Source organism: Papio anubis, chromosome 15 (assembly GCF_008728515.1).
Source record: "Papio anubis isolate 15944 chromosome 15, Panubis1.0, whole genome shotgun sequence".
Lineage (NCBI taxonomy): Eukaryota > Metazoa > Chordata > Mammalia > Primates > Cercopithecidae > Papio > Papio anubis.
Genome location: NC_044990.1, coordinates 19719140 through 19975739, shown reverse-complemented (window position 1 = coordinate 19975739; position 256600 = coordinate 19719140). Strand labels below are relative to the sequence as shown.

The 256600-nt window shown below is 40.8% G+C and overlaps 4 protein-coding genes, 1 long non-coding RNA gene and 1 pseudogene across 17 annotated transcripts; 2 read left to right on the top strand and 4 right to left on the bottom strand.

Annotated features, from left to right (window-relative positions):
• Positions 1–17907: 17907 nt before the first annotated feature.
• Positions 17908–31358, bottom strand: RGCC (regulator of cell cycle). The gene is made up of 5 exons (XM_003913810.3): positions 31150–31358; positions 30461–30646; positions 21834–21941; positions 19937–19999; positions 17908–18309 (listed from the first exon to the last, which is right to left on the bottom strand). The coding sequence occupies exons 1-5, from the start codon at positions 31196–31198 to the stop codon at positions 18302–18304; spliced, it is 414 nt and encodes a 137-aa protein (XP_003913859.1). The 5' UTR covers positions 31199–31358; the 3' UTR covers positions 17908–18301.
• Positions 31359–83808: 52450 nt separating this feature from the next.
• NAA16 (N(alpha)-acetyltransferase 16, NatA auxiliary subunit) lies at positions 83809–150059 on the bottom strand. 8 transcript variants are annotated; one of them, XM_003913809.2, is made up of 20 exons: positions 149716–150059; positions 144408–144492; positions 142154–142258; positions 140248–140405; positions 137898–138032; positions 135563–135716; positions 131640–131759; positions 128744–128839; positions 123021–123127; positions 105801–105873; positions 102647–102816; positions 102162–102314; positions 99048–99176; positions 93252–93465; positions 91620–91813; positions 88550–88658; positions 88025–88123; positions 87113–87256; positions 86040–86137; positions 83809–85436 (listed from the first exon to the last, which is right to left on the bottom strand). In XM_003913809.2, exons 1-20 carry the CDS (start codon positions 149767–149769, stop codon positions 85239–85241), a joined length of 2595 nt encoding a protein of 864 aa, XP_003913858.1. In that variant the 5' UTR covers positions 149770–150059; the 3' UTR covers positions 83809–85238. The 8 variants fall into 8 exon arrangements, 5 of the variants coding, with proteins under 5 accessions (XP_003913858.1, XP_021785255.1, XP_021785256.1 ...); XM_021929563.1 differs by lacking the exons at positions 105801–105873; positions 123021–123127; XM_021929564.2 differs by lacking the exons at positions 142154–142258; positions 144408–144492; positions 149716–150059 and adding an exon at positions 140994–141230.
• On the top strand, positions 149069–234148 carry MTRF1 (mitochondrial translation release factor 1). 6 transcript variants are annotated; one of them, XM_031655795.1, is made up of 15 exons: positions 149069–149581; positions 156208–156359; positions 160535–160771; positions 189907–189983; positions 190703–190817; positions 190900–191112; positions 192947–193369; positions 195205–195296; positions 196802–196883; positions 197080–197187; positions 209466–209638; positions 215700–215817; positions 223326–223462; positions 226536–226634; positions 233295–233550. In XM_031655795.1, the coding sequence occupies exons 6-15, from the start codon at positions 191082–191084 to the stop codon at positions 233406–233408; spliced, it is 1377 nt and encodes a 458-aa protein (XP_031511655.1). In that variant the 5' UTR covers positions 149069–149581; positions 156208–156359; positions 160535–160771; positions 189907–189983; positions 190703–190817; positions 190900–191081; the 3' UTR covers positions 233409–233550. The 6 variants fall into 6 exon arrangements, with proteins under 6 accessions (XP_031511655.1, XP_017806694.2, XP_017806695.2 ...); XM_017951205.3 differs by lacking the exons at positions 149069–149581; positions 156208–156359; positions 160535–160771 and having other exon boundaries at positions 189582–189983; XM_017951206.3 differs by lacking the exons at positions 149069–149581; positions 156208–156359; positions 160535–160771; positions 189907–189983; positions 190900–191112 and having other exon boundaries at positions 190567–190817.
• Positions 154098–162906, bottom strand: LOC116270567. The gene is made up of 3 exons (XR_004178676.1): positions 162338–162906; positions 157328–157542; positions 154098–155065 (listed from the first exon to the last, which is right to left on the bottom strand). It is a non-coding gene; the product is annotated as an uncharacterized LOC116270567 (long non-coding RNA).
• LOC108582775 lies at positions 164333–172666 on the top strand (annotated as a pseudogene).
• LOC116270566 lies at positions 170895–176507 on the bottom strand. Its single transcript, XM_031655796.1, has 2 exons — positions 174138–176507; positions 170895–171351 (listed from the first exon to the last, which is right to left on the bottom strand). The coding sequence occupies exon 1, from the start codon at positions 174847–174849 to the stop codon at positions 174202–174204; it is 648 nt and encodes a 215-aa protein (XP_031511656.1). The 5' UTR covers positions 174850–176507; the 3' UTR covers positions 170895–171351; positions 174138–174201.
• Positions 234149–256600: the final 22452 nt, after the last annotated feature.

Sequence of the window (256600 nt, the reverse complement as noted above, 5' to 3'; positions counted from 1 at the left end):
CACGCGGAGGGGGTGGATGGCAGGAAGTGTCGGGTGTGGTGTGTTCTGAATGTTGCAGTCGTCTGCTCTGGCAAGAGAGGAGTGGAGTCTGGGCCAGGGTGTGGCAGGCTCTGAATGGGCAGGGCCCTGGCCTCACAGTAAGGCATTGAAATGAATCCTTAAACACCATAGGACCCAGAAACTCCACTCCTAGCCAGTTACACAAGACAAATGAAAATATAGGCCCCCACAAAAACCTGTACATAGTGTTCATAGCAGCATTTTTCATAATCACCAAAAAGCAGAAACAACCAAAATGTTCATCAGCTGATGAATGGATAAATAAAATGTGGCATAGCTACACCATGAAATGCCAATCAGCCATGAAAAGGAATAAAATACGGATACATGTTGTAGCGCAGACCAGTCTTGAAAACATTGTGCTAAATGAAAGAAACCAGACACAGAAGACTGCACATTGTGTGATTCCGCCAACATAAAATACGCAGAATAGGCAAACTCGTAGCGGAAGAAGTAGATTAGTGGTTGCCTGGGGTTGGGGGAAACGCGGATTGGGGAGTGAATGCTAATGGATGAAGGGTTTCTTTTTTGAAGTGATGAAAATGTGGAATTAACTAGTGGTGATGATTGTACAACCGAGTGATTACACTAAAGACAAGATAATTGTGTACTTTTCTTTTTGAGACGGGGTCTCTCTCTGTCACCCAGGCTGGAGTACAGTGGTGTGATCTCAGCTCACACTAGCCTAGACTCCCGAGTTCATGCCATCCTCCCACCTCAGCCAACTGAGTAGCTGGGACTACATGCGTGCGCGACCATGCCTGGCTAACTTGTATTTTTTGTAGAGACGGGGTTTCCCCATGTTGCCAAGGCTGGTCTCGAATTCCTGGACTCAAGCAATCCACCCACCTAGGCTTCCCAAAGTGCTGGGATTATAGGCGTGAGCCACCGCACCAGGCCTGAACTGTGCACTTTTCAAGGGTGGACTCTGTGATATGTGAATTATATCTTAATGAAGATATTCAATGAAGCTGTTGTTTTAAAATTTATCTTTAAGCCAATGGGAAAGCATGGAAGGGTTTTAAGCAGGTGATGGTGATGCTGTTCAGTGTCACACTGGTGGTGATGCCACCAGTGGATGTGGCAGTGAGAAGAACAGAGACTGGTGACCTGGGTGAGACTTCACCCGGAGCTGAGCTAAGGCAGGGGTGGCCGGGATGGAGAGAATGCGTGGACTTGAGACATGGTGCGAAGGTGGAGGAAAGGAGAGATGGTGATGGACTTGGTGACAGCTGCACATTTTTACCAATGGGGCTGAGCTGGGCTGGTGAGCGGCTGGGGGAGGGGAAATCTCCTGTTGAGTTAACGCTGGGTCAAAGGTGGAAAAAATAGAGAAGGCGCAGAACCAGCTTAGCCGCTGTCCCTGTAAAACCCCATCTACCAAGCTGGCCAAGCAAAACTTTCATAGGACATAAGTGCCAGGCCTGCTTCTTGTCCGACTGTGTGCCGTTGAGGAGTCGCTGGGTCAGTCATGCTGCTGGCTCAGGGATCCACCCCGTGGGAGTTTGTCTTTCCAGCAACAGAACATGAAGCAAGTTTTCAAAGTTCTTGCCTCGCCTGTCCCAGCAGCAGTGCCAGTCCTAGCAATCTGGGTTGTGCAACGTTGGCCTCTGGCTTTGGGGCTCCTTGACATTTTGTCATTTTAAAAAATTAATAAATAATTGCACACATTGAAAAGCTATTTTTGTATCCTTGGGATGTCTCCTACTGAAGGAAAGGGTGATATTTTGCAAGTTAATTTCCCCGGTTGCAAGAACCTTGGAAATTTTCTTCATGTTTTGGTGCTGAAAAGGCAAACACCCTAGAGGTTAATTCTTTTTTATTTCATTTCTTTATAGAAATGGAGTCTTGTTATGTTGCCCAGGCTGGTCTTGAGCTCCTGGCTTCAAGCGATCCTCCCACCTCAGTCTCCCAAAGTGTTGGGATTGCAGGCATGAGCCACTGAGCTCAGCCAAGAAGATGAATTCATTACCTGATCAGTGATTCAGGTAATGAATTTGGTACCTACCAAATTTGATATCCTGTCCTATACCAAACTCTACAACTCAGGTGGGTTATGCAAACACCTGCTCTGCAGCAGGGATCAAGGAACGCAGAATGGATAGAACATGATCCGTGTCCTCAGGAAGCTCACAGGCTGGTGTGAGAGAATGACTCTGAGGCGGATGGGTGTGAAGTTATGGATATGTGGTAACAGAGGCCTATGAGGTGCATCCAGTCTGGGAGGTAGGGAGTGGCTTCCAGCCCTGGGCTCCTCCATGGTCTGTGGGCCCTGAGGCTGGCCTTATGGCCGTCATCGCACGGTGTAACTTCTCTTGGGTGGGACAACCCAGTGGGCATTGCAGACCTGGAAGGCAGGGGAAGAGGAGGTGGGATGTTGGGAAGATCCCAAACAAAGAAGACTTTTCAGGTAAAATCCCAAGATGCAAGAACAGGAAAGTCCAATCAAAGGTTACTTTGGGGGGATATTAACTATGAAGGGCCCCAAAGTGAGCCTCTGATGGTACTAATATTCTGTATTTTGATTTAGGTAGTAGTTACAGGTGTGTGTGTGTGTGTGTGTGTGTGTCTTGAGGGCTATGTCAAAAAACGAGACAAAACAAAACTCCAGAACTGCTAAGACAACTGGATTATTCATTATATTTTCTCCACAACACAAAAAATTTATTCACCTTGTATTCCCATTTACAAGTGTTTTCATCTTTGTGATCTCATTCATTTCTCTTAAAACTCAGATTAACTAGGCCACATATTTTATGCCAGAAAGTCAAGTTGAAGTAGATTAGATAACTTGCCCCAAATCTTAGAAAGTAGCAAAGCCAGGATTTGAGGGAGTTGTCCTAGCTCCTAGTCCAGCTTTATTCTCATTATTTCAAGCTGGTTTAAAAACTAGTCATTCATTTCATATTCTAACCTCAGGACTTTAAGATCACAGTCTGTGCAAAGAGGGAAGAAGCACCTCTTACCTGCTTCTAACACAAACTCCTTTCAACCCAGTTCATCCAAGTCTCTATCTACCACGTGTTCCTGGCAACATGCTGTGGGCACACCAGCCACACCTTTCAACACCTCGTGGGCTTGTGGAGGAGACAGCGTGTGTGCCAGCCTGGGCGTGGTGGAAGCAGGGCATGACACAGGTACTATGCAGGAGATACGAGGGGTGATATGAAGGCAAATGAGGCAGCCGTGGCTTCAGCTGGCATTAATCTTGTTCCCAGGATACTCAACTATCTAGAGGACCAACTTGGGTGGCTGCCACACCAGCTATCCCTGCAGCTTAGCTCCTAAGGAAGCTGGTTCTATGCATTTCCCGTGGCCCAGCCTGGGAAACCAAGGGAGCCCTGGTGCTTCACCCAGCTCTTTTTTTGGAAAGTGTGTGTTAACTGTGGTGACATCAACCCTGGTTCCTTCTGAGGTTGTCGGGCGTTGGCTAGAAGATGAAGGAAAACACTGGATTTCATTGACAAGGGGCAAGGCACTGAGATTTCGGCCTGATCATAGTCCCAAAGAGGCCAACTTTTGAGCCTGAATGGCAGGAGATCAACTGACCCAGATCTTTCCATGGGGGCTGCTAGTATGAAAGAAAGAGCATGTGCATAACTGCAGTGAGACCAGGTGCAGGCTGGGCCTGCCATTCACCACCGCTGTGACCCAAGTCTTCCTCTCCTCATCTGTGGCCTGGGGATAATAATGCTTGCCTCGCAGGGCTGCTCTGAGAATGAAATGAGAGCTCCCGTGTGAAATGCCTCGTGCATGGTGCTGTTACCCATGGGTATTGCATTCCCGCCATAAGGAGATGGTCAGAGCTTCTCCAAAAGCTGGAGTGGATTCCTTTGGCATTACAGTCACATAAACATCCTTCTTTAGGCCGCCCTCTTTGAAAATGACTTCATGCTCCTTAAATGCTAGACTTGTCTATTTAAATCCCAGGACAGGATGTCTTTGCCCTCAGAAACCCGTGTGACCTCTGAGGTGATCTTGCTGCCCGGAAAAGGGTGCATTTCACATGACAGTCACCTCATTCCACTGCATTGATGAGATGGAGCTGAAACGGCAACGTTAGGTGATCCCAGGCCACGTTCTCTTTTAGCCTGCCCTGCAACCTCCGGGCACAGAGGCGCCAGCTCACGCAGTTCCACCGTGGAAGTAGCATTTTGTTCCCTAAAGTAGAAGAGCTCAAGAGGGGAGCAGTGAAGAACAGAGACCGGGGGGAGCAGCCACGGGACAGGAAAAGCTTACAGCCTCCGGTCCCACCCTCTGCCTTCAGAAAGGGACTTCCCTACACCCTTTAGAGCAAATGATAATCTATCCTTTCAAAATGAAAAAGCCACAGGAGAAAGCAAACCCCAACCCTCCCACACACTCCCCACCAGATAAGTGTGTCCAACTTAAACGTCTTGTGCTGGGCCTTAACCCTGGGGTCCCTTGCCTGGTATGAAAAGCAGGTGACCTTATTTTTTTTTTATTGAGATGGGGAGCCGGTTGCCCAGTGACACCATCACAGCTCACTGTAGCCTCAAACTCCTGGGCTCAAGCAATCCTCCTGCTTCAGCTTCCTGAGTAGCTGGAGCTACAGGTGCATGCCACCACACATAGCTAATTTTTAAATTTTTTTGTAGGGATGGGGTCTCACTTTGTTGCCCAGTCTGGTCTCAAGCTCCTGGTCTCAAGCAATCTTCTCACCCTGGCCCCCTCAAAATGCCGGGATTACAGACATGAGCCACCGCACCCCGCCAGGTGACCTTTTTTGAGTAGCATTAAATTGCCATTCAGTGTTTTGTTCTCCAGCCTGCAAAACCCCAGTCCTCTTTGAAATAAGAGGTCTTATTACCCAACCCCTCCATCTCCACATTTTCCATGTCTCTCTTGGATTGTGCAGCCAGTAAGAGACTCAGAAAACAAGTGTCTAATCTCCGAGGGAAGAAACATAAGCCAGGTGTCTATCATTTTAGGTGAAATAAAGCAGTGATTGTCTAGTGTGGAATCTTAATAATCAGGAGAAAATGCTAATCTGACCTTTCGGATCATGTTAGTGCATCTGTCTCTGTTTCCTTCCCAGGAGAAAAAAACAGTTTTGCCTTTAAAAACAGCATTTAATACAACAGGAGCTGAATTCTGGACCTAAAGATGAGGTGGGATTTTAAAAGCAAAATTCACATGCAGGAAAATTAACGAATTTGGTATCTCAGGATCACAGGTTACTAACAATTGCGTGCAGTCTGGCTCAGCTTGAAAAACCTCCAGTGAGCAGCCTGCCAGAGAGGAGCAACCTCTTCACTTTCTCAATCCAGATTTTAAAGTGTTTAAAGGATCCAGATTTTGTTTTCCCGTGTGCCTTAGGACCCACAGGGCTGAGGCCCTGATCTGTTTTGTAACCTCTGTGAGGGCCAGCTCTAATCTTAGCACAATGGGCTTCCTCGGATCAAGGTGACCTCCCTGCACAAATGTTTTTCTTGTCTGCATGCTCCTGGCTCCCTGGACTCCCATCTTATATAACCTCTCTTATCTGTGCACACGTGCTTGGTAAGGGAACAGCCTTCTGGACACAGCTAATCTCTCAATCGGTCCTAGGTCCCTTGAGATTATGGTGGCGGATTATATTTTGGGTTTCTGGAACTGTTTTCCCCATGGCACATTCACATCTCTGATTTCACCTTCCTGAAACGTTTTCGTTTGAGAGATGCAATGTTTCATCACCTAATCCTTTGACCCCAGCCTCAATTTTCTTGTTTCTGAAATGAGGCAGCTTAACTAGAGTGAGCTTTTTTGGATCAGCCCAGTAGAGGCAGCATTGGGATCAAGCAGCTCTCATCTTTGGAAGATGTGCTGCCAACTCACCTTCCAGGATCCTGAACTCCATTATGCTTTAAGTTTGCTTTCCTTCCAGTCTGCTTACCTCCCAGAAACCTCCCAAAAAACTCATCCTGTTTCCCAAATTTCTCTCTATTGCCCAAGTTATCCCAGGAACTTACTCTACACTCCTGCTTTCCTAAGAAGCGTGAGGCCTTCCCTCAGAAGCCCCTCCATGATGGCGGGCGACTCTGCTGTGCCCTTTCCCACCCAGGGCTCTCAGCGCTTCTTTCCTGCAGCTCCAGGCCTCACCCTCAAGACACCCTCAAGGGAAGGGTCACATTCTGGTCCTGCCCCTCCCAGACCTGATCTTGGCTGGGTGGGGGCTTCCTTTGGCTCCGAAGTCACAGCCAAGCCCTGACTCTTCTGGTTCCAGAACAGGCTTTGGCTCTGGGCCTGAGACAGCAGGTCACACACCTCCCAGGAGCCCAAGGGAGTGAGCCCTTCCCATGTGCTGCATGAAACCCCAGTTAGGAACATAATCCTGTTCTGTAATGTCGACAAGCAAGGGCGAGCTTCCAGAGGCCGTCGTGCTGTTGCCAGTAGGACAGTCCAGTGAGTTGTTCAACACCAGATTATCTGGGGGCCCTGCCTTCTCCTATAGGTCTCCAATCAAGACCCATGTCTTTATCTTCTGTTCCCTCTAATTCATCACACACACAAACACACGTATGCACACACACACACACACGCACGTGCCCACAGTGCGCTAACACAGTGCCCTCAGTGCGGCTTGGAAGACTGTGCTGACTTAGTCTTTGAGTTCCAGGGAAAGGTATTGATACAGTTTTAGGATCAGGGTTAGCCTTTTCCTCTACTGCCATTTGGGGTACCTGAAGTTCCACCATTAGATACTCATTCCTTTTGACCTCATAGGTCTCGCAGTCTTCAGAGGCCTCTGCTCCCCAAGTAAGTTATAAGTACCTGGGGAAGGGGCTGTCGTGGGCCTCCAGCACCAGTGTTGGCTCTGGATTAATTTTTCAGATGCTTTGGAAGAGTGGAAAAAAAGTCCTGGAAAAGGGAAAGCAAAAAAGGCCTGCATGAGGAAGGTGACCAGGAGAGGGTACAAGGCCAAGATGTATCCCACAGACACTACGTCGTGGCCAGCCTACCTGGGCTGTGGAAGGGGTGGGAGGTTTCTCATTCATTCGATGGACATGGACTGAGTGCTTACTATGTACCAGGCACTCTACTCGCTGCTCGAGATGCGGTGGCAAGCCACGAGGTTCCTGTCTTTGTGGGGCTTATAGTCCAGTTACAGGAGGGTAGGGAGACATTAACCAAAACATCACACTACTGAACATGCCATTGCAAACCAAGATGAGTGCACCGAAAGAAGGTTCTACAAGAACACAGCGCCAACAAACCAATCTAGACGGATCTGGAAGACTCTGAAAAAGTGATGCTTGAGCTGATCCTAAAGAAGTAGAATTAACTAGAAAAACAGAGCAGAGTGGACATTCCAGGCAGAGGGAACTGAGTGTGCAAAGGCCCTGCAACGGAGCCAGCTAACGCTGCCATTGTGGATAGTCATAATCCTTAACCTTCAGGAAACCCCGAACTTGAAGGAAAATGTTCCTTTCTAAAAATGTGCTTCCCTTTCCCTTTCCCTTCCACTCACCCCAGCACTTGATACCAAGCCATGCAGAGAAGGTGAGTTCTACAGGAGAAAGCCTTAAAAAAAACAAAACTTGCAGACAGCAGCTATGACAGCCGTTTCCTGTTTGGTGTCTCTCACTGCAAACCTTCTTAGTCAAATAAATTAACACAGAAAGGCATTTTGGAGAAGGGTGTGGAAGAAGCACATACTGAAAAACCAAGAAAAATTCCATCTATTTTTCAGAGAAGAGCTGCCAGTCTGAAGACAGGGCCAGAGTCCACCCACTGCATGAATTGAACAGACCCCAGGCCATTTAATCCAATTAATTTGGAGGGAGCTGAGGCCCAGAGAGGGGAAAGGATTCAGTTCACAGCAGGACTGGGGCTTGCACCCTCTCTCCTGGCCCTTTGTCCAGTGTTTTTTCTCTGCCTCACTCCTTGTGATTGCATTAGGCCAGATCTGCCACTTTCTTCTATCAGACAAGGAACAATGGGGCTAGAACTGCCCTCCGCAACCACTGTAGGCAAAGTTTAGTTTTACCGTGGGTACAGGAACCCAACGTCCTTGTGGTATGAAAAGGAGGAGGAGGAGTGCCAGACACTTTTTCTGTTCTATATTTGATCATTACAATGACCCTAGGAGACAGTGACTCACACCCGCAATTTACAAATGAGGAAACAGAGCCTCTGAGAGGTTAAAGAGCTTGCTCAAGGCCACCCAGCTACTACATGGCAGAGCTGGGATTTGAACACTGTCTAACCTGAAAGCTCATACCTTCTCCTCCTTTCCTCAGCCCATACCCAGGGGGATGTTCCCATGGAGAAGCCTCCTCAGGATTCCCAACCTTGACTAATTGCCGATGGTCACCCATCAACTGCCCCTCATTTCAGACATGCCTCTCACATGTGGAACATGTAATGTAGCCTGCCTCTGTCACGATCCGCCAGGGAAAAGGTATTCATTGGTTCTTCTGCCTCATTCTGGAGGCTGGTTGGTGTATAACTATTTGGGCACTAGAGCTTACTCTTGGGTGTGTGCAGTATTTTTTGTCATTTGGTTTTGTCATTTGGTTTTGTCATTTGGTGTGCAGTATTTGTCATTTGGTCTTACTCTTGGGTGTGTGCAGTATTTGTCATTTGGTTTTGCTCTAGCTGTTCCTCCCAGAAGTTAGAACAGAGAATTTCCAAACTCAAATACGTACCAGCTTTGCATGCACAATATTCCACCAGCTTTGCATATACAATATCCAGTCTCGTTCTGTTCCAGAAAAGCTCACTAGCTGACAGTCTCCAGATAATAACCAGGCAATTTGCAAGGCCATGGTCTCAGCACTCAGATCTTGGAGGAAGGGGAGTGCAATAGACCCCACTGGAGTGAGGTTACCTGTAAAAGCATTTCCAAGGCATGTTCCAAGGAACACTAATGACGCTGTGGATTATTGGCAGCTTTTTCATCAACAAACAAAAACCAAAAACAGACCAGATCTCTTAGCTGCAGGATTTCTCAAAGCCTTCAATATGCTGTGGCAGAGATAACTAGTTGTTCTCCAATAGTCATTCTCTTCCCCTTTTTTAAATAATAAAACTCTTAAATTTTAGCTGAACACATATATGCCAGCTAGAGACATTTTCCTGGCCTCCTTTTCCTCCGGGAATGAGCATGTAAGATCTGAATAAGGGGATGTGAGCAGAAGTGATGTGTCTCTTCTAGTCATGTTGTTTAAAGAAATAAGCCTGTGCTTGACTTGCCATTTCTCTTTTCTGCTGGCTGGGATGTAAATGTGATGACAAGAGCAGGAGCAGCCACTTTGGACCAGAAAGTCACCTACTCAGCCTTGTACTAATCATCTCTGGATTGTTAGAAAGAAACTTCCATCTTGTTTGAGCCACTATATCTTGGGTCTTTGATCCAGCATTTAGACTGGACTCTAAGTAATGTATGCACTAACATGCATAATGAATCTCTAAGTGGAGCCTATAGCATGCAGCATTTCTCAAGCACATATGACCTTAACAGCAAGTTTTGCAAAACGAGTTAGGACTGTGCTCCTTGAAACATGTCTTGGGAAACTCTGAAAATACTTTTTTCAACATTCCCAGAACTCCAAAACTGTGACTGAGTCTATAACCCACTTGTCCTTAAGTCATTATCCAAAAGAAGCGTATGGAATACAAACTCCTCGCGCCCCCCTCCCCGCCCCACGCACACACTTATGTAAAGAGATCTATTTCTTTTCCCAAAACCACTGACTTTCTCTTCACAACAAGCCACAAAGCTTCACACCCTTAGACTTCTGACTTGGGTAGTCCAGATCCAAAGAGCTCATAAAGAAACAGCAACCAAACACGGTTAGATCTTCCATTCCAGAAGAGACTAATAATAAAAGTTACGGTGAAAATGAACAGCTGCTGGTGCCATGATGAAAAAAAAAATGGCCCAAAGCAGATACAGGTTCCCTAGCATGAGTAAGAACCAGATCCAGGTCATGGAAAAATTAAGTTTCGAAAACAAATCAAGAGCTTATTTGGTTGACAAAGAAAATATTCCCACAACTAACATATTTTATGGTGAAGGTCTGAAAGCTTTTCCTCTAAGGTCAGGAACAGAATGAGGATGTGTCATCTCACCACTTCGTTTTAATACTGTACTGGAAGTATTCCCTTCTAACCAGGTTAAGAAGGGAAGAGAAAGAAATAAAAGGCATTCAGATTGTAAAAGAAGAAGTAAAATTATTTCTATTCACAAATAATGTGAAAGGAAGCACTAAACATGGAAAGGAAAAACTGGTACCAACCACTGCAAACACATACCAGATTGTAAAGAGCATCGACACTATGAAGAAACTGCATCAACTAACAGGCAAAACAACCAGCTAGCATCATAATGACAGGATCAAATTCATGCATAACAATAGTAACCTTAAATGTGAACAGGCTAAATGCTCCAATTAAAAGACACAGACTGGCAAATTGGATAAAGACTCAAGACCCATCAGTGTACTGTATTCAGGAGACCCATCTCATGTGCAAAGACACACATAGGCTCAAAATAAAGGATGGGAGAATATTTACTAAGCAAATGGAAAGCAAAAAAAAAAGCAGGAGTTGCAATTCTAATCTTGGATAAAACAAACTGTAAACCAACAAAGATCAAAAGAGACAACAAAAAGTATTACATAATGGTAAGGGGATCAATGCAGCAAGAAGAGCTAACTATCCTAGATATACATGCACCCAATACAAGAGCACCCAGATTCATAAAGCAAGTTCTTAGAGACCTACAAAGAGACTTAGACTCCCACACAATAATACTGGGAGACTTCAACATCCCACTGTCAATATTAGACAAATCAGTGAGACAGAAAATTAACAAGAATATTCAGGGCTTTAACTCAGCTCTGGACCAAGCAGACCTAAGAGACATCCACAGAACTCTTCACCCCAAATCAACAGAATATACATTCTTCTCAGCACGTTATTGCACTTGTTCTAAAACTGGCCACATAATTGGAAGTAAAACACTCCTCAGCAAATGCAAAAGAATGGAAATCATAACAAATAGTCTCTCAGACCACAGTGCAATCAAACTAGAACTCAGGATTAAGAAACTCACTCAAAACTGCAAAACTATATGGAAACTGAACAACCTGCTCCTAAATGACTACTAGGTAAATAACAAAATGAAAGCAGAAATAAAGATGTTCTTTGAAACCAATGAGAACGAAGAGACAATGTATGAGAATCTCTGGGACACATTTAAAGCAGTGTGTAGAGGGAAATTTATAGCAGTAAATGCCCACCCGAGAAAGAGGAAAGATCTAAAATTGACACCTTAACATCAAAATTAAAAGAACTAGAGAAGCAACAGCAAACAAATTCATAATCTAGCAGAAGACTAAGATCAGAGCAGAACTGAAGGAGATAGAGACACGAAAAGCCCTTCAAAAAATCAATGAATCAGGAGCTGTTTTCTTTTTTAAAAAGTCAGCAAAATAGACCGCTAGCCAGACTAATAAAGAAGAAAAGAAAGAAGAAACAAATAGACACAATAAAAAATTATATAGGGTATATCACCACTGACCCCACAGAAACACAAACTACCATCACAGAATACTATAAACACCTCTATACAAATAAACTAGAAAATCTGGAAGAAATGGATAAATACCTGGACATATACACCCTCCCATGTCTAAACCAGGAAGAAGTCAAATGCCTGAGTAAACTAATAACAAGTTCTGAAATTGAGGCAGTAATTAATAGCCTATCAACCAAAAAAAGTCCAGGACCAGAAGGATTCACACTCCAATTCTGCCAGAGGTACAAAGAGGAGCTAGTCCCATTCCTTCTGAAACTATTCCAATCAATAGAAAAAGAGGGAATCCTCCCTAACTCATTTATGAGGCCAGCATCATCCTGATACCAAAACCTGGCAGAGACACAATAAAAAAAAGAAAATTTCAGGCCAACATCCCTGATGAACATTGATGTGAAAATCCTCAATAAAATACTGGCAAACCAAATCCAGCAGCACATCAAAAAGCTTATCTATCACAATCAAGTCAGCTTCATAGCTTCATACCTGGGATGCAAGGTTGGTTCAATATATGCAAAACAATAAACGGAACATATCTCAAAATAATAAGAGCTATTTATGGCAAACCCACAGCCAATATCATACTGAATGGACAAGAGCTGGAAACATTCCCTTTGAAAACCGGCACAAGACAAGGATGCCCTCTCTCACCACTCCTATTCAACACAGTATTGGAAGTTCTGGCCGGTGCAATCAGGCAAGAGAAAGAAATAAAGGGTATTCAAATAGGAAGAGAGGAAGTCAAATTGTTTCTGTTTGCAGATGACATGATTGTATATTTAGAAAACCCCATCATCTCAGCCCAAAATCTCCTTAAGTTGATAAGCAACTTCAGCAAAGTCTCAGGATACAAAATCAATGTGCAAAAATCACAAGCATTCCTATACACCAATAACAGACAAACAGGGAGCCAAATCATGAGTGAACTCCCATTCACGATTGCTTCAAAGAGAATAAAACACATAGGAATCCAACTTACAAGGGATGTAAAGGACCTCTTCAAGGAGAACTACAAACCACTGCTCAATGAAATAAAGGAGTACACAAACAAATGGAAGAACATTCCATGCTCATGGATAGGAAGAATCAATATTGTGAAAACGGCCATACTGCCTACAGTAATTTATCAATTCAATGCCATCCCCATCAAGCTACCAATGACTTTCTTCACAGAATTGGAAAAAACTACTTTAAAGTCCATATGGAACCAAAAAACAGCCCACATTGCCAGACAATCCTAAGCCAAAAGAACAAAGCTGGAGGCATCATGCTACCTGACTTCAAACTATACTACAAGGCTACAGTAACCAAAACAGCATGGTACTGACACCAAAACAGAGATATAGACCAATGGAACAGAACAGCCCTCAGAAATAATACCACACATCTACAACCATCTGATCTTTGACAAACCTGACAAAAACAAGAAATGGGGAAAGGATTCCCTATTTAATAAATGCTGCTGGGAAAACTGGCTAGCCATATGTAAAAAGCTCAAACTGGATCCCTTCCTTACACTTTATAGAAAAATTAATTCAAGATGGATTAAAGACTTAAATGTTAGACCTAAAACCATAAAAACCCTAGAAGAAAACCTAGCCAATACCATTCAGGACATAGGCATGGGCAAGGTATTCATGACTAAAACACCAAAAGCAATGCCAACAAAAGCCAAAATAGACAAATGAGATCTAATTAAACTAAAGAGCTTCTGCACAGCAAAAGAAACTACCATCAGAGTGAACATGCAACCTACAGAATGGGAGAAAAATTTTGCAATCTACCCATCTGACAAAGGGCTGATATTCAGAGTCTACAAATAACTTAAACTAATTTACAAGAAAAAAATCAAACAACCCCATCAAAAAGTGGCAAAGGATATTAACAGACACTTCTCAAAAGAAGACATTTATGCAGCCAACAGACACATGAAAAAATGCTCATCATCACTGATCATCAGAGAAATGCAAATCAAAACCACAATGAGATACCATCTCTCACCAGTTAGAATGGCGATCATTAAAAAGTCAAGAAACAACAGATGCTGGAGAGGATGTGGAGAAATAGGAACACTTTTACACGTTGGTGGGAGTGTAAATTAGTTCAACGGTTGTGGAAGACAGTGTGGTGATTCATTAAGGATCTAGAACTAGAAATACCATTTGACCCAGTGATCCCATTACTGGGTATATACCTAAAGAATTATAAATCATTCTACTATAAACACATATGCACACGTATGTTTATTGCGGCACTATTCACAATAGCAAAGATTTGGAACCGACCCAAATGTCCATCAATAATAGACTGGATAAAGAAAATGTGGCACATATACACCATGGAATACTATGCAGCCATAAAAAAGGATGAGTTCATGTCCTTTGCAGGGACATGGATGAAGCTGGAAACCATCATTCTCAGCAAGCTATCACAAGAACAGAAAACCAAGCACCACATGTTCTCATTCATAAATGGGAGCTGAACAATGAGAACACGTGGACATAGGGAGGGGAACATCACACACTGGGGCCTGTTGGGGGGTGGGGGTTTAGAGGGGAACATCACACACTGGGGCCTGTTGGGGGGTGGGGGTTTAGGGGAAGGATAATATTAGGAGAAATACCTAATGTAGGTGATGAGTTGATGGGTGCAGCAAACCACCATGGCACACGTATACCTATGTAACAAAACTTCACGTTCTGCACATGTACCCCAGAACTTAAAGTATAATTAAAAAAAAAAATTTAAAAAAGAACAAAACTGGAGGAGTCACATTACCTGACTTCAAATTATACTACAGGGCTATAATAACCAAAACAGCATGGTCCTGGCATAAAAACAGACACATAGACCAATGGAACAGAACAGAGAACCTAGAACCAAATCCACACACCTACAGTAAACTCATTCTCAACAAAAGTGGCAAGAACATACACTGGGCAAAGGACAGTCTCTTCAATAAATGACGCTGGGAAAACTAAACTGGATATCCATATGCAAAGAATGAAACTAGACCCCCATCTCTCACTATATACAAAAATCAAATCAAAATGGATTTAACACTTAAATCTAAGACCTCAAAATATGAAACTACAAAAAGAAAACATTGGAGAAACTCTCCAAGACATCAGTCTGGGCAAACATTTCTTGAGTAATACCCCACAAGCACAGGCAACTAAAGCAAAAATGGACTAGATGGGGTCACATCAAGTTAAAAAGCTTCTGCACAGCAAATGAAACAATAAAGTGAAGAGACAGCCCACAGAATGGGAGAAAATATTTGCAAATTACCCATCTGACAACAGATTAATAGTCAGAATATATAAGGAGCTCAAACAACTCTATAGGAAAAAAATTTAATAATCTGATTTAAAAATAGGCAAAAGATTGAAATAGACATTTCTCAAAAGAACACAGATGGCAAACAGACATATGAAAAGATGCTCTACATCATTGATTAGAGAAATGCAAATCAAAATTACAATGAGATATCATCCTACCCCAGTTGAAATGGCTTATATCCAAAAGACAGGCAATGACAGATGCTGGCAAGGATGTAGAGAAAAGGAAATCCTCGTACACTGTTGGTGGGAATGTAAATTACTACAGCCACTATGAAGAGCAGTTTGGAGATTCCACAGAAAACTAAAAGTAGAGCCTACCATATGGTCCAGCAATCCCACTGCTGGGTATATACCCCCTAAAAAAGGAAATCAGTATATCAAAGAGGTATCTGGACTCCCATATTTGTTGCAGCTCTATTCACAATAGCCAAGATTTGGAAGCAACCTAAATGTCCCTCAACAGATGCATGGATGAAGAAAATGTGGTACTTATACACACTGGAGTACTATTCAGTCATAAGAATGAGATTCAGTCATTTGCAACAACATGGATTGAACTGGAGGTCATTATGTTAAGTGAAATAAGCCAGGCACAGAAAGACAAACATTGCATGTTCTCACTTATTTGTGGGATCTAAAAGTCAACAGTTAAACTCATGGAATTATAGAGTCGAAGCTTGGTTACCAGAGGCTGGGAAGGATAGTAGGAGGTCGGGGGGAGATAGGCATGGTTAACGGGCACAAAAAATAGTTGGAATAAATGAATAAGGCCTAGTATTTGATAGCACGACAGGGTGACTATAGTCAATAACAATTTAACTGTACATTCAAAAATAACTACAATTGTGTAATTGGATTGTTTGTGACACAAAGGAGAAATGCTTGAGGGGGTGGACACCCCATTTTCCATGATGCGATTATTACACGTCACACGCCCATATCAAAACATCTTATGTGCCCCATAAATACATACACCTACTATGTACCCACAAAAATAAAAAAAGTTAAAAGGACGTCCTAATTTTAAAGTGGACAAAGGATTTGAATAGACATTTCTCCAAAGAAGATATACAAATGGTCAGTAAGCATATGAAAAGACATCATTAGTCACAGAAATGCAACATAGGCCGGGCGCGGTGGCTCACACCTGTAATCCCAGCATTTTGGGAGGCCGAGGAGGGTGGATCACAAAGTCAGGAGATCGAGACCATCCTGGCTAACACGGTGAAACTCCGTCCCTACCAAAAATACAAAAAAATTAGCCAGGCGTGGTGGTGGGCGCCTGTAGTCCCAGCTACTCGGGAGGCTGAAGGGTGCCTGTAGTCCCAGCTGCTTGGGAGGCTGAGGGGTGCCTGTAGTCCCAGCTATTTGGGAGGCTGAGGCAGGAGAATCACTTGAACCCGGGAGGCAGAGCTTGCAGTGAGCCGAGATCGCGCCACTGCACTCCAGCCTGTGCGACAGAGTGAGACTCTGTCTCAAAAAAAAAGAAATGCAAAACAAAACCACAACACAATACCACTTCTCACCTGCTAAAATGACAAGGGAGACAAGAACAAGTTGGCAAGGATATAGAGAAACTGGAATCCTCATACATTGCTAGTGGGAACGTAAAATGGTTTTCCAAACTGCTTTGGAAAACAGTTTGACAGTTTCTCAAAGAGTTAAACAGAGTTAACATAAGACCCAGGAATTCCACTCCTAGTTATATACCCAAGAGAAATGAAAACATATGTCCACACAAAAACTAATACATGGGTATTCATAACAATATTATTAGTTAACTAAAAAGTAGAAACAACCCAAATCTTCACCAACCAATGAATGAATAAACAAATGGTGGCATATCCACACAGGGGAATATGATTTGACCGTGAAAAGAAATGAAGTACTGATTCATGCTACTCATGGATGAACTTTGAAAATACTATGCTAAGTGAAAGAAGCCAGACACAAAAGATTACATATTCCATTTATATACAAGGTCCAGAATAGACAAGCTCATGGAGACAGGGAAGTAGATAGTGGTGACGGCTGCAGTACCTGTGAATATGCTAAAAACCACTGAACTGGGTGCTACAGTATGTGAATTAGATCTCATTTTTTTGACAAAGAAGTATTTAAGTTCAACCCAAAAGTTTTCCCGGAAGCTTGAGGAAAAGAAGAAAGTTAAAAAAATGCAATTTAGTTTCCCGATTCCCTAAAAAACCGATCAAATATAGTAGTTAGCTTTTGAAGATACAAGTAAGATTATGAGTATTTATGTTTTGGATTTATGTCCTTTGGGAATATAGGGATTTGAGTTTTAAAATAACTTTATTCTGATTATGAAAGTAATGCCCGGATATTTTAGAGGAGGTTTTAAAGACAGAAAAGCATAGATAAGAAAATTATGAGCTTTCTTATTTTTATGCCTCTCTCCAGCCCCCACAAAGGCAAGTGGGAGAAGGGGTCAGTGGCTTCTATGTGCAAAGCCTACCCGTCAAATGCTTCGCACCTGAGGTTGGCTGGACATTCCATCAAGACCAGCACCATCAATCTTCCTCCACACACAGATCTTAGAAAAGCACCATCATTTTCAAGTCTTCCAGCTATCTCAACTTTCCCTCGTATTTAAGTCCTGGATTGTAAGAACAACTGGTATTTCCCTTAATTCAGAGAAAGAGTCCATGCCACCTGCAATGGTGACAAGATCTGAGAAGGAGGGCAGAGGCAGAATAGAAACCTAACTTCCAATGGAATCACAATCCTCAAATTAAAATTTCCCAGCAACCGTCTGCCAGCATTTCCTTTCAGAGCACTGAATGAGCTAAAGGAACACTTTAAATTTACTGTCCTCTTGTCTAATGCAATCAGAGAGCACCCAGGGGCCTTGCGAAGGAATCAAGAAGCATGTTACTCCCACTAGAATATTATTTGAATGGAAATATATTTTAAAAAATAAAGAAGAAGAAAAGGAAGCAGACTCTAGTTCAAATTTTATTTGTATACAAAAATATATTATAATGGGAAAGCTTACTGCTATTTCCAACTATATATAATTAATTACAAATATTTTCATAAAAGCACTTTAAATTACAGGAAAGCTATGTTTTAAGAGAAAATACAATATTAGCATGGATCGTCTGTTCTAATACGCTGCAGGCAGGTAAACAAAGTCAGTTTCACTGTCTAAATTGCCCAGAGATGGGATCAAGGGCTGATTTTAAGGTGAGCCTGAGAGTGGCCTGGTGGAAGGTTGAGTGCACGTCTTCGTCCCCTCTGGCAGCAGATTCTAGTAGCTGATTTTAGCAGGTCCTCCGAGCTTTCTGAAGCTTCTCCCTTATGATGAAAGGACCCAGAACTTCTTCTTGTTTCACATACCTGTAAATGAGAGACAGGTAAGGTTATCCACTCAGAGGCTTACAATTCCTATGCTTAACCACATCACACTGTCTCAGACAAGCATCAAAGAACCAAACTCAATGCCAGGCTTCCCACATGATGAGTGTTTGATTAACTGGAATGACTGGGCAACCCACTGCAATTTCCATGAAGTAGACAGGCTTGTCACATGGGTCTAATACAAATTATGCTACAATTATAATAATCCCTGTCAAAACAGGCCCTGGTCTTCTGATGTAAGATGGTGCTGTACCTAAGAAAAGAGGCAGTAAAATCTTCCAGCAAACAGAGATGATACAAGGACTTTCTATCTGATATTTAGGTTTGTCTGCAAGAGTGTTAAGAACATAGTTATTTTTAAATAACCAGCTTTGGATTTAATTTTTCAGAGTTTACCCAGCTCTTTAGTAAAGAATAGCATTAAATACTTCTCACAGAAAATCAATCCTTCCACTGGAAAATTAAGGGGCTGGGACAAAATTCTCCCAGCCCATTCTGTGACTAAACAGGAACCCCATAGCAGAGTTGCTGAACCTTCCATCCCAGAAGCTGGAGTTGGTCCTCCTGGCTCTTGCAATCTTATCCTTTGGAAATGGAGTGTGTAGATAGATTGTGAGGCTCCCTTCTTCTGGGCCCCTCTAGTGCAGTTATAATTTGATGTCTTCAGTTCTCAACATTTGTGGTCACACAAAACAGGTAACGATTAGTGTAATTCCCAAATAGGATGCTTGCAAGTATGCATACCTAATCCAGGTCTTTCAGTCACTGGCGTGGGTCTCTGGTGAAAGGCCCCCCAAGCCAATTCTCTCTTTTGGCACCCCCCTCTTAAAGTTAGATTTCACCCAAACCCTGGATCTAACCTGGAAAATTACCCTGGCCCGTGGGATGGAACCCTTTTGGCTTGTTGGAGTAATGCACTTGTGGTTAATCAGTTCATTTCGTCTCTGAAAAGCCTGACAGGCCATCATGATGGTAATGCTCCAGTCTTGCTCACTCTCCATTTCTCAAACAAAATGCCATTGTTTGCTGGTGCCCTGTTCTCACTGTTTGGAAACGCACATGGTCTACTTTAACACAAGCTTATCCCAGAATTTCATTCCTAGCCACTAGAGTCCTGTGTATTATTATTATTATTATTATTATTATTTTATTTTTATTTTATTTCTTCTTATTATTTTTTTTCTGGGAGTCTCGCTCTGTCGCCAGGCTGGAGTGCAGTGGTGCAATCTCAGCTCACTGCAACCTCTGCCTCCCGGGTTCAAGCGATTCTCCTGCCTCAGCCTCCCAAGTAGCTGGGACTACAGGCACGCGCCACCATGCCCAGCTAACTTTTGTGTTTTTTAGCAGAGACGGGGTTTCACCATGTTGGCCAGGCTGGCCTTGAACTCCCGACCTCAGGTGATCCACCCGCCTTGGCCTCCCAAAGTGCTGGGATTACAGGCGTGAGTCACTGCGACCAGCCTAAGGTCCCGTTTCTAAACCTAAAGAAGGCTTAGGATGCAACTTTCTGCCCCAGGGCAAGCTGGTTAACATTGCAACACTTTATCAGAAGTGTCTATTAGTTTTTTGTTTGTTTTTTTGTTTTTAATATCAGACATGTACTTACTTGCTAAAGTTCTGTCAAGATCAGCAATGAAGTCTTCTAGCTCTTTTGTGTCTCCTAATTTGGCTGTGAAACGGTGGGGCGGGGGGAGAGAGAGAGTTCAGTTTCCATAACAAAGACAGCTGATGACTTCATATTGAGTTTTCCAGGATGTTGGAACGTACAGGGTTATAGAATGGATTATTTCTATTTTACATCCACCTCCTTATCTTCAGAGACTTTATTGAAGAGTGTCCTGGGCCAATCCTAAGTGTGTGCTCCAGTGTTTTGATACAGTAAACTGAGAAACTGATTCTGAAGACTAGCCTCAGTGTTTCTTTGTTTTTTAGTTCATCACCACCCTCTCCAACCATCCCACCCCACTTCTCCATCACCTGGAAGAGGAATCTTCCTTCACTGTCTTAAATGTTTGCAGGAGAGTGAGGAGCAGGAAGGGAAGATAAAAAGAGTTTGGTTTTTGTATTGTGTAGAATATGAGTTATTAGTCAAAAAATTCAGTAAGCATAGCACTGTGCAGAGCGGACACCTAGACTGTGTCATTCCCGCGGCACTAGCCTTCTGATGCATTCATGCTTGTGCCGTCCCCTCAAGGCAACGCTGCAGCCCTCAGGGTCCCTCCAGTATGAAATGAACGAAGAGTTCACTGTTTCTTATCAAAATGGTACCGGGAAGGCACCATGAGGCTTCTGGTTCCAACACAGCCTCATCGCCTCCAGGTGCCCACACAAGGTAACGAGTCCTCATTCTGATTTGGTTCTCTCTAGAGCCTGAGATGTACAGATTTTTTTCATACAGCTGACTTTATTTCTGTAGAGTTCATCACATCATTCACGCCTTCCCTGAAATGCAGTACTGGATAGTTTTATTAATTAACACTGCTGGCTACAAATGGCTAATTGTTCTTAGCTTTTTAAGTCAATTTGCCACTAGGGGCTTTCTTCCGCCTCTTTAATTCCTACCTCTTGAGGATCAGGTAACAAATCTGAGCATGTTTTAAGCCACTTTCTAGACTGCTCTGTCTCTGAATTCAACAGATCCATTACAGACTGAGAGCTGGATAGTGGCAGAATGCCCAGTGGGTGCTAACGTTGCTATGTTGAGAAGGGAATTTTAAAATGCCTCTTTTGAAAAAAGAGCGAAGTCCTGTCTTACTGCCAAAGTGAAAAGAGTGATGGAATTGTCATTTCTTTTTAACTATGTTCCATTTTTATTGCATTCTGCAACTATTTTCAGCAAGTATAACTTTTCTTAAGGAAAAAAACTCCTTTTGTTTTCAAAAAGGCACTTGTCCAATGTAATAGAACATTCAGCTCTCTGGCTGGAGACATTTTACCAGTTCCAAAAAATAAGAAACTGCTCATGCATCTTTAAAGACATTTTAGGTCTATTAATACCACAGTAGACACAGGCTGGAGCTGCTATTTTAAATCATGTTAGACCATAGCTTATCTCATAATGACAACTCCATTGAATTGCTAAATTGGTCATCTGAAACCATTGGTTAAATAATTAACGCAATAAAAAGAATCCTACTATCTGCAAACTGCTGAGTTTTAAATTCAGGAACCAGCAAGTCTGGGAGGAGACTCCTAAGAAACACTGTCATTTGCACAGTCTTGATTACATCACATGAGAGAGAACAGTCTAGTCTCCAAGTTTTCTTTCTCCCTGTGACGTCAGGTTTTCTGCCCCAAATTATCTGATTTCACGTTCACACTGATTAAAATCCTGAGAAATAAAAAAATTCCACTTTATACTCTACAGTATTAAGACATTAGTCTTACCTATCTGTTTTGTACATTTGAGAAAGATCGTTTAGGGATAAAAGGGACAGAGAAGGGATGGAGAAGGGGAGAGGAATAAAAAAGCAAAAAACTCCAATTCCAACTAATGACCTTACCTTTCTGAGGAGCGACAGCAGGAGAGAGAAGAGCTGGGGTAGAGTCTGTTGGGGAATTCAGTTTTTCATCACTGAAGCTGAAGCTGTTCCTATAAAGTGAATCTGCACCTTTCAGGAAGGAAAATATACTCATTAGAAATAGTACTCATGAGACTATAGACTTATCACTTTATAGTCTATTGATAACCAACAATTTGTCTTCAAAATAAGCCAAAACTGCAAATCTATAGTAAAGAAAACAGCCAGGCGTGGTGGCTCACGACTGTAATCTCAACACTTTGGAAGACTGAAGCAGGTGGATCACCAGAGATCAGGAGTTCAAGACCAGCCTGGCCAACATGGTGAAACCCCTCTCTACTAAAAATACAAAAATCAGCCAGGCATGGAGGTGTGCGCCTGCAGCCTCAGCTACTCAGGAGGTTCAGGCAGGAGACTTGCTTGAACCCGGAAGGTGGAGGTAAGATCACCACCGCACTCCAGCCTGGGTGACAGAGTGAGACTCTGTCTCAAAAAAAAAAAAAAAAGAAAGAAAAGAAAACAGGTTGATTTCCAGGTTTTATGTTTATGCCCCCAAAATGATTCGAGACAGGGGAGTGTGTTTGTGTGTGTGTGAGTGTGTGTGTGAAAGTATGCATGTAAGTGTGCATGAAAGAGTGTGTGTGAGTGAGGGTGTATGAGAGTCTGTGTGAGACAGTGTGTGAGAGTGAGAGTGTGAGAGAGTGTGAGAGTGTGTGCATGTGAGAGTGTGTGAGTGTATGTCTGTGAGTATGCGTGTGTGTGTGTGCATGAGCGTGAGTGTGTAAGTGTGCATGAGAGCGTGTGAGAGTGTGTGTGAGTGTATGAGTGTGAAAGTGTGTGAGTGTGTGTCTGTGTGTGTGCGCGCGTGTGCATGAGTGTGTGAGTGTGTGCGTGTGAGAGTGTGTGAGTGAGAGTGTGTGTGAGAGTGTGAGTGTGTGTGTGAGAGTGTGTGTGTCCAATCAAGTACACCAAAGGCCCTTGCTTCCCTAATACAGGAAGGGGGTGATAGGATCATCATGACCAGTGCTTGGTTGATGGTGGGGGTGAAGGGGTAAGGATTTTAGGCAAAAGGAATCATCTTATGTGAAATATGTCCCTTCTGCCCTCTGAGCCTCCTAAAATACAAACATCCGGTATCCCATGACTTAATCCTCTTTCCCTGCTCAAGAGAGATCTTTGCTGTCTTGCTATCCTATAATTTAATAATCCTCTCTTTTACTTAAGAGAGGTTTTCCTAAGTCTGTACTCTTCAGATAAGCCAGAAGGTCGAAGATAAAGACATCTTCTCCTGGAAGTTCATCTATTAGACACTTGGAGTGACGTCATGGCTCCCTCTATGCTCCTACCTTCAAAGACTTGAACGACAGCAAGATGAGGCCCCAGAAGTTCAAGGCTGAGCTGGGAGTCAAGGGCACCATCCAGTCAACTACTAAGTACTAGGGTGCCTTTGAACAAGATGGTATCTCTGGGCCTAGCTTACTTATCAACAGAAAGGGAAGGTGGACTAAACAATCCTTAAAGGCACTTCTAGCTCTGAGATTCTCTAAGTCCTGCTACGGGGAAGGAAATCAACCCACAGTTGGCCCAGTTGTGTGGCTGTGACTCAGAAAGGGGCTGCTGGCTGAGCAGCACTGACTCAAAGGGTGCAAAGGCAAGGCAGGCAGCAGAAGCAGGATGTGGCCCCTGAGGTCACGGGGAACAGCCTTCCTGGTTAAAACAAAACACAAAGCCAGCCGCAGTTGGAGCAGAGAAGTGGCTCTTCAGGTGTGAGAGGGCAGGGGAATGATGGGGGCCTGACCAGGTCCCCGCTTCCTCGGGATTCTTCCACTTTAAGCCAATTACCTCCAGCTCAGGAGGAGGCAAAAACATCTCTCTTTGGTCCCGTTAACTGAAAAGAAATTTGCTTAAGTGACAAGAGATAGGCCCAGTACCAAAAGGATCAGGGTTTTTGGAAGAAGAGGTTTCTGGTCTCAGGGAAATTCAGCTTTGTCCCTAAGAGGCTGCCACAGCTTCTCAGGTGCCTCTCCTGGCTCCCTTTCCCCCGACCCTCTCCTGCCCAGGGGCCCACCTGCCCCTGCTCTTTTTGCGCTGACACTGCCATCTTGTCCACTTTTCCAAACATGCCCGGAAGACCCTTGAGAGCAACCCTCACAATGTTTGCTTCCTTCAGAGGTCCAGCCCAGCTCACCAGAAACCAGCACCATCACTGGGCTTTGAGGATGAACATGGACTGAGATCCAAAACCCTGGACCTTGATACCTACATTTCCCCAAAAACACATTCCTCAGAATGCTGATCCTCCGAGGGCTGTGTGGTCAAGTACCCCCGAGAAACACCAACCAGCCTTGGTCATTCCCGTGGGTACGCCCACTTCCAGCATCCTGAAAAGACTTGTGGTTAAACAAAACCAGCCCCATTTCCCCGGTGTACCTGACCACGGGACAGTTTTTTGTGGTGTTCCTGCTACTATTTCTTAGGACCCTTAGACTCTGTGGAACCTTTCTCGGGAAGCCGTCCTGCTGGCTCCCTCAACCAAACCCACCTCCAAAGGAGCTCTCCAGTTCTCCCAAGGGAGGGCCTTTCCCCGACACACAGGAAGCTGGCCACACCCACTGCAGACCTGCAAGGGAGCCTTACTGTTCTCACCATGCAGTCACAGGAGAATCGCCACAAATACAGCCTGAGAAACTCACGGGGAGAAGATGAGGCAAGATTTAGGAGCAAGAAAACTACAGAGGGTCCTGAGGAGGCAGATCTCGTGCTTAGACTCCAAGCCAGAAAATACGAGGCCCTTGGCACATTATCTGGGGCTCTGAAGGATACCTGAGAGCTTCACCCCCATCCCTGGCCCAGAGACTGGCTGGCCCAGATGGCAGGGACCACACCTCCACTCTCTATCTCCCACAAGCAGCTGGCCTAGGAGAGCAACTTTCCACACGCCACCGCTCACTCCACCCACCCGGCGTGCACCACAGGCCCTCCCCTGACTTTGAACTTCAGCTCTCTTCTGCCCCAACTCTCCAGCAAGTTTCCATCCACGTACACTCCTCTGCAGGAGGAGAAAGACACCACAATTTGTTCACCTCACAGGCGAGGAGGCCAAACACTGTTGAATGGTGGGAGAAGGAACAATCTAGATATGGAGAGGCCATTACAAAAGAGGATGGTAGCAGGGGAAAAAAGGAATCCAGCAAAGATTCAGGAAAAACTCAGCATAACTCATGGGGCCTGGAGAGAATCTGTAGAGAATGAGCCGTAGATCCGGAATATTGCCAGGGCTGTCCTCTGATCCTTTAGGTTCACAGGCTAAATGCCTTCTTGACGTGAGCGTTTTTCCCAGACTGAGAATATATACAGACAAAACTGACAGCCACTCCCACAGTGAGGGAGGAAGAGAGGGAAAAGTACTAGTTACAATATCTATTTATATAGAAACGCACGCACACGGAGGCATGGATGGCAGCATAGCTACGCTCACTTCCTCCTGCCCGCCCCCGCCCTGCCCACACCCCCCCCACCCTGCCGACACACACACACACACACTAGCTCACGCCCCGGCTCATTGCCACACCATGACTTCACTCCCTTTCCATGAGGTGTACAATCTGGAACAGACCCAACTCCAAGTTCTGAAATGTTCAACCTTCAACCATCAAGAGGAAGCCGACCGCCAGCATCCTTGAGCCAAACCTGCTGCAGCTGAGGCGCACCCTGTGATGATATCTACACGTCATGTATGGCACAGAAAATAAGAGAGCCCTCAAGGCCCCAAAGCTACACCACTGGCGAGTGGGCATCTAGCGTCTATGCCACTGTCGAGTGGGTGTCTAGAGGCCACATAAAAACTGCATGACCCTGTATGAGTCACTCCGTTTCTTCCTTGTTAGAAGAAGAGTAACCTAATAATCTGTGTATAATGCCTGCGGTTTTAATGATTTAATTCTAAAGTTCCTAGCAAAGTGAAGAATAGCACTCCTGAGACAGAAAAGGTAATCACAGAGAATAAACAGAATCAAGATTCTCCCTCTTCTTGAGAGGGAGCAGTAAAATTCTTAAGAGAACTTTCTCTTCGGTGGCATCCTAGAACAAACCTCCCAAGAACAAACCCTCAACATAGAGGTACCCCAAGCTCTAGACTTCTCTTTACCCTTAACCAATAAAATTTCTTTCCACAGAGTTTTATTAAGAACATACAATGGGCAAAATCTCACGCAAGGCGCCTAGATAGATTTCAAGGTAAGCAAGGCCTGACATCCCGTTCTTTTCCCTCCCCTGGAACTCTATTCCTTGCAAAAATAATAGCCAGTTAGTCTGATTAAATGACAGCAATGTGTTGCTGGCTGATCACATATTCATGTATCATTGCCCCGCGTGGGTATCAGGTGCTGCTATTAATAGAGGCTCGAGAGACCTAGAACAGTGATGATTTGGGGAACCCTGGCAGGTTGGTAAGGCTGGATATTTGAGGGCCTTACAACATTGGTTTCAGTCAGCTCTGAAGCACCATCTCACGTGTATCTCAAATTCCCATTAGAAACATCCCTGGCAGATCCACTCAGTGTACTGAAGCCAGGAACCTGAAATTCTGGGACCACGTTTTCTAAGGCACCATCAAAAGAAAGAAAAGCATATGAAATATACAACTAACAGAGTTGGAGAAACTCTGCTGCAAAATAGAGGCTTGTTGAAAAGGTAGGTGTGTGTTTTTAGCTTGGGGCGTTGGGAGAAAGGTAATTTAGGGTTAGCGCATGTCAACGTGCTGCTCCAGAGGGAAGTAAAACCACAGACAGTAAACCTTGCCCAAGGCTCCTGTAAATATAGAACGATCCCACACTCCCACACGTTTAAAGCAAGCAAACTCTAGTAATTAACTGGGAAAAAGCAAGCTTTGGACCTGCCTCCCTTTTGCCACAGGGAATGGCTGGGGTGTGGGTTGAATTCTCCTCCCGAAAATCGAAATTCTGATAGCCTCGCCAAAGTGGGGCAAAATAAGGAAGAGCCTCTTTCCTCAGCTACTCCACCGTTGTCCCAGCTCCCTTTCTGGGACCGTGCCATCCCTCTATATGCCTTGCCAAGCATCACAAGACCTGTCACCCATGTGGAATTGCTAACAGAGTACCAGGGAACCCTGAAAGCTCCTCACTGGCCTTATTCTCTCATGGCTTGAACAAGTTCAGGTTCTAGCCTCAGTGACTTCTAAGCCACATCAGCCAACTGTCATGCTGGTTCTTCAGGGCCCACAAGGTCCCCTCTCCCAGGGCCAGGCCAGAATAGTCTAGGCAAAGATATGCAGGTGTTCTAAGTCTTGCTGATGCTAAGGAAGCCAGTTCCTCATTCCCTAAATGGTCCTACAATATCGTAATAACCCTAGCATACACAGTAGACTTCAGACCTTTTTTATTGAGCAGCAAAACACTTCCCCCTTCAAAGAAAAATTACGTGAAACCCCAATACATTAAAGATATAAGTGCATAGCACCTTTTAAAGTTTAAGTTAATATCATAAATGTCTTATAAAGTCAACACACTGGTTAAAACTTGAAACATAATGAGTTAAAATTTCATTTAACACATTTGAGAAATCATGGTGTACCTTTTACAGTCTTAAAAATATTGAAAAGAAGACATATTTCTAAAAATAAATTCAAACCAAAGGTAGTCAATTTCTTTTTTTTTTTTTTTTTTTTTTTTTTTGAGATGGTAGTCAATTTCTAAAGCACCTCTGAGGATGAGGTTTGAGAAACACTACCCTAACTCTTAATTGCATTACCCTTTCACTGCTGAAGTTAAAATTACTCCCACTAAAGCGCCTGATTTTTTTACATGTTGGAATCAAGTCTAAAGGAAAGTAACAACTTGATTTTGATCAACTACATTTGAATTCCACACACCCCCCACCCATGTGAAGTTATACTGTAATTGTTATTTTGGTCCTCTTCACGTCTTAAGAGGCCTCCCTCAAAGTGGGAATGGGAAGGAGTATTTCCTTATTAAATATCTGTTCTTCTTTCCTATCTGAGTAACTTGTTTCTTTCGGTAGAGGGAATGGCTATTTTTTGCCTTTGGGTGCAAGCAACCTAAATTTTTTTTTTTTAATGAGAAGGAAGAAGTATTCTTCAAAGAACACGATTACTATTTGATCTTCCTTGTAAGGCTGGTGCACCTTCAGACAGAGCTGTAAAAACTAGAGCAAAAAAACATAGGTAACATTGGTTTACAGCTTCATCCAAAATATTTTCATGCGAGACACTGGCTCCAATGTATCTATGTGGTATAGCACAGCATGTACATTGTAATGATATTTTGAAAGCATTCAACAGAGCAAATATTTTCTACCTAATAGCACTATTAAATAGCATCCTTTCAATTTCACAGCTGGAGAAACTAAATCCCACTCATCATCCAGGGTTTTGACAAGGCTCAAACTGGGCTCCACTCACCCTGCCAGATGACCACCGCCTCAGAGAGACACCTTCACAAACAGCCATCATTGACAAACAGGCATGTGATCTGGGCTCAAAAGGACTTCAGTCTATTCGTGAAGACATGGTTCCCATTCTAGCTAATAAATCATCATCATCCTCATAGCAAGGATTTGCTAAAAGTGACCTGCTGTTATTATCATTATTCTGGTTTGTCTCCCTCTTCATGAGCTAAATTTCAGTAGCATCTACCACTCTTAAGCATTCTCTCCCACAGAAAATCATTAAACAGACAAACGAGTGTAACAAATGTCTGTGCTCAATTCTTGGCAGCAATTAAGATACACGTATTATGCTTCCTTAAGAAATTACCATTTAGATACACACAGCTTCTGCCAACAATATTTCTAACCAGCCTTGTGAGAGAAAAACTACACATTTAAAGCAAAGACAAATGTCATCTGAGCTTTCTTTATATTCTTCTCATCATTTCTCTAACCACCAAACTACGGGTTAGTCAGTTAACAACAAAAGCAGAAAACAAAATAGACACATATAACCTAAGTAAAACTACAAACTATCCCAACTATCTCCCCTGCAACTGTTAAGAATGTGTTTCTATGCCTTCTCTTTAAGGCATCTGAAAACAGATCCTAGATTTGAAATCCCACTCAGTGGAAGCTGCAATCAGCCATGAATGGGCACTCTTAGACCTATTCTAGCAGAGTGAAGCTGTTGCTTAGAAAGGAGCTGTTCTTTGCCACAGAGCTGCAGTGACACACTGTCCCAGCTTTCTTTTCCATGGGAGAATCTGTATTTGATGAATAACTTGCTCCATGCCCCAGTAAAAGGAGACATATTTAAGTTTGGCCTTAGGAATTGAGACAAATTTCCAGAATGTAAACACTTCGCTTTGAAACTAAAAATGAACCTGTTCATTAGGAACAAAGTCCAAAAATTCTAAGTGGAAAAGTAACAGTACTTTCTTCCATCCCCTTTCACCTCAAAAGCTGCAGCTTGGTCTAACTCTCTGGCAATGCTGCCAAGGAAACTCAAGCTGGAACTCAGCTTTCTGTGTCAAACCCTGACCAGGGTGGTGAGCGCATTTATCCCTTTGCAGAAGGGCAGCTCACGTTCAAGTCTAGCCCCAAATCTTAGCCCAGGAACAAGGAAGAGTTCCAGGTTTCAAAATAAGAGAATCACAAGGAAAGGCCATCACTTTCACGTCCTGAGTCAAGGGCAGCAAAAGGAGTGACATTCATGCCTGTAACCCATCTAGGGATTAAAGGTTGAAGAATAACACAGAAGACTTTAAAATTGACTTTGCACTTTGAAAAACAATAAATAATTCTGGATTTGAAACCAACAATCATGTAATACTAAAAAGGCACCTAATTTGCTGTTTGAATCCTCCCAGGACATGTGAGCTCCTGGGAAAAGCTGTCTCTTTGTTGTTGTTGTTGTTGTTGTGTTGTTGACAAAGTTGTTCAGGACAAAGAGACCCTGGGGTAGTATAGTCTCCATTGTGAGAAAGGTCACCGGGAAGCACCTTCATGCCCATGTGCTCTCTGGCTCCCCCTCCAGCCTGGGGGAGGACCTGGCTGAAAAATACTTGAACTCAGCAGTGCCACAGATTTTCATAACTGCACGCAATGGAGCAACAAGTCTGAGAGCTCAGGGCCAGAAGAAAATGCAAACAGTTATTTCATAAATCCCAGGAACAGCCGTTTGGGCTTATGAAACCTTTCCTGGTTTCATGAATATTTCCGTTCAGCGCCCTCCCATGTCCCCACTGTGCCCCCTCATTCCACTGGCACCTATTCCACATCTGCAAAGTTACAGGGGAGAGGGGAGAGGCATGGGAAAGGAGAAGAGGAGGGAAACTGTGGAAAGGCCTGGTGCAGGTCCAGGGAGTCCTGTCTGGCTCAGTCGGGACAAGCTGCTTAAACTCGCCTGCCTGGTGACACACCTGTGGACGGCACGTGGACCAACCTGCCCTCCAGCGACCTTTCCCGTGATTATCGTCAGGGGCCCCGCCACTGCTCGGCCTACTGCTTTGAGCTTCAGGACTGGGTTCCTGGACACCATTCCTCAGTTTACAGATAAGAAAACTGAGGCCGCAACCTTCGCGGGCCAGGTGCTGGGAACTGGGAGATCCCGGCGCCATCCTAGCGGGGGCCGCACTTACTCTCCGAGTCGCTGAAGCCGCTGCTGTCGCTGACGCTGGCGCTGCTGCGCCGCTTCATGCGCTCCAGGTGCTCCTCGTAGTGGAAGTGGCGCTCGTGGAAGGGCGACGCGAAGTCGGCCAGCACCGCGTCAAACTCACACAGCGCGTCCGACAGGTCCTCCGCGGCCGCCGAGTCCAGGGCCGGGGCTGCGGGCAGGGCCGGGGACTCAGTGCACGGAAGTCAGGGGGGCAGCGAGACCACCTCCCAGGGCCAGGAGGGGCCTCCACGGTTCCCGAAGATAACTGACACTTGGCGCCTCTGCCAAGTGACAGCCACGCAGTCGCTGTTACCTGGTAATCTTCTCCACCATCCCCGAAGTGCGTTCTATTACCAAGTCCGTTTTACAGACAAGAAAACGGAGCCTCCGCCAGGCCCAGGGTCACACAGCGACTTGGCGCGGCCAGACTCCTCCCCACGCTCGCCCCAACCCCGGGCGCGCGCGGAGCTGGTGGTGGCGGGAAGGTGGGACATGGGGCCCAGCCCGGGCCGGGAAGGAGGCTGCAGCCGCCCGCGCTGGACGACAGGGGACAGGGTCCCGCCGGGGAGGATGGAAGGGTGGCGGGTGTAAAGGGACGACAGGGGGCGCCTCCTTTCTCACCCGCCATCTGCAGAGCCGGGACTTTAAGGGGACTCCGGACCCCGCACTCACCTGCGGCCGCGGCGGCCGCGGGACTGCCCTGCGCCGCGGGCGGCTTCATGAGGCGGCTCAGCGGGGCCCGGCGTGCGTGGCCTTGGGTCCTGCGAGGTGGCAGCCTGGGCTACTCCGGGGCTCGCTGTCCCGCACACTCCCGCCCTGCCAGTCCCTTCGGCGCTGCGCTCCAGCCGCGCCGCTCCCAGCACGATCCGCGCCAGCCCTCCTGCAGGCTCCGGCTCCTAGATCTTATAGCCGCTGGCGGCCGGGGCGGAGGCGGGGCCGGGGCGGGGCTGCGGAGCCGAGGCGATGGGTCTGTCTCCACCGCCCTCCGAGGAGGCCCCTGCCCCCAGGCACCGCCCTCGCCACGCGCCCTCCCTGGAACCGCAGTGACGAGGAGTCGCCGAAGCCCGGGTTACAGCCCCAAATATTTACCCGCCTGTCGCCCGCGCGCCCTGACAACCCGGTCCACGCGGTGTCCTCGGCGTCACCAGAGCTGACTGCTGGGCGCGAGCTCCGCTGCTTCCCGCCGCGTGCCGCGCACCTCCGCGAGTCGCAGTTTCCTCGGCTGTGCAGTGGACGTGGGCATGCAGAGCCTCCCTGGCTGGCGGCGAGGGACGAAGGAGCCCGCAGCCGTGGCCCAATTGGGTGTCGGGGACGCGGAGGTCCCCTCCGCATTGTCCCAAGGGGACTTCCGAGATGGTGGGCGGGCGGAGTGGAGACTGTCGGGGGCGAAAGGAGCAGAAGTTGGGGGAGTCCTGAACTGTTCCCACCGCGGAGCGCGGGGGCTTGAACTACGGTCCAGGACGCTCCCGCCAGCCTGACTTTATCCAGAAGGGGGTTATTATGGGAAGAAACTACTGCGTCCACGCAGCGCGAACCGGGCGCCTTGCAGTGTCCACGGAGTAACGAGCCACCCTACCCCGCGGCCTGCGGGGGCAGTCCCTGCCCTGGACTCTGCGCTGAGCTAAGCGCTAGTCTCTCGCCGCAGACGGCTAATTAAATGTAGAGCAATTAACATGCAACGGAATGAAACACTCAACCTTTCCTTAGCACTAGAGACGTTTTGAGCGCTCAGCAGCCTTCACGGCAGGAAGTTCTGTCGGGCAGCGCTGCGAGGGCTCTGACCCACAGACTCAGAGGGAAGGAGGCATCTTACGACGCTGGTCGAGGGCCTGCGAGGCGTCAGGACTTGGTGTGCGCAGTTTCCAGCTCCTGGCAGCAGCCCTGAGCGGTGAAATTATTGCCCCTGTTTTGCCAGCGGGAAAACTGAGACGCAGAGAGGGTAAGTAGCTGGTCAGTCACTTAGTGGTAGAAAGGCAGGTCTGTGTTGTTTGAGAGACACTTTCGGCCTCACTACCCCCTCCTCCTTCCACAGGGGGAAGCTCTGAGTTCCTGCAAGGTGGACAGCTGGGCAGCCAAGAGGAGAAAGAAATAAAGCAGAGAACCCAGGTCCTGGAAGCAACACGGCAAGGCATCTGCAGCTTTCATTTTGTCTTTTCCTTCCCTTTTTCTTTATCCCCTTTTACATTCTTTTTTTCTCTCTCTCCATCGCTCATTCTCTTCGACCTGCCCCTGGTACCCACTGGTGATGCCCTGAGCTAACAGACCAGCAGCCAATCTGGGAGCTGAGGCCATGGGGCTACTTTCAAATGCAGCTCTCCCTCTGGCCAGAGCTGGGGTGCAGGGAAGTAGATATCCAACCCAGCTCTTGCATGATGGCTCAGGGCCCCTGTCAGGTAAAGAATCAGTCGAGCTGATCTTCAGAGGAGCCTACACAACAGTCCCATCTTTAACAGCCGCTATGATTTACCAAACAAATGAAGAAGCTCTCTACCCAGGAAAGATTGGTTGGCTGCTATCAGCGGCACCCCACTGTAAGGGAACCTGCCCATACACTGGGGACATGGCTGGGCAAGGGGCCCGGACTCAAATGGAGTGTCATCACCTCTGGGATGAGTGTCACTGGACTCCAAAAGACTAGTGCCCTCTCTTTTTCCGAATTATAAATATATTTTAATATATACGAAAACGTAGAGATTGAGTAATACGGTGTGTACCCACCACCAAGAATTAACATATGTTAACATTTAGTCATGCTTGCTTCCGATATTTTTGAGACATAACTTAAACATACAACAAAGTACACAAATCTTGAGTGTACAGTTTAATAATGTTTACTTGTGTAAACACCTGTGTAATTACCATTCAGATGAAGATGTAATATATCATCACCTCAGAAGGGTCCCTATGCTATTTTCTAATCAGTAGCGCCCCATAAGGAACCCTTATTCCGAATCCTCTCAGTAGGAATTAGTTTTGCCTATTGTAGAACTCCTTAAAACAAAACTACATTGCATGTATTCATTTATGCCTGGCTTCTTCTGCTTAACGTAATGTCTATGAGATTCATCTATGTTATTGCAGTATTAATGCATCCTCCTGAGGGTGGACATTTGAGTTGTTATTTTGTTGTTGTTGTTGTTGCTGTTGTAAATAGTGTTGCAATGAATATTCTTGCACCTGTCTTCTTGGGTACATGATTAAGACTCTCTAACATCTATATCTAGAAGTAGAATAACCAAATTGGTTTGATTAGTCATTGGCTAATATAAATAAAGCTGCTATGAACATCCTTGTACATTTATTTTGGTGCACATGTATACTCACTTCTCTTGGGTTTCTATCTAGGGGCAGAATTTCAGAATCACGGGATAGGCATATGTTTCACTTTCATAGATACTGCCAAACCGTTTTCCAAAGTGCGTGAATGAATATACACTCCCGCCAATGTCTAAGAGTTCCAGCTGCTCCATATTTGTGCCAACATATGATGTGTTAGACTCATTAGCCATTCTGGTGAGTGTGTACTGGTATCTTACTAGGATTTTTCTTCTCCTCCTCCTTCTTCTCCTCCTTCCCCTCCTCCTTACTGTGGCTTTAATTTACATTTCCCTAATAAGTAATAAATTAGCCACCTTTTCACATGCTTCAGATATTTTTGAATAAGAGAAAAGAGCAGTACAGATAAAGTTGAAACCCCCTTGATCACCCTTCCCAGTCCAAGTCACCTTCCGCCCGAAAGACAGCCACTACCGGGAATTTGGTAAATACTCTCCTATCCATATTTTTATATCTAAACTATATTTATGTTTCTGTAAAAAAGCTACAGAATTTCTTTCTGTGGTTTTTCTAGTTTACATAAGTGCTTTCATGCTGCAACATGCTTTGTTTTCATTCAATATTGCTTTTGCACATATTGAGATACACACAGATCTAGTTTATTCATTATCTGCCAAATAGAAGTCCATTGAATGCCTACAGCATGATTTATTCATCTACTCTCCAGTTGATAGGCACTTGGGTTATTTCCAGTGTTTCCCTCTCACAGATAATGCTACAGCCACCATCCTTGTACATATCTCCTAGTGCATGCATGTGAGTCCACTTTTGTATGCATCTTGATTCCTTCCCTAGAAGCAGATAAAAGGCAAAGGTTAAACTCAGCCCCTTTTCTGTCCCAGGGCCTCCTCTGGTCCTCAGCCACCTGACCATAGTGACAGAGATGATCAGTGACCATCTTGTCCCTCACTGAGAAGGGACAGGGAGCTGTGTCTTTCATCAGCCCTGAGCCTAAATCTTTTATTTTTATTTATAATTGACACATAATAATTGTATATATGTATGGGTTACAGTGTGATGTTTCAATACACGTTTACGTTGTGTAATGATCAAATCAGGGTAGTTATCATAGCCGTCACTTTAAACATTTATCATTTCTCTGTTGTGACATTCAAAACCTTCTCTTCTAGGTTCTTGATATATATACTGCATTGTTATTTACTATAGTCACCCAGCTGTGTGATAAAACACCAGAACGTATTCTTTCTGTCTAACTGTAATTTTGTAACCATTGACCAACCTCTCCTTGTTCTCCCCTCCTCCCTACCCTCCCAGCCTCTGGTAACCACTATTCCACTCTCTACTTCTATGAAATCAACTTTTTTAGATCCACATATGAGTGAGATCATGTGGTGTTTGTCTTTCTGTGTCTGGCCCTAGGCCCAAATTAACCATCACATCCTTACAGTGGGATTTACACACATTCCAAGTTCCAGAAGGTCATTCAGTCACACAGATCTCCTTCCAGAAAAAGATGAGTTAGTCTTTGATTAGAAACAGGACAACCACAGCTTCTTGTGTTTTTTAAAGACCAGTTCTTTTTCTTAATTGGCATCTGTCTTAGTCCATTCATGCTGCTATAACAAAATACTGCAAACTGGGTAATTTATAATGAATACAAATGTCCCTGGGTGTGGTGGCTGATGCCTGTAATCCCAACACTTTGAGAGGCCGAGGCAGGAGGATCATTTGAGGTCAGGAGTTTGAGATTAGCCCGAGCAACAGAGCAAGGTGCCATCTCTACCAAAAATACTTTTTAAGAAAATAAATTTTAAAAAAGAAATGTATTTCTCACAGTTCTGGAGGCTGGGAAATCCAAGAGCAAGGCACCAGCATCCAGTGTCTGGTGAGGGCCTTCTTGCTTTGTTCTCACATGGTAGAAGGGACAGAAGGGAATGAACCCACCCCCTAAGGCCTCACCTCCTAATGCTATTACACTGGCAATTAAGTTTCCACATAAGAATTTTGGAGGACAGTGGAGACAATAGCAGCATCTCTTTCCCCACACACTCCTGACCACTCTCTCCTTGAAACCTGTCCTGAGTATCCAGCTCCTGGCCTCATCATTCTTCTTAGGGCCCTGCTGAGTCCTCCTTCTTTGTGTGATCATTAATGTCAGTGGTTCCCTACAGGTCCCTTCTTGACCTTTTCTTCCCACTGTACACTCTCTTCATGCCATCTCTTCCTCTCTCAGAATCTTACCTAACATGCAAGAGCTTTCAAATCTTTATTTCCAGAACTGACTTTTTTTAACTCTCAAGTCTCTTATACCCAATCACCTGATGTTCCTCCACAGACACCCTGTGGAAGAAACTTCTAGATGTTTCCTAATATCAAATCTCCCCATCCTGTTTAGTAATGAATAGGTGGCCCCATAAATCCTGAAATAAAGACTATATTCCCAGCCTATTTTGCAGTTAGGTGTGGTAATATGACTAAATTTTGGATAACAGGCTGTAAGCAGAAGTATCCTGTGAAACTTCTGGAATGCCTCCTTATGGGAAGGGGACAGGCACCCTCATCCTTGCTTCTTCCTGTTCCATGAAAGACCGACCTGAAGCTAGATTTCACATCATGGGGTGGAAGCCACTTGTTGAGGATGGCAACAAAAGGAGAGAGAATCTTGGATCCCTGATGCCATGAAGCTGCTATACCCACTGTCCTTGGATTGCCAACAAGAGAAAGGTAAAATAAAATGTCCATCTTGTGGGCCAGGCGTGGTGGCTCACGCCTGCAATCCCAGCACTTTGGGAGGCCAAGGCAGTCTGATCACCTGAGGTCAGCAGTTCGAGACCAGCCTGGCTAACATGGTGAAACCGTGTTGCTACTAAAAATACAAAAAATTAGCCAGGCATGGTGGGGTGTGCCTATAATCCCAGCTATTTGGGAGGCTGAGGCAGAAGAATAGCTTGAATCCTGGAGGCAGAGATTGCAGTGAGCTGAGATCACGCCGTTGCACTACAGCTTGGGCAACAAGAGCGAAACTCCGTCTCAAAAAAGAAAAAAATATGTCCATCTTGCATAAGCCACTATTTAGAGGATTTCTGATCTTTACAACTGAACCTAACCCTGATACCAAATGCCTCAAACCAATCCCATCTGGAACCTCTTAACCCTGGAATTGTGAGTTTAATAGACAGTTGTTTCCTTATGGCTTAAGCAAGGATGAGTCCTGTTTCAGTGACTGTATTCTTTTGCTAGGGCTGCCATAGCAGAGAGTCACAAACGGGGTAGCTTAAAACAATAGAAACATTTTCTCTTACCAACTTCTGAAGGTTAGAAGTTCAAAATCTAGGTGTTGGCAGGGTTGGTTCCCACTGAAGTCTCTAAGGGAGAATCTGTTACAGACTTCTCTGATATGGTTTGGCTGTGTCCCCACCCAAATCTCATCTTGAGTTGTAGCTCCCATAATTCCCAAGTGTTGTGGGAGGGACCCAGTGGGAGATAATTGAATCATGGGGGCAGTTTTCCCCATACTATTCTCGTGGTAGTGAACAAGTCTCACAAGATCTGATGGTTTTATAAGAGGAAACTCCTTTCACTTGGCTCTCATTCTCTCTCTTTTCTGCCACCATGTAAGACATGCCTTTTGCCTTCCACCATGATTTGAGGCCTCCCCAGCAACGTGGAACTGTGAGTCCATTAAACCTCTTTTTCTTTATAAATTACCCAGTCTCGGGTATGTCTTTATCAGCAGCATGAGAACGGACTAACACACTTTCCTAGCTCTTGGTTGTCTGCTGGCAGTCTTTGGCATTCCTTGACTTGTAGATGCATCACTGCCATCTCTGCCTCCATCTTCACATGGTGTACCTCATGTGTCTTTAGCTGTCTTTTCTCCTCATTTTAGGAGGACATCAATCATATTGTATTAGGCCCACCCTAATTCAGTATGACCTCATCCTAACTTGATTAGATCTGCAGAGACACTATTTCTAAGTAAGGTCACATTCACAGGTACAGGGGTTAGGATTTGAACATATCTTGTGGAGTGGGACACAATTTATCCACAACAGTGATATAAACCCCAAACTGACCTATAGTAACTAAAATCATATTAAAGAAGGATAAAGTTACACTACCTGGTTTCAAGACATACTATAAAGTTACAATAATTAAAACAGTGTGGTATTTGCCAAGGATTGGCAAAAGGACCATTGGAACAGAATAAAGTCCAAAAGTAGTTATATACATATTTGATTAATTGATAAATAAAAGTGTCCAGGAAATTCAATGAGGAAAGAAAAGTATTTTAAAGAGTGGTGCTGGAATAACTGGCCATCTGTACGGAAAACATTTTACTGTAACATCTACCATATACCCCCCACAAAAATTAATTTAAAATAGATCATAGACCTAAATATGAAAGCTAAAACTATAAAACTTTCAAAATAAAACAGAAGAATATCTTCATGACCTTAATGTAGTAAAATATTTTTTTAGACAGGTTACAAAGAACACTAATTATTTTTTAAAATTTGAGAAACTAGACCTTATCAATATTAAAAAGTTTCATTGATCCAATACAGCATTAGAAAAAGGCAAGCCACAGACTGGAAGAAAATATTGCAATACATATATCTGACAAATTATTTATTTATTTATTTGTTTGCTTGTTTATTTATTTATTTTGAGACAGAGTCTCACTTTGTTGCCCAGGCTAGAATGTAGTGACACGATCTTGGCTCACTGCAACCTCCACTTCCCAGGTTCAAGCGATTCTTATGCCTCAGTCATCCAAGTAGCTGGGATTACAGGCATGAGCCACCACTCCCAGCTAGTTTTTGTATTTTTAGCAGAAACGGGGTTTCTCCATGTTGGCCAGGTTGGTCTCGAATTCCTGACCTCAGGTGATCCGCCCACCTTGGCCTCCCAAAGTGCTGGGAATACAGGCATGAGCCACCACACCCAGCCAGGATTTGTTTTTAGAATATAGAAAGCCCATCTACAAAGTAATCACAAATAGACAACCTGGTAAAAATTAAAAATGGGCAAAACATTGAAACATACACCTCACAAAAGAGTATATATTAATGACCAATAATGATATGAATAGTCAAATATACAATTACCCTATAAGCTAGCAATTCTCCTACATATTTATCCTCAAAGAAATGAAAAACAATATAAAAAGGAATATTTATTCATAATAGCCAAAAGCTGGTAATAATGCAAATGTTCATCAAAGGAAGAATGAACTCACTACTGTGTATATTCATGCAATGGAATACTGCTCGGCAATAGAACGAACTACTGACACACACAACATGGATACATCTTAGAAACAGTGTGTTTGCAAGAGTGCTGCAGTAGGGGGAATAATGGCCCCTCAAAGATGACCATCCTAATCCCTGCAATCAGTATGTTACCTTACCTGGCAAAAGGGACTTCATATGATGAAGGTTAAGGATCTTGAAATAGGGTGATATGCCTGGGTTATCCACGTGGGCACAGTCTAATCACATGAGTTCTTAAAACTGGAAAGCCTTTCCTGGCTGTGGTCAGAGAGAGAGATGGCTACAGAGGAATGGTGGAGATGCAACATTGCTGGCTTTGAAGACAGAGGAAGGGGCCATGGGCCAAGAAATACAGGTGGCCCCTAAAAGGTGGAAAAGACAAGAAAACAAATTCTCCCCAGAGCCTCCAGAAAAGGACACAGATCTGCAGATACCTTGACTTTGGTCCAGCAAAATCCAACTCTGTTGGACTTCTAATATAAAAAACTTTATTGTTTATTAAATAATATGTATTTAAATTTGTGTTACTTTAAGCCCCTAAATTTGTGCTAATTTGTTACAGCAACAACTAGAAAACTAACAGAAGTACATACTATGTAGTTCCATTTATATGGATCCAAAGCCCGGATCAGTGAAATTGATCTGTGGAGCTGTGTGTCAGATCAACGGCTGCCTCCAAGGAAAGGTGCTCCCCAGTGGAAAGGGGCACAAGGGAAATTTCGGAAGAAGCTCCACTTTGATTTGGATGATTGTTACATGGCACTGTACCTTTGTCAGAACCCACTGAACTGTACAGTTAAGATTTATTATGTACATAAATGTATACAAATACACCTCAGTAATTTTTTTTTAAAGAGGAGCAGCTATGCAGTTTACCTTCCCTGATTATCAGGATTTTCTACCCACAGGCTCTATTCTGTTTCCCTTTTCAAAAGCAAGCACACACGCTTCTTTGCATCCAGACCCACAAATTCACCATCTTCAAGTCAAAACGCCACTGCTCTAACCATCCTAAAAAGTCCCAGGAAAGCCTACGATTTCTCTGGCAAATGGGTGTTCCTGGCACAGTCTGTAGGAAGGAGGAGAAGCCACCCTGGCACCTGACACATATCAGACCCTTCACATTCACCCTCTGTCCTCCTGACGAACCCGTGATGTCAGTATGAGGATCTCCACTTCACAGGGAAGAAAACTGAGTTACATTTCAAAAATAGCTAGAAGAGAGGACTTAAAATGTTCCCAACACATAGAAACGAATACACAAGGTGACAGATACCCTAAATCCCCTGACTTGATCATTACACATCCTGTGCATGTAACAAAATATCACATGTCCCCATAAGTCTGTATAACTATTATGTATCAATTAAAGCTTTTTTAATTACAAAAAAAATGAAGAAAAGAAAACTGAGGTTCAAACAGCAAAGAACCCACCTGACATGAGCCAGCTAATGGGATACTGTGCTTTGCACCCCATCTGTCTGACTCCTTAGTTGACCTCTTTCCATGACCTCAAGTGACCTTCCTCCCACACTGCCTCCATAACTCCTGGCACTGTGCCTGCTTCCTAGCAGGGACCACTAGTGATTTATAATAAATGAGGGACAAATGTAAGCACAATATTCCAGAGGTAAGAGCCCTCCTTAAAGCCTAGCGTGGTTGAGAAGACAGGGGACTTTTTAGAGAACGAAAAATATCTGTAATTTTTTTTTTTACAGATTTCTGTCAATATAACTGACTACAACAAACATAACTGGGTACGTTCACAAGGTAGTGAACATAACCAACTCCCCGCCCCAAGGTTTCCTCCAGTCCCGTTCTAATCCCTTCTCACTCTTTCCTGTCCCCTCCCCATTCCCAGGTAACCAATGATCCAGTCTCTGTCACTATGGATTGATTTGCATTTTTTAGAATTGTATATAAATGGAATCATGCAGTATGTACTCTTTCTATAATTAGTGTTTGAGATTTCTCCGTGTTGCTGTATATATCAATAGTTCACTCCTTTTTTATTGCAGAATAATATTCCATTGAAGGAATACATCAGATTTGTTTATCTACTCACCTGCTGGTGGACACTCGGGCTGTTTCAACTTTGGGCTGTTACAAATACAAGGACAGGCAGATGCTATTGTTTTCTCCTGGGAAAATACTTAAGAGTGGAAAGGCTGGTCGACTTTTTAACTCTTAGAGAAAGAAAAGCACTTTATTTTATTATTATTTTTTAGAGATGCAGTCTCACCCTGTCGCACCCAGGCTGAAGTGCAGTGGTGTGATCTCACTACAAACTCTGCCTCTGGGGTTCAAGTGATTCTCCTGCCTCAGCCTCCCAAGTAGCTGGGACTACAGGCATGTGCCACCACGCCTGGCTAATTTTTTTTTTGTATTTCTCGTAGAGATGAGGTTTCACCATGTTGACCAGACTTGTCTCAAACTCCTGACCTCAGGTAACTCAGATATCTCAAACTCCTGACCTCGGCCTCCCAAAGTGCTGGGATTACAGGCATGAGCCACCATGCCCAGCCTAAGAAAAGCACTTCAATGTGGTTTTTTTTCATATACTATAAGTTCTAGGGTACATGTGCACAATGTGCGGGTTTGTTACATATGTATACATGTGCCATGTTGGTGTGCTGCACCCATTAACTCGTCATTTACATTAGGTATATCTTCTAATGCTATCCCTCCCCCCTCCTCACTCCCCGTTCAATGTGATTTTAAGCCAAAACAACCACAGCATTCCTTGAGCAGCCTCAAAACAGGAGTTTCCCCACAGCTGGGTTTTACAACTTTCTGCTGCCACCATCTGGGAAACAAAAAGACAAGTAGTGTCCTCAGGATCCACTCCCCGGGCCCAAGGTCTACCCTGCCCTCTCTGCTCTCTCCAGCAATGTTGCCCCTACCCCACCACACCCACAGCCTGCAACCCACGCAAAGACCATTTAACTCACTTGGTTACCGGTGATGAATTTCTGAGTGGTTCAGCCACACCCATAATCAATGGGAAGAAGGAGAATAGGACTTAAACCTTTTTAGTCCTAATGTGCAGAGGAAAAAAAAGATATTTCAAATGCTAGAAATAAGCTAGCACTCCCTTTGCAACCCAAACCGGCTTTGCAAATTGTGATTTCTGTCACTGGTGTTTTTGTACCCTGGTGCCTGCCACTTGGTGAGTATTTAATTTACATTTGTTGAATGGATGAATGAGTGAACGATCACCACACACATTTCTCTAATTAGCAACAGTAAAGGTGCAGTTGGTTCATAACAAGAGCACTCAGTGAACTAAGGGTCAGAAGACCTCGACTCTGATATTTGCCCCTAAACTAGCTGTGTGCCAGGATGTGCAACCTTTCTGAGCCTCAGCTTCCTCACGTACAAAATTAGAAAACAACCTGACGACTTTAACTTTTGGGAGCATTTAAATAAATATTTAACATTTAAATAAGAGCCACATGCAAAAATCCTTTATTAACCATCAGTGTGCCACAAATGTACAATGTCGACATTTACAAATGTATTTACAAATATATTCACAAATAAAAATAACTATGCAATATGCCTTTTTATATTGTCTTCCAAAAACACAGATCTGTCTCATACATTTAGGGCTATGTTGCTCATGAGTTAAGGAAAAACAAATTTATGCCACCCCTAGTAAACTGGGGTGGAGAGAGGTTAATTGAGTCTCTGAAGATCTCCAGGGAGTCATTTTTTGGGCAAATTTGACTCTGTCTCTCTCTTCTGAAGATACACATTCCTCTTTCTCTCCACATTTCCAGCAGCATTTCTCTGTACTGATGTGTGTCCCTGACACTCCTAAATATGGAGATAGACTTTGGAAGACTAAGTGGAAAGTAAATGCAAATTTCTTCCTTGCACCAATGAGGATGGTTCATTTGTGTGCTTGGTTATTTTACAAGCGGTGTTAAACTTTCTCAGATAAAGACCACCTAGTTCAAATACATAGTCCAATACTATTAGAATACAATAAAGCTAACAGACTATTAATGCAAGAGATTATTTTCACCACTGTCAGAAAAAAAAAAAAAAAAAAAAAGATATACAGAAATCTAAAATTCTTCAGAATGGGCCAAATTCTCACCTGACCCTTATTTGTTCTCCTCTGCTCCCACCTCCACATTGTCCATCTGCACTATGCAGAGCTGATTTTAGATGAACATCTGCTTTGGTTTGGAGTCGAGGTTGGGAATGGAGCAGTAAATCATGACTTTGTAAGGACCAGGCCGTGGAGTCTCCATCTTCTACCATCCCACGGCACTGCTTTGTACATTCCAATGTGATTACTTTACTCTTCCCTGTGCTCTAACACAGGTGCTCACTGGGTAGAAATGATTAAATGAACACACATATAAACTAGGCTGACACACTGCCAGCATTGTGTGAGTGGGGACAAGTAGAAGAATGCAATATTCCTTGCTAAGTAGCATCTTTTTCCGGAATCTTCTGGTAGAGAGAACTTCAAGATGATCACACTAATTACAATGAAATATGAACAGGGTAATGATAATGTTTTCAATAATAAGAAACAGACCAGCTACAGGGGGTCCCAGGGCTATGGAAGCAGCATCCCTCACGACCCCATCCTGTCACACTTAGAGTAGGGGAGAGGAACTCACACATTGTACTAGCTAGCCTCATGGCTTCCTGAATGAGATGTTTGTCCTCTTGATTTGCTCTTCAGAAAGATGACCTTTTTGAGAAGGAAATATAGTTAACTTACTAACTTTTTAAACATTAAGAGTTCGGGTAACTTTGCATGAAAAAGAAACAATGAAATTAAGCTCTATGTTGTCAGGGTAATAGAAAATTTTAGCATTCAATAAAATCTACCATAAGTAAAGTTGAATACGGTAACATGTTAAATGCAGGGGGGAGGTCAGTTTGAGTACAGAACCTTTAAGCTCTCATTAAATGTGGCCCAATATCAGCAGCTGTTCTTTGGATCATCCCCAATACATCTGAGCATCACTAGCACCAGGAATTTGTTCTCTAATTTCACTAAAAGGAAAAAAGACTCCCTGGAGAGTAGCAGCCGATTGAATGTCTTAGAGAAGGAAAAAAGATTACTGAAACTGGAATATCCTATTGTTTCCAGAAAGCAAAGATGCTTTTTGAAAATGTCTGGAGTAGAGCAACTTGGGGTAGGGTCCACCTGCCATGTAATGACAATGTAAGTATCACCATGTTTATATGCAGTGGAGATCAGTGATTCTCAAACCTAAGAGAGTGTCAGAATCCCCTGGAGGGGTTGAAGCACACACATTTCTGGGCCCACTGCTGGGTCTGATTCTGTAGGTCTGGAGTGGGGCCCAAGAATCTGCATTTCTAACATGTTCCCAGGTGAAGCTGCAGCTGCTGATCCAGGGTCCACACTTTGAGAACTGGTATCTTAATTGAATAGACTGAGTATAAAGTATCCTAGTTGAACTGAATGAGTCTGTGAGCATCTATAACTTCATTATGATACTCAACAGAGAAAAGTCTATGTAAAATTTATAGAAAGGTAGTTATAAAAACATTATTAAATATGTTAATATATTTGGAGGTTTTTATCTCCTTTTAAGTACATGTTGACTTATAAAGCATAGTTCTTTCGGAATCTGTGTAAGCAATAAGTTAACACACACACACACACACACAAATCCATAAGTTAATGAAACAATTCCAGGAAAAGCAGAAACTGTACCAAAAGCAGAGAAATCTAATCAGCACTAGCTGTACACTTATAACAAGGTAGAAAGGGGTCCAGTTGTCAATCAACACATATTGCATAATAACCAATCAAAATCTTTGTATTCCAAAATGATAAACTAGCCAAATGGCCCAAAGAAGAGAGTTAACTTGGTTCCTCTTCTCCTGGAAAAGAAAACCTCCAAATGATTCATTGTAATGAGATGCTCATAAGGCAGTGATGTGTTTTCAATTAAAAGATCAAACAAGGTGCATATATCATAATGGCAGAGCAATGAGTTTGTCAACGTCAGCCATTTGAAACCTAAACCAACATGATTTCTGAGAAAGATACCAAATTTCAACAAACCAAAATCTGTGAGAAAGTCATCAACTTAAAATTCTTATTGATTAAACAAGGTGCAACTTAAGTATAAAAGGCACTTGGCTAATGACTCAGGTTTTGCCTTACACTGGACTATGAAATCAAATTGAGGTCTCAACCAAGACCCTCACAGATCTTGAAACTGCAGAAGATCTAATTTTTGTTTTATTTTTACCTTTATAATCTGATAAGATTATTGCAACTTTAGGGAGAAAAATAGAAATAAAATTGGATCAAATTGCTGTAATTTCAAATATGTAACTGAGAAGGTATAAGGATAAAAATAAGAACAGAGTAAGAATAAAAGCCTGTGTATCTGCACAAAGCTAGCTAGCACATGAATGCCAACAGTAGCTGTTTATAATAACCAAAAATTGGAAACCACCCAAACGTTCATCAACAAGTGAATGAATAAGAAACTTGTGGTATATCCATAGTATGGAATACTACTGAGCAATAAAAAGGAATGAAGTGTTGATACATGCAGAAACACAGAGGAATCACAAAAATATAATAAGCAAAAGAAGCTAGACATAAAAGAGTACTGTAAGATCTTTGTGCTGTTTAGTATGTATTAAGTAGCTTTTTAGGTGTTTAAAACATTTATGAGAAGTTTGTCTATTGGACTGATGACCTAATCAAATATTTAGAAACATTTATAAGATGACTTTCAGTCAATATTGATAAGTATGAGTGATTATAATTGGTCAAAATTCAAACATTTTTATTTATTAGTTGTGGAAGTCCTATAAAAATTTGTAAAGGAGTATAAATTTTAATGAATAGAGGAATGCTAATTGTTTAAAATGTTTATAGGAATGTGCATTGTTACATTAAATAGGGCATAATAGAAGAAAGTGGTCTTCGCTTGCACAAAAGCCTCTTATACATTCAATAATGCATCAACATACATCAGTACAATTCACCTCCCATCTTTGTCAGCATAGACACATGCATATGGCAGGGCTGTAATCAGTGTTTATAGACCATCTGTGGTCTGTTGTGTCCACTTAATGATTTTTCACATATGCAATTTGACCTGTAGCATAGCCCACAGCATTGTCAATTTTTGAGATATTGATAAGGCATTCCTAGTATACCACAGTTTGACAGGCTTTTTCTCCACCGTAGGGCTTACGTTCAAAAGCATGGAAGATTTTTGTTACCAACAGTTTCTTTCTTGCATTGTACACTAGTGATACCTAGACCCAGCTCAGAATCCCAGCTTCACCCTGTCATAGCCATGTGACCTTGCCCACCTGGCCTTTCCCAGCTTCATTTATCCCAGGTCATAGAGAGGATTACAGAGACACCGCAGCGCCAGGCACATAATAGCCAGATGTGTTGAACCCTAGATCTAACACACAGTTTTCAGATGTTCTTCACTCTCACTAAACATGCTCTTAAGGGCAGCCAAGCCTTTCAATTTGAGTGTGATATTAACAGAGCTTCTGCTTAGGTTGCTTTTTATATTCTAGATGTAATCTGCTTTTCTTTGAGAGTTCATTCAAGCTTACATTTTTCATTCCTCAAACCAGTTATTTTCCCCACTTTTTTGTTTTTGTTTCTGTTACTTCACTCCTATGCTTGCCATCTCTGCCACTCCTTCCTGTGGACCTTCTAATCATTTGTGCTGTCTTTTCTATTGGGTACATATATTTTCAATGTTTTCTTTAGGCATAGATTGGTGTATGTATTTTAAACAGAGTTGTATTTGATATACTGTTTATAACCTGTAACCATATGATCAGTTTCCATGCCTTTAAGTATTGTTTCTCATCATTTTAATAGGTATGTGAATAAACTGGAATTTAATCAGTTCCCCATTTTTCAACATTTAGATTTTTACTTTTTCACTATTGTAGCTATACTCTGATAAATATTCTAAGAGCTATATTTTTAGAATCATCTATGATTGTTTCCTTAGAATAAATGTATAGATATTAAATTGCTGGGTCAGAGAAAAATATAAAATTCTAAGCCTTTGAGTGTGTATTTTCACATTACCTACAGAAAAATTATACCAAATTATGTTATAGCTTTCTGCAGAAAACATAAGGCAATCTTACCATGTTGATGAATTTCGTGTGGACACTCTTTTACTGATCAATCTTTAGAAATATTAATATTTTCAATAAAATATTAACATTATTTCCTGAATATAAATAAAATGCTGAGCTCACATTTTACCAATCTGATACAAAAGAAGTGAATACTCTCTGAAATGTCACCTTTATTAAACCAGTGCTTGTAAGGGCACCTTACAATGTGGTACCTGGTGTTTGTGTTTTTAACTTTTAAATTGATACATAATATTTGCACATATTTATGTGGAGGCATGTTTCATAAAAGCTCATTCAGTTGACTCGGAGATCAGTGTGTGCAGTGACCTGTGGGCATTCCTATCCCCTTGTTGCTCTGATTTGCCTGAGCAATGCCGACTAAGCACTTTGTTTCAACCACAAGGGTCTGGGCTCTGCATAGCTATACCATGCCTTTTAGATTAAATCTGATTTCTTCCTTCAAGTGAGTGCTTTATTCTTATAGCCAACAGGGCACAGAGTTCAGAGAAAGAAGATCATGTTCTATAGTGTTTATTAATACCTTAAAAGCATGTACCCATCTGTTTCCAGTTTGAAAGAAATCAAAGTTAGGCTTATAGAAAATCAGGCACTGTGAATCAATCAATTAATTATTGTTAGTGTTGACAATGTGCAATAACAAAATTCTTGTTATTACATAAACAAAATCAGAGAGTAAACTTAAAATACATTGGTAAATATTCTACTTTCTTTTAGGTTTACTTTTTCTGGAATATTGAATGAATACTGGTTGAATTTTTTCCCTAGATGCTTATTTTCCCTTAACCTGGAATAAGAAGACCATAAAATATCCTGTTTTTCCTCAAAGAATTGTTTTTCCTTTTAAAATTGAGGAAATTAAGTGTCTCATCATATAAGTATTAGCCTTATGTGTTTCTTCTGTAAATACCAATTTATGTATTTTGTGTATTTTCCTGTTGAGTTGTGTTCTTTTCTTATTGACTTACAGGAGTTCTTAAAATTATTTTGATATAGAATTTTTGTTAAATGTGATACATTCTCTCTGTTTGTAGCTTATCTTTTTACCTTATTTAACACGTTGCTGATGAACACAAGTTTTTAATTGTAATATAATGAAATTCATCACACTTCCATTCTATAGTGGGCTTTTTTGTGTCCGATGTTTAAGAAAGCCTGCCCTACGCTCAAGAACTAAAGATATTCACCACTTTTTCCTTCTGAAAGTTTTAAAGTTTTGCTTTTGATATTTGAATGCTTAATCCATCCAGAGTTGATTTGCATGTCTGATGTAAGATAGAAATCTAATTTACTCTTCATATGGATAGTAACTTTTTCCAGTGCCATTTATTGAACTCCTCATAAATAACTCTGGAAATGCAAATCAAGACCATAAAAAGACACCAGTTTATATCCATTTGATTGGCAAAAATTAAGTCTGGCAACACCAGATACTAAAGTGGATAGATAAATAAGATAGCTTAAACATTGCTGGCAAGAGTATAAATTGCTACAACTGCTTTGGAAAACAGTCTGGCATTATCTTATAAAGTTGACATTCACACACCCTACCACTAACCCAGCGTTCCATTCCTAGGTAGAAACCAAGGAAGACTCCGGCATGTGTGCACCATGAGAGAGAGCCCCTTATGAGAAAGTTCACCACGGTGATGTTGATTACAGCAACAAATGGTAAAGGCTACACTCTGGAGTCAAGAAGGCCAGATGAATAAATTATGGTATAGTCACACTGTGGAATACAATACAGCAGTGAAGATGAATGAATCACAGCTAACCACAACAATATGAACGACTCTTAGTAATAAAAAAAAAAAAATAAGTGGGGAAAAAGTCCCAGAAGATGATATGCAGCATGATATCTGCAATGCACTAAATTTGTGTGCTTCCCCCGCTGCACCAAGAATTCATATGTTGAAACCCTAATCCCATCGTGGGCCTGTAGGAGATAATCAGGTCATGAAGGTAGAGCCCTTTTGGATGGGGTTAGTACCCTTACAAGAAGAGGCCCAAGAGCCAGATAGTGCTCCTTTCACCTTTTGAGGATACAGCAGGAAGATGGCAGTCTGCAACTCAGAAGAGAGTCCTCCCCAGGACCCCACCAGGCTGGCACTCTGATCTTGGGCTTCCAGCCTCCAGAACTGTAAGAAATAAATTTCTATTGTTTATAAGCCACTCAGTCTACAGTACTTTGTTATATCAGCCCACACTGACTTCAAAAAATCTTTTTTATAAAAGTCAAAAGCAATTAAAATTAATCATTGTATTATTGACATGCCTATATGTGTGCTAGAAATATATTTGAAATCAGCAAGGAATAAAACCACAAAACTGAGAATACACTATGTCGGGTGGGCAGAGGAGGAGGGAAATGGGCTAGAGTAGGAGCACATGGAGGTGTAAGTTATTCATGTGGTAGTTCTCTCATTGGATAGTGGGTTCGTGGGTGTTCCTTGTGTTATTCACAAATAAACTCATAAGTGCATAAAATGAGGTCCAAGCATGGACCAATATGAGAGTGGGAGGTGAACTGAGGAGGATGAGGACTTTGACTAAGTGCACCTGAGGTCCTTGGAAAATAAAGTTGGTGGAAAACAAATCAGCACAAGCCCTGTGAGAAATGAGCTGGTCTAAGATGTGGAGTGATGATATTAAAACCAAAGATCAAATAGCTATTAATCCAACTATTAGTAAATCAAAACTTCTATTAGTTTAATTTTTTATTTAATTGAGTAATTTTTTATTAATACCTACCTATTAATAAATCAAAACTAATTGACTTTTTGATTTACAGATAGTTAGGTATTAACAAAAATTACTCCCTGCCACTACAGTTGCAGTGATACAGCCCTAACAGCCCTCGGGCTGGGAAGAAACAAAGGGCCTAGTCATGACGCTGGCACTTCCAGCACACCGCCACCACCGTACGGAGAAGAGCCAGCCCAGCCCCTCTTCCTAAGAATCCACACCCCTAGTCTTTACCAGGCAAGGCTCCCGGCTCATGAACGCAGAATAGTCACCACACCCACGGCTGAGCATAGCCACTGCTAATGACCTGGCGTTTCCCACCCCCAACCCCCCGAGAGGCTCCCAGAGCCATACAACAGCCCCTCTGCCACTGTCACAGTAACAGTTCTATCCCTGCTGCTCTTGGTCTGGGAAAGAAACGAAGAGCCTGAGAGTTATACCCAAGCTTACAGCACACCACAGCCACCATACAGAGAGGATATCGATCTCTCCTCCCTGTGAGTCTTCAGTCTCCTGCTCCCCAGCAAGTGGAACCCCAAGCTCCCGCCAGCAGTGCAGCTGCCCCACCTCACCAGCTGAACACCCCAGTAACAGTGGCTCTGCGTTTCTTGGAGGTGGAGCCTTCAGGAGCAACTGAAAGCCTCTCTGGCACTGCCTCTGCAGTTGAACTGCCCTTGCTACCCTCGGCCTAAAAAAAGAGTAAAGATCCTTTTTATCCACACCTCCAACAAACTGTAGTCAACCCAAGGAGAGGAGGCCAGTGTGTTTCCCACAGGTCCCACCTATCCCTGCTGCTCATCATCAGACAGGGAACCCTCACCTTCGGCCCACAGCACAGACCCTCCGTCCTGGGCTGATTGCGCTGACGATTGCTGACCTGCATCTCCGGGGTGGAGCCCCTAGGAGACAAGCAAAACTGGCACAAAGGCTCCCTTGCCAGGGCCCCTTCCCCAGCCCCTGGTCTAAAATGTGAAGTGACCATCTTAAAATCAAAGATCAAACAGCCATTAATGTAACTATTAGTAAATCCCACTTACAATTGCCACAAAAAGAATAAAATACCTAGGAATACAGATAACCGGGGAGGTGAAAGAGCCAATGAGACAAAATACTGCTCAAAGAAATCAGAGAAGTAACAAACAGGCCGGGCACTGTGGCTCACGCCTGTAATCCCAGTACTTTGGGAGGCCAAGGTGGGCAGATCACTTGAGGTCAGGGTTTGAGACCTGCCTGGCCAACATGGTTAAATCCCATCTCTACTAAAAATACAAGAATTAGACAGGTGTGGTGGCGGGCAACTGTAATCCCAGCTACAGGTTGAGGCTGAGGCAGGAGAATCACTTGAACCCATGAAGCAGAGGCTGCAGTTAGCCAAGATGGCACCACTGCACTCTAGCACTCCAGCCTGGGGGACAGAGAAACACTGTCTCAAAAAACAAACAAAAACAAACAAACAAACAAAAAAAAAAAACAAGACACAAACAAATGGAAAAACATCCCATGCGCATGGATAGAAAGAGTTAATATTGTTGAAATGGCCACGCTGCCCAAAGCAATTTACAGATTCAATGCTATTCGTATCAGACTGCCAATGACACTCTTCAGAGAACTAGAAAAAACTATTTTAAAATTCATATGGAACCAAAACAAGAGCTCAAATAGCCAAGGCAATATTAAGCAAAAGGCACAAACCTGGAGGCATCATGTTACCTGACTTCAAGCTATACTACAGGGCCACAGTAACAAAAACAGCATGGTACTGGTACAAAAACAGGCACATAGATCGATGGAACAGAATAGAGAGCCCAGAAATAAAGCCACACACCTATGACCGCCTGATCTTCAACAAAGTTGACAAAAACAAGAAATGGGAAAAAGACTCCCTATTCAATAAATGGTGCTGGGATAACTGACTAGCCATATTCAGAAGATTGAAACTGGACCCCTTCCTTATACCATGTACAAAATCAACTCGAGATGGGTTAAAGACTTAAATGTGAAACCCAAAACTATAAAAACCCTAGAAAACAACCTAGGCAATATCATCTTGGACATAAGAACAAGCAAAGATTTTATGGCAAAGACACCAAAAGCAACACAACAAAAGCAAAAATTGATAAATGGGATCTAATTAAACATAAGAACTTCTGCACAGCAAAAGAAACTATCAACAGAGTAAACAGACAGCCTACAGAATGGGAGAAAATATTTGCAAACTATGCATCTGACAAAGGTCTAATATTCAACATCCATAAGAAGCTTGAACAAATTTACAGGAAAAAAATAACCCCATTAAAAATGGCCAAAGGACGTGAACAGACACTTTTCAAAAGAAGACCTACATACAGCCAACGCACATATGAAAAAAAGCTCAACATCACTGATCATTAGAGAAATGTAAATCAAAACCACAATGAGATGCCATCTCACACCAGTCAGAATAGCTGTTATTAAAAAGTCAAAAAATAACAGATGCTGATGAAGTTACAGAGAAAAGAGAACACTTATATACTGTTGATAGGAGAGTAAATTAGTTCAACCATTGTGGAAAGCAGGTGGGTAATTCCTTGAAGAGCTAAAAGCAGAACAATCATTCAACCCAGCAACCCCATTACTGGGTATATACCCAAAGGAATATAAATTATTCTATTATAAAGACACATGCACGCATATGTTCATTGCAACACTATTCACAATAGCAAGGACATGGATTCAACGTAATGCGCATCAATGACAGATTGGATAAAGAAAATGTGGTAAATATATGTCATGGAATACTATGTAGCCATAAAAAGAATGAGATAATGTTCCTTGCAGGAACATGGATGGAGCTGGAGGCCATTATCCTTAGTAAACTAATGCAGGAACATTAATACTGCATGTTCTCACTTATAAGTGAGAGCTAAATGATTAGAACTCATGAACACAAAGAAAAGAACAACAGACACTGGGTCTTACTTGAGGGTGTATGATGGGAGGAGGGAGAAAAACAGAAAAAATAACTATTGGATACTAGCCTTAGCACCTGGATGATGAAATAGTCTGTACAACAAACCCCTGTGAAACAAGTTTACCTATATAACAAACCTACATATGTACCCCCAAACCTAAAATAAAAGTTAAAAAAATTACTAAGGAGAGAAGTTTTGACTTATTAACTACTAATAAATCAAAATCAATAAGTTTATTAACTATTAACAAATCAAAATCCTTCTCATTAACAATTTTTTCACCAGATCCTGATTAGGTGTTAGTTAATAAGTCTTAGTATTTGTATTAGTCCATCCTCGCACTGCATACAGAAATACATGAGCCTGGGTAATTTATTAAAAAAAGAGGTATAATTGGCTCACAGTTCCGTGGGCTGTACAGGAAGCACAGCAGCATCTACTTGGCTTCTGGGGAGGCCTTGGGAAACTTACAATCATGATGGAAGGTGAGGGGGAAGCTGGCATGTCTTACGTGGCCAGAGCAGGAAGAAGAGAAGGAAGGGGAGGGAGTGCGACACACTTTTAAACAACCAGATTTCATGAGAACTCTGTCACAAGAACAGCACCAAAGGGATGATGCTAAACCATTTATGAAGGATTCACTCCCGTGAACCAATCACCTCCCACCAGGCCCCACCTCCAACAATGGGGATTACAATTGAACATGAGATTTAGGTGGGGACACAGATCCAACCATATCACTCCCTAAACTCCAAGTTCTTTCAGGTTTGTTGGACTACAGTAAAAATAAGGAAAGAAATTCTCTTTGGGGCATGGGAAAGAATTGGTAGAAAGAGAAACAAGCTGACTAAGAACACCCTAGATTCTTTTAAGGATTTCTGTTATATCACAAGAATAAGTTGAAGACTATGACATTTCCAAGCTCCTAATATCAGCTTACAGTTTTCTAGAATTTTACAGTTTACATCCAGTTCTCCTGTACACCTTTCATGTAATATGGGAAAAACAGCCTGAGAACTTACAAAATCAAAGCTGTCAGATGTTTGTCCAGGAAAGGAATAACATTAAAGTAAAACCGTTCTGGTGTTATTTCAAAGCCGAGTCTCAATAAAAAGTTAACTGAAGGCCAATAAAAAATGGGACTTAAATCTGTCAGCATCATCTTTTTGTGCTTCAGTTTCTTTAAATCTGAATCTAAACTGGAGGTTATCCTACTGTTGTTCTAAAACTCCAGCTTAACGAACATTTTGAGTTCCTAAAATATGCAGACACTGTGCTGAGACCTAAAAACCAAACAATGAATTAGAAAGATTATAGCCATGGAGCTGTTGATAGATAGTGTTTAATAAAATTAATATATTTCTATTTTGATGTTTAAAACTGCACCATCAAGCATCATATCTTTTATGAAACTTTACTTGGCTTTACTTGGGACATGGCCAGTAGAGTAGATGACCTCCTTTCTGTCTCCACGGTCCCTTGCTGTCCTTCCCTTATAGCAGTCATCATGCTGAATTGCAATTATTCGTCTACCCGTGTGCAGCAGACATCTGTTACTTTGTTCTGTCCAGAATCTTTTCTTTCCAGGGACTGCCCTTTCCCACCTTCCAAGGCTGTAATTCCATGGCCTCACCTCCCCTGCCCACAACATGCAGGCTGGCCACACAGAGGAGGTGGTTCTGTGACCCAAGCAGAGTCCTTTTTGGAGTCTTAATGCAGATGCTGGAAGAGAAAGAATTTCTCTCCCCTCCTAAAATTACTAGTGCTAATAATGATGCAAGTCTAGAGCTTTGCTTCCATGGGAAAATCTAAGAGCCTAGAGAAGAGCAGAGTTGTGAAATAAAGAGAGAAACTAATCTAATTATATTCTTTAAGCCTAAATCCAGCAGTGTCTGAAACCCATAAGCCTGGAATTCCCAGTTAAAAGGACCAATACAACGACTTTTTACTTCATCTTGTTAGGTGTTTTGATTCTTAACACGGGAAGTCCTAACTAATACTGTGTGTGTCTACTAGATTGTGAGCTTCTAGGAGTACCTATGTGTAAGGACCTAAATGGCACCACTGTTTACCTGGTGGCAGCTCCTCAGGCAGCAGGCACAATGTCTAGATGAAACTTCTCAGCTTCCAGAGCAAATGTGTGTAACCCTAGATCCACAAACTCCTAGGAGCCATCGGGCACTCAAAGGAATCCGAAACCAAGAAAGTCTACAAGTTCTCGCTGGTCTAAAGGCTGTGGCCTGCTCTCAGCCCGATTTTGGTGATAACAGCCATCACATCTGAAGACATGGAGCCAGGGGATAAAGGGCTTTGCTAGAACGTTCCTTCAAACCTAGAGTATGCAAAAGCTTCCTGTGTTCCAGGTAAAAGCACGCCGGGTTGGTTTGGTTTTGTGAAGCGTGCGAGGATGTTTTTTTCTGGTTTGTTCTTCTAAGTCCACTGAGGAATACAGATGGGGAATGTGTAGTAGGAGGAGAAATCCAGTCCCCCTCTGGCCACAGCCTTGTAGTGTCTCCCATAACTGGCCTCTCTCCCAACCCGTGGTCTCCCTTAAGCACTGACTTAACCTATTTCCATTAGTAAGCTCTAGTTTGCATTCTTTTCTTTTCTCTTTATTGTGTTAAAATACACATAACCTAAAATTTACCATCTTAACCATCTTTAAGTGTAAAATTCGATGGCGTTAAGTGCATTCACAATGTTGGACATCCGTCACCACCATCTATCTCTACAACACTTTTCATTGTGCAAAACTCGAACTCTGTACCTGTTAACCAGCAACTCAACCATTCCCCCTACCTCTAGCTCCTGGAACCACTGTTCTACTTTCTGTCTCTATGAATTTGACTGCTCTAGGTTTCTCATATAAGTGGAATCATATAGTATTGTCCCTTTGTGTCTGACTTATTTCGCTTAGCATCATGTCCGCTAGGTTCATACCTGTTGTAGCCTCTAGTTTCCATTTTGAGCCGTCTCTAGGTGCAATGAGTTGGCTTCCCAGACCTGCCCTTTCATGGCTAGCATGTGGGCTGGCTTGCAAAGAGGGAGGACCAAATGCTGAGCCAGACACTGCAAATCCTGCCCACGCCACCCTGGTACAATAAGCCTCTCTCAGAGGGTTCCTGGGGAAAAGAGATGGGAAAGTTCATTCCTCCAGGAGTGTCTGGTCTCCAGGCACTGCCTTCACCATCAGTTCTGCTCTTCCCAAATGTCTGACCTGCTGTAGAAGACTGCCAAATAATCTTTGGATATTCTTATATATATCTGCTAATTCTCCCCATTCGTATTAATCAAATATTTATTGGATGTCTACCATGTGCCAGGCTGCTCTGCTGCTGGCCTAGGACATGACATGAGAGCTGGAGCCCCAGCTGGAGACATTGAAGAGAAAAGCCACGTTCTAAGGTTGATGGAGCATGAAGACAGGCACCTGTTTCCCTGTTGACACCATGAAGCCACCGCATCAACCAAGACTATCGTAAGGCTTCTGTTGAGTGAGAGAGAAATAATCTATTTTAAAAACAGTGCTAACTGGGCGCAGTGGCTCACACCTGTAATCCCAGCATGTTGAGAGGCTGGGGCGGGTGGATCCCAAGGTCAGGAGTTCAAGACCAGCCTGGCCAGCATGGTGAAACTGCATCTCTACTAAAAATACAATAATTAGCCAGGCGTGGTGGCACATGCTTGTAGTCCCAGCTACTTGGGAGGCCGATGCAGGAGAATCACTTGAACCCAGGAGGCAGAGGTTGCAGTGAGTCGAGATCACACCACTACACTTCAGCCTGGGCAACAGAGCAAAACTCTGTCTTTAAAAAAAAAAAAAAGGTGCTATTTTGGGTTCTCTGCTACATGTAGCTGAACCTTATCCCAACAAATGCAGTAACTAGCCTTCAATTATTAAGATTATTTATATCTTGCTACTCAGTATACTGCCCTTGGACCAGCCCAATCAACTTCCTCTCTGAGCTTGTTAGAAATGCAAAGTCTCAGGTCCCACTCCAAGCCTACCAAATCAGATTTTGCTTTTTCCCCAGAAGATGTGCATGCACAATAAAACTTGAGAAACACTACTTTAGGCCATTTAAGGAGACTGACTCTCCTTCCATAACCTTTTGGTTATGTTTTACTATCTTGCAGAAACATTGGTAATTATCCATATTAATTCATATGGGATTTCTTGGTGTTTTTCTTTTTCTTTTTTTCTTTTTTCTTTTTCTTTTTTTTTTTTGGAAGCAGAGTCTTGCTCTGTCACCCAGGCTGAAGTGCAGCGGTGCAATCTCAGGTCACTGCAACCTCCGCCTCCCAGGTTCAAGTGATTCTCATGCCTCAGTCTCCCGATTAGCTGGGATTACAGGCACCTGCCACCATTCCCAGCAAACTTTTTGTATTTTTAGTAGAGATGGGGGTTTCACCATGTTGGCCAGGCTGGTCTCGAACTCCTGGCCTCAAGTGATGCTCCCGCCTCAGCCTCCCAAGGTGCTGATATTACAGGCGTGAGCCACCGTGCCCAGCAGTGTTTTTCAAAGACGAAAGACTGACCGTTTCTGCACATCCACATGAATCAAAAAGGCTATGAGGTCTTTCATTAGATGAGGTCAGAGCAGGTTCTGGTAACGTTCTAGTGAGCTCCAGAGGGAAAGCTAATGAAGAATCAACCAGGATGTGGTACAGTCTGGAAATGTCAGCTTCCTTCACTGGAAAAGCTGGACTGGAGAACACGGTGAGACCTCCTACTCCAACCCCACCTGATTGAAAGCAATCAGACCCATAGCAGGGCTAAGAAGTTGGAAAGAATGGACCTCTCCTTAGAGGGCCTAAGACTGGAAGCATAAGAGCCATTCGGCCTGAACACAGGCAAGTCCAAGAGGGGACAGTCAAAGGATCATGCCACACAGAGGGGCTTGTGGCTCTCAATGCATCATCCCACCCAACTGAGAATCCTGATCAAACTTCGCAATCTATAAGTCACTCCTCTTCTAATAAAAAGGAGCAAGAAAAAGGCTAAAGAGAAGGCAGACAGTCAAAGTGTTGGGGCTAGCCACTTCTCTATGGGCTGAGGCAGGAATGAAGAGAAAGGAGGAAAATAAATCCACCAGGCAAATTCTGGAAAAGCCAGCCCAGCCGTGCCCTACACTGGCTCATGGGAAGTTTTAAGGAATTAATTCCCATATCCTCGGCTCTAGTTTGCTTTTTTTCTTAAAATTGTTCTGCCTGGGAGGAAGTGTGACCAAAATATTATGCTGGTGCTATATTTCTATCTCCTCATTCTCAATAGTGCTTCTCCCACTTAACAAAAAGAATCAATCTCTGACTCATCTTACTTAGAATACTTACTTATACTCTGCATCAGCAGAGTATAAAAATCTCCAGGCACCAAACAAAGGGCAGTTCAGAATATTGGTGTTGATGAGAAAATTAATAACACTAAAGGAGCGTCTTAGTTTCCTGTGGCTGCATTACCCCAAACTGGGTCATTTACAACAACAGAAATTATTCACTCACCATTCTGGAGACCAAAAATCCAACGTCAATGTGTTAGCAGGATGTGTTCCCTCCAGAGGCTCTAGGGGAATTTTTTTTTTTTTTTTTTTTTTCCATCTTCCAGTTTCTGGTAGCTCCAGGAGTTCCTTGGCGTGTGGCTGTATAACTCCAATCTCTGCCTCTGATTTCATGTGGTCTCCTCTTTGTGTTCTCTCCTCTTCTTTCTCTTATAAGGACACTTGTCTTTGGATTTAGTGACCCCCAGGGGAATCCAGGATGATCACATCTTGAGATTCTTAATTATATCTGTAAATGCTCTTTTTTTCAAATAAGATTACATTCACAAATTCTGGGTGTGAGGACACGGACGTATCTTTTGTTAGGGGGAGTCACCATTCAACCTATTGTAGCTGGATTATTCCAGAAGCATTGCCAAGATCAAGACTTGATTGCAAAAGCTATACTAGGGAGGCAATCCTGATGGGGGTGGTGGCCTGTCTGGAGCAGCCACTGCAGGGACACCAGCTGCAGTAGGGGAGGCACGGCCAGGACTGTGCACTCTACAGAACCGGCAGGAGCTGGGAACAGGTGGGAGCTCTGCGCTCCTGGGTACAGCTGCAGCCACCCAGCTGTGGCTCTTGTCCCAAGCACCCCTGCACTCTCAGGGGCCCTGGAAGTCCCCAGCCCCCACAGGCTCAGAAGTGCCTACCCCAGCTGCCTGGCCTCTCTCTGTTCCTGGCACCCATTCCAGAGCAGAACAAAGTTGTGGCCGAGCCCGGGCATTGTCATAACCTGGCTGGGTGTGCACATGCTCAGGGTGACACTGACACACCAGCCCCCGGCCACCTCAGCCCCCTCCAGACTTTGGGCACCAACGAGCACAGGAGGGAGGCAAGGTGTGCTGGGGGCAGCTCTGTGAAAGCCTGTAGGCGCCTCTCAACACAAATAGCCTGGGTGACATGGAGGGCATGTTGATGGCAGGAGGCAGACAGGTTCCTGGGCAGAAAGGAGTGGGTCCCTGCAGAAACCCCACCTTCAAGCTGGGAAAGGCCTGCAGCCTGGCGGCCGGGCTGCCAGTTCCAGGTGGAGTCTGCCGCTGCGAGTGAGAACTTATGGTGCTTTTTCCAGACCCACCCATGGCCACCCATGGACTAATCAGCATGCACTTCCTCCCTTCTGAGCCTATAAAAACCCTGGACTCAGCCAGACTCAGAAAATGTTGGGACTACCAGCTGTGGGAACTACTTATCCACTCGGTGGGTCCTGAGTTCTTGTCCCACATCTAGGAAGAATGAGATATGCAGACAACTGGAGGGTAAGGAAGGCAGAGAGGAGCTTCACTGGGGGACAGAACACCTCTCAGGAGACCCCAAGTGGGTAGCCCCTTTCCACAGGCAAGTCATCCCACAGAGTTGAGGACACCCTAAGTGGATAACTAGGAGGCACCAGAGGGGAGCCGGAAGTGATTGTGAAGAGAAGGAAGCTGGCACAGAGTGCCTTCCTGAGCACATTACCACTGAGAGGCTGGGCCTAAGCTCAGGTAGGAGACTCTGGGAGCTGCTGTGGAGCACTCAGGGCTATTCCACCTGACAGGCTGGGAAGCTGGGGTGTTCATCCTCCAGATCTCCCTCATCATCCACCGAGGACTGGTCCCAAGGCATTACCTCCCTGCCACTCATCTTCCTCACACTCAGGCAAAGCAGACTCTCTCCCGGGGACAGACATGTGTATTTACAGTCAGACACCCCCTAGCATGTCCTGATATGAACACTGCCAATAGGAGGTGGGTGGGGCACTGAAGCCTCGGCTACCAGGCAAGTCAGGTCACATCCACTTCATTGCTTATATCAAAATTGAAGAAGGCGCTACTCAAGTTGTCCACAGATAGATAATTAAAAAGGCATTCGATGGACATCACTCCATAATTTTTGGCATAAAACTGAGAAAAGTTTTAAATTATTGAATGATATTGATATACAAATTACTTCTAATCTTCTCTGCTTGACTTTTTATTGATTGATTGCTTTTTAATATATACTTAAAAATTTTTTATTGCAGATATTTAAGTTTGACAACATGGGGTGTTTGATATAATAAAGTGGTTAGTACCGTCAAGTAAATTAACATAGTCATCATCTCCTATAGTTACCTTTTGTGCATATTTACTGGAATAAAGTTAATTTATATATTGATTACAGCTATATCTCTGTAAAAATAGAGATAATAGGAATGAGTGATAGTCATCAGTATGTAATATTTAATCATTGGATACATGAACTAAAAGTTTAAAAGGCCAATAATATTTTACTTTTATATTGAATATTTATGAAAATATGTAGTATATTTAATTTGCTTTTAACATGCTTAGAGTCTTATGGCTACTGAAAAATTTTGAATTTCTAATTTCAGTTTACATAGGAATTTTCATTCTGGAGAATCATGTAATTGTGATCAATTAAACAAATGGAGAATTTGGAGTGGAACTATAGGTTTAAGGAGAAAAAATTATGTAACATGTCCTATTGTAATTCAAAAAAACTGAAATCATACCAACCACATTCTCAGATCGCAGCACAGTAAAAATAGAAATCAATAGTAAGAAAATCACTCAAAATTATACAATTACATGGAAATTAAAATGTCCTGCTGTTAATAAAGCGCTTGTTTTTGTTTTTTTTAATGGATGATGAATGGGTGGATTTAATGGATGAATTGAGACTCCACTGGATATGGATAAAAGAGTGATGTCATTATTATATTTTAAAATGTAAGTATATGTGGAACCCAGGAAATCACCTCTTTTGCTATTAATCCTATATGCTTACAATGAAAAAGTTTAAAAGTAACCCCAAAAATATTTTAAGGAATTGATTACCTTTAAATCCCAATCCCAGATTCCTGGAAAGTGGGTGTGATTGGCCCAATGTGGACCAGAGAGCTCCCCCTGGTGGAATCAGTTGTGGCCAGGGAGGTGGGGTCACCAGGCTTGCTGCTCATCATAATGAGAGGCAGAGTGCATGATCTAAACAGTTCCCAAAGACGAGGCAGGGAGTCCCAGCCAGGCACCCCAAGAAAGCTTGACTATTTAAGAAAGCTTCCTACTTAATATGCTAGCGTTTCTTATACATACGACCCCAGTGTACTGATTTTTGTGCTGAAACCATTCTTTTAAATATATATATTATATATATTATATTATATATAATATTTTATATTATGTATAATATTTTATATATATAATATTTTACATATATATATATATATATATATATATATATGGAAGGGACTGTGACCACTCAGTAATACATTGGCACCAACTCTTCAAAAACTCTCTTGGCCCAGCGTGGTGACTCACACCTGTAATCCCAGCACTTTGGGAGGCCAAGGCTGGTGGATCACCTGAGGTCACGAGTTCAAGACCAGCCTGACCAACATGGTGAAACCCCGTCTCTACTGAAAATACAAAACTTAGCCAGGCATGGTGGAGTGCACCTGTAATCCCAGCTACTCAGGAGGCTGAGACGGGAGAATTGCTTGAACCTGGGAGGCAGAGGTTGCGGTGAGCCAAGTTCATGCCACTGCACTCCAGCCTGGACAAGCAAGACTTCATCTCAAGAGAAAAAAAAAAAAAAACTCTCTTAGGCACATGGATTTTCAGAGATACTCGAGGGTGCCAGGCATGTGGCCAGCCCCCACTGCTTCTGTTTGTCTCTGAGCATGGTGAGAAGCAGATCGGCTCTGTGTTTACAGATGGGAACACTCGGAGCGTGAAGTGGTACATGAACCTCTCTCATGACGTAAATTCCCTCCTTCCATTCGGGCAGTGGCCCAGCGTGTATTTTAGATTCCTTCTTTTGCATCCATCAGCACCTCTACCACTCATTTCATAAGCCAACCTATATTTTGCTCTTATATTTTTAATCTGATTGAGTAATACAGCTACCAGTCTAGGCCAAAATTGGATTGATTTACTTGTGACTGTGAGTAACACGACAGAGAATAGAAAGGAAACACATACAGACAGTTTGTCTCTAGAGAGGTACATGAGATGCCCTGAGGAATGTTACGCTCCAATTCAGAGTTTCCCAGCATTTTGGGCACTTCTGTACTCTCTTCATGAGCTTCATTATATCTGCTTAGTACTTTTATTTTAACAGCTGTATTAAGATAGAACTCACCCATTTAAAGTGCACAATTCAATGTTTTTTAGCATATTCACAGAGTTCTGCAACCTTCACCATAATCTAGTTTTACCTTATTTTATTTATTTTTGAGACAGGGTATCACTCTGTCACCCAGCCTGGAGTACAGTGGCACCTTCACAACTTATTGCAGCCTTGACCTCCTGGGCTCAAGCGATTCTTCCACCTCAGCCTCCTGAATAGCTGGGACTACAGGCTTGTACCATCATGCCAGGCTGATATTTATATTTTTTGTAGAAACAAGGTTTTGCCACATTGCCCAGGCTGATCTTGAACTCCTGGGATCAAGCGATCCACCTGCCTTGGCCTCCCAAAGTGTTGGGATTACAGGCGTTAGCCACCTTGCCCAGCCCATAATCTAATTTTAGAACATTTGTATTCCCCACAGAAGAAAGTTCGGATCATTAGCAGCTGCTTCCCATTCTTCAGACCCCGCTCTATACACACACCCCTCAACTCTGAGGAATGATTAATCTACTTTTGTCTCCGTAGATTTGCCTAATCTACTTTTGTCTCCATAGATTTTCCTATTGTGGATATTTCATACAAATGATTCATATGATTTGTAACTGGCTTCTTTCACTTAAATAACATCCATATTTTAGCATGTATCAGTACTTCATTCCTTTTTATTGCCAAATAATATTCTATTATATGGATATACCACGTTTTATTTATCCATCCATCAGGTGTTGGAAACTTGTGTTATTTCCACTGTGTGGTTATTATGAATAATGCTGCTATAAACATTTGTGTTCAACTTTTTATGTGAACATATGTTTCATTTCACTAGGAGTGCATTTACTAGGTTAAATGATCACTCTTTGACTAACATTTTGTGGAACTGCCAAACTGTTTGTCAAAGTGGCTGCACCATTTTACATTCCCACCAGCAATGTGTAAGGTTCCAGTTCCTCCACAGCTTTGCCAATACTTATTATTATTTGTCTTTTTTATTGTAGCCATCCTGGTTGTTGTGAGGTGGCATCTCATTGTGGTTTTCATTTATTTCCCTGATGATTGATGACATCAAGCATCTTTTAATATGATTATTGATTAGTCTTTTGTATATCTATCTTCTTTGGAGAAATATCTGTTCCGATCCTTTGTCTATTTGTTTTTTGTTGTTGTTTGTTTGTTTTTTGAGATGCAGTCTTGCTCTGTCACCTAGGCTGGAGTGCAATGGCGCTATCTTGGCTCACTGCAACCTCCACCTCCCAGGTTCAAGTGATTCTCCTGCCTCAACCTCCTGAGTAGCTGGGATTACAGATGCGCACCACCATGCCCACCTAATTTTTTGTATTTTTAGTAGAGATGGGGTTTCTTCATGCTGGCCAGGCTGGTTTCGAACTCCTGACCTCGTGATCCACCAGCCTCAGCCTCCCAAAGTGCTGGGATTACAGGCATGAGCTACCATGCCCAGCCTTTGTCCATTTGTTAATTGAGTTATTTTTCTTTTTATTATTGAGTTGTAAGAATTATTTATATATTTGGAGTACAGGTCCCATATTAGATACATAGCTATGGGTTGCCTTTTCATTTTCTTGATGGTATCTGATAAGGTTTGGCTCTGTGTCTCCACCCAAATCTCATCTCAAACTGTAATCCCCATGTGTCAGGAGAGGGACCTGGTGGGAAGTGATTGGATCATGATAGTGATTTCCCCCATGCTGTTCTCATGATAGTGAATGGGTTCTCACAAGATCTGATGGTTTAAAAGTGTATGGCAGTCCCCCCCTTGCTTTCTCTCTCTCTCTCTCTCTCCTGCTGCCATGTAAGATGTGCCTTGCTTCTCCTTTGCCTTCCATCATGATTGTAAGTTTCCTGAGGCCTCCCCAGCTCTGTGAAACTGTGAGTCAATTAAAACTTTTTTCTATATAAATTACCCAGCCTCAGGTAGTTCTTTATAGCAGTGTGAGAACGAACTAAAACAGGATCATTTGCACCACAGAAGTCTTACTTTTGATGAAATCCAATGTATACATTTTTGTTGTTTGTGTTTCATATGTGAGAAACTGTTGCCTAACCCAAGGTCTTGAAATTTACTCCTATGTTTTCTTCTATGAGTCATAATAGTTTTAGCTCATATATTTGGATCTAATTTTGAGTTAATTTTTATGTGTGATATGAGGAAAGAATCTAACTTCATTCCTTTACATGTGGTTATCTAGTTAACCCAGCACTATTGGTTGAACTTATACTTTCATTTACCTAATTTTTCCTCAATCCAACTGATCTTTTTCATGTAAAAAATATTTTGAAGAAAACTTTCTAGCGCTACTCTAAATGTAAAATGAATATAATATGCCATAAAAAGAAGAGAATATAAATACTAAAAAACAACAACACTGTGGCGGGGGTGGTGGCTCATGCCTGTAATCCCAGCATTTTGGGAGACCAAGGTGGGCAGATCACTTGAGCCCAGGAGTTCAAGACCAGCCTGGGCAACATGGCAAAACCCTGTCTCTACCCAAAAAATACAAAAATTCGCCAGGCATGATGGCATGCGCCTGTGGTCCCAGCTACTTGGGAGGCCAAAATGGGAGGATTACTTGAGCCTGGGAGGTGCAGGTTGCAGTGAGAAGAGCAAAAAAAACACTGTTAAGATTTTAGTTACAGTTACAAATGACTGTGGAAGGCCTAATTCCTTTGTTAAAAAGGGGGATCAACAATAGTTACGGAGGCGTTAGGGATATACTATCACCAAACTAAGATATTTTCAGTGAAAAGGATTGAAAGAGGGAATTGGAAAGGATGCGTGTCTCACTAAGCGATTTCATGTGACTTAGGGCCAGGTCCCCATGCCACTAAGCATGGGTCCCTCCTTTTGGGAAACAATTGTCTGTAACACTGGCGTGTGCACTAAAGGAAAGAGCCTGGCCTGGAGAGGCGGCCCAGCACGGGTTTGAATCTCAGGCTCGCCACTTATTGTCTGAATCTGGGCAAGTTTCTCAGCCTCATTGAACCTTGTTTGCTCAGCATAGACAATCTTTTCCTAATGGATGATTTAAGGATTCTGTGCTACAGTAGACAGAAGGCAGGCCAACATGGGGTAAGCATATGGAAAAGTCGGTGCCCTCTGGGTGTTCTTGCTACTTCAAGAGAATCTGATGCCCGAGCAGTGCTCCTCAGAATATGGATGGAGGCCTGAGCTACATAAGAATACCCTGGGGGAGATATTCCCCATCCAATTTGGTGACTATGCTGCACACAGTTTGGCAACCACTCCCGTACACCTGCTGTGGGTCTCAATGGCTGTCCCTCAATGTCCACCCTGACAGACTGGCCTTGGCAAATTTTCCCAGCAGAATCCGAATCCATTCCACTCCTGAAGACACAACCTCTGACAACCACTTCCAAGTTTCTCTCAAAGCCTGGAGAATTTGGTTTTATCCATAATAGGAGAAAAAAAAGCTAAAAGCATGGAGAATCCAAACAAAAAGGCTGAAAGCATGGAAATCCAAACACATCACCAAATGATCAGCCTTCCCAGAGGCAGTATGGTGGCTGCAGCCGGTCCCACTCTCTTCCCCTCCCCAGCCTCTGCTTGTAGATACTTTCTGCAACCAAGGTCATCCTGGGCTGCAGAAAGGAGGGAATGGAAAATCCCCACCAATAGTAATCCGTCCCTGAAAAACCACAAGTCCACTCATGCCATGAAGAACTAGTGAGCCCCTCCCATGGCCACAGCGAGGATGTTGAGGGGTCTATATAGATACATGAGGGGATCCAAGAACCTGCATCTAGAACCTCACTGCCTGGCAAGGGAGAGGAAGCACACTTCAAGCTAAGCATTTCACAGGAGAGGCTTCCTGAGGCATGACATCCGATATGGTTTGACTCTGTGTCCCCACCCAAATCTCATCTTAAACTGTACTCCCATAATTTCCACGTGTTGTAGGAGGGACCCCATGGGAGATAATTTGAATCATGTGGGTGGTTACCTCCATACTGTTCTCGTGGTAGTCAGCAAATCTCACAAGATCTTACGGTATTTATAAAGGGTTTCTGCTTTTGTATCTTCCTCATTTTTCTCTTGCTGCTACCATGTAAGAAGTGCCTTTCACCTTCTGTCATTATTCAATTAAACCTCTTTTTCTTCCCAGTTTTTATATATAAAGTTTCAGTGCCGCAAAAGAAGTAGCACTTGAATATAAAATTTTCTTTTAATTCTCAGCAAGCCAAGGTACTTCTATAGAAGGGTGCACACTTGGACAAGGGAGGGAAAGGGGTTCTTATTCCTGATGCACATGGCCCCTGCTGTTGTGTGTTCCCCTATTAGCTAGGGTTAGATTGCACAGGCTAAGCTAATTCCAACTGGCTAATTTAAAGAAAATGACGGGCTGAGTGCTTTGGCAGGAGTCAGGGCAGAGCAGGTAGCAATCGGAATGAGTCAGGGTGGAGCAGGTAATCAGAATGAGGAGCAGGTAACCGGAATGAGTCAGGGTGGAGCAGGTGATTGGAATGAGGAGCAGGTAATTGGACTGAGTCAGGGTGGGACAGGTGATCAGAATGAGTCAGGGTGGAGCAGGTGATTGGAATGAGTCAGGGTGGAGCAGTTGATCGGAATAAGTCAGGGTGAGGCAGGTGATCAGAATGAGTCAGGGTGGAGCAGGTAATTGGAATGACTCAGGGTGGAGCAGTTGATCGGAATGAGTAAGGGTGGAGCAGGTGATTGGAATGCATTAGGGTGGGACAGGTGATCAGAATGAATCAGGGTGGAGCAGGTAATCGGACTGAGTCAGGGTGGAGCAGGTGATTGGAATGATTCAGGGTGAGGCAGGTGATCAGAATGAGTCAGGGTGGAGCAGGTAATCGAAAAAGGTTGTTTTACAGGGAAGTTAAGTTTAAAAGTAGAAGACAAAGAATTGAACATACCGACATACTGATTCCTTGAAAAGAAATTTAGAACCCATATCTAACACAGTCTTGGGCATGTCTTTATCAGCAGTGTGAAAATGAACTAATACAGTAAATTGGTACCAGGAGTGGGTGAAAAGATAACTGAAAATATGGAAATGACTTTGGAACTGGGTAACAGGCAGAAGTTGGAACAGTTTGGAGGGCTCAGAAGAAGACAGGAAAATGTGGGAAAGTTTGGAACTTCCTAGAGACTTGAATGGCTTTGACAAAAATACTGATAATGACTGCACAATGAAATCCAGGCTGAGGTGGTCTCAGATGGAGATGAGGAACTTGTTGGGAACTAGAGCAAAGGTGACTCTTGTTACGTTTTAGCAAAGAGACTGGCTGCATTTTACCCCTGCCCTAGAGACTTGTGGAACTTTGAACTTGAGAGAGATGATTTAGTGTATCTGACAGAAGAGCTTTCTAAGCAGCAAAGCATTCAAGAGTTGACTTGGTTGCTGTTAAAGGCATTCAGTTTTATAAGGGAAGCAGAACATAAAAGTTTGGAAAATTTGCAACCTTACAATGTGATAGGAAAGAAAATCCCATTTTCTAAGGAGAAATTCGGGCCAGCTGCAGATATTTGCATAAGTAAGGAGGAACCGAATGTTAATCCCCAAGACAATGGGGAAAAACGTCTCCAGGGCGTGTCAGAGACGTTTACAGCAGCCTCTCCCATCACAGACCTAGAGGTCTAGAAGAAAAAAATGGTTTCATGGGCGGGGCCCAAGGTCCCCGTGCTGTGCATATGTAGAAATACCATATAATCCAGCGATCCCACTTCTGGATATTTATCCAAAGGAAATAAAATCAGTATGTTGGAGACATATTAACTTTTTCATGTGCATAGCAGCAGTATTCACAATAGCCCTAAATGTCCATTGGCAGAAGACGATATGGTATATACATACAATGGAATATCATTCAGCCTTAAAAAAGAAGGAAATTCTGCAATATGCAGCAGCATGGATGAAAGTTGAGGACATTATGCTAAGAGAAACAGGCCAGTCTCCTTGCTCTGATAAATTATTTCTTTATGATAAATTCCCAGGAATGGGATTCACAGGTCCTTATGTTACAAGATCATTATGTTACTTAGAAATATAAACACCAGAGTTAAAATAGACAGTGGAAGGGCATCCCTCTACTACAAGAGAGGAAATCAAGTCTGTCCATCTTGGAAATGGCAAGCTGAAAAGATACCCCAACACCTGTTACACAGACACACGCAGACACACACACACACACACACACACACACACACACACACACAAGTTGAGTTAGTGGCCCCCCTGAAGGGTGTGAGGTGGTAGCCTCGAGAGGGAAGGCTCCAGGACGGGCATGGTGGCTCACGCCTGTAATCCTAGCACTTTGGGAGGCCAAGGTGGGTAGATCACTTGAAGCCAGGAGTTCGAGACCAGCCTGGCCAACATGGTAAAACCCCATCTCTACTAAAAATACAAAGATTAGCTGGTAGTCCCAGATACTCAGGAGGCTGCGGTACAAGAATTGCTTGAACCTGGGAGGCGGAGGTTGCAGTGATCTGAGATCGCACCACTGTACTCTAGCCTGGGCGACAGAGTGAGAATCTGCCTCAAAAAAAAAAAAAAAGAGAGAGAGAGAGAGAGAGAGAGAGAGGGATGGCTCCATAGCCCATCACCAAAGTCCCCAACCCTCTAGCTTCAAATATCTCAAATGTGGGTGTTCACCATTATAAGTATTCTGTACTGTTCCTTCCCACCCTGACCCCTTTACCTTTGGGAAATTAATAGAGATCTCTCATCTGTTCAGCCAAGAGTCAACATACCCATTTGTTGAACTCCTACTATGTGCTATTTTAAATCATCAGCATGGAATTTGCTGTGGATTTTTCATTGTTGTTATTAATAATTCCTTATATGAAAATAGTAGAACTGTAATATTTCTTCTGGGTACACTTTGTAGTAGCGTGCTGTGGCCAGCTCATGCAGGCTCTGGAGAGCCCACTGTGGCTTCTCTTCACAACTCCCCGGTTCTGTGCTCAGTGACAGTAAGCTAGCAGCTGGAAATCAGCCAGATGTGCAGTATTTATACCACAAAACCAGCAATTCTCCCTAGCAGGGCTTTCTCCCCTCCCACTCCCTACAAACCCCTAGAGTCAGTTATTAAACATTTACCAAGCTGGGTGTGGTGGCTCATGCCTGTAATCTCAACACTTTAGGAGGCTGGGGCAGGAGGATTGCTTGACCCCAGGAGTTTAAGATAAGCCTGGACAATGTAGCAAGACCCCATCTCTACAAAAAATTTTTTTTTTAATTAGCTGAGAGTGGTGGTGCACACCTGTAGTCTCAGCTACTCTGTAGGCTGAGGCAGGAGGAACACTTGAGTCCAGGAGGTCGAGGCTGCAGTGAGCTAGGATCACGCCACTGTGCCTGGGTAACAAAGCAAGACTCTGTCTCAAAAAAATATAAAAAATTACCAGCATATACTTCCTCTTGCATATACTTCTCTACAGTTTTTCTCTATACTGCCCTTTACCATGAACATTTTACTCATGAGAAACGCCAAGCAAAGCCACTAAGTGATTATACAAAACTGAGTGTAAGTCACAGCCTTGTTCTTGTGACTTCTTTCCTCTACACGGCATGCCCTGACTTAAGCCACCTCCTCCCACCCACACCCCCAGGTGTGATCGGCACTCCCTCACTACTTCTCACCTTTTCCCTTCACCTCTTCCAACTCGATTTTTTTTTATCTTTTAAAAAATAATTTAATTTTTAAGTATTATGAGTACATAATAGTTGTACATATTTATGGGGTGCATGTGATGTTTTGATACACGCATATAATGTGTAGCTAGATTTTAGGGGCAAGAAAGCATGCCACCAAAGATGAGGGAGCTAGCTATAGCTGTAGGTAGCTGTAGCTGCCTCATCTCTTGCGCCATGCTTTCTTGCCCTTAAAATCTAGTTACACATTGTATGCATGTATCAGTGCAGCAGTGGAAGTGGAGCTAGCTACAACATTTTTTTGTTTTTTGTTTTTGTGACGGTGTCTCACTCTGTCTCCAGGCTGGAGTGTGGTAGTGCGATCTTGGCTCACTGCAACCTCCACCTTCCAGGTTCAAGCGATTCTCCTGCCTCAGCCTCCAAAGTAGCTCGCACTACAGGCACGTGCCACCACACCCAGCTCATTTTTGTATTTTTAGTAAAGACAAGGTTTCACCATGTTGGCCAGGAGGGTCTCAATCTCTTGACCTCATGATCCGCCCACCTCAGCCTCCCAAAGTGCTGGGATTACAGGCGTGAGCCACCACGCCCGGCCGCTACACTGTTTAAAAAATATACTTTTTTAAAAGTAGAGAACAGAAGTAGCCTACGCCCTGCAGAGCCACACTTGTAATGGGCCCCATTATGAATCAGGACCCTCACAAGCTCGTTCTGAGGATTTCATAGTATGTACTGAACAGGGTGAATTTGGACAGTGGTAATGACAGCTCTAAAGACCAGTAGGAAATGACAACTGAGACTGAGCGCAGTGGCTCCTGCCTGTAATCCCAGCACTTTGGGAGGCCAAGGCGGGCAGATCCCTTGAGCCCAGCCTGGGCAACATAGCAAGACCATGTGTCTACAAAAAATGAGCTAAGCACGGTGGCATGCACCTGTGGTCCCAGCCCCTTGAGAGGCTGAGGCAGAAGGACTGCTTCAGTCCGGGAGGTCGAGGCTACAGTGAACTGTGATTGTGCCACTGTACTGCAGCCTGGGTGGCAGAAGGAGACCGAACCTGTCTCAAAAAAAAAAAAAAAAAAAAAAGTAAATGAGAAAGGAAAGAATTATTATAATAGCAACAGATCATTTATATTTCATATTTCAGACAATAGAGATTATAGGTATGAGAGAGCAACAGACTAGATTTTTACCTATCTCCCCATATCTCTGAATCTGATTTCTTTCTTTCTTTCTTTCTTTTTTTTTTAATTTTCTGAGCACCTAAGTGCTATGAGAAATCTAAAGACACAAGCTTAGAATGCCTGGCTTGGAGTTTCCAGACTGGCTCTAGTTTTAGATGATCAAACGTTGTATCAAAATCTGAAATCTGCACATCTTTGCATTAAAAGAAAATTATGGTCAGGCGCAGTGGCTCACACCTGTAATATCAGCCCTTTGGGAGGCCGAGGTGGGTGGATCACTTGAGTCCATGAGTTTGAGACCAGCCTGGGCAACACAGTGAAACCTCATTCTACTAAAAATATAAAAAATTATCTGGGTGTGGTGGTGCATGTCTGTAGTCCCAGATACTCCAGAGGCTGAGATGGGAGGATCACCTGAGCCCAGGAAGTCGAGGCTGCAGTGAGCCGCGATCATGCCACTGCACTCTGGCCTGGGCTACGGGAGTGAGATCCTGTCTAAAAAACAAAGATAGAAAGAAAAATTATGAAACGTTACCTAAAGCCATTGAATTTTTCTCTTTATATAAGCCTTTTTATGTAAACATTCACAATTTTTTTTTTAGAGATGGAGGTCTTGCTATGTTGCCCAGGCTGGCCTTGAACTCCTGAGCTCAAGGCTTCCTCCCACCTCAGTCTCCTGAGTAGCTGGGACTACAAGTACACACCACCACACCCAGCTTAAACATTCATGATTTTTCATATGCTTTTTGAGGTTTAGTCTGGCTCTTTGGTCTTTGGTTCAGGAAACACTGTCAGGGGTCTTTGGGGCTATGGGAGGAGCCATCTGGAGCCTCTGATTGCAACCCCCAGCCCATACACAAATTGCTTTTAAGACACAATTGCCTCCTTAGGCTCAGAAGGTTCTAACCAGCTACCTAACAAACAAAAAAAAAAAAAAAATTTTTTTTTTAAAGGGGCTCAAATGCTTACTAAACTAAGGATAACAGCTCCTGTCTATAGAGTGCTGCCAGATGGACTACAATAAGACTACAATTAGAATTGATGCAAATTCTAACTGCATCACTCAGGAGATACAGTGGATAAATGACTTGCCCAAAGTCACCCAACTTGAAGGGCAGCACCAAACCCATCTTACTCCAAAACCTGTGTTCTTTCCTCCACGCCCTAGTCTCAGATCATGTGCTGGGAAGAGATTCAAGAACTAGGAAGATGCTTTCAGATACAACAGTGAATGGCCTCCCTTGATCTTCCTGCTACTTCCCTACCCCCAACTCAACGCAGCCTCTCCACCTTCTGCGAGCTCTTCATCTCCTGTCTTGTCACCTCTCAGAGCAGAGGGTCTCAGTCCCAGCTGCACATGAGAACCCCGCAGGAGTTTTTAAAAACAAACCACACCCAGGTCCCACCCTGGCCAGATCAGTTGGATCATAATATCCGGAGTGAGAGTCCTGAGCATGATACATATATTTTTAACTCGCTCCAAGAGATTGGAGTGTGCAGCCAGCATGGAGAATCACTGTCCCAGAGCCAAACACTGGTTCTCCGCCACGGCCACACTGGTTTTTAAAAGAAATGTCATTGCCCAGCTTCTATCCCAGGCCAAGTAAGTCCAAACCTCTGATCATCATCTTTTAGAGTATTTCTCTCTACAGTTTAATGTAGGGTGTTGATAGAATTGCTAGACTTTGTAAACCTGTTTTCTTTAGTTGGCTTATGGAATATAGTTAGACCATTACTACACACTGATAATTACAAAAAAAAGAATCTCTGTGAAGGGCCCGGTATGGGTTTCTTAAGCCCCCGAAGATGTTTTCACAGTGTTCAGTTTCCTTCCGCGTATTAGAGCACTGGAGGCCTCAGAGGTCCCAGGAGAGGGGCTAGCCACGGAGTTCCTATTGTCTAAACAAATAATAATAACTCAAGGCACAATGGAAAGCCATCTTGATCTGTAGAATCCATTAGGAGCCCAAGTCCTTGTAGGAAGCCAGAGCCCTGGCAAGGCGAGGTGGGAGATACAAAAAGAATAACAACAATGATGATGGCAATTAAAGTGCTTGACATACGTTTAGTCCTCACTGCAGTCCTGTGAAGAAGGTACCACTGTCCCATTTTGTAGATAAGGAAACTGAGGCACAGAGATGTTAGAGGCATTTGAACCAGAGCGACTCCATCTTGAGCAGGGGCTGGATGAAATAAGGCTAAGAGCTGCTGGGCTACATTCCCAGCCAGTTTGGCATTCCGAGTCACAGGATGAGATTGGATGTGGGTACAAGATGCAGGTCGTAAAGAACTTGCTGACAAAACAGGTTGCAGTAAAGAAGCCAGCTAAGACCCACAAAAACCAAGATGGCGACGAGACTGACCTCTGGTCACCCTCACTGCTACACTCCCACCAGCACCGTGACAGTTTACAAATGCCATGGCAACATCAGGAAGTTACCCTATATGGTCTGAAAAGGGAAACATGAATAATTCACCCCTTGTTTAGCATATAATCAAGAAATAACTATAAAAACGGACAACCAGGAGCTTTCGGGGCTGCTTCTGTCGATGGAGTAGCCATTTCCTATTCCTTTACTTTCTTAATAAACTTGCTTTCACTTTATTCTCTGGACTTTCCTCGAATTCTTTCTTGTGCAAGATCCAAGAACCCTCTCTTGGGGTCTGGATCCAGACCCCTTTCCGGTAACAGAGAGATTCACTAACACGCCAAAGATCACACCTCTGCTAAGTGGCAGAGAAGGGATCCAAAGCCAGGCAGTGTCGCTCACCCTGGCTCTAGGAGCTTACAGTACAGTAGCAGTGATAAGACATGAATCCAGATAACGCCCCAGCAAGGGAGTGTGCGGAAAATGAGGTATATAAGTGCTGTAAGGTAGCTCAACACATATTTGAAGCAGATTAACTCCATCAGAGGCAGCAAACCAGCCTTAAAGGTTTAATGCGGTGGTCCTCAAGCTCTGCTCCTGGAGGGTCTGGGCAGGTTTTCAGCTAGATACAAATATTTGCCAATGAAATGGAATAATGGCAGCCTTACTCTATTGGTGGGAAATAAGCAACTAATGATGTTTTTTTTCCATTTCAACTTTTTCTGCCACAAAATATTCCTGAAGCTTTTATTCCTGCTACAACATATGTGCTCATAAATGAGGGGGGAAAAAGTACAAATTAATATTAATGGAGGTCACCAACAGACAATCCTGCTTAGTTCTCTTATTTTGTTTGTTGTCAATGGTTGCCATTTCACATTATGTAGATAAGGTAGTTATCATTTCTTCTTTTTTGAAAAAAAATATTCTTTTGTTATTTCCCGGTTTGGAAAACTCAGTTATCATTTCTGCTAATGAAATGACTACTCTTGTAAGTAGAGATAAACAGATCAGAATCTTACGATGCTCTCAAAGTATACTCTGACTCCAGGTGCCTCTCCCTGACTTAGGTGAGACCCTCACCAAAGTGGTAGTAAGGAAGGAGACCACTACTACTCCTGCTGCCCTCCTCCCCCCGCCTTGCCTAGTTCACAAGACAGGAGGAAAGCAAGAAAGAAACAAAAGTAAGATAAATAGCCAGACAACCTTGGCACCACCACCCGGCCCTAGGAGTTAAACAAAGTAATAATAATAACATCAATCCCTGGCCTAAACTACTTGTGTTATCTGTAAATTCCAGACACTGTATGAAAAAAGCATATTAAAACTTTTTGTTAGCTGATGCATGTAGCCCCCAGTCACGTTTCCCACGCTTGCTTGATTTATCACGACCCTTTCACGTGGACCCCTTAAAGTTGTAAGCCTTTAAAAAGGCCGAGTATTTCTTTCTCGGGGAGCTCGGCTCTTAAGACGCGAGTCTGCCGAAGCTCCCGGCCGAATAAAAAACCTCTTCCTTCTTTAATCCGGTGTCTGAGGAGTTTTGTCTGCGGCTTGTCCTGCTACAGTAGAACATGCTCCAGATTAAACCTCTCCCCCACCAGTGCCGATGGAGGAAGATGAGAGTGGCTAAGAACCCACCAAATGAGATACTCAGCTATCCTGGCAAACGCGCAGACAATCATCACTTTTGGGAGAGGCTGGGTCAGGTTCACATGACTCTGAGATCCCCCAGCGACTGAAGCTGAGGATGTGCAGTTGTGCTGAGACACATTCCTCAGGACCTGCAGACAGATAGATGCCTTGCAGCAAAGCCAAGAGGTAGACCTGGGGATACAAGGGGGAACCTAGAACCCCCATGTGCAGGATAACTGTTGGAAGCTAAATTCACATAGACAGGGTTGCCATATTCTTCTCTGTGGAACAAGTCACATTGCTGCATTAAAAGACTTGGTTCACTTTTGTCCCATATTCATAACTCCCATTGTCTAAACCCAGGAGCCCAGGAAGAGGCCTGAATTGACTACATGGTGCACAGAACCATTACTGGCCCTACTCCGTCACTTAGGAGACGGCTGCTCAGGCATAACTCTTGGGGATTATGATTTTGTGATGTATAGTAAGAAATATAAATAGCTGTTCTTTGTTCCGTTTCCTGGCACACGATCCCTGAAACTCTTGAAATCTCCAAAGTGTTGTGTCAGCATCTTCTTTATGCTAATGAGATGTCTGGTGGGCGGGGAACGCTGGTTACCAGCCACGTGATCAGAGGATTGGAACTTTGAGCCACCTTCCACCTCCAGGGATAGGGGAGGACTGAAGGTTGAGTTAATCACTAATGCCAGGGATGTGATCAATCATGCCTAGTAAAGAAGCCTCCATAAAAACCTAAAATGACAGGGTTTGGAGAGCTCTCCGGTTGCTGAACACTTGGAAATGTTGAGTGGGGCACCCAGAGATGGCGGGGAAACTCACGCCCCTTCCCACACCATTCACTCTGTGCGTCTCTTCATCTGTATCTTTTGTAATGTCCTTTATGATAAATGGGAACTATAACTGTTTCCCTGAGTTCTGTGAGCCATTTGAGCAAATGATGGAACCCAAAGAAGGAGTCATGGGAAGCCGTGACATATAGCTGGTCGGTCAGAAGGAGCAGAGGCCTGGACTTGCAATCGGCATCTGAAGCGGGGATGGTCTTGTGGGACTGAGCCCTTCACCTGCAGGGTCGGATGCTGACTTCAGGGAAACAGTGTCAGGATTCACTTGAATTGTAGGACACCCAGCTGGTGTTGGAGAATTGGTTCGTGTGTGGAAAACCCCTGCACATCTGGTCACAGGACTGTTCTGTGTTGAGGGCTGAGTGAACTGTGGCAGGGAGGGGACTTGTGGAGTGACCAAAATGGGTCTGACGCAGTCTTTGACTCTCAGAGCCTTCTGGTTTGAGGGTCCAGAATCATGGGATACTGTTACCTAGATAATCCTCCTCATGCTACAGGCAAGGAATAGGGGACCAGGGAAGGTGTGACTTGCCTGCAACCAGTCCCCATTCTTTCCGCTCTCGTATCAGGACCCTCTCCCACACAAAACTGCACTCAGACACATCAGCCAGGTCATGGGCTTTACACATAGCAAAGGCTGTATCTGGGATGCTTATAGACTTCTGCAGAAGGCAATGATCAGGACATATTGGATCCAAAATCTATATATTACACAAAGAGGAAATACAGACACTTCCAACACACGGCAACAATCTCATTTCCCTGAAACAATTAAAACAAAAAACAACTCTGGCCAATGTACGGTCCTTCTTTTCATCCCCAAGAAATCAGAAAAGTAAAATTTGAGTTGGAAAGCTTGCCCTCCAGTGGAGAAATAATGAACTAACCACACACTTCAAAGATTCAGAAAAACAATTACCATATGCTAACCAAGTGTTAACTGGAAAATTTTTTTAAAGTATAAATAAAAGCTAAGGAATGAATATGAGCACCTGCTGTGAGCTTAGCCTGGACCCTGCCTTTAGAGAACCTCTTGTTGAAGAAACAAGACTTTAAACACACACAAGACCAGGAAAATGAGTAAGACACGGCATGATTACTGAGCATCTGACAGAGAGGAAGGAACACTCAATTCAAAATTAGAAAGAGTGGGTTTGGATCCTGCTTTGTACTGAGAAACTGTGTGGCCCTAGGAGAAGCTTACATCCTATCGGTTGAGCGTCATGGAAAATGGGGATGATAATACGACCTCTTTCACAGGGCAATGGTGAAGGCAAATAAGAGATCAGAGAAAATACTTAGTGAGTGTGAGTGTTGATCAATGACATTTATGAATATTTATTTTGCACTGAGCTCTGTGATTCATACTCAAAACAGACATGGTTGGAGACCTTATGGAACTTACAATCAAACTAAGTAAGTGGTCATCACAGGGCACCCAAATAGCAGGCAACTGCTAGCCCACATAGGTCCGTGCAAGATTTGAAAACAAGCTGAAAAACGATGCCCTTTCTGAACATGCTTAAAATGCTCGTGGAAAGAAGCCAGTAGAGAGGAAGAGACTGAAATGGTACAGGACGTGATCAAATCAAGTACCCTAAGACCTGAGGGAAAGAAATTCAGAACACAGGGAAAATTACCCTTTTGGGGAAGAAAAATGTGACAAGAGGAAAGGAGGAAAACATTCTGCCATCAGAAATAAGTTTATAGATTTAGTACAGGAAAGATTAAGAATTTGAATCTGATGGCTTCTATTTTTTGTTTAAATGGGAAGTGAGATTATAATTTCCTTATCTATCACCCAGTCTGTGGTATTCCATTACAGCAAGAGAAAACAGACTAAAATAGATGGAGATGAAAAGCATTGACACCCGGGAGATCAAGAAACTGAGAGGCCAGAGTATTGAGTGGGTGCACCAAACAGATGCCCAAACCACCTGGAATTTCGGCATGATTGGAGAGAAGGGAAAGTCTGTGAGTCAGAGAGATGTATAAATGACAGCAACAAAGAGCTGTCAAGTGTACAGCCCAATAGTGTTATCCTCAAAGAAGCAAGGATTTGTTTGTACAATGGTGAAGAGTGATGGGCTAGAAATGGTGGAGAGTGAGATGCTCTGAATGCTCTTTCCAGGGAGATGGTGAGAGAATAAACAGTCTCCACTTGAAAGGGCTGCGTAATGGGTAGAGATCTGTTATGATTTTCAGTTAAAATTAAAAGATAAGGGGAAATGGTGAAGGCAGAGATTGAAGACGTATGGAACTGCGAAAACAGATTTAGTACAAGGAAGATTAAGAATTTGCATCTGCCAAAGCCATGCAGTTGAATATTTTTAGAGGGTAAATTGCAAAGAACACAAGGAAAGGGTATAGAGAGGGGCTGACCTAAGGAAGAGAAAACAACAGATGGGGATGAGAGGATGGGAGAGGAAAGAGAACCAGAGGGCGCTTATGCCTTGAGTGGAACTCAGAGGTGGTTACAGGTCTGCCAAAAGTATGACCCCTGCAGATCCCTGATGGATTCGGAGTAGGGGGTGGGGCATAAGGGATAGGGGAGTAGTCCTGAATAAGCTCCAGAGTGGGTTGATCACATGGCTGTAGGTTCACAGACTCCCAGAGGCTGAGATTGAGCCAAAGCCACTCAGGGGCTGGCTGTGAAGCCACTTTAGCTACTTTAAGGTAAAGAACTTTCACTTACCACAACGGCTATCCTACAGATGTAAAGTCACAAAGTGCTGCTAAAATATTAACAGACACCTGTGTTCTAGAACTAACATCTACACATTCTGGGAAAGAAGAAAGGGCTAATAGGCTTTTCCTACCATCAGGGATTAAAATAATTTTCTTTAACAAGATGTTAACCAAATGTGTTAATAAGACTATCTGCAAGAGTAAAACTCAGATCTCATGACTATCCTCTCAGAGAACAGGAGCCAGGAGGCGCTAAAATCCATTGTAATTCTTATACTAAGCTTCTTAGTTACTTACATTTACTGTCCAAATGTTTTCATTCTCCTGCCTATTAAGGAACTTAAAAAGACACACTGCAGGCCAGGCGTGGTGGCTCACATCTGTAATCCCAGCCCTTTGGGAGGCCCAGGTGGGAGGATCACAAGGTCAGGAGATCGAGACCATCCTGGCGAACACGGTGAAACCCCATCTCTACTAAAAAATACAAAAAAATTAGCCAGGCCTGGTGGCAGGCACCTGTAGTCCCAGCTACTCGGGAGGCTGAGGCAGGAGAATGGCATGAACCCAGGAGGTAGAGCTTGCAGTGAGCCGAGATTGTGCCACTGCACTCCAGCCTGGGCGACAGAGTGAGACTGCATCTCAAAAAAAAAAAAAAAAGACACACTGCAATAGTAGATATGGAAATAACCCAAGTGTGCATCAACAGATAAACGAATGAAGAATATGTGGAATATCAGCCTTAAAAAAGAATGAAGTCCTGCCATTTATGCCAACATGGATGAACATGGAGGACATTATTCTAAGTGAAATAAGCCAGTCACAGGACAAATTCTACATCATTCCACTTACACGATGTTATCTATGATAACCAAGCTCGACACGTAGAAGCTGAGAATACAACGGTTGCCACAGGTTGGGAGTGGGGGAAGTGGGGAGTTGTTCAATGGGTTAAAGTTTCATTTTCAGTTTTTTCATAGATGAATAAGTTCTAGAGATCTGCCGAACAACATAGTGCCTACAGTGAACAATATTATATTAGGCACTTCAAATTTTTTAAGTGTTAAGAACGCTTCATGTTGTGTTGTTACCACAACGAAAAGGACACAAGGGAACTTTGGGAGGTGCTGCATGTGTCTCTTTCTTTGTGGTGATGGCATCACAGTGTTTGCATATGTCCAAACTTAACAAATTGCATACATTTAATATGAGCAGTTATTTGAATATGAATTATACCTCAATAAAGCTGTAAAAAAAGTGACGTATTGCCACCAGGTCACCTATTCTCATCTCAAGACCTTTGCCCCTCCTAGTCCTTCTGGAACACTCTTCCCCTAAATATCTGATCTGCAAAGCTGGCTTCATTTAGATATCTGTTCAAATTTCATTTCATTAGACAGGCCTTCTTGGACCATCCTACTTAAAAACAGTAAACTCTTTCAATCACTCTTATTTTGTGTAGTGGTTTTATTATTTTTATTTTTAATTATTATTAAAGAGATGGGGTCTTGTTAGATTTGAACTGTTGGGGCTCAAGCAATCTTCCCCCATGAGCCTCCTAGCTGGGACTCCAGGTGCGTGTGCCCACACCCAGCTTGTGTAGACTTCTGTATAAATACTAGCTCAAGCTAATTGTACCTTCAGCAACTCTACTCTGCTTTTTCGTTGTCTGCTTTCTCTTCCAGTTGAGAGGGAAAGGGGCGTATTATGATCCTCAACTACATTGTTGGCATTTCTATTTTTGTCTTCAGTTGTCTGTTTTTGCTTGATAAACTTAACTTTGTGAAACATGGTCTCATTCTGTCACCCAGGTTGGAGTGCAGTGGCACGATCACAACTCACTGCAGTTTCAACCTTGTGAGCTCAAGTGATCCTCCAATCTCAGCCTCCCAAGTAGCTGGGATTAGATCTTGCTATGTTGCCCAGGCTGGTGCTTGATATACTTTGAGGTTGCAAGTGCATGTAAAGTTAATGATGGTTTGTATCTTTTGGTTTTTGTTGTATTTTTTAAAACCAATGTATGTGTCATATTTTGCATTAAATTCTATTTGAACTATTACCTCAACTTTATTCTAGTTCATATCAGCCTTGTGTTGCCAGTCTTTTATCTCAATTTTTGCTTTCAAGTATGCATCTTGTAAAGAACTTTTAATACAGCTTGAGAATCTGAGTCTTAATTGGCTAACGTCTAATCAACGTTTATTGTAACTAGTGCTACATCAGATTTTTTGCCATCTTATTTTCTATTTGTTGTATTTAACATTGCTCCAAAAGTATTTTCCATGAAGATCTTGGTATGTTACATCTTCTGAGATTCATATGCATGAGTATTTTTAACGTGTTGTCACAGTCTAAAGCTAATTTAATTGGATTTAAATCTAAAACTCAAAGTTATTTTTCTTCAATGCTTTTTAAAAACTTTCCATTTTCTTTTTTTTTTTTTTTTTTTTTGAGATGGATTTTCACTCTTGTTGCCCAGGCTGGATTGCAATAGTGCAATCTTGGCTCACCGCAACCTCCGCCTCCTGGGTTCAAGTGATTCTCCTGCCGCAGCCTCCCGAGTAGCTGGGATTACAGGCCTGTGCCACCATGCCTGGCTAATTTTTTGTATTTTCAGTAGAGACGGGCTTTCTCCGTGTTGGTCAGGCTGGTCTCAAACCCCCAACCTCAGGTGATCTGCCGGCCTCAGCCTCCCTAAGTACTGGGATTACAAGTGTGAGCCATTGCTCCCAGCCTAAAACCTTCCATTTCCTTACATTCAGTGCTTTAGAGAAATCTGATGTCACTGATTCTCTTAGAGAGTAATCTTGTTATGTTTTTAGACTTTTGATATTCTTGAATTTCACTTTAACCATGTTACTATCTATACTCATACTCTGACTTATCTTCACAGAAACGATCACTGCTTGACATTATGTATTTGTTTCCCTCTCTCACCCAACTGGAAATATAAACCCCAGGAGAATAAGGACCTAATTTTCTTCATTACTGTATCTGTCATACCTAGAACAGTGTCTGAAATATAAGTACTCAACAAATACAGACTGAATGATTCTTTCCTTCTTATCACAATTTACTAGAATGTGAGCAATTCCAGTGATTTTGTCGAATTTTTCAGTTATCCTTGACATATAGGAAACTGCCTGGCATGTAAAAGGCACTCAGCAAAACACCTGTAATCCTTAACATATAGAAAAGTACCTTGCACATGAAAGACACTGTTGGATGAACATACTGAACAAAAGGAGAGTCCTATAACCTAGCAAAAGTGTCAAGATGCTCGGATTACAATATATACATAAAAGTCATCCTGACTTTAGGCAGGAAAAAAATGGAATTCACAGGTATTTCTAATATTTCACTTTGCAGAAACTTTTGTAGCTTTAGGGTCCACAAACTACAGCCTAGCCTGAAAGTCAAATCTGGCCCATACCTTATGTTTCTAAATAAAATTGTATTGGTACACAGTCACACCCATTAGTTTCTGGCTAGGCTGCTTTTACAGTACAACAGCAGAGTTGAATTGTGAGAGACCAGTATGAGACCTTCAAAGCCTATTTACTGCCTGGTCCCTTACTGAAAGTCTGCTGGCCCTTGTTCTAGCTAACAACTCAATCCAAGATCTACTATGGCTCTTGACTCTGTAGACTTCTGCCCATTACATTCATTCAGTTCCTCAAGAAACAAATCACAGAAAACCTGAGGCCAAATTCTTAAATTATCACCCTATGCCTGGAATCTTTGTGCCTTTTCCTACCTGTTTTGGTAAACTTGACTGGATCACCTGGAACAAACTTTTTCCTTGTGAGACTAAAGACTTCTCTAAGTTGTCTTTCAAATGCTTCTCCTTTGGGGCTGGCCTATTCTCCTTTAACTTTCTGGAGACTAAAAAGGCCTCTCCCAAGGTTGGGGGAATGGTGAAGGTAGAGGGTGCAGAGACACGACACACCCTGCCTTCCTTATTCTAACGAAGATTCCTGCCCATGTCCCAGGTTTATGATGTTTATTTTATACTCGAAGTAGAACGCAGACAGGAAGAACAGAATCAGTATATACTGACCAATACACTGTTTTCACTAATTTCTGCATCCCTTTACCTTGCCTCCCATGTGTACCTCAAATTTTACTACTCACATCTCAACTGCATCTGCCCCAGAACTCTCAAACTCTAAATGGCTCCAATGAAATACTTTTTAAAAGGCTGTCGCTGAAAGCACAATTTCCACATTATGAGTGACATATTTTATGCAAATGTCATTTTGCTGAAAGTAACATGAATTATGTATGTGTCAGGATACTTCTGACAAAGATGAACTACAGATGTTCCTCGACTTATGCTAGGGTTATGTCTCAATAAACCTGTTGTGAGTTGACAATTTCATAAATCAAAAATGCATTTAATATACCTAACCTGCTAAACATCATAGCTTAACCTCGCCTACCTTAAATGTGCTTAGAACACTTACATTAGCCTACAATTGGACAAAATCATCTAACACAAAGCCTATTTTATAATAAAATACTGAGTATCTTATGTAAAAGTACTGTATTGTATATCACCAGCCCAGGAAAAGACCAAAATTCAAAACTCGAAGTACCGTTTCTACTGAAGCATATCACTTTCACACCATGGTAGAGTTGAAAAATCTTACACCATCCTAAGCCAATGATCATCTGTAGTTACAAAATTATTAAAATACTAAATGACAAGCTACTGCAGCACAAAAATATACTGGGTAGGTGGTTACTGAGAATTACATTTTTTATAAAACTTGAAAAGATTAAGGTGATTAAGTTTTTACTTCCTCGAAGAATATTTTGCAGAAAATATTGGTAGTGTGAAGCAGTAACAAAACACAAACATAAACATAAATAAGCAACTGTGTACAAAATAATTTATTATAGCATTATCTACGTTGGCATTATTTTACAGTGAGTTTTTCCTGTCGCAATAAGTATGAATCTAAATAGATTAGGGTGAAAGAAAGCGTGTGTCTAAATAAAATCTCCCTTTTTGAATGTATATTTGTCTTAATAAAGGGAAGCATTAATATTACAGACATATTTACAAGGTTCTGAACATAAGTGATTCCATTACTGTTTTCTGTACAAGATAGAACAAAAAGCTATTCACCCGTCCCCCCCAAAAATACTGTTTAACAACACTATGTTTTAATAGTTAAACTAATGAGTTTCAAATCTCATTCTGCTGAGATATAAAAATGCATTTAATGGTCAATGCATGGCTATAAGAACGTTTCATTTTAATTTGTTTTCTGCCCTATAATGCTCCCCTGAAGCATACCTCAGTATAAGCTACTTGTTAACACTGAAGTAACTTAGTTAAGAAAGCATTAATTCTTGCCTGTGGGCTTTTAAGACTGGGAGAGAGATGCAACAATTTTACCAGTGAATTTCCATGACTGACAGGCAAAACAGCCTTCACATTCTGAAATCATCTACATAAAACTAGAGTACCCCTATTCAACCAGAAAATACAATTTTCATGAATACTACAAAGGAAATAGTAAACCACGAAATATTACAATGAAAAAAAGGGCAAATTAAATTTTAAAATAAACTTCAGTATCTGCCAAGAAGAATTCCTTTTTTATGAGATGGAGTCTTGCTCTGTTGCCCATGCTGGAGTGCAGTGGCGTGATCTCGGCTCACTGCAACCTCCACCTCCCGGGTTCAAGAGATTCTCCCGCCTCAGCTCCTGAGTAGCTGGGATTACAGGTGCGTGCCACCACGTCTGGCTAAATTTTTGTGGTTTCAGCAGAGAAGGGGTTTCACCATGTTGGCCAGGCTGATCTCGATCTTCTGACCTCAGGTGATCCGCCGATCTGGGCCTCCCAAAGTGCTGGGATTACAGGTGTGAGCCACTATGCCCAGCCTCCATATTGTTTTTAACATATAGTTAACACTTTAAAACTGATGCACTTTAATTAAAAAGCAAGCAAATAAACAATAAAACAAACAGATGAGGAATCAAAGCACAGATCCTGAAATCAGAATCTAAAGAAAATAATACAGTGGGGTTGTATACAACTTAGCTTAGTAAGAAATTATCATATAGAAGCGACAGCTACCACAAAACTGTGTAAGAACAAACAGGTAATTTTAACAGATGGTTGTGTAAATTGGCAGGTCAGGTAAAGAATAAAATAAGCTTACAGAATATGCCATTTAAAAATCCTAACCAAATATTTCATTTCATACATGTATTAAAATGCACCCTGGAAAAGAAACCCTGATCTCAATTCAGCTTTGAGTCTATAGGAGTCTACTTTCTAGGAGATTTCAAATTTCATTTGCCAAGACATCATAATTAGCTGTATGGTTCAGTGCCACATTAGGATTGTCAACTTCATTCACAGCAGGCAAGAAGGCAGATGTAAAAGGAAGCAGGTTATGACAGGCCATCCTATATTCTTCATATTGGGAACTACAGTTCCCAAAGCTGCCATCAAGCAGTGCTTCAGAAACCTTTATTAATGTCTAGTGAAACAAAGGGAAAACACAAATTATTTAAAAATAATAAGCTCGCAATTAATAACCACTTTAATCAAAAGATGCAATGTGTTAATCAAATTGAGAAAAGCTGCCCCAGTCTAAAATAATGCCTTGCAATCTACACAGCAAGCGATCACCTCAAAAAAGGCACATTAAAAAATCAACCCTGAAAAAGGCAGTAAAATTCCAATAACTGAAAAACAGAACCTTTTAAAACTGTGATCACTAAAAATCAAAGTGTCCTTTACTAACAATAGCTCACATTTACTGAGTACTTAACAACGTGCCAGGCGTAATAAGCACTTCACATTTTATTATTTCAGTTAACTCTTACATGGATTCTGTGAGAGCAGTAGTATTTTCACCCTCATCTTAAAAATGAGGAAAAAGAAGCTAAGAGACATAACTTGCCTAAAGTTACACATCTCATAACTGATAGAGCTAAGAGACATAACTTGCCTAAGGTTACACATCCAGGCATAACTCTGAACATCCAGGTATAACTCTGAAGGCTTAAGAATTATGCTGTAAAGACACGTATTGTTAGACCACAGTGTAAGCATAAATCAGCCAATGAAAAAATCTTACCTTTACATTTTTATCTTTTATAGTTTCATCCAGTCTAGTGGCTATAGTAATTGCTTTCTCTTGCCTTGACTTGTCCAGAAAATACATCATTTTAGCACCTGAAATACCAAGGCATTTCAAAATGAATTAAACACCTATACTTTACATTTTATGTGATATCAAGTGGCCAGTGACTTAAAATATGGTTTTAAGTGTTTAAACAGTGGTAAGCTGGAGCTGGCTCCTACCAGCTCATGAGAGCCAAGTGTGACATTTCTTTCCTACCTCCTATTTAGTAGCATCCCATTGATAGCTTAGGCCATGATCAGAGTATTTATATCATGAAAATACACTACAAATCAGAGCTTTTCCCTTCACAAAAAGATGGTTATTAAACATCTATCAGATGAACAGTGATTTAACAACTTCCTTCCCTTAGAAATAAAATTCAAAATGTAAATATGGACTGCCCTGTGGTATCAATCAGTATTTTAGCCAAAACTATGAAAAAAGATATTCTAAAATAAAACATCTAAGGAATTACTGTCACAGAGGAGGAGAGTGGGGGTGGGGAAAACAGGAAAATGTTTGCATATTCAAAAACAAAGTAAAATTTTAAAAAATAAAACACAGTTTATATTTCTCCTACAAATTAGAAGAAAAAATATACTCCAGCTTGGGTGACAGAGTGAGGCTCCATTTCAAAAAAAAAAAAAAAGAAAAGAAAAAAGAAATCATTCATAACCACACACCCCAAATCAACATTAAAGCTTTCGTAGACATTTCCTTTCAGCCTTTTTCCCATGTACAGTTGAGATTACATTGTATGTTCAATCCTGCACATGTATTATAAAAGTATTTGCCCATTATTACAAACCCTTTAAATAAACATCACTTTAAATCTGATATTACATCCTATGAATCCATCACTGTTTCCCCTATTATTGAACATAACATTAAATTTGTCCACGTTTCTCTCCCCATACTTACACACAGTAAGTACTGTTCATTTGCTTTAAATTTTGGGGGTGTCAAAACTTTCTCTTTGTTCGCTTTTTCCATAGGCATTTTAACCCTGGGGGCTACATACAAACCTGAAAGTAGATGCTGAAGAGAGGTAGCATTATGTTTCAGAAAATCCTCATTAAAACTTTCCAAATCCTTGTTGACAAATATTTTCTGCATTTCTTGAGATAGAACTTGGCTCACAATGTCTGGAAGATTACTATGATTAGACACTATAAAAACAAAAACATTTGGATTTTTTGTTTTTGATCTGTCCTTCAGGGAAAGAAAAAAAACCTATTGAAAACCCTTTATGGCCGGGCACGGTGGCTCACACCTGTAATCCCAGCACTTTGGGAGGCTGAGGTGGGTGAATCACTTGACGTCAGGAGTTTGAGACCTGCCTGGCCAACATGGTGAAACCTCATCTCTACTAACAATAAAAAAATTAGCCAGGCATGGTGGTACACGCCTGTAGTCCCAGCTACTCAAGAGGCTGAGTCAGCAGAATCGCTTGAACCCAGGAGGTGGAGGTTGCAGTGAGCCAAGATCATGCCATTGCACTCCACTGTCTCAAAAACAACAACAACAAAAACCCTTTATTATTAAACTTGATTTTACATAGAATTATTGTTCCTTTGGAATATAAATACATCCTAGCAAATGCACTCATTTCTACCATCTCCTGGTAACATGTCTATTTTATAGACACATGTTCATTTAACTATGTAAATTATTTATTTTGCTTTATGTTATTGCAAATCTCTTTAATGTCCACCAGCTTAATGTAAAACAACTTATATTTGCTTCTCTCAGTAGCATCCCATTGACAGCTCGGGCCATGATCAGAGTATGTGTATCATGAAAATACAAATCAGGGCTTTTTACTTCACAAAGAGAGGGTTATCAAATATTTATCAGATCAACAGTGATTTAACAATTGCCTCCCCTTAGAAATGATATAAATCACAAATGTAAATATGGGCCTTTTTTATACTTACCAGATTTAGAAAATCTAATTAAACATTCATGTAACCACGGGTTATTACTGTTAATGGCAAAAGCTCGTTTGACAGACTGCAGCATTAACAGAAACTTGCCTGTGTCAGAAAAAATACAAAAGTAATAGCATTAATACTTACATGTTATTTTCCTCACTTTATTTTAGTCTCACTTAAGTCCAATAACAAAATGCTACCTTTTTTATAACACTCTTAAGCAAAATTTAAAGTTGACTCTGGCTATCAAAGTCAACTATGGCTTTCTAAAGAAAAGCTTGAAAAATCATAAAAAATTGCTTCAGGTAGACAATTTGTATGATTGTTCAAACTATTCTTACACTGGATTTGATAGTACTATTCTAATTTATTACCCACTTAAGTTTTGAGTAGCCAAGGAAAAGAGCCTTTGTAGAAGGCTGAAATGGAAATCTAAGAAACAAAAATAGAACTAACTGACAAAGATTACACTGAATATGGTCACAAATATAATTAAAGATTAAAAACTGAATTCAAACTATTTATTACCTTTTCTAAAATATATTTCAAATGCTAACAGATGAGTGTCAATGTTATCAGCAACAAGGTTCTTAAGAGGTATAAGGAACTTAACGGCTTCCTCTAATGGATTTTCTACCTATTTTGAAACAGAAAGGAAAATTACTTAAAAAACATCAGCACAAGTCAAATTTCCCCTAAAATTTTATATTAACATATGTCTAAAGTAATTTAGATGGCTTTCTTTATAAAACTAAAAAACAAGAAAACATTTAAAAATCATCTGTAAATAAATTCAAAGTATACAATCAATACTTTTCAAAACAGAAATAGCTTTTTTTCTGGCCACAAAATCAAGATAATTTTACTAAAACAAAAAAATACATAAAGTTATTCCACAGACTTAAAGAGATGGTACATCATGTACTGACAGTCCCTTATATACTATACATATCTAAAGTAAGGAGACAAATAAAATGGCATCAAATAGTAAAGAGACGTTAATAAAATTTAAAATGCTTATAATATAGTTGACCCATGAACAACGAGAGCATTAGGGGAGCTGACCCCCATGCAGTTGAAAATCTGTGTGTAACTTCTGACTCTCCCAACTTCACTACTAATAGCCTATTGTTGACTGGAAGCCTTACCAATAACATGAACAGCTGATTAACACATATTGTATATGTTATAATATATACTGTATTCTTACAATAAAGTAAGATATAGAAAATAAAATGTTATTAAGAAAGTCATAAGGAAGAGAAAATATATTTGCTACTCATTAAGTGGAAGTGGATCATTATCCTTATCTTCATGTTGGGTAGGCTGAAGAGGAGGGGCTGGTTTTGCTACCTCAAGGATGGCGGGGATGTAGGAGGTAGAAAGGGAAGCAGAAGAGGCAGGCACATTCCATCTAACTTTATGGAAGTACACTATAATTTCTTTTTTGCTTTTTTATTTATTTAAAAATGTTTCAAATGCTAACAGATGTGTGTCAATGTACCAAATGTACAAAGATGTACCAATCTTTCCACTGTTTGCTTTGGTTTCAATGCCTGTATCATAGAAGGGTCCATGTCATAAAAGTCAAAAATAGTCTTGAATAATCGGAACTCTTCTGCCAGAATGTCTAATGTCCATCTGTTTTCCGGCACTACTGCTTCTATGTCTTCTTCCTCATCATCTGGCAATGGTTTGGAAGCACTCATCTCCATCAAGTTGCCTTCTATTAACTTCTCTGTTGTGGCATTTATTAGCTCTTGAATTTCTCCAGGTTTCCTAATCTTGAAGCCCTTTACCGCCATCTCCACTTTTTTTGTTTGCCATATCCACAATCTCTTTTATGATTTCCTTGATTGGTTCTGTCATAAATCCTGTGAAGTTGTATACAACATCTGGACACCAGCAGGGACTTATTGTTTCAGGTTTGATGGCTTTCAATGCTTTATCTGTTAACAATGACGGCATCCTCAATGATGTAATCCTTCCAGACTTTCATAATGTTCTACTAGCGTTCTCCTCCATAGCGTTGAAAATCCTTTCCATAGAGTACCAGACGTAATGAGTCTTAAAGGTCCTTATGACCCCCCAATCTAATCTAGAGGCGGAATTAGAGACATGTTTGGGGTCAGGTAGGCCACTTATACACTTTTGGAGTTGAACTCATGAGGTTCTGAATGGCCAGGGGTTCTGTCCAGTTATCAAAAGAACTTTAAAAGGCAGTCCCTTACTGGCAAGGTACTTCCTCACTTCAGAGACAAAAAGCATTAATGGAACCAATCCAGAAAAAGGGTTCTCACTGTCCAGGCCTTCTTGTTGTAAAACCAAAAGACTGACAGCTATTATCTTTTCCCTTCAAGGCTCAGGGGTTAGTAGCTTTATAGATAAGGCCAGTCATGGTCATAATCCCAACTGCATTTGCACAAAATGGTAGAGTTAGCTTATCCCTTCCTGCCTTAAATCCTGGTGTTCGCTTATTTTCCTTACTAATAGATGTCCTTTGTGGCTTTTATTTTTCCCTGTTATAGAGCACTTTTTGTCTACATTAAAAATCTGTTCAGGCAGATACTCCTTCTCCTCAAGGATTTTCTCAATAGCATCTGAAACTTCCCTGCTGGCTCTTGGTGAGAAGTTGATTGTTATGTTATCTGGACATTTTTTAAGCCAAACATCTGTCTAAAGTTATCAAACCGTCCTTTGCTGGACCCTCGAAGTTCAAACCTATGTTGTTCAAAGGTCAACTGTATTAGACTTACAGTGAATAAACCAAAAAACTAAACACTTCCTTAAATCTGATCTCAAAACTACTATTAACACTTGAGAAAATCCTGGAGGTACTATCTCTTTGTAGCTAAAACATTTCTAATAAGACATATAAGGTAAAATGATTCCATATGTAATGGACAATTGTACTGCTGCTGTAACAAATTACCAAATATTTAGTGACTTAAAACAACTTACTATGTTATAGTTCTTATAGGTTAAAATTCCAACATGGGTCTCACTGGGCTTACAATCAAGGTGTCAGCAGGACTGCATTCTCTTTGGAGACTCGAAAGGGGAATCCGTTCAATGCCTTTTTTAGCTTCTCTAGACTGCCCACATTCCTTAAGCTTGTGGCACCCTCCTTCCATCTTCAAAGCCAGCAACAGCAGGTTGAGTCCTCCTGACACTGCATCATTCTGACCTCTGCTGCTAGCATCCTCAACTTTTAAGGCCCCTTTTGATGATATTAGGACCACATGGACAATCCAGGCTACCCTCTCTATCTTGAGGTCAATTCATTACAACCATAAATTCCATCCCCCACCTTAATTCTCCCCTGCCATGTAAGGTTACATATTCACAGGTTGGGGGGATCAGAACACAGACACCTTTGCAGGGCCATTACTTTGCCTACTACAATTACAATTCTATGTACAACCTGCATTAGCCAAAATTTGTACATTGTCACTCAAAGATAATTGACAGCTATTGTTAAAACCTTGAAATATTTCAAATGGCTTCTTACAGATTTCAATAAATCATGTTAACTGTCAGAAGAGAACCAAATAAAATAAATTTTACCAAATAACAAAGACAGTAAAACCCATCTCACCCTTTCTAATTTTTCAGGTATAAGTTCTTCCTTAAGGCCACTGGCTTCTTCTTCTTCTTCATCTCTTTTTTTCTTTTGATTTTTCTGTTGACGTTCTCTTTCTGCATGCTTTCTTTCTTCTTCTAGCTTAGCCTTTTTCTGGGCTCTTCTCTGCTTGCTAAGCATTTTCTTCAATTCTTTGGCTGACAGGTTTTCTATAAATATCCAAACGAACAAAAATTCTGAGTCAATGTTTGCATTTTCCTCGTATTCTTCTGTAATACATACTGTTAGTATGGTTGTCCCTTGGTATCAGTGGGCGATTGGTTCAGGACCCCCAACCCCCCCACCCCAAAACATCCACTGATACACAAGCCTGTGATATAAAATGACACAGTGTTTGCATACAACCTATGCACATCCTCCTGTATACTTTAAATTAGATCAGCTTTTAAATCTTTCACCTTCCTTTTGCTTTAAGTTGCATATAATGATTTCACTTTTTCATAAATTATATTATGGTCTATAGGTATGCCTAAAATAATGTAAATGCTATGTAAACAGTTGTTATACTTCATTGTTCAGGAAATATTAATAATGACAAGAAAAAAGTCTGGACATGTTCAGTGGAGATGCAATTTTAAAAAACATATTTTTGATTTGTGGTTGATTGAATCCACCCATGTGGAACCCACAAAAATGGAGGGCCAGTTGTATACTTTTTTTTCTGTTTTTTGGCTGGGCAAGGAGGGACGCAGAGGCAACCCATATAAAAGTTTTTAGAAAGTGTATCCCCAGTGACTAGCACAAAGTTGGGCACACAAAGGATAGCCAGTAAATGTTGCATTAACTAAAATTGACCAATTGTAGCCCACTTCTGCCTCCTACACAATACATGATTCCAGGCAAATCACTTTATCCTTTTCAGTATCAAGTCTTTCAAGAATAAGTGAGAATACATAAAAACACCTGTGATCTCTAAACACTATATATTAGAAATGAATACCTAGGAATATTTGAGATAGTTATCTAGGCACATTTCATGCTAACTATTTCTCAAATATTCCTAGATATTAACATTCTAGTGAAAACACTGTACAGATATTCTGATATTCTTATTTTTAATAAAGTAGGTACTAGAAATTTTAAGATTATATATTTTTCCCGAAAGAGCTCAAAGCTATTTTCAGTTACAATTTTTTAAAAAAGAAAGAAAAAAACTAGTTCACAGACATATCTATGTTTCCTAAACTTGTCTTTTTAAAATTGTTGTAGTGACAGGGGTAATGCTATGTTGCCCAGACTGGTCTTGAACTCCTGGCGTCAAATGATCTGCCTGCCTTGGCCTCCCAAAGTGCTGTGATAACAGGTGTGAACCACCACACCCAGTTCCTAAATTGGTCTTTCAGATGATAAAAACAAAAAGAATTCTAAGTTATTCCATTAAACTAATTTAGAAGCATCAGCTGCAAAATATCATCCCACTTTTTTCAACTCTCTCCGCAACATTTTTGTTTTTTGGCATATGACTTATCTAATGTTTGTCTTCAACTCCAAAGACAATATATTAATATTTTTCTATGTGTTGTGTATGCTAATGGCATTCTGAAATTTAGTGTCCTTTTAAAATCTTTTAAGTTCCTATTCAGTTACCTGAGTTTATTTCTTGTTGTTTGCTTTCATTGGTTAAGGGATTATCATACAATTTCAAGTATATTTCAATCGCTGATCTAGCAGCCTTGAAATAAAAGGCATGTCTTCTGAGTATATCTTCTAATCTCAAAAGGTCAACATAGGCACGAAGGGTCATCTTTCTCATGCAGTATGTATGGAAGTCGAATTGGTCATCGGTTATCTCAAAAAAATGCTTAAAAACAAAAATCACAAAATTAACCTTTACATTTATGTCAATAATGTCTACCTTGTGAAAAAAAAATTGTAAAAAGCCCAAAAAACAATTTAAACAGTCACAATTTTCACTTAGCTGCCCTCTCCAATGTTTAACACTATAAAGGATATGAATTTTTTTTTGCATTCAACTTGAACTTTCTCTTCCTACAAACCATGCCCATTCCCTACAAATCATGTTTTACGATGATACTCAACTTCTACATAAGTCAAAAGATCAGGTTATTTTTTTAACCTGAAAATTAGTATATAGTAATATTTTCGTTTTAATGAAATACTCTTCCTCCATATTCCCTAAACACCAGCATGGCACAGTTAAACAGAGCTCTAAATGAAGACTAAATATGTGTAGGTTCACACTAAATATTTACAAATCTACTCAACTCTACGCTTTTCAAGGGCAATCCTTACCCACTGCCTGCCACAGGGCCTAATACATAGCAGACATTTAATAAGCACAGTATTTGCCCACTCAAGAGATAAGCTTCTTATTAGGGATGAGATCTTGAATTAGCCATTTAATTTCCTAGACCCTTAATTATGTAATCTAAGTTAAGAATAAGGAAATCCATACAGCCAATTTCTTAAGGTTGTTAAAAGGATCAAATAATGTATTTTAAAGTTCATTTTCAACAGTAAACTGTTACATAAATATAGAACTTGATGGTTTTCTCTTACTCAATAAGCTCCCATTAACTACCTACATTCCATTTTAGCAGAAGTTCTGAAACTGGAATCTATATATAAACAAGTATAAAAACTTCTTCCTAAGGAGAGAGCTCAAAAGCTTTCATCCAATTTCCAATGGATCCATGGCCAAAAGAGGTTAAGAACTAATCCCTTCCATGAAAGGTGAATACTAACCCCCTGCCCCTCCCCCAACAAAACAATCTTACACTTGTACTATTTCCCCTGCATGCATTTCCATCTGTGACTTCTTTTTTTATACTTTAGTTTTTCCAAAATCATATAGAAAAATGAGTGATTTAATACACCAATATAGATCAAGCTTTCCTACTAGTTCATGTTCCCTCTGTCCTGGGGATAGTTAAGTCACTGTGCAGAGGACACATTAGTAATTATCCATAATCATCTGATAATTATCTTGGTAATTAGAAACACACTATATACAGAATTACATTAAGTACCTGAGACTTTAAGAGAAAAATTATAACAAGAATAAAAATACACAGTATGGAGGGCAAGAAACAGAAAAAGTGAACATTTCACATTAGTTTATGACTAAAAAGCCACGCTTTAATGATGTTATATTTGAAAACTGCATCTTTCCCACCAATAAAATGAAATCATAAATATTAACATGAACTTTTTTTTAAAATCAAAGGATTACATATTTCATAAAGTTGTTAGTGGTTTCTCTTAATGTAAATCAAGTTATAACTAGCACAAGAATATTTTAAAAATTCAATACAGTTAACTAAAGAAAAAAGGCGGCGCTAAAGTCCTGGAACACATAATCAGATGAAAACATCTAAGAGATTACAGGACATTCTTTTAGGTTGAGAAACATCTGAAAAAGGCAGATGACAAACTTCAAAAGATATTCCTAGCAGCATTAATACAGATTTTAAGTCAAGTCTTGGAGGGGGCCGTATGTAACCACAAATATTTAAGCCACCTCTTTATCAGTAACAGCCCATAGGCTGCCTCTCTCCAGTTAATGTCTTCCATAAATTGGGTGACCAACTTATCCTAGTTTGCCAGAGGTTCTCTCAGTTTTTCCACTGAAAGCATTGTGTCTTGGGAACCCACTCAGCCTCAAGCAAACCTGGCTTGTTAATCACTCCATAACAAACTAATGGTGATAGACAGAATATGGCTACATTAAAAACAAGTGGGATACTGCAGCCACAGCTGATTGTAATATTTGCTTTTGAAAAAACAGTATATTGCAGAACACTATATAGAAACAACTAAATAATCTTGGGTTGAATTTTTTTTAACTTTTTCTTTGGGGTTATAGATACAGAGGAAGTAGCAAAGGTGTATATCCTTCCCTCAGTTTCCCCCAAAGGTTATAGCCTATGTAACTACAATACAGTATCAAAACCAAGAAACTGACATTGGTACAATGTGTGTATAGTTCTATGTGATTTATCATTTGTAGATTCATGTAACCACTACCATAAGAAACAGAACTAATCCATCACCATGAAGCTCCCCCTTGGGTTGATTTTTCAGTCTCAAAACACAAAAATATGCCACACAACATCAACAGATGAAGTTAGTTTCCCTGTACCTTTTGGCCAAACATGAAGGGCGTGATAAAAATCACTTAGCTCACTGCAGAAAACTAAGTATTCAAATATTAACATACAGCTCATGCCCTTAACTCTCTCCCCCTAAGCAAGAATTAAGAAAAGCCGTTCAGGCCGGGCGCGGTGGCTCAAGCCTGTAATCCCAGCACTTTGGGAGGTCGAGGTGGGCGGATCACGAGGTCAGGAGATTGAGACCATCCTGGCTAACACAGTGAAACCCCGTCTCTACTAAAAAAGACAAAAAAAATTAGCCAGGTGTGGTGGCGGACGCCTGTAGTCCCAGCTACTCGCCAGGCTGAGGCAGGAGAATGGCGAGAACCCGGGAGGCGGAGCTTGCAGTCAGCCGAGATAGCGCCACTGCACTCCAGCCCCGGCAAGAGAGCGAGACTCTGTCTCAAAAAAAAAAAAAAAAGCCATTCTTTTTTATTTTTTATTTATTTATTTATTTATTTTTTTAAGACAGAGTCTCGCTCTGTTAGGACCTCTCTCCTAGCCCAGATTCTCCTTCCCACTACCTCTCAGGGTTCCCAGATGTGACTAGTAAGAGCTTATACAAAGAGAGGCAACAAAAACCTCTGGATTTAAAAAATAACTAGGTCAACTAGGAAAATAAGCAACTCAATTTACTTAATAGAGAATCTGTTGTTATAAAGCATGTTGTCAATTTGATAAAGATTAAGATACAGTAGAAGATAAAGTTATGATCTTCCTATGTTTAGATCTATCAGAAGTCCTAGGTCTTATCAAAGAATTAGAAATATATATATTGTTGCCCTGTTTCATATCTAAGTCAGCACTCTAAAATAATGATAATCCAATCACCAGAAGTCTAACAGTAAAAGAAAAAAAATGGAAAGAAAGAAAACCCAATTCTTGAAAGATAAAATAGGTTCAAATGTTATTCTGAACACAAGTTTAAATCTAACATTTTGAAGAACGTTTTAATAAAACTCAAGTTTCAAACATCAGATTGGGTTGGACTACAAAACCTTAAAATATAACCCTAAAATCTTATGAGGTGGGGCAAGATGAAAACAGAAAAGATACTACACTAGCTTATTCTAGAATTCCAACTTTTCAAATCCAATTACTAAGAGCTCAAAGCAGTATGTATCCTGGCTGAAACTGCCTTCAACAAAAGAACTCCTGAATGACTTCTTCAAAGCAGAATAAAGACCAAACCCTTATTTGAACTTATTTCACAATTCACTAACCTTCTATTTAGAAGGTAAACTGCAAAGTTTTATTTCTGAAAGGTGTACGTGTCCTTATTAAAATATTTAAAACCCAGGCATAAGGTAACTCATGTAGATACCTATTATAATAAATCTGAAGCTTGTAATGATTCCTAAATCCTTACAATTTTATCATTAAGAATTTTAGATATTAGAAATTTTAGATATTAGAAACTAAGCATTAATCATTCCATCAACCTATTTAGTCACCCTATTTATACGAAACACGTTTCTACATATAACCACACATGTAGAATATACATAATATCTACAAAAGAGTTGCCTTATTTGCTTTTAGTATGGATATATTCATTTTAGACTAGCTTACAAGTGGCATAAGAGTAAGTTCTTTTCTGATGTTTCTACTTCTTTCTTATCTCAAATGTTAACAGTAAACCCTAAAGCTTCCAGCGACAATAATTATGTAACATGACCAGAGGGTGATGATTTCTGCCATTTTAATCTATGACAACCAATGATTTTCCTATAGTTTCTTTCTTCAAAAACGCTTTTTACCACTTAATTTCTTTAACTATGTCAGTAGATTTTCTGACATTACGGAATTTTTTTTCCATGCAACTCAGCCAAAATCACTAAAAATTTAAGGGAAAGCGTAATCTAAATGAAACTTAGTCATGGAAGATCTACTTATAATATTCTAAAAATTCTCAAAATTAAAAAGAATAAAGCAATATAGTCATCAATGTTAGAAGAAATCAAATTTAAGTTCAAGAAGTTCAGAACTACAATGATCCTTAGGATATTCAAATTTCATTTAAACAGAAAATCTGGTAAATTTCTAGTTATGGTCTTGCTGAATTACTAATTCCTAAGTGCCTATAGCAGCCTCTTCATAAGGGAAACAATTTACTTCTCACTGAGAATGTCCTAGCTAATAAAAATGTATCTTTCCTTAATAACAAGCAGAATGCTCTTAAAATAATGGTCCTCTAGGGAGTGTAACAACCTAGTGATCTGCGGTTTCATCAAGGAAACAAGAGCCTGATTTAACTAGAATGCTTGGATATTTCACCTATCATCCCAAGGGCTTCATATTTTTCAAGGAGATGAGGAGGATTTTCCCCAGAGATGCAGCCATCAAGCCCAGGCTTAAAAGGGCATGAAAAACAAACAAACAAAAAACAAAAACAGCGAAAATTAGGTTATTTCTAAAAATGCTTGGGTATAATCCTAGTTCCAGTCCCCATCAAAAGCCACCCCCTAAAATTTAGACTTCCTTGTGGGTAAACTCAGAAGTTTCACATGGGAAAAAGGCCAAAGTGACTGCCACGGTGCAGACATCAGGCTCACCTGACTACGATGCCTGTGGTTCTATACTGCGTCAGGATGGGAACAGTGGTGCCGATTGCCCCCACAACTGAGGGCTGCTGAGGACTGCCTCAGGGGTGCATTTGCGGCTCTTTTCCTCCTGTGGTCCATGTGGAAGGAGAGTGCTTCAGAGATGACAAAGAACAGGAAAACAAAAATTCACACAAAGGAAAAGAAAAGTCCCCTCACTAAGGCACATCACACACATAATCCTAAAAGCAAGCAATAAAATAAGCCTGCAAACTGGCCATAGATTGTTATACAGAATACTGAATGTGAGAGCAAATATCCTGGGAAGACAAACTGGAGAGAGGCTGACTGCGGACCAGATCCTGATGTTTTAAAGGGGAAAGAGGTTGCCATCAGCTGTGTGTCCTCTTAGGGTGGTGATGAATATCAAATAATGGCCTAATTAGGGAACAGAAATTTTGAATTTATGTTAATAGCAATAATAGTTTACTAACAATCTTTTTCCTCCAGACAAAAATATATAGACATGTCAAAAGCACAATCACTTGAGGATCAATAAAGCAATCCACTGTTTACAACTTCTGAATGTAAAGAAGGTTAAAGATCAAGAATTTTTTTCACAATGAAGCTCCCAGAGAAGTTAGAAGAGGCAGATGATCCCGTGTAGAAATCTACCTGCTTTTTATCACCTTACAGAGAAAACTGAAGTCGAAATTCTAACAACTTACCCTTTCTACTTCATGACATTTTTTCAAGGCATCTCCGTATCTCCCCAGACGCTGATAAGCTGAAATGCATTCTGTCTGAAACCACATACACTGCATTTCATTTAGATTTTCCATGGCAGATGTCCCTTCCTGAAATGGAAGCATTCAAAACTATAGAGAGCAACAATCAAACAGATCCTAAAAATCATTTCCTCTTTACAACTAGGGCTACAGTACTATCATGACAATAGCAGCAATTAGCAAATATATCAGTATGTTTCCAAACATGGTTTTACATTACAATAGTCTCCCCTTATCCAAGGTTTCGCTTTCCATGGTTTCAGTTACCCACAGTTGACCATGGTCTAAAAATATTAAAGGGAAAACTGCAGAAATAAACAATTCGTAAGTTTTCAACTGCATGCCATTCTGAGTATTGTGATAAAATCTTGCACCGTCCCACTCCATCCCACCCGGGACGTGAATCATCCCTTTGTCTAGTACATCCACGCTGTCTGCTACTGACCTGTCACTTAGGAGCCATCTCAGTTATCAGATGGAAAACACACATATACATGATGTCTTATTTACCCAGCTCTGCTAGGGTATTCAACACTCTTCATAGAAAAGACTCCAAATTACTAAATCTTAGTTTTTCAAACACCAAAGTTTTTATTTCATCTATTTAAGAAAGTGTCATATGAAGTATTGTCTATCTTCTCCCTTTCAAGCAAAAGCTATTTCAGCCTTCCTTGCTGACTCGGGGTCACTGTTATGTATATTCAGTATTTGTCAAATCTGTTAGTAATACTTGCAGGCCTGTTTTTTGGTTTCCCAGTGTCCCTCCTCCATTGTCACTTTCTTTGTGCCCGTGTGTCTGCTTCTATCAGCATCTCCTGTTTCATGCCAACTCTTCTACTTTAATATTTCTCCTTTGCAGTGGGCTGACAAAACCAAATAACTGAATTTGTTAATTCAGGCTCAATAAAAATTCTGAGAGGAGTGTGAGACATAAATTAACCAATTTTAAGTGCAAGGATACTCAAGTTTTGTCACAGTTTAGAAGAGACATTTAAAATATATTTTGACCCCAGGAAACGATGGCAAAGGTACACTTACATAGATGATTTCAGGCTACAGTTTTTACTCACATTTTGTGTATCAGTTCAATTTTCAGAACACATTAAAAGTCTAAAAATTAGTTATCTCTGGGTGAAGAGAAATGTTGATGTATTTTCTGTCTTCACTATGGTTGTGTTGTATTTTCCATTTTGTTAATGGCCACATATTTTTATAAGAGGAATGTATTACTTTTCATTTCAAAAAGTTTACCAACATGCATCAGCAACTCTGTACAAAAATTCTAAACTGAAAAATCTGCGAGAAGGAAATATGCGCCCTTCACTCATTTATTAGCAAGCAGATATATCCTGATTATTCCAGGTCATTTGCAGTTTTCTTCCCCTGCCTCATTATGTTGTTCATCACACATTATGGATTTGCCTGGCCAACAAACTAGTGTGGATAAAGTGAACAACCTTGCCATATAGCATGGCAACTTGTCAAAAGTGGATGATCAGACGCAGTTATGATGAGCAAGTCGAGCCACAGATTTTGGTGACTACTCTCCTTAAATAACCAACTCTCACCTTCTTTCTCATTCTCCTGTGCCTTTAAAGTCGCATCCCAGTATCTCTGGGGTTTTTTTGTTTTCTTAAAAATCACTAGATTTAGTATCACTTATCAGAAATGTCTGGAACCAGAAATGTTGCAAACCTTCTCGATTTTGGAATATTTGCATTATACTTACTGGTTGAGCATCCCAAACCCAAAAATCCAAAATCCAAAATGCTCCAATGAGCATTGACCACCATACCAGTGCTCAAAAAGTTTCAAGTTCTGGAGCATTTTGGAATTTGGATTTTAGGTTTGGGAGGCTCAACCTGTATACTTCATATTTAATTGTATTTTACTTCTGATCGCTACCTTGGCCTTCCATGTGGTACTTTTCTCTGAAAACATAATTGGTTTTATGTTTATTCCTTGTACTCTCTTCTTAATTTCAAACCTGTGATGTAGTGGAAAGGGCACTGAAGATTTTGAACTTAGTGCTATTTCCTATGTGGTAGCTGGGACTACAGGCACATGCGACCATGCCCAGTTCAATTTTTCTCTTCTACTTTACATGCTTTTGGTGTCAAGAAATGCTTCCTACCTCAAGCATAAAGAATGCTTCTTTATCCTAAAGATAAACTCATATATATTTTCTTCTATAAGCTGGAAAGGTTTGCTTTCCATATTTGATCTTGGAACTGATTGTGTACAGCAAAATTTTAGATTATGTTAGATTATATTAGAATTAGTTTATCCTAAAGATAAACTCCTATATATTTTCTTCTATAAGTATGAATGGTTTGCTTTCCATATTTGATATTTAATCCACCTGGAACTGATTCATGTACAGTTTCAGAGAGGGATATTGGCGGGTTTTTTCCCCAATAGAAGTAACTAATTGTCCCAGCAATATCTTTTCATCTCTGATTTTTACGGTATCTCTGGGTATATCCCATTTTCCAAATATGTGTGAAATCTGCTTCTGAGCTTTCTACTCTGTTCATTAGTCTACTTATATTTTTAACCATAAACATGTATTATAACAGAAAGTCTATGTGGAAAAGGATACAAAGGAATCATGAAGGAGGGAAAAGGGATGGATGTGTAGCCCATCTCAGGAAACTTAAATTCCTGAATGTCACAAAGACTAGTTCACAGCAATTAGTTCTACAAAGAAAGAACTCTATGAGCAAGTAAAAAGTAAGACAGAATTAAAAAGCAGTCACAAATTACTAGGGGGACAAAGAATTTGAGCTATAAATCAAATTTCACACGTAAGTGCTAAAGTATGGCATACTGTTTATATATGTACCAAGACATTTTGCTCTTGCTATTGTTTAACCATCCCCTGCCAGATACACACACACAGATACACAACCACAGTAAGAAACCATTCTTAGGATACGGGTTAAACGGGATTTAAAAAATAATAACAAAAATGAATTTTTATGAACTTCAGTGGCAAACTTCACAAATCGTCTTAATTTAGACAATTACACGTTCATGTATGCTATTTCCTACCCTTGTGAACTTGGAGCACATTTCCTCTGCTTCTTTTATCATATTTGCTCGAAGCATGTATTTTGCACATTTGGAATTGATGAATCTATCAGCTGTGTCCAAAGACTGTGCTTCATCCATCCACTTTGCAGCTTCTCTGAGATTACCTATATGCTACAAAAGATAATTAAAGGAACCACAATTTATAATCAAGAGAATATGAGTAAAATAAAATGGAAAATAATTTACAGACCAAAAAGAAATGTCACCATTTCTGTCAAATTTATTTAGAAATCAAAATTACAGTTCACACTTACTAAGAGCTCAAATGATTACACATCTAATTACACACCGATTATACAATTAATATAACATGAAACTACTCAGAATTATTAGAAAAAGATTATCAGGGTGCCCTAGAACTTATTTCCACAAAGAAAAAACTCCAAAGATTCTTAAAGTAGCTGAATTCTTCAACTACTCAAAAAGCAGGATTCTGATTTTACCTTGTAAATTTTTGCCTTCATATAGAATAATTCTATTAGAGTTGGAGTACTAGCAATTGCAGCATTAATATAATCCAAAGCCAGAGAATACTGTCCAAGTTTATCAAAGTGCTGTGCCAGGAAATACTGAACCCAAAGTAGTGTTGTCGGGGGTTCCTTCTCCCCATCCTCTGCAATCAAACAAATATTAAATTATTATAGGAAGAATGTAAAGCAAATTGCATACTTTCTCTCTCCTAACTCATAATGAAATTAATGACTATTGCAATAATAACAAGCAGGAAAAACTCAGCAAAAACTAATTTCAAAAGAAAGAGGTATGACTTCATAAAATTCAAAAAGTGGTAGCCACGTAGAGAAACAAGATTGTACTTTGACAGGCTTCTAACCCCAATCTCACTCCAAAGAAACAATGCTGGGGAAAAGACATACATCAATCTAATTCTGTGAACTCTCAGCCTGAAAGCAAAAGGGCAGCAAGACCAGGAAAAGTCGAGGAAAATAACTTGGCAAAGAGATTTCCTAACTACCACTGCAAGATTTCGGCAGAGGCAAGAATTGCCAAACTGCCATGGCTTACCATTTTCCAGGCTTCAATACTAAATCAGGGATACCCAAAGTTGAAGATTATGAACTATAGGAAAAAGACACACCTGACAAAGTAGCAACAACCCTGCCATCTGACAAAAACCTAAGTAGAAAAAACACAGCCCAGTCCTCTTAAAAAAGCAGTCATATACATACACTTATCTGAGTTCTATCCTGTTCCCCATCCTGTACCCTCTAACTACAGAGGAGCAGATGAAAGAAATACCAAGCTCTCAAAATGGATTTCAGAAAGGAAGACATACTGGTGTAAAAATGAGGAGGAAAGAGTGAATAAACCCACACTACATCAAAACAAACAGGTCTCCTACATAGCTGACCAAATGACATGATAATGTAAACATACAATAGCACACATTAAAACACAAATAATAAAATAAAGGCAATGAGTTAAGCATCCATTCTGTTCCTCTTATATAAACTATATTTCAAGGGAACCAAGTATTTGATGAAGGAAAGTTCTTTATAAGAAAAAATCCAGCTAACAAATGCAGAAGAAATTACTACAATCAACAACAGATCTAGGCAATGATCTTCAATGGCTGAGAGGCCAATGAGGAATTTTTGTCTTGTTCTGTCACCAAGGCTGGAGTGTAGTGGCATGATCATAACTAATTGTAGCCTGGAACTCCTAGGCTCCAGTGATCCTCATGCCTCAGCTTCACAAGTAGCTGGGACTACAGATGAGAACCACCAAACCTGGCTAACATTTTAATTTTTTGTAGAGACAGAGTCTCACTTTGTTGCCCAGGCTGGCCTCCAAATCCTGGCCTCAAGAGATCTTTCTGCCTCAGCATCCCCCACAGTGCTGGGATCACAGGTGTGGAGCCACCATGCCACCCCCTCCGCTGTCATGGATCTTTTTAATGAGTATAACAGGCTGACAACATCTGAATCTTTATCAATGTTAACATCAAAAAAGAGAGAAAACCAGAATGCCTCAAGCTTCCTGATATGACACAACAGGAAATACAAAACACCACCCGTGTTTAAACAGAACCTGAATCTAATCCAGCACGTAAACCTAACTATAACTTACAAGAAGTATGAATGACAGTGAAATACAGAAAATGATACCATGAGAAAAGGCAATCAACCAAATCCAGAATATGGGATATGTAAGACAAATGACCTTTCAACAAATCACTGTTTTTTTTTTTGAAAGGGAGGGGAGAGTTATTGTTCTAGATTAAAATAATGAGACATAACAATCAAATTATGGAGACATAATAACCAAATATTTGGTGTGAACCTTTACTGGATCTATACTCAAATAAACCAAACACAAAGACTTCTTTTGGATAACGGGGGAAATCTGAATGCAGACTGGGTATCAGATATTATGTTATGAGGTTTTGTGTGACATAGCACTGCGATGACTTCTTCTGTTTAAGTGTTTTAAATATAGATGCACACTAAGGTATTTACAGATGAAACAGTAAGTCTGGAATGTGCCTTTAAAAAACTCAAAGAGAGTGTGGCGGCTCACACCTGTAATCTCAGCACTTTGGGAGGCTGAGGCAGGCAGATCGCTAGAGCTCAGGAGTTCAAGATCAGCCTGGGCAACATGGCAAAATCCCATCTCTACAAAACCACCCCCCCCCCACGCCCACCCCCATCCCCCCTCCACACAAAATTAGCCAGGTGGCGGCACATGCCTGTAGTCCTTGCAACTCAGGAGGCTGAGGTGGGAGGATCACTTCAGCCCAGAAGTTCAGCTTGGGCAACACAGTGAGACCCTATCTCTCAAAAAACATTAGAAAAATACTCAAAGAGTAATGACATGTAAGAGACACATAAGGAACCTGGAAGTTACCATGTGCATGATTGAAAACATCACAGAGTGTTTTCTAAAGTAAGCTGCCTTGATTTATATATGCCCCTACAAATATAGAAACAAAGGACCTACCTAACAGGATTAAAAGTAGTAAGAGGGTAGAAAAAGCAGAGAATTTAGGGATTCAGGAAAAACAGGTTCCAATATAAACTAACTACAAGGTCTTGGGCAAGCCATTCAACCTCTCAAGTCTGTTTCCTCATGTTAAAACAAGGTTAAGGCCAAGTGCGGTGGCTCACACCTATAATCCCAGCACTTTGGGAGGCTGAGGCGGGTGGATCACAAGGTCAGGCATTCGAGACCAGCCCGGCCAACACAGTGAAACCCCATCTCTACTAAAAATACAAAACTTAGCCAGGTGTGGTGGTAGGCACCTGTAATCTCAGCTACTCAGGAGACTGAGGCAGGAGAATCGCTTGAACCCAGGAGGCGGAGGTTGCAATGAGCCAAGACTGTGCCATTGCACTCCAGCCTGGGCGAAAGGACGAGACTCTGTCTCAAAAACAAGCAAACAAAAACGCGCAAGGTTAACTCCCATCTCACAGGATTATGGAAAATTTAAATTAAGTAAGATTGAAAGTGCTCTCATTTCATTCACCAATTTATTAAGTAGCCATTAGGTAGCATACACAAAATATACATAAAAGAGCATTACTATGATTAAAAATGAAATGAGTAATCAGATTCCAATTCAATCTAATTTAAACTTACCATATGGGCTAAAAAAGTCACACGTTTTAAGAGAGGCTTCATAATTAGTAACAAGTTCCTGGATTATAGAAACCTGTTAAAGAAACATATTTTTAAAATTTAAAAATATCTTATTGAAGGTATTTTTACCTATTATGGTTTAAATTACATTTGGAAAATATACAGCTTATTGTAGAACTATACATTAATTAAAGTATTAGGGTATCTGCTTTGTCCCCGTTCCTAATATGAATATTTCCCTTTGGAAAAGGGGTTGGAAAAAAAAACCAAAATAATGGACATTGCTATATATACGGACCACTCACAAGACAAAAAAATAATAATAATAATGGACCACTGCTATAATGGACAAATGCATCCATTATATAAATATTCAGGTTTTCAAAAATGTCATGCATTACAAAAAAGTGAAATGATTCAAGGTTTGAAAACAAGTGAAATTTAAAAAGACTCTTTTGCTTATTATTGTTAGCAACCCTACAATATAATAATTGTATTGTACTTACTACAATTACGGGGTTTCTTAACCAATTTACTTATCTACCTACTACAAAATAAGGTCTGGTGCTCACTTCAGCAGTACATGTACCAAAACTGGAAAAATAAAGAGACTGGCATGGGGAGGACACACACATTCATAAAGCGTTCTGTATTTTAAAAGAAATAAAATCTGACATATTTCTTAAGTGTTTTGTGAAAACTGGGGCTTTAGACATCTTTATTTTCAGAAAAACAACTATATTTCTCTTATTTCCCTCTTATTACGCCTCTTTACAAACTAACCAAAATTCACTATGGTTCCCCTGACACTGAAGTGATCATGTGTCACAAACTCAACAGATTTTTGCATATATGGCTACAAAAGAAACCTCTTCACGCATACCATTTAATATCAGAAGGTATAATTTAATTAGCTTTATTTTGAATCCAGATTACTCCCTACGCCACAAAGACACGGGACAGTGTCCATGAAACCACTGACCATCCTAGACACTAGTCAAAACACAAGGCCAAATTATAACACTTTTCAGGCCTACATGATAGCTTTCTCACAGGATGCTGCAGTACACGGCGGAATTCTCTAGTAGAGTTCAATGGACAGACAATGCAGAAATAAAGTAGGACTATACATTAACAGTAAGGAACGTGTAAATAACAGAAAAAGCAGAATGTGGAAAAAAATGTACACATACTACGACTTCACTAAAACATGTATGTACAGGTACCACATACTCAATGAAAATATGACCAAAGACATTAGGGTAGGTGGAAAATGGGTATATTCTTTTGGAAAAAAAAAAAAAAAACCAGAGATTGTTTATTTTAAAAATAGTGGTTCTGAAAGTGTGATCTTCAGATCATTAATAAAAATACTGTCAACATTAGTGTCACCATCACCTAGCAACTTATTAGAAATACTATTCTGTACAATCTGTTTTGGGGTGTGTGTGTAAGAGACAGGGTGGCCCTCTGTCACCTAGGCTGGAGTGCGGGGGTGTGATCGTCGCTCACTGTAGCCTTGAGCTCCTGTGCTCAAGCAATTGTCCTACCTCAGCCTCCCAAGCAACTAAGACTACAGGCAGGTATTACCATGCCCTCATAACTTTTTTTTTTTTTAAGAGACAGAGACTCACTATATTGCCCAGGCTTGTCTTGAGCTCCTGGGCTCAAATGATCCTCCCACCTCTACCTACCAAAGTGCTGGGATTACAGGTGTGAGCCACTATGCCCGGCCTGTACAGTCTGTTTTTAACAAGCCGTCTGTAAATTCTGATACACAATTAAGAGTTTTGAGAACCACTGATAAAAAAAATTGCAAGAAGACTTTTACTATAAAGCAAAATTAAAGTTAACAGACATTTTTAACCCACCATAACCTCTCCACCAATCTCAGCTAGAATATCTATAACTTAAAAACCTTTTTTACAAACTTAGAAATTTAGTACTCGTTAAACTTATGAAGGTAATTTTTATCAGGAACTTGTGCCATCTACTGGTAGTTGCTAAAACTGCAACCTAGAGGTGGCTTTTAAAAAGGCGGACCTTTACGCATCTCTAGGGTGAAATCTATGTTTTTGTTTGTTTGTTTGTTTGTTTGAGATGGAGTCTCACTCTGTCGCCAGGTTGGAGTGCAGTGGCGTGATCTCTGCTCACTGCAACCTCTGCCTCTTGGGTTCGAGCAATTCCCTGCCTCAGCCTCCTGAGTAGCTGGGATTACAGGCACCCGCCACCACATCCGGCTAATTTTTGTATTTTTAGTAGAGATGAAGGGACAAAACTTATTTTTAAATAAGTCAATTTTAACAATAAAGGGTACCACAAAACATACAATGAAGTTACACATAATCCTTCAAAAAAGAATATAAATACTTCTGAATAAAACAGATCTCCAGATTCAGAATTTCAAAACAAGATCTGATTACGAGGAGAAAAAGATAATGGAAAATTCATAGGAAATCTCCTACATAAAAAAAAACAACAAAGGACTGATCATTCTGGTTCATTAGGCATACTTCTTGAATATATTATTTATATATATTTTTGTTGTTGTTGTTTTGAGACCGAGTCTCACTCTGTTGCCTAGGCTGGAGTGCAGTGACGTGATCTCAGCTCACTGCAACCTCTGCCTCCCAGGTTCAAGCAATTCTCCTGTCTCAGCCTCCTGAGTAGCTGGAACTAAAGGTGTGCACCACCATACCCAGCTAATTTTTGTATTTTTAGTAGAGATGGGGTTTCACCACGTTGACCAGGCTGGTCTCGAACTCCTGACCTCAGGTGACCTGCCCACCTCAGCCTCTCAAAGTGCTGGGATTACAGGCGTAAGCCACTGTGCCAAGCTAAAATTTACATTATAGTTACTTTATTTTTATTTTTTGATACAGGGTCTCACTCTGTCACCCAAGCTGGAGTGCAGTGGCATGAACTCAGCACCCTGCAACCTCCACCTCCCAGGCTCAAGCCATCCTCCCACCTCAGCCTCCTGAGTAGCTGGGACTACAGGCATGCACTACTACACCTGGTTAATTTTTGTATTTTTTGCAGAGACGGGGTTTTGCCCTGTTGCCCGGGTTGGTTTCAAACTCCTGAGCACAAGCGATCTGCCCACTTTGGCCTCCCAAAGTGCTAGGATTACAGGCATGAGCCACCACCCCCGGCCTTACAGTTACTTCTCATTCAGTAATTAAGTGAACAATTTTCTAAATTTTCTATGAAAGTTAATCTAAGAAGTTTTACTGAAGTATAAGACTTATTTTGCCCAAGTTTACTTACCATTTATATTTAATTAGGTAGTGTATAATATGACAAATTAATATGTAATAGCTATTCTTCTTTAAAACAGTGTTTTGCCTCCGTTATTTTAAAATCAAGAAAGCCAATCCACTTAAGTATCTGAGATCACAACAAAAACATAAATGGCCACCTTAAATTTTATGGCCCAAATTTTTCCTACAATGTGAAAAATTTTCCAAGTTCAGCCACCTTCTCCTGGTTTACTTTCTTCTAACAGCTACATTAGATCAAGATAGAAGAAGCTTTTTATCTTGGTTAACAAAATCTAACCTAAGATAGTACTATAACTGTTATAATTTCCTAAAGTAGGTCCTTGGTGACCAGCTTCTACGTAAGAGTTAACTCTTTATTAATCTTAAAGACAAAGTCGCACAACATCATATCTGATACACATTTTTTCCACAATAAAGAGACAAATCACAGGTTTAAAATGCCACTGCAATATGAAAGTTACTAAATTAAGTATACTCATTTATCAACAAGGACCAAAACTGCTGAATTAGGTTCTGATACAAGCACAACTACTAGTGATAATTTTGGTGCTAAAGAGGCTAGTTACAGAGGTAAACTGTCCAAGAACAGTGACAATAAAATGAAAGTAACTACAGAGATGAGGTGTGAGAAGGGTGGGACTTACCATTTAATTTAGAGAGTAAGGGGAAATTACCATTTCTTGAACATATTCAAACCAAGTACTTTACAAACTTTCTCATTTAATTAAAATACACATCAATGCTTTATGTATTTTCCCCAACTTTGTGAAAATACAAATATTCATATTCAAAGCACATGAGCACTGATGTCCAACTTCAATGGAACCAAAGGCATGTGTACCAACCCAGGCAAGCGTGGATGTTGACTCACTGAACGTCTTCACTTAAAAGCCTGACACTCACAAACGAATGGCTAAAAAACAAGTACTTTCTATCATCAGTGAATATGGAAGTCCAAAATTAATGTACACCTCTTCTTAGAGCCTTTAAACATTTTGGGGCTGGGTGAGGTGGCTCACGCCTATAATCCCACAGCACTTTGGGGGGCTGAGGCGGGCAGCTCACTTAAGCCCAGGAGTCCAAGACCAGCCTGCGCAACATGGTAAAACCCCATCTCTACAAAGAAATACAACAAAAAATTAGCTGGGTGTAATGCCCATGCCTGTAGCCCCAGCTTCTTGGGAGGGTAGGGCAGGAGAATCGTTTGAGCCCAGGAGGTGGAGGTTGCAGTGAGACAAGATGGCACCACTGCACTCCAGCCTGGGCAACAGGAGTGAAACTCTATCTTAAAAAAAAAAAAAAAAAAAAAAAAACTGATTTCCGTTTCTGGCCGGGGAAGCAGGGAGACAGGGTCTCGCTCTGTTACCCAGGCTGCAGTGCAGTGAGGCACTCTCAGTTCACTGCAACCTTCACCTTCCAAGCTCAAGTGGTTCTCCCACTGCAGCCTTCCAACTATCTAGAACACGCCACTGCACTTAGCTGATTTTTGTATTTTTTTTGTAGAGATACTGCCTCGCTACATTGCCCAGGCTGAACTCCTGAGCTCAAGCGATCCTCCTGCCTTGGCCTCCCAAAGTGCTAGGATAACAGACCTGAGCCACCACACATGGCACATTTTGGTTTCATGTATGACTTTTTTTTTTTGAGATGGAGTCTCGCTGTGTCACCCAGGCTGGAATGCAATGGCGCGATCTCAGCTCACTGCAACTGCCCCCTCCCAGGTTCAAGCGATTCTCCTGCCTCAGCTTCCCAAGTAGCTGGGACTACTCCACCACGTCCAGCTAATTTTTTTGTATTTTTAGTAGAGATGGGGTTTCACCATGTTGGTCAGGCTGGTCATGAACTCCTGACCTCAGGTGATCCACCCGCCTCGGCCTCCCCAAGTGCTGGGATTACAGGCAGGAGCCACCACACCCGGCCGTGTATGACATTTTAAAAAGTATATAGACTGTTACCTTTAGTTGAACAAAAATTCAACCAAATTAAACCAAACTAATTTTATTAATTATCTTTTTGTATACAGATTTTTATTCTTCAAGAAAACCTGTTTTTCCTCACTAAATCAGCAAAATAAAAGACAAACATATGTAATACACAGCACAGATAAGAAAAAAAAAAAAAAAAAAAGGACCACTGTGGCTCATGCCTGTAATCCCAGCACTTTGGGATGCCTAGGTGAGAGGATCACCTGGGCCATGAGTTTCAGACCAGCCTAAGGCAACATAGCAAGATCCATCTCTACAAAATAAAAAACTTAGCCAAGCATGGTGGTACATGCCTGCAGACCCAGCTACTTGGGAGGATACGGTAGGAGAATCTCTTGAGCCCAAGGGTTTGATGCTACAATGAGTTACAATTTCGCCACTACACTCCAGCCTGGGTGATAGAGCAAGACTCAGTCTCTAAACAAAGATTTAAAACAGAAAAAGAAACACTAGAAAAAAGAACAAACTAAACCTAAAACAAGCAAAAGGACACAATAAATTGAAAATTAATGAAATAGAGGAAAAAAGTCAACAAACCCAAAACTTGGCTCTTTGAAAAGATCAAGAAAATTGGCAAATCTTTAGCTAGACTGACAAAGTAAAAAAGAGAGAACACTCAAAATATTAAAACTAAAAATGATAAGAGGGGATATTACCACTGACTTTATAGAAATAACAGACTATGACACACATACGCCAATACTGTATAACTTAGATGAAGTAGACAAATATCTAAAACCATAAATTTCGAAAAGCCAGTCAAGAAGAAATAGAAAATCTGAATAAACCAGTAATGAAGAGTTTGAATACATAATTAAAAACTACCCACAAAGAAAAGTCCAGGCCCATATGACTTCACTGGTAAATGGTAAGTTCTACCACACATTTAAAAAAGTAGTAATACCAATTCTTCACAAACTCTTCCAAAAAAAAAAAAAGAGAGAGAGAACACTTCCCAACTCATTATGAGGCCAGTATCACCCTGATAGCAAAATCTGATAAAGACATCAAAAGAAAACTAGGCATTTATCTCTTAGGAATAAAAATGCAATATCCTAAACAAAACACTAGCAAATTGAACCTATCTATATGGAAAAAGAACTACCCACCATGACCAAGTAGGCTTTCACCCAGCAATACAAGACTGGTTTAATATCAGCCAGGAGTGGTGGCTCACGCCTGTAATCCCAGCACTTTGGAAGGCAGGGTGTATCACATGAGGTCAAGAATTCAAGACCAGCCTGTCCAACATGGCAAAACCCCGTTTCTACTAAAAAACAGAAAAACTGGCCAGGCATGGGGGTGCACGCCAGTAGTCCCAGCTACTCGGGAGACTGAGGCAGGAGAATAGCTTGAACTCACGAGGTGGAGGTTGCAGTGAGCCAAGATCACGCCACTGCACTCCAGCCCGGGTGACAGAGTGAGGCTCCGTCTTGGGGGGGGGGGGGGGGAATTGGTTTAACATCTGAAATCAATTAATGAAAATATACCATATATCAATAGGATTTTTTTTTTAAACCTACATAATCATCTTAATACAGAAAAAGCATGACAGAACTCAGTAACAGACTTTCATGATAAAAATGCACAATAAACTAGGAACTGAAGGGAATTTCCTTGACATTACAAAGGACATATATGAGAAACCCACAGCTAACACAATACTTAGTGGTGAAAAATCTAGATGCTTTCCCTCTAAGAGCAAGAACAAGACAAAGAACTCTCACCACTTCTAGTCAATATTGTACTGAAGGTACCCAAGGCAATTAGTCAAGAAAATAAAATAAAAAGGGTATGGATTGGAAAGAAAGAAGTAAAACTTTCTATTTACAGATGACATGATCTTGCACATAGAAAATCCTAAGGAATCTATTAAAACATCTATAACAATAAACAAGTTCACCAACATTTCAGAATACAAAATCAACATATAAAAATCAACTGTATTTCCACATACTAGCAAAGAATAATCCAAAAATGAAATTATGAAAACAATTTCATCTAGACTACCATCAAAAAGAACGGCATGCTTACAAACAAATTTAACATAAGATGCGTAAGACTTGTACAATAAAAATTACAAAACACTGGTTGAAAGAAATCAAAGACCTAAATACAATACAAAGAAAGACATCCCATGTTCAAAGATTGACTTAATATTATTAAGTTGAGGATACTTCCAAATTGATCTGCAGATTCAACAAAATCCCTATTAAAATCCCAGATGGCTGCTCTACAGAAATAGAAAAGCCAATCCTAACACATTCAAATAGAAATAAAAGGAACCCTCGATAACCAAAATAGTCTTGAAAAAGAACAAAGTAGAAGGAGTCACACTTCCTAATTTCTTTCTTTCTTTCTTTCTTTTTTTTTGAGACAGAGTCTCGCTCTATCGGCAGGCTGGAGTGCAGTGGCTCAATCTCAGCTCACTGCAACCTCTGCCTCCTGGGTTCAAGTGATTCTCCTGCCTCAGCCTCCGGAGTAGCTAGGACTACAGGCGCCCGCCACTACGCCGGCTGATTTTTGTATTTTTAGTAGAGATGGGGTTTCACTATGTTGGCCAGGATGGTCTCGATCTCTTGACCTCGTGATCCACCCGCCTCGGCCCCTCAAAGTGCTGGGATTACAGGTGTGAGCCATTGCACCCGGCCCACACTTCCTAATTTCAAAACTTACCACACTGCTACAGTAAGCAAGACAATATGGCACTGGCACAGACGGACTTTTAGCTTTTCTTGTATACTGATGTTTAACATGTTACAGAACCTTTCTAGCTATTTGAAAAACTGTCCCTCCAGGGTCTTGGCAATTCTTGAAGATAACAAAGGGTCCAACCAGGAGTATGTCTTTAATATGCAAGCTATTCAAAATCCAGAGACATATCTCCTCTATCTGGCTCTTATACCCCAAGAGGCACTATTCCTCTGCCTAAACATCCCAGGGCCAGGTGCCAGGCAACTAGAGACCACCCCGCCAGTCCAAAGTATGCCAAAATTATTCAAACTAAACTGTTCACCCTGCCCTGCCCTAAGGAAACCTCAATGAAGGCAGCAGCCTAATCCTTCCCCTCCCTCCTAACCATCCTAGTGTCTTCCCCAAGTGGCCCTGCATGGCATGGCACAGCATGCCACCTGTCTCTAGGACGTGTATGATAAACTTTGTTTTTTTTCCTGAGCCTCTCCAGTGTCTCCTATTTTGGCTGCACCTGAATAACAACCTCATAAAAGAATAATACAAAACAATAAAGACAGTTATACACATCAGTGGAACAGACTTGAGAGTCCAGAGGTGAACCCTCGCATTTATGGTTAATCTCTTTTGGACAAGGCTGCCAAGATCATTCAACAGGGAAAGAACAGTCTCTTCAACAAATGGTGCTGGGAAACTGGATAGTCACACACAGAAGAATGAATTTGGACTCCTACCACATCTTATACAAAAATGAACTCAAAATAAGAGTGAATGCCTCAATGCAAACTTATAGAAGTAGACACGTTTATAAATCTTCATGACCTTGGACTTGGAAATGGTTTTTAGATAAGACACAGAACGCAAGAGCAACAAAAGGAAAAAAAAAAGATAAGCTAGATTTCATCTAAATTAAAAATTTTTGTACATCAAATGACACCATTAAGAAAATGAAAAGACAACCCACAGCAGAACGGAAAATATTTTCACATAATGTATCTGATGAGAGACTTGTATCTAGAATACATTTTTAAAACTTCTGGCCCCGCATGTTGACTCATGCCTGTAATCCCAGCACTTTGGAAGGGTGAGGCGAGCAGATTGCTTGAGTCCAGGATTTTGAGACCAGCCTGGGCAAATGGTGAAACCCTGTCTCTACAAAAAATGAGCCAGGTATGTTAGCGCATGCCTGTAGTCCCAGATACTCAGGAAGTGGAGGTGGGAGGATCACCTGAGCCCAGGAGGTCAAGGCTGCAGTGAGCTGAGATCGCACCACTGTACTCCAGCCTGGGTGACAGAGTGAGACCCTGTCTCAAAAAAACAAACAACAAAAAAACCTGAAAAAACCCACAAAAACAAAATTTCCTTAAACTGAATAATAAAAAGAGAAATAACCTAATTATAAATGGGCAAAGAAACTGAAAGACATTTCTCCAAAGAACATATACAAAGGCCAATAAGCACATAAAAGATAATACCAACAGTAATCACAAAATGCAAAGCAAAACCTCAAGAAATTACCATTTCACACCACTATCATGGCTATCATCAATAATAATAACAAGTGTTGATGAGGATGTGCAGAAATCAGAACCCTCTTATACTGCTTGTGGGAATGTAAAACGGTGGAAGAACTTTGGAAAAAGAGTCTGACAGTTCCTTAAAAGTTTCAACATAGAGTTAGCATTTGACTCAGCAATTCCATTCCCAGATGTACACCTAAGAGAAATGGAAGTACACCCACACAAAAATGTGTACACCAAAGTTCACAGCAGCATTATTCACAATAACCAAAAGGTAGAAACAATTCAATGTGGTATATCCACACAATGGAATGTTACTTGGTCATAAAAGGGAATGAAGTACTGATTAATGCCACAATTGTGAATAAAAATATTAAGTAAAAGAAGCCAGACCCAAAAAGACTATTAATAGATAAGCCCATTTATATAAAAGGTCCAGACTGGGAAATCCATAGACAGAAAGTAGGCTAATGGCTGCCCATAGCTGAGAGGGATATGAAGGTTGTGAGAGAATCACAGCTAAAGGATATGGAGTCTCTTTGGGGGACGACAAAATATTACACTGCAGTGATGATTACACAACTCTGTGAATATACTAAATATCATTGAACTATATACTTTCAATAGGTAAATTTTATGATATATTAATTATATCTCAATAAAGCTGTTACCAAAAAAAAAATACTGGTGGGGAAGCTACTGACATCCTGATGGTAGAGGCCAGGGAGTTTGCTAAACATCCTACAATGCACAGGACAGACCTGCATTATAAAGAATTATCTAGCCCAACACGTCGACAGTAGAATTCTTCGTTAGGAAGGCTGTCCTGTGCCTTGTGGAATGTTTAGCAGCATCCCTGGCCTCCACACACTGGATGCCAGTAGCACACCTCACCTCACTGCAGTGACAATCAAAAACCTCTCCAGACATTGTAAAATGTCCCAGGAGGAAAAAATCCACTCCCCAACACCCTCATTAAGAAGTATTGCTCTAAAGAGGACTTTCCAAGATGGTTTTAAAACAACAGATGAACTTTCACAACAGAAATAAAGATTACCAAATCTGGTTCCACTAAATTTTAAACATTTCTATGTTAAAACAAAAACAGAAAAACCAACACAAGACAGGAAATATTTCAGGCACACTGCTAGTGGGAATACAAATTGATGTTTACAACCTTGTGAAAAACTAATTTATCCGTGTTTATCAAGAACCACAAAAATGTTCATGTCCTTTACCCACTGAATGAATCTGAGAGAAGAAAATATGAGAAGAAAATAATCCTAAGCAAAGCTAGTATAAAGATATTTAATAATAATAACTTGAAAAACCAAATTCAACAATGGAGGGATGGTTCTAAAACGTTATGTAATAACTAAAAGGGATAATGAAGATTATATAACACCACAGTAAAAGCTTATGAAACTGCTGGGGCAGGGAGGTGGGTGCAGGTAGTTCATACCTAGAATCCCAGCACTTTGAGAGGCCAACGCAGGCAAATCTCTCGGGTCCAGTATTTTGAGACCAGTCTGGGTAACATAGTGAGACCCCATCTCAGGTGCGGTGGCTCACACCTGTAATCCTAACACGTTGGGAGGCCGAGGTGAGCAGATTACCTGAGCTCAGGAGTTCGAGACCAGCCTGGGCAACATGGTGAAACCCTATCTCTACTAAAATACAAAAAAAATAAAATAAAATTAGCCGGGCATGGCAGTGTGCGCCTGTAGTCCCAGCTACTCCGGAGGCTGAGGCAGGAGAGTCACTTGAACCCGGGAGGCAGAGGTTACAGTGAGCCGAGATAGTGCCACTGCACTCCAGTCCCTGGTGACAGAGCAAGACTCCAAATAAAAAACAAAAACAAAAACAAATTTTAAAAAAGAAACTGCTAGGGGGAAAAAGAAGAACAAAACTTATGGTCAAAATGACTACAGCTACATAGACACACCACAATTAAATTCACAGTTAAAAAAAAATAACTGTGAAAGGAATTACATTAAAAATGTTCTTAGAGCTAGGTGTGGTGGTTCACCCTGTAATTGCAGTGCACTGGGATTCTAAGGCAGGAGAATCACCTGAGGCCACAAGTTTGAGATCAGCCTGAACACTACAGCAAGACCCCATCTCTACAAATTAAAAAATTAACTAGGCATTGTGGCACGCATCTGTATTACCAGCTACTCAAGAGGCTGAGACGGGAGGATCACTTGAACCGAGGAAGTCAAGGCTACAGTGAACTATGATTGGGCCATTCATTGCTCTCCAGCCTGGGAGACAGAGCAAGATGTTATTTCATTTATTTATAAAATAAATAAATAAATGTGTAAATGCCTTTAAATTGTATAGTCATGAGGTGGTTTATAACTGGGTTTTGTTTGGGCTTCCCTCCCATTTTTTAAGATCTTTCCTCTGTTTTCCAAATTTTCTATATTGTGATTATAGCACTTTTTTGATGAAAAATTACTTCTAAACTTTTGTGCCAAGTTACTCAGCACTTTTACTATTTGAGAACATGGAAACTGATGGAAGAGTGCTACAAACTTACACAAATGCCAACAGAAAAGTGAGGAGATAAGATTCCTTATAAATATCATCAATGTGAAAACTTAATACACAATACATATTAGTTGTGTACCATATCAAACGGCTGGTCAAACATCTGACTCACTGTCCCACTGGACAGCTTATCTATGAGCATTACAGAAATAATTTGTTGGCATTATGACTCAGACCACCAGCAGACTATGGTACATATAAAATCTTCTCATTAAACTGCTACAGATGTTGTGAATACTATGTTAGTCGTTTCCAGTTTTGATTTTTTATTATTGCTGTTATGCCAACTCTGGAACAGAAGGACTCTGAGGCCCAATCAAAAATACTACTAGGCAAGATTCTTTATTCACACTTAGAAGAAATGGACACTATTTTATAGAGCCAGTAAACAATTATTCACAATAAAAGTTTGATCTGGGCTGGGCGCAGTGGTTCACGTCTGTAATCCTGGCACTTAGGGAGGCCAAGGATGGCGGACTGCCTGAGCTCATGAGTTCAAGACTAGCCTGGGCAACACAGTGAAACCCTGTCTCTACTAAACTATGAAAAATTAGCCAGGCATGGCAGCGTGCACCTATAGTCCCAGCTACTCGGGAGGCTGAGGCAGAAGGCTCACTTGAACCTGGGAGGCGGAAGTTGCAGTGAGCCAAGAGCGCGCCACTGCACTCCGGCCTGGGCAACGGAGCAAGACTCCCTCTCCAAAAAAAAAAAAAGTTTGGTCTGATACAATATGTGAGAGACTACAATACAAAACAGATGAAAACATCTGTGCACTTCAAGTATATAACAGTTATTTTCTAAAAGTAGGAGGTGTTCTTCATTTTTTTTTTCCCTGAGACAGGGTCTCAAGTCTGTCACATAGGCTGGAGTACAGCGGCCTGATCACAGCTCACTGCAGCCTTGTCCTCCAAGGCTCACGGGATCCTTCCACCTCAGTCTCCCAAGTAGCTGGGAGAGAAGGCACATGCCACTATGACCAACTAATTGTTTTCGTTTTTTGTAGAGATGGACTCTTGTTATGTTGCCAGGCTTGTCTTGAACTCCTGGTCTCAAGTGATCCTCCCACCTCAGCCTCCCAAAGTGCTGGATTACAGGCGTAAGCCACCATGGCTGGCAAGTTGTCCCCTTTTTCTTTTAACTACTCATAAGAAGAAAACAGTACATATTACCAGAACATTTAAACGTGGTTATTACCTATAAATACACAACTGATATTTTCAATGAGATGACATCCACAAAAAATTAAGTTAGAAATATTCTTACCATTATCTTCAGTAAAAATGATACTATTTCAGTAAGGCATGACAGACACTGGAATCCCTATGCTATATATAGCAACCTAAATTGTTTGTTTAGTTTAATACTACTTAACAGATTTAAGGTACATAAAAAATATTTTCTATAGGTTAACAAGGATATCCAGGACTTGAACTCATCTCTGTACCAAGCAGACCTAATAGACATCTACAGAGCTCTCCACCCCAAATCAACTGAAGATACACCTTCTCAGCACCACATTGCACTTATTCTAAAACTGACCACATAATTGGAAGTAAAGCACTCTTCAGCAAATGTAAAAGAACACGAATCACAACAAACTTGTCTCTCAGACCACAGTGCAATCAAATCAGAACTCAGGATTAAGAAACTCACTCAAAACCGCACAACTACATGGAAACTGAACAACCTGCTCCTGAATGACTACTGGGTAAATAACAAAATGAAGGCAGAAATAAAGATGTTCTTTGAAATCAATGAGAACAAAGACAAAATGCACCAGAATCTCTGGGACACATTTAAAGCAGTGTGTAGAGGGAAATTTATAGCACTAAATGCCTACAAGAGAAAGCAGGAAAGATCTAAAACTGACACCCTAACATCGCAATTAAAAGGATTAGAGAAGTGAGGGCAAACAAATTCAAAAGCTAGCAGAAGGCAAGAAATAACTAAGATCAGAGCAGAACTGAAGGAGATACAGACACAAAAAACCCTTCAAAAAAAAAAAAAATCAACGAATCCAGGAGTTGGTTTTTTTTGAAAAGATCAACAAAATTGATAGACCCCCAAAGCCTCACTCAAAGACTGGCAATTTTTTTTAAGTACTTTTCAAAACAAGTAAGCAAATGTATATCATCTCAGCAAGTTATCTGTTATGGACAGGACATCTATATTCGAACGAATAAGAAAACAATATTAACTTTAACAAAATCTAACTTAAAAGGGGTATAAATATATTTTTAGTAACATTTTATTCTTATTTACAAAAGAAAAGAACACCTTGATATCAGAATTTATAGATTCTATTTCAACATTAAAGAAAGCTGGGAAAATGAAAATTTCTCCTTTTCTTCACCAAAGATTCCTTCCAAAACCTCATTGACAAAAGTAAAATGAGGGCCATTTCAAATACCTACCTATGTTTTAAAAAACCTTATGGAACTTGGCCGGGCGCAGTGGCTCATGCCTGTAATCCCACACTTTGGGAGGCCAAAGTAGGCGAATCGCTTAAGGACAGAGTTCAAGACCAGCCTGGTCAACATCATGAAACCCTGTCTCTACTAAAAATACAAAAAATTAGCTGGGCATGGTGGCAGGCACCTGTATTCCCAGCTACTTGGGAGACTGAAGCAGGAGAATCGTTTGAACCCGGGAGGCAGAGGTTGCAGTGAGCCAAGATAGCGCTACTACACTCCAGCCTGGGTGACAGAGCGGGACTCCATCTCAAAAAAACAAAAACAACAACAAAAAAAAACGTTATGGAATTTGTCTGACAATCACTCATTGCCTTCCACTCTACCCAAACTCTAGTTTGTCAAAAAAAATTAAAATGCTGGAGACATTTAAGAAATACATTTCTTGCAAATGTACTACATTTTAAACTAACTTCAAAAGACAATTTCATTTTCATGCTACCAACATGAATTACTCTATAATATTTGGAAACTTACAAACAATAAATGTTGATCAGACTTCACCTCCTTGAAATCCTTCCTTGAAAGTTAAAAATCCACCTAACTGCCAAAAACAGGTTTCACTGCTGATTAGAAATGTGCAGTTTTTAAAATGGTTTCATGGGGTGCAGTGTACACTGCTCAGGTGATGGGTGTACCAAAATCTCAGAAATCACCAGTAAATAACTTATCTGTGTAATCATACACCATCTGTTCCCCAAAAACTACTGAAATAATTTCTTTGAAACTACAAAAAAAGTCAAACACAAAACTTACAAAATTTAACTAAAAAATAAATATTAAAAAAAAATAAATAAAAGGTTCTCATAAGTAATTACAGATACATGTGGCCAAAATTTTTTGAGAAACAGTTCTTAGACTTGCAAATTTTTTCTCACTATACTAAATTGAGATAACTTGAGCTCAATTTTCTGCAGTTTAATTCATTTTGCAAACACACTTGGTCTTCTGGCATTTCTAATAGCATTCCTGTTGCTTGCTTTAAAATTAAACTAAAGAGACGGTTCCTATATGAATTAGTGTATTCTCAGTGCCTTATTCAAAAATATAATTTTCATGCTTTATATAAAATACCAAAAAAATGTTCAACATTTTTGTAATGGCAACTTTGGATCAATATTGGAAGAATTTTTAAAAAGTAAAAAGCCTATGCCTGCGAACAACACCCTGTGAAAGCCCTGTAATAGCTTAAGAGAAACAAATGCTTTAATGTCCACTGTAGTCAGCAGCTGCTGCAAGACCGTTATAAAAGAAGTACTCTAATTCACATACATAAGATTTCTTTTTATTTCTGACATTTTATCCAACCTTTCTTCTCTGTCACCCTCACCAAAAAGAACAAAAGAATTTTACCCAATGTTAAATAATCTAGAGAAATTATTGGCAGGCACTGGGTACACATTTACATAGGAATCAATCACTATTTCTCAAAAAACTGACAGCAGAAACACTGCAGTCAAATAGACCATACAACAGACATTAAAGAATCGTAAGAGTTTTGTTTTTTTGTTTTAACATAAATGATGTTTTATTCTAATTGGGTACTAGAGATCATCAGTTGTTTCTTTTGTTTATGAAACCTGCTGCCACCGGTAGGAAAATGCCAATCAGCTATATCTACAACTGATATTTCCAACATTGTATTATTCACAATCAGTGCAAATTTACAAATTATTATGAATCAAAGCTAAATAAATAAAAAATGAAAGAAGCTTAACTAAAAATTGTTTTGGCATTTCTAATAAAATCTTTTCCTTATCCACTAGTAACTTTAAAAAACTGACTACGGAAAAGACAACAAGATTTTAGACTTTAAAAAGTAAGAAGCAACACTTGGAAATAAAAGTATAACTTGCTTTCTATTAACTTTTAATTGTCTTTCTAATTTAAGACCAAGATTTAAGTGCCTATTTTCTAAAAAAAATTTTTTTTTGAGACGGAGCCTCACTCTGTCACCCAGGGCTGGAGTGCAGTGGTGCGATCTCAGCTCAATGCAAGCTCCACCTCTCGGGTTCCCGGCATTCTCCTGCCTCAGCTTCCCAAGTAGGTGGGACTACAGGCGGCCACCACCATGCCAGGCTAATTTTTAAAATTTTTATTAGAGATGGGGTTTCACCATAGATGGTCTCGATCTCCTGACCTCGTGATCTGCCCGCCTCGGCCTCCCAAAATGCTAGGATTACAGGCGTGAGCCACCGCGCCTGGCCTATTTTCTAATTTTAAAAAGCAGAAAGACAATTCTTTATTCAAGAACTAGCTAAATCTGTATTTATTAAAATGCAGCCTATTGATTAAAACTAGTAATTTACACCAGTAATTTGACCAAACTGCATTTTACTGTTGCACTAACTCAATTACTCAAGCTCTAACTTTAAATGCATGCATAACTAATTTAAAAATCCATAATCGTACCATAAAATAATAATCATAGAATAAATATATACCTTTGGTAAATATGTCAAATTTAAAATGCTACTAAAAGAAGTATATCCATTAAAAATAAACAACCTTTATAATTTTAGTGCTTTCATAAACCCTCTTACTTTGATATCACTTATACTACAGGCATATAATTTCAGTACATTATTAGACTGAAAGTAAAGTAACATTACTAAAACAGAGAAAATGCTTAAGTAATAGCACATTATTTACATGGACATCTTTCTACAATTTAGTAAAAAGACTAAAGCAAATCTGAATAAATACCAAATTTTACCTTTTCTGTATTGTAATATAAAGATTTCAAAGTAGTAAACAAGGGTGGGCATCCTTTACTGAAGTTAACCCTCAGGAACTTATCCATTAGTTCTCTAAATCTTTCACCTAGAAACAAAAGCATACTTTATTATTCTTTGTTTCATGCAAACAATTCTTAAAATGATTTTCTAAGTAAAAATAAAGCTCCCTCAGAAACAATTATGCTCCTATCCAATTTATAAACCCAAAAAGTCAAACAGTTTTAAGTAGAGTAAAAGTTATCAACTATCCATTCTGAATTTAGCACAATATCAAATATCTTTCCTAATCTCTCACTGACCAGCACACTCAATCTACAGCTCAAAACCCTGCAGATATGTAAAAAGCACTCTGCAGCAGACTATTGTAACCAGCACTATATTCAAGTGATAGCCACAAGATCTTTTTAAACACTAAGTTGGTATTTGCAAATGTCTTCCCAAATCAATTTGTCATTTACTTCAACATTCATTCATTCATTCCACAATAATGTGTCAAGCACTTACTACATGCCAGGCACTGTTCTAGGTATTGGGGATATAGCAGTGATTAAAATTAAAAAAAAAAAAAAAATTAATTCTACCCTAGAGAACTTAACATCTCAGTGAGTGAGGCCAACAATAAAGTAAATTGATGTTAGACATTAGACTAAGCCCTGGGTATTCTAACATTAGAACTAAAATAAACAATCTGTTTGCAACATCAAGTACATAATTCTTTCATTGCTAAACCCCTACAAATGATTTTTGTCATCACCTTTTGAAAGCAGAGAGTATTCAAAGAATTTTAATTTTAAATACAGAGATATAAGAACTTTTTGACAGTATGGACTAATACATAAGGACATGGATTTACCTAATCATTTGGGGAAAAAAAAAAACACATATATGTCATGAACGATTTAGCCTCAAGTAGGATGATTGAAATGACCTCCTAAGATTTCTTAATGAATCACAACACTGCACAACAAAATCTAACAACCCAAAATGGTTATTTTTATTTGTTGTGACTGACCATGTTGAACAAAACATGCATGCATACTCAATATAATTAAATGTCATACAAAAATGTAACTCCATTAACTATAAAGACTGTATTCAGATAATCTCTAATCTCTTAGATCATACACAAAATACTGGGGTGTTTTTGTTTTTGTTTTGAGACAGAGTCTCACACTGTCACCCAGGCTGGAGTGAAGTGGTGTGGTCTCAGCTCACTGCAACCTCCACCTTCCAGGTTCAAGCAATTCTCCTGCCTCAGCCTCCCAAGTAGCTGAGACTACAGGCGTGTGCCACAACACCCAGCTAATTTTTGTATTTTTAATAGAGACGGGATTTCACCATGTTGGCCAGGATAGTCTCAATCTCTTGACCTCATCATCCACCTGCCTTGGCCTCCCAAAGTGCTGGCATTACAAGTGTGAGTCATCACGCCTGGCCAATACTGGTCTTTTGAAAAATCACAGATTACGAAGACAACATAAAACTTCATCCTGGGTTAAATTACACACCATTGCTTCTTTAAAAGTCAAAAACAGTTTCAGAGACGGCATCTTTCCAGTAATTCCTCTGGTGTACGACAAAAGCTAACAATATTGTGGGAGACAATAAGAGACGCTGTTTCTTAGAGGAATGCAGACTTCTCCACTTAATTGTGTGCAACCTTGGGCAAATAACTTGTCCATTAAAAACCTCAGTTTTATCACTGTAAAATGAAGGCAATACCATCACTGGCCTCAAGAGTACACTTGTATGGCTCAAACGAGGTAAGACATAACAATAAACAATGTCTTCCATATAGTAATCACTCAATAAATGCCTCATCTTCTCTGATATCTGACAGTTTTTATACTTTAGAGTTAATATTTTGTTTTCTATACTTGCAATCAACCGCTGAGAAAACAAGCCTTTTATCTACACGGCAGAAGCTACTCTGAACTCCTCCTTTGTCAACTTTCTCAGTCTATTCAGATCACATTGGCAAATCTGATTTATTAGACTGTGCAGGTATGAAAAAAATGACGAAGCTCTTTAAGTGCTGATCCAGGACTAATCTCCAAATACGGAGTTAAGTGGAAAGAAAACCCAGGTTCGCAGCAATCCATCAATCCATGCTACCGCATGTTTGCAAAAAGCAGGGTGCGGGGTGTGACCTTAAACAAATCTCCTACACACATTTTTGCTCACACATGCACAACATATTTGTAGAAGAATACACCATCAGCTGATCACAATGGATGTCTGCAGGGGAAGTAAAATTAGTTGCCAAGGGACAGACAAGAAAAAGACTTCATGAACTTATAAACTTTTTACCTAATTGGCAACTGTGTGAATTTATCACCTAAACAAGAAGCCGACACAGCTACCCAACTGCTTAGTCACACACCATATCCCCAAATTACTTATGATTTATCCATCTCATTTTTTTCATCAATTATTATGTGCCTCTTTAGCATTACTGCTCACAAAACAGGTTACCTGAATAATTCTCAGATAGATACATAGCATGATGTTCCCAAAACATGATGTCCCTGTTTATACTAATTCCTAAAATAATTAGTGTAAACAGCAAGAATAGTCTGTTTCTGATTCACTGGAAATCCATTCTAAATAATGGAGCAAAATTTAATTAGTATATTATGTTTAATACTCTGGATTATTTCCTTCCCTCTCTCTACCCTTCAGCCAGTGCATAATAGAACATGATGAATTGAACTAATTATTTTGAAAAGTACCTTTATCCCTTCATTATTTTTAGAGCACTTAATATTTTCGGGTGTTAGAAAATTTCCTTATTGTTCTGTGGTATGAAGCCCTTTTATCTAAAAAATGGAAAGGCTTTATCAAAACTTTCACCTTGCATTCTCAAGATGCATCATTTTTCTTGAGGAAGATCTTACTGCTTTTGATAATGCCAAAATGGTTTTCTAATTGATCATGAAAGCATTTCTAGACAGGCAAAAAAATCATGAAATATTTGGTTTTGCACAGATAAAATTAAATATTTGCATAATTTTATATATATTCACTGGAGCCTTGTAAATACACATATGTCAGAATCTCAAACTGATGATGACCTTGAAAGCCCATGCCATCAGACCCCTCCACTGAGACCTGTTTTGTAAAAAGACTTTTATGACATTTCAAAGACAGCATGTCCAAGAGTCTAGGATGGTTCCACTTTAACCTAGATCACACTTTACAGTAAAAAAAACTCTAGGCTCTTTCAGTAAAAATGTATTTCCTACCCTATACTGCCACGTATTGAGGGCTTTTAGCAAACTTATATTGCCTATGGAAATAAATGTAGGCAGTATAAATCTGAAGCTCCATGTTCCAAATGAGAAAAAGAGAACAAAGAAGTCTTGTTCGTAATCTTAAAGCTAAGCGAGGTTTCTTTCTTTCCCAAGAAGCATATGAATGCAGTTTAAAGCTCCCAAGGAAATATTCCCCCCCACACACAATATATTGTGAAACACAAAATATACGTTGAGACCAATAAAAGGAGGAGAAGTCAGGCACTAAAGACCACATATGGTATGATTCCATTTATTTGAAAGGTCCAAAAACAGGCAAATTCACAGGTACAGAAAGTAGACTGGTGGTTGCCAGCTACTATGGTTGAGGGGTGATAGAGAGTGAAATAGGTATGGGGTTTCTTTTTGGGGTCATGAAAAATTTCTGAAAGCAGACAGAGATGATCGTTGCACAACATGATTAATACACTAAAACACTGAATTGCACACTTTTTAAAAGTGAAGTTTATGGTATATGAATTATATTTCAAAAAAGCTATTATTTTTTAAAACAAAGAGGAGAAGGAAGAAATACAGAAATGTAAGCTTAAGCATCTTCCACAAGACACTTTTATTAGGGAAAATACTCCTCACTACGCATATACTCCCATCTTTGAAATTTACAAAGTGTATATTAAAAGCTCTGAGAAGTCCTATAGAAACCTGATAGCTGTGTCTAACCCAGTTTCCCAAACTTACTTGGCTGAAGAACAGCCCAAGCACAAGCACACCAACAACCTCCCCACCAAGCCTATTAATATCCACTTGGACTTCATGTTCCCTGGAAAACATTAGAGAAATTTGCTCCCTGTATTCTACAAAAACAAAACAAAACAAAAAAAAAATGGAGGATCAGAAGAATACTACTCTTCATATGTGGAACTGAAATGCAATAGTATAAAATGAATTTTTAAAATCAACTTCTATCTACTGTCTAATCAAATACATTTCTAAAGGGTATTTCACATATTTCACAAGCCAACTAAAAATTTTTAATTTTCATCAATCTTTTGGTAAAAATAAACTTATAACCCAAGAATTTAAACAAATATTTGCCACTCTGAGAATATAAAATATACTCCTCACCTCTCCAGAATACGTTTAAGTTATATTAGCTTTGTAGAGTCTGACTTGTATCAAAATACCAGAAGTCCCAATATACAATTCATAATCTCTAGTACTTACAACTAAAAATAAAGACTTCAACAAAAACATATACTTTTTAAAAAACTCAACAAAGATATTAGCTACCTGAAGAGCTAATATACTGTCCACCTCCTATGCAGCCCAAAAGTAAATGAGTTCAGCTACATACAATAACTCGACTCAAGGTCATGAATATCCTATTGTACAATAAAAGCAAATCACAGAATACGTACCAGAGTACTCCTAGTTATATAAAGTACAAAAGCTGTTTTTATTTTCAGGAATACAAAATACATGGAGCTCTAAAAATAAAAGTAATGGCATGATAAAAAGCAAAACTCAGGAAAGTGGCTAACCGAGGGAATGATGACATTCTGTTCTTAAAACACCGTGGTGGGTGCAAATAGCTCACAACTATTTCTTTGAATGTATGCTCAAAAAAGAAGATATAAAACTTCAAAACTATAGCTTGAGCCCAGGGGTTTGAGGCTGTAGTGATTGTGCCACTACACTCCAGCTTCAGCCTGGTAACAGGGCAAGACCTTGACTCAAAAAAAAAAAAAAAACTTCAAAACTTTTACCACTCAAATCATGATACTACATATAATTTGTCACTAATTACAGGGAATTTACCTTCTAAATATGGTGCTTTTTTAAAAGTCACATAAGACAAGCAGTTTTTCTACCAATACATAATATTTGCACATACTTAGGCAGTACATGATATCTTGTTACATACACAGAACGTGTAATGATCAAGTCCGGGTATTCAGGGTATCTATCGCCTTGATTACTTATCATTTCTATGTGTTGGGAACATTTCAAGTCCTCTCTTTTGCTATCCTGAAATATACGATATATTGTTCTTAACTACAGTCCCCTTACTCTGCAAACACTGAAACTTATTCCTTCTATCTAACTGTATGTTTGTACCCATTAACCAACCTCTCTTCATCTCCCCCCTACACCCCCCTTGCCAGCTCTGGTATCTATCATTCTACTTTCTACCTCTATGAGATCAACTTAAGAAAAGCAGTTTTATATTTATATAGATAACTTCAAATATTAAAATCAACATTTAGCTACACATTGAAGTATAACACTCTTATTAACAGATAAATAATAAATTCACAACTGTTCACTCCCAACTCCAAGACTGCTGTAGACATAAACTCCCTAACAGAAACACGTTTCCAAAATATAAATTAACATTGAGTAATTTCGGCAAATAATTAGTATTATAAAAGACATCCTAATATTACCTGGGACAAGAGTCAAAGGTAATCTTCTGGGTGTAATTGCTTTGGGGTGCTGCTTACTAATTTCTTCATAAATTTGAAGCCTCTCTTCCAAAGTGCCTATTATCAGTAAATATGGGTGAGATTCATAGCATCAAAACTTTTATCCATGGTAAAATGCTAACAAACTTTTAAAATGTTGTTGTAAATAAAACTGCATTAACAATATTAAAGCTGCTTTCAATTTTGGCAAAAATGACATGTAAAACTCTGTGGTGGCGAAATACTATAATCAGTTAAGTCACTGTTTTTAAACTCATCTCCAGAGAAATCCAAAACTTGTTTCATTGCAAGATTCTAAATACAACCCAAATCACATATACAAGCCATCACAGACTCAAGATATGCTGCACTTCTCTATATTCCTTTAGCATACAACTCATGGAAAAGAAAATCTTTTTATAATGTATCTCTAATAACATATCTTACGTAAACACTCTGAACCAAAGAAACCTACATATATCCCCATAAAAGCCTATAATGTCTGTTGATTAGGCTCAAAGGAGCAACAGTTTTAGGATTATGATTGCAAATGTTTAAAATATAAAAAGATAAACTAAACTTCCATGTTAACATTAACACTTAAAATCTTCAATGAAAGTCCATTATCCTTCCAAAAGACAAAATTATACTTCTAACAGAAAGTTGTATCTTCCCTCCCAAGAGTCACCTAATTTTACAGTACCACATAAAGGATGTATCTATACATAAACTACTTGTTACTCTGAAACAACAATATGCAAGCAAACAGGATCTGGGTGTAGTTTATCTTTCTAAAATAATGTCCTGCATAATTCACAAGAAGAGATTTATAAGCTATAAGATAATTTATAGTGGAATTTTAAGAAAAAGCAAACCTGTTTTAGAACTATAACGTTTTAAGTAGATCTTAATCCAAATTCTGTCGTCTAAACCACAGAAAAATAACTATCCTAAGAATAACCCTGGGTGCTAGCAGACAAGGTATCTCTGTAGTGAATGTAGTGTTTATAAGTATTGACACTCAACATTAATATCAAGCATCAAGATTGTAAACACCATGCTTGAAGAGGTGTGATCTTGTTTAGACTCATTCCTTCCCCCAATAATATGTTTTGGAGCTCCAATTTGGTTGGATTTTAAGACCAAAGATATGTGTGGGGGGGAAAAAAAACCCTCACTCTCTGTTAGTAATTTGGAGACTTCACAAAATATTAAAGACCCTTATACTAATATATAAATCCTACTGCATATAAATATTTTAAAAATACTCTCATATTCATGCCTCATCTTAGAGAAAGACAAGCACCAAGTATGAAAAAAATTCTCCACTACCCTAGATATAACAAGCCGTATAAATGTAATCAAATTAAGACAAAACTAAACAAATTCAATATCCTACTTAAAGTCACAAGTTGAAGCTCCAGAACTTACTATGAGGAAGGAAAGGTCATAAGTTACCTAAAACAATAAAGTAGTGTAATTAGTTTTGTAATCAATACATTTTATAGTAACCAAGAATCCTGATATATGGAACATATTATTCATTTTAGTAAAACATTAAAATATTTTTATTAATTGTAATGTTACTACTTTAAAGAAAAATCATAGTTAACCCATGTTTTCAACCTTCATGCATATGAATTTTGCTGTTTTCTTCAGATTATTACTTTAATCAATATTGTGATTTTAATCATTTTCTTAAAAATATTTAAGAAAATAAACTTTTAACAATTTGCAGTGTAAAATTTTAAACATAAAAAGAACATCTGAATTAATACTAGTGAGGATACAACAATTAAACTTTTCTTATAGCTTATACTACTATAAATGAATGTGGGTAGCTACCTGTTTACCAAACTTTTTTTTTTTTTTTTTTTTTTGAGACGGAGTCTCGCTCTGTTGCCCAGGCTGGAGTGCAGTGGCCGGATCTCAGCTCACTGCAAGCTCCGCCTGCTGGGTTTACGCCATTCTCCTGCTTCGGCCTCCCGAGTAGCTGGGACCACAGACGCCCGCCACCTCGCCCGGCCAGTTTTTTGTAGTTTTTAGTAGAGATGGGGTTTCACCAGGTTAGCCAGGATGGTCTCGATCTCCTGACCTCGTGATCCGCCCGTCTCGGCCTCCCAAAGTGCTGGGATTACAGGCTTGAGCCACCGCGCCCGGCTTTACTAAACTTTTTAAATTTAAAAATTCTAAAAAAAAAATAAATAAATAAATAAAATTCTGCTGTTTCAACATCTTTGAGCCAGTTTCATAATTATTTCAGGAATACATTTATCCATGAGTAAATATGATTTTAGGAATATTAACAGTTCCTACCAACACTTAATTATGAAAAATTACAAAAGTCTTGGACTCACACTAGATTTCTAAAAAGGGTCAAAGTTACCTAATTTCAAAGGAAGATATGTAACATTTTGCTCTACAAAAATTAGCCTAGTTTGAAATCAAAGCAAATACCCTCAACAGTAATTGTTTAGCCCAATTATTATTTAGAGGTTGACGGTAATGAATGTCTAATGGTTTTAAAATATTAAATAGTTACAACACTTCCCAGAAAGGGAATGCTCATTTTCTTTCCCATGTCTCTACTCTAAATTGGTATTTTTTTTTGTTTTGGTTTTGCTTTGTTTTGTTTTTGCCTCACCTCCCAACACCATCACAGGTAAGGGGTCAAGGGACCTAAAATATCTGCAAGCACTTACACTTAAGTGTAACTATTTGAATTCATTTTCACTCCCATGTTTAACCTATAATTTTACTAAATGGAAAAATGAATACTAATGCTAAAATTGTTTGTTCTCAAGTATTATTACAACTTTACATTTTATTATACTTCAAAACAGTAGTTATGAGAAAAAGGAGAAAAATCATTACATACTAATTTGTAGAGCTTTTTCCAAGCCTTCATAATAACACCAATTTTCTGCATTCCGATCAATCAAGTTTTTGAACACTTCACTGGCTTCTTTTAATCTTCCCAATTTCAACAGTATTTCCCCTGAAATTAAGTTTAAAGACATATTCATTTTAAACATTACCTATCTATCCGACCCCAGGGACTCCACTAAGCATTATCAATGAAGAGATGGTTAAAAAGACAGAACTCTGTATGCTTCCCCTTTGGACGTGTAGCAGTTTATGCAACTAAGCATAGCTTGCCTTCAGAAGCTTGCCTTCAGAAGTGAACCTTCATTTTTGGCTCCCTCTTACACTCCAAACACATACGTAGGACATTAATTTGTTAGTAAAAAAAACTTTTGCATTACACACATATCATACCCTTTCAAATAACTAAAGACACACACAAACACATCAAAATTAGACTGGCAAATAATTCTAGGGAACATTCCTATCTTCCTACTACAAGATTTGAATATATCTTTCCTATCAGTTCATGTATTAATTCTCCACTCAATTCTCATTGTTTCCTTTCAAGATCACTAAAACTGGAGAAGTTTAACTCAGTGAAATTATAACACTAAACACCGCTTTATAATAGGAAACCACACAAGCCACGTTCATGTACAGATTAGCTGAGTGGGTCGGTAAAAGGTCAAATCCTTTTACTAAGCCACACAAATTAGTAGGAGGTGTGGAGAATGAGGACCCAGACCTCTCTAATACGATGGAAACACACCTAATCCAAGATAAAGGGGAGAGTCTCAAAAAAGAACATACCTCAGCTTCCTGCCCTCAAAATTACTCATTCCCCAAACAATCTATTTCAAACAACCCTTTAAAATGTCTTCAAGTCATCCTATTTCTCCTTTCATCATGTTGGAGGAGGCAGTACATTATAGCAGGTTTTATGTACTATTATTTTACTATTTTTATATATCACTCAAACTCTACAATTAGACTGAACTAGGAATAATTACCAACTCCACCACTAACTAGCTTTGTGACGGGGAGAAAAGTGGGTAGTTAGCACATTGCCTGTCACATAATGAATACATATAAATATCTGCTACTGAAAACTTTAAATGTGCCCAATTCCTCCACGATTATCTTCTGGCCAATTGTTACCCTGCTTATCCCAGATATAATAAGACAACAGCATATTTTTCATTTTCGAAAAACATCTGTTACTTGCTACTACCAGGAAGCAAAGGAATGCATAGGACAAATATATATATATATACACATACACACACACACACACACACACACACACCCCTACATATTCATACATAAGCAGAAATCTCCAACTTTTAAAGCTTTTTAAAGGATCGTAAAAAGTTAATGACCACAAAGAAAACTGTGTGAATATCAAAGGTCTCTGGACCTGCAAAGTTCAGTGAAAATCTAAAAATAATACCATGATCTGTCTCTGTAGATAATACAAAGCATGAGCTATGTATTCAAATTAATGGCCCCCAAATTACCCTCACTAGCAATATAAGGATAAAGGTGACTATAGGCAATCTGCAGATTTATTTTTGTTTTTTGAGACAAGGTCTTGCTCTGTCATCCAGGCTGAAGTGCTAGTGGCACAATCACAGCTCACTGCTGCCTCAACCTCCCAGGCTCAGGCAATCCTCCCTTCTCAGTCTCCCAAATAGCTGGGACCACAGGCATGAACCACCATACCCAGATAATTTTTATTTTTTTTTGTTTGTTTGTTTGAGACGGAGTCTCGCTCTGTCGCCCAGGCTGGAGTGCAGTGGCCGGATCTCAGCTCACTGCAAGCTCCGCCTCCGGGGTTTATGCCATTCTCCTGCCTCAGCCTCCCAAGTAGCTGGGACTACAAGCGCTCACCACCTCGCCCAGCTAGTTTTTTTTTTTTGTATTTTTTAGTAGAGACGGGGTTTCACCGTGTTAGCCAGGATGGTCTCGATCTCCTGACCTCCTGATTCGCCTGTCTCAGCCTCCCAAAGTGCTGGGATTACAGGCTTGAGTCACCGCGCCCGGCCCCAGATAATTTTTAAATTTTTTGTAGAGATGGAGTCTCACTATGTTACCCAGGCTGGTCTTGAAATCCTGCACCTCAAGCAATCCTCCCGCCTCAGCCTCCCAGTGTTGGGATTACAGGTGTGAACCACCATTCACGGCCTATACTAACTTGAATTAATTTCACTGTACCATATTTACTTTTCAAAAACTGCATTCCCTATTTGTTTTTATTTTTAAGATTAAATAATCTAACAACTGCATTCCCTATTTTTTTTTAAGATTAAATAATCTAACTTATGGATTATATTGAATGCATTTCCTATTGATGCTACAGGACAAATATCAAGAAAGAGAAACAGCAACCCAAGGGAGTTAAGATTTAATCACGAAACGACAATAATATTTCAGAAAGGAAAAATAATTGCCTTTTTTCCTCTTTGCTCCCATCAGTAAGTAATGGAACAAGATAGAAATCAGAATATTTAATTATTTACCCATATTTTATCAATAACTTTTAAAAGTGTCATTAATATTGGTATTAATATTAATTACAATAAAAACTAAATCACTCATGTGCTACACATTAACCAGAAAGAGTATACTGGTTAAAAGTAAGAAGCTCATGAAATGGGCATAGGAAAAAGGGCATATATTACTAAGTGAAAGAAGCCAATCTTTCTCAGGCAAGAAATGATCTGGCAAAAATAAAACCACTCTGAAAAGGCTACATACTGTATGATTGCAACTATATGACATTTTGGAAATGGCAAAACTATGCAGAGGGTAAAAAGATCAGTGGTTGCCAGGGGTTTGCAGGAATGAGGGATGGAAAGGTGAAACAAAGGATGTTTAGGGCAGTGAAACTACTTTGTATAATACTATAGTGGTGAATACATGTCATTATACATTTGTCAAAACCCACAGAGCATGACAGTGGGAAAGGCTGTGGGTATACAGAGATATATGGCAACTCTCTGTACCTTTTTCTAGATTTTACTGTGAATCTAAAACTGTCCTGAAAATGTCTATTTTTTAGAAAAAAGTAAGGGCTCTGAAGTCAGAAGGATGTGTTGATGTGCTTGGAAACTATAACTCTACCACTTAAAAAGCTGGATGACTTTGGGCAAGTCCTTTACCTCTCTAAGCCTCAGTCTCTTCCACTATAAAATGGGGTTAATAAATAGTATCCATCTTAAAAGTGCTAAAAAATTAAATGAAATAAAGCAGTTTAAGCAATTACCATGCTCAAATAGAAGGAGAGTTTTAAAATATATATTAGCTATTATTTTTATTAAGCTTCAGACTTCAGAGGTCCTACAACTGTATGAAACTTTAGTTCTAAACTATTATTTTAGCTGGACATTCAATTTAATACAATATTGCTCAGGTAAAGAGAACTAATGAGCAAAGCTTTGTGAAAATTTTTTTTGACCCTTTGTTGATGAATGCTGTTAAAACTATAGGGATCCTGTCTTCATAATTAGCCCATAATGAAAATAAATGACCTCTGTGTTCATGATGACCCAGTATCATCAATTATGGTTCTCACTGTATTTAATTAACTACATATGGATATACAGAGATACATATTCAATATGAAGGCAGAATAATATACCGCTTAAGGGAATGAAATCTGGATTCAAATCCAGCACTCTCCAGTTTACTAAACTGTATGACTTGGGGTTAGTCAATCTCTCAGTTCCGCAGTTCCCCTCATCTCCAAAATAGATATAATAACTACAACATAGAGTTGTTATGAGGATTAAACTAGTTAATAATGGCTTAATAATAAAGTGTTTGGAAACTTGCCAGATACATAACAAGTGTCATGTAAGACTTAGGAGAGAATAAAATATGTAGCTTTTTGTTTTCTGTTTGAGGCCATTAAAAAAAGGGAAGCCAACTTACCTTTAATTTCTTCCACCAAAAGTTTATCACATATTTGTTTCTCATATGTTTCTATATGTTCCAAAGACTCCTGAAATAGATCTGCCTCTCTCATCACTTGATTCTGGTATAGTATCAGTTCACTATATTCATAATCTATTTTGTTTGGAGGAACCTGAAAAAAAATGACCAAATTACTTTATTTGTATAATTATATAAAGCACTTACAGACCTTTAATTAAACTGCCTTCTCAGGAGAGTCATTCGCACAAACAAGAAGGCAACCCACAAGCAGATACAAACAGAAGAGTGATTAACAGCACCAAAAATGAATGCATTATTTAAAACAAATAATGGGGTGGGACTTCTGTCTACCCGCAAGTGATACAGGTCAACAAATCCTAAATACAAATATAAAAATGGTTGAAATACTACAGGATCTACAAAAAAAAAAAAAAAAAAAACCTACTAGAATTAATAAAAGTGTTTAGCAAGGTCACAGAATAAAAGATCAATGAAAAATTACAGGTATACCTTGGAGATACTGTGGGCTTGGTTCCACAATGTCACCACAATGAAGTGAGTGACATAATTTTATGGTTTCCCAGTGTATTTAAGTTCCATTGGCCAGGCACGGTGGTGCACGGCTGTAACCCCAGGTCTTTGGGAGGCTGAGGTGGGTGGATTACCTGAGGTCAGGAATTCAAGACCAACCTGGCCAACGTGGTGAAACCGCGTCTCTACTAAAATACAAAATTAGCGTGGCGTGGTGCGCATGCCTGTAATCCCAGCTACTCAAGAAGCTGAGGCAGAAGAATCGCTTAAGCCCGGAGGTGGAGGTTGCAGTGAGCTAAGATCTTGCCACTGCATTCCAGCCTGGGCAACAAGAGTGAAACTCAGTCTCAAAAAAAAAACTAAACTAAAAAAGTTTTATTAACACTATACTATAGTCTATTAAACATGCAGCAGCATTATGTCTCAAAAAACCAACGTTGCCAGGCACAGTGGTACACCCGTAGTCCCAGCGATCCTCCTGCCTCATACCTCAGTCTCTGGAGAAGTCCTAGCTAGGATTTCAAGTCCTAGTCGTAGCCTAAGAGTTCAAGACTGTAGTGCATAGCCACAGCACTTCCGCTCTGGCAACACAGTCAGACCCTGTCTCAAAAAAAAAGTAAAGAAAAGAAAATAGAAATTGGCCAGGCACAGTGGCTCACACCTGTAATCCCAGCACTTTGGGAGGCCGAGACAGGTGGATCACAAGGTCAGGAGTTCAAGATCAGTCTGGCCAACATGATGAAACCCCATCTCTACTAAAAATACAAAAATTAGCCAGGTCCAGTGGCAGAGGCCTGTAATCTCCGCTACTCAGGAGGCTGAGGCAGGCAGGGTAACTGCTTGAACCTGGGAGGTGGAGATTGCGCCACTGAACCCTAGCCTGGGCGACAGAGCAAGACTCTGTCTCAAAAAAAAAAAAAAAAAAGAAAGAAAGAAAGAAAGAAATTGCAAGCACCTAAATTTAACCATCAAAATGTCGTAATTTTGTGTTTAAAGGAAAGTTTTTTATCAAGTCCACCAAATGTGATACAGTACTATCTTTCGGTCAGAACTTGATTCTTGGATAAAAACAAAGAACCACTCTAATCAAGAATTCTCTGGTGTGAGGTAAAAAGCTAAAAACCTAAGTAAAGACGGCGGCCTTACTACACAGTTTATTTCCTCCCTTAAGAGAGTAAAAATAGCAGATTAAAAAACATAAAAACCCATAAATAGAAGATACTATATAAGATTTCAACAAATTTCTAGAAAACAGAATGCAAAGGAATAAGTGAAACAGGATGGAAGAAGCCCAATTCTAGAGCATCTACAAAGAGGAAATTACTACGGAGAATGCCTACCTGTTCTGGAAAACTCCAGACAGGGTCAAGATTATGAAATGACAGATAAACAGAGGAGTGGAAAAGAGACTCAAGGTTGGGGATTAACTCTAAGTGAAGTGACTCAATCCGCACCATCTCCATCAACTTGCAGCTGAATCCACATGTAGAATACTCTCCATTGAAACGTGGAGGCAGGCGTGATGGCTCACGCCTGTAATCCCAGTACTTTGAGAGGCAGGATGATCATTTGAGCCCAGGAGTTCGAGACCAGCCTGGGCAACATAGCAACACCCCGTCTCTCAAAAAAAAAAAAAACCAGAGAGAAGAAAAATCCTACATTTTAACTGTTTCCAATTATGTAAAAAAGTTTTCCAGTTTTCCATAGGTCTCAAATACTTCAAGTCACATTTGAGGGCAGGGACAATTAAGAAGTCAACTACTCCGTTTGTGAAGGTAGAAGAAAACGTTAAAATTCTTACTTGCTGAGTTTGTCTAAATTCTTCCAACAGTTTTAGGGCCATATCATAATCTTTCAGCAAATGGTATGCAATAGCATATCCAATCCACGAAGCACGCTGTGTGGGGCGCAACTGAAGAAGTTGGTATCTTGTCTCCTAAAAAAACACATTTTAACTTGCTAAACATTCTCATTATTTCATTAAAGAAAACAATCTAACCTTTAACACATTTCTAATGAACTATATCAACAAAGATCAGTTTCAGCATAAAATAAAAGTACTTTTTATGTTTCTTACCTAAATTACTAAAGTTCTAGAATATCCTGTAATAGTCACTGTGAGGCTGTCACTGAAACATCTTTGGGGCCCATGCCTTTGGACTCCCTTATTAAATTACCTTTAAATAATGAGTTTTGTTTTTTTTTTTTGGTAACTAAACATTCTGTAAGAAGACTAAGATGGTTTTTTTTAAAACCACATTTTGCTACTTATAAAACTATTATATGAATTACATGCATTTACAGTGTAAATACATTGTAATAATTGGCCAGACACAGGACAGACACAGCCAGGGGAAACACCCAAACATCTCACTACCCCTTATTTTTACTGTTGCATCTCTGTCATTCCCAAATCCTTTATTAAAGCGTAGGTCAGTATTATTTTCTCTGCCAACTCTTGGCGTTACCCTGGGCAAATGCAAAACTAATGTGTATCACCCATCCCACAATCTATCCTCTAAGTCCCAAGATTTTCTAATCTTTAATGATTTTCTCCTCCACTCCATTCAGAGGCCCACTCCCACAGCCATACCCTACGAGTTACTGCCACCCAGAAATCATAAATTTAGGTATCTCACTCTCTACCCACAGCTCCCATGCTGCCAACACTATCATTTGGTGACATTCCTACCCTTGTTCTTTGACACCACCAGCATCTATACTTCCTGGGTCCTTCACACTTTCACCACCAGCTCTCCTTTTTTTCTTTTAGAGACAGAGTCTCCCTATGTTGCCCAGGCTGGACTTAACTCCTGACCTCAAGCGATCCTCCTACATCAGCCTCTCACGTAGCCAGGATTAAGACATATAATACCAGGCCTAGCTCTCTTTCAACTTAATTTATTTCACAATCCACTTTAGCAACCATTGTTTGGCCAATATTCTTAATTTCTATGCCTCATTCCTAAAGATAACTGATTTTAACTCCAACCGCATCTAAGCTGCTAAGCACAGCTGAAGAAAAAAATACACACTTTGAAGAGTCGTGCCATTATTATTACTAAGTTCAGCAGACCCCTTAAAGTGGCTGCAAAAATCTAGGCATGGGGTATGAGGGCTTATATGGCAGTAGAGGGCAAAAGAAGTGTATAAATAATGTATTTAAAGAAAACTGTTAGAACCTAGTGGCCTCCTTCTCATAAGAAAGTAAGAGAATTCCATGTTGGACATAGTGATTCTACAATACTAAGTGGAATAAGCACATGGAGATGTCCAGGAGAGAGTTGAAGATGCAAATCTGAAGAGGTCTGAACTACAGAAAGACTGATTTATGGCAACCCTTCTAACATTTTTAAAATATCTACTAACCAATAATTTTTAAAAGCTACTTTTATGTTTAGGTTTCAATTATAAAAGCCCTATTAGTTTACCAAATTTGTAAACATCAAACCTACAAATAATCTAGTATAGCAGCTGCACACAGATATTCCAGTTAAACAGCTATGGCTAGGCATAGTGGGTCATGCCTATAATCCCAGCACTTTGGGAGGCTGAGGTGGGAAAATCACTGGAGCCTAGGAGTTCAAGACTAGCCTGGGTAACATAGCAAGACCTTGTCTCTTTTTAAAAAATAATTAATGAATTAAAAATGTTTTAAAAACCAGTTTTGTTTTTGTTTTTTGAGAAAAAGTCTTGCTCTGTTGTCCACGCTGGAGTGCAGTGGCACAACCATGGCTCACTGGAGTCTCAACTCTTAGGTTCAAGGGATCCTCCTGCCTCAACCTCCTGGGTAGCTGGGACTGCAGGTGTGAACTACCATGCCCAGCTAATTTTCTTATTTGAAGAGACAGAGTCTGGCCTATGTTGCTAAGGCTGGTTTCTAACTCCTAACCTCAAGCGATCCTCCCACCTCAATCTCCCAAACTGCTGGGATTACAGGCGTGCGCCACCGCACCCCACCAGTTATCCTTTTTTGATACTCAAGTAAAAAGTGCCATAACTATGACTGAGGAGGAAGGTCCCAGTCTAACACCTTCTAACAAACAATCAAATCTATGTGATCTTGGCTTATGCTCACCTCATTCTGAATTCACATGCTCTTAAATTATATCTACTGTAAAGTCACATACATTTAAGAATGAAGTACTTACTCGGTAACCTTCAAGGTCTCTCATTTGGATCTGCAACAGTGAGAGATCCCTCAAAATTTGCAGGTTATCTTTATCTAATTTGAGGGCATTTCGGTAACATTTTATAGCTTCATCGTATTTCTTATCAGAACGCTGCAACAGTCCATATACATGCCAACCTATTAAGTTAAGGAAACAAAGACATATACAGACACTAGAATACACTATGCTACATATCTAATATAAAACTTACATTAAGGAAATGGTATTTTGCCTGGAATTTGTTTCAGAATGATCTGGGGTCTGGGAAAGGGGAATAGTGAGGGGAAGTTAAAGAGGAAACCAGATCAGGCTTGGTTGATAACTGTCAAATTGTTGAAGCTGGGTAATGGCCACATGGGGAGGGGGTCATTATTCTGTTCTCTCTGCTTGTGTACATGTTTGAAATTTTCTGTAATATTTTAAGTAACCTTAAAGAATTCTTGGCAAAAATTCTTCACATTTTCTACCCTCTATCCCATCACTTTCCTACCCCAGCAACCTCAACATTCACCTATTCTTCATCATGATGTCTTGAAACAGAATATATACAAAAACTGCAACTACCTTTTGAAACAAATTTACAGTCAACCAATTCTAAAGTAACGTGTAACTATCATCTAATTTCCTAGTTTATATTAAAGTCCAAAAAAATAAGTTTTATTTCTTATAAATTAAAGTCTTAGCATATCTTGGAGTCAAAAGCCCCATAGAACTATCATACTTACATGCCCTTCTCTTCACTCTGGGGTAAGCACTGGGATAAAGAAATAAGTATTTAGTAATTTGAGAAAACCCTAAGCTAAATATGTGAAAACACTACTGAGACTATTTGTGCTCAATACCAGTACGTGGCTAAGTGAATTAAATGTAACAAATTAAAATGCAAGGGCAATATGTGAAAAAAAATGCAGATAAACATATAGATAAGCAAAACAAATGAAAGTCAAATTCAATGATCCATCCTTTAAAAAAAATATTTCTTTTGGCCAGGCACGGTAGCTCATGCCTGTAATCCCGACACTTTGGAAGGCCGAGGAGGGTGGATCACCTGAGGTCATGAGTTCGAGACCAGCCTGACCAACATGGCGAAACCCCATCTCTACTAAAAATACAAAAAGTAGCTGGGCATGGTGGTGCACACCTGTAGTCCCAGCTACTTGGGAGGCTGAGGTTGGAGAATCGCTTGAACCCAGGAGGCAGAGGTTGCAGTGAGCCAAGATCATGCCACTGCGCTCTAGCCTGGGTAACAAAGACTCCTTCCCCAACCAAAAAAAAAATTTTTTTTTTTTTACACACTGGGATATTGCCCAAAGAAAAACACAATTATAAAGATCAAATTAAGTAACAGCTATGTCTCCGTGTTAACAGAAACCAAGCTGAAGAACCAATATCATACTTAATTAATATTAAGCAAAATCTGTTTTAAAATAAGTTTTTCTTCTAAAATGTCTAGAAGAAAGTTTAAGACACACAAATTTTAACATACGATTAACTAAAAGTCAGTATTTGGAGTAATAGGAAAGTATCATCCAGTTAATTATGTTTAAGAAAAAAATAGGTTTCAAGTCACATACAATTATCAAAGTAACTTTTCTCCAACACTAAGCACAACAGAAGTAAACACATTTTATAAAGATTTCCTCTAAAATACTCCAATAAATAAACACAGGGTAGAGAACAAATGAAACTAATATTGGAGGAGGGGCACAAGCAAAAACGAAACTAATATTACAAAATGTTGATAATGATTATAGTTGAGTAATGGATACACAGAGTTCATTAAATTCTCTCTTCTACGTACATTTGGAATTTTCATAGTACAAATTTAATTTGAATTAAGAAAAAACTAGTTAAAACAAACTATTTAACTACCGCAAAAGGATACAGACATGACTCTTGACATCATTACGAAGTCCTTTACGAACAAATTCATAAGCTTCTTCTTTTTTTCCTAAACAGTTCAGTGTTAATCCTTTCATAGCCAAAGTCTCTGAAAAATAATTTTTAAACTCTATTTACAAATGACAGAAAATGATTATCTTAATAGTACTTTAATAGTTGAGATCTGAAGGATTACTACGGCTCCAATTCATCTTTTTAATCTCACAGTCTGAACTTCCCTCCAAGTAGAAAAAATAAAACTACATTTAAATAGTTACTTAAAGCTTAGCAGCCGAAGTCCTCTGAAATTCCACAGTTTCAAAGTTGCTAAAATGGCTTCTGCCCTTCACAAGACTCTGTAAAAGTGGTTGATATTACTCTGCTGAAAAAATTAACAAAGCAGGCCAGGCGCAATGGCTCACACCTATAATCCCAGCACTTTGGGAGGCTGAGGCGGGTGGATCACCTGAGGTCAGGAGTTCGAGACCGGCCTGGCCAACACAGCAAAACCCCGTCTCTGATAAAAATTAGCCAGGCATGGTGGCACGCGCCTGTAATCCCAGCTACTGGGGAGGCTGAGGCAGGAGAATTGCTTGAACCCAGGAGGCAGAGGTTGCAGTGAGTCAATATTGTGCTACTGTACTCCAGCCTGGGTGACAAGAGTGAGACTCTGTCTAAAAAAAAATTAACAAAGCAGACATGAGTCTTATGGAATTAAATCTACCATCGCAGTTCCACAGCTCTTACCTAAGGTCAATTCTAATCAATCTGATTTACAACCACACAAAAACACTCAATTTACCTTAATAAAGACATATACATAATTTAAACCTCACTTTATTCAATATTGGAACAGACTTCATTTTTGATAGCAAGTTTATTCCAACAAATTCCACTTAGGCTAATTACATCAGTTCACATTTCAAGACCACAACACTGGATGATGGTAGTGGCAACAAAAAATATGTAAGGAAGTTAATAAAAGATGGTTTAGAATGAAATAATTCTCTGAATTATCCACAAGGGAATTACGCAAGAAGAATGATTTTCAAACTGATTTCCGCAGACTCTATGGTATTCAGAACATGGTGATCCTGTGGTCCAAACCCCTCTCCAACACCTTTTATCTGTTTCACACATTGAACTTTCCCACAGGCTCCATTTGGACAAAGGTTCCACAGCTAAAAAGCTTGAAAACAAGCTTTAAAATTAATTCTATGAAATGAAGATTTATTTCCAATTCCTTCAACGAATCTTTTAAATGGTGTTAGAAAAGTGAGCAAGGTCAGCCTATTTTCCCAATAAGATGATCTCAACCATTACCCAAGTCTGATACTGAGTAACCTCAACCAGCATTGCTATGCTACAGGATCGTAACTTTCTTTTTTTTTTTTTGAGACGGAGTCTCGCTCTGCCGCCCAGGCTGGAGTGCAGTGGCCGGATCTCTGCTCACTGCAAGCTCCGCCTCCCGGGTTCACGCCATTCTCCTGCCTCAGCCTTCCGAGTAGCTGGGACTACAGGCGCCCGCCACCGCGCCCGGCTAGTTTTTTGTATTTTTTAGTAGAGACGGGGTTTCACCATGTTAGCCAGGATGGTCTCGATCTCCTGACCTCGTGATCCGCCCGTCTCGGCCTCCCAAAGTGCTGGGATTACAGGCTTGAGCCACCGCGCCCGGCCAGGATCGTAACTTTCATGTCTATCCTGATCCATCCTTCTAACACTGGCTATGACTGAAAAAGGATACAACAAGAAAATACAAACTTTATTAACACCAGTGTTAGAAAAACAACTCGAAATATGCAATCTAATGGTAAATTAGTAATATCATATGTAAATGTCAGCACATACTAAAAAAAAAAACACATCTACCAAAGAATAAAGTGCAGGTGACCATATCTTCATACTTTTATATCGCAAATTTTGTCCTAATTTTACACACAGGAAACCAAGGTATAAACTTAAAATTCTATTCAAAGTAATAAAGGAAATCAGGTCCATAAACATACTGATACATACTTTCTCCAATTTTTCCCCAATAGATAAACCAACCATCCTAATCTTATCCTTAAGTACATATACTTAAAGATAATACCGGTAATCTAGAAGACTCATATAAAGCATTAAAAAAATGCTGAACATTTATGCACTCTAATAGAGAATGGCAAGGCCTTGGAATCTGGGAAATACTCTTCTTTCACTGTTAATCCCTGGTTTTAGAATTTGATTTCCCTAAAGCAATCTCTCACATGAGACAATACCTCCATGTTCAGCAAATTTTGGGTTCGACAGAATCATCTTGCAAAACTTGAGGCCATTTTTGTACTGCTTCTGTTCATAACATTTCTGTAAAGAAATATGAACAAAAGTTATTTTATCAAATGAATACACAACGGGTATCATATATTCTTTTCACGGCATCATATATTCTAAATTCAAGATCCAAAATTAGGTCTAAAACGTGATGGAAAGGATATCACTTACAAACATGCAGTGTACTTTTGTTACCTATTCTTGTCAAATTGTTCTAAAATCTACATATTTTCATTTTTATAAAAGACTATGAAAAAAAGACATTTAAAAAACAGGAAATTTGGCCGAGGAAGGTGGCTCATGCCTGTAATCCCAGCACTTTGGGAGGCCAAAGTGGGTGGATTGCTTGAGTGCGGGAGTTCGAGACCAACCTGGCCAACATGGTGAAACCTTGTCTCTACTAAAAATACAAAAATCAGCTGGGCATGGTGGCATGCACCTGTAATCCTAGCTACTCAGGAGGCTGAGGCAGTAGAATTGCTTGCACATGGGAGGCAGAGGTTGCAGTGAGCAGAGATCACACCACTGCACTCTAGCCTGGGCGACACTGCAAGACTCTGTCTCAAAAAAAAAAAAAATTACAAAAATTAGCCAGATGTGGTGGCGCATGCCTGCAATCCCAGCTACTTGGGTGGCTAAGGCAGGAGAATTGCTTGAATTCAGGAGCTGGAGGCTGCAGTGAGCCTAGATCATGCCACTGCACTCCAGCCTGGGCAACTGAGTGAGACCCTGTCTCAAAACAACCAGAAAAAAATGGCAATTCAATCAATACTGCCACAGAATTTTTTAAATTTTGTTTCCCTTTCCTAGTACACAGAATTTTTGAATTCAAAATAATTCCAATGCTTTGGGAGGCCAAGGCAAGAGGACTGCTTGAGCCCAGGAGTTCAACACCAGCCTGGGGAACAAAGCAAGACCTCATCTCTACAAACAAATTAAAAATTACTCAGGCGTGGTGGTGCACATCTGTGGTCCTACTACTTGGGAGGCTGAGATGGGAGGATCACTTGAGCCCACGAGGTTGAGGCTGCAGTAAGGCATGATTGTGCCACTGCACTTAGCCTGGACAGTGGAGCAAGACACTGTCTCAAAAAAAACATTTAAGCAAAAACATGTGGCAACAGAAAAATACCAGAAACTGCACTAAAAGCCTCTGCTACTGCAAGAATGAAACCAAAGTGCATGTATAGGTGCATGCACACACAAATACTACCACTTATTGAGCAGCTATTATATGTCTGTATAAAATTTGTAATCTCTTAATACCAATTATTTAAAGTAGGTGTCATTACTTCCACTTCAGAGATGTGGAAACTGAAACTCCAGAGTTCAAAAACTTGTTTATAAGCAGCTCAGCTGCAAACTCTGGTCTTACTCCAAAGACCATCATTAGTCCAATGCAAGGATAAGCAACATCTTTATTCCTGAATGCCACCAGCCAGGGTACGCAATTAACATCTCTCCCTGGCAGTCACTGATGCGGACAACACCCCATTGCTTTCTAGTCATCCCTGGCTTAAGTTGTTCAGTCACACTGGGTGTTACGTTACTCAACATGCCAAGCTTATCCCCACCTCAGGCCTCCTATACTTGTGTTCCTTACACCTGAAATGCTTTCCCAGATCTTCCCATGGATGGTTCCTCATTATCACCTAAGTCTCACATGTCCCCTACTTGCCCACTTTATCAAATACTCCCATCCTCCTTCCTTCCCCAACATACTCTCTACCATATTACTCTATTTTCCACACAGTGCTATCATTTCCTGAAACCTTATTTTGCTATTATCTAGTGTCTGTCTTCCCCACCATCACATAATGGATCCTTAGAACAATGACCTCACCTATCTTTATTTTTTAGAGACAGTCTCGCTCTGTTGCTCAGGCTATAACCTCAAACTGCGAGCTCAAGTGATCCTCTCACCTCAGCCTCCTGAGTGGGTAGGAAGGACTACAGGTATGTGCCATCACGCCTGGCTAAATTTTTTTTTTTTTTTTCTTGGTAGAGATGAAGTCTCGCTATGTTGTTATGTTGTTCTTTTGTTCCTGGGCTCAAGTGATCCTAGCTCTCACCTCAGCCTCCCAAAGTGCTGGGATTACAGGTGTGAGCCACTGCGCCAGCCTCAGCCTATTTTAAGTACTGCTGCACTGCCATGGCTAAACAAATAAGAAACTGCTCCATAAATACAGCCTACTAAGTTCAAAGCAAAATGCCACTAACAATAGATGAGACCGTCATTAAGCCCTGCAGCAGGGGCTGGATGTGGAAGGAATTAGAAAAGTCTTCACAGAAAAAAAGTTTATATTGAGGCCTCTTGACAGCCTCTGGGGAAGGGAACTAGGTGGCTCTGGGATAAGGATAGGAGAGAAACCTATATTTTGAATGATGTGAATATACCACCTATTCCAAAAATATTTTAAAATAAAAAATAACAATCTGAGTTTGACTACAAGAGTCTGTCTCACACATACAAGAAAAAAACAAGTGGAAGGAACTACTGAGAAAGACAAAGAGAAATACTAGTTTTTCTGACTTACCAAGTGATCTGAAAATAATAATCATACTGCCAATAACAGTAATAATAGTTAACACCTACTGGAAGCATTTACTATACGTCCAGACACTGTTCTTATTTTTTTCCTTCATCCCATGACAGCTTATTTACTCTTTATTTAAATCCCAGGAAAGCCTATGAGATGCATGATATCCCCATTTAGATAGAGAAACTGACGCACAGTTACAGAGTTTATATAACTATTAAGTGCCAGAGCCACAACTCTTAACCAGGTAGTCTGGTCCCAGAGTCCAAGCACTCAGGTAAAGAAGACAAGTCTACCTGTAATCTCAGCTACTCAGGAGGCTGAGACATGAGAATCGCTTGAATCTGGGAGGCAGAGGTTGCAGCGAGCTGAGATCTTGCCACTGCACTCCAGCCTGAGCGACAGAGCGATACGCTCTTGCAAAACAAAAAAAAAGACAAATCTACATTCACTCAGCAACCATTATATAGTAAATAGAAACGATAGATTCTAGTCTCAATTTTGCTAATACTCAGACAGAGAACCTTAGCCCCTTGGTCATTTACCATCCTTAGGTTTGTCTCTTCCTAAAACAGGGCATGGAATAGCTCCAAAATTCAACGAACTGCAATGCTAATCAATATCCAGTCTGGGGAATAAGACATACAGATATAAGCCACGTGGAACGTGTAAAAAACCAGCTGGTCAGTTTGTGTAGATGTGTTTAAGTTTTTTCATCAGAAAACTTTTACTGTTGGTAGCAAAGCACTTTAACCCACTAAACTTTAAAGATAATTTTATTATAGAGACTTCGGTTTGCTATGGAATTTGTTGTAGCCAAATTTTACCCACATTTATTGCAATTGTGAAATGATAAAATCACCCACTTATGCAGAATCCTCCTAAATTCATGCAGCCTTATCAGAAACATTACATACTTAGATTTAAAAATGTTTAGCTTGGCTGGGCACAGTAGCTCACATCTGTAATCTCGGCAATTTGGGAGGCTGAGGTGGGATGATCACTTGAAGCTAGGAGTTCGACAGTAGCCTGGCCAACAAGAGACTTCCATCTCACAATAATTGATTTTTTTTTTAGTGGTTACCATTTCCCAATTTATCTGGGGATAAACTTTACCTTTTTTGTATTTGAGAATAACAAGTAATGTAACGTTTTCCTTACGACACTGATCCATGATTTGAACTACAAAAAATTCATATAGAGAGAAAAGAAGTGCTGCCATCTTTAAAGTATGATGCCAAATGTCCTGAAATCCAATTAGCGATTTATAAATGATATTCTCATTAATGTTTCAGATTCCCGGGGCAAAAAAAAATTAAAAATAAAAATAAATAAGTTACTTCTCCAGTTCCATGCTGTGTAAAATAGAAGGGCATGAGAAAAAGTAAAATTAAAAAATACAAAGCCCAATGAAGCAACCTGCCACATGCTTTAATTACTCATATTTTTAATGTTCTCACACTTGTCTCTTATTGGTTCAAAACTAAGCACCACATAATATTTAAAATTTTTATCCCTAACTATGTATCTTAACATTCTGAAGACTAAGTGTGAAGGTTCTATCGGCTTGAAACAGAACAGCTACTATGAATTATCTGCCGCTGTTAATACTTAATATTACTCTAAAATCAGTATTTTACTTATAGTAAAGTTAAGCAACAACTAACAGCCATATAGCCAACCCAGCTTTCAATAAATTCACCTTTAAACCTAAATGCATGTTTAGCAAATAAAAGCTTTTCTTCCGGTGAAAAGATAAACTAGAAAAGACAGTTATCTACTAATAATATTAGTTTAAAATCTAGGGTAGCCAGAGGATACTGAGGAAAGCAAAGGCATGCTGCCTCTTCTTAGAAGAACAGAACCTGGAAAGCCACCAGGGACGCTGGCACACAGCCCACAGAAAACTGCCCACCCGGCTCCGCAGCGGTCATCACTATGGGGCCATTATTCAGGGTTCTGCTCCGCAATAAAATAAAAACGCTCCCCTTAAATGCAAAACCAGCCAGTCCACGCGGCTTTAATTACTCAAGCAAGGCCTGTGCGACTAGAAAGGAAAGAGCTGTGTTGAAGTTGGTGACAACTCAGTAAAGCACTTCAAGTCAACTATTCACTTCCAAAGAGGTACATTATAAACAGGCAAACTTTTTTCCCAACGGGAGGTGGTGCCAAGCTTGGCTTCCTAGAGTTGCCGGTTTTATTTCCTCGTAACCAGGAAAAATTCCACCATCGCATCGATCCCGCTTTAACAGGTATGCGGGTGCGCCGTGCAATCGAATTAAACGCAAAACAGAGAATGCAGGACGCAAAACACCTCACCGAGGGGAGACTGGCAAAATAAACCAACCAGGGAGGATCCCTGAGGGACTGCTGCGAGCCCGGCGTGGCAAAGCGCACGGCAGCCACTACCAGCCGAGGAGGCTGTGCCCAGGCACTGCGGAGGGCGGCGTGAAGTTTCTGGAAAGAGCGCGGCGGGGGTGAGGCGAGCCGCTGCAGACCGAGGAAAGGAAGCGCGCGGAGGAGCGGCGCGGCTGCCCCCGGGGCCGGTCGGAGCGGGAAAGTGGGGTCCCGCGAGCTCCGAGGTAAACAAAGAGCGGTGGGCAGCGGAGGCCAAGCCCGGCCTGCGCCGGCCGCCGCCAGACCGCTTGCCCTTAAGGCCCGAGGACGCGGAGACTGGGGGGCGGCAGTGCGGCCGCCCTTGTGAGTGGTCACTCACCAAGATGCGTTTGAAGAGGTTGCTCTCCTTGGGCGGCAGCAGCACGTTCGGCATCGTGGCCGGCGGGGAGGCTAGGTGCCCGGGCGCTCCGTTTCGCGGGGGTGGGCACCGGGACGAACCGCTGCTGAGAGGTCTGCGGGCGATGGATTAGTTCATTGGCCTACAGTTGCAGTTGGGCAGCCTGGCTGTTCGGCACGGTGGCAATGGAGAAGGAAGGCTGTCTGAGCAGGACACGCTTTCGCCGGGCTCCGCTTTTTGGCCAGCGGCGGCGGCGGTTCCCGCGCGCTGCAAGATGGCAGCCAGGGTCCGCCTCCCGAGCCCGACCCCGTGCGCATGCGCGGAGCGCCCTGCGACGAGGGGCTGCGGGTGACTACGGGGGCGTGGCGGGGACCAACTGCGTGGATTTGCCTTGGGCTGCGGCTCCCCTCGCCGCAATCTCGGCGCCCCCTGGGGCTCTGGCGAGCTGTCACCGAAACCTTGAAGTCCCATGGGGTGGTGAGTCACCACCCTCATTCGCCATTGCTCCTATGCATCAGAGCCCCTCATAAGACTCCTACTTATTGTCTGCTTCTCCTTGCAATAAAGTAATAATAAATAAAAATGAGAATTTTCTTTAAGTAGAAAAGAGAAGACACTGACTTGTATTGCACTCCTGATAAGCTTGTGGCCCAAGATAATGTTAGTTATGACTCTGAAGAGTCAGTTTTTTGCATTTCTCCCCATTTAGGAATTTGAGTGTCCGACACAAAGTAGACTTTTGATGTAAGATGAACTTGTTTTCCTTCCTTTTCCTCCTTGATTCAGACTCTAAGGAGAAGCCTTCTCTTTTCAGTGCAAACCAAACAAATATTTACAATCTTTGTTTTTGTTTGGTTGGTTGGTTGGTTTTGAGAGGGAGTATCGCTCTTGTAGCCCAGGCTGGAGTTCAGTGGCGCTACCTCGACTCACTGCAACCTCTGCCTCCCGGGTTCAAAGATTCTCCTGCCTCAGCTTCCCAAGTGACTGGGATTACAGGCATGCGCCACCGCGCCCGGCTAATTTTGTATTTTTACTAGAGACAGGGTTTCACTATGTTGGCCAGAATGGTCTTGATCTCTTGACATCGTGATCTGCCTGCCTCAACCTGCCAAAGTGCCGGGATTACAGGCGTGAGCCACCACGCCCGGCCGGAATTACGGTTTTATAAGGCCACTGGTCTTCTGAGACCTGAGACCAGAGAAACCTACCCTTTCTCTTCAGATGGTTCCCCTTCCTACAAGCCATATAATAATGGGAGAAACAGGCTTGAAATCCGGGATCTTCCAACTCTGGGGTACTTTCTACAACAAATAAAAGGCAGCATAGTGATGGTAATGTGTGAGTCTGGAAAGATACAAGGGTGGCAAGAATAAACCATACATACAGTGTAGGGTTAGTATTAAAGTGTGTTTAAACATTAGGTACATAAGCTTATTTATACATGTGCTGAATCTTAATGGGTGCATATTTCTGAGACTATAAAGTAATTGATGAGTAACTGCATTTAGTGGGCTGTAATCAGAACTGGGCTGCCCTTTATTCTCTTTCTTTCTTTTTTTTTTTTTTTGTTTTTTTTTTTTTTGTTTTTTGAGACAGTGTTTCCCTCTTGTTGCCCAGGCTGGAATGCAATGACTCCATCTTAGCTCACTGCAACCTCCGCCTCCCAGGTTCAAGCGATTTTCCTGCCTCAGCCTCCCAAGTAGCAGGGATTACAGTCATGCACCATCACCCCCGGCTAATTGTGTATTTTTGGTAGAGACGCGGTTTCTCCATGTTGGTCAGGCTGGTCTCAATCTCCCGACCTCAGGTGATCTGCCCACCTCGGCCTTCCAAAGTGCTGGAATTACAGGCGTGAGCCACCATGCCTGCCTATTTGATTTTCCTTCTTTCTAGCCTAAGTTGGTTGGAGATGAAAGAAAGAATCATAGGAGTCTTTTTTTTTCTTTCAATCTCCTACGTTTCACACAGGATCATAGGAGTCTTTTAAAATAGGGAAAGTACTGTCATTAAAATTGGGAGTCCACAGCAATTCCATTGCTGGGTATATACCCAAAGGAATATAAATCGTTCTACCATAAAGACACATGCACAGATGGCCAGGCTAAGTGACTCTCCTGTAATCCCAGCACTTAGGGAGGCTGAGGCGGGTGGATCACCCTGAGCTCAGGAGTTGGAGACCAGCCGGGGCAACATGACAAACACACACACACACACACATATACCACTAGCTGGGCATGGTGGCGAGTGCCTGTAGTCCCAACTACTTGGGATGCTGAGGTGGTACGATCAATTGGGCCTGGGAGTCAGGTTGCAGTGAGCCAAGATCATGCCACTGCACTCCAGCCTGGGCAACAGAGTGAGACCCCTGCCTCAAAAAAAAAAAAAGACTCATGCACGTGTATGTTCATCACAGCACTATTCACAATAACAAAGACATGGAAGTAACCTAGATGCCCATCAGTGGTGGACTGGATAAAGAAAATGTGGTATATATACACCATGGAATACTACACAGCCACAAAAAAGAGTGAGACCATGTCCTTTGCAGCAACACAGATAGAGCTGGAGGCCATTATCCAAAATGAATGAATGCAGGAACAGAAAATCAAATACCACATGTTTTCACTTACAGGTGGAATTATAAACACTGAGTACCCATGGACACAAAGAAGGGAACAATAGACACTGAGGCCTACTTGAGGGTGGAGAGTAGGAAGAGGGCAAAGATTAAAAAACTGCCTATAGGGTATTATGCTGATTACCTGGGTGACAAGACTATCTGTACACCAAACCCCCACAGCATGCAATTTACCCCTGTAACAAACCTGCACACATACCCCTTGAGCCTAAAATAAAAAATTGAAAGAAAAAAATAAAATAAAAGTGGGGGTCCAAGGGCCTATGTGTACTCTGCAGAGCTCCCAAGCTGCCCAAGCTGTTAGGAAGCAGGCAAGTATAGCTGCTTTGGGAGCTTGCCTGAGTTGCACCTGAACTAGTGGCAGTCCCCCACCCAGAGAACTGAGCAGGCACACAGAAATGCCTCCTCTCAGCACCCTCATACGCAACAACCACTGCCACAATTCTACCCACAGTTTGCTTACCACAGCATTACTAATTCCTGAAAACCCTTTGGCTCCCAATTTATCTATATTGTCATTTATCTACATCATCGGAAGTAAAGGGTTACTCATGGGAAGAGCCAAACCTTCAGTGCTTCAGTCAAGCCCTCACTTGACCCTCATAGGACATCGACTTTTCTAGACCTATTTCAAAATGACAAATTAGATTTTTTAAAGAAATATACAAGAGAAGGGAAGAAAAGCATAGTACCAACTGTAAATATTTTGAAGACAAGGAATGTTTGTCTTTTATGAAAGTTTCCTGTGGGCCTCTCCCAGCCTTATTTACTACAAATCATTAACTATCTTCACTCTCTATGGTAACAGCTAAATCATCATCCTCATTCACCATTGCTCTCCCCAACCTCTAAATCAGCAGCCCAGGAAGGTTCTTCATGAGCACTCTGCAGCGCCTGCCCACTGCCAGCTTCCCCTTCCCATGACACACAGCTCTGTGCCAGCATCTCCCAGGGAAGCACAGTCACGCACAGAAAATCTGCAATCCCAAATACTAGAAAGCAGCACTAGTTTGCTACTAGTCATAAACTATAGTTATAGATAGTTATAAATACTCATATTTAATATTTTCTTCATCTGTCTTTCACATACCATACACACATGCCTTTTGTATTAGTCTGTTCTCACATTGCTATAAAAAAATTACCTGAGACTGGGTAATTTATAAAGAAAATAAGTTTAATTGACTCACAGTTCTACAGGCTATACAGGAAGCATGGCTGAGGAGGCCTCAGGAAACTTACAATCATGGTGGAAGGCAAACAGGAAGCAGGCACGTCCTACATGGCTACAGCAGGAGGAAGAGAGTAAAGGAGGAGGTGCTACACGCTTTTTTTTTTCTTTTTTGAGATGGAGCCTCACTCTGTCACCCAGGCTGTAGTGCAGTGGCATGATCTCAGTCACTGCAACCTCCACCTCCTGGGTTCAAGCAATCCTCCTGCCTCAGCCTTCTGAGTAGCTGAGACTACAGGCATGCACCACCACGCCCAGCTAATTTTTGTATTTTTAGTAGAGACGGGGTTTCACCATGTTGGCCAGGCTGGTCTCAAACTCCTGACCTCGTGATCCACCTGCCTCAGCCTCCCAAAGTGCTGGGATTACAGGCATGAGTCACCATGCCCAGCGGTGCTACACACTTTTAAACAATCAGATCGTAAGAACTTATTATCATGAGAACAGCAAGGGGAAAATCTGTCCCCATGATCCAGTCACCTCCTACCAGGCCCCTCCTCCAACACTGGGGGTTACAATTCAACATGAGATTGGGGTGGGGGGGCACGAATCCAAACCATATCACCTTGGTTGTCTACACTACTGTGGGGGTAAGGGGAGAGGGAGGGAATAGAAAAGAACACCAATCATGCTGCTGGTAGTTGTCATCCTGAACCTTATGTGTTTAAAAGATGTAATGTATGCACAATCAGAAAGCCTAGATTAACCAGTAACTTTAATCTTATTACTGACTTCCTGTTTAGTCTGGAACAAATCTTATTTCTATCTTTCAACAGAAAATGGGGTTATAATAACATTATTATAATGTGTTTCACAGCAGGGTTATGTGAATTTAATGCTTAGTCATTTCAAAGCCTGCGATAAAAAACAAATACAGTGTAAATCTGAACTCACTGTCTCTGAGGAAAAATGCTGAAGTCCCTTTGGAGCCATCATGGACATCCACCCAGATGCTCCTTCCTGGCGCTTCAGACGGTGCATACCTCCCTTAGAATCACGCACAAAGTAAAATAACAGTAGCCACATCTGTAAAGACCTTTGCAGTTCCCAAAGCCCATTTTACATATATAATATGGCCACTGATTCTTCTTGTTCAGCCTAGTAAAGACAAGGAAAAAAGAATCTGGAAAAGGATTTTCTCCACCCCATACACATGCATGTCTTCCAGAGCCAGCTGGCAACCTAAAATCAAATAGTTTGCTGCTATTCCCACAGCCAATTTAACTATGTAATTAAAGGCTGATGGAAAAATAACTTGTCAGGTTACACAGCGTGTTCCACCTCAGACTCCCCGATGTTTCTGCTCTCTTCCATGTTCTTGGCTCTTCTTTCTGAGAAAGAAAGGTACTCTCATTCCTCCCTTTGAGTTCTTCATCTCATCCCTTTTTTCTTTTCCTCAAATTTTATTCATCAGTTACTCTCCTCCCAGTTTGCATGTTCTCTCTCTTTACATAGTTTATATCCTGGTGGGAGGAGACAGATTATAAATGCATGAACAAATAGACAAGGTAATTCCAAACTGTATGAAGTCCTATGAGGGACATAAAGCAAGTCTTATGAGGGAAACAAAGCAAGGTCATTTGAGAGCAATGGGGGCTAAGGGAAGGACAACTTTAAACCAAGTACACAGGAATGAGAACCCTTTGGGGAGGTGATAATGACAATTGAACAGAAACCTGAGGATGAGAAGGAAGTTTGGCTGGGAGATCCTGGTGGGAGACCATGTGTCATAGGATGGCATATTCTAAACAAAGGGAACCATATGCAAATATCCTAATACAGGAAGACAATTGGTATGACGAAGGAATAGAAGGGAAAGGTGAGAATTTGTCTCTCTTCTCTGGTTAAAGGTCATGGCTGGAGTGTAGTGCAGGAGAAGTAAAGTGGTATGCAGTACAGTTGAAAATATAGGCCAGGTTGTGCAGAGTTCGTGATCTCAGGCAATGTGGATTTGTTTTGTTTTTTTTAAATCTTAAGTTCAATGGGAATCCACTGAAACATTTTCAGAAGGCAAGTTACATGATCTGATGATTTAATTTTTTTAAAGTCATTCTGGCCAGGCATGGTGGCTCACACCTATAATCCCAACTCTTTGGGAAACCAAGGCACGAGGATCACTTGAGCACAGGAGTTCAAAAACAACCTGGGCAACATATTGAGACCCCGTCTCTACAAAAAAATTTAAAAATTAGCCAGACGTAGTGGTATATGCCTGTAGTCCCAGCTACTTAAGAGGCTGAGGTGGGATAATAGTTTGAGCCTGGGAGGTCGAGGCTGCAGTGAGCCATTATTACACAACTGCATTAAATCACTCTGACTACATGGGGAAAACAGATGAGAAACAGCAGGGTATTTTTTAGGAAAGTGGCAACTCTATTTATTCCTTAAGATTTGGCTTCTGTGCCCAACAGTTTTCTGAAAGTGTTTTCTGAAATATCATCAGTTCATTTGTTCTGCATTGTGAAACCTGAAAAAGCCAATCCTTCAAGATAAATCCTTAGTGTCTAACTGGGCCTGAATTGAAAATAGAGCCAATTGGCCGTTTGCTGATTAGACATCACACATGTACTCCGAGTTCCTTACAGCCTTTTGCTTAACTTTTCAGCTTTCATAGCTGCCAGTTCCTGTTTATACTCCAGAACGAACCAATAAGCTGTAACCTGTGTCAACCAACCAAAACTCAGCAAACATCAACCAATCAGAACTAAGCAAGTTTGCATCCTTCATTTGCATAAATGGAGGAGCATGGGAACCTGGGTAGGTACCTTCTGTATAAAAACAATCCCTCCCTTTGTTCTCTGGAATGTACCTTCCTTTTGTGCCAAAGGCTATGTCTCCCCAATTTGCAAACTGTTCATTGGAATACTCTCTTTCTTCTAAATTCCTTTTCAGAGAATTTTTGTTCATAGTATTTATTGTTGAGCACCTACAATGTTACAGGCAGTCTGCTAACAGTCAAAAATATCTGCTCTCAGCGGAAGCCCAGGCACATATCTGTAGTTCAGCTACTTGTGAGGCTGAGACAAGACCATCACTTGAGCATAGGGATTTGAGGCTGCAGTGCCCTGTGATTGTGCCTGTGAATAGCCACTGCCCTCCAATCTGGGCAATAAGTAAGATCCTGCCTCTAAACAAACATCTGCCCTCATGGAGCTTATATTTTTAAGAATTTGCCAATTCCAAAAAGTTTCTCAGTCCACAGGGTCCTTAATCTCTCATTGGCATTTCACACTGTAGACCACCCTCTCCTTCATGAATTTCTCTTCCTTATGTTACCAGAAAGGGCTCCTGATCCAGACCCCAGGAGAGGGTTCTTGGATCTCACTGAAGAAAGAATTTGGGGCCAGTCCACAGTGCAAAGCAAAAGCAAGTTTATTAAGGAAGTAAAGTGGTGAAAGAATAGCTACTCTATAGACAGAGTAGAGCGTTTCTGAAAGTAAGAGGAGGAACGCGCCCACCCCTAGGTACAATGCTTATTTATATATAGGATAACAACAACAAACAAGCAAACAAAAAACATGGGGAGATTTGCTCTGCTACAAGGGTTTGTGATTTAAAAAATTAATTTTCTTAATTACTGTATTTTGCAAGAATTGATATTATTTATCTTTAAAGCAAAATTAGGAGTGCTTTTGTTTTCAAGATATCAGGACATTCCTGAGTCTGGGTCTGTTTAGTAAACGTTATTAATCTGTTCCGTTAATGTAGCGACTAGGAATACCTACCCTCCTGGGAATGCAGCCCAGCAAGTCCCAGCCTCACTTTTCTTAGCCCTCACTCAAGATCGAGTAGCTCTGGTTCAAATGCCTCTGACACTTGCATCGCCAAGACACTGCAGAATTCTGGGTTTTCTCCTGCACCTCTTCTTGGTCATCCTTTGGGTCCTCAATCAAGTCCTCGTTCTTCTCCTAATTGTAGATTATCTAGATAATTCTGTTTTCTTTTTCAACGACAACAGTAAAACATGTTCATTGAACACCTACTATGTGCAAGACCAGCATGTACAGAATACACTAGCAATACAAAATTAATAAATTCTCTTGCTCCCACAGTGTCATTATTTAACACCAAGTAGATGATTTCAAATCTGTCTCCAGTTTCAAGTCCTTTTTTGATCTCTTCTGGCCTTCATTCTCATTGTTTAATATCTCCATCTGGATGTCTTATAAGCATTTCCTACTTTAACAGTTGAAATAAAATTTATTATCTTCCCATCAAAGTAGTCCAAAAAAATAGAGAAAACTACTTCTCTGTTTTTGTTATTGACACCACTCTTGTAGTTAGCATCAAATATATATACATATAAAATAAAAATAAATAAATCAAAAAATATAAATAAATAAGAAAGGCTCTTTCTGGAATTTCTTGTCTGGAATATAGATATTCTAGCTTCTTGAGTAGCTGGAATTACTACAGGTTCCACCTACTCAAGGTGCTCTCTTGAATAGCTGGAATTACAAGTTCCAACTACTCAGGTGCAACCACACCCAGCTTGCCTCAAAATTTTATAATCAACTTTGACTGCTCTTTCTTATTCTCAAGTTGCCAAGTGCTTTAGATTCTAGCTCTAGGCCAGGTGCAGTGGCTCACGCCTGTAATCCCAACACTTTGGAGGCCAAAGCAGGAGGAACACTTGAGCCCAGGAGTTTGAGACCAGCATGGGCAATATAAGGAGGCCCCATCTCTACAAAAAAAATAAAAATAATTTAGCCAGATGTGGTGGTGCAGACCTGTGGTCTCAGCTACTTGGGAGGCTGAGGTGGGAGGATCACTTGAGCCGAGGAGGTCAAGGCTGCAGTGAGCCATGATTGTGTCACTGCACTCCAGCCTGGGTGATAAAGTAAGACCCCATCTCAAAAAATAAAAATTAAAAAAAAAATCCGTATCTAGTGTGTTTCTCCCTTTTCTTCCCTGTGTTGGGGCACAGAAGTGATTCCCCAAATATAGCCATGCTGAGTGCTTTTGAAAATCCTCAAAAATAAGCCTGAGAAGAAAGGTCTTTCTCTATGCCCCTTCTCCCACCTTCCTGTCTCTCTGATCCTGTTTCCAGAAGCACCCTAAGAAAGACTCTTGGCCAGGCATGGGGGCTCGCACCTGTAATCCCAACACTTTGGGAGGCCTAGGTGGGCAGCTCACCTCAGGTCAGGAGTTCGAGACCAGCCTGGCCAATATGGTGAAACCCTGTCTCTACTAAAAATACCAAAATTAGCCAGACATGGTGGTGGTGGGTGCCTGTAATCCCAGCTACTCGGGAGGCTGAGGCAGGAGAATCGCTTGAACCCAGGAGAGGGAGGTTGCAATGAGCCAAGATCCTGCTACCGCACTCCAGCCTGGGCAACGGAGGGAGACTCCGTCTCAAAAAAATAAAAATAAAAAAATAAATAAGAAAGACTCTTTCTGGAATTTCTTATCTGAAGAAGAAAGTTTGAATACAATTGTCTTAAGACTCCCTCCCTAGGAATCTCATCAAATAACCAGGAAAGATCAACCACCAGAGAAGAGACTGGGGGTCATCCCCACCCCCAGACAGACTTTTCATCTGTTCTTCTGAGAGCAGCACCAAGAGATTTCCCAGGGACTTTATCTACATAATAAGACAGACTTTGTTTCTGTGCAGCTCTGGTTCTTTTTTTGAGATGGAACCTCGCTCTGTTGCCCAGGCTGGAGTGCAGTGGTGTGATCTCGGCTCATTGCAACCTCCACCTCCTGGGTTCAAGCGATTCTCTTGCCTCGGCCTCCTGAGTAGGTGGGATTACAGACGCCCACCACCATACCCAGCTAATTTTTGTATTTTGAGTAGAGTCAGGGTTTCACCCTGTTGGCCAGACTGGTCTCAAACTCCTGACTTCAGGTGATCTGCCCACCTCGGCCTCCCAAAGTGCTGCGATTACAGGCGTGAGCCACCGTGCCTGACCTGTCCTTCGCCTTTCTATATCATCTGCCTCCTACCTCCCAAGTCAGTACATCTCTCCCCTCTGAAAACAGGTACATAAGCTTCTGTATAATAGTGCATTGTTGGGTCACCATTCTGTGATTCCCCCATGCTATTCACATGAAAATAAAATTGTGTATGCCTTTTCTCCTATTAATCTGCCTTTTGTCAGTTTTCAGTGAACCCTAAAGGGTGAAGGGAAAAGTTTCCTATTCCCTGGTGAATGCCGAGTTAATTCCACTACCTGTGCTTAGGAGGGCATACATCTTGACCTTCTTAAGGAATTTTACTCCTCTCTCCTATTTCTCCTTTCTTTTCTCAATTACTGCAATCATTTCATCATAACTGTTATTGAACACTTACTCTGTACTAGACACTATATGCAATTTGCTATTTCTTATTTAATCTTTATGAAACTCCTATGAGAAAAATACTATTATCCCTGAGAAAAAGAGAAATAGCTCAGAGCGATCCGATCTATGTGAGGTGTGCAAAATGTATCAGGCCCAGAGAGACATGAGTATGGAGCTTCAGTCATGGCCCCCTGCACCCAGTCAATTGTTTAAAGGCATTTTGTTCTTGACTAGCTGCCTCGCCCATTACCTTCATGTTACTGAAATTTGTGATACAAAGAACAATGTGTAGCCAATCAATAACTTATGTCATTTTAATGTAAAATCTTGGTAAACAATTTAGGAATTGCCTCTTTTTTATTTTTTTCCTTTAAAACCCACTGGTAAGGCTGGGTGCAGTGGCTCATGCTTAAAATCCCAACACTTTGGGAAGCTGAGTCAGGAGGATTGCTTGAGGCCAGGAGTTCAGGCCCAGCAAGACCCTGTCTCTAATTATTTTTTAAAAATGTTTAAACTACTTGTAATTACAGCAAATAGAAGTGTGTATTCAGGGAAACTTGAATCTATGCTTTTGGGTGGCCATCTTCAAACTTTGAGCTCAAATAAACTCTATGCTTAATCATATTTTCTGTATCTCATTACTTAAGGTTGACATTTTGGTGACCCAAACGGGACCTGAAGCAGACCTCCAGTGATCACTGTCACTTCACTGACAACTGGAGACCTGGTGCCAGTAGTTTATCCAACCTTCTGGAGTCAACCATGATCCCTGGAAAGGCCCCTCTCAAGTTTGAATCTTCCTGACTTGCTTGAGGATTGAGACATTATTTAAGCCTATACACATTCCTAAATTGATAGGGCTGAAATGGAAACTCTACTGTTCGGTAAGAGTTTCATTTGTTGTTCTTTAGTGATTTTGGTGATCACAGATTTGTAAGTTTCACTTTTTCTCTGATATTAAGGTCTTATTTGAATTATACCTTAGAGCTTTTCAAACTTTTCTCTCATTCAGAATTTTGGTCAGGAAGATACCAGTTTATCACTGAAAAAAGAAAGTCTTTAAAACTGGCCAGATTGTGAAGCTCAGTTCAATTGACAAATTTAAACTTTTCTTTTTGAGTGATCAAAATTCCTCCTGCTAGATCTTTTTGGCCATTCAAAAGGAAAGTCTTAGTTTTGGGCAACCTTACTTCTATAACTGAGTCTTCCTCCTGAAGTAGAGATCCACCACTAGAAACACCAGCTGGATTCGTGTTTAATACTCACAGCACCTCCTCATGCAAATATCTAGGAAAATGGATCTCATATTACTCAAGATGACCCCAAGTTACAATGGCCAAAATGGGGTACCTTTGAAACACCTAAACTAGTCTATCTGCATGATCCATTAGTAAAAGTCGGCTCTAAAAGAAAAGAAAGTAACTGGGAGCTATTTTCAACGGTACTTAGAAACCTCTAAAAGAGGTTGTGATAAAGCCAATTCTCTGCAAGAGTAAGACAAAAGTACAAAACAATTTCTGAATTTAAAAATACTGCTAAAATTTTTCCCCCTCCTTCAGCTCCTGTTTCTACTTTTTTTTTTTTTTTTTTTTGAGATGGAGTCTCATTCTGTCGCCCAGCCTGGAGTGCAGTGGCGTGATCTCGGCTCACTACAACCTCCACACACACACTCCCACCCTCAGGTTGAATCACATCTCCTGCCTCAGCCTCCTGAGTAGCTGGGATTACAGGCATGTATCATGCTCGACTAATTTTTGTACTTTTTAGTAGAGACAGGGTTTCACCATGTTGGCCAGGCTGGTCTCAAACTCCTGGCCTCAAGTGAACTGCCTGCCTTGGCCTCCCAAAGTGCTGGGATTACAGGTGTGAGCTGGCCTCCTCCTTCTCTTTTGACAGAACTTCCTTGTCCAGATTTACCTCCTCTTCCTCTTCTTCCTCATTCTGCTGTTCTGGCTCCATTTTGGAAATACCTTGTGTCCATTAGAGGAGAACCTGACTTGATATATCAACCGTGGTCAAAAGTAGAACTTAAAGGCATAATTTAAAAATTCCCAAATCCTCTTCAGGACCCCACTGAATTTGCTAGAAAATGTGATTTAAATGTTTGAGCTTATAATCCCAGATTCTCTGGTTTATACCAAGTGATTTGCATATTAGTGTCAGAAAGTAAAGCCAAAGATTAGATAGCAAAGGCAAATTGGAGAAATTGTTTAAAGGACTTACATAAATTTTCTGAAGCAGATCATGAATGGGCCTGCAATACTGCCAAAGCTTTGCTAAATCCTATCCCCTTTGTTTTCCAAAAGTTGTTAATTGGAACAAAATATAACAATACCAACAAAATCTTGATGAGCCTGTAATGTTATACTATGAGAGTGTGAAAAAAAAAAACAAAAAAAAAACATTTAAACAATATTCAGACCTATCAGAATAAACGTATGCTAACTTACCAAAATGATGTTCTCCTTAACTAAAACTTAGTAAATGGATCAGATGAAGAACTGGCATTTGTAACAAAGAGATAATGCCCCAGTTGGACTGCCTCTCAAACTCATGAGCTAGTTAATTTTGCTGATCACATATTCCATACTCTACCTAAGGAAGAAAAAGAAAAAGTCAAACAAAGAGGAAAAGCTAAAAAGATCATGAGTTTGCAACTAAAACAATTGTCTAACCTAGTAAGTTCCAAAACCAATCTAATCCTCTGCTTTGCAATTTCTGCAAAAATCCTGGACATTACAAAAAGGATTGTAGATTATATAATATTCACAGCTCCTTCTCTCAAAGGAAAAAAAGGGAAAATGTATTTAGAATTAAAAGATAAGATTGAATTATTAGGTTCAAGAATTTTTTTTGAAATCTGATCCTATTAATTTATAAATTGCAGTTTATATTGTCATAGAGGAAACCAAATTGTTAAATAATGAAGAGTTATAAGAGGAATTAAAGGCTGGGCATGGTGGCTCACACCTGTAATCCCGGCACTTTGGGAAGCCAAGGCAGGCAGATCACCTGAGGTCAGGGGTTAAAGACCAGCCTGGCCAACATGGTGAAACCCTATCTCTACTAAAAATACAAAAAATTAGCCAGACGTAGTGGCATACACCTGTAATCCCAGCTACTCAGGAGGCTGAGGCAGGAGAACCACTTGAACCCAGAAGGCGGAGGTTGTGGTGAGCCAAGATAACGCCACTGCACTCCAGCCTGGGTAAAAAAGCGCGACCCAGTCTCAAAAAAAAAAAAAAAAAAAAAAAAAAAGGAGCAATTAAAAGTAGTACCTGATCTCTTTGGCTTTTGGGGTACCAGGGAGTACTTTCTATTGTGAGAGAAAACCTGACTTTTGTATGTGTAATGGGTGACAAGTTATTGGCAAAAGCTGCAGTTTTGGAAGTGGCAGCCAGTGGTTGCAGTGAGTGGTTGTTACTGCAGGGGACTTAGAGAAAAAGGAAGGTTTCAAACCTTGGAGGTTGTGGGAACACTCAACACCAAAAGATAGGACTACGGTGGGCTAATCACAGAGTGGGCTGATTGGCTTTGGGTCACCCACTAACCTTGGGGAATGTCTTTGTAGTGAGATGTACTGTGGAAGTGTTGACTTTGGAAAACAAGATACAAAAACCATCAGCAATATTTCAAACAAAAATTTATGTAATCATTTTAGTGCTCCCATCAGTTCAGTCCCTTGTATTTCTTGTTCTGCTTGATGTTGACATAGCAATCCTCATGAATGAGTCCGTCTTTTATTAGAATTCTGGGAGTTTTTATTTAGCCCATTTATCCTAAAGTTATCAGAAATCAGTGTTCAAGAGTACTTGTTAGTCTTTTCCATGAAAAGCAATTTTGGAATACAGCTGATTGCAAATGCTTTTAGAGAAGAATTCAAAACAACAGCTGTGGATGATAAAAATTTAGAATAGGCATGATTAAAATCTGATGAAAGTTCCAATTGACCAGGAAATTTAGTTATTGCTATGACATGTAGCATTTAAGATATCTAGTAGCAACCAGAATTATGACTGATAATGTTACATCAGATCATCAGAATTTTATAACTTTTATATACTTTTTAGAATATTTAAATTAATAACATATTCATACAAATGTAACTTTAACATAGCAATCAAAAATCATAATAACATTATGACTGATAAAATATTATATTTTTATTAATTTGTATGATTTTGGAAACACTTATATCAATAACATACCCATAAATGTAACTGAGAGAAGATCTAATACTATTATTTGACAATGCCTACCATACAATTTACCAAATAATTTAATACCTCTACAAAATGAGAGATACATTCTTTGATGTTTCCAGAGGCCCAACTAGAATATCCCAAAGTTAATTTTAAGCCAAAAAAACATACTTTAGAATTTCAATCCTGGTGAAATCTGCCAAAGACATCAAAAGATTTGAAACATTTGATCAAAAGAGAATCATGGGCTGGGTACAGTGGCTCAGGCCAGTAATCCCAGTGCTTTGGGAGGCTGAGGTGGGAGGATTGCTTGAGGCCGGGTGTTTAAGACCAGCCTGGGCTACATTAGCAAAATCTCATCTCCATGAAAAGTTTTACAGCATGGTAGCTCAAACCTGTAGTCCCAGTGCGTTGAGAGGTCAAGGCAGATGATTGCTTGAGGCCATAAGTTCAAGACCAGCCTGGGCAACATAGGGAGACCTGGTATCTACAAATAAAAATGAAAAATGAACTGGTTATGGTGACATACACCTGTAGTCCTAGCTACTCAGGAGACCAAGGATTGCTTGAGCCCCAGAGTTCAAAATTGCAACAAGTTGTGATTGCACCACTTCATTCCAGTTTGGGCAACAGAGAAAGACCTTATCTCTAAAACAAAAAATGAAAAAAAAAATTTAATTAGCTGGATGTTCTGGCATGCATCAGTAGTCCCAGCTATTCAGGAGGCTGAGATGGGAGGATCACTTGAGCCTAGTTTACAGTGAACTACGATCACACAACTGCACTCCAGCCTAGGCAACAGAGCAAGATCCTGTCTCAAAACAAAAACAAAAACAAAAATCTGAAAAACAAAACAGAATCACAGGTCACTGTTAAATAATAGTTATTCATTTAACCAGAGTGATAATCATAAAACTTCAAAAGCTATATAGAAGTTACATGATTTTGAAAACCTTAGCCCATTTAAAGCTCAGTTTTCCTAAGTAACCAAAATCCTAATAAAGACAACACAAGGATTATCTTGATAAAATGTAAAATCTTTTTTTTTTTTTTTCAGATCTGTTACTAAAAAGGAAAAGAAAAATCTTCTGTTGTGTAATTGCTTTTTCTCATGAGAAGCCCAGTTAGATAACCTGGAAGTCAAACCTGATGAAAAACGTACTTGAATTTAAGCAGACAGAGGAAGAGTTTGTCCAGGATTATGATGTACAATTTATTATGGAGAAATGTAAACAAGAAAACTAGTACCTTCAGTAGGGACACAAAGTAGGGACTCTTAGTAACAACATGAATGTTTCCTGGTTATAAAGAAAACCCAAGAGTACAGAATCAAGGTATACTGAAGGAAAACATTGCTTTTCTACATCTTCAAGATAAAACATTTCAGTGTTAGGCCGTAACATCAGTGTTAGAACCAGAACAAAAGTTACAGGAATTGATAAAAACACTGAAGGAGAAAGTTACCATCCCAGCCAAGCAAAAAGATGTACCTTTCCCAGGGATAAAAAAACAGAAGGCAATGACATGTGACCTGCAAGTCACATGCAGCAAGGTACAGTAAAAGTTGAACTTCTGAGATACGAGTCTGAAAAGTTTTAAAAAGATACAGGTTTCAGAATTAAAAATTCAGAACCTCTGAATTTTACTGAAAGCAAATCGATACTTGATGAAAAACTTGTTATTCTAACACAGGGAACCAAAATTTTAGTTTTATATTAGTATAATTTAATATCAAAGCTCAATCTTTAGAAAGACTTATAAGTAATTTCCTTTTAATTATAGCCAACTTGATCAAATGCAAATTTCCTTTCATAAATTTTCTTTTCACAAACCTTATCACAAAGTACTCTGACAGTATGTACCATTGACAGTATGCTTGGAATTTCTGCTTTGTCCTTTACTTTTACTCTCTTAAATTTTACTTTATGACACAAATTTACCATATAAAGTTTTTTCTCATGTAAAATTATTATCTTTTCTTTTTAACCTTTCTTACCAAAAACACATCTTCATATCTATACTTTCTTCACTTATCACTCTCCTACTTAACTGGTTCTTTCCTGTCTCTTCTATATTTTGAAACAATGTTTAACCTACAAATTAGACAAAATTATTTTTTTCTCAATAAAGAACACAACTTTATCCCTTTCTTTCTTTTTTCTTTTCTTTTTTTTTTTTTTTTTTTTTTTGTGAGATGGAGTCTCACTCTGTTGCCAGGCTGGAGTGCAGTGGCACAATTTCAGCTCTCTGCAATCTCTACCTCCCAGGTTCAAGCAATTCTCATGCCTCAGCCTCCCCAGTAGCTGGGATTACAGGCACACACCACCATGCCCAGCTAATTTTTGTATTTTTAGTAGAGATGGGGTTTCACCATGTTGGCCAGGATGGTCTCAATCTCTTGACCTCGTGATCCACCTGCCTCGGCCTCCCAAAGTGCTGGGATTACAAGCCACCTTGCCCAGCCACTTTGTGACTTTCTTATAATTTGTTTCTATCAAAAATACATTTTGAATATATATGCACTCTTTGTATACAGAATTCTATATATTGATTACAATTTTTAACTCTTAAATTTAGTGAAACCTAGGAAGCAAGATCTTGAATTGTCTGTCACATATCAGTATTTTACTTTTAATTTCTTTTCTTTTTTTACCTACCTGGTTCATTTTCAATATATCAACACTTATCATGAGAATCATTTTGTAATTTTTAGAAACATGTTTCCCTATAGCATAATTTTAAAATCTTATTTGATAATGACCCAGATTTAATTAGTATATATTAATTCAATACAACTTTAAGATATCAAATTACATTTAAAGTTCATTTATGGAAATTTATTTCATTTACCTAATTTATTTATTTTAGCAGATAACCTAGATTATTTCTGAAAACTGAAATATTAGACAAAGTTAGTTATGGTATCAAATTATTTCCTTGTTATCCATTTTTATAGCCTGTGACTATCAGGTGTTCACTTAAATAAGAACCTTAAAGTTAAGTGTATTGGTATTTTGCTGATAAGCCAGAAGATATGGCTGTTTTCATTAAATCAACAACATTAAATTAGTCTTATCACAAAATTACACAAAGATCATTCTGTTTTAGGCTGAGTTTATACTTTTATAACCTTTGTGTTAAACCATGACAGCTTCAGATATCTAACAGAGAAAGATATAAAACTGTCTGACCAGTAAACCCAGGCAAAGTGTATGCTGACAATTCTGAAGTCATTTCTAGTTTTATTCTACCAATAATTTTAAAATCATCTTATTTATTAATGCTTTACTCATTTCACATAAACTAAAAGCCATGAGGGTTAATTACTATATATTTTATATGAGCATTCGTTTCTCCTTAGGAGATTTCTGGTCAACTATGCCAGATTTTACCATGTAGACACAGTATATAATACATGTATATATGTATAAATACATCTAAACACACACACACACACACAAAGATTTCACAACTTTCATTTTAGAATTTTAGTCATGAGATAGTAATAAAAACTCATTGGCACATAAAAGACGATTGGATCCAAATTATATTTCTGACAAAATTGGAATCTGATTGCCCTTACAGATAATCTAATGAAGACTGTGGACCAAAATTTCAGGCAAGTAAGTTTTTGTGGCAGTTTGATTTTAGTTTTTTGGTGATAGTGTCTCACTCTGGCACCCAGGCTGGAGTGCTGTGGCATCATCATAGCTCACTGCAGCCCTGAACTACTGGGCTCAACCAATCCTCCCACCTCAGCCTCCTCCCAAGTACCTAGTGCTACAGGCACATGCCACCACACCTGGCTAATTTATTTTTGTTTTTATTTTCATTGAGATGAGGGTCTCACTATGTTACCCTGACTTGTCTTGAACTCCCTGCCTCAAATGATCCTCATGTCTTTGCTTCGCAAAGTGCTAGAAAGGCATGAGCCACCACGCCTGGCCGGAAGTTTGATTTTTGTAAAATCAATTTTACCCTTTTTTTCAGTTTCAAATGAGTTTAAGTTTAATTTTTTTGTCTTTTTTTTTTTTTTTTTTTTTTGAGGCAGAGTCTCACTCTGTCGCCCAGGCTGGAGTGCAGTGGCATGATCTTGGCTCACTGCAAGCTCCGCCTCCTGGGTTCACGCCATTCTCCTGCCTCAGCCTCCCAAGTAGCTGGGACTACAGGTGCCTGCCACCATGCCCAGCTAATTTTTTGTATTTTTGGTAGAGATGGGGTTTCAGTGTGTTAGCCAGGATGGTCTTGATCTCCTGACCTCATGATCCTCCCGCCTTGGCCTCCCAAAGTGCTGGGATTACAGAAGTGAGCCACTGCGCCCAGCCAAGGTTACATTTTTAATATTTACATTTTGGCTAGGACTGGCTGAATTGAATAAGAAAAATAAAATCCCCAATTATCCTTGAATTAGTAACACATCTATCTTTCGTTTACCAGTCTGGTTTGCTTGATTAACAAATGTGGATGGGAAAGATTAGAGCAGTTTCTCTCTCTCTCTCTCTCTCTGTCCCCGCTTTCAGCTTTTTTTGGTTGTTGTTTTTTGGTTTTTTGGTTTTTTTGTTGTTGTTGTTGGTCACTGCATAGCAGAAAAAGTATAACTTTTGTACTGAACAGAGATTCCTTATATTATTGCTCCAAGCTCAAGATTTTGATCTCTTTGATCTAAGAGCCTAACTTTTATAAACACTTATATAGTTCTTTCTCTTTTAGATTTCTAATTTTTCAATTAAGTGTTCCATTTTAATGGGGGCGGCTGAATATATTTTACCATTGTCAGTGAAAGACTAAGATCACAAAAGGTCCAGGAAAGGTTGCAGGAAATCATAAGTGGCATTTATCAGTCCCAGTTTAGAAAAAATTTGTTGGATCTGTATTTTAACAATCTCAGGAGTTTTATTCTTGTTCTGTAGCTGTTCTGTTTGCATATCTGTTCTACATTTAAATACCTTTCCCTCTTTTGAGAGAAAGAAATGTGTGCATTGTGAAATTCCCAAAGTCTCTACCTAAGAGATATATGAGAGCCAAAGGAACAAGCAGAAAGGAATGAGTTCAAATAGGGGAGTAGGGGTGGGGAAGTAGCCAGAAGGATAGGGAGAAGCAGTTGGAGGGGACAGGGAGAAAGTTGCTACATCTTTTTCAATTTAGAAATAGTTTCAGGCTGACCAGGTGCAGCAGTGGACCTGTAATTCCAGCACTTTGGGTGACTGTGGCGGGTAGTTCGCTTGAGCCTGGGAGTTCATGTCCCCCAGGCAACATGACAAAACCCCATCTCTGCTAAAAATACAAAAATTAGCCAGGAGTGGTGGCACGTGCCTATAGTCCCAGCTACTCTGGAGGCCGAGGTGGGAAGATCACTTGGGCCTGGGAGAGCAAGGTGACAGTGAGCTGTAATCATGACACTGTACACCAGCCTGGACAACAGAGCAAGACCCTACCTCAAAGAGAAAGAAAAGAAAAATAGTTTCTGGTATCCTTTTATTTACCTGTTGAATAGACGCAACTTTTTTCCAAAATTTCTTTTATAGGTTGGTGCAAACGTAATTGCGGTTTTGGAGAGTGAATTTTAAATCATTATAGCTAGGTTCAAATATATCTGTATTAATCAAAATAAGAACCATTACAGGCCAGGCGCAGTGGCTCACACCTGTAATCCCAGCACTTTGGGAGGCCAAGGCAGGCGGATCATGAGGTAAGGAGTTCGAGACCAGCCTGGCCAACATGGTGAAACACCCATCTCTACTAAAAATACAAAAATTAGCTAGGCACTGGGGTATGCGCCTGTAGTCCCAGCTACTCGGGAGGCTGAGGCAGGAGAATCACTTGAACCCAGGAGGCTGAGGTTGCAGTGAGCCGAGATTGCTCCACTGCACTCCAGCCTGGGTGACAAAGCGAAACTCCATATCAAAAAAAAAAAAAAAAAAGAAAGAACCATTACAATCAACACATTTTTGCCAATGAGAAATAAGTTTGTTTCTTCCTGTAGCATAAAAATCTGTGCTTCAGGATTCAACAAATTCTTGGAAAGCATTTTCTGCATCCTGCTAGTTATGGAAGCGTTTTCCCTGCAAAAAGTTGTTGAGATGCTTGAAGAAGAGATAGTCAGTTGGCGGGAGGTCAGGTGAATATGGCAGATGAGGCAAAACTTCATAGCCCAATTTGTTCAACTTTTGAAGCATTGGTTGTGCAACGTGTGGTTGGGTGTTGTCATGGAGAAGAATTGGGCCCTTTTTGTTGACCAATGCCGGCTGCAGGCTTTGCAGTTTTCAGTGGATCTCACTGATTTGCTGAGCATACTTCTCAGATGTAATAGTTTCACAGGGATTCAGAAAGCTGTCATGGATAAGATTGGCAGCAGACCATCAAACAGTGACCATGACCTTTTTTTGGTGCAAGTTTGACTTTGAGAAGTGCTTTGGAGCTTCTTCTCGGTCCAACCACTGAACTGACTGTCACCAGTTGTCACATAAAATCCACTTTTTGGCCAGGCGCAGTGGCTCATGCCTGTAATCCTAGCACTTTGAGAGGCCAAGGTGGGTGGATCACCTGAGCAGGAGTTCAAGACCAGCCTGGCCAATATGGCAAAACCCCATCTCTACTAAAAATAGAAAAATTAGCTGGGCATGGTGGCACATGCCTATAACCCCAGCTACCTGGGAGACTGAGGCAGGAGAATCACTTGAACCTGGGAGGCAGAGGGTTCAGTGAGCTGAGATTGAACCGCCACCGCACTCCAGTCGGGGTAACAGAGCAAGACTCCATCTCAGGGAAAAAAAAAAAAATTTAAATCTACTTTTCATTGCACAAATCCAATCAAGAAATGGTTCATTTTTGTTGCGTACAATAAGAGAAGACAGCACTTCAAAAAAATTATTATTTTTTTAAATTTTTGCTCAGCTCATGAGGTACTCACTTATCAAGCTTTCTCACCTTTCCAATTTGCTTCAAATGCCAAATGACCATAGAATGGTCAACATCGAGTTCTTTAGCAACATCTTGTGTAATTGTAAGAGGGTCAGCTTTGACTATTGCTATCAATTGGTCATTGTCAACTTCTGATGGCTGGTCACTACGCTCCCTATCTTCAAGGCTCTTGTCTCCTTTGCAAAACTTCTTGAACCACCACTGCTCTGTATGTTCATTAGCAGTTCCTGGGCCAAATGCATTATTGACATTGTGAGTTGTCTCCGTGCTTTACAACCCATTTTGAACTCGAATAACAAAATTGCTTGAATTTGCTTTTTGTCTAACATCATTTCCATAATCTAAAATAAACAAAAAATAAACATCAAGTAATGTCATTAACAAAAGAAATAAAGTGAAAAATACTCACTAAAATGATGTATAACAAAACCACATTATTTAAGAATGTATTCCAATACCAAATGGCAAATTCCAACAATGCAAAAACTGCAATTACTTTTGCACTCACCTAAATAGAAGCTTCTAAGTGCTAGTGACAGTAAGTCTCCCACTCATTTTATTTAAACCCAGCTTTTCCCAATTGTGCACATGAATTAATTATTTTAGGCATTTTCAAAAGATTCCCATTTTGGGCTAAGGGTGAGGTGGCATGGACAATGACCTTGGCACCCCATCCCCTGCCACCTGCAGTCATACACCTGCCTACCATGCTTCCATCCCACCACTTCTTGCCTTAATGCCTGACCACCACTGCCAGGGCCCAGTAAGTGACCCAGGTGCAAGCTATCAAGTGTGTGGTGGTTGGAGATGGAGCTATAAGTAAAACTTGCCTACTAATCAGTGTTACACCCAATGCATTTCCCAATGCATTATCACTATTGTCTTTGACAATTATTCTGCTGCCAATGTTAAGGTAGATGGAAAGCCAGTGAATCTGGGCTTATGGGATACATCGGACAAGAAGATTATGACAAATCATGCCCCTATTCTGTCAGTAAACAAACATATTTTTAATATGCTTCTCCCTCATGAGTCCTGCATCATTTGAAAATGATGTCTGTGCAGAGTGGCATTCTGAAATGTAGCACCATTTTCCCAACACTCCCATCATTATTGTGGGAAGTAAACTTGATCTTAGTGTTGTTAAAGACACATTTGAGAAACCGAAGGAGAAGAAACTGACTCCCATCACCTATCTGCAGTTTTTAGCCAGGAATAAGGAGATTGGTGCTTTAAAATACCTGAAGTGCTTGGCTCTCACATAGCGAGGGTTCAAAACAGTGTTTGATGAAGCTATCTGAGCAGTTCTCTGCCCACTTCCTGTGAAGAAGAGGAAGAGAAAATGCCTGCTGTTGTAAATGTCTGATCTCCTGACCTTGTGATCCGCCTGCCTCGGCCTCCCAAAGTGTTGGGATTACAGGCGTGAGCCACCGCGCCTGGCGAAATGCAGACATTTTCTAAGTAATTTTCCGATATGTAAAGCAGAACAGCCTTCTTAATGAAACACTGCCATTTAATGCACCAATAACTTATTAACCCATGTTCATTACATAATGTCATACTGTCTATCATAATGAAATGAGTACAACAAACTCAGCTCTTTGGATCAGTCTTTTTTATTTTATACTGAATGTCCTAGGGTGAGCTTGAGGGCCTCCTGGTGGTGTCGGCAGCCGCCAGAGCTCAGGACAAGGTTGCCAGCCCTGGACCGTGGGCTCTGTCCGTTGAGAGAGATAGGCCACAGCCTGGTGGCATGTGGATCCCACCGGCTGGGCTAGAGGCCGTAGCTACCTTTGACGCCCTCGGTGAATAGGATGAAAAGGCCTAAGGGGTTGGGGAGAGAGAGAGAGCAAAGGAAAAGGAGACAGTCCTGGCTCTTGGAAAGAGTTGGCAAACTCAATGAGTCGGACAGCCGTCCGGGTGGGTGCTTTCCCTTGGCAGCCTGGTAGAGGGCTTGGCTAGGACCGGGTTGGGAATCCAATGCCTGAAATGTTCTACCAGTACTAGGAAGCATAAGATCTCTTCCGCGATCCTGGAGGAGGCTGGAGAGTTTCAGCAGGCTTATTCATCTGCCCGTGAGGCTTTTGTAGTGGGTGTGGGAGGAGTATGCCTGTAGGTAGGTGACAGAAGGGTGCAAGCTGAGCCTTTAGTCGGGTAACCTGATAACCCCAGTCGCCAAGAAAAAATTTAAAAGGTAGCAGTATCCCATGGAGCTCTCCCAGGAGGAATTGCCAGTACAAGTCACTACATATTGCAATAGTGCTGTGGGTAAGGCGACAGAGGCTAACATCCTGCAGCCAGTGCCTGTCTGAAAAATGGGGCTATCTCGAACTGAGGCAAAACAGTCCAAGCCGAAGGAAGAAATATGAGTGCGTCTGGATCCGGCGTAAAGGCAAACAGAAAGTGACAGTCAGCCGTAGGGGAATGGTGAAGAAGGCATCCTTAGGTCAAGGACAAAATCGGGTGGCATCGAACGCAGAAGCGGAAAGCAGAACAACTGAAAGTAGACCACCGCCTCATTGACGAGGTAAACCTGCATGAGCAGTAGCCCTGGAGCTTTTCCGCATGGCAGGATAGGAGTATTGCATGGTGAGTTGGCAGGACTGGTCGTGCCGCTGAGCAGGCGCAGGATGATAGTTTTAGTCCTGTCGGTGCCTGGCGGAGATGGGGAACTGGGGTCTAGAGGGAAACTTAGAGGGGTCCTTCAGCCAGATGTGGACTGGAGTATGGTGCTGGGCAATGATCGGGGTGCAGGTGTCTCACACCTTAGGGTTAATGGGGACCAGAAACGGGAGTGGGGTGCCAGCCTGGCAGGGTTTATCAGGTGAGAGGAGGGGAAAGAGGAGCGTGAAGTGCGGGGAGGGGTTGGGCCGGAAGTGAACTGAGGCCTCTAGCTTGGAGAGGAGGTCTCATCCTAACAAAGGGACTGGGCACAAAGGAATTATGAGAAATGAGTGCGAGAAAAGGGAGCCATCCAGGCGGCAAGACAGAGGAGGAGTCTGGCGGTAGGTGGAGGGAGTGCCATCAATTCCCATGACCGTGACAGTGGAGGGATGGCTGGGGCCACTGAAGGAAGGCAAAACAGAGTAAGTAGCCCCCGTGTCCATAAGGAAGGATATGGACTTACCCGCTACCTGGAGCATAACCCTGGGCTCGGCGAGAGTGAGAGGGGTTCCTGAGTCTGGGCCTCTTCAATCTTCATCGGTGTTGAGGAGCTGGAAGACGCCTCCAGCACCTGGAGGAGGGTCATCACGTGGAGGCATAGCGACCGTCCTCAGGTTGGGGCAGTCTGACTTCCAGTGGCCCATCTGCCGACAGCTTGGACAGGGGCGAGTTGGCTCCTTAGGGTTGGGGCACTGCTTGGCCCAGTGGCCATCGTTGCCGCACTTGAAGCAGGCACCAGGTGGCGCTTGGGGAGTACCTCCTCTCTGAGAGCTCCTGGAGCCGGCCGGCCTCAGGGCGGCTACCAAGGCCTGGGTTTGGAGTTGTGCCTTCTCTTTTAGCCTGGCCTGTGGCTGGGCCTCAGCTGCTTCCTCCCTGGAGTTGTAGACCTTGAAGGCCAGTTTGACTAAATCCTGGATGGAAGTTTGAGGGCCGTCCTCCACCTTTTTTAATTTTTTCCGGATATCTGGAGCCGACTGAGAAATGAAGTACATAGCCAAGACTCCTGCGGGGGAGGTAGGGTCAAGGTGGGTGTACTGAATGAGTGCCTCAGTCAGTCGGTTAAGAAAAACGGCTGGATTCTCATCTGAGCCTTGGACTACCTCCTTTAATTTATCAAAGTTGGCTGACTTATTGGAGGCTGCCTGCATGCTGGCAAGAAGGCACTGGACCATCATGTCTCAGCAGCAGTGGCCTGCCTGCCCAACCTGGTAGTCCCAGCCGGGCTCGGCCGAGGGCACCGCCTCGGTGCCGACTGGCATGGCAGGGTCAGTTAAATGAACCTGGTCAGCATGCTGCCTGGCTGCCGCTAGGATATGCTCCCATTCCTCAGGGGACAGGGTTGAGGTCATAATGACATGGAGATCATGCCAGGTGAAGTCATACGCCTGGCATAGGTATCTGAACTCTTTGATATACAGAGTGGGGTTGGCCGAGAAAGAGCCTGCACCCTCTTCAGTCTTAGACAGGTCTGCCAGCGAAAATGGCACATGGACCCGGACTATTCCTTTGGCACCTGCCACTTCCCGCAAGGGGCACAGGAGGTCGGTCCTGGACCAGGTATGGGCTGAGACAGGCGGGGAGGAGGTGGAGATAGGAGAGACAGGGTCCGTCAGGTTTGGTGGGGACACAGGAGGAGTGGAGGGAAGGGGTGGCGCCAACGAGGACGGAGACGACGATGGGTCAAGGTAAGGGGGAGGCTGAGCATGGGACCGAAGGGGGGGCAGGGAAAGAGTATAAGGGGCTCAGAGAAAGAGGAGGAATCATCCTTCTCCTTGCTTGAGGGAGTGGATTTCGCGAGCAAGACCTGGGCCAACGAACGTTGGGCACAGAGGTCTGGGCGGGAGCGCAAGTCCCAAAAGGCCTGAACGTAGGCTACCTCGGACCATTTGCCTAGTCTCTTGCAGAAGTTGGTCAGGTCTGTGAGGATGTTAAAGTCTAGAGTGCCCTCTGCAGGCCACTGAGACTGATTATCTAATTTATACTGCAGCCATGCCACTGTGCAGAAGAAAATAAGCCGCTTTCGTTTTAGGTCTTGGCTGAGACCTAAAGTCTGAAAATTAGCCAAGAGGCACCCCAGAGGGGATTTTCGGTCTCTTTCGGACTGGGCAGCCCCCATGATCCTGAGGCGGGCAGTCCGGAGGCAACGGGAGCGTCCTCCCACTGCCACGCGGAGTGCAGGGTATGGTGGCTTCCAGGGAGGTTGGACGACTCCTAGTCCCCAGTGCCAAGGTCACAAGTGACAGACGGGGGGAAGCCCTGACGTGGCCGTGTTTTTGGGCAGGGACTCCCGGAGCCTGCAGGATGGGGGAAAACTTACCCAGCAGTGATCGAATTGAGTCTTGGATTTGGTGAAAGGGCTCCCGGCTGGGAGAGGAGGTCCTGGCTCGGGGACAGGAGAGCCTGCCCGAACCGGCAGGGGTCCAGGGAGGGGTCTCCTCCCGGGTTTTCACACTAATGTAATGTAATGGGGAGACAAGCAAGGTCTTACGAGGCAGATGAGAACAGAGGTAGCCTTTATTGGGCTCACGGGCGAGGTTCACCAGTCCCCTAGGAGGAGGACCAAGGAAGTCGCAATCGGGGTGGGTACTGGGGGCCTTTTATAGGGCGAGGTAGGCGGGGTTTGTAGGTTTCAGTTTTCCTGAGTTAGGTTTCAATTTCTGAGGAATGATGTGTCCAGGAGCTTGCGCACAGCGGGTTTTTTTTAATCAGGCGTGGGCTTTTTTCACGCCCTGAGAGTCTTAGCAGGAAGTGAAGGGCGGGAAGTCCTAACAAAGGGCCTGCCATGCCGGGTGATACCGCCATGTTGGGTCTAGATTCCTGCCTAACATGGGCAACAGAGTGAAACACCATCTAAAAAAAAAAAAGGAACTGATTTGATGAAGATAATTTTAGTGACTTACAATCTAGGCAGAGGAATTAGTAATGTCAAGAAAAATTGTTAAAGACTTTGAAATGGATGAAAGATTGGCCGGGCACAGTGGCTCACACCTATAATCCCAGCACTTTGGGAGGCCAAGACAGGCGGATCATGAGGTCAGGAGATCGAGACCATCCTGGCAAACACTGTGAAACCCCATCTCTACTAAAAATACAAAAAATTAGCCGGGCGTGGTGGTGGGTGCCTGTAGTCCCAGCTACTTGGGAGGCTGAGGCAGGAGAATGGCATGAACCTGGAAGGCGAAACTTGCGGTCCACTGCACTCCAGCCTGGGTGACAGAGCGAAACTCTGTCTCAAAAAAAAAAATGTAAATTGTGTGGCTAATGTATAAGTAAGTGATTATGGTTGGTTTTGTAAAGAAATTCATCATTTAACCCTTTTCCCATTTAGGAAAAATAAAAGTGTGAAGCAATACTCCATTTAATTTGGATATAAATATGCTCTTTGAGCCTGGAGAAAATCTGACTGATTTTCAATGTGAAAATAAAATATAAAAACTGTTCTTAGGCTGGGTGCAGTGGTTCATGCCTGTAATTCCAGCACTTTCGGAGGCTGAGGTTAGCAGATCACCTGCCAGGAGTTCAAGACCAGTCTGCCAACATGGTGAAACCTCTGTTCCCTACTAAAAATACAAAAAACTAGCTGGTGGGCATGGCTATTACACATACCTGTAATCCCAGCTACCCAGAGGCTGGGAGGATGAGGGATTGTTTGGAACCTGGGAAACAGAGGTTGTGAGAATCAAGATCATTTCTGTTGCACTCCAGCCTGGGCAACAGGAGCAAAACTCCATCTCTAAAAAAAAACTGGGTGCTGGCTCATGCCTGTAATCCCAGTACCTGGGAGGCCGAGGCAGGATCATGAGGTCAGGAGGTCATGACCATCCCTTGGCCAACATGGTGAAACCCCTGCCCTACTAAAAATGGACAAAAACTAGCTGGGCATGGTGGCTGGTGCCCAGTCCCAGCTACTCTCGGGAGGCTGAGGCAGTGAGAAATGGCCTGAACCCATGAGTGAGCTTGTGGTGAACCAGACCGCCACTGCACTCCAACTCTGGGCACAATAGAGTGAGATCATGGCTCTATTAAAAAATGATTGGAGTTATTTCTAAAACAGAACTAAATATCAGAATTGTCTGAATCATCAGAATCAACCAATTGGGAAAATACCTAATTCGAAATACCTAATTCATCAAATGACGAATCTTCACAACAACTGTTTGAGAACAATGTTAACATCTTGCATAGGAATGCTATGTTTTCTAGGATTTGACATTTTCAGTAATCAAGAATTACTATATTTTGTAAATGGAAGTACCACTACTAAAAACAGAATGCTATAATAAAATGATGCTTTTGCTCTAAAGTCAGCACCATATATACAGGGTCAATAGGCCGGGCGAGGCCTGGCGCCTGTAATCCCAGCACTCGGGAGCCGGCTGCAAGGACCACTTGAGGTCAGGAGTTTGAGACCATCCTGGTCAAAAACGCAGGAAACTTGCTCCTGTTTAACACACAATACAAAGGCTATTGTGGTGGTGTAGCGTACTGTAACTCTAGCTACTTCTGGGAGGAAAATGAAACCACTTGAAAACAGGCAGCAGAGTGAAACAGTGTCTCAAAAAATAATAATAGTAATAATAATAATAATAAAATCAAGATATTTCATGTCAAAAAAATCGTGAGGTAAACATTCCAGCTGCAAGCACTGCCAGCAAGTATTCTCAGGGCAAACAGGAAAGGGGTTTAACAGATTTGTTTCAGAATTCCTTATGGTGTACTTATGTGTCTTGGCATTTTCTTTAAACAGTTATAAAATCTACCGGTTTTCTGATTTATTAATAAATTAATCATTTTGGCACATGTTCAACTTCATATTTGTACAAGGGTCATAACTTTACCTTTTTAAAGCATGCTTCAGCAGTATGAACAAAAAAATAAGTTTGAAAGTGTGTTTTCAGGAAATAAGTCATCCTCTTGAGCTGAAACGTGAGGCTCTTGGAGGATGTCATTAAAGTCACCTCACAGCATTAACAAGAATTCTGGACAGAAACATAGTTATAATTAACCATTAATCCAGCAGTACTTTAGCCTACTTCCTTGTAACCAAAAGTCACATAGCACCAGATAGTGACCGTTTGTATGTATCCCCATTGTGCCTGTGAAAGTAAAATAAATCTTGGGGTCCCCAAATCACTAAGCTAAAGGGAAAAGTCAACTGGGAACTGCTTAGGGCAAACCTGCCTCCCGTTCTATTCAAAATCACCCATGGACTCACTAAGACAAATGGATATCTGATTGCCTCCTTTGGAGAGGCTAATCACAAACTGAAGGAATGCAACCATTTGTCTCTTATCTACCTATGACCTGAAAGCTCTCTCCCAGCTTGGCGTTGTCCCACCTTTGCTTTGAATTGTCCCACCTTACCAGACCAAATCAATGTTCATCTTACATATATATATATATATATATATTTTTTTTTTTTTTTTTTTTTTTGAGATGGAGTTTTGCTCTTGTTGCCCAGGCTGGAGTGCAATGGCGCGATCTTGGCTCACTGCAACCTCCACCTCCCGGATTCAAGTGATTCTCCTGCTTCAGTCTCCCAAGTAGCTGGGATTACAGGCATGTGCCACCATGCTCAGCTAATTTTGTATTTTTAGTAGAGACAGGGTTTCTCTATGTTGATCAGTCTGGTCTTAAACTCCTGGCCTCAGGTGATCCGCCTGCCTCGGCCTCCCAAAGTGCTGGGATTACAGGCGTCACCAGCTTATCTCACATACATTGATTGATGTCTCATGTCTCCCTAAAATGTATAAAACCAAACTATGCTCTGATCACCTTGGGCACTTGTCATCAGGACCTCCTCAGGCTGTATCACAGGTGCACGTCCTCAATCTTGGCAAAATAAACTTTCTAAATTAACCGAGACCTGTCTCAGATATTTGGGGTTCACATTTTGGTAACCATGGAGGGATTCTGAGTGAAGATGCCTCTAACCTTTGACAAATTTCCTGTTGGTGGTTGGTACCAGCATGAGTTAATTTTATGGCTCAAATCCATGGGACAATTTGCTGAGGTCTGGGAGCACCCCCTCCAGAAAATCCCTGATCTCCCAAAATTTGGTCAAGATCTAAAGTTTATTTTGCCGTGCAACTACCACCTCCCCCCCACCATTTTTTTGCATTTTACTTGCTTCCAACAAGGAAGGCGAAATTTTCTGCTTCCATGATGATGAAAGGTAAGCAAATCCTTTATGTAGTTTGAATTCACACCCAGCAGGGAAGATGAGGTCAAGTGTTTTTCCTGCTTCTGGGATGGCAGAAGGCAGTCTTTAGCCTGAGACCCATCCCTAGGTAAGTAGCTGCATTGGGATTTTGTCTTGACTAAAGTTTAACAATAAGCTGGTCTTAATTTCTCCTTACCATTAGAGTGCTCAGTGATCATATTGTTGGGTTTTGTTGTTGTTGTTTGTTACAGTCTTTCTCTCATCAGAGTTGACCAACTCTACCTCACTTGGTCAATTCTGAGTGAGAATTCCAAGTTATGGGTAATAAAGTCTCTCTAATTTGACTAAAATTCCTCACAGCTGCAAAAGAGGAAAAACAAAAACCAAAAAATCATGTGCTTGGTTTCTGTGTTTGCTTCCTATCTTAAAAAACAAACAAACAAATATTCTTTCATTTACTTTTCTTCCACCCTATACCTCCTTTCCCCTTTGCCATCTGCAGTACCAAAACAATCTAAAGAAGGCTTTTAATGACTTGAATCCCTGTGAAGAATTCAGAACAAAGGCACCACTGACCCTTTTTATGGTGTTCTGTTTTCTTTGTAAAGTTTCAAGAGTCATGAGCAGATTGTTCCTAGGTCTAAAGATCTGTTTTTCTGTATTACATGAACTGATCTCTTTGGCTTTGGGGGTACCACAGATTACTTTGTACTGTGAAAGGATTTGACCTTGGTGTGTGTAATGGGAGATGAGAGCTACAAAGTTAGGAGTGGTTGAGCACAGTTTACTGGAAGTGGTCTTGGTTGTTATTTTTTTGTTTGTTTTTCTTTCCTAGGAAGTTGTTGTTTAAGGATCCTGATTCTAGTTCAGAGCTGCTTTCTAAAGGGTCTTCTCTATTCTTTTTTCTCCCCAAGTTGATCTCAATTCAGCTTCTCTGTGTGTATTTGCATGAGGAAATGAATGGTTGTTTTAACAGGTTAACAGGAGACTGAGTTTTCTCGGTTCCAAAGAGAAAGGGCTTTTGCTCCTTCCAGCAGAAAAGCATCCCTGGGTGACCAAGGGCTTTGTGGGAGTGTCTGGGGGGTTGACCCCTGTGATGTGCAGTGGCCCTACTGGAAAATCCCAAACAAAAATTAATTTTTAAAAAGGCTCGTCCAGGAAACACATATATAAGGGTTGATCACCAGGTGTTTTAAGCCCCCTCAGAGGTCAGAGACCTCTGGAGAGAGAAACTAAAACATGAAAGAAGGTAGAAATGACTCAGTGGTGACACACTGTGTTGCCCTGCCCACAAGCAGCACACATCGATCCACTACACAAAAACCCTAGGCCACAGATCAGTTCCTCCTTTTAAGAAAAAAAGGGGGAAACAAATAATCTAAGAACAAGGAGAAAGCAAGGAGAATGACCCCTTTTGAGCATTCTGTAGGTTTTGTGGCATCTATACTTGCCAGAGTTTATGTAAAATGGAAGTAATTATGGTCTTTGTGCACATTTACATTGAGGAAAAAGAGCCCTAAAGTCAACCTGCAAACTTTAGAGTTCCTAAGTTCTCCTTTATATTTTCTTTTCTGCCTGCCTTTAAATCTGCTGTTATTTGTCTATTAAGATAAAAACCATTGTTTGGATCCAACAGGTTTTTTGCAAGCCAGTGAATTTATATTTATCTCATGTCCGAAGTTTTGAAGTAAAAGCTATATGATGTGTGTGTGTGTGTGTGTGTGTGCGTGTATGTGTATTTAAAAGGCCTTTAGGCTGGGCACAGTGGCTCAGACCTGTAATCCCAGCACTTTGGGAGGTCAAGGTGGGTGGATGACCTGACGTCAGGAGTTTGAGACCAGCCTGGCCAACATGGTGAAACCCCATCTCTACTAAAAATACAAAAAATTAGCCAAGTGTGGTGGCATATGCCTGTAATCCCAGCTACTTGAGAGGCTCAGGCAGAAGAATAGCTTGAACCCAGAAGGTGGAGGTTACAGTGAGCTGAGATCACACAATTGCACTCCAACCTGGGCAACAAGAGTGAAACTTTATCTCAAAAAAAAGTAAATTAAATTTAAAAATAAAAAATCATAAAAGGCCTTTATAATTTCTATAGTTTTATGTTTAATTAGCAATTAAATTCATTTTAATTTTTCTCTAGCATACCAGACTTTTTCTCTCTGTACCTTATCATGTAAATTTTGCTATTTGATTTTCACCTGAGTTGTTTCCTTTAATATGCAAATTTAAAGCTATTTAGCTAACAACTGCCTAGGGTAGTGGGACAGGTTAGCAAGAATTTGAAAGTATAAGACAGGAAAAATAGCTGTTTATGAATCTGTACGATGTACTTCTATCAGCATCCCTAATATGTCTATGTATTTACGTGTTGTGTACACAATGTTTCACAACTGAAAATATCTAAAAGAGTTCTAATTAATTAAGAAAATAAAAATATGTGAATCAAATACTTTAATCAGGAAAAAAGACTAGTCAAATGCTTTTTCAAGTTTACATAACTTAAGTAAAATCTCTAATAAATAAACTAGCTTTAAAATTATTGGTAAAGTGATATTAGAAATGTCTTAAAAATTGCCAACATAAATTTTTGTTTGCATTTATTAATCAATAAATTTCATAATTATCCTAACCAAATACTGTAAAGTTTCAAAATTTGGCATAGGGGTTATAAAACTATAAACCCAGCCCAAGACAGAATAAACTTTGCTTATGTCATTTTTAATAAATAAGACATTGATATTGGTTTAATGAAAATAGCTACATCTTGAATTTAATAGGATTACCATAACTTCTAATCTTGTGGCTTTAGGGAGTCTAGTCCACAGGCAGTAAAGTTTGTTTTGGGAAAGGACTGTTATCTTTGTTTCAAAGCTAAACTATAAACGGAGTTCCTCCCAAAGTTAGTTTGGCCTGAGCTCAGGAATGAACAAGGACAGCTTGGAGGTTAGAAGCAAGATGGAGTCGGTTAGGTCAGATCTTTTTCACTGTCCCAGTTATAATTTTTCAATGGTGTTTTCATAACTTTAAATCATGACTATTGCAGTTTTCATAACTAAAATAAGTAAATGTTTAAAATAAAATAAACAGGTAACTGTAATGGGATAATTGTAGAAAAATTCATCATAATTTAGAATATAAAATTATATTTAAGTAAAAGATATTTTGTTATTTGGGTATTTTCTAATAAAAATATATTGTAGGAAACATTCTAATAAAAACATGTGTCCTTTTTTTAAAAAGTGGACAATTTTTGTCTAATTGCAAGCTTATTTAAAGGTTATGTACAAAACAAGGTAAAAGGGCCAAGCGTGGTGGCTCATGCCTGGATTCCCAGTACTTTGGGAGGCCAAGGCAGGTGGATAACAAGGTCAGGGGTTTGAGACCAGCCTGGCCAACATGATGAAACCCTGTCTCTAATAAAAATACAAAAATTAGCCGGGTGTGGTGGCACACACCTGTAATCCCAGCTACTTAGGAGGCTGAGGCAGGAAAATCGCTTGAACCCAGGAGGCAAAGGTTGCAGTGAGCCAAGATCATGCCATTGCACTCCAGTCTAGGCGACAAGAGTGTACAAGGTTTTGTTTTGTTTTTGGTAAGAAAGCTTAAAAAGAAATAATTTTAAATAAGAAAGAATCTTGTATGGCAAATTTAGTCCTAGAATAAAATGACTGTTGTTTAAAAAAAAAATAAAAAGGGATGTTAATGTCAAACCAGAAAGTCCAAGCATGTCATGAATGGTCTGTGTAAGTCACAATAAGAGGATTTATAAGAAAAAGCCCAAAAATTTTTATATGATCAGGTTGTCTAAAATTAATGAGAAATTATAATGGTCTCTCTAGGGATTGGGCTTGAAAACACTTATACACTAGATAATTAGTTAGAACAATAAAATTAATTTTCTTAAAGGATTGATGTACTCAATAAATTACAGGAGATTTTAATTTTTTTAACAGAAAGTTCAACTTGTATTGCATCTTGTTTTTGGTTTTCTCTCTCCTTTTATTTATTTATTTATTTATTTATTTATTTATTTATTTTTGAGACGGAGTCTCACTTTGTCGCCCAGGCTGGAGTGCAGTGGTGCAATCTCAGCTCACTGCAAGCTTTGCCTCCCAGGTTCACACCATTCTCTTGCCTCAGCCTCCCAAGTAGCTGGGACTCCAGGCACCCGCCACTATGCCTGGCTAATTTTTTGTATTTTTTAGTAGAGATGGGGTTTCACTGTGTTAGCCAGGATGTCTCAAACTCCTGACCTCATGATCCGCCCGCCTCGGCCTCCCAGAGTGCTGGGATTTCAGGTGTGAGCCACCGCACCCGGCCTCTCTCCCCTTTTAAAGGACGTAAAATAGTAATACTCTTCTTCAATTCATTTTCAGCTCATATAAGTTTTGTTTCCCCTTGAGTTCTGTTTGTTGTAGCCTGGTGCTAAAATGTTTTCTTAAAGGTCTAAAGGAAATGGTTTCTTTTTCTTTTCCTTCATTTTTTTTTTTTTTTTTTTTTTTGAGATGAAGTCTTGCTCCATCACCCAGGCTAGAGTGCAGTGATGTGATCTCAGCTTGCTGCAGTCTCCACCTCCCAGGTTCAAGCAATTCTCCTGCCTCAGCCTCCCGAGAATAACTGATTTTACAATGATCTGTGATATCAAATGTGCTTAAACCTTTGATATTTGACAAACTTTCTAAAATCAAAATTACAAATTACATCTTTTTTTGACCTAATTAATCCTTCAAGACATTAGTTTCCCTAAAGTCCAAAAATGACATAATTTGGCTTATTTGGTATAAAAATTACACAGGAAGCATTGTAAAATATGAAATGGTGTTTGGTTACTCCCACACCCTTACTATCTGCCTAAGTGATTTCTTCTTAATTCCTGTATCAATAGCTTTTCTGATGTTAGAATTATAAGGCTTTTGTTTAAGGATTAATTTACAACCCCCTCGTTCTTATAGATAGGATCTCTGATGTTAGAATAATAAGAAATTTGTTTAAGAATTGCTTAATATGGTTTTCAGATCCTGAATTTCAGTGGAATAGCTGATGCCAACCACTTTGAAGATGCCCACAGAACTGAATCAGTGTGAGAACATAGAGAACATTGTTTCTTTTTTTTTTTTTTTTTGAGATGGAGTCTCACTCTGTTGCCCAGGCTGGAATGCAGTGGCACGATCTCGGCTCACTGCAACCTCCACCTCCTGGGTTGAAGTGATTCTGCTGCCTCAGCCTCCTGAGTAGCTAGGATTACAGGCATGCACCACCACACCCAGCTAATTTTTTGTATTTTTAGTTGAGATGGGGTTTCACCATATTGGTCAGCCTGGTCTCAAACTCCTGACTTCAGGTGATCTACCCACCTTGGCCTCCCAAAGTGCTGGGATTACAGGCGTGAGCCACCGCACCTAGCAAGAACATAGTTTCTTCATCTCCCTGTCCTATGACTTTATCCTGCACTCTTTGACCAATTAACAATGCCCAAACTTCGGCCCACTCCAAAACCCTTAAAAACCCCAGCCCCAAACTCCTTAGGGAGATGAATTTGAGGTTTCCTCCTATCTCCTTATTTGGGGTCCCTGTGATTAAACCTCTTTCTCTGCTGCAACCCAGTGTCTCAGCATATTGACTTGCCACATGCAAAATAGCTGAAAAATCTTATTTGCTATTCAAACATCAAAATCTCTAAAAATTTAAGGTTTTTTTATAACTTGTTTTGTAGGCAAATTTTACCTAAACTGAATATGTGGCAGGCAAACCTGACCTGGACTGATGTGAATTATTTATATCTTTATTTATCCTATTTGATGTAAAAGTTCATATATTTCACTGGAGAAATATTAATATATAGGGTTGCAGAGTGCTTCCCCAGGTCCTGCTGAGGTGTTAAGCAATGCTCAGGATATGCATTAACTTTTATTTTTGTTCTTTGCTTTTTTTTTTTTTTTTTTTTGAGACAGAGTCTCACTCTGTCACCAGGCTGGAGTGCAGTGGCACAATCTCGGCTCACTGCAACCTCCACCTCCCAGATTCAAGCGATTCTCCTGCCTCAGCCTCCCAAGTAGCTGAGACTACAGGCATGCCCAACCATGCCCAGCTAATTTTTGTAATTTTAGTAGAGACGGGGTTTCACCGTGTTGGCCAGGATGGCCTCGATCTCTTGACCTCGTGATCCACCTGCCTCGGCCTCCCAAAGTGCTAGAATTACAGGCTTGAGCCACTGCACCTGGCCACATTAAACCCCAAATATTTTGAATTTTGAAATATATTTGGTCCCAGTGTTTCAGATAAGGACCATGAACTGTAATAAAAATATAGTTGTTGGCTGGGCACAGTGGCTCACGTCTGTAATCCCAGCACTTTGGGAGGCCAAGGTGGGCAGATCACAAGGTCAGGACTTCGAGACCACATACATCAGGGAATGGAGCGTTTACAGATACATCACAACAGAGAAATAGGCGAGATTGGAGCCACATCATGGAGAGCTGGAATAATAGTGCAGTTTAGTGAGATACAGAATACAGGGGCAGATGCAATGTCACAGTGCAACCCAGCTGTCTTGGTTCAAATCCTTTTGGCCACTAGACTGTCCCTCGGGGACAATCTTGGGCAATTCATCTAGCCATGCTGGCCTCAGTTTCCTAAAATGAGCATTGCAACTGAACCTACTTCATAGATGTGTCATTTTTAAGTGAGTTAAATCTAACACATTTAGAGCATTACCTGGTAAAGAATAAGTACTCAAAGTTAACTACTATTGCAGATAATTGCTGTATTACTAAAGTGAAAAAAAGATAAGATTAGGCCAGGTGTGGTGGCTTATGCCTGTAAACCCAGCACTTCGGGGGGCTAAGGTGGGTGGATCACTCAAACCCGGGAGTTCATGACCAGCTTAGGCCACATGATGAAACCCCTTCTTTACAAAAATACAAATAATAAGATTAAAATAAAAATTGGAAATCCTAGAAATTGTTCAGAAAGCACGCTTTTTAATTTGATCACCTTTTTTTTTTTTTTCCCAACAGTGTCTCACTCTGTCACCCAGGCTGGAATGCAGTGGTGGATCACAGCTCAGTACAGCCTTGATCTTCTAGGCTGAAGTGATCCTCACATCTCAGCCTCCCAAGTAGCTGGGACCACAGGCACACAGAACCACACCTGGCTAATTTTTTTATTTGTAGAGGTAAGGTCTTGCCATGTTGCCCAGGCTGGTCTCAAACTCCTGAGTTCAAGCAATCCCACCTTGGCTCCCTAAAGTGCTGGGATTACAGGTGTGAGCCACTGCGCCTGGCTTTTGATAACTTTTTACTTTAGCAAAGTTTTTATTTTTCCTTTTAAAAATGACAAAGCAAAGACAATCAGTAGCTGATGAAGCAAGGTTTATCTTTATAGAGGTTCTGACTAATCAATGAAGAATGAGTAATAAAATACCACCATTTTGCCGCACCTAGTGAAAAAATGGATCTAGGCAATGAAGAGCTTCTAATATCATTTTAAAAGACACAACGTTTAAGAGACTCCCATAAGCAAAGTCTACATAACCACACAGCATAACCACAGGTATGAAGTAGTTTTGCCAAAAACAGTTTAAACCTGAATCTGATCAAGTTTCTAGAGCAGTTTACAAGAGATACAGGGAACAAAGGACACATGATATACCACAGGTCTAGAAAAATCTTAACTGTGTGAAACTCCTCAGGGCTAAGGATCCAGTTTCTTCAACAAATACATTGCAAGGAAAAAAAGAAAAAAAAGAGAATCTAAAGATTAAAATAAACCAACAATATAACAACCAATTGCAATGTATGTACTTTCTTTGAATCCTGATATGAACAAACAAAATGCCACAAAAAAGAGAAAAAAAATCTGACACAGGGAAATTTGAACACTGACTGGATATTAGATAATATTAAAAAGTTTTTATTTTCTTAGGAACAAGGTCTCATTGTTTTGTGTTTTGTTTTGTTTTTGTTTTTGAGAGAGTGTCTTGCTCTGTCACCCAGGCTAGGGTGAGGTGGCGTGATAGCTTACTGCAGTCTCCACTTCCCAGGTTCAAGTGAGTCTCATGTCTCAGCCTCCTGAATAGCTGGGATTACAGGTTTGTGCCACCACGGTTGGCTAATTTTTGTATTTTTAGCAGAGATGGGATTTTACCATGTTGATTAGGCTGGTCTCAAACTCCTGGCCTCAAGTGATCCACTCGCCTCGGCCTCCCAAAGTGCTGCAATTGCAGCTGTGAGCCACTGCGCCCAGCCTGAGTTCTAAATTTCTAAGTTGTTCTGCATAGTCGGAACAACTTGGCTCTATAACAAAAACATAGCCCCTAGGCTGGGGCGTCACCAGCTCACCTGCAATCCCAGGTTTTTAGGAGGCTGGGGTTTGAGACCAGCCTGGTCAACATAGTGAGACCCCCATCTCTACTAAAGCTGGAGCCGCGGTGGCTCCGCCTGTAATCCCAGCACTTTGGGAGGCTGAGGCAGGCGGATCCTGAGATCAAGATCCAAGACCATCTGTGGTCAACATGGTGAAACCCTATCCCTACTAAAAATACAAAATGCTATTTATGAGCCAAGGCGTGCATAGTCCCAGCTACTCAGAGCTGAGAACAGGAAAGAGCATGCCGAGCCTGGGAGGTGAGTGCAGTGAGCCAGAACAACCACTGCACTCCGGCACCTGGTGACAGAACAGATCCGCCCTAAAAAAAAAACCCACCGAGTTGGTGGCCTAAACAACAGAAATTTGTTTCTTAGCCTCTTGCGAGACTGGGAAGTCTAAGATCAAGGTGGCAGCAAGGTAGGTTTCAGTCTGATACTTTTTCTCTTGGTTTGTAGGTGGCCACCATCTCACAGGGTACTCATATAACCTCTTTTTTGTTTGGGCAGGGAGAGTGAGCAAGATCTCTGGTGTCTTTTTAGGAAGGCACTAATCCTATTATGTCAGGGCTCTACTCTTATGACCTCATCTAACCTTAATCACCTTAAAGGCCCTGTCTCCAATAGAGTCACATGTATTGGAGGGGTTAGGGCTTCAATATATGAATTTTAAAAATAAGTATTAGTAATATGAACATGATTATGAATATAAACAATTCAGTCCATAGCAGTAAGACTACTTTTTTTGTTTTGTTTTGTTTTTTTTGAGATGGAGTTTCGCTCTTGTTGCCCAGGCTGGAGTGCAATGGCACAGTCTTGGCTCACCACCACCTCCTCCTCCCGTGTTCAAGCGATTCTCCTGCCTCATTCTCCATGTAGCTGGGATTATGGGCATGCGCCACCATGCCCAGCTAATTTTGTATTTTTAGTAGAGATGGGATTTCTCCATGTTGGTCAGGCTGGTCTTGAACTCCTGACCTCAGGTGATCCATCTGGCTCAGCCTCCCAAAGTGCTAGGATTACAGGCGTGAGCCACCATGCCCAACCAAGACTAATTTTTTAAGGCAAATAAAGCTTTATATATAATACTCAAGTCATATAGCTGAATACACAAATCAAAATAAAGAATTAAATACTTTTTGGATAACTTAGGAGAATGACTTTATGTAGATCCTTTGGAACTTTTCCCCTACTGGAACATAAGCTCCATGTGGGCAAAGGTTTTTGTCTTTTCTGTTCATTGCTAAATCCTCATGACTAGAATAGTGAATAGCACATAACTGGTGTTCAGTATTTATTGAATACATGATTGAAGGTTTTCTTTTCCTTTTTGGAGCAGGGAGACCCTATATCATAGCTTAGGAGCCACAGATCATTAAAGCAGATTGCCTTAATTGAATATTGGCTCTATCACTTACTGTTTTTTTACCTTGGATAAGCTACTTTAGCTCTATGTGCTTTAATTTTCTCCTCTGCAAAATGAGTATTTTAAGGTTGTAAAAATTAGATGAATTAATAAGGTAAAACCATTTAGAACAGTATTTAGTACATAGTACATAGAAGTAGGTACCTTGAAGTTGGTTATAAATGTCAGATATAATTTTGCATATATAGTTAATTCTCCTTTCTATGTATGTGATTATAATCTAAGAAAATACTCTGTAAAGTCAGTAATATGGAACATTTTTTGCCTTTTCTTTCAGGAGGAAAAATTGAGGCATGGAGATAGAAAGACTGTAAATGTGATAGCCAAGGGCTGGATCCCACTGGATTAGTCAAAGTAGGACAATATGCTTGCATTTTCCTGCAATTGTTTACTAACTGGAGCTTTCATTCTTCACTTAATCAGTGGTTCATAAGCTATGAATCTAGGTTGAGCCCCTACATTCCCATGTGCAAAGAACATTATAAAATCACTAACGTGGAAATATACAGTCTCCTAACTTTTGGGTCCTGTTATTACTTTTAAAATACAAATTTATTTGTATCATCCTTTAGTCATTAGGTATTTTCTGAAGCAATGGAAGCTGAAAGTATAGAAACTACACGCAGAATCTTCTACATTTGTGGACAATGAAAAAGGAGTCTTTGTTTTTTAAAAAATCAGAAAGCAGTGCTCTAGGGGCTTCTAATATATAAGGAAATTATTGTAATTTCACATACAATATGTTCTAAATCTTGATCTCTTAATCAGAATCGTAGAGAATCTCTCTTCTAGGTTTGCAGTTAATGGTGAAAACCAAAAGCTCCACCTTTGGCTGGATAGTGGATAGAGGGGGTTGGAGGCTGCGGCAAGGTAAACTACAACTCCCAGGATTCTTTGGTGGGCTCTCTGGGAGATGTAGTTTAGTCCCACCTTGGCCCCTCCCTGCCTCACACCATCTCCACCCCAGCTCTGGGCTCACGTTCTGGATAAGGACGGCGCGGGGGCGGTTGTCTCATGACAATTTCATTCTCGTTTTGTCATTTTTCTCATTTAGCTCATTTTTGTCATTTTAGTCCATTGTTAGGCATGCTCGAGGACTACTCCTTCGGAGAGAGGTCGTTGCGGAGGAGGGGCCGGGAGCGTGTGTTAACCCGGAAGAAGTGAACCAGGAAGTCAACGTGATTTCGGGTTTGTTGGGCTGAAATGTGGCGGGTCTCTGAAGGTTCCGACCTCAGTAAAGAGAGCTGACGTCTATTCTTCTTTTTCTTAGGTACTGTGCACAGTTCGTTCCTGATCTTCGCCGCCGCCTCCTGTATTACCTCTTTATGGAATCACTCCATATACTGAGTTACACAGCATGGTTTGCCCGTGCTGCTGCCCCGCGGGCTGTCGCTTCTGACCTGCCTACACTTAGAACTTTCCCCAAAGCATCAGAGTAATACTGTTACTGTGATGGGTAATGGAGAAGTCGTGCTGTTCTCAGGTGTAGTTAACCTTGGAGAGCAAACATCTTGTTTTTTGTTTGTTTGTTTTTTCCCTTAATGTTGAGATTCATGACCTTGAAAATTATGCATTCTACTCTGTTCCTAAAATGGAAATTTTAGCAATAAGTATTCGTACAAACATGTATTTGTCATCCTTTTCTGTCTGTTAGCAAATGGACACACTTTCTCTGACGTGCTTGAAATACGGGGGTGGTGGAGTGTAATGTTTGTGACAGCTGGCCATTGGTGCTTTCTTCCACAGTTCTTTTAATAATGTGATGCACTATCCTAAAATCTATCAGTAGAACTCTGGAAACTGAATGTTTTAAAGACCATTCTGAATGTTTATTTCCTAGGTGATAATGGTAAGTTAACAGGCTTATAGTGAACAAATGAGCTAATATATCAATGCACCTCCTAGCATAGTAGGATCACTGGAGAAAGTAAAGGTTGATTTTGATAAATGTTGATCCTTCTTTTTTTGAGTTGAGTCTCACTATGTTGCCCAGGCTGGCCTTGAACTTCGTAGCTCAAGTGATCCTCCTGCCTCAGCCTCCTGGGTAGCTGGACAATAGATGCATGCTACTGTGTGTGGCTTGACCCTTATTTCAACTTTGAACCTCACAGTTTTAGGGGCAAAGTGTTTTTCTTAGAACACTTTATATTCTCCCTTTCTTACTCAGTAAGACCATTGTGTACTTTTGTTAGCTCTTGATTATCTCTGTTGGAGGGGAGGAGAACAAAATTATTGTACACAGCCAATTTCACCTAACCTGTAATTTTTTAAACTAATCTTTTTTTGTGATTATGAATGTATTCCATGCTATATGTGCAAGCGACTTGGAAAACACTGAAAAGTAGAAAAAATAGCAAGCAAAAGGTATTCATAATCTCACAACTAGAGATCATTTTATTAACATTTTGGTATGTTTCTTTTTTTTTTTTTTTTGAGACAGAGTGTTGCTTTGTCGCCCACGCTGAAGTGCAGTGGTGCGATCTCAGTTCACTGCAACCTCCGCCTCCCAGGTTCAAGCAATTCTCCTGCCTCAGCTTCCCAAGCAGCTGGGACTACAGGCACATGCCATCAAGCTTGGCTAATTGTTTTGATATTTTTAGTAGAGAAAGGGTTTTCCCGTGTTGGCAAGGCTGGTCTCGAACTCCTGATCTCAGATGATCTGCCCGCCTCGGCCTCCCAAAGTTGTAGGATTACAGGCCTGAGCCACTGTGCCCAGCACATTTTGGTATGTTTCTTATTTAACATTCTTTTTAAAAAATACTCTATGTGCTTTTTTTTTCTTTTTTTACATGTATACTATATATTATAGAGTATTTTTAAAATGTAATTGAGATTCTATTTTGTTCCTTGCTTTTCTTGCTTAATATAATTGACACCACTTAATATAATTGTAGGACTTTTCACTAACCCAACTTTCTTGGTCTATTAATACTTGAACTTTTCTTCCTTTAGGATCTCAGCTAAAAGGGAAGCATTTTTGAAAAATGATTGCAGAATTGAGAGTGAAAATTACTGAGTCCTGAACAGGCAACTTACATTCTAATACCAGCTCTGTCTCTATCCAGCCGACTGAATAGTCATGATTAAGTTACTTGACTTCCTTGGATATCTAGATCCTTAAAGTTAAAGAATTATACAAGATAATAATAATATTTTCTTCAAACTTTAGAAAATGACTCTGTGAATCACCTTAAGACTGTGTTTGGAGCTGGCTGAGGCAGTAAATGAAACAAGATTTCTTGATGTTCCTTCCAGCTTTATTATGCATGTATCTTTAGAGCTGATTTTTTTTAAAGACTGTGTTTATTGTATTTCAGATGCTGAGATGAATCGTCACCTGTGTGTTTGGCTTTTTAGACATCCATCTCTTAATGGTTACCTCCAGTGTCACATCCAGCTCCATTCTCATCAATTTAGACAGATACATCTTGATACAAGGCTGCAAGTTTTTAGACAAAACAGGAATTGCATTTTTCATCTGTTAAGTAAGAATCGGCCCAGGAGATATTGCCATCAAGACACCAAGATGCTTTGGAAGCATAAAGCACTACAGAAATATATGGAGAACCTGAATAAGGAGTACCAAACACTTGAGCAATGTCTGCAGCATATCCCTGTGAATGAAGAGAATCGAAGGTCCTTGAACAGAAGGCATGCTGAGTTGGCACCTCTTGCAGCCATTTACCAAGAAATTCAGGAGACTGAACAAGCAATTGAAGAATTAGAATCAATGTGTAAAAGTAGGTAAAAGATATGTATGTGTCCTGCATAAGGGCTATTTTTATGTGTGTGTGTAAGTACAGATTTGATTTTCTAAGTTAAAACTTTATTGAACTTAGTCTTTTGTTTTTTTTTTTCCCACAGAAGCAGGGTCTCACTTGTTGCCCAGGCAAGAGTGCAGTGACTCAATCGTAGCTCACTGTAACCTCTAAGTCCTGGCCTCCCACTTCAGAATTCTGAGTAGCTAGGGCTGCTGTGCCAGGGCTTTCCAAAGCAATGTGATTATAGCCACTGTGCCACTGAGGCTGGCCTGAACTCAGTCTTTTAAAAAACCTACAAGTAATAAGCCCAACACTTGGAAAGAACAGGACTCTGTACCCAGAGTGTTTGACCCACTTTAGCTACTAAAGATCAACTCTACTAAGTAACTAGGCTCCTCGTGGTACTTGCCATGGTCTTAAGGTCTGGGAGACAAAATGTTGGTCTTTTCAGAAGCTTTATTTTATTGAGCAGAACTTTATTGAACACTGTACCTACATAGTAGGGCTACACACACAGTTCCTACCCCATCAATGAGCTTCTATGGTCTAGTGAGAGAAACTTATTTAAGTATTGTTTATAATGTGAGACCTGCTGTACTAGAGGAAGGCACAGTTTCATGAGAGCAAAGAGGAGAGGGCCCTCAAACCAGCCTGGACTGATTGGGTAAAGCTTCCTGGAGGGGACCGCGCATTAGTGGAGCCAAGAAGGAAGCTTTATATTTCTTTTTTTTTTTTTTTTGAGACAGAGTCTTGCTGTGTCACCCAGGCTGGAGTACAGTGGCACGATCTCGGCCACTGCAACCTCTGCCTCCCAGGTTCAAGCGATTCTCCCACCTCAGCCTCCCGAGGAGCTGGGACTACAGGCGCCTGCCACCATTCCCAGCTAATTTTTTTTTGTATTTTAGTAGAGACGGGGTTTCACCATGTTGGCCAGGCTGGTCTCGAACTCCTGACCTCAAGTGATCTGCCTGCCTTGGCCTCCCAAAGTGCTAGGATTACAGGCGTGAGCCACCACACCTGGCCATGATATGTATTTTAAAGTACCGTACTAAGCCAGGCACAGTGGCACACACCTGTAATCTCAGCTACTTAGAAGGCTGAAGCAGGAAGATTGCTTGAGTCCAGGAGTTTGAGACTGTAGTGCGCCATCATCGCATCTGAGAATAGCTACTGGCACTCCAGCCTGGGCAACATAGTGAGTCCTCATCTCTCTTAAAAAAAAAAAAAAAAAAAAAAAAAGTGAACTGAGTATGAATGTATCAAGAGGTTTTATTTCTGACTTCTCTTGGATAATATGGAAGTTGTAGCTGTGCTGGACCATGTCACAGTATGCTGAGTTACAGCTGCCACCTTTAGACAGGAAATGCTCACTCCAGTTTGTTCCAAAACTTACCTTATTTGGGTTTATATTTAATTAGCTAGTCCCTTTTTAAACCTGTTTGATTAATCACTTGATTTATGTAATTATAGACCTTCAAATAACGAGCTTTGTAAATGTGGGTTTCTATATTAAGCATATTTTTGTTACTACTGTTAATAGATTGATTTGTTTAGAGATTAAATGTTTTAAGCTATTTTACCTTAAAAAACACACACACAAGGTTTTGGGAGGCACGATTATATTACTTTTCACATTGAGCTTTTTGGAAATGCTTAGCAAATACTTGTTAATTGACATTTTCCAAATATTCTAAATGTTCCCTTGTATAATCCCTTGCATTTGCAATTGAAATAAAACTTAGTAGCCAAAGAGGAACATGGCTACTTAGGAGTTTCTCCAAAACTTTATCATTATTTCTGTTTCTGGCTTTTAGGCCTAAATAAACAAGATGAAAAGCAGTTACAAGAACTTGCACTGGAAGAAAGGCAAACCATTGATCAAAAAATCAACATGTTGTACAATGAGGTAGGTTTTCAGAAGTAGACTAGTTTAGTAGTGCTGTATAAAGGAATACTGTTTTTGCTAGACTCTGCTTTGGTGCTCAAAATGGTTTCCAAACACTATTTTAAGTGTGCTCTTATGATAAGTGATCAAGCTGGTCTCCTATAATTTGCTGCAGAATGAGAATGAAGAAATTACGGTGTCACATAATAAAACAAAGACTCCCAGGGTAAAAAAAAAAAAAAGAAAAATTCAAAGTTGAGTCTGTTAACTTGTTAAGCAAGAGCATACATGCTGGTAAAGAAATTTAGTTCACCACAGGGACGAGTCAGAGGGTTTTAAGAGTGAGAAGTGGAGGAGGAGTTCATGGTGACTGTTAATTAAGGATTGGAAATTTGCACTCTGGATAGAATAGAATAAATCCAAAGGCGTAGAAATAGTTGGTTAACACACATCTTTGGTTAGGTCTAGTAAGGGTGTGGCATACTGGAGCCTCTCAGGATTCATGATACTGTATCAGCATCAGCTGATATCTCCTAGACATGGAAATGGAAGATTTCCCTTCCATAGTGGTCTCTTTTCCTTCTTGCTTAATGGATGGTTTGTCTACAAAGACAATGAAGAACACACTACGATATACCATGTTTCCCTCTGTCACATTTGCCGTCTTCCTACCTTCAGTCTTTCTTACTCTGGGAATCCAAGAGACAGGCTTTTTGAAAAGTTAAGGGGGAGGTTACCTGGGATATCAGTTATTTTTATTACGAATTGAACCAGTTAATCAAAGGTAGAAGATGTCTGACTCTTAGTCTGATGTTCTCTCCCATAGACTATATCATTTCTAGCAGAGATGGAGTGTTTCAGAAATTGGCAGTAGGGAGAATCATGACACATAGGTACTTTTAGTTTGATTTGAAAAACTTTTTAGTAATAGTGAAATTACTTCCCTTTTCTTCCTAAGAGGAAAGTTGGTTACTTTCTTTATTAGGAAGCCTTTTTTTTTTCTGGTCACAGCTGAGAAACTCATTTTGAGCCTTATCTTGGGAGCCCTCAACATAGTCTTTAATTAGAGCGACTCTGCTGAGAAGGCACAGCATGGCTGGTGTCTGCTGTCAGTTACAGCAGGAGATAATATGAAATCATTTCTCAAATTGAAGACTTTGAAAGCCTTGCTTCATTCGTGAGATGAAAGAAGCTGCTGTTCAGAACTAATTATAAGAGCCAGAATCTGAAGAAAATTGAATGGAACACCCTGGACTTTGATCTGAACTTCTGCATTCTAGAAAATTAAGATAATCTGATAACAGTGCAGAAAATATACTGACAAGTAACTCCATTGTTAACCTGAATTGATCACCTGTTTTAGGTCTAATTAGTTCTACTTATTATAGCATTTTTGGAATACCCTATTTGGGATACTGTATGATTTTGCCAATTATTGATTTTTTCAATGTTTTTGGGGCCTTTATTTAAATTCAGTAATAGTATGCCGGGGAAAATATACACACAAATGCTGATTTTTATTCCAGCTTTTCCAGAGCCTTCTGCCAAAGGAGAAATATGACAAAAATGATGTTATTTTAGAGGTGACATCTGGAAGAACTACTGGAGGTCAGTAAACTTATTTTATTATTTAAATGATCTAAAAAGTCCTTGAATTTTACCTTATCTGATAACACTAACTTTAAAAGTCCATTAGATGTATTTAAATTTGCAAATAGTTATTCTTTGTGTCTTAAAGGACTTAGTCTTAAGGATGGCTTTCTGAAATTTGTTCTGACTAAATATTTTTCATATTTTCTTTTAGGTGACATCTGCCAACAATTTACGCGAGAAATATTTGACATGTACCAGAATTATTCGTGCTATAAACACTGGCAATTTGAACTTCTGAATTATACACCAGCAGATTATGGTAGGCATACTGAGGAATTTGCCCGTAGCAGATACTGAAAATTATTTTACCTCTGATCTTGATTAGAACCACATTGTCCCATTTTTTTAAAAAACTTTTGGTGTATATCTACTAAACACTGTGACATAGGCTCATCAATCACAGTGGCTTTCTATTATAGTAGAGTTGTTAGCTGGGAGAAGAGAGTGGAAATGAGGGAAGCGTTTGCTTAGGGAGAAATACGTGAATTAGAGAAAATTCCCCTGAGGAACTTAGATACGTATCTTGCCTCAAAATCATTTTTCTCTGTTATTGAAAGCAAAGATATATTAAGGTTTTTACTTTAAATAGCTTTATTTATAAAATAATATAATAAGTATTACTAATTAGACTAAGTGGCTAATGTGTTTGATTTTTATGAGAATATAGAAAAAGTTAACCATTTGTCTTTATTTTCAAGAAACTTCTGTTCTCTTTTGGCTGATAAAAATTTATACAACGGCTGGACACTATGGCTCATGCCTATAATCCCAGCACTCTGGGAGGCCGAGGTGGGTGGATCACCTGAGGTCAGGAGTTTGAGACCAGCCTGGCCGACATGGTAAAACCTTGTCTCTACTAAAAATACAAAAATTAATTGGGCATGGTGGCATGTGCCTGTAATCCCAACTACTCGGGAGGCTGAGGCAGGAGAATCGCTTGAACCCGGAAGGGGGAGGTTGCAGTGAGCCGAGATCACCCCAGTGCACTCCTGCCTGGGCAAGAGCGAGACTGTCTCAAAAAATAATAATAATAATAATACAACGTAGGCAAACAGTGCAGTTCTTTACCTTTAAATACTCAAGTATATTGATTCAAAACGTGATGGTAATTCTCTCATTTGTCCCATTCTTTTAATCCATTTGAAAGTTTTCCTCTGCTTGGTTATGCAGTGATACATTGTAGTAGACAGAGGAGTCATCAATAATAAACCACAAACTATCAAAATAGGGAGAGAAGATTCATGTAAGTTGAACAGTAAAGGGAAATAAGAACCAGCATACAGCGTAAGGAAGTTGTACTTGGTACAGATTTCAGATACAACCAGTGGTCAGGAAAGGGGGTTATCCGTGAGCGCAGAGGGAAGAAACAACCTGAGCAGCAGCATGCTGGTGGGAGAGGTCTTGGTGTGTCGGGGAGGGAGTGGGGAGGCCAGTTTACCCATAGCTTGTCAGGGAAGTAATCTCTGAAGTAGGTTTGAGTGGATAGATTTTGAACAGCTTTGACTGATGGGCAGTGGGAAGCTGTTGAAAATTGTATTAATATGATTTGATAAAATATATTTTAAGGAGATTATTTTGACAATAGTGATGGACGGATGGATGGATGGATGGATGCATGGATGCATGGATGGAAAGGCTAGATTTAGTGCAGACTGCAAAAAGGTTATTACAGTAATCCAGATATGACTAAGAGTTAGAATGGGAAGTAGAATTATGTGTCAGAGACCTTCAAAGGATGAATAGGCATAATTTGCTGAGTAACTAGATGTGAGAGGAACTGTTGCTTATCCAGTATGTCCTGTGTGAACAACCTCACATCCTTGTGAAATAGGTATTACTAATCTCATTTTACAGATGAGAATCTAGGCTCAGAGAGTAATTAACTAATCCAGGACCACACAGTAAGTAATGGCAATCCTGGGATTAAATTTTAGTCTGTTTGATCCAGAGCTGCACTACATCCCATGATTCTATTCTGACACAAAGGAGATGAGCCACAGGGAGTCTAATCTTTCTAGCTGAGAAGACTGTGATACTCATTCATGCCGTTGGATGGAATAGAAGTTGGAAGGCAGAAACCATTTGGAAAGAATAATGATGAATGGTTTTTAAATTATTAAGTTTGAGGTTATAGTGAGCATCCACTTAGAAATAGTCAGTAAATAGGCTGGGCACAGTGGCTCACACCTGTAATCCCAGCACTTTGGGAGACTGAGTTCAAGACCAGCCTGACCAACATGGTAAAACCCCGTCTCTACTAAAGATATAAAAATTACCTGTAATCTCAGCTACTCGGGAGGCTGAGGTACGAGAATCATTTGAACCCGGGAGGTGCAGGTTGCAGTGAGTTGAGATTGCACCAGTGCACTCCAACCTGGGCAACAGAGTGAGACTCAGTCTCAAAAAAAAAAAAAAAGAAAGAAATATTCGGAGTAAATATTAAGTTGAGTAACCAGATCTTTGGTGAGAGAACAGAACTCAGGCAAACTATTTGATACCTGTTAACTCAGAGACAATGTCTGATACTGAGAGAAGAAGTGAGGGAGAGTCTGTAGAGAGAGAGCATTCAGGGCAACAAGCTTTGGAGAATGGCCACGTTTAGAAGGATAGACCAGTTAGCAAAATAAAAGGAGGATTCAAGATAAGCAGAAAAAGGATGAGGACAGTAAAATATTATGGAAGCAAAAGAGGAGAGAGTTTCAAGGAGAATGTAAGAAGAAACAGCAGCATTGTGAAAAGGAGAGTAGTGGAAAATATCGTGAGTGAACTCTGATAGGTGTATTTTGAATGAGACTTTCAAGAATAAAAGGGAGATGACCTCAATAACAGGAAGAGAGATTCTGTTCCAGGTTTGTAGAGCAGCCTAAACAATGGTTGGGAAAACCTGCCTTTAGATACACTAACTCACTGGCAAAATAAAAATATTTTGAAAAGTTAAAAGCCTCCTTTTTTAAAAAAAAAGAAACATTACAAATATTTTACTCATATACCTTTAAAATTAAAGACTAAGGGCTGGGCTTGATTGAGCCCAGGAGGTTTGATTGAGCCCAGGAGGTCGAGGCTGCAGTGAGCCGTGATTGTGCCACTGCACTCCAGCCTGGGCAACAGAGCTAGACTCTGTCCCGAAAGAAGTGGGGAGAGGGGATAGTAAATGGAAGCAAACAGTCATGTTCCAGAGTGGCAGTGGGAAAAGAAATGACCTCCTGACCTCGTGATCCACCCACCTCGGCCTGCCAAAGTACTGGGATTACAGGCGTAAGCCACCACGCCCAGCCTAAAAAAATGATTTCTTTATTAGAAGCAGTTAGGAGAAGAAAATGATGTGGATAAAGAAAGGGCAAAAAGCACCTACCTTATATACATGTTAAATTACATGTGTGTGCACACAGATATATTTTTTTAATGTTTAATTGAAATGGAGAGGAACTCATAGATAACCATAGAGATTCACATAGCACTAAAAGCTAAAGTTGAAAGTTTCATGTACAAATTCATACGTTAAGTGACTTTCAAAGTCATATCATTTTATGGCAGTAGGTACAGATAGAGACAATATTTAACCATTTCAGAAACAGTTCAAACTAAATGATCACAAGATAGTCTATGGAAGCAGTGGAGGGTAATGGTTCTAGATATGTAGTGTAGGTCTGACACTATCGATCTGTAAACCTGGTATCTAATGAATTGAAATATTTTCCACATTAAAGGGATTCTATAAAATATATTGCATGATCTCCCCAGCCCTCGATGGATGAATGTTTATAATTATGTTTTGGTATTCTCTACTCACAAGTTGAATTTGGAGAGGGGTGGCTTACTGGAATGTAATTGTGAATTTTATGTGTCCAGATGACTCACGTTTCACCACAACTGTGAGAAACATATTTGTGGGGAGCCCCAGCATCCTTTAGGATCTCTGTGACCACTCTTCTGTCTAGGTCACACCATACAGTGGGGACTTTGGTCACTGAATTGGGAAACCTAAATGTAGTAGGAGTAATTCGATCCCAGGGTGGCAGGGGCCAACTGGTGGTACCCGACTGCCAAATGCCAAGTAGTAGGCGTAATTACCGTGCCAGACAGCAGAGTCAAAATAGCAAGCAGTGACCGGGCGCAGTGGCTCACGCCTGTAATCTCAGCACTTTGGGAGACTGAGATGGGTGGATCACCTGAGGTCAGGAGTTCGAGACCATCCTGGCCAACATGGCGAAACCCCGTCTCTACTAAAACTACAAAAATTAGCCGAGTGTAGCGCGTGGCTGTACCCTCACCTACTTAGGAGGCTGAGGCAGGAGAATCACTTGAACCCGGGAGGTGGAGGTTGCAGTGAGCCGAGATTGCTCCACTGCAGTCCTGTCTGGGCGACAGAGCAAGACTCCGTCAAAAGAAAAAAAAAAAAAAGCAAGCAGAATAGTCTCACTTTTGCAGACTTACAGCATTGATCATGGTGTTCCTAGAAGTGAAATAGATAGGAAGCCTACTACTTGATCTGTATAAGAGAAGATTTCTAGGTCAAGTAAACAGAAGTCTATCCTGAATCATAAAAACCGAGAATCACAGCTGCTCAACCAGTTTCCAGACTTGAGCCAATTTCCAGACCCAGAATACCTTGAGTGAAGGCGAGTGTGTAGGTCCTCTTGAGGAAAATCCCCAGGATACTGCCAAAACTTTTCCCCAGCCTCCTCAAAGGGGTGTATAGCCTTTTAGTACGGTAACTATACTTTGGAGAAAAGAAAGTAATCAGAGAGGACTTCTAGTCACTGTCTGTAAGCCAACACTAATTCTAGGACATTCAAAAATGTTACTGTGATCTACTAGTCAGGATAGGGGCTTGTGTGGAGGTCAGGTGATCAATGAGTTTTAGGTCATGCCCATCTCACAGTGGGCCCAGTGTGAAAATAACCAATCCTGTGGTTACTTTCCCAGTTCCAGAATGAAAATTGGAATAGACATACTCAGCAGCTGGTAGAATCCGCACACTGGTTCCCTGACCTATGGAGCAAAGGCTATTATGGTGGGAAAGACCAAGTGGAAGCCACCAGAACGGCCTCTAGGAAAATAGCAAACTAAAAGCAATACTGCAGTTCTGGAGGGATCGTGGAGATTGGTGCTGCCACCAAGGACCTGAAAAATGCAGGGGTGGTAATTCCCCTCACATCCCCATTTAGCTCCCCTATTTGGCCTGTACAGAAGACAGGTGGATCCTGGAGAAATGATGGATTATTGAAAGCTTAAACAGGCAGTGAATCCAACAGCAGCTGCTATACCAGATGTGGTTTCATCACTTGAGCAAATTAACATATTCCCTGGTACCTGGTATATAGCTGTTGATGTGGCAAATGCCTTTTTCTCTATCCCTGTCAGTAAAAGCCACCAGAAGCAGTTTGTTTTCATCCGGCAAGGCCACAATACACCTTCATTGTCCTCCTTTAGGGTATATCAGCTCTCTAGCCTTGTGTCACAGTTTATCTCATAGGGAGCTTGACAGCCTTTCTCTTCCACAAGATTTCACACTGATCCAGGAAAGCCAATGGCATAGTTCCAGTTACGACTGATACCTCTCGACAGCTAAATGTCAACACTGTACTAAATGTTCTGCATGTATTTAATCTCGGTTATGCCTCACAAAAACCCTTGGAGAGTAAAATTTCAAGGCTATGTTGTATGCCTGCATATGCCTTGAGGCACTACTCATATACTCTTCAGTGTGAATGTTTCCCCCTTCAGGTGTGCAGTGCTGTAGCACTACTTATATACTATTATTATTCACATAAGGAAACCAAAGCGTGGAACTAACTTGCCTGTGGGCAGACAGCTAGGAAGAAGAGAAGCTTGAATTTTGAACTCAGGTAGCCTAAGACTGGCTGTTTCAATCTATACCAAATAAGTCACAGTCTTCTCTTATAATATTCAAGTATTTGCACGTGACATGAAGTAAAGGGGATGGAGGAGTAATTTTATTAAAGTACAGTGTGAATGTGAGATGGGGAATTTAAATTTGTTGTGGCGTCACTCTGTTTTAGTTCCTGGATAATCTTTCATAGTATGTCCATCCTACCATGCTGAATATGAATGTTAAACGATTTGATTTTTCATATCATCTGTCCCCTAAATGCATGTCAGCTTCTTTATTTGGTATGAAGATTATTATCCAGTAATATGTTTTATTGCTGGAGGAAGATCAGCTATGATGGACTTACCTAAGAGACAGTATGCCAGTCTCTTATAAGACACCTTCTTAAGGCATTTTCAAGGGTAATCTAAAACTATACTCAATTTTTGTCTAACATGCTGACTTTAGAAACCAAATGGGTTAGGGTTACTATATCTTCATTAGAAATGCATTAGGAAGATGGCAACTGCAGTAGCAGCATAGTTTTCAGTCTCTCTGAATCCCCATGCAAAAACACATATAGCAACTAGATAGCAAAACCAAAAACCCATGGAGAGCATTGACAGCATTCAGCTGCAGGGTATACCCACAAAACCCTAAAACAAACCACCAATTGCCATAGAACCTGCATGGTCTAAGCATCTGTGCAGGAGGAAGAAGGAAGCAATGGGGTGGCATCTGCCAGATCTGAAAACTGGAGAACCCCCTCATAACTCATGGTTATTCTCTGGAATTTGGGAGCCAGTTGTGAACATGAGCTGGAGCTGGGAGGAGTTTTACACTCTCCAGTAATGGAGGGTTCAGGCTTTAGGTAAGGAGATTGAAAGAGGCCAGAGCAGTGTAGCCCCCATGACCTCTCAAAACAGATCCACTAGGGCGCCTTTCTAAAACAGGCCCCCACACTGAGGAAGGACTGCTGGGAGGACACTCAAAGTTGAGCAGGACAGGGATAAAGAGGGAGGAAGGGAAAAGAAGATCTAATCCAATGTCAGGGAGAACAGCCAGGAAGTCCCAGAAAGCAGGCTGCTGTTTACTTGAACATTACACAAAGTCACAGAAAAGAGAGAGCTCTGTGAAGTTAGAAGAGCCTTCCTGGACTCATTCTAAAACGTATGGAGAAGTAATCTCACATAAAAATAAACCACAGAAAAGTATTAAGGTCAAGTTCCATACAAAGTTTTATGAGAAACAAGAGAATAAGGAGTAGAATAATATCCCTACAGACAATGAAAGCACATTAGAAAGACATGACTACAAAATAGGTCAAAACTATAATCTACTATTTCAAAATAAGTTAAGAGGCTGAGCACGGTGGCTCACACCTATATTCCTCAGCAGTTTGGGAGGCCAAGGTGGGAGGATCGCCTGAGCCCAGGAGTTTGAGACCAGCCTGGGTCCCACATGGTGAGATCTTGTCTCTACAAAAAATTTTAAAAATTAGCTGAGCATGGTGGCACACGTCTGTAGTCCCAGCTGCTCCAGTGGCTGAGGTGGGATGGCTTGAGCCCAGGAGGTCAACACTGAAGTGAGCTGAGGTCGTGCCACTGCACTTCAGCCCAGACAACAGAGTGAGACCATGTCTTCAAAAAAAAAAAAAAAGCAATATGAAGTGTCAAAGAATCTGATAAATCAGGAGTAGAAATGACAGACTCAGGAAATAATTAGCAAATAAAAATCATTTTAGATATGAATAAATCAGAAGAAACATTTGAGCAGATAAACAGAACATTTAATGCCTTAAGAAAATAGTAGTCAAAAAGGAAAATTTTTTTTGAAATCAAGAAGAAATGAAGACAGATAATAAAGGAGTGAAGAAAAATGACAAATACTGTTGACAGGCAAAAAGATTGATTAGATGATAAAAGAGCAGATACTATATTAGTTATTTATTGCTGTGTAACAAATTACCCAAAGCTTAGCAACTTCAAGGCAACAAACATTTTTTATCTCACAATTTATGCGGGTCAGGAATCAGCTGCTTTTTTGAGTGGCACAGGGTCTCTCATGAGGTTGCAGCTGAGCTGTTGGGTGGGGTTCTTGTCATCTCAACACAAGACTGGGGCTTCAGGGCCTGCTTCTAAGCTCACTCGCATGGTTGTAAGCAGATACCAGCTTTTTACCACGAGGGCCTCTCCATAGGGCTATTTCCGACTTAGCAACCTGTTTCTCCCAAGTGAGTGATGCAAGATGGAGGCCCTGGTTCTTCATAATCTAACCTCAGAAGGTGACTTAGTATCACCTCTGCCATACCATATGCTGCTGATCATACAGACCAGCTGGAAGGGAACTGTAAGGGTATGAATACCAGCAGGCAGGGATCCTGGGGGGCCACCCTTGAGGCTGCCTATGATAAATACATCTATATTTCCCGAGAACTCTTCTGAAATAGAAATAAAAGATTTGAGGCTGGGCGCGGTGGCTCAAGCCTGTAATCCCAGCACTTTGGGAGGCCGAGACGGGCGGATCACGAGGTCAGGATATCCAGATCATCTTGGCTGACACGGTGAAACCCCGTCTCTACTAAAAAATACAAAACGAGTGGGCGGGCACCTGTAGTCCCAACTACTCAGGAGGAAGTGAGGCAGGAGAATGAAGCAAACCGGGGCCGAACTGCAGTGAACTGAGATCCGTCACTGCACTCCAGCCTGGGCGACAAGCGAGACTCGTCTCAAAAAAAAAAAAGAAAAGATTTGAAACCATGTGCACATCTGAAAATATCCAGCTAGAACAACCAACACTAAGCCATCGGCTAATAAAATGTTTGGACTTACAAAAAAGGGAACAGATCCATTAGACATGTAGGAACAAAGACCCTGAGACTTAGAAGGGAAGGATTAGATTTCCTTCAGACTTTTCAGTAACAGCACTTTGTGCCAGAGAGAGATAGAGTTCACTGAAAGAAAGAAAGAAAGTTGAGTTAAAGATTTTATAATCAGCAAAACTGACTTATAAATGTGAAGGGAGCAAATTGTTCTCATTATGCAAGAATTCAGGAAATACTCTTCCCATGGTCCCTTTCTGTGGAATCTACTAGAAACAAGCTTCAGACAACTAAAATGAGAGACAGCAAAAAAAAAAAAGTGGGGGTGAGCATGAAATATTCAGTTAGACGAAGAACTGGGACTAATTGAGGGCTAAGGAGAATGAATTTGTTACATAAGGACTGTATGATCTGACAGTGTAGATATAGTACAATCATTTGAAAAATGGGAGGCAAATGGCAAGAACATATGCAAAAAAGTTTTAATGTTTGTAGTAACTGTATTAGTAGAACTAGTATTAGTATTCTGAGACTGTTAGGTGTGTAGCGTAATATAAAAACAGATGAGTAATTGTGGGATATTTTAATTCTAATGCCCTCTCTTTGAGAACCAAGATTCTTGGTGTGGGAAGAAACACAATAAAAGTGTAAGAGAAAAGAGGTTGAATTTAACTTGGAAGTGTCGGTTGTAAAAACTCTGAAAGGTCTGAGATTTTACCCTACTTGCACGCTGACAAGGTAGCCTGCTGCTGTTTCATGGGTCAGCAGTGAAGGACAGTTTATTACTCAGGGTTATTGCAATAGCCAGAGTATCAGCATTTTTGTGCCAGTTCCCTGAGCCCAGAGTCCCACAGGGCAACAACGAAGAAGACCAGATGATACCTGCCCACACGGTAGGTTGCATTATAGGAGAAGAGCACTGAACTTAAGGAAATTGAGTCTTTTTTTTTTTTTTTTTTTTTTTTTGAGGCGGGGTCTCACACTGTCTCCCAGGCTGGAGGGCAGTGGCACCATCACAGCTCGCTGCAGCCTCAACTGGACTCAAGCCATCTTCCCACGTCAGCCTCCCATGTAGCTGGGACTACAGGCACGTGCCACCACACCTGGCTAAGTTTTTTTATTTTTATTTTTATTTAATTTTATTTATTTATTTATTTTGAGATGGAGTCTCGCTCTGTCACCCAGTCTGGAATGCAGTGGCACAATCTCGGCTCACTGCAACCTCCGCCTCTCAGGTTCAAGCGATTCTTCTGCCTCAGCATCCCGAGTAGCTGGGACTACAGGCACATGCCACCACGCCCAGCTAATTATTGTATTTTTAGTAGAGACGGGGTTTCATCCTATTGGTCAGGCTGGTCTTGAACTCCTGACCTCGTGTTCCGCCTGTCTCGGCCTCCCAAAGTGCTGGGACTACAGGCGTGAACCACAGCGCCGGCCATAATTTTTGTATTTATTGTAGAGATGAAGTTTGACCGTGTTGCCCAGGATGGTCTTGAACTCCTGGGCTCCCGCTGTCTGCCCACCTCAGCTTTGCAAAGTGCCAGGATTATAGGCATGAACCACTGCGCCCAGCCATTTTTTTAATGGGCAGTAGGCATGCCTGCACATTGCTCTAGAAAGAGACACTATCTCTGTCTTCCAAGGCTGTGGAAACCTATCCTTTGCTCGGGAGGGACATATTATTTCCAAGGCTGTTCACTGCACAAACCACCTTTAAAAGATATTTTAGAGCGAAATAGCCAGCAATGCTTCATTTGTAAGATGTGCAGGAACACAAGAGACCCATGGAAAATTGTGTCTCAACATCACATGAACTCATGAGGTTATTTCTATCTCCGGCCACTGAAAAGGCTTAGAAATAATAACCAAATCCAGTAGTAGTGGACAACCCTAGCCTGGTTCTCTCGAACCAGGACTTCTTGGAGACATGGCTGATTCCAGGTCTAGGGCAAAAAATGTTCAAGATAATCCTGGAATATCTTGTTATGCCATACAAATGGGGCATGTCCCATATAAATGAGGCATGTCAAAAGAATTCAGAAGTCAATTTGAAGAGGCTCTATGGGCCAAAGATGGGACTAGTTGAGCTTTAATAATAACTGTACTTGGTTTAAACATGCTAGATGTGTTTCAATCCTTGAGTTCATAATGATAATTTAAACTTTTAATTGGTCATCTTCAGATGACCAGTTCAGTGTATTACAAAAAAAAAAAAAAAGTTGGTATATTGGTAGAACTGGTAAAAGGGACAGAATCAAACATTTATCTTGCTTTTCCTATGTAATTGTATCACTAGGTAATCAAATAGTAGACAAGGAGAAGTGTCTCTTTATTAGTGTATTTTAACTAATAAGTGGGAAAGAAATGATAGAATTAGACTCTTACCATTCAGTGTCAAAGGCTGTCAAGACTGTAAAAAGAGAGACATCCAGACACCGTACACCTCCTGTAGTCTTGCCAAGGGGCTCGAACTGAGGTCTGATCCAGTGTCTGCACCCAGCTGCCTAATTGCTGCCAGTACAGGGGGCAGCAGAACAGGGTGACTTGCACCAAGAATATGCAATCCGCAAAAACAGACTGCTGGAAATTCTACAGGTCAGCAGCCCACGTTCAACAGATCATTTGTAGGAAATGAAAGCAATGGATGATAAGCATGTGGACTAATAGACTAAAAAGATACATCAAACATTTTTAAATGGGCAGGACTAAACTGTAGTGCCTAGGGCTACACGTTTAGGTAATGAAATTATGGTAAAGAAAGGAATAAAAGTCAGGATAATGATTACTCATAGGGAAGAGAGAGGATTATGACTGGAAATGGCATTTGGGAGGGCTTATGGAGTGACTAGCACAGTTCTTTTTCTTGACCCGAGTGGTGGACATTAAACCATATATTTGATTTGTGTGTTTTTCTGTCTTCATATATTATTGTATCATAAAAAAGATTTTTAAAAAATCATTAGATAAGAACAAGTGGCCGGGCATGGTGGCTCACGCCTGTAATCCCAGCACTTTGGGACCCTGACGCGGGCAGATCATGAGGTCAGGAGTTCAAGACCAAACTGGCCAACATAGTGAAACCCCTTCTCTACTAAAAATATGAAAAATTAGCCGGGCCTGGTGGCGGGTGCCTGTAATCCTAGCCACTGAAGAGACTGAGGCAGGAGAATCGTTTGAGCACACAAGGCAGAGGTTGCAGCGAGCGGAGATCGAGCCATTGCACACCAGCCCCGGCGACAATGCAAGACTCTGTCTCAAAAAAAAAAAAACAAGCTAGCCTAGGTGTTAAGATTCTTTTGTGATACTCTTCCCACTCCACAGATAAGCAAGAGCTGACTTTCAATACATTCTTGAAAACTTGGGAGGATCTGTGGAGTTATTCAACATTATGAAATTATTCTACTATTGAGCATTTTTTTATATATGATACCATATTAGCCTAAGAATACACAGGGTAGTTAAATGCAGAAAACATGCCAGTATTATTTTTTGTTCAAATAGTATTTTTCCCTTATTATAAAAAGAAAACTTGTTCATTATAAAAAATTTGGAAATAAGAAAATATATTCTTCTATTCCCCAGACATAACCAAATAATATTTTGGTATGTTTCCTATTGTTGCATCACTAGCTCCTATAATTAATTAATTAAATTTTGGTATGTTTCCTTTTATATTTTAATACATTTACATTGGGAAACTGTAGTTTTGTTTCTACTTTATGTCTTCTTTTCTTCTTCTTCTTCAGAGGCCCTTGTTCTCCCATGCTTTATGTTCTCATCTCAGGCTCTGTACTCACATTCAGGCCTTCGATTAAGGACATTTAGGATCCTGATCTGTTTCAAAGGAGAATTCATTACTATTTCTGGACTGTTGTTCCCCTAGGTGGACTACATCATGCCGCCGCCCGAATTTCTGGTGACAGTGTCTATAAGCATTTGAAGTATGAGGGTGGGATTCACCGAGTTCAGCGTATCCCCGAGGTGGGCCTGTCCTCAAGGATGCAGCGCATTCACACAGGAACGATGTCGGTTATTGTCCTTCCTCAACCAGATGAGGTAACCTCAGCAGGAGGCATGGGAAACTCACTCCATGTCAGCGGGTATTGTGCTGGGAAGCCTTAGCTTCTCGGAAAATCTGTCCTTTTTTTTTTTTTTTTTTTTTTTTTGAGACGGAGTCTCACTCTGTCATCCAGGTTGGAGTGCAGTGGCAATCTTAGCTCATTGCAACCTCCACCTCCCTTGTTCAAACAATTCTCCTGCCTCAGCCTCCCGAGTAGCTGGGATTACATGCACATGCCACCACTCCTGGCTAATTTTTTTGTATTTTTAGTAGAGACAGGGTTTCACCATGTTGGCCAGACTGGTCTTGAACTCCTGACCTTGGGCAATCCGCCTGTCTCGGCCTCCCAAAGTGGTGGGATTACAGGTGTGAGCCACCGCTCCCAGCCGGAAATCTGTTCTTTTCATGGCTACAGATTGGACTTGATAGTCTCTAATGAGAAATCTTTAATTCTCCCCCAGGCAAAGCTGCCCCTCTTATCACTGACCAAGATGTTTTGTTTGCTTTTAAATAGAAGTCACTAATTTTCAAAAACTGTTCGTTTAATGTTGCTGCCTAAATTTTATCTTAAGAAAGAAAATGAATTCCAGAGATAATATTTCAGGATCAGTGGTATAATATCAGTATGGGGACCATATATCTATCTTTTTAGTTGAATACAGCCATCTGCTCTATATTTTTCTTTTCCCTAACCTTTTTTTTTTAAACATATAGAAAATTGAAAGGATACCATAATGAAATGTTATAACTTTCACCTGAGGTTGGTTGTTTACATTTTCTCACATTTGCTTGATTCCTATGTATATGTATATACATTTACTTAAATGAACTGTAAAGGATACAGCAGACACCATGAGACCTTACCTTCCAAATCTTTCACATACATCTCCTAGGCATTCTCCTATATAAGCACACTACCATTACCTAGGAAAACTAAGCATAATTGTGTAATATCGAATATCTAGTACATTTAACAGTTTCCCTAATCAGCCCCCAATTTTTTTATAGCTGTTTATCTATTTTTGGAGGCAAGGTCTCACTGTGTTGGTCAGGCTGAACTTGAACTCCTGGGTTCAAGGTGATCCTCCTACCTTAACCTCCTGAGTAGCTAGGACTACAGGTGTGCCACTGTACCTGGGTATAGTGATTTTTTTTTTTTTTAAACCAGGATCCTGTCAAGTTTCACACGTTGCAATTAGTTGCTATATTTCTTTAAGTTTGGAACAGTCTCCCAACTTTTTATTATTATTATTTTTTAATGATAATGACTTTTTGAAAAGTCTAGACCATTTGTCTTGAAGAATGTCCCACATTCTGGATTCCTCTGACTGTTCCTCCTGGTACTGTTTAACTTGTTCCTTTATCCTCTGTATTATGTTGAAAGTTGTATCTACATATTCCATTCCGTGCAGGTTACACATTTTGAGTGAGAATACTTCATAGGTGTAGTTATAGGCATGTTGCCTCTTATCAGAAGACACATAATGCTAGATTGTCTCACTTTTAGTGTGCTTTAGTTTTAGTAGTTAGTGAAGATGGTGACCACAGAAATATCTCCGTTGTAAAAGTGTATTTCTCCCTTTGCAATTACTAAGTAATTTCTAGGGTACTTATATCCTGTTCCCAACTACCTTTCATCCATAGTTTTAACATCCATTGGTGATCCTTGCCTGAATCAGTTCTTTACTTTGGGGTTGCAAGATGGTGATTTTCTAATTCCGTCATTCCTTCCACATTTATTAACTGGCATTCTTCTGTAAAGAACTTTTCCTCCCTACTACCTTCTCACCTTCTAGCCCACACTTTCTTGTGTTCTTTTTCTAGTGTATGATTTCATTATAAACTCATATATCAAGTTTCACATATTAACCTCATTATAGACTCATGGATTCATGTTTTAATTCACTTATTTATAGTTACTATTCTTCTTTATGTTCAAATAGTCCCAGATTTGGTCTATAGTAGCCTTTTAGGGTACCCCTTTTGTCCTTTTGAAATGATACCATCATTTGAGTGCATCTATGCTTTTGGACAGACTTAGATTCCCAGGCCCATTTTGTACTATCCTGCCTCAGACTTAAGTCAGCCTGGTTCATTTTAGTGGGGAATGTATCCAGAAATCAAGATCTAGATAGTAGGTCTGTTCATTATCGTTAGTGTTGTTACTTCTAGACTCCTTCAGTGGATATAGCCAGGAAATACATGTTTTGAAATCACAGTTTCATATTATTACTACCAATTCAAATTTAACGTTACAGAAATTTTTGTCACCCCTCAACTTCTTGCATTTTGTATTTACATCTCTCCATTATACAAAAAATCTTGTTTCATAATCATTTTAATATGTTTATTTGGTTTATTATATACTATATATAAAATAGTTTCAAAATTACAATATCAACATTACTAATAGTAAACTACTGAGTAAGTTTAAGATTTTTTCCCTTAGAATATATTCTACCAAGAATGTATAGTCAGGCTGGGTGTGGTGGCTCACGCCTGTAATCCCAGCACTTTGGGAGGCCGAGGCAGACAGGATCATTTGAGGTCAGGAGTTCGAGACTAGCCTGGCCAACATGGTGAAACCCTGTCTCTACTAAAAATACAAAAAAATTAGCCAGGCGTGGTGCCGCGTGCCTGTAGTCCCAGCTACTCAGGAGGCTGAGGCAGGAGAACTGCTTGAGTCTGAGGCGGAGATAGCAATGAGCTGAGATCACGCCATTGTGCTCCAGCCTGAGTGACAGAGTGAGACTCTGTTTCGAAAAAAAAGAATGCATAGTCAGAGCACTATGCTCAGAGACCATCTGAAATAATTTTTTTCCGTGTGGTTATGTTATTATGATAAATATTTTGGTTCATTTATTTCTGTTTTTATTTAATTTTAGGCTTTGATTTTTCTTTTCTCTTTTACTTAATTTTATTTTCATATATTAAACATTTACATGGTTAAAAAATCAAAACCATAGAGTTGTCTTGCTTCCATCCTTATTTCTTCTGCCCCATTCCCACTTACCCTGTTTTTCTTTTCTTTTTTTTTTTTTTTTTGTTTGAGACAGACTCTCACTCGGTCACTCAGGCTAGAGTGCAGTGGCCCTATCTTGGCTTACTGCAACCTCGACCTCCCAGGAGCAAGTGATTTTCCCACCTTAGCCTTTTGAGTAGCTGGGACTATACAGGTGTGTGCCACAATGCCCGGCTAATTTTTATATTTTTTTGTAGAGACAAGGTTTTGCCATGTTGCTCTGGCTGGTCTTGAACCTCCTGAGTTCAAGTGATCTGCTTGCCTTGGCCTCCCACAGTGCTGAGATTACAGGCGTGAGCCACAGTGCTGGGCCCTGTTTTCATATTCTTGAAAATTAAACTCATTTAGTAGCATCTCACTATTCTAAAAGTACAAGGTTATGTTCTCTTAACTGACATTTAAAATGCTTTATCTGCCCTAAGTCACCATTTCTGTATCCAGAGTTTCCCAAAAGTCATTAGATCATTTCTGTAACATTTGGGAGAATGTGGCATATGATATCCACACATTTTCTATATAACTACTTAATATACTATAGCCACATGAAATGGTGAGTCACTCTTATCTCTTCAGTACTTATTGAAGTCTTAAGGCAGCCAACTCTAACATATATTAACAAAAGCCGTATAATCTTTTTCTTCACTATGTTGCAGTCACTTGAGAGGAAACATACAAAAGAACAATCAGCTGAACAGTATCTTAGATTCCAGCCTTGACCCAGTTACTAGTTACTTTTCAAAGAGAAAAGTCACACTTGCTTTGTCATTCATCATAATAAATGATGAATGTGGAACAAAATGTTAGTTCTCCCCTTAAAAATAGCATATTTGTTGTAGGCTGGGTGCGGTGGCTCATGCCTGTAATCTAGCACTTTAGGAGACCAAGGTGGGTGGATCATGAGATCAGGAGTTCGAGACCAGCCTGGCCAACATGGTGAAATCCCATCTCTACTAAAAATACAAAAAATAGCTGGTAGTGATGGCACACGCCTATAATCCCAGCTACTCGGGAGGCTGAGGCAGGAGAATCTCTTGAACCTGGGAGTCAGAGGTTGCAGTGAATTCTGAGATCATGCCAGTGCACTCCAGCCTGGGCAACAAAGCAAGACTGTCTCAAAAAAACCAAAAAACAAAACAAAACATATTTGTTAACTATTTGTGTGTGTGTGTGTGTGTGTCTGTGTCCGTGTCTGTGTATAAGTTTCCAAAGGCTGCTGTAACAAATTACCACAAACTTAGTGGCTTCAAATAGCAGTAACCTCTTATTTCACAGTTCTAGCAGCCAGAAGTCCAAAATCAAGGTGTCAGCAGAGTCACGCCTCTCTGAAGGCTCTGGGGAGAATCCTCCCTTGCATCTTCCAGCTTCTGGTTGCTCCAGGTGTTCCTTGGCTTGAAACTATACCACTCTTCAAATTCACATGGTCTTCTCCTTTACTGTCTCCTCTAGTTGTTTCTTATAAGGACACTTGTCATTGGATTTAGGGCCTATCCTGATAATCCAGGATAATCTCATCTTAACTCAATTACCTCTGCAAAGAACCTTTTTCCGAATAAGGTTCCATGAATTAGAACATGAACATATCTTTTTGGGAGCCACCTTTCAATCCACTAATAAACACACACATACACCAATGAAGTTGATTTTCATTATTCCCAGTAGTTATGTTCTGTAAAGTTGCAGCAAACACTAATTTAGTAGATATTGAACCACTTGGGAGTAATGGTTCAGTATTTGTTAAATCAGTGTTAGGAACAATGGTTCAATATTAACTAAATCCAGCTGAGCATGGTGGCACACACCTGTGGTCCCAGCTACTCAGGAGGTTGAGGCAGGAAGATTGCTTAAGTCCAGGAGTTCAAGGTGGCAGTGAGCTATGATTGCACCATTGCACTCCAGCCCAGGCAACAGAGTGAGACCCTCTCTCAAAAAAAAAAAAAAAAAAAAAAAAAATTAGCTAAATCCATAAACACACACACATACACACACACACACTGAGCTCACATAGATTATAATCTTAAATTCTAAAAATAACCCATCCTGGTAGATTCTCTATACTTTACAATAAAGAAAACGAGGCCTAAGAGTGTCGAGTGACTTGCCTGATACTGCTCCACTAACAGGTGCTAGAGTTCATATTCAAACCCAGTCCAACTGGCCCCAGAGCCAGAGCACTGCTCTGCTCTGCCCCCTACACCTCCATTCTCTGGTCATCTCTGTAGGAGAGCTGCCACAAGAAGGCAGTGTTACCTTGTCCTACTTCAGCTGGCAATGGGCAAGTGTGGAGCAACTCATATTTTTCACTGCCCTATGCATGTCTGCAAATGACTGTGGAAGTGCCTTAGGTGTTGATTCAAGGATACAAATAAATTTTAGTGAGTAGGAAAATTTGCAAATAGACATTCTAACAATAATGAGAATCAACAATATATAGTATATATGTGTGTATTTTATATATTTTTGGGGGTTTCTTACATGTAACTTTGGGATGATGAATGATGAAACTTTTGATAGATTGAAAACTCAGTGATCTCATAACATCCTAAATCAGTGCTTAAAAATGGAATCCCTGGGCCAGGTGTGGTGGCTCATGTCTGTAACCTCAGCATTCAGGAAGTCCAAGGTGGGAGGATCACTTGAGGCCAGGAGTTCAAGACCAGCCTGGGCAAATTAGCAAGACCCCATCTGTACAAGAAATTTTTAAAATCAACATGGCATGGTGGTGCGCACCTGTAGTCCTAGCTACTCAGGATGCTGAGGCAGGAAGATTACTTAAGCCCAGGAGTTTGAGGTTACAGTGGGTTATGATTGTGCCACTATACTCCAGCCTAGGCAACAGAGAGCGATCCTGTCTCAAACAAACAAAAAATAGCATCCTATTGGAATGGGCAGTTTATTGCTTTTTCTTTGGTATAAGTTACTTCTCTTAGTCTAAAGGCTATAACTTAAAACAGTACAGTTTATTTGAAAAATCTTGGAATCGATTTCATATTAAAGTATTCACAGAGTGTAGAATTATGCCATCCCTTCTGTTCTAGGTGGATGTGAAATTGGACCCCAAGGATTTGCGAATAGATACATTTCGAGCCAAAGGCGCAGGAGGGCAGCATGTTAACACAACTGATAGTGCTGTCAGACTTGTCCACATCCCCACAGGTAAGCAAGCCCCTTGGCTTTGTACTTTTAACCATTTTTCCATCTGACTCAGCATTTGGAAGGAAATAATCCTATGTGAGTGTCTGGTTCCTTGCACAGCTCTTTAAAAATGTCACTGGGGTTGTGGATAAGGATGGCTGTTGTGTTCATGTTCCCCTTCTGTTTGGAACGATTCCTTTCTGAAAAGATGCGGACAGTGAGCAGACCTGTTCAGGGAAGCTTCCCAGGGATGCTGGACAGGAGTGAGCAACCAGAGGTGCCCCAGCCTAAATACAAACGAAACACAGAAGCAGCCTTGGACGGGCCACCGCCGTGGATCTTCTGTCACCTTGTAGCATGATGGCTAACTCCATTAGGCTTTGCTGCACTAATGCTTTTATTTTGAATATTGGTAATTTTGGTATACTCTGAGGTAGTTTTGCAGTCTGTAATGTGATTTTAAATATTCCTACCATTTTTCAAATTAAATTTTTTAACTTCTTAATTTTTTAAAATTAATTTTTACATTTCATGTATATGGTTTTAAAAGTCTAATGGCAAAGTCCTATAACAAAAAAACCAACAGCTGTCTGAACTTGTTCCCACCCTCTTCCTACTTCCTCTACCCTCAGTTCCCATTTCCTAAAGATAACCACTTTAAATTCTTTTAGCTCACTTCTCTAGCTGCAAAAAACAAATAAGCCTCTTTTAGCTATTTCTTCTGGTAATTACCTCAGTATTCCTAAATAATAGGCAAATAGTGCTCTTCTGACCAACTATAAAGGTTATATATGTACGTCTTAATGTTGTAGATGAGAATTTTGCCCTTCCTGTATACTTTTTCCTCTTCCAAATATTTGTCTTTTGGCAAAATTAATTTTCACTGTGTTCATATAATGAACAGATAGTGTTTGACGCTGAGCCCATTAGTATACAGTCCTGTGATTTCATTTCCTAGAGTTAATAATTACCTCATTGATTTTTCATTTGCCTACTTTTCTTTGACTCTGAGTCTGCCTGCATACTCCAAAAGCTGTGTAAAATGAAGTCACTCCAGTGCTCTCTGGAGACCCCCTGACAGAGCACTCCATCATCTTGCTCCAGCGTGGACGAGCTGCTCCCCAGGGCATTGCACAGGGGTTGTCCTGGTCATCAGCAGTTGGGGAGTTCCTTTCACCTCTATTCTGTGTTGGATCCTCCCATTTCTTGGGTTCCATAGTGTCTTTCTCTCTTTGTTACTCTGTCATTTTAACAAAGCTCATCTTTAAGGGGTTTCCTGAGGAAAGATTTGTGACATGTAAATATTTCAGGCTTTGGAGATCTGAAAATAGCTTTATTCTAACTTTACACTTCATCAATCATTTCTTGGAAATAACTTCCCCTTAGAGCATTGAAAGTCTTTTTCATTTCTTGTATTTGTTGCTTTCAGTTTAGAGACTCATGCCTTTCAGCTCTGAAATACTTTCTTCAATAATTTCTTGCATAACATTCTCTTTATTCTTCCTGGGATTTCTGTTAGTTAGATGTTAGACCTCTTGAATTTTTTTTTCCCTCATATTGTCTGTCACTTTGTTTTTTAGTTATTTTTCCTACCCTTTTTCTGATTTTAAAAAATATATTTTTTTTAACTTTTGGGAGCTCTTTCTTGTTCTCAGAATTGTTTTCTCATAGCACCCTTTTCTTATTTTGTTGATACTTATTTCTTTTTTTAATTGCTCAAGGATATTACTTTTAGTTTCCCTGATGTTCCCTTCTGCTTTCTGCAGTGTCTATGTTTCTTCTGAGTTTATTTTTGTTTCATGCTTGCTTTACTTTTCTTTTTTTCTTTTTGAGACAAGGCCTTGGACTGTTGCCCAGGCTGGAGTACAGTGGTGTGATCACAGCTCACTGCAGCTGTGACTTTCCCAGGCTCAGGTGACCCTCCCATGTCAGCACCACTCCCCCGCCCCCTGTTCCTGGTAGCTGGAACTACAGGCACTTGCCTGGCTAATTCTTACTTTTTTTTTTTTTGGTAGACACTGGGTTTCTCCACATTTCCCAAGCTGGTCTCCAACTCCTCGGCTCAAGTGATCTGCCTGCCTCAGCATCCCAAAGTGTTGGGATAACAGACATGAGCCACTACACTCGGCCCATTCTTACTTTCATGTTGGAAATTTCTAGGAATTCTTGTCTGTCTGTACATATTTAAGAGTCAGGTTCTAAAGCTCTGAGTGCACTTATCCACATACCCACTAGTGAGTTCCACGGTAGATCAGTTAGAGCGTTAATCAGCTTTTTTATTAGGGACCTTTTCTCTTGCGAATTTGTTTTCTCCTGAGAAGGATCTTCCAGGATACAGCTGAGAGTAAGGTCAAGGTCTCACCGTTCAATAGCAGTCGTTTACTTAATCCTCTGGTCTTCCGGCCCATGTTCACACTTGCCCTCCCTTGTAACTAGTCCCAGGTCTAGAATTTTCCTGATTTAATTATCCAGAAATATACCTCCTGCCTTCTGCAGATTGAGGAAGGAGACTTGAGGATCTATTTGTTATTATAGGCTTTCTGTATTTAGCCCTAGCTCCTCAAGCCTGACTTTTAAATACCTGGTGTCTCTATTTCTGAGCCTTTCTGGCACTTAGCAGGGCAAATTGGCCAGTTTCTGGTCAGCATGTCCCTCTACAGGGAATTAAGTGTCACCTTCCTTCCAGCTGCTAAGTCATTTACCATTCTTCCGTCCACTTTTTGTCTTTAATAGATCATGTTTGGGGATTATATACTTTTATTTCAGATGGAGTTTGTGTTTCTGTGTCTTGTTCTTGTTGTAGTGTGATTTAAAAAAAGGGGGTGGGTGTGCCGGGCGCGGTGGCTCAAGCCTGTAATCCCAGCACTTTGGGAGGCCGAGGCGGGTGGATCACGAGGTCAGGAGATTGAGACCATCCTGGCTAACACGGTGAAACCCCGTCTCTCAAAAGTAAAACTGGCGAGGCGGGGTGAAGCTGAGCCTGTAGTCCCTACTTTCGGGAGCTGAGGCCAAAGAATGGTGAACCGGGAGGCTGGAGCTTGCAGTGGCTTGATCGCACCACTGCACTCAGCCTGGGTGACAGAGCAAATCTCAAAAAAAAAAAAAAAAAAAAAAAAGGGGGGGAGTCAGGCAGGGGTAGAGCTCCACCTGTAATAGCACAGGAGGCAGAGGCAGGTGGATCCCACAGGAGTCCAGGAGTTTGAGACTAAGCTGTTGAAATGGTGAAACCCATTCTACTAAAACGAAAATAAAATAAAGTATTAGTGTATGCTGGACAGCTACTGGGGAGGCTGAGGCAGGAGGAGGATGGGTTGCAGGAGGTGTGGGTACAGTGAGCGAGATACGTGCAGGCACTTCAGCTTAGTAACAGGCGAAACTCCATCTCAAAACCATCTTGAAGTCAGACATCATTGATTGCTTGTATTGTTTGTTATATGAAAAACTAAAACAACATAAATATCCAACAATAGGATAATTTCATACTTTCTCTTAAGTTTCCTTTGGTTTTATTCCATGAGAGCTTCATTAAAAAAAAAAAAGGCTGGCACAGTGGCTCATGCCTATAATCCCAGCACTTTGGGGAGGTCAAGGCAGGTGGATCACCTGAAGTTGGGAGTTGAGATAGCCTGATATGCTTATGAAGCATTCTCTGCAAGAAATACAATGTCACCCAGCAGGGTGGTAGGCATGCCTGTAATCCCAGCTACTGGGAGGCTGAGCAGGAGGGTAGCTGGAGTCGGGAGGTGGGGTTGGTGAACTGAGATCACACCATTGCACTCCAGCCTGGGCAACAGTGAAACTCTGTCTCAAAAAAAAAAAAAAAAGAAAATAATATATGCATAGACAAAAGAACACCCGAAGCATCCATAATAATAGCAGTAATATTTGTTGGCATATATCTTTGGTATACATCCTTTCAAATTCTTCTTTTCTGTATATATTATATGCCATTTTTCCTTTGAAATGAGGTTATACTTTTTTTTTTGCTAGAAGGAGTCTAGCTCTGTCACTCAGGCTGGCATGCGACAGTGAACCTTTAGTTCACATAACTCTGCCTTCCAGTGATTGACTATTCTCATAAATGGCCTCCCAGGTAGCTGGGACTACAGAGGCGTGCCACCACACCTATTCTTCCTTTAGACCTACCATGTTGGCCAGGCTGGTCTCAAACTCCTGACCTCAAGTGATCTGCCCACCTCCTCCTCCCAAAGTGCTAGGATTACAGGCATGAGCCACCGTGCCCGTCCTGAGGTTATACTTTTTGTAACTTGCCATAATTTATTTCAACAATCCATAAATTGTTGGATACTTAGTGTGTTTCACCTAAACCCTGTATTGTATCATTCTATATTATACATAGTCCAGAACAGTAATAATTAGCTTCAGATGAATTAAAAATTAAAATGGGTAAAAAATTGGGTAAAAGGTGATCAAAACTCTGACAAAATAAACCAGAATACTTTAAAACTTAAAGGTTGTAAAACCACCCTGTGTAGCCATAAATTGCTGACTTTACAAAAAGTGACTTACAGAGAGTAGAACTGTGGTTATTAGAGACTAGGAAGGGTAAGGGGGAGGGGAGGATAGAGAGAGGTTGGGTAAGGGATACAGAATTACAGCCGGTTAGGAGGAATTAGTTCTGGTGTTCTACAGCACTATAGCATGAATATGGTTAACAGTGATTTATTTATTGCATATTTTCAGAAAGTCAGAAGATTTTGAATGTTCACAACACAAAGAAATGATAAATAAATTTTGAGGTGATGGATGTGCTAATTACCCTGATTTGATCATTCCACATTGTATCGAAATACCACTCTATATCCCATAAATATGTACAATTATTACATGTCAACTAACAATAAAAGGAAAAGAAAGTGACTTATCATTGTGCTGCCAGACTTACCTTGGGCCAGTTATCTTTTAACCACTTAGATCTGAGTCTTTGGTTTTAAAGAGGCCTGAAGTCCTGCCCTCAAACCTTCCCTTTAGGCAAGCAAGGCATGTCAAGACCTAGCCCTTAGGAAGCCACGCAGTTATAACGAAGTGATTTCTTCAACCTGCTTCTTCCATATTTTGAGGATTGCCATAGTTTCAGCATCTGCTTCAAGGAAAACTCAGCTTTTCTTCCATTTCTCCCATTCTTTCTTCCATCCCAAGACCTTAGACTAGGAACTGTCCCTGCTAGAATTCAAAGTGAAAACTATAGCTTCTATTCTTCTATTTTTCTCCATGCCATGGACTCTGAAGAATCATATTTTTTTTCTAACCACTGCTTCTAGATGACTCCATTTTCCACCATTGGAAGTGTTATTCATAGGGGTATGGTTAAATGTTTATACAGGGGAATATTACCTTTCTTGAGAAAATGTATCCCAAGATAAGGGTGAAGACAAATGAATATTTTATGCATTAAAGTGGGCTTTTTAGTTTATTACCAGTTGGCGAGTAAAATAAAAGATGGCCTCTGTAATTCTTTGTCTTCTCTTCTCTTCTCTTTTCTCTCTCTCTCTTTTCTCTTTCTTTCTTTCTTTCTTTCGACTGGGTTTTGCTCTGTTGCCCAGGCTAGAGTGCAGTGGCATGATCATAGCTCACTGTAACCTCGAACTCTTGGCTCCAGCCATCCTCCTACCTCAGCTCCCTGCGTAGCTGGGACTATAGGTGCAGTTACCACGCTGGCTAATTTTTTGTATTTTTAGTAGAGACGAAATCTTGCTGTGTTACCCAGGCTGGTCTCAGAACTTCTGGCCTCAAATAATCCACCTGCCTTTGCCTCCCAAAGTGCTGGGATTGCAGGTGTGAGCCACCGCACCCAGCCCTCTTCTATTATTCAATATATCTTCCCTCCCTCTACATCTTCTATTCTTAAGGGACTACTTATTATTAAATACTCCTCTTTAGAAAGTATATAATAAAATACATAATCGAGTGATTCCGTTAGTAATTACTGAGCTGGAAAGTAATAGTTTTGATCTAAAAGTTCTAACCTGAGTGAGTAGATAGGAATAATACAGGTGCTTAGGCAAAAATCAGTACAGATCAGCTGACAAGAAGAGGAATGTGGAGGAGAGCTCATGAAAGCCTGGCTGTCTTAAAATGGAAATGTTCATATTCTTTGGGGTAATACGAAAAGGATACGAGAGTCAGGGAAACTCCAGACAAATACCTGGAAGATGGGGGTCAGTCAGTGCCCCCAGTCCAACCAGATGGCCACAGTAAAGAGGTCAGGAAGTGATTAAACTAATAGAGGTGAAACCTCAGTGCCCTACTAAAAATATTAGCAGGTAGTGACTGTAGCTTATTTAGACAGGGAGAAAACATAGTTCAGAGAATAGAATTTTATAGAAATTCTTTAAATCTCCAGCAAAATATTTACCACTGTATCAGTGCAGATAGGCCAAGCTAATAGGGCTTTTGGTTTTTAGTTTTTGTGAGTCAGAAAGAAAACCCCTTTCTCCTCTAATGTACTGAGGAGCGGGATTAGACATGGACCTCAGAGTGGTAGCTACAAAGTTAAGAACAACACAGCCTCAAGAAGTGATCATTTCAGGGCTGGATTTGGGCCAGTAACTGGACGACACAGTGGGCCAAACCCACCCAAATGCAGAAGCTGGCCAGCCAAAACTTGTGTGTGGTTAGATGTATTGATTAGCTGGACCCCAGCTAACTCAGACTATGCAGAACAAGTTAGAAATTTAGAACTCAGACAACTCAGAAACATTCACTATAAATTCTTCTTTTTAAAGACTCTGAGTAGCATCTTTTCATTGGCTTTTTTCTATAAAGGTTTTTTTGTTTTTTGTTTTTTGTTTTTGACGGAGTCTCACTCTATTGCCAGGCTGGAGTGCAGTGGTGTAATCTCGGCTCACTGCAACCTCCGCCTCCCAGGTTCAAGCGATTCTCCTGCCTCAGCCTCCCAAGTAGCTGGGACTACAGGTGCATGCCACCACGCCTGGTTAATTTTTTGTATTTTTAGTAGAGATGGGATTTCACCGTGTTAGCCAGGATGGTCTCGATCTCCTGATCTTGTGATCCACCCGCGTCGGCCTCCCTAAATGCTCGGATTACAGGTGTGAGCCATCGTGCCTGGCCATTATAAAGGTATCTTTAAAACCTCAGCTCTGTGTATATTTGTGACTGAAAGGGGAAGAGGCTAGTTCTTGAGTTGGACAGAGAATGGAGCAGCACAGTATACAGAGTAGCAGTAGTTTGCTGTTTGTTGAGCTGCAGAGATGCCTGGATGAGTGAGGAGGAAGAGGCCAAGCTCGGGGACTGAAAGGATAGGTAAGCATCTGTAGATGCTGCTGCTTTCTGGGTGCTCATACGGAGTTCTCATTTACATATCAGAGTCTGAAGCGCCAACTACAGCTACATTCATAACGCAGCTAGTTTCTGAAGTGTGCTAAACCTAAAATGTTTTTCTCTTTTGTGATATTTTCCTGATTAACCTGTCTCATTTAACTGTTCCTTGGTTCTATCTTAATTTGGTGGAAGCTACAGTTTACCTTTTGATCCTTGTTATTTTTCAGGGCTAGTAGTAGAATGCCAACAAGAAAGATCACAGATAAAAAATAAAGAAATAGCTTTTCGTGTGTTGAGAGCTAGACTCTACCAGCAGATTATTGAGAAAGACAAGTGTCAGCAACAAAGTGCTAGAAAACTGCAGGTAAGATTTACTTGGTGTAATAATTTAGTGACTGTTTAAAGAAAAGTCACTTTCTGTAGAGAATGCAGTGTTTGTTCTTGCTTAAATGGGAATGTTTCAGAGCATAGAGAAATGCGCTCCTTTGTAAATAAGCAGTAACTCAATGCAAATGAACGGATGGTTTATGGCTGAACTTGGGCATACCAGTTTGCAAGTTAGTAAATGAAAGATGTATAAACTAAAAAGTATTTCCTAGTTGTTTCCCTCTTGTGTTTATATCATTACTGTCTTAAGAGGAAAATGGTTTAAAAGACAAAATAATTCTTTGAGAATTAAGAACGTTTTTGATTTTTAAAAATTAAAACCTACGCTTGTGTTATAACTCTATGTGAGATCAAATACAAATGGCACTGCAAAAAACTGGGAACAGTGAATCCTACTGATGGAGACTAGGGATAAGGGGTAGAAAGGAAATTTATTTTTCATTATATATCGTTTGGTACTTTTTGAATTTTGTACTATATATGGTATAGTGTTACTTATTTAAATAGATAAATAGATGAATTCTAAGCAAAATGAATAAATGTCATTATTTTAAGTAAACCTAATATATAAATTCTTTTTTTTTTTTTTTTTGTGACGGAGTCTCACTCTGTCATCAGACTGGAGTGCAGTGGCATAATCTCAGCTCACTGCAACCTCTACTTCCCGGGTTCAAGCGATTCTCCAGCCTCAGCCTCCTGAGTGGCTGGGATTACAGGCACATGCCACTACACCTGGCTATGCTACAGTAATTTAAATTTGGAAGATTTTGTGGCCTTTTAGGATAATGAATTGTCTAAACCTAAGCATTAGTTATACTTTTCATCTCGATGTGTCCTAGCTTTTTCACACTTTGGTGCTTCTAGCTTTCTTTACCTACGTGCTAACTTGCAGGTAGTAAAAGTGACAGGATAAATAATATTAACACTGTTAGTGGTAGTCCCCGATTGTAGAGCATTATCAGTGTATGCATTTGCCGACAGGAATGCTCATTTAGAAACCATAACTTATTTTTGTTTTTAACAAGCAAATAATATACCCTGAGTACACACCATTACTTCTTGGCAAATAAGTGATAACATAAATACTATGAACTCTGCCACATTTGAATTTTAAAAAGACATTTGGATTTACTTGCTGTTTAACATATTGGCACCAGAGGTTCCACAGACTAATTTTTTTTTTTTTTGAGACAGATTCTCTGTCTGTCACCCAGGCTAGAGTGCAGTGGCACGATCTTGGCTCACTGCAACCTCTGCCTCCCGGGTTCAAGCGATTCTTGTGCCTCAGCTTCCCGAGTGGCTGGGATTACAGCCACCATGCCTGGCTCATTTTTGTATTTTTTGTAGAGATGGGTTTTTGTCATGTTGGCCAGGTTGTTGTCGAACTCCTGGCCTCATGTGATCTGCCCACTTGAGCTTCCTGAAGTGCTGGGATTACAGGTGTAAGCCACTGCACCCAGCCCACAAAGTAATTTTTAAAATAGGTGTTCAAGATTGGCTTTATACAAATTGTTCATGTGTGTCTTCTTCAGTGGTCTGATTGACGAGCCAAAAAAGACATCACTGCCTCTTGAATAACTTATCCACCTACCTGAAATGTTTTAATAGGTATTTCTAAGGCTTAGAAGTTTTTTTCTTCGATCAAGATATACACTTGGCTTTTATACAGAAGGCATTATGCCACATTCCCAATCCTGGGTCCACTGATCACCTAACAAGCTTTCATAGATGCCCAGGCCCCACCCCAGAAATTCTGATGTAACTGATCTGGGGTGAGGTCCTGGCCATTAATATGGTGCTTTGGGAGGGTGGTTTCCAAACTTGGCTGATTGTCAGAAGAGATGATCTGGGAATGTTTTCAAAATACATAATTCTGATCCATTATCTCTGAGGTTGGGCTTAGGAATCCATAATTTTAAAAAATTCTTCTAATGGTCAGGAGTTTAGTTTCATATCACTTGCCTTAGGGTTTAAGACAATAAGTTATAGAAATATCTTATCTTCTTTTATTTTAAAAGCGAAAGCATTTGAGACAGGGTGTTGTGTATATCGGGTGTTGGGGAGGTGGAGGAGATGAGCAAACTAGGAAGAATGCAAATAACTGTAGCATGAGACAAACTGTGGTGTGCCATGAAGAACATTCCAAGTACAATGGGTTTCAGAGGAAGAAGAGAATATATTTCAATTGCTGGGACCAGAAAGGCAGAAATGGTAGGAGAGTGTTAGGGAAGGGCATCCCTTGAGATGATGTTTTATAGCACAGATAACAGACACACACATAATAATGACATAGTATTATTAGTGGCATTATGGAGATTCACATAATTTTCAGAAATAACATTGGGAAGATTGGCCACGTTACAAAGTACCTCGAATGCTGAGTTGAGTTGTGTCTGCTCAGTAGACAAGAAGGAACCAAAGAAAATTTATCAGAAAACTGTACTGTAGGAAGACTAAGCAGGGCAGCACAAAGTGAGCAGAAAAATGGGAGATGAATCAGTAGATGTTTGCAGAATTGTAGGTGAAAGTAATGAGTCCAGGAGTGGTAGTAGAAATGGAAAGGGCAGGATATAATAAGAGACCCATGAAACCAATTGGAAATGGGCGGCTGGAGAATGGGATGAATTGAAGATGGTCTGTCCCCCCATGTGCATCTGTATCAAAGCCTGGCATAGTAAACTCACACCCACAAAATGTTTGATAAATTGCAGAATGTCAGAATTTTCTACTTGGATAAAAGGGAATACATGGTGCTGTCATTTATAGAAACCAGGAGGAGGAACTGATTGGAGTGGAAAGATGATTAATTTGATTTTAAGTATTTTGAGTTTGAAATATCAAAGAAACATTCCTTCTTATTCTATAACTGAGCTCTACAGACCTGTAGTGTTAAACATTAAGTTCTGCCCATTCTTGTTCTTTGTCATTTTGTATATATGACTTTTAGAAAATATCTAAATTGTTGAAATAGTCATTTGCCAAGTGCTTTTTCCATTGTAATGAAGACATTTATAAAGGTAAAATATAAATTGCTTTTTATTATGGCACAGGTGGGAACAAGAGCCCAGTCAGAGCGAATTCGGACATATAATTTCACCCAGGATAGAGTCAGTGACCACAGGATAGCATATGAAGTTCGTGATATTAAGGTAATACTACTGCGTATGCTTTGTGTACCTTTGATTTCAGAAGAAAACATAGTCAAATTCTAGAACCTATATGTAGATATTACCAAGTATATCTAAAATGTTTCCAAGTAATTTAAATCATTAAGCCACCCAAAAATTTACAAACACTTTCATTAGTTTGCTGGTTAAAAAAATAATGATCTTTATGCCATTTTGAAACAATGATCTTTTCTTTTTTTTTTTCTTTTTTGAGACGGAGTCTCACTCTGTTGCCCGGGCTGGAGTGCAGTGGCCGGATCTCAGCTCCCTGCAAGCTCTGCCTCCCGGGTTTACGCCATTCTCCTGCCTCAGCCTCCCAAGTAGCTGGGACTACAGGTGCCTGCCACCTCACCCGGCTAGTTTTTTGTATTTTTTAGTAGAGACGGGGTTTCACCGTGTTAGCCAGGATGGTCTCGATCTCCTGACCTCGTGATCCACCCGTCTCGGCCTCCCAAAGTGCTGGGATTACAGGCTTGAGCCACCGCGCCCGGCCAAAACAATGATCTTTTCTAAATTCCAAATTCTTCGTTATGCAATCACAATGTATGAACATATATTCAGTCTGCATATATACATGGGTATTGGTTTTCTATTGCCAGGTAACAAATTACCACAAATATAGCAACTTTAAGTGGTACCCATGATTAAAGTATCTCATGATTTCTGTAGATCAGAAATCCTGGAACAGCTGAGCTTAGTTGTCTTCTCAGGATCTCACAAGGCTGAAATCAAGGCATGGCCAGGCTCCATACTCTTCTGGAGCTTGGGGTCCTCTTCCAAGGTTACGTGGTTGCCAGCAGAATGCCATTGCCTTGGATTGTAGGACTGAAGTCCCCATTCCCTTGCTGGCAGGCAGCGGGAGGCTGCTTTTCAGTGCCTAAATACTGTTGGAAGTTGTTTCCCAGTGGCTCCCTCTAGAGACTCTCTCCCACTTTGAATTTCTTCTTGCAGGAATGACTCAGGCCTTTTTAAGGGCTCACCCGTTTAGGTCAAGCTGACCTGGATAATGTTCCTTTTGATTAACTCAAAGTCAACTGCTTCGTCACCTAGGCACTAGAATGATACTCTGTCATTTTCACAGGTCCTGTCTGCGCTGAGAGGGAGTTATTCACAGTGTGTACACCAGGGGGCATCTTAGAATTCTCCCTACCACAATGTGTCTTCATTAGATTGAGGTGTTACAGTTAGGCTGTTGGGGAAAAGACTCGGTCAAGATTGTTCGAACATTAACCTGTCTAAATCGCATCTAGCAAAGACCACTGACATAAATATATAAATATATTAATGATGAAGCACAGGAAAATGTCTGTTTTGTTGCCACTGAAGGAGAAAGTGAACTGGTCCCATAAAGGACTATGTGGCAAAGGCAGCAGACAGAAAGCTTTGATCTTTTTCCTTGGTGCCGTATGATACCTAAGGCTTCTTTCACTTGACTCTGTCCCATTCTATACTCAAAATCAAAGTCCTAGTTTTACAAGGGAAATATACCTTGTAAAAAAGTTCTGGTTTTACAAGGTTACTATGTTTGTCAATTTCTGTATGTCTTATGCCACATCCTCCGTCTCCTCAGCAGGATAAGGCTATCTTACATAGGAACATAGTAGCCATATTGAAAAGGAGGAAAATATTTGCTAATTTCCCTTTCCTCAGGAAACACACAGTATTAACCAAACATGTTTGGCCATATTGCTCTAATTACACCATGTTCTTTCAGTTGTTTTTCTGGTAGTAGTGACAATTTTTTCGGAGATAGCCACATTCTTATGACCAGTAATATCTTTTAGATGGGCCCATAGGTGCATAGTATAGTATTCGGTTGTGAAACAAAGGGAAGGTAACTAACTGGCTTCTGTAGTTATAAAATATCTGACTTTGGCCTAAATAATGATATATCACTAACCAAACTAGCGTGCCAGACTCAGAAGTCATAAGGAAAATAACATTGGTAAGCTCTAATAATCACTAACTAGTCTATTGGAAGGAAAGAAGACATTCCATAGTAGTGAAAGGAAGAAAGTTCGAAAACAGCATGAAAAAAGGCAGCTGTAGTAAAACATTAAAATCTGTGTGAAGGACAGTAAAGAGACTATAGACAGTAAAGAGTGAATAATTGGCTGGGCACGGTGGCTCACACCTGTAATCCCAGCACTTTGGGAGGCCGAGGCGGGCGGATCACGAGGTCAGGAGATCGAGACCATCCTGGCTAACACGGTGAAACCCCATCTCTACTAAAAATACAAAAAAAAAAAAAATTAGCCGGGCGTGGTGGCGGGCACCTGTAGTCCCAGCTACTTGAGAGGCTGAGGCAGGAGAATGGCGTGAACCCAGGAGGCAGAGCTTGCAGTGAGCCGAGATCGTGCCACTGCACTCCAGCCTGGGCAACAGAGCGAAACTCTGTCTCAAAACAAAAAGAGTGAATAATTTAGGAACCAAATCATAGATGAAGCTGGAAAAGTGATAAGGATCTTAACCCCAGGGCCACAGCTGTTGGACAAATGGAAGGGGTAGATAGGAAAGAATGTGAGCGTCTTTGGAATTTTTGCCTGGCTCTCCTCCCCTATTCTAGAACTTGCCCTTCGTACCACATCCACAGTTTTTGACAGAGCTGCTGCATTCTTAAATGATTGTGATCCTGACCCAGGACAGAAGTGGATTTTTTTGGAGTGGACACCTAAATAAGTCCCAGCCCGTGAGTTTCTTCCCTGGATTTTAAAATCAGAGATGGAGAGGATTATTCTCTCTCTTGGTGGCTGAAACTGTAATATATAAAGCATATAAGAGATTAGAAGCCACATTTTCAGCCACCAAGAGAAAGCATCTTCAGTGAGAAAAGAATGAAATTGATACACAGAGAAAAGCAAAAATGAGAAATAGAAAGAACCCTGATATGAGTCCCTACATTTATTTATTCCCAAGGCTCAGTCTCATTCCGCAGGTGGTACTCGTGACCCTGCACATTCCACATTCCTATCCTTGGGTTCTGTGAGATCACTGGTATTCTCATTATGACTTCCTCTGTAGGTAACTTTCTTACTTTTATTTATCTAGCTAATAAGCATAGACTACCATATAATGTATTGTTTCACATTTTTATTCTGTTTCTCAATGTCCTTATGCAGATTTCTTCACATCAGCCTTAACTCCTGCTCTATATTCCAGTTACACTGGAAATTTCCCCTGGCCTTAGAGATTTAAATGTACTTTGTTTTCCTGTTTTTGTTTGTTTGTTTTTGCGACAGATTGTCACTCTGTTGCCCAGGCTGGAGTGCAGTGGTGCAATCTCTGCAGCCTCTGCTTCCTGGGTTCAAGCGATTCTCCTGCCTCAGCCTCCTGAGTAGCTGGGATTACAGGTGTGTACCACCATGCCTGGCTAATTTTTCTGTGTTTTTAGTAGAGAAGGAGTTTCACCATGTTGGCCATTCTAGTCTCGAACTCCTGGCCTCAAGTGATCCACCCGCCTTGGCCTCCGAAAGTGGTTTACAGGCTAAGCCACCACATCCAGCAGTTTTCCTGTCCTAATACTCATTCTTTTTTTTTTTTCTTTTTTTTTTTTTTTTTTTTTGAGACAGTTTCCCTCTTGTTGCCGAGGCTACAGTGCAGTGGCATGATCTCAGCTCACTGCAACTTCCACCTCCTGGGTGCAAGCGATTCTCCTGCCTCAGCCTCCCAAATAGCTGGGATTACAGGCATGCACCACCATGCCTGGCTAATTTTGTATTTTTAGTAGAAATGGGGTTTCTGTATGTTGGTCAGGCTGGTCTTGAACTCCCAACCTCAGGTGATCCGCCTGCCTCAGCCTCCCAAACTGCTGAGATTAGAGGCGTGAGCCACCGCACCCAGCCTCTAATACTCATTCTTTTGATGGAAATGCCCTGCTCATTTCTATTCGGGAAAATACTATTCTTTTTGTAAACCCAAATTCAAAACTTTCTGGCTTCCTGAATCTTTCCCTGATGCCACCTTCCTGTCAAAATTCATGGCTCCTTACAATCCTTCCTTTCTTCTCCTTCATTTTTTAATTTCTTGTATTGTTTTGTGATGCTTATGTATTTGTCTAGCTGTTCTACTTAGCCTCTGAAAGTTAGGAACTATGACTCATTCATCTTTGACCTTTGTATCTCTTGTACTCTGGTTAATCCAGTTGAATCTAATGTGTTTGACTCTCAGTAGAGGGATAATCCTTTTTACATCAGTTCCAAAGATGATTACCTTGGCAATACTATAATAATGTGAGCACCCGGTACACTTTTTTTTTTTTTTTTAAGACAGAGTCTTGGCTGGGCGCGGTGGCTCAAGCCTGTAATCCCAGCACTTTGGGAGGCCGAGACGGGCGGATCATGAGGTCAGGAGATCGAGACCATCCTGGCTAACACGGTGAAACCCCATCTCTACTAAAAAATACAAAAAACTGGCCGGGCGAGGTGGCGGGCGCCTGTAGTCCCAGCTACTCGGGAGGCTGAGGCAGGAGAATGGCGTAAACCCAGGAGGCGGAGGAGCTTGCAGTGAGCTGAGATCATGCCACTGCACCCCAGCCTGGGCGACAGAGCAAGACTCCGTCTCAATTAAAAAAAAAAAAAAAAAAAAGACAGAGTCTTGCTCTGTCGCCCAGGCTGGAGTGCAGTGGTGCGATCTCTGCTCACTGCAACCTCTGCTTCCCGGGTTCAAACAATTCTCTGGCCTCAGCCTCCTGAGTAGCTGGGACTATAGGCACCCACCACCACGCCTGGCTAATTTTTGTATTTTTCATAGAGATGGGGTTTCACCATGTTGGCCAGGCTGGTCTCAATCTCCTGACCTCAGGTGATCTGTCCGCGTCAGCCTCGCAAAGTGCTGGGATTACAGGCATGAACCACTGCGCCTGGCCTAGTCACACTGATTTTAAAAGCAATTTCATATTATGCTCAAAATGATATAAACCTTAATTTTAAAGTTATATCATAATGCTTTTGCTTTCTGTTTAATTTCAGAGTTTGAGGTTTTACTATTTGCTAGTACTTTGGGGAATACAGAAATAGTAAGATATATTCTTTACCTTAATTTGAGAGATATGTGTCTACACTTACCTAAAGTTCAACTTTAAGACCATTCAGGAAAGACTTAACTATAAGATTAGTTCATAACTGTATCAAAACTTTAAATGTTTTGTGTTCCAGATGCCAGCATTAAAGTATTTTCATTAAGCCAGTGTCTAAATTCCAAGCATTTCTAAAATGGCAATGTACAAATTCATTAATCCCAACAACTTTACTACACAGAATTTCTGTTATACAGGAAAAGTTCTTGAAGTCATTAATTTAGTCATTTTTCAGAGAACTGTAGAGAAGACTTCAGGGAAGTCAACTGAAAACAGTTTTCACCCAGTGGAGTTATTTAGTGGTAAACATGAAAATTTTTTTCTCAACTTTTTATTTCAAAATTTTTCAAGTTTACATAATGTTTAAAGATTGGGTCAGCTGGGCACAGTGGCTCACACCTGCAATCCCAGCACTTTGAGAGGCAGAGGTGGGAGGATCGCTTGAGCTCAGGAGACCATCCTGGGCAACATGGCAAAATCCTATCTCTACAAAAAATACAAAAAAAAAAAATTTAGCTGGGTGTGTAGCATGTGCCTGTAGTCCCAGCTACCCAGGAAGCTAAGGTGGGAGAATTACTTGAGCCCAGGAGGCAGAGGTTGCAGTGAGTGAGCCGAGATCACACCACTACACTCCAGCCTGGGCGACACAGCAAGAGCCGGTCTCAAAAAAAAAAAGATTAGGTCAGTCAACACAATACAGACTATACCTAGATTCAACAGTTGTTAATATTTTACTGTATTTTCCTTCTCTTTCCCCCACCATCTCTGTCTCTATAAACCCATGTTGTTCTTGAACCATTTGAAAGCAAACTGCAGACCTCAAAGACACTTCACCCCTCAATATTTCAACAAAAATATTTTTCAGTTACACAGGACTTCTAGGTCACCGTGTTTTTGGTTTAAAAATAAAAAACTGTCATAAACCACTTACAGATGAAATAATCTAAACTTAGAGGATTAGCCGAAGGGTAAGCTGGAATGGTCAGGGGAGGCTTTCTCTCAGCCTCCCCAGAGGAGCTGGCAAGGAGCAGTATGCGCGTTAATGCACAAAATGCTTGTAGAACAAAATGCTTGTGGAATTGAGACCTTTCAGTCTTTTTCCTTTGGGAAATAAGATAATGTGAGTGAAAAGGGTAGAATGTTCAGGACAAGAATAAAAGCAATTGTTTTTAGGGTACAATAAGAGAAAGAATTCAGCAAACCTATTCTCCCAAAGATGGTTTGAGAGCCTAGAATGGTGTTGTCATAAAAGCCAATCAATGGAATTTTAAAGGGAGGGAGGTGGTCAATTTCAAAAGTCCATCTAGATATCTTTGTTTTGTTGTCTCCGGAGTTGTTAGGAAAATCCAAATCTCAGAAGATTTATTTTAAAATAAAATGCTAACTGAATTCTTCTACAGAGTGGGGATCTTCCCAAGTTAGCAATTGTGTTCATTGTATTGTAGAACATCAGTAGTGCTTTATTGTTATTAATAATGACTGCAAAGAAATGAAATAAACACTAAAGTCTTTGCTTATATTTCTAATCATCATAATAGCTCTCTCTTAATAGCTCTCTCTTTTACCAGGAATTTTTGTGTGGTGGGAAGGGCCTGGATCAGCTAATTCAGAGACTGCTTCAATCAGCAGATGAAGAAGCCGTTGTTGAACTTTTGGATGAACACCTTAAATCAGCAAAATAAATACTGACTTATTATTAATTATGATTATATAAATGAAATGGACCTATATCAAGAGGCAGACTGAGGTTTGGAAATCTTTATGAATATTTGTAAATTACAGCTATAAGAACACATTACACATAAATATATGTTTTTTAATGAATCGAAGTCACATTTCCTAACCTAAGGGTTTATTTTAGGTTTCCTGTAAAATCCAACTCATCAAGTAGAAAATAAGCATGCATCACTGAAAAGAGAAAGTATTGAGAAGTGATTGTGTGATTTAGGACAGGTCACTTGTTCTCTTTATATGCCTTTTTTCCCCTGCCATCTATGAATTAATTTAAATATATTTTTCATCTACTATTTCAGGAAAATATGGTAAAATTTAGTGAAATATGAATGACAGGCTTACTTATAAACCTTTTATTTAAAGACAAAGTACTTTGGCCTACAGTGGTTGCTTATGCCTGTAATCCCAGCGCTTTGAAGGGCCAAAAGGGAAGATTTCTTGAGGCAAGAATTTGATACTAGCCTGGGCAAAATAGACCCCATGTCTACAAAAAAATTCAAAACATAAAGAAAAAACATAATACTGTTAATCATGTTAAAGTTAAGACTTAGACTTCAACTTTTAAATAAAAATTATGAAGAATATGAGTCACTCAATAGCCATGAGCATCTAGGTACAGACTGTAAAGCTCTTTGATTGCTGTATGAATTCCACACTATATAAACAATAAGCTGATATTTTAAATAGACTCTCTGCTTGACTTCCATTTCTTTTTTTTTTTTTTTTTTTTACTCCTGGCAAGCTGGAGTAAAAAAGTTACTGTTTGCTGACTTGACTTAATGAGCATCAACAGACGTGGTGTAATATGAGTAATACACTGAGATCAGTTTTGTGCAGCATTATATAAAACCCAGTCCTTACGTTAAAGAGCTTGCAGTTGACTGAAGGATTTAAACATGTAAATCACCAACTAATACAAAGTGGCATAATGTATTTAGTAATTGTTCTGAAGAAGTTTCAAGTTAAAAAGAGAATAATGGCTGGGCATGGTGGCTCATGCCTGTAATCCCAGCACTTTGGGAGGCCGAGGTGGGTAGATGACCTGAGGTCAGGAGTTCAAGACCAGCCTGGTCAACATGGTGAAACCCCATCTAAACAAAAATACAAAAATTAGCTAGGCATGGTAGCAGGTGCCTGTAATCCCAGCTAATCAGGAGGCTGAAGCAGGAGAATCACTTGAACCCAGGAGGCAGGGGTTGCAGTGAGCTGAAATCACTCCACTGCACTCCAGCCTGGGCAACAGACCAAGACTCCATCTCAAAAAATTTTAAAAAATAAAATAAAAAGAGAGGAATTTATTATTTTAGATACCCCTCAGAGAAGAATTTATATGCCAAGAAAGACTAGCTAGAGTTTTAAGGCCAGTGGAATTGTTTAGGTGTATACATTAGAGAGAAATGTTTTCCCTAATTTTTATTTTGAAAATATTCAAGCATAATGAAAAGTCTAAAATAAATAAATTATTTATTTATTTTTGAGATGGAGTCTCGCTCTGTCGCCCAGGCTGGAGGGCAGTGGCACAATCTCGGCTCACTGCAACCTCCGCCTCCCAGGTTTAAGAAATTCTCTGCACCAGGCACGGTGACTCACACCTGTAATCCCAGCACTTTTGGGAGGCTGAGGCGGGTGGCTCACGCAGTCAGGAGATCGATACTATCCTGGCTAACAGATGAAACCCCATCTCTACTAAAAAAAAAATACAAAAAGTCAGCCGGGTGTGGCAGCACACACCTGTAGTCCCAGCTACTAGGGAGGCTGAGGCAGGAGAATCACTTGAACCTGGGAGGCAGAGGTTACAGTGAGCCAAGATCATGCCACTGTACTCCAGCCTGAGAGACAGAGCAAGACTCCGTCTCAAAAAAAAAAAAAAATTCTCTGCCTCAGCCTCCCGAATAGCTGGGATTACAGGTGCGTGCCACCACACCCAGTTAATTTTGTATTTTTAGTAGAGATGAGGTTTCACCATCTTGGCCAGGCTGGTCTTGAACTCCTGACCTCGTGATCCACCCACCTTAGCCTCCCAGAGTGCTGGGATTACAGGTGTGAGCCACCGCGCCCAGCCAAATTATTTTTTTAGAGATATAGTGTCACTCTTGCCCAGGCTGGAGTGCAGTGGCATGATCATAGCTCACTGCAACCTTGAACTTCTGAGCTCAAGCAATCTCTCACCTTAGCCTCCCAAGTAGCTGGGACTACAGGCAGGTACCATCATGCCCAGATAATTTTTTTATTGTTGTAGAGATGGGGTCTTGCTATGTTACGCAGGCTGGTCTTGAACTCTTGGCCTTAAGTGATCCTCCTGCCTCAGCCTTTCAAAGTGCTGGGATTACACACGTGAGCCTTTGTGCCCAGCCACAATAATTTTTAAGAAATAGTTCAATCAGGAGAGGCCTGAGCAAGATGGCTGAATGTAGAAGCCTTTACCAATCATCCCCCAACGCAGCAACACTGATTTAACAACTATTTACACATACAAAAAGCACCTTTATAAGAACCAAAAATCAGGTAAGCAATCACAGTGCCTGATTTTAACTTCATATCACTGAAAGAAGGTAGGAAAGATGGTCTTGAATTGGTAATGCTGCTCCTCCCCCGTTCCCCTAGCAGCAGCAGGTGCTGTGCCCTTGAGAGACGGAAAGCACAGCAATTGTGGGACCCTGCGTTGAACTCAGTGCTGCCTGGTCACAGCAGAAAGCAAAACTGAGTTAAACTCAGCAGATGCCCATCCACAGAGGGAGCATCTAGACCAACCCTAGCCAGAGGGGAATTGTCCATCCCAGCAGTCAGAACTTGAGTTTCAGCAAGCCTCAACACTGTGCGCTAAAGTGTTCTAAGGTCCTAAATAAACTTGAAAGGCAGTCTAGGCCACAAGGACTGCAGTTCCTAGGTAAATCCTTCTTCTGTGCTGAGTGCAGAGCCAGTGGACATGGGACACCAGTTGGGTGGCTAAGGAAGTGCTTGTGCCACCCCTCCCCCAACCCCAGGCAGTGCAGCTCACAGCAACGAAAGCGACTCCTTCCTTCTGCTTGAGGAGAGGAGAGGGAAGAGTAAGGACTTTGTCTTGCGTCTTGGATACCAGCTCAACCACAAAAGGACAGGGCACCTGGCAGAATCGTGAGGCCCCCATCCCAGGCCCTAGCTCTCAGACAACATTTCTAGACACACCCTGGGCCAGAAAGGAACCCTCTGCCTTGAAGGAAGGTACTCAGTCTTGCAGGTTTCATCACCTGCCGACTAAAGAGCCCATGGGCCCTGAGTAGCCAACAGTGACTCACAGACAGTATGCTGTGGGTCTTGAGTGAGACTCAGACATGCCAGCTTCGGGTATCAGCTTGGCCATAGTGGTGTAGAGCACCAACGGGCTCTTGGGGTACCCAGGTCCAGGCTCTTCGATAGCATTTCTGGACCTGCACTGTGCCAGAGGGGAGTTCACTACCCTGAAGGGTGAGTTCCAGGCCTGGCAACATTTGTCACAGCTGACTGAAGAGCCCTTGGGCCGTAAGTGAACATTGGTGGTGGTCTGACAGAACTCGCCATGGGTCAGTGGTGGTGGTGGCCACAGGGAAAGGCCCCTCTGCCTGTGGAAAGGGGAGGGAAGAGTGTGAAGGATTTTGTCTTGTGGTTTGGGTGCCAGCTTAGTCACAGTAGAATAAGACACAAGGTAGATTTGTAAGGTTTTTACTGCAATCCCTGGTTCCCAGACAGCATCTCTGGACCTGCCTGGGGCCTGGGAGAATTCACCATCCTGAAGAGAAGGACACAAGCCTGGCTGGCTTCACTGCCTGCTTATTGTAGAGCCTTACGGCCTGTGCAAACATAGGCAGTAACCAGGTGGTGGTTACAATGGGCTTTGGGCAAGACCCAGTGCTATGCTGGTTTCAGGTCTGCCTCAGGGCAGTTCCACTGGTGGTGGCCACATGGGTGTTTGCATCACCTCAGTTCCAGCAGCTCAGCACAGAGAGACTTTGTTTGGGAGAAAATAAGAAAGAAAACAAGAGTTTCTGCCTGGTAATCCGGAGAATTCTTCCTAATCTTATCCAAGACCACCAAGGTGGGACCTCTATGAGTCTGCAAGAACCATAGCATTACTGAGCTTGGGGCCCTAGTCCCTCTGTCTACCTGGAAAACCTTCTCAAGAAGGGCAGGCACAGATTGCAAAGCCCAGATTGCAAAGACTATAATAAATTCCTAACTCTTTATTGCCCAAACATCTACAAGCATCAACACCAGCCAGGAAAACATGACCTCAACAAATGAACTAAATAAGGCACCAGGGACCAATCCCAAAGAAACAGATATGTGACCTTTCAGACAGAGAATTCAAAATAGCTGTTTTGAGGAAACTCAAAGAAATTTGAGATAACAGAGAAGGATTTCAGAATTCTATGATATAAACTTAACAAAGAGATTGAAATAATTAAAAAGCAGAAATTCTAGAGTAGAAAAATGCAACTGACATACTGAAGAATGCATCAGAGTCCAGTCCCTTAATAGCAGAATTGAACAAACAGAAGAATTACTGAGATTGATAACAATCTATCTGAAAATACACAGAGGAGGCTGAGCGCTGTAGCTCACACCTATAATCCCAGCACTTTGGGAGGCCAAGGTGGGTGGGTCACCTGCAGTCAGGAGTTCAAGACCAGACTGACCAACATGGTGAAACCCTGCCTCTACTAAAAATACAAAAATTAGGCGGGTGTAGTGGTGCATGCCTGTAATCCCAGCTACTTGGGAGGCTGAGGCAGGAGAATCACTTGAACCTGGGAGGCAGAGGTTGCAGTAAGCCAAGATCACAACACTGCACTCCAGCCTGGGCAACAAGAGTGAAACTGTCACACACACACACACATACAGAGACAGAAAAAAAAAATACACAGAGGAGAGGAAAAAAGAAAGAATGAAGCACATCTATACGATCTAGAAAATAGCCTGAAAAGGGCAAATCTTAGGAATGATTGACCTTAAGGAGGAGATAGAGAAAGAGATGAGGGTAGAAAGTTTCTTCAAAGTGATAATATCACAGAACTTCCCAAATCTAGAGGAAGATAACCAATATTCAAGTACAAAAAGGCTACAGAACACCACGCCAATCTAACCCAAAGAAGACTACCTCAAAGCATTTAATAACAAAACTTCCAAAGCTCAAGGATAAAGAAAGGATCCTAAAAGCAGCAAGAGAAAAGAAACAACATACAGTGGAGCTCCAGTATGTCTGGCAGCAGACTTTTCAGTGGAAACTGTACAGACCAGAGAGAGAGTGGCATGACATATATAAAGTGCTGAAGGAAAAATCTTTTACTCTAGAATAGTATGTCCAGCAAAAATATCCTTCAAGCATGAAGGAAAAATAAAGACAGAAAAACAAAAGCTGAGCGATTTCATCAACACCAGACCTGTCCTAAAAAAAAAGCTAAAGGGAATCCTTCAATCTGAAAGAAAAGGAGGTTAATGAGCAATAAGAAATAATCTGGGGCCAGGCATGGTGGTTCATACCTGTAATCCCAGCACTTTGAGAGGCCAAGGTGGGTGGATCACCTGAGGTCAGGAGTTCAAGACCAGCCTAATCAACATGGAGAAACCCCGTCTCTACTAAAAAAATACAAAATTAGCCAGGCGTGGTAGCACATGCCTGTAATCCCAGCTATTCGGGAGGCTGAGGCAGGAGAATCGCCTGAACCCAGGAGGTGGAGGTTGTGGTGAGCCAAGATTGTGCCATTGCACTATAGCCTAGGCAACAAGAGTGAAACTCTGTCTCAAAAAAAAAAAAAAAAAATCATCTGAAGGTATAAATCTCACTGGCAATAGTAAACACATTGGAAAACACAGAATATTATAATACTGTAGTTGTGGGTTGTAAGTTACTCTTAAGTAGAAAGACTAAATGATGAAGCAGTCAAAAATAATAACTACAACGTTTCAAGACATAGTGCAGTAAGACATAAAGAGAAACAAAAAAAGTTAAAAAGTGAAGGAAGACAGGAAAGAAGGAAAGAAAGAAGGGAAGACCACAAAACAACCAGAAAACAAATCACAAAATGGCAGAAGTAAGTCCTTATTAATAATAACATTAAATGTAAATGGCCTAAACTCTCCAACAAAAAGATGTAGAGTGGCTAAATGGATGAAAAAATAAGACCCAATGATCTGTTGCCTACAAGAAGCATTTTTCACCTATAAAGATACATATAGACTGAAAATAAATGGATGGAAAAACATATCTCATGCCAGTTGAAACAAAAAAAAGCATGAATAGGCTGGGCGTGGTGGCTCACGCCTGTAATCCCAGCACTTCGGGAGGCCGAGGCTGGGGGATCACAAGGTCAGGAGATTGAGACCATCTTCGCTAACACTGTGAAACCCAGTCGCTACTAAAAATACAAAAAATTAGCCAGGCATGGTGGCAGGTGCCTGTAGTCCCAGCTACTCAGGAGGCTGAGGCAGAAGAATGGCATGAACCCAGGAGGCGGAGCTTGCAGTGAGCCGAGATCACGCCACTGCACTCCAGCCTGGGCAACAGAGTGAGATTCCATCTCAAAAAAAAAAAAAAACAAAAAAACCCAGCATGAATAGTTACATCAGACAAAATAGATTTCAAGAAAAAAACTACAAGAAGAGACAAAGAAGGTTATATAATGATAAAGAAAGGGGTCAGTTCAGCAAGAGGACATGATGATTGTAAATCTATATGCATCCAACACTGGAGCACCCACACATATAAAGCAAATATTATTAGAGCTAAAACAAGAGATAGAGGCTGGACATGGTGTGTAATCCTAACACTTTGGGAGACCATGGCAGGAAGATCACTTGAGCCCAGGATTTCAAGAACAGCCTGGGCAATATAGCAAGACCCTGTCTCTACAAAGGAAAAAAAATTTTAAGAGAGATAGACATCAATACCATAATAGCTGGAGACTAACACCCCACTTTAAGCATTAGACGAATCTTCCAGACAGAAAACCAACAAACATCAGACATAATGCTTCAGTATGTCAGTTGCATTTTTCAACTCTAGAATTTCTGCTTGATTCATTTAGAAACAAATGGAACTAATTATATTTACAGAGTCTTTCGTACAATGGCTGAAGAATAGACATTCTTTTCCTCAGCACATGGATTATTCTCAAGGATAGACCATATGTTAGGTCACAAAACAAGTCTTAAAACATTCAAAAAGAAGTTAAACAAAATCAAGCATCTTACCTCAATGGAATAAGACTGGAAATCAATAATGAGGAATTTTGGAAACTATACAAATGCATGGAAATTAATATGCTTCTGAATGACCAGTGAGTCAATGAAGAAATTAAGAAAGCAATTGAAAAATTTATTGAAACAAATGATAATGGAAACACAACATACCAAATCCTATAGGATACAGTGAAAACAGTACTAAAAGGGAAATTTATAGCTACAAGTACCTACACCATAAAAAAAGAAAAACTTCAAATAAATAACGTAGTGGTACATCTTAAAGAACTAGAAAAGCAAGAGCAAACCAAACCCAAAATTAGTAGAAGAAAAGAAATAATAAAAATTAGAGCACAAATAAATGAAGTTGAAATGAAGAAAACAATACAAAAGATCAATGAAATGAAATGTTGGTTTTTTGAAAAGATAAAATTCACAAACCTTTAGCCAGACTAAGACAAAAGAGAGAAGACACAGATAGATAAAATCAGAGATTAAAATGATAACATTACAACTGATACTGCAGAAATTCAAAGGATCATTACTGGCTACTATAAGCAACTATATTCCAGTAAGTTGGAAAATTTAGAGGAAATGGATAAATTCTTAGACACATACAACCTACCAAGATTGAACCATGAAGAAATCCAAACCCTGAACAGACTGATAACAAGTAACAAGATCAAAACTGTTAAAAAAAAAAAAAAAAAAAAAGTCTCCCAGTAAAGAAAAGCCTGGCATCTGATGGCTTCACTGCTGAATTCTACCAGACATTTAAAAATGGACACCAATTCTATTCAAACAATTCTGAAAAACAGAGGAGGAGGGAATACTTCCAAACTCATTCTGTGAGGCCAGTATTACCCTGATAACAAAATCAGACAAAGACACATTTAAAAAAAAAACAAAACTACAGGTCAATATCCCTGATGAATATTGATGCAAACATCCTCAACAAGATACTAACAAACTGGATTCAGCAACACATTTTTTGTTTTGCTTGTTTTGTTTTGTTTTGTTTTTTTGAGATGGAGTCTCACACTTTCGTCTAGGTTGGAGTGTAGTGGTGTGATCTCGGCTCACTGCAAGCTCCACCTCCAGGGTTCACGCCATTCTCTTGCCTTAGCCTCCTGAGCAGCTGGGACTACAGGCGCCTGCCACCACACTCGGATAATTTTTGTATTTTTAGTAGAGACGGGGTTTCACCGTGTTAGCTAGGGTGGTCTCGATCTCCCGACCTCGTGATCTGCTCGCCTCGGCCTTCCAAAGTGCTAGGATTACACGCGTGAGCCACCATGCCCGGCCAGCAACACATTTTTAAGAATCATTCATCATGACCAAGTGAGATTTGTCCCAAGAATTCAAGGATAGTCCAACATATGCAAATCAATCAATGTAATACATCATATTAACAGAATGGAGGACAAAAACCATATGATCATTTCAATTAGTGCTGAAAAAGCATTAATAAAATTCAACATCCCTTCATGTTAAAAAAAAAAAAAGCCCTCAGAAAACTGGGTACAGAAGGAACATACCTCAACATAATGAAAGCCATGTATGACAGACCCACAGCTAGTATCATACTCAATGGGGAAAAACTGAAAGTCTTTCCTCTAAGATCTGGAGCACAACAAGGATGTCCACTGTCACCACTGTTTGACATAGTACTGGAGGTCCTGGCTAGAGCAATCAGACAAGAGAAAGAAATAAAGGGCATCCAAATTAGAAAGGGAGACATCAAATTGTCCTTGTTTGCAGGTATGATTTTATATATGGAAAAATGTAAAGACTCCACCAAAAAATTATTAGAACTGATAAAAAAAATTCAGTAAAGTTGCAGGATACAAAATCAGTAGCATTTGTTTTTTCTATTTCTGTGAAGAATGCCACAGTGAACAATCTGAAAAAGAAATCAAGAAAGTAATCCAATTTATAATGTCTACAAATAAAATAAAATATCTTGGAATTAACCAAAGCAGTAAAAGATCTGTATAATGAGAACTATAAAACACTGATGAAAGAAATTGAAGAGGACACCAAAAAATGGAAACATATTCCATGTTCATAGATTGAAAGAATTAATATTGTTAAAATGGCCATACTACCCAAAGCAATCTACAGATTCGATGCAATCCCTATCATAATACCAGTGACATTCTTCACAGAAATAGAAAAAGCAATTCTAAACACATAGAACTACAAAAGACCCATAATAGCCAAAGCTATCCTGAGCCAAATGAACAAGACTAGAGGAATTACATTACCTGGCTTCAAATTATATTAGAGAGCAATAGTAACCAAAACAGCATGGTACTGGCATAAAAGTAGACACACAGACCAATGGAACAGAATAGAGAACCCAGAAACAAATCCATACATCTATAGTGAACTTATTTTTGGCAATGGTACCAAGAACATGCACTGGGGAAAAGACAGTCTCTTCGATAAACAGTGCTGGGAAAACTGGATATCCATATGCAGAAGAATGAAACTAGACTCCTACCTGTCATCATGTACAAAATTCAGATCAAAATGGATTAAAGGCTTAAACCTAAGACCTCAAGCTATGAAACTAGTAAAAGAAAACATTGGGGAAACTCTCCAGGACATAGGAGTGGGCAAAGATTTATTGAGTAATACCCCATAAGCACAGGCAACCAAAGCAAAAACTGATAAATGGAATTATATCAAGTTAAAAAGCTTCTGCAAAGCAAAGGAAACAATCAACAAAGTGAAGAGACAACCCACAGAATGGGAGAAAATATTTGCAAAATATGCATCTGACAAGGGATTAATAACCAGAATATATAAGGAGCTCTATAGGAAAAAATTGAATAGTCTAATTTAAAAATGGGCAAAAGATCTGAATAGACTTTTCTCAAAAGAAGACATAAATAGCAAACAGGTATATGACAAAGTGCTCAACATCATTGATCATCAGAAATACAAAACAAAACTACAGTGAAATATCTCACCCCAGTTAAAATGGCTTTTATCCAAAAGACAGGCAATAACAAATGCTGGTGAGAATGTGGAGAAAAGGGAACCCTTGTACACTGTTGGTGGGAATGTAAATTGTACAACCACTATGGAGAACAGTGTCCAAAGTGTCCATCAACAGCTGAATGGACAAAGAAAATGTGGTACACATACACAATGGTGTATTCAGCCATAAAAAAGAATGAGATTCAGTCATCTGCAACAGTATGGATGGAACTGGAGATCATTAGTTTAAGTGAAATAAGCCAGGCACAGAGACAAACTTAACATGTTCTCACTTACTTACGGGAGCTAAAAATTAAAACAATTGAACTCATGGAGATAGAAGGATAATTACCTGGGAAGGGTAGTGGGGGTTAGGTGAGTGAGTGGGGATGGTTAATGGGTACAAAAAATAGAATGAATAAGAAATAGTATTTGAGGCCGGGCGCGGTGGCTCAAGCCTGTAATCCCAGCACTTTGGGAGGCCGAGACGGGCGGATCACGAGGTCAGGAGATCGAGACCATCCTGGCTAACACGGTGAAACCCCGTCTCTACTAAAAATACAAAAAACTAGCCGGGCGCGGTGGCGGGCGCCTGTAGTCCCAACTACTCGGGAGGCTGAGACAGGAGAATGGCGTGAACCCGGGAGGCGGAGCTTGCAGTGAGCTGAGATCCGGCCACTGCACTCCAGCCTGGGCAGCAGAGCGAGACTCCGTCTCAAAAAAAAAAAAAAAAAAAAAGAAATAGTATTTGATAGCAAAACAGAGTGACTGTAGTCAATAATAATTGTAAATTTAAAAATAACTATAATAGTATAATTGGATTGTAACATGAAGGATAAGTGCTTGAGGCGATGGATATCCCATTTACCCTGATGTGATTATTATGCATTGCATGTGTGTATCAAAATATGTCATGTGCCCCATAAATATATATATATAAGTATTAGTGATACTATGTACCCACAAAAATTAAAAATTAATATTTCAATCAACACTGTATACTCTAGATTCAACTACTATTCCCATTTTGCTGCATTTGGCTTTTTTCCATCAGCACACACACACACTTCTGTGGTGGTGGTTGGATGATTGAATAGTTCATTGCAAACCTCAGCAAAATATTTCAGAATGCATCTCCTAAGAATAAGGACATTCTCCTACAAAACCAACTCCATTATCACACCTAATAAAATTAACAATCATATAATAGACCTAATAGCTCTTACATATTAAACTTTCTTCAGTTTTCCCCCAATATGTCTTTTTTTAGCTGTTTTTGTTTTGTCTAATTCAGGATCCAACTAAGATTCACACATGGCATTTGAATGTCTCTGTTTAGATTCTAGATTAATGCCCTGTCTTAGTCTGTTTTCTATTACTATAACAGACTACCTGAGAATGGGTAATTTATGAAAACACATTATTTCTTATAGTTCTGCAGGCTGGAAAGTTGAAGGGAATGGCACTGGCATCTAGCGAGGGCCTTCCTGCTGTGTCACAACATGGTGGAAGATGGTATCATATAGAGAACAGCTCAGGTTCTCCTGTAGCTCAGGTCTCTCTTCCTCTTCATATAAAGCCACCAGTCCCATCATGGGGATCCCAACCTGATAACCTTATCTAATCCCAATTACCCCTCAAACACCCTACCTCCAAATGCATCCACAGATGAATTTGGGAATTAGGTTTCCAACACATGAAATTTGGGGGACACATTCAAAGCATAACATCTCCGTACCTTTTTTTCTCACATGACATTGACTTTTTGGAGTCCAACAAAGTTGTTCTGTAGAATGACCTATATTGTGGATTTGTCTGGCTATTTCCTTATGATATTGGTAGCTTTCATCCATCCACTTAATTTAATGTATTTGGTTAAATCAATATACTTGTATTAGGCTGTTTTTGTATTGCTATAAGGAAATACCTGAGGCTGAGTAATTTATAAAGAAAAGATGTTTAACTAGCTCACAGATCTGCAGGCTGTAAAAGGATGCCACTGGCATCTGCTTTTCTTCTTGGGAGGCCTCAGAGAGCTTTTACTCATGGCAGAGGTGAAGCAGAAACAGGGACATCTGAAAAGCAAGAGGCAGGGGAAGGGATGCCACATAGTTTTAAACAACTAGATCTCCTGAGAACTCACTGTTGCAAAGACAGCACCAAGTTGGCTGGGCGTGATGGCTCACACCTGTAATCCCAGCACTTTGAGAGGTCGAGGCGGGTGAATCACCTGAAGTCAGGAATTCGAGACCAGCCTGACCAAAATGGAGAAACCCCATCTCTACTAAAAATACAAAATTAGCCAGGTGTGGTGGCGCATGCCTGTAATCCCAGCTACTCGGGAGGCTGAGGCAGGAGAATTGCTTGAACCCGGGAGGCGGAGGTTGCAGTGAGCCGAGATCGCGCCATTGCACTCCAGCCTGGGCAACAAGAGTGAAACTCCATCTCAAAAAGAAAAAAAAAAAAAGCACCAAGCCATGCAGGATTTGCCCCCATGACCCAAGCACCTCCCACCAGGCTCCACCTTTAACACTGGGGATTACATTTCGACATGAGATTTGTGGGGACAAATATCTAAACTACATAGGTCCTATAAAGTAAAATTAAGTTTAAGACTAATGAAATTCAGATTAAACGCACCTGGCAAGACTATCTTATAGGTGATGTGAAATTCAAATTGCATCACATCAAGAAGTTCCTCTATTAGTGATACTAAGTTTTGAGAACTGCAGAACTCTTGGCACATGACAACTGCATACAAACCTCTGCACTAAGAGACTTGACCAAACTCTAGCATGGAACCTAGCAGCATGAGGCTGTGTCCCTAGAATGCCCTCCAGCCCCTTCGTAAAATGCCTGCCTGAGAAAGCTCAACGTTTCCAGGAAAATGTACTATTTGTTCTAGCCAACACACATTTGATGATAGGCCCATGACCTCGCTTTCTTAGAGGATTTGTTATAAAGGGTTTGCAATTGTTATTGTGTATCTCTTGCAACTCAGAAGCATCTCTCTCAAGGCCCTGAAAGTTAGTCCTTTGAAATACAATCACCAGGAAGGATAGGCCCTCTATCTCCTGCCTGGGAATCCTGTCTTAGATAACTAGCAGCTAGTACACTCAGCTGGCCTAAGCACATTACACTGACCAACCCTTTGTACTATTACACTTCTCTGACTCTGCTGAGTCCCTGCACCCTCCCCTCTCTCATCCTCCCTTTAAAACACCCAAATCACCTCTGTAAAAATTGGAACGGAGCTACGCTCTTTCCGCTACTGTCAGATCACTAAATAAAATCTGTTTTCACCACTTTAAGTAATGTCCAGCTGTGTTTATCTTTGACAGTATGGTCATGAATATAATGATACTAGCACATGTTCTCCTTAATAATTAGTATGAAATCTGTAGGGTAATACTCTGGCATCATATAAACATTGGTTCCTCATTGGGCTAGGCAGCTTCTGAGAGGACCCCAGTGATGCCCACTGCTGGCATTCATCTGCCGCTGTAATCTCCCCTTGAATGTGGACTGGATCTAGCAACTCTTCTAACAAGTAGAATACAGCAGAAGTTGTGGGATTGTCACCTCCAATATTAGGTTATAAAAATACTGTTGTTTCTGGCTCGGCCTGTGTTTCTCCTCACACTTGTGCTGGTGGAAGCAAGATTGATGTACCTCTGTGGAGCGGCCTACATCGTGTGGCAAATCTGAGGCCCTCAGTCCAAAAGCCCTCAGAGAACTGAGGCCTGCCAAGAAGCACAAGTGAGCTTGGAAGCAAAGCACTCCGCCCTAGTCATGTTTTGCAGCGACTGTGGCCCCGGCCAACAGTTTCTATAATTTCGGGGGGAGAGACCTTGAGCCAGCAGTAACTCCCTAAGCTGCTCCATGATAACCTGATCCCTTGGAAGCTGTAAGTTGATTAATGTTTGTTGTTTCCAGCTGCTAAATAGTTAGGCCACAATACGTAACTGATACACCTACCTTTTATTTCATGGATTTAACATCAATTAATGATTCTTGCTTTGCCTGAGTCAGCTGTTGTATTGGGAGTTACAAAATGGTGATGTTCTTGGCTGGGCGTGGTGGCTCACACCTGTAATCCCAACACCTTGGGAGGCTGAGGCGGGCGAATCACCTGAGATCAGCAGTCTGAGGCCAGTCTGGGCAACATAGTGAGACTCCATCTCCACAAAAAAATTTAAAAACCAGCTGGGTGTGGTGGTGTGTCCCAGCCACTTGAGAGGCTGAGGTGGGAAGACCACTTGAGCCCCAAAGGTTGAGGCTGCAGTAAGCTATGATGGCACCACTGCACTCCAGCTTGAGTGACAAAGCGAGACTCTGTATAAAAAAAAAAAAAAAGGGCCAGGCGCGGTGGCTCACGTGGGAGGCTGAGGCGGGTGGATCACGAGGTCAGGAGTTCACGACCAGCCTGGCCAACATGGTGAAACCCCATCTCTACTAAAAACACAAAAATTAGCCAGGCATGGTGGCGCACACCTGTAATCCCAGCTACTTGGGAGGCTGAGGCAGGAGAATTGCTCAAACCCGAGAGGCAGAGGTTTCAGTGAGCTGAGATCATGCCATGGCACTCCAGTCTGGGTGACAGAGCGAGACTCTGTCTCAAAAAAAAAAAGAGAGAGAAGCAGAAAGAGATAGAGATCTAGGGCCTGTCTAGGGCCTGTGATTCTGCATTTCTACCAAGCTCCCAGATAAGAGTGGATACTACTGGCCCACAAACAACACTTGGAGTAGCAAGAATCCAGGACATCTATTACTCAATTATTAAGTATTTTTAATTGTTCTGCACATGATTTTCATACAGTGAAATTTAATTAAACTCGTAATCCTGCTTCACTAAGATAGACCTATTAGTTTCCCAATGTATGGAAATCAACTTGACATCTTTTAACTGTTAATAGAAAAAGGTTAGGAAATGAAAATAGAAGCCAAAACTATGTCAAGATTCTTGTCAAAAATCTGAAAAGCCAAAATTTATTGTCTCATATGCATAACATCTTTAGAATATCAAGGAATAACAAACTTTATATCAAAGTATACTTTAGATATATTTTAAATTGAATTTGAAATGGAGTCAAGCAACTTAGGATCAACAAACTACTACTGACAGTCAAAAAATTAAAAGAAATTATTTTTTAAAGTGTGACTCTCATTTTGTGATGCACAATGGCAATTAGGGGCACTTGGGTTGGAGCTGGGGAAGTGGAGCCTCTGGGATGCTGATAATGTTCTATTTCTTGACCTGAGCAGAGAAGCAGAGGTTACACAGGTGTATTTATTTTGTGATAATTCATTGTATTTACAATTTTTATTTGTCCCATTTTCTGTGTATATATGTATGCTATACTTCATCTGTTTTTGTTTTTGGTTTTTTTTTTTTGAGACAGGGTCTCACTTTGTTGCCCAGGCTGGAGTGCAGTGGCATGAGCCCAGCCCACTGCAACCTCCATCTTTCAGGCTCAAGCAATCCTCCCACCTCGGCGTCCTGAGTTGCTGGGACTAGAGGCCTGCACCACCATGTCCAGATAGTGTATGCTATACTTCAATACAGGTTTTTAAATAATAAAATTAAAAGTTAAGAGGCTTAGGTGGGATAATCGCTTGAGTTCAGGAATTTGAGACCAGCCTGGGGAATGTAACGAGACCCTATCTCTTAAAAAACAAAACAAAACAAAACAAAAACAAACAAACAAAAAAGGTAGGCCAGGTGCAGTGGCTCACACCCATAATCCCAGCACTTTGGGAGGCCGAGGCAGGCGGATCACGAGGTCAGGAGATAGAGACCATCCTGGCTAACACGGTGAAACCCTGTCTCTACTAAAAATACAAAAAAAAAAAAAAAAAAACTAGCCAGGTGTGGCGGCGGGCACCTGTAGTCCCAGCTACTCAGGAGGCTGAGGCAGGAGAATGGTGTGAACCGGGAGGTGGAGCTTGCAGTGAGCCAAGATCACGCTGCTGCACTCCAGCCTGGGTGACAGAGCGAGACTCTGTCTCAAAAAACAAACAAACAAAAATGGTGTATAACAGGTTTGAAACAAGTTAGCTGCTATCAAATAATGTGGAACAGAAGTCACGTCCTAAGGCAGCCCGCTCACTAGGTACCCTCCAACTGAGGTAGGGGAGAGTGGACCCATAAAAACTCTCATGCAGCCAATGACTAAAGGCAATGTGGAATTGTATTAGTCCATTTTCTGTTGCACATACCAGAATACCTGTAACTGGGTAACTTATAAAGAAAAGGAATTTGGCCAGGCGTGGTGGCTCACGCCTGTAATCCCAGTACTTTGGGAGGCCGAGATGGGCAGATCACTTGAGGCCAGGAGTTCGAGACCAGCCTGGTCAATATTGCGACATCTCTACTAAAAATACAAAAAAATTAGCTCGGTGTGGTGGTGCACCCCTGTAATGCTAGCTACTCAGGAGGCTGAGGCAGGACAATCGCTTGAACCCTCGAGGTGGAGGTTGCAGTGAGCCAAGATCACACCACTACACTCCAGCCTGGGTGACAGAGCAAGACTGTCTCAAAACAACAACAGGAAAAGGAATTTATTTCTTACAGTTCTTGAAGCTGAGAAAGGTCAAGGAGCCATGTTTGGCGAGGGCCTTCTTGCTGGTGTGTAATTTGCAAAGTCCCGAGGCAGTACAAGGTATCACCTGAGAGGGGGAGTTGAGCCTGCTAGCTCCGGTCCCACTTCTCACAAGGTCACCAGTTCCTTTCCCATGATAACTCATTAATCCATTAACTCATTATTCTATTAATCCATTAACCTGTTAACCCATTAACCCATGAGTGGATTAATCCATTCATGAGGGCAGAGCTCTGTGATTCAATCACCTACTAAAGGCCCCACCTCTCAATACTGCCACATTGGGGATTATGTTTCAACATGAGTTTTGGAGGGGGCAGTCAAACCATAGCAGAAATAATTTTGAATACAGAAATAAAGGCGTGAACAGTTTGTAGACTCTACTTAAAAATCAAAGTAAAAACAATACTGATGGGGCCAGGCTGTACAGCTGGCAGTGCCTGACAGCCTACCTGACGCTGAGTTGGATGGGGTACAGCATAGGGAGCAGTAGCTGGGTGAGGTAGGAGAAGAGAGTCGGGGTTATCACTTACAAATGGCACTGAAGTCTAAACTCTGAAGTGAGTAGGTGCTTTGCTTTCATGGGCCTCTTTATGAAGCAAAGTATGTAAAAGTTGCCATCAAGGACAAACAAGTGAAATACTTTATACATTACGGTGGTTGGGATGAAAATTGGAATGAATGGGCTCCAAAAAGTAGAGTACTCAGGTACATGAACACCAATCTGTAGAAACAGGGAGAACTTGGAGAAACAAATCGGGAACAAAATTCACAGGAGAAGAGGAGAGGGGCTGCCCCAGCAAAGAAGACATCTGGTCTGCAAGGGAAAAATGTGGAAATCACATGGAAATGGAAATGGAGAAGTACCAATGACATAGCTCAGCCTCCTCAAAAGAGCCCCAGTAGATGCCGCTGTTGAAAACATTCATGAACAGAGTTGAAGTTAAAGATTTCTGAAGAACTAAAACATGTTTTGTTGATGAGTGAGACATAATGACCAAACAAAAACAGCTTTATCTTCCTGCCGGGAAGATTGTGGATTCTATTGTAGAGGATTATGTAAATTACAAGAAAACTTGACGGACCACAGATAATAAGGAGTATGTTACTAATACAGTTGTGGCAAAAATGGAAAATACTTGAATATAATGCTAGGCACTCAGATACTTTACAAATTTGAAAGACTGCAGCATGCTGAAATCCTTGAAGATTACCCAGAGGCACTCAAGTTCCAGGTGTATGGAAGACCACATCTGTTGATATAATTTGTATGAATTGGACCAATGTTGGCCCAAACACCTCTAGAGGAGAAGAACCTTGCTTTATGACTGAACTATCGTCATAATAACCTCCTGGTAAAGAATTCTGCAATTTTATTTAATGCCAACAGTTATAAAGTGGCTGTTTCTGAGAGGATAATTACAGTACATAAAATGCACAGGTCTGAAGAGTAGTTTATTGAGTTTAGAAATTGCATTCACACATGTAACCACCAGCCCAATCTAGAAGAAAACATTTGCATCAGCCCTAGACATTTCCTCATGTTCCTTTCTAGTCAGTCTAGCAATTTTCCACCTCCCCACTACCCCTTACCCAAGAGAGGAAGCCTCTATTATGATTTTTATTCACCAAAGCTTATTTTCAGTGTTCTGGAACTTCACACAAATGGTCATACAGTGTGTACTCTTGTGTATCTGGCTTCTTTTGCTCAACATAAAATTTTTGAGAACCATCCACATTATTGTATATCAGAGGTTGTTTCTTTCTTATTTCTGAGTACTTTTACACTGTAGGAATATGCTGATATGGTTTGGCTGTGTCCTCACCCAAATCTCATCTTGAATTGTAGCTCCCGTAATTCCCACGTGTTGTAGGAGAGACCCGGTGGGAGATAATTGAATCATGGGGCAGTTTCCTCCATACTGTTCTTGTGGTAGTGAGTAAGTTTCACAAGATCTGATGGTTTTATAAGGGGTTTTCCCTCTTTGCTTGGCCCAATATTTTTTCTCATTCTCTCTTGCTGGCCGCCATGTAAGATATGCCTTTCACCTTCTGCCATGATTGTGAGGCCTCCCTAGCCATGTAGAACTGTGAGTCCATTAAACCTCTTTTTCTCTATAAATTACCTAGTCTCGGGTATGTCTTTATCAGCTGCATGAAAGCAAACTAATACATTTGCTACAATTTTTTTCATTCTCCTGTTGATGTATATTTGGATTGTTTCTACTTTTGGATGCTATGGATAAAGCTACTGTTACCCAACATAATGCTTAGTGACCTAAGTGAATTTCTACTCTACCTTAACTCTGCTTATGCCTGAGATCAGAAGTTCCCCATTGTGACCAAGCTGGCAAAGACTGGTGGGATCCAAGATGTCAGCTCACTTGACCTCTGAAGAACTTCTAACTTCATTATGATCTAATCTCTATGTTAAATGACACTCCTGTCAGCTGCATGACAGTTGACAATCACCATGACAATGATCAGAAGAAACCATAAAAGGACAAAAAGTAATGTGGCACTCTGGTTTCCGAGTTCTTCACACATGCCAAGAAAAAACACGAATATTCCTCCCCTTGCTTTTTCTTTTTTGAGACAGAGTCTTGCTCTGTCGGCCAGGCTGGAGTGCAGTGGTGTGATCAGGGCTCACTACAAACTCCGTCTCCCGGATTCAAGTGATTCTCCTGTCTCAGCCTCCTGAGTAGCTGGGGTTACAGGTGTCCATCACCACACCCAGCTAATTTTTGTATTTTAGTAGAGATGGGGTTTCACCATGTTCCCCAGGCTGATCTGGAACTCCTGGGCTCAAGCAATCTGCCCGCCTCGGCCTCCCAAAGTGCTGGAATTACAGGTGTGAGCCACTGTGCCCAGCCCCACCCCTTGCTTTTAATACCCATCCTCTTCATTAAAGATGCCCTATATCGGGGCATCGGGGCTGGGAAGCTCTCAGAAGCTGAGAAATTGATTTGTGAGCCATGCTCCTGCTTCTCAATTCCACGGCCATGGAATAAAACCTGCACTGCTTGATGCTCACTTTCAGTTTCGCATCTTGGCTTCATGACATAGAACAGGGAAAAATCTCATCTTCACAGGACCAGCTTTGTCATTAACACTATCATGAAGATACTTACACAGTGTTTTTGTGGATATATGTTTTCATTTCCCTGGGGCACTGCCTGGGAGTTAAATTACAGGGGGTTTAACATTAAAACAAACTACAAAAGAGTTTTCTAATGTAGTTGTACCAATTTATACTCCTATTATTAGCATAAGAGAGTTCCAGTGGCTCCATATCTCCACCAATATACAGTATCATTGATGTTTTTAAGTTTAGCCATTCGGGTGTTCAGTGTTTTCTCATTGTGAATTTAATTTGCATTGGTCACTGGGTATACATGTTACCAATATTTTTTCCCAGTCTATGGTTTATCTTTTGTTGTTTTCACTGCCTTTCCGTAGGCAGCAGCTTGTAATTTTGTTGAAAATCACTATGTCTTTTTTTTATGACCTGTGTTTTTGGTGTCCCAAGAAACCTTTGCCAACCGCAAAGCTATATTCTTCCATAGTCTTCTATGTTTTCTTTTCTTTTTTTTTTTTTTTTTGAGACAGAGTCTCACTCGGTCGCCCAGGCTGGAGTGCAGTGGCACCATCTCAGCTCACTGCAAGCTCCGCCTCCCAGGTTCACGCCATTCTCCTGCCAAGTAGCTGGGGCTACAGGCACCCGCCGCCACGCCCGGCTAATTATTTTGAATTTGTAGTAGAGACGGGGTTTCACTGTGTTAGCCAGGATGGTCTCAATCTGCTGACCTCGTGATCCTCCCACCTCGGCCTCCCAAAGTGCTGGGATCACACCGCGCCTGGCCCTATGTTTTCTTTTTGAAGCTTTATAGTTTCCACTTTTCCATTTAGTATTAAGAGAAATTTTGAATTAATTTTTTGCTTATGGTGTAAGGTAGGGGCAAGGGCAACTTTTTGTCTTACATTCTTGATCCAGTTGTTCCAATAACGTTTGTTGAAAAGAATTTTCTTTCTTCATTGAATTGCAATGGTATATCATGCTGCATTTCTAAAATTTTAAATTTAATTCCTCAGTTGCACTAGCCACATTTCACGTACTCAAGAGCTACATGTGGCTTCTGGCTACTGTATCAGCCAGCACAGATATAAAATATTTCCAAGTTTTTTTTGTTGTTGTTTTGTTTTGTTTTGTTTTGTTTGAGACGGAGCCTCGCTCTGTGGCCCAGGCTGGAGTGCAGTGTCCGGATCTCAGCTCACTGCAAGCTCCGCCTCCTGGGTTTACGCCATTCTCCTGCCTCAGCCTCCCGATTAGCTGGGACTACAGGTGCCCGCCACCTCGCTCGGCTAGTTTTTTTTTGTATTTTTTTTAAGTAGAGACGGGGTTTCACCGTGTTAGCCAGGATGGTCTCGATCTCCTGACCTTGTGATCCGCCCGTCTCGGCCTCCCAAAGTGCTGGGATTACAGGCTTGAGCCACCACGCCCGGCCATATTTCCAAGTTTTATGGGACAGCACATAGATCTAGACCTTAGGGAATAGTGGCTAATAGATATTTTCAATTGTGTGACAGGTAACCTAAGGCAAATAACGCAGTAAGAGGAGATATAAGGAAGGTAAAAATCAGTCACTGCCTATATGAGGTACCTAGAGTAGTCAAATTCATAGAGACAAAGAGTAGAATGGCAGTTGCCAGAAGTGGGGGACTAGAGAGTTATTGTTTAATGGGTACAGAGCTTCAGTTTTGTGATAGTTGCAAAACCATGTGAATATATTTAATGCTAAAGAACTATACACTGCAAAATTTTAAATGGTTAAATTTAGTGTTATGTGTATTTTACCAACATTCTAAGAAGTTTTTTAAAATGGCCATTCCTGTGCTGGTCATGTGGCTCATGCCTGTAATTGCAGCAACTTAGAGGCTCAGGCAGGAAGAGTGCCAGACTAGGCTGGCAGGATAGTGAGACCCCATCTATAATTTTTTTTAAAAAATTAACTGGGTATGGTGGCATGCATCTACAGTCCTAGCTACTTGGGAGGCTGAAGCCGAAGTATTGCTTGAGCCCTGGAGTTCGAGGCTGCAGTGAGCTATTATGGTGCCACTGCACTCCAACCTGGGTGACAGGGTGAGACCCCATCTCACAAAAAAAAAAAAAAAAAAGAAAAGAAAAGAAAAGAAAAGAAAAAAGGCTTTTTTCCCTAGCTGGTTGTTCACTGCAAGTGAGAAAACAATCATTGTTACTAATAATGACTGACTTAATTCCCTCTGGTGTATCTGAGGGATGTCTAACATCTCTTTTTATTTACAGAGGAGATATTGGAGCCCAGAGGCTGACTTAATTTAATGTGTCTACCCTAGAGGATTTCCAGTGGACTTCAGCTGATAAATTGAAGTTATCTTCAGCTGATAACAGAAAAACAATTTGAAAGTTTTTCTCTTGTAATGTGTTATCCATACATGTATATAATACTGATGATTTTCTTTATTGGGTTATGGTAACATAAACTAGCAGCAGGAGCAGTCACTGGTTTTGTAATAAAAGTTATCTGAAAAAGTCAATCTGTTACCAGTGGAGGGTGTCCAGGTTCTTGGCGTTTTGGACAAAGAATTGGAAGAAACACATAAACAAAGCAAGGAAAGAATGAAACAACAAAATCAGAGATGTACTGAAAATGAAAGTACACTGCAGTGTGGGCACAGGCCCAGCACAAGGGCTCAAGGGCCCTGTTACAGAATTCCTGGAGGTTTAAATACCCTCTAGAGGATTCCACTGGTTACTTGGTGTATACCCTATGTAAACGAAGAGAATGAATTAAAGTTACAAACTCATTTACTCGGCATACACCCTATGGAGAGGATATTTCTTGTTATAGCTAAAGTGTGAATCGGCCTTACGTTCCCTGCCTCCAGACCCTATTTTCCTGCCTCAAATCTCTAATACTTGATTTTGATGATTTAACTGTTGATCAATGCAAATATAAAAGACTTTTGTAAAGCATAGGCTATACTGTATGTTAATTCAAGGAATGTCAGGGCATGTACTAATGCTGAATTCTGAGAATCACGTGCTTTTGTACAGAACAAAGTCTGTTTCTTGAAATATTTTGAGTTAAATACTCCCTAAAACTCCTTAATAAAGGCAATTACAGAATCTGTTAATTGATACGTGGAATGGCAGTGAAAGAGGCTGTATTAGACGACTTGAAAACACTCATATTTGGAGCTTAATGAAAATATTCCTGCTCCCCAGAGATGAAATGTTAGTGAGAGTAGCAAATAATCTATTTTTATATGCCCGATTTGCATATTTGAGGCCATCTATTAACACCGTTCTTTAGGAC

What these genes read in the sequence shown, in the direction of transcription:
- RGCC (XM_003913810.3), bottom strand. Translation starts at nt 31,198, where the DNA reads ATGAAGCCGCCCGCGGCGCAGGGCAGTCCCGCGGCCGCCGCGGCCGCA. An exon ending in CGGCTTCAGCGACTCGGAGA is followed by an intron (nt 21,942 to 30,460) that starts GTAAGTGCGGCC and finishes CCTTCCTGAAAG; the next exon opens with GTGCAGATTCACTTTATAGG. An exon ending in TGCTGTCGCTCCTCAGAAAG is followed by an intron (nt 20,000 to 21,833) that starts GTAAGGTCATTA and finishes ACCGTTTCACAG; the next exon opens with CCAAATTAGGAGACACAAAA.
- NAA16 (XM_003913809.2), bottom strand. Translation starts at nt 149,769, where the DNA reads ATGCCGAACGTGCTGCTGCCGCCCAAGGAGAGCAACCTCTTCAAACGC. An exon ending in TATATTACAATACAGAAAAG is followed by an intron (nt 105,874 to 123,020) that starts GTAAAATTTGGT and finishes TTTCTTTAACAG; the next exon opens with GTTTCTATAATCCAGGAACT. An exon ending in TGTGCTCCAAGTTCACAAGG is followed by an intron (nt 99,177 to 102,161) that starts GTAGGAAATAGC and finishes CTTCCATTTCAG; the next exon opens with GAAGGGACATCTGCCATGGA.
- LOC116270566 (XM_031655796.1), bottom strand. Translation starts at nt 174,849, where the DNA reads ATGATGGTCCAGTGCCTTCTTGCCAGCATGCAGGCAGCCTCCAATAAG.
- MTRF1 (XM_031655795.1), top strand. Translation starts at nt 191,082, where the DNA reads ATGGGTAATGGAGAAGTCGTGCTGTTCTCAG. An exon ending in TCAACATGTTGTACAATGAG is followed by an intron (nt 195,297 to 196,801) that starts GTAGGTTTTCAG and finishes TTTTTATTCCAG; the next exon opens with CTTTTCCAGAGCCTTCTGCC. An exon ending in AAAGTGCTAGAAAACTGCAG is followed by an intron (nt 223,463 to 226,535) that starts GTAAGATTTACT and finishes ATTATGGCACAG; the next exon opens with GTGGGAACAAGAGCCCAGTC.